The sequence below is a fragment of the Barbus barbus genome (assembly GCF_936440315.1).
Source record: "Barbus barbus genome assembly, chromosome: 39".
In the NCBI taxonomy this organism is placed as follows: Eukaryota; Metazoa; Chordata; class Actinopteri; order Cypriniformes; family Cyprinidae; genus Barbus; species Barbus barbus.
Window position 1 is genome coordinate 19,266,289 of NC_136717.1, and position 288,358 is coordinate 19,554,646.

Consider the following 288,358-nt stretch of genomic DNA (forward strand, 5'->3'; position numbering starts at 1 on the left):
TGATGTCATAATACGAATGCCAGTGTTTCCCTCTGGCCTGTGCAATAACACTTTGTGATCTCCTATAATGAATCTCTAATGAGAGCATCAGGATGTTAACATGCTCATTTCCAGCAATGCTGTGTGTTGTGCATAGTGTCTGTCGTCTGAGCGACTAATGTGCTGAAGTTTCCCTGGAATCATTTAGCGGTCAGAGGATTTCCTGAATGTAGACAGCTCCCAGATTAAGTGTTTCCTCTTTTTTTGTGTCCCTATCTCCTGCTCTTTCTTTGCGGCAATATTTAGTGTAAATATAATGGTTTCCAACAGTCCTAAATTCACCTCAGACACATTAAGACAACATATTTTACAGCAAAAGCCAGACTGTTCTGCTGAGAAGTGCTATTAAGAAGTGCTTCCTATTTATGTAATCCATTGTGCTTCTGTTACTTAAAAGAACAGTCTGCCCAAAACTGAAAATTCTGTCATTTACTCCCTATGAAGGTATTTTGAAAAATATCTCAGCGCTTTTTGTCCATACAGTGGGGATTGAAGGTTAATTTGGACCCCATCATAAAGTCATGAAACTCAATGAATAATGACAGAATTTTCATTTACAAGCAAACTTCTTTTAAAGGTGAAGTGCGTAACTTTTATGCCAATCACAGCACCATACTAAATTGCAAGAATAATAATTTGGATACATTTTTAACATTAAAAAAATTACATAGTTCACCTTTAATGCTCTAAAGTGCCAATATAACTAAGATTTATTTTTGGAGAGATTTCAGTGCTTCAAGTGTTTGTGCATCTGAGGTAAAAAAGTCTCTGTGGACTTCTAAAGAAAGAGTTCATTAACTGATAATATGGTTGGGAATATCTAATTTGGCCACCACATCCACAGCTCGGGTGCCCAACAGCGTCCTCAGGGCGATACGGCTCAGCTGCTGCAGAGAAAGAGGGTTACCTGCAAAAACACACAATATAATGCAGCATTAAACACTTCAATAACATTTCAATGCAACACTATTCATTTAGATTGCATTTAGCTACAGAAGAAGAAAGAACATGGCCACCCAACATTGATACATTTTGACTTTGCCTTCCATAGAAACCAAATAAAAACAAATACAAGTGAACATTCCAGGAGATAATACCTTCTCGCTTGATAAAATGTAAAATATGAGCGCTCAAGATCACGACCTCTTGTCATATCATTCAATACACAAAATCAAAATGTTTGCATTCTTGTATTATTATTTTTAGCCTCTAAATGTTATTATCAGGAAAACATTTATATGCTCCTAGGCCACGGATTCGCATGAATCTGGTTTACATTCTGAAGAGGGGCACTGCTGTGTTGTGTTTGGACTCGACTGGGTCGCGAATGTACCTTTGGAATGAGACTAATGATGGAATCCAGACCTACACCAGAATCTAACTTTTAATCTCATCATCATAAACTTCATGTAATTGTTTAGAACATCACATCCTGAGCAGCACCTAGGCAGCAGACCTGGCTGTGAATCACTCCTGCAGCCATTGTAAAATACAACCACAGCGGCAGCATATCACTACAACCAGAACACTTAACATTAACATGATCTGTCTTTCTTTCAGGACATTTAAATCTCAGAGAGAGCATGGAATACTAATACTAAACTTGTGAACTTTGAACTGATGCTTCCTCATTCAAAACAATATACCATATAAACAAAAGGTAGGCTTGCCACAACAGCTTTTACATTAAGCCATGAGCACCATCTGCTGGACACTTTCTATATTGTTTTCTTTTTTTATTACATAAAAAAATTCCATTCCATTTGCATTTCATTTAGCAGAAGCAACTTACATTAACTTTTCGTGATTAGTTTTTTTTTTTTTGATGCTTACTATTACTATTTTTTTTTTTAAATAAAAACAATGTTCTGTCTTTAAATTTAAATGTTTTTATCAGTTTTCAAAATAATGCAGAATATTAAACATTTATTTTTCACAATTTTAAAACTTTAATGACTGACTCTAATAATGATATTTTTTTTAATTAAAAATTATATTCACTTTATTTTTTTATTATTTGTTTATTTGACAAAAGACCAAAACAGTGCAGATTTCTACAATAAAACTGATATTTTTTAAATTGTAAAACTTTTTCAGATTTAAATTACATTTTTAAATTTTGAATCCTGTACATTCAGTCAGTCTATCCTATAAAGTAATGAATGTAAACAATATAAAATATAACGAATGTAAACCATTTCAAAGTACAAATTAAGTAGTATAATTTAATTTCCTTATAAGGCTGTTTTGTTTTGAACTCACTCTCATAAAGCTGAAGACAGTGCGCTGAGGGCGTATCTGGCCTTGTGTAGTTGACTGGCTTCCTGTCATATTTGTCTCGGGCGTAAATGTTGGCCCCGAACTCCACCAGCAGCTCAATCATATCCACATTGTTGGACTTGGCAGCATGATGTAAGGGTGTCTCATGTAGCCTAGTGGCATTTACTCGCACACAATGATTCATGATTAAAGCTTTACTTTGGTGATTTCAGATCTAAACTACCTTCTTTAGAGGCACATTCTTTAGCGTTTGCATGGCTACACTTTTGCATGGTTTGCACTTTACAATCTCATGGCTCATGGAATCGGGTTTTACCTGCATTCAGTAGCACTTTAACACACTCCAGGTGTCGGTTGGCACATGCCACATGTAGAGGAGTACCGTAGTACAGGTCATAGGCTTCCAGACTGGCTCCTTTAGCAATCACTAACCTCACACAATCTGCATTACCTGCATAACAGAATATTCTCATATTATATGATGGACAGACAAGTATTTCACTCAAAAAGTTCAGTTTATCAAAATAATTCTTACGCTATAAATTTATAAAATTCATACAGATTCTGTAATACTACAGAAATTATAAATGGTCAATAAAACACAATTTACTTTTTTTTTGATCATTGTATTTTAAAACAATAAAATAAAGTATTTACCAAAAGAATGCATACTCTAAGCATTTATAAAAATTACCTTACAAACTCTGTAATACTATATAAACAAAAGACAACAAAACGCTCTCGGTTACTCACGTAACCTCGGTTCTCCGAAATGAGGGAACGAGACATTGCTTTGGGAAATACATTTTCCTCGAATATTACTGAAGCCTTATTGAATCACGCCAGTGAAACTGGCCAATGGCGTTCAAGCGCGCGAAATATGAGGGGGCTCGTCACTATATAAAGCAGCGCTTGTACGTCATCCATTCAGAATCTTTGACTGAAGCAACTAGGCATTGTAAGATCCTGAGCTCGGTGACACGGCAATAAGAGCAATGTCTCGTTCCCTCATTTCGGGGAACCGAGGTTACGTGAGTAACCGAGAGCGTTCCCCTTCAATTCGGTCACTCAACATTGCTTTGGGAACGTATAAAATCCCGCCGTGTCACAGCGATGGAGCCAAGCTCGACTAAGTATGTCAAGTTTCACATTTGGAGCCGTAATGAGAACGGCAATGATATTGGCGCTCTTAGTAAACACAGCTCAGGTCTACAGGACCTAGTCGAAACCATGTAAAGTTAGGGGCGCGGCAGCTAGACGATGCCGCGTCACATCAGGGGCGGAGTTAACTCCGGTGAAACAAAGAATGTGAAATGGCGGCGGCTTCGGCGCTTTCACAAATAGATTAGTTGAAATTGTTTAATTTCAATGAAATCATGTTATAATGCACAGCCGTACCGGTATGATGGTGACCAAGTCCTAGAAGACGTGGTGAACTATATCATAATACTGTGATAAACTCATAGGGACAGCATTGAATTGGTGGTGCGTCTATACAGGGTGTATACGACCTAGTCGAATATGGGGGGTGCTATGAGGGGCGTTCCGTGCCATGGATTACCAACCAAAGTCGGCAGTCGTGTAGTTTTTACGTGTGAGAAGGAGTACGTCGCAACACAGACGCGTGACACCAACGCCGGAGAAGGAGTACGTCGCAACACAGACGCGTGACACCAACGCCGGAGAAGGAGTGCGTCGCAACACAGACGCGTGACACCAACGCCGGAGAAGGAGTACGTCGCAACACAGACGCGTGACACCAACGCCGGAGAAGGAGTACTTTGCCACCACAATAAATTAGTAACTTACCCTCATGTGTTTTTTCCCCCAAGTTTTCTTACTTTCTTTATCAATCATTAACTTTTTTATTTTACTTTCCTGTGTTCTGATGACATTGACTATATCCTTGATACTAATTGTGTATTGCATACAAACTTGTATGTCATTGATGTCATCTCTGTACTTTTTACAAACATAATAATTAAAAAAAGACTTCATTTGCATTCTCTTGGAGATTAATGACAAATTATACACCATCAAAGTCGCAATTTTATGTTATGTTCACAGCTATTTACAACAGCTTCAAATATAAACACAATTAATAATTATAATCTATACACAAAATATTCTGGGATATGTCATTCTGAGTTTTTACTTTTGATGGTGGTAAGAATTTTAATTAACACAACTGACTATACAATGTGTGAATAGCCTACATTAGCTCACGACTATATGCAATATTCTTTTCAGGAGATTAAGTCATTTTAATAGCCTATTATTTTCAAGAAATCAACAATGGCAAAATATATGACAAAAATACTATTCTAATCACAAATTTCAAAACAATGCAGATTCATTTTCAATAGTTTTTTTCAGTAATGGTTATTTTGTTAATCATCTGCTGAAGATTTTATTTATATATTTTTGGTAATTAAGATAAGTGAACAATATCTTTTAGTACCAATTAAATATATGTAATAAAGTGGCAATAATAATTGGTTGAAATAAAGTATCAAAATGTATAAACAATAAACTTACGTATTTTATGTATGATAAGAAATGCCAGCAGACGGCCTGACGATTGTTGTTAAACTTTACATCACGAGCAAACCATTGTTTATCTAATGATTAATTGCATTTACTCTGTAATGTTTGGCCACATATTTATGATAGAAATACTACAGCCAACAGTTTAAAGTTTTATTTTGAAACCTTAACCATTTATTTATAAATATATTGATGCATTCTCATGTGTTGCTGGCTATGTTTTTAAGTTGCTACAAATAATTTCAACAGCACAAGTTTTGTCCGCATTCCCAAAAGCAAGTTATTGTAGAAAAAAAGTACCAAGCATAGAATAAAATAATACAAGGACCGTAAATGGTTTTGCCTCAAACTCAACTCTGTTGAACAGAACAGTACCAGAGGGTTAAAGGGATAGGATTGTTAATATTGTCCCAAACAAGTATTTATTTTTCTTGCTTCTTTGGAAAATAAAAATTAAAAGGAGACTTATGGAAGACTTTTCCATGTCCCTCAAAAATATGATTATTGAGATTTCTTAAAATAAACAATGGTTCATTGCAGAGAAATTGTGAAAACTCTTGAAACCATTAATATTTACTGTACAGCTCAGCTGTACATATTTATGGTTTCTTGTGTTTTTCCAATGTTTTTTTTTTAAATTGTAAATTGATATTCTCCTTTTGATATTGATATTGATATTCAATGTAGGCTATTAGCCTATGGAAGTTTCATCATAACCTGCAGTTTTTTCTTGAACACAGTGTACCCATTTTCCTGTCTCATGTTTTCTCATTTTTCCAAAGGTACTAAATGTATAATCAAATCTAAGTAAATAATTGAATGTTCCTTTCTATTTCTGCTTGTTACTCTATTTACCAGCATTTCTTTGGATGTTATAAAACCATTTTTTCTTTCTGCCATCTACTTTTCACATTGTTTTATTAACTTAATCTCAGTCTTACCAATTTACTTTCATGCCTATATATATAAAACTTTCCTTTGGCTACCTTTTCACATTTACCTGCCAATGAATATATCCTTACTAACTCAAGAGATTGCATTACAGTAAAACAAAACGATTTGCTTTTAATAAAACAGTCATTAATACAATTTCTAGACAATTCTGAGCCAAACAGAACATGAAATAGATAATGAACTATTAATACTTGCATTAGGTGTTGAGGCAGTTATCAAGGTGTTCAGGGTTGCATGATAATTACAGACAGGTGTGTTGGAGCAGTGTTGGAGCTGAAGTCTGTAGTAGCTCTCCAGGAGCAGGGCCGGAGACCCCTTGTCTATACAAATTATGATCTTTTTGGTTATTTCTTTCACCCACTGTTGTAGTGCAGGAGGGGTTCCATTTCATGTTTTGGAGTCTGCACATTTTGTATCTCTCCCTTATCTGACATACACCTTTCAGCACTCTCTATTTTTCCACCATCAAATATTAGTGATTCACATTTCACAAACTTACATGTAAATGGACTATATAAAACTACACTGTCAATACACAAGTTACATAAATCAATGCATTTATTTCCATTCAAAGTTAATACAAATTAATAATATTAGACTAAAACGATTCCTTATATTATAGCTCCATCTAGTGGACAAGGTTAATATCCAAGCCTTCAGGTTGCTGTTGAAATTGCTGATGATTTAGAGCAGTGGCTTTTAATCCTGGAAATAAGGGAGACTTGCAAAATGTGCAGAGCGATGGGTCCCCAGGACCAGGATTGAAAACCACTGATTTAGAGCAGTGGTTATAATGCCAAAAATACAATTATAATAGTTCAGGAGGAGAACAGTAAATTCTAAACCAGGAGTTCTCAACTGATTAGGGTTGGAGCTAAACTCTGCAGGAAAGTGGACCTTGAAGACCATAGCTGACAACCCCTGGTTCAGAATTTGCTCTTCTCCTCCTGAGCATCAGAAATTCATACATCTATTATAACTGCTCCTCTTTTTGGTCAGAAGTTACCATGTTAGTATTCATTTGTTGTAACAAATTTAATAATAATAATAATAATCATAAAAATCCTTTCTACCATCAACTTTTTACTGTTTCACTTTTTGTAAACTCTTATTTTCCAAAATAGATAAGCTATATACATGAAAGCAAGAATGTTTTCCCAGAATAACTTGTTCTGCACTACATTTAATGTTGAAGATAATGTTAAAAGACTTAAAGAAAATTCAGGCAAGATCTCGAAGGAACAAAAAAGAAAGAAAAATTGAGCATAGGCTCTTAGGGCCATAGCATCCAACTTAAAATAATGCCTTTAATGTTCAAAACATGTTTAATTTATTCACTTCAACACTAACATAACAGCCAATACACACACACACACATACATAATACATGAAATAAATGTAGAATTCTTATGGATTATTGCCACTTGTTAGTTAACTAATTACTGTAAAATCTGTATGTATCAGGCGTCATGGAATGCGACGTACATAGAGACGACGTATGTATCAAGCGTCATGGAATGCGACGTACATAGTTCAGACGTACCAATCACACGTCATTTTTTATGTAAATTTCTCACATACGCCGCCGTCACGTCGCCGCCTAAGATTGGTTCTACAGTGACGTCGCCGTGACGTCGCCGCGGGACTATCGTCTGCCCTCCCTATCAATCCCATTCAAAATTTGACACGGTCTGACGGCGACGGAAGGGTAGACTGCTCCTTCTCCTTCTCCTGCTGAGCCTTAGAACGGCACGGCCTATGGCAAGCCGTTTTAGCATTAAATACTCTTTGCCATACTAGTCATAATTCAGTTTTGATTAGTCATAATTCCAATTCCAGATATCTATTCTGCAATTTTGACTCGTCGTAATTGCAATCAAGATATCTACAATGTGATTGTGACTAGTCATAATATGCATTGAAGATATCTACAATGTTAATTTGACTAGTCGTAATATACATTAGAGATATCTATATTGCTTTTATGACTAGTCATATTCTTCCATTAACTTCTATTGGAAAATATTTTCAGATATCTACAAATGAGTTTTGACTAGTAGAAATTGTAATTAAAGATATCTATAAATGAATTTTCACTAGGCAGAATTGTAATTAGAGATATCTCTAATTACAATTTTACTAGTGACAATTAAATTAGAGATATCTCTAACTGAGTTGCCACTAGTGCAAATTATAATTCAAGATATCTCTAACTGGGTTTTTACTAGTCATAATCCAATTGGAGATATCTTTCATTCGTCATTTTTAAAGATATCCACAAATACATTTGTAGATATCTGTAACTAATTTACTACTAGTCGAATTACAGTTGTAGATATCTTGAATTGGATTTTTGACTAGGCAAAACTTGATTAGAGATATCTTGAATTGGAATTCTTCCTAGTCAAAACTTATTTAAAGATATCTGCAATTTAATTATGGATATCTCAATCAGATTTTCGACTAGGAGGATCTTTCTTTGGAGATATCCACATTCAGCTTTGTGACTAGGAAGAATCTGAATGTAGATATCTAGAATTAACATTCTGACTAGTCATAATTATTTAATAGATATCTTAATTGTGTACACAAACCACCCCTTTGCTAAGCCCCGCCTTAACCATGGTCTTCGACGAGCGCGCCAAAATCTCAGAACGGCCTGACCTGGTTTTCAGGTAATTAAATAATTCCTGTAGGTTAACACTGTAATTGTAACTGCATTATTTGCAAATCATTTACAACAATGCGTTCATTGCGTTGTAAATGAACAGCTTGTAAGGTAATATATATTATTACTATATAGTTGTCAGAGATAGCGCCGGAATTTATATTATATTTAGCCCCCTAATAATTTACGTTTATGTTTTTCATTTTGTCGTAATGTTGATTTAATTCATAAATTGCAATGTCAAGTAAGGGATAATGTACAGGCAGCCGGTAGTTATCGCGAAATAAGCCCCGTCAGTGTGATCAGGACCCGACGAAATATCTTCAAATATAATTGCAACTAGTCGAAACGGAATTAGAGATATCTCTAATTACATTTGCGGATATATGACGCGTCTTTTAAAGATATCTATAACATCATTACAGATATCTTAAATTGAGTTTTGACTAGTCAAAATATGTTTACAGATATCTCAAATCCGATTTCTTACTAGTGCAATTATATTTGCAGATATCTCTAATTGTCATTCTGACTAGTCAAATTATAATTATCACTCGTCAAAATACAATTTTTCCTATCTGTAAATATATTTATGGATAGTCTGAACGAAGGTTTAAATGCTAAAACGGCTTGCCATAGGCCGTGCCGTTCTAAGGCTCAGCAGGAGAAGGAGAAGGAGCAGTCTACCCTTCCGTCGCCGTCAGACCGTGTCAAATTTTGAATGGGATTGATAGGGAGGGCAGACATAGTCCCGCGGCGACGTCACTGTAGAACCAATCTTAGGCGGCGACGTGACGGCGGCGTACGTGAGAAATTTACATAAAAAATTACGTGTGATTGGTACGTCTGAACTATGTACGTCGCATTCCATGACGCTTGATACATACGTCGTCTCTATGTACGTCGCATTCCATGACGCCTGATACATACAGATTTTACAGTAATTAGTTAACTAACAAGTGACAATAATCCATAAGAATTCTACATTTATTTCATGTATTATGTATGTGTGTGTGTGTGTATTGGCTGTTATGTTAGTGTTGAAGTGAATAAATTAAACATGTTTTGAACATTAAAGGCATTATTTTAAGTTGGATGCTATGGCCCTAAGAGCCTATGCTCAATTTTTCTTTCTTTTTTGTTGCTTCGTGATCTTGCCTGAATTTTCTTTAAGTCTTTTAACATTTTCTTCAACATTAAATGTAGTGCAGAACAAGTTATTCTGGGAAAACATTCTTGGTTTCATGTATATAGCTTATCTATTTTGGAAAATAAGAGTTTACAAAAAGTGAAACAGTAAAAAGTTGATGGTAGAAAGGATTTTTATGATTTTATTATTATTATTATTATTATTATTTTAGGATTTTATTATTATTAAATTTGTTACAACAAATGAATACTAACATGGTAACTTCTGACCAAAAGGAGTAGCAGTTATAATAGATGTATGAATTTCTGATGCTCAGGAGGAGAAGAGCAAATTCTGAACCAGGGGTTGTCAGCTATGGTCTTCAAGGTCCACTTTCCAGCAGAGTTTAGCTCCAACCCTAATCAGTTGAGAACTCCTGGTTTAGAATTTGCTGTTCTCCTCCTGAACTATTATAATTGTATTTTTGGCATTATAACCACTGCTCTAAATCAGTGGTTTTCAATCCTGGTCCTGGGGACCCACCGCTCTGCACATTTTGCAAGTCTCCCTTATTTCCAGGATTGAAAGCCACTGCTCTAAATCATCAGCAATTTCAACAGCAACCTGAAGGCTTGGATATTAACCTTGTCCACTAGATGGAGCTATAATATAAGGAATCGTTTTAGTCTAATATTATTAATTTGTATTAACTTTGAATGGAAATAAATGCATTGATTTATGTAACTTGTGTATTGACAGTGTAGTTTTATATAGTCCATTTACATGCAAGTTTGTGAAATGTGAATCACTAATATTTGATGGTGGAAAAATAGAGAGTGCTGAAAGGTGTATATCAGATAAGGGAGAGATACAAAATGTGCAGACTCCAAAACATGAAATGGAACCCCTCCTGCACTACAACAGTGGGTGAAAGAAATAACCAAAAATATCATAATTTGTATAGACAAGGGGTCTCCAGCCCTGCTCCTGGAGAGCTACTACAGACTTCAGCTCCAACACTGCTCCAACACACCTGTCTGTAATTATCATGCAACCCTGAACACCTTGATAACTGCCTCAACACCTAATGCAAGTATTAATAGTTAATTATCTATTTCATGTTCTGTTTGGCTCAGAATTGTCTAGAAATTGTATTAATGACTGTTTTATTAAAAGCAAATCGTTTTGTTTTACTGTAATGCAATCTCTTGAGTTAGTAAGGATATATTCATTGGCAGGTAAATGTGAAAAGGTAGCCAAAGGAAAGTTTTATATATATAGGCATGAAAGTAAATTGGTAAGACTGAGATGAAGTTAATAAAACAATGTGAAAAGTAGATGGCAGAAAGAAAAAATGGTTTTATAACATCCAAAGAAATGCTGGTAAATAGAGTAACAAGCAGAAATAGAAAGGAAGATTCAAATATTTACTTAGATTTGATTATACATTTAGTACCTTTGGAAAAATGAGAAAACATGAGACAGGAAAATGGGTACACTGTGTTCAAGAAAAAACTGCAGGTTATGATGAAACTTCCATAGGCTAATAGCCTACATTGAATATCAATATCAAAAGGAGAATATCAATTTACAATTTAAAAAAAAAACATTGGAAAAACACAAGAAAACATAAATATGTACAGCTGAGCTGTACAGTAAATATTAATGGTTTCAAGAGTTTTCACAATTTCTCTGCAATGAACCATTGTTTATTTTAAGAAATCTCAATAATCATATTTTTGAGGGACATGGAAAAGTCTTCCATAAGTCTCCTTTTAATTTTTATTTTCCAAAGAAGCAAGAAAAAGAAATACTTGTTTGGGACAATATTAACAATCCTATCCCTTTAACCCTCTGGTACTGTTCTGTTCAACAGAGTTGAGTTTGAGGCAAAACCATTTACGGTCCTTGTATTATTTTATTCTATGCTTGATACTTTTTTTCTACAATAACTTGCTTTTGGGAATGCGGACAAAACTTGTGCTGTTGAAATTATTTGTAGCAACTTAAAAACATAGCCAGCAACACATGAGAATGCATCAATATATTTATAAATAAATGTTTAAGGTTTCAAAATAAAACTTTAAACTGTTGGCTGTAGTATTTCTATCATAAATATGTGGCCAAACATTACAGAGTAAATGCAATTAATCATTAGATAAACAATGGTTTGCTCGTGATGTAAAGTTTAACAACAATCGTCAGGCCGTCTGCTGGCATTTCTTATCATACATAAAATACGTAAGTTTATTGTTTATACATTTTGATACTTTATTTCAACCAATTATTATTGCCACTTTATTACATATATTTAATTGGTACTAAAAGATATTGTTCACTTATCTTAATTACCAAAAATATATAAATAAAATCTTCAGCAGATGCACAAAATAATCATTACTGATAGCCCTAGTTAAAACAATTGAAAATGAACCTGCATTGTTTTGAAATTTGTGATTAGAATAGTATTTTTGTCATATATTTTGCCATTGTTGATTTCTTGAAAATAATAGGCTATTAAAATGACTTAATCTCCTGAAAAGAATATTGCATATAGTCGTGAGCTAATGTAGGCTATTCACACATTGTATAGTCAGTTGTGTTAATTAAAATTCTTACCACCATCAAAAGTAAAAACTCAGAATGACATATCCCAGAATATTTTGTGTATAGATTATAATTATTAATTGTGTTTATATTTGAAGTTGTTGTAAATAGCTGTGAACATAACATAAAATTGCGACTTTGATGGTGTATAATTTGTCATTAATCTCCAAGAGAATGCAAATGAAGTATTTTTTTAATTATTATGTTTGTAAAAAGTACAGAGATGACATCAATGACATACAAGTTTGTATGCAATACACAATTAGTATCAAGGATATAGTCAATGTCATCAGAACACAGGAAAGTAAAATAAAAAAGTTAATGATTGATAAAGAAAGTAAGAAAACTTGGGGAAAAAAACACATGAGGGTAAGATACTAATTTATTGTGGTGGCAAAGTACTCCTTCTCCGGCGTTGGTGTCACGCGTCTGTGTTGCGACGTACTCCTTCTCCGGCGTTGGTGTCACGCGTCTGTGTTGCGACGTACTCCTTCTCCGGCGTTGGTGTCACGCGTCTGTGTTGCGACGTACTCCTTCTCACACGTAAAAACTACACGACTGCCGACTTTGGTTGGTAATCCATGGCACGGTGCACCCCCCATAATCCATGGCACGGAACGCCCCTCATATGCACTCGTCTCAATGAACGTGACGTCTGCGTCTGCCGAACGTCTCGTCTGCGTCTGCCGAACGTCTCGTCTGCGTCTGCCACATCACTCGTTCGTGTGCCGAACGTGACGTCTGCGTCTGCCATAGTCTGCTGCAAGGGCGGTTTCCAGCACATTCCACTCACTCATTCTTTATTATTTTTTCCCACTGATCTTCAGTTGTATTTAATTAAGTGATTTTACCTGTATAGCTTTTATTCCAAATAGTAAGGAATTTACACAAATGTTCATGTTAAAATATTTGTTTGCCATTGTTTCTTGTCAACATATGCACAGATAGCCTACTTATCAAGAAATCATGTAGCCTAGGCTACTATTCACCACTAGGAGTCTCTTGACCAACACAAAAGAGTAGTTGTAAACATTTGGGCTGATTTAACTAACATAAATAATATTTGTAATAGCCTATGTAATGTTTAATTTTAGAGTTTAGAAATATTTCGTTTTCGAGTTTCGCCGAAGTTTGATTGACAGGCAATCTGACAGTTAACAGAATTACACTTAAAAACAGTTAGGCCTACACCTCAAAAGAGAAAGGTGAGCACAGTTTATTAGTATTAAGCTATTATTATTATTTAGCCTAAATGTCTTTGCTTGTGCATAAAAACATTTAGATTTGTATCAGGTACAGAAATATTTTGGCATAATAGTCATAAAAGCCGGAAGAGAATTAACATAGACCCAGAGTTTCTCTTTCAAGTCTCCCATGGTTTTTAACATCACACTTAAACAACATATCCTGATTTTATTTACATATCCACATTTATTATCATTAGCCTATAAACCACCTATAAATCAGCTCTCTGTATGGTTCCAGAGATGGCTCTTCTCATTCAGCACTGCGGGAAAATAATTTGGCCTTAGAAATCCAGTAAAATCAAAAAAAAAAAAATCCATATTAATTTGTGAATATTTTAAATGTTTAATAAAGGAGCAGAACGTCATAAACAAAAGTCAAATAATAGTTTACAAACTATTTAAAAAAAAGTTTACAGTCGTTTTTTTTTTCACCACAGGTGACTTATATATAAAAAAAATAGTAGCCTATTTTTCAATTCTATTCTTCTATTTAAAGGATCTACAGAAAACGCGATCGAGTTGTCTGTTTTCTAGTCTACCAAAGTCCTGTAGCCTAGGCCTTTTAAAACTATATAAAAAAACACAATAACAACCCCAACAATAAGCTATAAAAATGCAATAGCCTATATCAAGTTTGTTTCTTCATATTTCTATCTTTGTGGGGGCATTTGGCCCTCAAAATGTGGGTTAAACAACACACACACAATATCCTATATATAAATCACAGACGCAGACATCACGTTATAAGACAGACGCAAGTGTCACGTTCATTGAGACGAGTGCATGTTGCAAAGTCATATTAAAGAACCGATCGCAACCGCTGGCACACTGCACTGAGCCATGTTGAGTAGAGTGTTAAATACGTGTTAGAGAAAAAAATAATTAATAACTTCACTGCCACACGTGAATGACGCGTGACGTCTGACTCGACACTTCACTGCCACGCGTGATTTACGTGACGTCTGCGTGACGTCTGCGTCACGTCTGCGTCTTAAAATGAATGGAATAAATAGCAGAAAGAAAAAAAAAATAAGACGTTGAGTGAGACGTTCATTGAGACGAGTGCATGTAGCAAAGTCATATTCGATCGGCTCTACGACGCCATAGATCGCAACCGCTGGCACACTGCACTGAGCCATGTTGAGTAGAGTGTTAAATACGTGTTAGAGAAAAAAATAATTAATAACTTCACTGCCACACGTGAATGACACGTGACGTCTGACTCGACACTTCACTGCCACGCGTGATTTGCTTTGGCTTACAGCTCTAAAGGTGTGGAATATATGGAACGCCGAATGGGTCATAATTCGCCATTAACCAGGCGCCTGGTTTTCAGAAAACGCCTGTTTTTACGGCGTTCTAGTCGAAAAACCGCCGTACATTACGGCGTTTTGTAGTACATACGCCATAAATTACGGCGTTTTCACGGCAGAACCGCCGTCAATATCGGCGTTTATTGATGCAATCCAAAACGCCGTTAATTTCGCCGTTTGGCCATCCATAATGCGCCGTAGTTTACGGCGCTCCGTCTGACAAAGACGGCGTTAAAAACGGCGTTTTCTCTAATATTAAAATCAGCTCCTCCTTTTCTACACAGTCCAGCCCCTTTAAGGAAGTAGGCAGTCATGACTAGTAGAATGTGGAACTGAATGGCGATCTGCTTCATCCTGTTCAGTAATGTTAGTGTGACCAACATTTGGACTTTCATCATGTGATATTTTTACTTTTTCATTGGGTACATGTGTATCTCTGTCTTCTTTATCATATGTACATAAATTGTACAATTGTATTATCCTTTGTGTATGTTGATGTTTGTCAAATACAGTGAGCATACGCTTGCAAGTACTGTTAGCTGAAGAGCAGTGGTCTGGTTCATTGTAACCTATGTTGCTTTAGTGAAGGGAGTTCAAGTCTGAGCTCCGATGCTCGTTTTTTCACCTTTTCGTTTGTTGTGTATTACAATGGCTTTTCAATTTTGGAGAAATTACCCTTTCTGCAAATAACAGGAATAAAGGGAAAAGTTATTATTAAACAGCTTATGAATCAGTTGAAGCAGTAGCATGGGTTTTTATTGTTGATTAAATTTGATTTGCCATATGAAGGCGCTTGTTTTGCTCCTTTAGCTATAGACTTGCTTGCAGTATGCCTACAATATAAGTACATTTCTGTTGAATAAAAATTCTGGCCTTTTTTCTACGGTGACGCACTGCTGCAATATTATTATTTCCACTCAATGAATAATGCTGTCATTAAAACGACATCATTTTCTCGTTAAAACGACATCTGTTCTCGTTAAAACGATATATTTCCTCGTAATAACAATATATATTATGTCATAAAATCGATTACTTTTTCCCGTTATAGAGATTACATGTGAGCCAGCTAAGGATTGTCGATGCTGTCCGCACAGGATCTGACTTGCTGAAGATGATCAGATTAAAACAGTTATTTTGAATAACCGACTCGGGCTTGGGATATGTCGAATGACTCAAGTTTGATTTAACACCAAATCGAAATGAGAACAAACAAACCAAATAAAGATAACTGACAATGATAATTGATAAATGACAGTGGAGCGCAGCATTCCTACAGTATAAAGCATGGAAGTAAGCCTACAAAATAGCATTTAACACAGAATCAATCAGATCTGCTGAACAACAAGTTACAAAATGAAATGGCAGTGTTGGAACTATACCGTGGACTTTGGGGGAGCCCACCTTTTTTTCTTTTCTTTTACGGGGGTCTATATGGGATCGTGCGCAATAGACCTAGCCCGGCCCACGTCCGACAGCTCATCAGAATTACCGGCCGAGTCCATCTTTTTTTCCCTCTTCTCCTAAAACAGTTTATACTACTGTTTCGGCTATTAAAATAGTTCATTATTATATTTTGTTTCGTTTTTTTATTAAGTTAATTTAGAAAAACGTTTGGAGCATTTTTGTTCTTTAAATAGCCTATAAGTTTTTGTTTTTTAAAGTAACGACCAAGCGGCCAGCGGCATGAGCTGATCATAGCCTATGTTTGATCAATTTAGCCTTCTCATATCATCACCACTTGCCTAAAATAAAATCTATAGATATACTAAAACAGTTCAAGCATATAACAATGTTTAAACGTTAAACCTGCGCTATAATAATAATGTGCTGCTAGCCTATATCTGAGTTTGTGCGGAGAGTGGACGCTAAAGCGCGCTCTGCAGGACATGGAGGCACCAGCGCAAACACTTTCAGTGGAAACAAATTAAAATAGCCTACTGTCATTTTTTTTTTTTTTTTTTGATAAAGGCAAGAGTAATACATCATTCGGAACTGTAAAGGGTCTACTTGTATTTGTGTGCACTCACAATACCAACAAAAGGTAGTTATTTTATAAAACAAATAAAACAAGCATGATGCGCTTTCTGCGTCTTGAACAGGTGCGCTTCACAAAAATGAACCGAAGCTGAGCGAAAACATGCCTCACAGACATGATAAATATATCTATAGAAAGCTTTAAATTATCACTTAACGAAATAAAAAGAATGAAAACAAAAACTCTTTTATTATAATTTTAATCATAATCAATAATGATGCATTTCTCTCTAAAGGCGCGTCTAATGAGGAGACGGCGAGTCAGGATCAGCAACTTCATCCTTGCGACACAGACTCAGAAAACATTAGTTTATTAGTAAATAATTCAAATCTCTCCTTACTATTTCCTGCAGACACATTCATGGTTATGTTTGCTGGGGTTTTGCAGCAAGCTTTAGCCTATTGTATGCATTTGAACGCAGAACTATTCAGCTGCGCTGAAGTCGTAGTTCGCACCCTGTGAAATGGAATATGCAAACCATGAAAATGTCTATGCTATTTCATTCAGTACAGCCTAATAGATAGATTTTAACAAAATCATGCTAAAGACATACATAAGAGCACCATAGGAATGGTTCATGAAAACTAGCAAAATATGGCTGCATGAATAATAAATAACTGATAAATGTATCCACCCCTATAACCTAAAATATTAAAAACTTTTGAGGCAATAAATATTGTATAAATTTAACAATGTTCTAAAACAGAAAAAAAAAAAACATCTTTCACAAAAGTCTATCTCTTTGAAAGTGTTTACAATATATTTGTAAGGTTATTAGTACAATTTCTCCACCAAGATCTCATAATTTTTTAAAGCCTGGTTATTTAAAAAAAAAAAAGGCTACAATCTGTACTATAGGCTAACCAAAGGCCTATATCTTTAAACTGCTGGCCACTTTATCACCAACCCTGCGGCGCTCTTTGCCGCTTTAAACGCCGTTTATTGCGGCGCTCTTTGCCACTTTAAACGCCGTTTATTGCGGCGCTCTTTGCCACTTTAAACGCCGTTTATTGCGGCGCTCTTTGCCACTTTAAACGCCGTTTATTGCGGCGCTCTTTGCCACTTTAAACGCTGTCCATTGCGGCGTTTTAAACGTCCATTGCGCCGCTCTTCAGCACCCAAAACACCGTCAGCTCCGAGTTAGTTAGGCCTACTTATTAAACTTATTAAACACACTGTTCCCTTTGCTTTGATAAGAGGTAGGGCTAAACTACTCAACTGATTGTTTACTAAAGTTAAATGTAATTTAGATATGAAGATAGTGTGGTTAACTGTCAAAAGCTTTTTTTCAGATCAATAAATACAGCACCCATTACATGCCCCTGATCCAAAGAAGATCGAGCCGTTTCTAAAAAATAACAAATAGCCATTTCTGTAGAATGATGTGGTCTAAAACCAAATTGATGCTGATAAAAGAGATTATTCATTTCTAAATGTATATTAATTGTTCGGTCACAACTTTCTCTAAAAACTTAGACATAACTGGTAAAATTGATATTGGACGATAATTTGAAATCATATTAGAATCTCCTAATTTGTAAATTGGTGTGACAACAGCCTTTTTCTAATTTTTTTTTTTTTTTTTTGGAATCAACATTCTCTGATTGATAAATTTACCAAATACTGAATAGGCTGCGCTGCGCATGCGTGAGAACTATCAGCCCGATCTCACAGTAATTCTTACCATATGGAGCTCTGCAAGGTTATTATAGTTTTGAATTTTTTAATTTGTTTTATTTTAATATCGTTTTCAAATTTGCTATGAAATTCAGTTTAATTTTATTAGTTTAATTAATATTTTTGTTAGTTTTAGTTTAGTTTTTATCACATTTTTATTTAGTTTTTATATAGTTTGGTTTCAGTTTTAATTAAAGTTTAGCAGAATCAACAGATCACCTCCAGAGCAAAGGCCAAAGAAAGACTTAATTTAACCTTAGTGAGGCAAAGGTTTAGCGACTAAATGAACCCATGCTGAGATTGATAGATAAAAGTATAGAAATATACACCAAAGGAAGCAAGTCTTTTTACTAAATAAATCTTCACAAGTTGCGCTTAATGTCATATCTGGTGTGTTGAGATGTTTAATATGAAAATAAACAGAGTAATTTAGTTATGTCTTTTTTCTTATTTAACCATAATCATGATGATATTGAAACTCCCGTGTCTTTCGCACCGGCGCATAAATCATAACTGGGACGAATGAAATTCAATAATAACGGCAATCGTATTTAAAAGCTCACATTTGAATATGATATTTTCTTTATTCATGAAGAATTATAAGCGTGTATGATGTGATTTAGCCTATGCATATTTATTTGTTTGAAAGTTTGGCAGTGATCACAAGATGCTAGGGCAACTTTTGTATTTTTAACAGAAAGGTGCTTTCTCCTCTTTTTTTCTGTTAATTATGCTGCCTGTCTGTTTTTCTTCAAAGCACCAACTTGCCAAATGTTGGTTTGATTGCTTGTGTTACGTGAGAAAATTAATAAGTTTGCCTTCCTGCCCAGACAGCAGCATAGTGTTGGCCCAGATCCGGCCCACAAACGGCGTTTAAAGTGGCAAAGAGCGCCGCAATAAACGGCGTTTAAAGTGGCAAAGAGCGCCGCAATAAACGGCGTTTAAAGTGGCAAAGAGCGCCGCAATAAACGGCGTTTAAAGTGGCAAAGAGCGCCGCAATAAACGGCGTTTAAAGTGGCAAAGAGCGCCGCAATAAACGGCGTTTAAAGTGGCAAAGAGCGCCGCAATAAACGGCGTTTAAAGCGGCAAAGAGCGCCGCAGGGTTGGTGATAAAGTGGCCAGTTTAAAGATATAGGCCTTTGGTTAGCCTATAGTACAGTTTGTAGCCTTTTTTTTTTTTTAAATAACCAGGCTTTAAAAAATTATGAGATCTTGGTGGAGAAATTGTACTAATAACCTTACAAATATATTGTAAACACTTTCAAAGAGATAGACTTTTGTGAAAGATGTTTTTTTTTTTCTGTTTTAGAACATTGTTAAATTTATACAATATTTATTGCCTCAAAAGTTTTTAATATTTTAGGTTATAGGGGTGGATACATTTATCAGTTATTTATTATTCATGCAGCCATATTTTGCTAGTTTTCATGAACCATTCCTATGGTGCTCTTATGTATGTCTTTAGCATGATTTTGTTAAAATCTATCTATTAGGCTGTACTGAATGAAATAGCATAGACATTTTCATGGTTTGCATATTCCATTTCACAGGGTGCGAACTACGACTTCAGCGCAGCTGAATAGTTCTGCGTTCAAATGCATACAATAGGCTAAAGCTTGCTGCAAAACCCCAGCAAACATAACCATGAATGTGTCTGCAGGAAATAGTAAGGAGAGATTTGAATTATTTACTAATAAACTAATGTTTTCTGAGTCTGTGTCGCAAGGATGAAGTTGCTGATCCTGACTCGCCGTCTCCTCATTAGACGCGCCTTTAGAGAGAAATGCATCTTTATTGATTATGATTAAAATTATAATAAAAGAGTTTTTGTTTTCAGTTTTTTTAATTTCGTTAAGTGATAATTTAAAGCTTTCTATAGATATATTTATCATGTCTGTGAGGCATGTTTTCGCTCAGCTTCGGTTCATTTTTGTGAAGCGCACCTGTTCAAGAAGCAGAAAGCGCATCATGCTTGTTTTATTTGTTTTATAAAATAACTACCTTTTGTTGGTATTGTGAGTGCACACAAATACAAGTAGACCCTTTACAGTTCCGAATGATGTGTTACTCTTGCCTTTATCAAAAAAAAAAAAAAAAGAAAAATGACAGTAGGCTATTTTAATTTGTTTCCACTGAAAGTGTTTGCGCTGGTGCCTCCATGTCCTGCAGAGCGCGCTTTAGCGTCCACTCTCCGCACAAACTCAGATATAGGCTAGCAGCACATTATTATTATAGCGCAGGTTTAACGTTTAAACATTGTTATTTTAGTATATCTATAGATTTTATTTTAGGCAAGTGGTGATGATATGAGAAGGCTAAATTGATCAAACATAGGCTATGATCAGCTCATGCCGCTGGCCGCTTGGTCGTTACTTTAAAAAACAAAAACTTATAGGCTATTTAAAGAACAAAAATGCTCCAAACGTTTTTCTAAATTAACTTAATAAAAAAACGAAACAAAATATAATAATGAACTATTTTAATAGCCGAAACAGTAGTATAAACTGTTTTAGGAGAAGAGGGAAAAAAAGATGGACTCGGCCGGTAATTCTGATGAGCTGTCGGACGTGGGCCGGGCTAGGTCTATTGCGCACGATCCCATATAGACCCCCGTAAAAGAAAATAAAAAAAGGTGGGCTCCCCCAAAGTCCACGGTATAGTTCCAACACTGCCATTTCATTTTGTAACTTGTTGTTCAGCAGATGATTGATTCTGTGTTAAATGCTATTTTGTAGGCTTACTTCCATGCTTTATACTGTAGGAATGCTGCGCTCCACTGTCATTTATCAATTATCATTGTCAGTTATCTTTATTTGGTTTGTTTGTTCTCATTTCGATTTGGTGTTAAATCAAACTTGAGTCATTCGACATATCCCAAGCCCGAGTCGGTTATTCAAAATAACTGTTTTAATCTGATCATCTTCAGCAAGTCAGATCCTGTGCGGACAGCATCGACAATCCTTAGCTGGCTCACATGTAATCTCTATAACGGGAAAAAGTAATCGATTTTATGACATAATATATATTGTTATTACGAGGAAATATATCGTTTTAACGAGAACAGATGTCGTTTTAACGAGAAAATGATGTCGTTTTAATGACAGCATTATTCATTGAGTGGAAATAATAATATTGCAGCAGTGCGTCACCGTAGAAAAAAGGCCAGAATTTTTATTCAACAGAAATGTACTTATATTGTAGGCATACTGCAAGCAAGTCTATAGCTAAAGGAGCAAAACAAGCGCCTTCATATGGCAAATCAAATTTAATCAACAATAAAAACCCATGCTACTGCTTCAACTGATTCATAAGCTGTTTAATAATAACTTTTCCCTTTATTCCTGTTATTTGCAGAAAGGGTAATTTCTCCAAAATTGAAAAGCCATTGTAATACACAACAAACGAAAAGGTGAAAAAACGAGCATCGGAGCTCAGACTTGAACTCCCTTCACTAAAGCAACATAGGTTACAATGAACCAGACCACTGCTCTTCAGCTAACAGTACTTGCAAGCGTATGCTCACCGTATTTGACAAACATCAACATACACAAAGGATAATACAATTGTACAATTTATGTACATATGATAAAGAAGACAGAGATACACATGTACCCAATGAAAAAGTAAAAATATCACATGATGAAAGTCCAAATGTTGGTCACACTAACATTACTGAACAGGATGAAGCAGATCGCCATTCAGTTCCACATTCTACTAGTCATGACTGCCTACTTCCTTAAAGGGGCTGGACTGTGTAGAAAAGGAGGAGCTGATTTTAATATTAGAGAAAACGCCGTTTTTTACGCCGTCTTTGTCAGACGGAGCGCCGTAAACTACGGCGCATTATGGATGGCCAAACGGCGAAATTAACGGCATTTTGGATTGCATCAATAAACGCCGATATTGACGGCGGTTCTGCCGTGAAAACGCCGTAATTTACGGCGTCTGTACTACAAAACGCCGTAATGTACGGCGGTTTTTCGACTAGAACGCCGTAAAAACAGGCGTTTTCTGGAAACCAGGCGCCTGGTTAATGGCGAATTATGACCCATTCGGCGTTCCATAGGAATATGGCGTTCCGATCGGCTCTTTAATATGACTTTGCTACATGCACTCGTCTCAATGAACGTCTCACTCAACGTCTTATTTTTTTTTTCTTTCTGCTATTTATTCCATTCATTTTAAGACGCAGACGTGATGCAGACGTCACGCAGACGTCACGTAAATCACGCGTGGCAGTGAAGTGTCGAGTCAGACGTCAAGCTTCATTCACGTGTGGCAGTGAAGTTATTAATAATTTTTTATCTGTTAACATGGGCGCCGAAAAAAATACGCGCTGCTTACGCCCTGCTTACGCTTGCAGTGTGAAACCGGCGTAACACGTATTTAACACTCTACGTTAATAAACGGCGTTTAAAGTGGCAAAGAGCTCCGCAATGGACGGCGTTTAAAGTGGCAAAGAGCGCCGCAATAAACGGCGTTTAAAGCGGCAAAGAGCGCCGCAATAAACGGCGTTTAAAGCGGCAAAGAGCGCCGCAATAAACGGCGTTTAAAGCGGCAAAGAGCGCCGCAATAAACGGCGTTTAAAGCGGCAAAGAGCGCCGCAATAAACGGCGTTTAAAGCGGCAAAGAGCGCCGCAATAAACGGCGTTTAAAGCGGCAAAGAGCGCCGCAATAAACGGCGTTTAAAGCGGCAAAGAGCGTTTAAAGCGGCAAAGAGAGCCGCAATAAACGGCGTTTAAATTGGCAAAGAGCGCCGTAATAAACGGCCTTTAAATTGGCAAAGAGCGCCGCAATAAACGGTGTTTAAAGCGGCAAAGAGCGCTGCAGGGTTGGTGATAAAGTGGCCAGCAGTTTAAAGATATAGTACAGATTGTAGCCTTTTTTTTTTTTTTTTTTAAATAACCAGGCTTTAAAAAATTATGAGATCTTGGTGGAGAAATTGTACTAATAACCTTACAAATATATTGTAAACACTTTCAAAGAGATAGACTTTTGTGAAAGATGTTTTTTTTTCTGTTTTAGAACATTGTTAAATTCATACAATATTTATTGCCTCAAAAGTTTTTAATATTTTAGGTTATAGGGGTGGATACATTTATCAGTTATTTATTATTCATGCAGCCATATTTTGCTAGTTTTCATGAACCATTCCTATGGTGCTCTTATGTATGTCTTTAGCATGATTTTGTTAAAATCTATCTATTAGGCTGTACTGAATGAAATAGCATAGACATTTTCATGGTTTGCATATTCCATTTCACAGGGTGCGAACTACGACTTCAGCGCAGCTGAATAGTTCTGCGTTCAAATGCATACAATAGGCTAAAGCTTGCTGCAAAACCCCAGCAAACATAACCATGAATGTGTCTGCAGGAAATAGTAAGGAGAGATTTGAATTATTTACTAATAAACTAATGTTTTCTGAGTCTGTGTCGCAAGGATGAAGTTGCTGATCCTGACTCGCCGTCTCCTCATTAGACGCGCCTTTAGAGAGAAATGCATCTTTATTGATTATGATTAAAATTATAATAAAAGAGTTTTTGTTTTCATTTTTTTTAATTTCGTTAAGTGATAATTTAAAGCTTTCTATAGATATATTTATCATGTCTGTGAGGCATGTTTTCGCTCAGCTTCGGTTCATTTTTGTGAAGCGCACCTGTTCAAGAAGCAGAAAGCGCATCATGCTTGTTTTATTTGTTTTATAAAATAACTACCTTTTGTTGGTATTGTGAGTGCACACAAATACAAGTAGACCCTTTACAGTTCCGAATGATGTGTTACTCTTGCCTTTATCAAAAAAAAAAAGAAAAAGAAAAATGACAGTAGGCTATTTTAATTTGTTTCCACTGAAAGTGTTTGCGCTGGTGCCTCCATGTCCTGCAGAGCGCGCTTTAGCGTCCACTCTCCGCACAAACTCAGATATAGGCTAGCAGCACATTATTATTATAGCGCAGGTTTAACGTTTAAACATTGTTATTTTAGTATATCTATAGATTTTATTTTAGGCAAGTGGTGATGATATGAGAAGGCTAAATTGATCAAACATAGGCTATGATCAGCTCATGCCGCTGGCCGCTTGGTCGTTACTTTAAAAAACAAAAACTTATAGGCTATTTAAAGAACAAAAATGCTCCAAACGTTTTTCTAAATTAACTTAATAAAAAAACGAAACAAAATATAATAATGAACTATTTTAATAGCCGAAACAGTAGTATAAACTGTTTTAGGAGAAGAGGGAAAAAAAGATGGACTCGGCCGGTAATTCTGATGAGCTGTCGGACGTGGGCCGGGCTAGGTCTATTGCGCACGATCCCATATAGACCCCCGTAAAAGAAAATAAAAAAAGGTGGGCTCCCCCAAAGTCCACGGTATAGTTCCAACACTGCCATTTCATTTTGTAACTTGTTGTTCAGCAGATGATTGATTCTGTGTTAAATGCTATTTTGTAGGCTTACTTCCATGCTTTATACTGTAGGAATGCTGCGCTCCACTGTCATTTATCAATTATCATTGTCAGTTATCTTTATTTGGTTTGTTTGTTCTCATTTCGATTTGGTGTTAAATCAAACTTGAGTCATTCGACATATCCCAAGCCCGAGTCGGTTATTCAAAATAACTGTTTTAATCTGATCATCTTCAGCAAGTCAGATCCTGTGCGGACAGCATCGACAATCCTTAGCTGGCTCACATGTAATCTCTATAACGGGAAAAAGTAATCGATTTTATGACATAATATATATTGTTATTACGAGGAAATATATCGTTTTAACGAGAACAGATGTCGTTTTAACGAGAAAATGATGTCATTTTAATGACAGCATTATTCATTGAGTGGAAATAATAATATTGCAGCAGTGCGTCACCGTAGAAAAAAGGCCAGAATTTTTATTCAACAGAAATGTACTTATATTGTAGGCATACTGCAAGCAAGTCTATAGCTAAAGGAGCAAAACAAGCGCCTTCATATGGCAAATCAAATTTAATCAACAATAAAAACCCATGCTACTGCTTCAACTGATTCATAAGCTGTTTAATAATAACTTTTCCCTTTATTCCTGTTATTTGCAGAAAGGGTAATTTCTCCAAAATTGAAAAGCCATTGTAATACACAACAAACGAAAAGGTGAAAAAACGAGCATCGGAGCTCAGACTTGAACTCCCTTCACTAAAGCAACATAGGTTACAATGAACCAGACCACTGCTCTTCAGCTAACAGTACTTGCAAGCGTATGCTCACCGTATTTGACAAACATCAACATACACAAAGGATAATACAATTGTACAATTTATGTACATATGATAAAGAAGACAGAGATACACATGTACCCAATGAAAAAGTAAAAATATCACATGATGAAAGTCCAAATGTTGGTCACACTAACATTACTGAACAGGATGAAGCAGATCGCCATTCAGTTCCACATTCTACTAGTCATGACTGCCTACTTCCTTAAAGGGGCTGGACTGTGTAGAAAAGGAGGAGCTGATTTTAATATTAGAGAAAACGCCGTTTTTTACGCCGTCTTTGTCAGACGGAGCGCCGTAAACTACGGCGCATTATGGATGGCCAAACGGCGAAATTAACGGCGTTTTGGATTGCATCAATAAACGCCGATATTGACGGCGGTTCTGCCGTGAAAACGCCGTAATTTACGGCGTCTGTACTACAAAACGCCGTAATGTACGGCGGTTTTTCGACTAGAACGCCGTAAAAACAGGCGTTTTCTGGAAACCAGGCGCCTGGTTAATGGCGAATTATGACCCATTCGGCGTTCCATAGGAATATGGCGTTCCGATCGGCTCTTTAATATGACTTTGCTACATGCACTCGTCTCAATGAACGTCTCACTCAACGTCTTATTTTTTTTTTCTTTCTGCTATTTATTCCATTCATTTTAAGACGCAGACGTGACGCAGAGGTCACGCAGACGTCACGTAAATCACGCGTGGCAGTGAAGTGTCGAGTCAGACGTCACGCGTCATTCACATGTGGCAGTGAAGTTATTAATAATTTTTTATCCGTTAACATGGGCGCCGAAAAAAATACGCGCTGCTTACGCCCTGCTTACGCTTGCAGTGTGAAACCGGCGTAACACGTATTTAACACTCTACGTTAATAAACGGCGTTTAAAGTGGCAAAGAGCTCCGCAATGGAAGGCGTTTAAAGTGGCAAAGAGCGCCACAATAAACGGCGTTTAAAGCGGCAAAGAGCGCCGCAATAAACGGCGTTTAAAGCGGCAAAGAGCGCCGCAATAAACGGCGTTTAAAGCGGCAAAGAGCGCCGCAATAAACGGCGTTTAAAGCGGCAAAGAGCGCCGCAATAAACGGCGTTTAAAGCGGCAAAGAGCGTTTAAAGCGGCAATAAACGGCGTTTAAATTGGCAAAGAGCGCCGCAATAAACGGCTTAAAGCGGCAAAGAGCGCCGTAATAAACGGCCTTTAAATTGGCAAAGAGCGCCGCAATAAACGGTGTTTAAAGTGGCAAAGAGCGCCGCAGGGTTGGTGATAAAGTGGCCAGCAGTTTAAAGATATAGTACAGATTGTAGCCTTTTTTTTTTTTTTTTAAATAACCAGGCTTTAAAAAATTATGAGATCTTGGTGGAGAAATTGTACTAATAACCTTACAAATATATTGTAAACACTTTCAAAGAGATAGACTTTTGTGAAAGATGTTTTTTTTTTTCTGTTTTAGAACATTGTTAAATTCATACAATATTTATTGCCTCAAAAGTTTTTAATATTTTAGGTTATAGGGGTGGATACATTTATCAGTTATTTATTATTCATGCAGCCATATTTTGCTAGTTTTCATGAACCATTCCTATGGTGCTCTTATGTATGTCTTTAGCATGATTTTGTTAAAATCTATCTATTAGGCTGTACTGAATGAAATAGCATAGACATTTTCATGGTTTGCATATTCCATTTCACAGGGTGCGAACTACGACTTCAGCGCAGCTGAATAGTTCTGCGTTCAAATGCATACAATAGGCTAAAGCTTGCTGCAAAACCCCAGCAAACATAACCATGAATGTGTCTGCAGGAAATAGTAAGGAGAGATTTGAATTATTTACTAATAAACTAATGTTTTCTGAGTCTGTGTTGCAAGGATGAAGTTGCTGATCCTGACTCGCCGTCTCCTCATTAGACGCGCCTTTAGAGAGAAATGCATCTTTATTGATTATGATTAAAATTATAATAAAAGAGTTTTTGTTTTCATTTTTTTTAATTTCGTTAAGTGATAATTTAAAGCTTTCTATAGATATATTTATCATGTCTGTGAGGCATGTTTTCGCTCAGCTTCGGTTCATTTTTGTGAAGCGCACCTGTTCAAGAAGCAGAAAGCGCATCATGCTTGTTTTATTTGTTTTATAAAATAACTACCTTTTGTTGGTATTGTGAGTGCACACAAATACAAGTAGACCCTTTACAGTTCCGAATGATGTGTTACTCTTGCCTTTATCAAAAAAAGAAAAAAAAGAAAAATGACAGTAGGCTATTTTAATTTGTTTCCACTGAAAGTGTTTGCGCTGGTGCCTCCATGTCCTGCAGAGCGCGCTTTAGCGTCCACTCTCCGCACAAACTCAGATATAGGCTAGCAGCACATTATTATTATAGCGCAGGTTTAACGTTTAAACATTGTTATTTTAGTATATCTATAGATTTTATTTTAGGCAAGTGGTGATGATATGAGAAGGCTAAATTGATCAAACATAGGCTATGATCAGCTCATGCCGCTGGCCGCTTGGTCGTTACTTTAAAAAACAAAAACTTATAGGCTATTTAAAGAACAAAAATGCTCCAAACGTTTTTCTAAATTAACTTAATAAAAAAACGAAACAAAATATAATAATGAACTATTTTAATAGCCGAAACAGTAGTATAAACTGTTTTAGGAGAAGAGGGAAAAAAAGATGGACTCGGCCGGTAATTCTGATGAGCTGTCGGACGTGGGCCGGGCTAGGTCTATTGCGCACGATCCCATATAGACCCCCGTAAAAGAAAAGAAAAAAAGGTGGGCTCCCCCAAAGTCCACGGTATAGTTCCAACACTGCCATTTCATTTTGTAACTTGTTGTTCAGCAGATGATTGATTCTGTGTTAAATGCTATTTTGTAGGCTTACTTCCATGCTTTATACTGTAGGAATGCTGCGCTCCACTGTCATTAGGGGCCAAGCCCGAAGGGCTATAGCCCCTATTGTATCTGTATGTTTTATTATTATTATTATTTTTGGCCCATGGGGCTCTATGGCAGCCCTATGAAGGGAACATAGGAAAATGATGAAATTTGGCACAATTGTAGAGATGGACATGAATAGTGATCTGACCAACTATGGGGTCTCTAGAACCAACTCTATAGCGCCACCACCAGTTCAAAAATGCAACATTGAAATGGTAATAACTCTTGAACCCCTTGTTCTAGAAAAATAAAACTTAGTACACCTGATTACACTCTTCATGCTGATCCCATTCAATAGCTTACAGTAAGACTCCACCCATTACAGTAGCGGCCATTTTGAAAAGTACAGTATTCTGTCTGTTCGCTACTACTCCTTGAAAATTGATTCAATTCTTCCCAAAATTGACTCAGATGATCTTTGGACTGAGCCGCACAGAAATGACTGAACAGATTTTTTTTATCCATCTTTGTTCAAAAATTATGATTTTGTGAACTTAACGAAGTCGACCCAAAATTGGTTCAGAGCCTGTATCTCGGCCAAACTTGGATCAATCGAAACGAAACTTGGTACGCTTCATCAACACCATGATCTGAGGGGCCACGCCAAAGTTGGGAACAGCGCCACCTATGGGTCGTGAGATACCAGAAATTCACATTTTTGCGTATAACTTTTGAACAGTAATTCAGAAAATTATAATCTTTGTGTCTATGGATTCCTTGGGTCATGACGAAACAGAAGATGTCAATTTTGCCAGGATTGGCTGAACCACGTGTCCGCCATTTTGAAATTTGTTATAAATTGCAATATTTTTTGAACCATTTAACATATCGGCACAAATATCGGTAGGGATCATCAACACCATGTCGGAGGGACCACAGAAGTCTGAAGACAGCGCCACCTAGTGCTCCAGAGATATAACTATTCTAACAAAAACACTTATAACTTTTGCAAATGTTGTCCAAAATGTGTCATTTTTATGTCGTTTCGTTCCCTGAGTTATGCCGATTCTGACAATATCTCATTTGTCATTTTCCAACATGGTGTCTGTCCGCCATTTTGAAGAAAATGAAAACCAGTGTTTTTGCTACTCCTCCTTCAAAATCTGTCCAATTGTTCCCAAAATTGACTCGGATGATCTTTGGACCGAGCCGCACAGAAATGACTGAACATAATTTTTTGAGTACTAGTGAAAAAAAAAGTTATGATATTGCGAACTTCACGAGGTCGACCAAAATTGGTTCAGAGGCTGTATCTCAGCCAAGCTTTGATCAATCAAAACAAAACTTGGTACACTTCTTCAACTCCATGTTCTGAGGGGCCATGCCAAATTTGGGAACAGCGCCACCTATGGGTCGTGAGATACCAAAATATTCACATTTTCGCTTATAACTTTTGAACAGTCAGTCAGAAAATTATAAGGATGTCAATTTTGCCAGGATTGGCTGAACCACGTCTCCACCACTGAAATTTGTTGGCTTATACTAGTGATCTTAGCATTCTTCTAAGTTACAGGCTAAACAATTACCATTCTGTTTAATGTGACTCTTCAGCTATCGAATTAACCATAAGCTGCGTTACAATTAACTTTACTTTGTGTTAAGCTGCTTAAAATGCTAAATAATGTTTCTGTCAGCTCATTCTCACACCTAATCCTCTCCTCAGCAGCCTGTCATATGTGTAACAACCGAGTGGCTCACTCTGCTAAGACACTTCCTTTGAAGGTCAGGGATTTCTTTGATTTGGGTTCGAATCCCACATAGAGCAGCTTTATAAAATCGTGTGTAATGTTGTGCTGTTTTGATTAGTTTCTTATCCAGACTAGCATGGTACAAATATGTATTGCTCCTGGATTAGAAATGCATGTTTTTATCCATGCTGTGATCATTTTTATTTAAACTCCTGTTTGTTGTAAGTTCATTCTCACCAATAATTACAAAGTGGCAATTTTTCACATTCGTTCAGTTTGTTCCATCTTTTTATTAGTATATTGCTGCTCTTCCCGTTCTGCACCGCTCTACGGGCCATTCGCAGGCTTGGCCCCGGAATCGCTGCTTGTAGCTATTTTATCAATTATCATTGTCAGTTATCTTTATTTGGTTTGTTTGTTCTCATTTCGATTTGGTGTTAAATCAAACTTGAGTCATTCGACATATCCCAAGCCCGAGTCGGTTATTCAAAATAACTGTTTTAATCTGATCATCTTCAGCAAGTCAGATCCTGTGCGGACAGCATCGACAATCCTTAGCTGGCTCACATGTAATCTCTATAACGGGAAAAAGTAATCGATTTTATGACATAATATATATTGTTATTACGAGGAAATATATCGTTTTAACGAGAACAGATGTCGTTTTAACGAGAAAATGATGTCGTTTTAATGACAGCATTATTCATTGAGTGGAAATAATAATATTGCAGCAGTGCGTCACCGTAGAAAAAAGGCCAGAATTTTTATTCAACAGAAATGTACTTATATTGTAGGCATACTGCAAGCAAGTCTATAGCTAAAGGAGCAAAACAAGCGCCTTCATATGGCAAATCAAATTTAATCAACAATAAAAACCCATGCTACTGCTTCAACTGATTCATAAGCTGTTTAATAATAACTTTTCCCTTTATTCCTGTTATTTGCAGAAAGGGTAATTTCTCCAAAATTGAAAAGCCATTGTAATACACAACAAACGAAAAGGTGAAAAAACGAGCATCGGAGCTCAGACTTGAACTCCCTTCACTAAAGCAACATAGGTTACAATGAACCAGACCACTGCTCTTCAGCTAACAGTACTTGCAAGCGTATGCTCACCGTATTTGACAAACATCAACATACACAAAGGATAATACAATTGTACAATTTATGTACATATGATAAAGAAGACAGAGATACACATGTACCCAATGAAAAAGTAAAAATATCACATGATGAAAGTCCAAATGTTGGTCACACTAACATTACTGAACAGGATGAAGCAGATCGCCATTCAGTTCCACATTCTACTAGTCATGACTGCCTACTTCCTTAAAGGGGCTGGACTGTGTAGAAAAGGAGGAGCTGATTTTAATATTAGAGAAAACGCCGTTTTTTACGCCTTCTTTGTCAGACGGAGCGCCGTAAACTACGGCGCATTATGGATGGCCAAACGGCGAAATTAACGGCGTTTTGGATTGCATCAATAAACGCCGATATTGACGGCGGTTCTGCCGTGAAAACGCCGTAATTTACGGCGTCTGTACTACAAAACGCCGTAATGTACGGCGGTTTTTTCGACTAGAACGCCGTAAAAACAGGCGTTTTCTGGAAACCAGGCGCCTGGTTAATGGCGAATTATGACCCATTCGGCGTTCCATAGGAATATGGCGTTCCAATCGGCTCTTTAATATGACTTTGCTACATGCACTCGTCTCAATGAAGGTCTCACTCAACGTCTTATTTTTTTTTTCTTTCTGCTATTTATTCCATTCATTTTAAGACGCAGACGTGACGCAGACGTCACGCAGACGTCACGTAAATCACGCGTGGCAGTGAAGTGTCGAGTCAGACGTCACGCGTCATTCACGTGTGGCAGTGAAGTTATTAATAATTTTTTATCCGTTAACATGGGCTCCGAAAAAAATACGCGCTGCTTACGCCCTGCTTACGCTTGCAGTGTGAAACCGGCGTAACACGTATTTAACACTCTACGTTAATAAACGGCGTTTAAAGTGGCAAAGAGCTCCGCAATGGACGACGTTTAAAGTGGCAAAGAGCGCCGCAATAAACGGCGTTTAAAGCGGCAAAGAGCGCCGCAATAAACGGCGTTTAAAGCGGCAAAGAGCGCCGCAATAAACGGCGTTTAAAGCGGCAAAGAGCGTTTAAAGCGGCAAAGAGAGCCGCAATAAACGGCGTTTAAAGCGGCAAAGAGCGCCGTAATAAACGGCCTTTAAATTGGCAAAGAGCGCCGCAATAAACGGTGTTTAAAGTGGCAAAGAGCGCCGCAGGGTTGGTGATAAAGTGGCCAGCAGTTTAAAGATATAGTACAGATTGTAGCCTTTTTTTTTTTTTTTTAAATAACCAGGCTTTAAAAAATTATGAGATCTTGGTGGAGAAATTGTACTAATAACCTTACAAATATATTGTAAACACTTTCAAAGAGATAGACTTTTGTGAAAGATGTTTTTTTTTTCTGTTTTAGAACATTGTTAAATTCATACAATATTTATTGCCTCAAAAGTTTTTAATATTTTAGGTTATAGGGGTGGATACATTTATCAGTTATTTATTATTCATGCAGCCATATTTTGCTAGTTTTCATGAACCATTCCTATGGTGCTCTTATGTATGTCTTTAGCATGATTTTGTTAAAATCTATCTATTAGGCTGTACTGAATGAAATAGCATAGACATTTTCATGGTTTGCATATTCCATTTCACAGGGTGCGAACTACGACTTCAGCGCAGCTGAATAGTTCTGCGTTCAAATGCATACAATAGGCTAAAGCTTGCTGCAAAACCCCAGCAAACATAACCATGAATGTGTCTGCAGGAAATAGTAAGGAGAGATTTGAATTATTTACTAATAAACTAATGTTTTCTGAGTCTGTGTCGCAAGGATGAAGTTGCTGATCCTGACTCGCCGTCTCCTCATTAGACGCGCCTTTAGAGAGAAATGCATCTTTATTGATTATGATTAAAATTATAATAAAAGAGTTTTTGTTTTCATTTTTTTTAATTTCGTTAAGTGATAATTTAAAGCTTTCTATAGATATATTTATCATGTCTGTGAGGCATGTTTTCGCTCAGCTTCGGTTCATTTTTGTGAAGCGCACCTGTTCAAGAAGCAGAAAGCGCATCATGCTTGTTTTATTTGTTTTATAAAATAACTACCTTTTGTTGGTATTGTGAGTGCACACAAATACAAGTAGACCCTTTACAGTTCCGAATGATGTGTTACTCTTGCCTTTATCAAAAAAAAAAAGAAAAAGAAAAATGACAGTAGGCTATTTTAATTTGTTTCCACTGAAAGTGTTTGCGCTGGTGCCTCCATGTCCTGCAGAGCGCGCTTTAGCGTCCACTCTCCGCACAAACTCAGATATAGGCTAGCAGCACATTATTATTATAGCGCAGGTTTAACGTTTAAACATTGTTATTTTAGTATATCTATAGATTTTATTTTAGGCAAGTGGTGATGATATGAGAAGGCTAAATTGATCAAACATAGGCTATGATCAGCTCATGCCGCTGGCCGCTTGGTCGTTACTTTAAAAAACAAAAACTTATAGGCTATTTAAAGAACAAAAATGCTCCAAACGTTTTTCTAAATTAACTTAATAAAAAAACGAAACAAAATATAATAATGAACTATTTTAATAGCCGAAACAGTAGTATAAACTGTTTTAGGAGAAGAGGGAAAAAAAGATGGACTCGGCCGGTAATTCTGATGAGCTGTCGGACGTGGGCCGGGCTAGGTCTATTGCGCACGATCCCATATAGACCCCCGTAAAAGAAAAGAAAAAAAGGTGGGCTCCCCCAAAGTCCACGGTATAGTTCCAACACTGCCATTTCATTTTGTAACTTGTTGTTCAGCAGATGATTGATTCTGTGTTAAATGCTATTTTGTAGGCTTACTTCCATGCTTTATACTGTAGGAATGCTGCGCTCCACTGTCATTTATCAATTATCATTGTCAGTTATCTTTATTTGGTTTGTTTGTTCTCATTTCGATTTGGTGTTAAATCAAACTTGAGTCATTCGACATATCCCAAGCCCGAGTCGGTTATTCAAAATAACTGTTTTAATCTGATCATCTTCAGCAAGTCAGATCCTGTGCGGACAGCATCGACAATCCTTAGCTGGCTCACATGTAATCTCTATAACGGGAAAAAGTAATCGATTTTATGACATAATATATATTGTTATTACGAGGAAATATATCGTTTTAACGAGAACAGATGTCGTTTTAACGAGAAAATGATGTCGTTTTAATGACAGCATTATTCATTGAGTGGAAATAATAATATTGCAGCAGTGCGTCAATTTTTATTCAACAGAAATGTACTTACTGTAGGCATACTGCAAGCAAGTCTATAGCTAAAGGAGCAAAACAAGCGCCTTCATATGGCAAATCAAATTTAATCAACAATAAAAACCTATGCTACTGCTTCAACTGATTCATAAGCTGTTTAATAATAACTTTTCCCTTTATTCCTGTTATTTGCAGAAAGGGTAATTTCTCCAAAATTGAAAAGCCATTGTAATACACAACAAACGAAAAGGTGAAAAAACGAGCATCGGAGCTCAGACTTGAACTCCCTTCACTAAAGCAACAATGAACCAGACCACTGCTCTTCAGCTAACAGTACTTGCAAGCGTATGCTCGCCGTATTTGACAAACATCAACATACACAAAGGATAATACAATTGTACAATTTATGTACATATGATAAAGAAGACAGAGATACACATGTACCCAATGAAAAAGTAAAAATATCACATGATGAAAGTCCAAATGTTGGTCACACTAACATTACTGAACAGGATGAAGCAGATCGCCATTCAGTTCCACATTCTACTAGTCATGACTGCCTACTTCCTTAAAGGGGCTGGACTGTGTAGAAAAGGAGGAGCTGATTTTAATATTAGAGAAAACGCCGTTTCAGTCTTTGTCAGAAGCATTATGGATGGCCAAACGGCGAAATTAACGGCGTTTTGGATTGCATCAATAAACGCCGTCAATTCTGCCGTGAAAACGCCGTAATTTAAGGCGTCTGTACTACAAAACGCCGTAATGTACGGCGGTTTTTTCGACTAGAACGCCGTAAAAACAGGCGTTTTCTGGAAACCAGGCACCTGGTTAATGGCGAATTATGACCCATTCGGCGTTCCATACAGGTCCCCTTCCAGTGCGCTTCATGGCCGCTGATCTCCGCCCCTCCCCCAGCGCGCAAGATGTGGTGTCTTTCGGAGCCATGGAGGAGGATGAGAATGATGCCATCTCGGTGGCAGCATCTTATGGGATTAATATCCTGCCATGATTCAAAACTGAAAATAAAGTTCTGAAAGGTTGAAACTAAGTGTTCGAACACTCAAAATCTTACAAAAAAAAGTTTTGCAAGATCGAAAAATAAGTTTTGCAAGCTTGCAAAATGTAAAAAAAAATTAAAATATCTCTGCAAACATTGTTGTTTTTGAGATTTCCTTCTTCAGAACTGCAAAAAAAAAAATGTATTATGTTGCGCAAACAATTTTTCAGAGTTTCAAATTTGTCAGTGTTCTCCCACTGTATTAGTTTGTTTTCCAGGTTTGAAATCTTGTAAATGGTGATCTGAAAACTGGTGTGCGAATGTGTGAAAAAAAGTTGTGAAACTCTGAAAACAGAGGTTTGCAGGATTGCAAAGAGATAAATAAAATAAAATCTCTGCAAACATAATTTTGTTTTTGAGTTTTCCTTCTTCAGAAGTACAACACTCTTTTTTACGGTGTTGTGCAATATTTTTTTCAGAGTTTCGAATTTGTCAGTGTTCTCCCAGTGAATAGTTTGTTTTCCAGATTTGAAACCTTATAAATGGTGATCTGAAAACTGGTGTGCGAATAGGTGAAAAAAAGTTTTGAAACTCTGAAAACTGAGGTTCGAAAGGGCGAAACTTATTACATTACATTACATTTGCACTCCTATTGCAGACTATTTTTTCAGAGCTGAGTTTACAACACCCACTTTGCGGAGATACGCCCACACAGTTGCGAGCTTGCGACTCAAGTGATTTGTGGCAGCGTTGTCACGCAGCTCTGCTCTGAAACTCTGAAACTCAGACTGAGCGAAAATGAAGCTTCGCAACCTTGCAACTTAAACAAAAAAAGCCTGGAGGGAGGGCCTTCTGCTCTTGGCCAATGCTTTGCTGTCTGCTGACGTACAGTCCAATCACAAGTCATATTTACTGGAAAGGTGGGATTGACCGACTGCTCCGCCAATGACGAAAGCGCAGAGGATACGCAAACAGGATGCACGGCTGTCTGGCCACATGGCGGTCCCGTCTAGAGCTGCAAGAATCGCGTCCATGGCTGGGAGTGGGACTGGGAGAGAGGTGAAAAACTTTGTTAACGGTCCGTGTACGTTTTGATAGTTTGTTTTCCAATTTGAAACGAAATAAGCAGAAACGAGAAAACGGCACCTTTATTCGTTTTTAAAAAAAAAACGAAAAAATGAGATTTCGGCTTGATTTTTCGTTTTTTAGTTCAGAGGCATAAAACGAATAAATGACTTCCAAATTCGTTTCCACATGTGGGCGGTCCTTAGACGCCCCCTTCCGCCGATTGGTCAAGCAAATCTGAGCATGTGACGTCATCAGTAGTCGCTCAGGTCTGTTCAACAAAATAATAGTCCTCTAACGTTACATGGCTACCGATTCTTAAACTGTACAGGGCAGGTCCTGTTGGGCTTTCCTCTGTGCAACTTTACGCGTTTCACAGAAATCTTTACATCAGAAATATTAAATATTAGTCTGCCACCAGCCCGTTTTATTTAGCTGTGCAGAGTTAAATCTGTGTGGTTAAGCTGCGCTAGACAGCGCCGAGCGAGAGAGGATCACTGACCAGTGTTCAGTCAGCAGTCAGAACTTGGGTATACATTTTTACTGAAAATGACCCGCGAGTATGATTGACAGGACGATAGCGGAGGCAATTAAAAGAGCAATATAACTTCTGTTAACAAAAACATAATTTTTATTTTTTTTAATATAAGTGGCTTTGTCTTTGTTTTAATCAAATAATTGTGAACCACAAACCGAGCCTTCGTTTTAAAGGGCAATTTCCAAATATATTTTATTTATTTGTTATAATATGGGTATTTTATGTCACCCGTCTTATTAGTTTGATTATAGTAGGCTATACGCGAGTTTTTTTATTGTACTATTTTACTGTTGTTTTTTAATTAACAATATATCATAACTTATAAAGATCAAAATCTACAGAAGAGATTAACAAATAACATTGGTGTTGTCATAAGTTAACTAATCAATGGGAAAATGTCCTCACCGGCACAACCCTATTCTTAATGTTGGCTACATGTTACAGATTTAATGTTGAGCACATAATGTTAAAGGCTTCTTAAATACCATTACACTCGGTTGAAGAGTCAAGAAGGATGTGTTAATTTACTGTAGATTTCAATCTATGTATGCCAATAGGCAAAACACATCTGCTTTCCCTCTAGATCACTTTACTATGGAAGCCCGTTTCCGCCCATGAATAAAAAATAAAACAAGGTAATTGCGACTTTTTATCTCACAATTCGGACTTTTTTTCTCGCAATTCTGACTTTATAACTCGCAATTCTGAGATATAAACTCGCAATTCTGAGATATAAACTCGCAATTCTGACTTTATAACCAGAGCTCCATCAGGGGGGCATTTGAATTTCCAGGGGGGGCACAAATCACGTGTGTGTGTGTGTTGGGGTTGGGGTTGGGGGGGGGGGGGGGGGGTGGAGTCGCTGACGCTCGCTAAAGCATGCAATCGCTTTCTTATGTGCGCTGTTTTATTGGTTTCACTTTCGCTTTTGAAATCGATCACTTTCAGCAAGGAGATTAAAAAGAGCTTGTCAGTAAAACTTTGTAACGCCATTGGATCCTCAAGATCTCAGCGAAAGCTCGTAACTACAGCCCTGCACTGGCCTCAAATTTAGGCCCTAGCCCGGCCCACGTCCGACAGTTTATCAGAATTACCAGCCCGATCTTTAGCCACCTCGTAAAATACGTACGAATTGCCGTGAGATAGCGTTGGAATTACTGGCCCGAGTCCGCCCCCCCCCCCCCCCCCCCCCCCTTCTCCTGAAACAGTTTATACTACTGTTTCGGCAATTAAAATTGTTCAGTTTTGTGTGTAATGGCAAATTATCATATTTCGTTTTGTTTTTTTATTAAGTTAATTTAGAAAAACGTTTGGAGCATTTTTGTTCGTTAAATAGCCTAGAAGTTTTTGTTTTTAAAAGTAACGACCAAGCGGCCAGCGGCATGAGATGATCATAGCCTATGTTTGATCAATTTAGCCTTCTCATATCATCACGAGGTGCCTAAAATAAAATCTATAGATATACTAAAACAGTTCAAGTATATAACAATGTTTAAACATTAAACCTGCGCTATAATAATAATGTGCGCTAGCCTATATCTGAGTTTGTGCGGAGAGTGGACGCTAAAGCGCGCTCTGCAGGACATGGAGGCACCAGCAAACACATGGATTTATTTCAGTGGAAACAAATTAAAATAGCCTACGCTGTCATTTATTTATTTAGTTTTTGATAAAGGTAAGAGTAATACATCATTCGGACCTGTAAAGGGTCTACTTGTATTTGTGTGCACTCACAATACCAACAAAAGGTAGTTCTTTTATAAAACAAAGAAAACAAGCATGATGCGCTTTCTGCGTCTTGAACAGGAGCGCTTCATAAAAATGAACCGAAGCTGAGCGAATACATGCCTCACAGACATGATACATATATCTATAGAAAGCTTTAAATGATCACTTAACGAAATAAAAAAATGAAAACAAAAACTCGTTTATTATAATTTTAATCATAATCAATAAAGATGCATTTCTCTCTAAATGCGCATGTAATGAGGAGACGCGAGTCAGGATCAGCAACTTCATCCTTGCGACACTGACTCAGAAAACATTAGTTTGGTAAATATCTCCTTACTATTTCCCGCAGACACATTCATGGTTATGTTTGCTGGGGTTTTGCAGCAAGCTTTAGCCCATTGTGTGCATTTGAAGCAGAACTACTCAGCTGTGCTGAAGTCACTTGCGCACCTGCTGCTGCTGCAGGACACTAAACACCATCGAGCTGCTCTCAGTCGCGGCACGGTCTCCTGTTGTTTCCACCAGCGCGGCAATTTTTTCATCGCCAATGGATAGATGTCTACAATATAAAATAAGGAGAAACCCAAAACAGGCCCGATGCCCGGCCCGGCCCGCGTCTGAACTATGATGTGGAAATTGGCCCAAAGCCCGGCTCTAGAGGCGTAAAAAAGTCGGGGCCCGTCGGGCCAGGGCCGAAATGCAGGACTCTACTCATAACTCCACCCCGCCTCCTTTCAGATTGAGCGCCGCGCACAGCCTGGAGGAAACAGATATCCGCTTTTTCTCAATGCAAGGGTAAATAAATAATAACTGATGTTTGAATAGTGCAACGTTTTCTTTACTCAGCAGGCTCGTCCAGGGGGGGGCACTAGTGACTCACAGGGCGGGCCAGGCCCCCCATTGCCCGCCCATGGCGCCGGGACTGTTTATAACTCGCAATTCTGAGATATAAACTCGCAATTCTGACTTTATAACTCGCAATTCTGAGATATAAACTCGCAATTCTGAGATATAAACTCGCAATTCTGACTTTATAACTCGCAATTCTGAGATATAAACTCGCAATTCTGACTTTATAACTCGCAATTCTGACTTTATAACTCGCAATTCTGAGATATAAACTCACAATTCTGACTTTATAACTCGCAATTCTGAGATATAAACTCGCAATTCTGACTTTATAACTCGCAATTCTGAGATATAAACTCGCAATTCTGACTTTATAACTCGCAATTCTGACTTTATAACTCGCAATTCTGAGATATAAACTCGCAATTCTGACTTTATTACTCGCAATTCTGACTTTATAACTCGCAATTCTGAGATATAAACTCGCAATTCTGACTTTATAACTCGCAATTCTGACTTTATAACTCGCAATTCTGACTTTATAACTCGCAATTCTGACTTTATAACTCGCAATTCTGACTTTATAACTCGCAATTCTGACTTTATAACTCGCAATTCTGAGATATAAACTCGCAATTCTGAGATATAAACTCGCAATTCTGACTTTATAACTCGCAATTCTGACTTTATAACTCGCAATTCTGAGATATAAACTCGCAATTCTGACTTTATAACTCGCAATTCTGACTTTATAACTCGCAATTCTGAGATATAAACTCGCAATTCTGACTTTTTTTCAGAATTCTGATTTTTTTTCTCACAATTGCGAGTTTATATCTCACAACTCTGACTTTCTCGCACCATAGCAAACCACTCTCCGTGTAAGGCTTTGCAGTACTTTGTTCAATTAGCTGAACTATATATTGAACTAGATGAATGTTGCGTCCGAATATGATTTTTGAACAAACATAAAAATGACTCATTATTCTTTATTTATATGTTTTGCGCTCGCGGTTGGACACCGCCGGGCTTTCAGACACAACATTCTTAATTTCTTTATAGTTCTGAGTTTGCGAGAAAAAAAGTCCGAATTGTGAGATAAAAAGTCGCAATTACCTTGTTTTATTTTTTATTCATGGGCGGAAACGGGCTTCCATAGTAAAGTGATCTAGAGCAAAAGCAGATGTGTTTTGCCTATTGGCATACATAGATTGAAATCTACAGTAAATTAACACATCCTTCTTGACTCTTCAACCGAGTGTAATGGTATTTAAGAAGCCTTTAACATTATGTGCTCAACATTAAATCTGTAACATGTAGCCAACATTAAGAATAGGGTTGTGCCGGTGAGGACATTTTCCCATTGATTAGTTAACTTATGACAACACCAATGTTATTTGTTAATCTCTTCTGTAGATTTTGATCTTTATAAGTTGTTATGATATATTGTTAATTAAAAAACAACAGTAAAATAGTACAATAAAAAAACTCGCGTATAGCCTACTATAATCAAACTAATAAGACGGGTGACATAAAATACCCATATTATAACAAATAAATAAAATATATTTGGAAATCGCCCTTTAAAACGAAGGCTCGGTTTGTGGTTCACAATTATTTGATTAAAACAAAGACAAAGCCACTTATATTAAAAAAAAAATAATAATTATGTTTTTGTTAACAGAAGTTATATTGCTCTTTTAATTGCCTCCGCTATCGTCCTGTCAATCATACTCGCGGGTCATTTTCAGTAAAAATGTATACCCAAGTTCTGACTGCTGACTGAACACTGGTCAGTGATCCTCTCTCGCTCGGCGCTGTCTAGCGCAGCTTAACCACACAGATTTAACTCTGCACAGCTAAATAAAACGGGCTGGTGGCAGACTAATATTTAATATTTCTGATGTAAAGATTTCTGTGAAACGCGTAAAGTTGCACAGAGGAAAGCCCAACAGGACCTGCCCTGTACAGTTTAAGAATCGGTAGCCATGTAACGTTAGAGGACTATTATTTTGTTGAACAGACCTGAGCGACTACTGATGACGTCACATGCTCAGATTTGCTTGACCAATCGGCGGAAGGGGGCGTCTAAGGACCGCCCACATGTGGAAACGAATTTGGAAGTCATTTATTCGTTTTATGCCTCTGAACTAAAAAACGAAAAATCAAGCCGAAATCTCATTTTTTCGTTTTTAAAAAAAAAAACGAATAAAGGTGCAGTTTTCTCGTTTCTGCTTATTTCGTTTCAAATTGGAAAACAAACTATCAAAACGTACACGGACCGTTAACAAAGTTTTTCACCTCTCTCCCAGTCCCACTCCCAGCCATGGACGCGATTCTTGCAGCTCTAGACGGGACCGCCATGTGGCCAGACAGCCGTGCATCCTGTTTGCGTATCCTCTGCGCTTTCGTCATTGGCGGAGCAGTCGGTCAATCCCACCTTTCCAGTAAATATGACTTGTGATTGGACTGTACGTCAGCAGACAGCAAAGCATTGGCCAAGAGCAGAAGGCCCTCCCTCCAGGCTTTTTTTGTTTAAGTTGCAAGGTTGCGAAGCTTCATTTTCGCTCAGTCTGAGTTTCAGAGTTTCAGAGCAGAGCTGCGTGACAACGCTGCCACAAATCACGTGAGTCGCAAGCTCGCAACTGTGTGGGCGTATCTCCGCAAAGTGGGTGTTGTAAACTCAGCTCTGAAAAAATAGTCTGCAATAGGAGTGCTAATGTAATGTAATAAGTTTCGCCCTTTCGAACCTCAGTTTTCAGAGTTTCAAAACTTTTTTTCACCTATTCGCACACCAGTTTTCAGATCACCATTTATAAGGTTTCAAATCTGGAAAACAAACTATTCACTGGGAGAACACTGACAAATTCGAAACTCTGAAAAAAATATTGCACAACACCGTAAAAAAAGAGTGTTGTACTTCTGAAGAAGGAAAACTCAAAAACAAAATTATGTTTGCAGAGATTTTATTTTATTTATCTCTTTGCAATCCTGCAAACCTCTGTTTTCAGAGTTTCACAACTTTTTTTCACACATTCGCACACCAGTTTTCAGATCACCATTTACAAGATTTCAAACCTGGAAAACAAACTAATACAGTGGGAGAACACTGACAAATTTGAAACTCTGAAAAATTGTTTGCGCAACATCATACATTTTTTTTTTTGCAGTTCTGAAGAAGGAAATCTCAAAAACAACAATGTTTGCAGAGATATTTTAATTTTTTTTTACATTTTGCAAGCTTGCAAAACTTATTTTTCGATCTTGCAAAACTTTTTTTTGTAAGATTTTGAGTGTTCGAACACTTAGTTTCAACCTTTCAGAACTTTATTTTCAGTTTTGAATCATGGCAGGATATTAATCCCATAGGATGAGAATGATGCCATCTCGGTGGCAGCGTCTGCGAGAGAGGAGTGGTCCAACAGCCCACTGGATTACACTGCGCCCAGCAGTGACGCTGGGGACCTCCATCACAGTGATGTTGAGCTCCTACGCGTCCTGACCAAGGCGGTTGATGAGCTCGGTCTGGAGTGGGCGCCTCCTACCGAGCCGGCCAGAAGCCGTCTGGACGAGTGGTTCCTCCAGTCGGACCGCGGCCGAAAGGACACCCCGCGGAGACCCGGCCCCTTTTTCCCGGAGGTGCACGACGAGATAGCGAAGTTGTGGAACGCACCGCTCACCAGTCGTGTGCACAATCCGGGATCCTCCCTTCTGTCATCAGTGGACGGCGCTGACCGAGCGGGGTATGTTAAACTTCCCCCCGTGGAGGAAGCCGTCGCTGCCCACCTCTGTCCGGCAGCCGCGGCAAACTGGAGGGTGAGAAACAACGCGTCTCTCCCCTCTAAACCTTGCCGCGCCACCGCAAACTTCGCTGGCAAGGCTTTCTCGGCGGCGGGCCAGGCAGCTTCAACACTGCATGTGATGGCAATACTTCAGGTGTATCAGGCCAAGCTTCTTCAGTCCCTGGATGAAGGTGGCCCGGACCCTGAAGTCTTCAAAGAGCTCCGACGCGCCACAGATCTGGCCCTCAGAGCGACGAAGGTGACAGCTCGAGCGATCGGCCGCAATATGGGGAATCTTGTGGTGCTGGATCGTCACCTGTGGCTGACTTTGACCGAGTTGAAAGAGTCAGAGAAGACGGCTCTTCTGGACGCTCCCGTGAATCCCTCAGGTCTCTTTGGAGCGGCGGTAGAGACGTTCACGGAGCGCTTCGTTGAAGCGCAGAAGCAATCGAAGGCCATTAGCCACTTCTTACCAAAGCGCGCTGGCGCGATCCCTCCTGCGCGTTCCCGCTCATCCTCGGCGCTATGGCGTTCCGATCGGCTCTTTAATATGACTTTGCTACATGCACTCGTCTCAATGAACGTGACGTCTGCGTCTGCCGAACGTCTCGTCTGCGTCTGCCGAACGTCTCGTCTGCGTCTGCCACATCACTCGTTCGTGTGCCGAACGTGACGTCTGCCATAGTCTGCTGCAAGGGCGGTTTCCAGCACATTCCACTCACTCATTCTTTATTATTTTTTCCCACTGATCTTCAGTTGTATTTAATTAAGTGATTTTACCTGTATAGCTTTTATTCCAAATAGTAAGGAATTTACACAAATGTTCATGTTAAAATATTTGTTTGCCATTGTTTCTTGTCAACATATGCACAGATAGCCTACTTATCAAGAAATCATGTAGCCTAGGCTACTATTCACCACTAGGAGTCTTCTCATTCAGCACTGCGGGAAAATAATTTGGCGTTAGAAATCCAGTAAAATCAAAAAAAAAAAAAAATCCATATTAATTTGTGAATATTTTAAATGTTTAATAAAGGGGCAAAACGTCATAAACAAAAGTCAAATAATAGTTTACAAACTATTTAAAAAAAAGTTTACAGTCGGTTTTTTTTCACCACAGGTGACTTATATATAAAAAATAGTAGCCTATTTTTCAATTCTATTCTTCTATTTAAAGGATCTACAGAAAACGCGATCGAGTTGTCTGTTTTCTAGTCTACCAAAGTGCTGTAGCCTAGGCCTTTTAAAACTATATAAAAAAAACACAATAACAACCCCAACAATAAGCTATAAAAATGCAATAGCCTATATCAAGTTTGTTTCTTCATATTTCTATCTTTGTGGGGGCATTTGGCCCTCAAAATGTGGGTTAAACAACACACACAATATCCTATATATAAATCACAGACGCAGACATCACGTTATAAGACAGACGCAAGTGTCACGTTCATTGAGACGAGTGCATGTTGCAAAGTCATATTAAAGAACCGATCGTATGGCGTTCCGATCGGCTCTTTAATATGACTTTGCTACATGCACTCGTCTCAATGAACGTCTCACTCAACGTCTTATTTTTTTTTCTTTCTGCTATTTATTCATTTTAAGACGCAGACGTGACGCAGACGTCACGTAAATCACGCGTGGCAGTGAAGTGTCGAGTCAGACGTCACGCGTCATTCACGTGTGGCAGTGAAGTTATTAATTATTTTTCTCTAACACGTATTTAACACTCTACTCAACATGGCTCAGTGCAGTGTGCCAGCGGTTGCGATCGGTTCTTTAATATGACTTTGCAACATGCACTCGTCTCAATGAACGTGACACTTGCGTCTGTCTTATAACGTGATGTCTGCGTCTGTGATTTATATATAGGATATTGTGTGTGTGTTGTTTAACCCACATTTTGAGGGCCAAATGCCCCCACAAAGATAGAAATATGAAGAAACAAACTTGATATAGGCTATTGCATTTTTATAGCTTATTGTTGGGGTTGTTATTGTGTTTTTTTATATAGTTTTAAAAGGCCTAGGCTACAGCACTTTGGTAGACTAGAAAACAGACAACTCGATCGCGTTTTCTGTAGATCCTAGAAGAATAGAATTGAAAAATAGGCTACTATTTTTTATATATAAGTCACCTGTGGTGAAAAAAAAAACGACTGTAAACTTTTTTTAAAATAGTTTGTAAACTATTATTTGACTTTTGTTTATGACGTTTTGCCCCTTTATTAAACATTTAGTTAAATGTTAGTTAAATCAGCCCAAATGTTTACAACTACTCTTTTGTGTTGGTCAAGAGACTCCTAGTGGTGAATAGTAGCCTAGGCTACATGATTTCTTGATAAGTAGGCTATCTGTGCATATGTTGACAAGAAATAATGGCAAACAAATATTTTAACATGAACATTTGTGTAAATTCATTACTATTTGGAATAAAAGCTATACAGGTAAAATCACTTAATTAAATACAACTGAAGATCAGTGGGAAAAAATAATAAAGAACGAGTGAGTGGAATGTGCTGGAAACCGCCCTTGCAGCAGACTATGGCAGACGCAGACGTCACGTTCGGCACACGAACGAGTGATGTGGCAGACGCAGACGAGACGTTCGGCAGACGCAGACGTCACGTTCATTGAGACGAGTGCATGTAGCAAAGTCATATTAAAGAGCCGATCGGAACGCCATAACTTACCGGAACACAGCAGGGGAAGAAGGCGTGTCCGCTGCAGCGTGTAGATCACGGTGAGTGGTAGATTCTTTGATAGGCTTCTTGCTGAAGGAAAAAATTCTGAATGGATGACGTACAAGCGCTGCTTTATATAGTGACGAGCCCCCTCATATTTCGCGCGCTTGAACGCCATTGGCCAGTTTCACTGGCGTGATTCAATAAGGCTTCAGTAATATTCGAGGAAAATGTATTTCCCAAAGCAATGTTGAGTGACCGAATTGAAGGGGAACCAAGTATAATTTTCATAATACAGAAAATAATTATCATTCTTAAAATAAAAACAATAAAATTAAATGTGAAAATAAAATAATCATAAAAAACAATTGGTAACACTTTATTTAAGGTGTCCTTGTTGCACATTACATATACTCACTATTATAATAACAATAAATTATGCATAATTACATGCAAGTAACCCTAAACCAAACCCTAATCCTAACCATATAGTAAGTGCATGTAACAAGGACACCTTAAAATAAAGGTGAATAATTTGATGAAATAATCATGAAAATAATTCATACTCTATGAATTAATAAAATTACCTTACATATTGTGTAATACTACAGAAAAAACAACAACAACAACAAAATCTAATATAAAATATTTTTTGTTAATACTACTACTGATTATATTTTTAAATAAAATTGTAAATAAAATTTAAAAATAAAGAAATCATTCAAAACATTCTTACTCTTAAATTCCTCCTCTAAATATTTTTTTAACATTGTACATTAATATATTTTTTAATAAAGTGATTTAAATAAATAAAATAAAAACAACCATCAACTCATCATCAAAATAATTAATACTCTATAAATTAAGGTAATTAAAAAAAGACCTTACAGATTCTTTAATACTAAAGAAAAACAAAAAGTCAACAAATTCTATTCTAAAATGTTTCTAATAATTAGATAACTACACATTTTAAATCAATAAATACAACTGAAATAAAATAAAAGAAAATACATTTCTAAAGTGTACACCAAACCAGGACACCTCATGTAGAGGGGAGGTGGTAGGAGAGGTAAGCATGGGGTTGACTTTTGCTTCATACTAGCCCAAAAGAAGCCTCACACACTCAAAGTTCCCGATAGAGCACTCTTCGCATCTATCTGCAACACAAAAACCCATTTCAAATCCGAAGTCAGTACTCAGTACACTTGTGTTGTCTGGGACCTTTTTAAGAGCAGTATGTGTGTGACTGGCACCTGAGCTCCTGCGTCCAGCAGCGGTCTCACACACTGCGTCTGTCCGCGCGCAGCTGCCTCATGGAGGGGAGTGATGGAGTCCACAGCCACAATATTCACTGAAGCTCCACTCTGGATCAAACTCTGCAGCTCTGACACCTGACCCTGATACGCAGCCTTATAAACCTCTGTCCTCTCTGCCCAGAAACCTAATACACACTAAAACCATAACCACAACAGCCACGTCACAACAGATCATAATGGATGTGCTATGGTTTTGCTAAAAATTTTAGCATATGCGAGAAAAATTAATTATTAAGCATAATATTTTGGTCATACAAGCATTAGTTAAAAAAAAGACCGATAAAGTTGTCATGCCTCATAAACCATGTAATAGAATCAAATAATGTACATGAGCTATTTATTATTTGCATAGTCATGGTTGGCTATATGACATATTTATGTTCACTGGTTATTGACTACAGTTGCATGCCATTAAGAGCACTATGGTGTGAAATATGATAATCAAAATATGACAGCACGCCGCCGCAATACGGACATAGCGGCAAATACGCGTGGACTTACCGATGTCACCGAAAAAATAAGGTCGTGGCGTTTCCACTTCCATCTCTGCTTTAGGAAAATGGTAGAGAAATTTAAACCAAAAACTGTCGCTAACTAACTAAAGCAGACATTCTGCTGTGTTTAGAAACGCGGTGAATGCATCACGTGGTCTATTCTGTTTAGGTTCTAGTTATGACGCGTTTCCGTGAATGCTGGGAGTTGTAGTTTTCTGCGAATGTAAAGGGGTCATTAAAATAAAAGTATATATATATATATATATATATATAAGGATTGGATACATTTGGACACAAATGTAGGAATGTGAGTGCATTAAATCAAAATCTTTTAACCTTTACAGACCCAGGGGACATGCCATACCAGATAACACATTACAGTAACTTTTAATTAAGAACATTAACAATACATAACGCTTAATAGACAGACATTTTTATGAGTTAAATTGTTAAACATGTCATGAAAAGTTAAGTGCTATATGTTTTGTATATCTTCTCAACAGACCCCCTAATGTGCTTTCAGGACCTCCTGATTGAAAACCAATGGCATTTATTTTAATAAAGTATATCACAAACTATTTTCAAGCAAGAAAAGTTTGGTAAGTTTAAATTATAAAACAATACATTTAAGGCAAAAGTTATTTGGACACTTTTTGGTTGTCAAACAATAACATGTTCAAAAAAGAAAAAAAAGGCTGATTTAAAAGTGAAATTGATTTTGAGTTGTACAGGGGCAACAGTAATATGAATGGTTCCATTATTTGTACATTTACATTGCAAAACAATTCAAGGCAATGTAGCACATTCACTGAAACCAAGTCAACACAAGGGTTATAAACGTATATAGGGTTATTATAATTAAATTAATTGACTCACAAACTTAAGACTTTACAAATGCAGTCCATTAAAGGTTTTTAAACAAAATAAGACTCTAGAGAACTTATTTATAAATTTATGCTTTATAAATGAGGTAATCAATGATGCGCTGTGAAATGTCCAGTTTAGGGATCAGCTCCAGAGCTCTGGTGCCCAACACAGTCCTCGGGACGATACGGCACAGCTGCTGCAGAGACAGAGGGTTACCTGCAGAAAAACAGAACAGCAGATGAAATCATTCTGAGACGTCTCGTAATATACTGTATAGCACCTATGCAGACTGTAACATACTCTCATAGTGCAGCAGACAGAGATTGGCAGGAGATTCAGGTTTTGTATAGTCTCTAAGTGTGACCCAAGTTATCACTTATGTTGACATTTCCACCAAACTCCACCAGGTCCACTCTCTCGGCCCTCGCCGCATGATGCAGTGCCGTCTCATGGAACTTGGTGGCATTCACCTTTGCACCTTTGAAAATAACAATGCAGAATAATACAGTGCAAAATAAAATATATAAACTACACCAATATAAAAGTACCTCACCTGCATTAAGCAGCAGCAGGGCAGTCTAAGTGAGCTTTAGCATAAGCAGCATGTAATGGCGTCCTAAAGTAAATGTCAAAGGCCTCCAGCAGCGCTCCCTTGTCTATCATAAGCTTCACACAATCTGGGATACCTGCACAGAGATCATGAGAAAACACAAACAATCTAAACACATAGGATTCCCTCTCCTGGCTATCTCACCTCGTATGCAAGCCTCATGGAGGGGTGAAGCCGTGAGGGCGGTCAGTGAAGGGTTGACTGACGCTCCATGATCCACCAGCAGCTTGACACTTTCCATGCTGCCAGCAGCACAGGTGTGACAGAGAGGAGTACTGCCATGGATGGTGCGCACATCCACCTGCACGCACAGTTTTCAATGGCGAATAGAGTTTATACCTTAGACTTATAGTCATGAATGAGTTTTTGCAGGGTGAGATGTCTGTTATTTATTAATTTCATTTTTCAGTGCCTTGTTATTCCTCCCATCTTTTCTAATATTGTTGGCTCTATGATGATTTGCTTATGCTCCTTTATTGTAAGTCACCATTGTTGGGAAGGTTACTTTGGGAATGTAATTACAGATTACAAGTTATCTTATTTAAAATGTAAGTAGTGTAACTATTTCAATTACTTTATTAATGTAACTGATTACATTTGATTACTCTTCTAAATTTACATTTACATATAGATGCTTTTATCCAAAGCGACTTACAAATAAGGACAACAAGCAATCAAACTAACTTTCGAAAATCCTTCATTTCTTGAATTAAGACTATAATCATTTAATTTATAGCGCATCCACCTCCAGAGTTTAGCACCTCTCTTTTACAGATTACATTTATTTTGTAATTATGTAACGCCGTTACATGTAACTAGTTACTCGCCAACACTGCAAGTCACTATGGATAAAAGCGTCAGCTAAATGCATACATGTATATGCAAATAAGCAAATAAGAACATCACTGTAAATAAAACAGAGGCCCCCCTTTTAAATATACCTGGTGCCGTAACCCACCTGAGCTCCGGCCTCCAGCAGTATTTGACCACACTTTGGATGGGCTTGGATGCAGGCATCATGCAGAGGGGTGAAGTTATCCACAGACACGATATTAACTGATGCTCCTGCTTCTATCAGCTGTTTTAACTGCAGAGCTCGACCTAGAGATGCAGCCTCATGTACCGGCGTGTGGTCAGCCCAGTGACCTACAAATGCAGTCATTTATTTCCTTTTTAAGTGGGAATAGATCTAATGGGAAATATACTGCCACCGTTTATTACACAGCAATGTTAGGCAATTGCAAAGACAGGAGTCTGTTTAACATAAAATGCATTGAAATAATCACCGATGTCACCACAAAACGTTGATCTGGCAGCGGTGAGTTCCATAATTTATTAAATCTACTTGACATTTAACAAATATTACTCATATAGCATGCGAACAGCTTGCTGATAATGTAAACTCGCTCTAGAATTAGAGAAGCCGTCTGTGTGGTTTATGATTTTGCGACACTACAAATTGAATACAGCAAACGATTCTGGGAGATGTAGCTCCTCCACAGCGCTCACTACCATAAAATGGCATTGATGGTTTATTAATAAACTTTTTGAATGTGAAAACATAACTTTTATATTTACGGACATTTGTGATGCATATTTAATACCACTTTACAAAATTACATTAAACCGCTTTGTTTTTGTGCTGTAAACATGCAGGCCACACAATAAAAAGAATAATAATAAAAGATAAATATTCTTGTTTCTAAAATATAGATTATCATTAATGTTAATTAATAATTGGTAGTGATACTAGGTCTTTTGTACTTAATAAATAAAATAAATAAAAACACAGTCAGTTTTCCACAAGTTGACATTTTTACTTCGCAGTACAGAAATCATTTGAGCCCCATTCGTTCAGCATTTGTTTTTGTTTTCTTTTTTAAAACATCGGTGGAAGTTTGCACAGGGCCCCGGTCATGTCAATACTGCCATAGACATTTTGGTCCTTGCCACACATCAGAGCCATTGAGGAGACACTGCCTGCTCCTCTCTCTGCTCTGAGGTGAGGGAGAAGGAGAGCTCCCTAAAACACACTAGACCAGCAGATTCCAGACTTACAGTTAAGCAGCTTTTCCCATTGACATGTGATAACCTCCATGTAGTAGCCTTAGAATCACACATAACCCATCAGAAAAGAGATGCAAGGCAAAGCTGAAAGAAACCCCGGCCCTTCCGACAAGTAGCACAATTTACAGCTAATAGGGGGTCAGTTATGTCAAATCACATGAGCATATTGCAAAACGAATACTGTGTGGTTGGACACGGATTACATAAAAGATTATCTACACTGTGTGTGCTTGATACCCTTCGATCTGTAAACGCAAGGAAACTGGAGAAATATTGCAAACTAAATTTTCAGGATACTAGTTTAAGCACCAGTTGTAACTTGTAGGAAAATAGAATAATGAATAATCCCTGGAAGTTATCTTAGAAGTAGATAGTTTCTTTTAAAAATAAAAGCGTGTGCTGTTAAACCTGGCCAAACTCAAAACAGATCATTTCGCAATTTTGCAAAGCCTGATCTCCTCCCCTTGACAGCCAACACCAGTACATTTAAAAAATATGCATTTCTTCATCACTTGAATACATGTTATTTGGCATCTTTGGACTTTTCACATCCCATGTCTAAACAGGTTGAGATAAAGATCACATGATGGAAACCGGTTACAGGGCGTTAATAAACAATCAGTGCACAATGGATCTCGTTTCCTGATTATAAAAAGCAGACTGGCAGAACCTTCTCCCCTTCTCCCCCCCAAAAAATGCTAAATTTGTATAACGGTTTACATGAAATTCCATTAAGGGCAAAACATACGCTTGGATAGCCAGCTCGCCCAGTTTGGTTGCCTTTTTTTTCCTTTTTCTTTTTTTAAATGTTAAGATTATGATCGTCTGAATAGCTGATATTCAAGAGCAGCTGGAGCTAGTTTACTGGTCAGCACCGTCTCCGAAGATGTCGTTCTTCTTGCGTTCCATTTCAGCAAAGTCAAACTCTGTGCCCGTCATTCGCTTGTAGATGTCTTTGATATCGTCGCAGGTCGTCTCGAAGTGGGTCGTGGCATCATAGGAGCGAGAGACAAAGATCTGGGTGCAGGTAAAAACAAACTTAGTACTGTAGTCTAGTGTTGTCACGATACTGGAATTTCTAACTTCGATACGATACCTTGAAAAATATCGATATTCGATACCATTTTCGATACCACGGAGAAAAAAACTGCCACAATATTAAGGGGGTAATTTTTTTAATTTAAAGATAAATGTAACAAGTCGAGAACATGCGGTATATTTTACATGAACAAAAAAATGACCCAATGACCAGGTACTGCATTTGTTGATTTATTTATTAATCTTTTATTAATCTTAGTTAAATGTTAATTGAAACTAACGTTTACTAATACATGTACTAATTAAAATCCAAAGTTCTATTTGTTGATATTCTCATTTGCTTCATAACCAAAATATTTCCAGATATAGGGCCCTATGAAATCCGTTTTATTTTTCCCCAAATTCCATTTTATTTTTTTCTACATTCAATTTTTTTCCATTTAAATTTTTCTGGATTCCGATTTTTTCCGTTTTAATTTTTCTGGACTCTTTTTTTTTTAATAGTCAAATTAAATGCTATTAAACTAAAAGCATGTCTAATTCATTAAAATCATGAAAATTATACAATTTAACATTTAATTTATTAAAAGTGTAACAATAATGACACGTTTAGGGCCGTATGAAATGTTTTATTTTTTTCTCACCTTATGTTTTATTGTTACCAAATTCTGTGTTTTAAAGTGAAAAAGTGAAAGTGAAGTGAAAAGCATGTCTATTTTAGCATGTCTATTATTTGAATGCATACAAACAATTTTTATTTATTCTTACAGTAGCCTTATGAAATGTGTTTTCCCCCTCAGAAATTCTGTGTTGTGTATTTAAATTTTACTGGATATCAGATGAAGACATAAAACAATTTTAATTAATTTATATTTGAATTAATGAAAATTAAACATTTACATTTTTGGCAAATGAAGGGGATTTACTATTAAAATTAAAATATTTTGTGATTATTTATTTTTAAAAAACTAACAGTAGTAGTATTATGTACATTCTACTAATAATAGTAATATAGCCTATTTCTGGCACACGGTCTTTAATAGGATAAGTTAAACCGAACCTTTATTTTGACGGGTTGTCGTGAATATCTTTAAAGTTCTGTGTGTGTATGATATGACGCTAGTTTTACTCAAATTAAATGGTAAAATGCTGGTAAAGTGCCTTTCAGATCAGTTCTGGAGATATTGTTGATGTATTTATGTCCTCATTGAGACGGCAGACGCTGAAATCACCGCGAGCGCCGCATTAGTAAACAAAACCGCACGTGCAGCACATTCACACAGAGACGCGCAGAACATGCAGGATTCATATTTACATGGACTTTTGCAGCTTAATATTTACAGATACTAGTCCATATCGCGATTTGATTTAAGTGTAATGACCTACTTTTGATTAATTCATCCAAACTTTGACAAATTCCGTGACATTCCGCGTTAAACTGTCAATTCCGTTTTTATGACTGGATTCCGTGCGCGTTCTCTGCATCGCGGAGATCATAGATCCCTACAGATAGCGCTCCTGCTGTGTTCTTTAACAACCAGAGCAGTCATCTTTCTATTCACTTCACTTTTCACTATTTGCTAACCAGAGCGAAGGAGACGAGTGCGGCACGCGCCTTTGGAGAGAAGTGAAAGTGACAGCTCGGCTAGTATCGGTGTATCGATACTTCGGGAAATTAATATTGGTACTGTTCAGATATTTCAGTATCGATATTTATCGAAATATCGATATTTTTGACAACACTACTGTAGTCACTCATTGTATATTAGGTGAGCACAATGTAAACACTTACCTGGCTGTCAGATCCCACATCGGTTGGCGCATACTGATCACTGATGCTCACAAATCTGCAGAAAGGTCACACATAGCAAAATTATTTGATTTATCCGATTACATGCATGTCAAAGTAAGTTGTAGATATCAGTACACACAAACGTACTTCTGCTCAACCGGTTCCAAAAGGTCCAAGGCTGGTTTGATCTCTTTCTCAGGGTCGCTGGTCTCCACAGTGGTGCTGACAATGGCTATGTATTTACCCTGGGCTGCCACATTGTGTGCGTAAGAGATCATGCACACATAGATATCTAAAAGGAAGAGATGATTTCAATGTACAATAACGTACCTTTTAAAAGTTCAGGGTTGGTAATATTTTTAATGCTTTTGAAAAAGTCAATGTTCTTTTAATCAAAACTACAGTAAAAAACAGGAATATTGTGAAATATTATTACCATTTAAAATAGCATTTCTATTTGAATTAGTGCTGTTAATCACGATTAATAAAATGTTTGTTTACATAATGTGTATACTGTGTATATTTATTCTGTATATATAAATACAGACACATACAGTATATATTTTGAAAATATTTCCATGTATATATTTATGCATGCATGTGTATTTATATATACATAAATATACTGTACACACATTATGTAAGCAAAAACTTATTTTGGATGCGATTAATCGCTTGACAGCACTAATCTTAATGTATTTTAAAATGTAATTTATTTCTGTGATGGCAAAACTGAATTTTTCCATTACTCCAGTGTCACATGATTCTTCAAAAATCATTATAAAATGTACATTTGGTGATCAAGAAACATTGCTTATTTTCAGTGATGAAATATTAATATTTTTGTGGAAATTTGAATTTTTTATAGGATTCTTTTCTTAAAAAGAACATAACGGAAATCATTTGTAACATCTTTCGTAAATGTCTTTACTGTTACTTTTAAACCATTTTAATGTGTCCCTGATAATTAAACGTATTAGTTTCCTAAAGTCTAAATGACCTCAAACTTCTGAACAGCAGCGTATATAATATTATAATAATTATATATGTATTTGTCAATTATATAAAATGTAAACAGGTGGCAAAAAACTGATACATGACAATATCTCAGATAAGTGTATTAGGCTTTTTATGAATGTAAAAACTGAATTACTTGGACAAATTTGATTTTTTAATTAATATTGGAAAGCTACATGCCATTACTTTCTATTCATATTTAAATTATTTATAAATTTAACTTCTAAAAAACTGTTCAAGAGCATTTATTATGGAAATACATTTGGTATCAAATCCTGTAATTTTTACTTACCGTCAACCTTAAAATACACCAAATATAAAATGTGAATGTTAAAATATGAGATTAAAATAAGGTAAGAGCCCATTGAACATGCAACCACTGTGGCTTCCTGTCAAACTAACCATGCTTCCTGTTGACCTGGTTCTGAGGGATGATGATCTGGCAGGAGTTGGCATCGCTGGTGTTCTTGATGGGGTGGCTCATGATGCAGATGACCCGGATCACCTGACCCACCTTGTTGACTCGGCCCATGACATAGCTGGGGTCGCAAATCAGCTGCTTACAGCGAGCGATCTGACCGTGAATAATAAACAACATTAAAGTCACAGCACATTTTAAGGATAAATCAGATTTTACACAGCTTGCAACAGAAACTCACCTCTCCCTCAGATTTGACGCCCACCACTTTGCCGTCCTCTACAATAATCTCCTCAATGGGCTTGTTCAGCATGTAGGTTCCTCCATAAATGGCACTTAATCTGTGAGTGACAAAAATAAACTGCTAGTGAATTTACAGAGTACTGCAATCTAAGACAGGTTTAAAAAAGATGTGAATGTTAGTAGCAGAGGAAGTAGCTGGGGAAACTCACCTGGCGAAGCCTTGGGGCAGCTCTCCTAGGCCATAGAGAGGGTACAGATATGGACTCTTTCCATACCTCGCCAAAGACTCACTGTACAACTTAATCCTGTTTATCGTCTCCATGCAGGGTTGATCCAGGTAGCTGGACGGATAGACAACAGAAACAGGTTTAACTTCATGGAGCAAACAAGCCTGCGACGTTGTCAGTGTTTTAGGCGAGCTTTCTCCAAAAAGTAGACTAGGTTTTGACTCACTCATCTGTGCGGTAGAGTGCGAGAGCGTGGCCGGTGAAGTCGACAACATCCTGCCCGAGGTCGAACTTTTTGTACACATCTCGCATGGTGGTCTTTTTAGGGTCCACTCCCTCCAAGGTCTTTGGGTCATTTTCATCAAAGCTGGCAACAAACACGAGGAACTTCCTGAATCGTCTTTTCTCAAAAAGTCCCATGAGGCCTAAAAGACAATTGTTACATGTTAAAAGATTATATTTTTTCCCCATCAGCTATGACAGCATGCACTTTGTTTGGTGGGATGTATTTCAGGGTTAAAGCATGTTAGCATCTCTTACTTAGTTGGCAAAAAAAGAGAAACTACTGAACTGTTTTTCACACAATTATTTCATTATGTTGCAAAATTAATTAAATGGGAAGTAGGGCGAGACGTCCATAATCATCACTTCACTGTAATTCCTCTTCTACTCGTAACAGACCCACTCTTCCGTTCAGACCAGGGAGATTTTATTGATAAATCATTGTAGTTTTTTTATTACTAATTTAAATGGTCTTTTATATTTTTTACATTTTTTATTTAACTTTAATTTATTTGAAAAAACAATTTCCAGGTCTTAATAGTGCTGCAACTTATACATTTTTAATCTAATATTTATATTTAATTTAATATCAGCTTCATTTCAATTAACAAAATTTATTCAATAGTTTGTTATCGATAACCCTGGTTCAGACAATAAAACACTCCAGCCTACTTGGCTATAGACTCTGCCTCAGACAGCAAGACCATGGGCCGCCCACAGCCTGTTCAATGACTATCTGATGAACAAGGCGTACAAAAATGGCAAAAGCTATCTTGAAAACTCCAGGTACAATCTGATCCTTTTGCCAGGGCAATGGGAAAAAAGAAACCCCAGAAGAAAAATCTCTGCTGCATTTGTAAGACCTTGTGTTTGTTCCTATCTTTAGATTAGCCAAATTGTAAAAATGTCACTTACTGGATGCCAGAGCTTCAGTCTCAGTGGAGGGCACTTTGTAGATGCTGCCCTTTTTGTAGACGAAGCTGCCCTCAACCACTTTGAAGTCCAGGTAACGCGTCACCTGCGTGATCAGCAGCATACGGACTAACTGACCTATGAATGCGAAAAGGACACAATCATCATCCATTGTATTCTTGAGGCATGACAGAAAATTGCTAAGCAACAGGATAAGTGTGACTGAGGGATCCAGCAGCGCCTGGCGCAGAGCGATCCAGAACGTGCTGTGTATTTGGCCGAGATTACAGATTCCAAGAAGTGACGACTGAAACGTAAATATAAAGTTTAATGTTATTGCTTCCTACCGTTGGCCATTAGAAACTTGGGAATGAGGTCAACGTTCCAGTCGCGGCCCTTTCCCATGGACTCAGGAGGGCTGCCAGGAAGGCTGAAACGCTTGTACAACTGTGAGCAAACCAAGAGACAATATTAGTGTCTATGGAGATTTAGAGAATATCTGTGGTGTCAAACGGTAACTTACATCCTCCAGAGGGGTGATGGAGGCACTCTCCCCTCCATAGTACGAGTTCCTGTCCATGTGCAGAACCTTCTTCCCCTTCACGGACATGATCCCAGACAGGATGCATTCCTAAAGGAAACACATGAATGCATATTCAGTACAACAGACATGTGACCACGATGACCCTAGGCCATTCAAAATGCAATCGTGCTTTGTATAATATAATGAATGCCAATTATTTAGTGCTTTTGAAGCAGGTTGCATCTCTGTAGTAAATAAAATTATACATTGCTGTCCTCGACTTTAAAAAAGTATGCATTATTTGTTTTAAAGAACCATCCAAGCATATTGACATCCTGTAGACATGCCTTTAAAATAAGCCCTAACACATTTTTGACTTCTTTTCAATGGCAGTGTGGAGTAGGTCAAAGGGTTCAGCAGAGGAACATCCTGTATGCTTTACAAGAATGCCACAACAGCTTTACTCATCATAAACTGGCTATAATTGTAGCAAAAACAACTTAACCTAGTTACACCTGTATGAACTATACAGAAGTACAGACATGAACTGAACATTCAACCCATTTAAGAGCCATGACTAGTATTATTTTATTGCATTAAATTTATAGTATTAGCATTTATTTTTATATTTTCAGTTCATTTCATTTTGTTGGTTTAAGGTTTAGTAATTTTGTTATGCTTTTGTAATGTATTATATTTAACTTCTTTATTTTTTATTTCTTTATTTTTATATTTTATTTATTTCGGTTTTAGGATTTTTTAGCACTTATTGTGATATTTATCATTTATTTTAATTAACAAAAAATGTTTTATTGTTTTTGTTAACAACGCTATAACATTTTACAATGCTCAAGACAGAGCTTTGAAAAAATGCAATAAAAATGACAAGCATGGATGTTTAAAGAAATGCTGAAACACTGTCCTCTCAGAGGCCATAATAAATGATTAGAAACCGCAAACCTACAGATCATGTGATGGAGTGGACTTTACACGCAATAGACTCCATCGAATGACATGTACTCTCAACAGTAACTCATTTTCTGGCAAGTAACGACTTTGTTTTTTTTTTATTACGGGCCCACAAACCTTTTCACTGCAAATATTAAGATGAGGTACGAGAGTAACAAAATCCATGCGAGTGGAGATGAGCCAAGTCCTTAGCATTACAAATATGTAAGAAAATATCTAGAGACAACGCCTGCTTTGCATCACACTTGCTAAGCTAGAACAGCTCAGGGTGGGATACCAACATAAGACCGACTTCTCAGCTTATCAAAGCTGCTGAATATGTGGCACTGTATTACTACAAGCAGAAAACGTCTGCGTAATTATTCTTTTTTTTTTTAGTTTTGTGGAAAAAGTACACCGAACAAACCCCTCATGAGTCATGAATATAGAAACAACTTAATTCAGATGTCACCAGATCTGCTCACGCCAAGGAGGTGGTTACCAAAATTGTTGGCCTTGGAGGAGAACAAAAATGCTGTTTTTCACATCAAAAGCCAATTTGCCATGCCCACATAATCAATATCCTCACCTCAAATGTCCATGACTCAACTGCTCTCAGCTAAAAGGATGAGTTCATTTATAACTCAAGGAAAAATCTAGAAACAAAATGACTGCACACTAAATCCAAAGAGCTTTTTCAGCAGCAATAAGGGTTAAACGTTAACATTTGCTGTAAAGTGTAGAGCAGATCCACACGGCTGAACACCACCTGCTTCTCCTTACAAAAGAATCAGGCTGCAGTCACATGAAAGGCCCTAAGAAATGCTCCTGACATTTGTCTCCCTCTTTCATGGCGTTAAACACCTGCTGGGATCCAGCGTTCTGGCTTCAGATGACTCCATCAGCGACAGAAATCATCACGCTCCAGTAAAACACTTCTCCCTCTCTTCTGCAAGCAAAGCTCAATCATCCACTATTTGATGTTTCTTTTGTTTGTCGACTATTTGCATCAATCCACTGTAGATGATTCATCACATTATGTGGAGACAGAGGCGTCAACACAATACGAGATGGAGTAGCTGCCAATAAAAAGAGAAAATACAAAGACAGTGACAAAGTGTTTTACTATAAAAGAATAACAAGCCAGCGTAAGAATTCCCATCACTGCACATTTTAAAATGGGCAAGACCCTCGTGACATTTGTTCTATTAAAACTTAGAGCAGTTTAAGCATCACCGCTCCTAATGTCCAGTCACTACACTGTCCCGCTCAGGCTAAAGGGATTATGCAATAAGCCATGTAATACCAGAGCCTCACTACACTCAGGGAGACCGTGGCCTCAGAAACTGGGAGGAATTCCTCATAAAACAGCCGAGACAGGAAGACTGCTGCTCATTTTTCACTTGCATGCCACCCTCAGCTTGCCATTCTTGTCTGATTTGCAGAACTAAACAGAAGACATCAGTCTCGGTTCCTCTACAAAGCAGACCAACGCCTTTCTGGTTCTCTACTGATAGCTTAACTCACCTCTGCACAAAAACGTTCTCTGTTTGCGTCCCATACTTCCTGTTTTAGAGGAACCACTTTATATAGGTTTCTTTAACACTTTTACACTAACCCAAGGCTTTAGTAAAAGCAACGAAATGTGAATAATTGATATCCACCATTAATAAAATGCAACATTGATTTTAATGCACATTTGAGTCTGGCAGAGTGAGCATGCATCACTGTTTAAAACTTTATGAGACTACTAATGCAGGTTTATGAAGACGTGGGTGCATGTTTTATTATTTTAAAATGACAAAATAAACAAAAATTGTGTACTTGATCCTGTTTAGACAGCAAGGAAGCAAAGTTTTCAGGGACTGTCCCACTAAACAAATTACCTTGACTAAAACGCAATGTACAGTAGCAGTCAGGAATAACTTATCATGGGGTTTTCCCGATGCATAATATAAAGGTCAATATTTACAATAATGCATACTATAAATTTTGCAGGTAAAAGCCTGGAGGATGTGGATTATGATATTTTATCTGCATTATAAGCATAAAACAACTTCCTGACTGAATGAACAGGCATATAAAGCATTGCAATGGAAAATGTAATGAAGGTTTTCTGTTTCACTTGAGGGTGTGGTTGTTTACTGACCTATGTTGACGCAATAAAAAATCTCATTGTGTCATTTAATTTTAAATTAAAATATAAGAAGCGATCGTCCACCCTTAATGTAACTATGAAGTCACGCTCTTGAGAAAAAAAAAACACCTCTACATTGAGGAAGCCACTGGAAACATTATAGGCTACGTTTTAAAAATCAGATAAAAATATGCATGCTAACAATTTTATGATTTTTAATAAAACTTAAAAACAGTTTTCATTAATAATTAGAGAACATTTATTACCTAGACACAGAACGCAAGCTGTGTAACGTTAGTTGGCACTGTCAAAATATGAAAGCCTAATTACAAGCCAGCTATCAAAAATATCACGCTAACGTAATAAAATACAAAAAGATGCTTGGTGCGTTAACAACCTGATATTAAACAACATGAAAATGCAATACGAAATAGTTTTATGTAATCACAAAACATCGTCAAATTTGTAACCGAGGCCTGTGAAGCTGCGTTAGCCGCGGCTCTGAGCGCCAATGGCTAACAATAACACATGCTAAAGTTAGCATAGAGACAGATTAGCACCACCTTTACCGTATGAATGCAGATTAGCCTGAGGCTAACGCTAGCACTGTTGCTAATTAGCATATCTGATAGAGTTCGACTGGCTGCTGATTAGCATGTTAGTAATTAGCCTCCAAAAGTGAGCGGTACAGTAACAGCACCGCCTAAGCTAGATCGAAACAGCCTCTGACTGTGGTTTTTCTTAAGATTTTTACAGCATGTACGCGACCGTATTTGGATTAAATAATATTCTGATACCGTCAGCCCGGTTCCCAACACGATAACGTCGTATTCTTCATTCATTTTTCCTCGTCTTTAATCCCCTTTTCCAACGCGTCGGCCCGAAGAAAATGGAGATCTTGCAGAGCTGGAAATGAAAGAAGTGCGCTGTCACGTCACCCCCCAGTGGGTGTGGCCGAGGTGGGCAGGGCGTGCGAGTTTGCGCGTTCTCAGCTGCGATTGGAGGACTGGGTTGTCAATCACAATGAGCGAATACTCCAAGTACTCCGCCCCTGATCACCAAACAGAACAGAACCGCTCACCTGAATGGTGACTCGAATCTTTAAATACGTCCACGGAAATATCACATACCACATATATAAAGTATAATATCAGTTGCACTAAGTATTAGACTGTTAGCTACTGATTTTTGTGTTGTTTCTTTAATTCCTATAGCTAAAGAATACGATTAAAGCTAACAAGATAATACATAGGCCTATATAACTTAATTTTGATATTAGATTTAAGACGTTCATTTTAGATTATGTGTTTATGGATGTCATGTTCTGTAACTGTTTAAAAGACTAAAGCGACTCTTTCTATAAGTTACATTGTTACGCCAGTAGGTGGCGACAAGTTAGCATCTTTGCGTTATAATTCATTCACCCAAACGATTAATTAAAAAGATAGTTTCGTTCCAACAAACAAACAAACAAACAAACAAACAATCAACTAAGTCTTTCATCAAAACTACATGTGAAAATATTATTCAAAATCATTCAGACTCGTTTAATAAAGGGGACTTAAATGAAAATGATTCACTTAAAAGAGTCAAAAACACCAATTTGTTCACGAGTTACCACAATGCAAACAATTACCAAAACAGCTGCAAAGCCAAGTTCATGTTCAGTGTTTCGTGTCGTCCTCTTCATATGAAAAGACACAAATTCATAGTTATAACACATGACTTTCATAAAAAGCATTTATTTTGCAACTTTGTGTCTCCACTTTTGCTTAATATTCATTCAAAGCATTTTTTTATTCATTTGACACAGTTATTGCATTTCAAGACTTTCAAACACTTCTTTAATGTGAGGTTTTTTGGCATACTGTCTTGCTGTATTGCCTGTATTGTCTTCAGTATCTTTGAGTCCCAGTTGTAGTAGGATCCTGACGGCGTCCACATGCTGCCCAATGGATGCCATATGTAGAGCTGCAAACCATAAAATATTTTCACACTGTTTTCTAATACAAAAGGTGGCATGCAGTGAAATACACTGTAAAGTGTAATCCTACCTGATCTTCCTTTTGTGTCTCTTGCATGTAGATCAGTGCCCAGGGCGAGCAGTGTTTTTATTGTGCTTGTGTGACCTTCCTGAAAAATGAGCATTGAGATCAAAGCCATTAGAAGAGGAAGCATGTTTATCTTAACTGTGCTTCATGTTTAATGCAATAGATACAACCTTAGCAGCGTAGTGTAATGCAGTCAGCTCCAGTTTTGTGGCTCTTGAGTTTATATCGATACCAAGATTATGCACGAGGAAAGAAAGTGCTTCTTCCTGAGCAGTTACAGAGGCCTGGTGTAGGGGCTGTGCACCGAGAACATCTACAGCTGAGGGAGATGCCTAAACCAGATAAACATGGACATGCTCATATCTAGTATCAGAAAAACATTGAAAGTGAATTATAATGCAAATATGAGCTTACCTGGTGATTCTCAAGAAGCAGTTTAGCAATAGCTGTGTGTCCATTCCTTATGGCATCCATAAATGGTGTGACTCCACAACTGTCCTTCCCATCATGCTCATAGCTACAACTGAATTAACATGGAAACCGTGTGAGCAAAATAAGAAGGTATTGTGTTATACATGTATACTTAAAATATGTTACCTTTGAAGCAGAATCTTCACAGCATCCTCACATCTGTGCATAGCTTGGGTGAGAAAAGGGCAGATACATTAATGCAAATCTGTGAAATTTGTGGGGTGGGGGGTCATTTAAAAAAATCATGTGCTTCTATACCAGCCGTGTGGAGGGGTTGTTCTGCCAGTCTTGCTCTTTGTCTTCCAGACCTCGGGTTTGGCCAGCAGGAGGTGGTGTATGATGGCTGGATCTCCTTCTCTGCATGCAATGTGAAATGAGTTCCATCCATCCTTGTTCTGCAGCATTGGGTCAGCACCGTGATTCAGCAGCTCCAAAATGACCTCGAGGTTTCGACGGGTACAGGCCATCATAAGAGGGGTCCTAGAGAGGATAGAAGTCATTTTTGTGAAAATGTAGCAAAGCTGCTCGAGAACAAATGGCAGTGTTGGTATTATTAACTAAAAATAAAACAATTAAAAATCATTTACGTTAACTGAAGTAAGGCTGAAATAAAATAAAATATAACAATTAAATGAAAAACTTAAACTTAAAAAATCTGAATGACAATCAGAAATGCTGGCTTGGCAACTAAATGAAATAAGTTTGAAGTTGAAGAAATAAAAAAACAAAACAGAAATAAAAATAAATTAAAAGCTAAATAGAAATATATATAAAAAACTAATTAAAATCACAAAAGCACAACAAAATTACTAAAATGAAAAGTTAAAATATACATTTAAAATCTAATTCAAAATATTAATAAATATTAGAACAATATATGTAGCTCTCATTGTATATATATATATATATATATAACAATGAGAGCTACATGAAAATGATCACTCAAAAATATAATTAACAGCCCAAGCATGTTCTGTGTGGATTTATGTGCACACATTTTAATTTTGCAATTTATACTTTTTACAAATTTTTTACTTGTTTAATTTGTTCCAATTAAAAAATGTATTTTTATATTTATAGTTATTTATTTATATTTATTTTTGAATATTTTTCAAAGTTAAAAATGGGATATTCCTTATGCATCTTTCATTGTATCTTTCGATTATATTTAATCCTTTTAAAATAATCTATTCACATCCATCATGAAATACTGAATATTTAAAAAAATAAATGTGTTAATAAATATGTATTAAAAAGTGTTAGTGTTATTTATACTATTATTTGTATGTATTAATATTTTGAATTAGATTTAATTGTAATATTTTGAGCTTTAATAATTTTGTCATTTTTATTTTCTATCTAGGTTTCATTTATTTTTATTCCAGTTTTAGTTTTAGTAATGCTATTACTGAAACATATTTCAGAATTCATTTAATATTTATTTCAAATAACGGCATTTTTTAATATTTAATAATAATAACAACGCTGGTATTAAATGACGTATATACAAACAACGACAGACAAACGGTATTTTGCACTCAAAAAAAAATAATTTCCTTCGAGCCGGATTCGAACCAGCGACCTAAGGATGTCAGTGTTAAGCCGCTACAGTCCTCCGCTCTACCAACTGAGCTATCGAAGGTATTGAGATCCAATGTGCTCGCAGATACTATTAATTACATGTAATTGTTTAAATCAATTTAGTGATTATGACATACCAGTCTGCTTTCTTTAAACTGTCTATTTTCGCTCCCCTGGCAATGAGGTACCGCACACACTCATAATGACTCATGGAAGAAGCCTCATGCAGAGCTCTCTTGTAGTCGTTGTTATACACCTCAATGTCCATTTTGAGCTCCTCTACTAAATAACGCAAAATATCCATGTGTCCATGTCTGGCAGCATAGTGCAGTAAAGTATCTCCAGATTTCCCAAAATGAGTATAGATGACAGCCTGCTTGTTGACCTGCTCATTGAGTTGCTGTCTGACAGTGCACAGCTCTCCATGTTGAACTGCTTTGATTAAGTGCTTTAATGTGCTTTCTTCCTCCATTTAGCTCAATTAAATCCTTCTAAGTAGACTGCTTAAAGGAAAAGAAATACACACAACAGCGATGTGACATTACTAGCGAAATATCAACAGAAACCTCCAATGTTTTTACTGCATGGTCGGATATATGTCGACGACACCAGTTTACTTCAAAATAAAAGTCCACCTTTTTAAAATCTTTGCAAAATATAATATTCCTCATGAAAGCTATAAAACAAGAAAAATGAAGTACAATGACAAAGCAGTATGACATTACCTGTTCTTTTGTTTCTTACTACCCACAGACAGACAGACAAACAGACATATCGATTCAGTAGACAGACAGACAGATAGTGTGGCGGGAGGAGCCAACGACAGACACAGTGGGCGTGGCGTCAAGCCTCGGAGAGGTTTTTATTAAACAATATATCAAAATAAAGTGTCCAAAGGGGGAAAAGTGTCCAAAATAAACGGGGATCTGGTGTCCTCGTCGTGCTGCGGGGCTGTGCAGGAGGGCAGTGTTCAGGAGGGAAGGGTCCAGGTAAGGGGCGGAGTCCGGCGGCCGCACGCGCTCCCGTCTGGAGGTCCCGGGGCGCGGGTGACGGCGGCTTCGTCCAACTCCTTCATCCCCGGGTGCTCGACGGGATTCCACGGCCCGGCGTCCTTGCCCGACGGCCGTATCGCGGGTGCAGTGTCGGCCGGACTGCGGGTCCGGCCGCTCGCGTCTCTGACGGCGGCAGGTAGTTCCCTCTACGCTCCCTTTCCTGGACCCACGAGGACACCAGCGTGCATGCACGGGGAAGAGACCGGTCTCTCGAGGAGAGGCGCGCTCGGCGTTTAAACGGCGGCGGTGATGAGGCTCCATTCACGTCAGGTGCGCCTCATCACACGCCGCCAGCCCTGCGTGTTCAGCGCCCCTCCTCTCTCACACACCCACTCCCGTCGGGCGCCTGGTGAAGGGCGGCGAATACGGGACGGGGTGGTGATGATGGACAGGGGGGAGGCAGCCGACTCGTCACATTCCCCCCCCCCCCAAGCGACATCCCCGTCCGAGGGTCGCCGCCCACGCGGGAGTGCTACCTTCCTCAACCAGGCTCCAGCGGTCGGAGTGGGCGGGGCAGGGATTCCTCTCCGGGCAACTCTCCCTCTCGCACCGCGCCGGAACCGGGACAGAGAAACCGGGTATTAGTTGTCAGCCTCAACCAGCCACAGGGTAAATGACCAATAGAAAGAACGTCACTTACCCCTTCGGTGGCTGGGAGGCTGTCCCCGTCGTTCCTCTGTCCCCGTGCGGGTTCCACGGCTTTTTGCGAGCGAGAGGGGATGACGTCATCAGATGTTGCCCAACTGCGCTGTCTAGGCTCCGCCTGCCCGCATTCTCCACCACTGTGGCGGGAGGAGCCAACGACAGACACAGTGGGCGTGGCGTCAAGCCTCGGAGAGGTTTTTATTAAACAATATATCAAAATAAAGTGTCCAAAGGGGGAAAAGTGTCCAAAATAAACGGGGATCTGGTGTCCTCGTCGTGCTGCGGGGCTGTGCAGGAGGGCAGTGTTCAGGAGGGAAGGGTCCAGGTAAGGGGCGGAGTCCGGCGGCCGCACGCGCTCCCGTCTGGAGGTCCCGGGGCGCGGGTGACGGCGGCTTCTGTGGCGGCTTCGTCCAACTCCTTCATCCCCGGGTGCTCGACGGGATTTCACGGCCCGGCGTCCTTGCCCGACGGCCGTATCGCGGGTGCAGTGTCGGCCGGACTGCGGGTCCGGCCGCGCAGTCCGGCCGCTCGCGTCTCTGACGGCGGCAGGTAGTTCCCTCTACGCTCCCTTTCCTGGACCCACGAGGACACCAGCGTGCATGCACGGGGAAGAGACCGGTCTCTCGAGGAGAGGCGCGCTCGGCGTTTAAACGGCGGCGGTGATGAGGCTCCATTCACGTCAGGTGCGCCTCATCACACGCCGCCAGCCCTGCGTGTTCAGCGCCCCTCCTCTCTCACACACCCACTCCCGTCGGGAGCCTGGTGAAGGGCGGCGAATACGGGACGGGGTGGTGATGATGGACAGGGGGGAGGCAGCCGACTCGTCACAATAGATAGATAGATAGATAGATAGATAGATAGATAGATAGATAGATAGATAGATAGATAGATAGATAGATAGATAGATAGATAGATAGATAGATAGATAGATAGATAGATAGGTGTAAAAGTGGCTAACAAATAAATTCACTTCAGGGAGAATTTTACATATATCATTTAATATTTAGACTTGGGGCATTAGCCTTTTATTACAGCACAATTTTGCATAATTTATCAATACCGTTTGTGTACAACCACAAAAACCATGACAGCTGGATTATTTTTTCATCAGTTTACATTAAGTGGAAAACCAGACGGATTATACAAGCATATCTTTGTACAGTCAGCATACATATTTAGATCTGATTAATTTTTCATAATCTTTTTCTCTTTTTTTAAATAGAATCTGGACACAAAAATAGTATGAACAAACCACCAACAAAACATGCAACATCCAAAGTGAAAACACCATACGTTTCCTGATTCTACTTGGAGTCAGTAAGGTCAGCATCTGCTCTTTATTATACAGGGTTAAATCGGTGTCTGTTGTGCAGGTCAAGTCCAGTCCATCAGAGGCAAGCATGGGGAAAGCTTTTACCCTAGTGCATGTACAACATGTAACACAGATCAAAAAACAATCGCTCTGCTCCTTTCCCTCACACATGCTCTTCGCTGAACCAGAAAACTAATACAAGATCCTATTTGTACAAAAAGAAAATTATTATTTTTATTTACACGGCTTGTCTTTATTTTATTTTTATTTTTGCAGAGGTGAAAGAGTGAAAGTGGAGCATGCGCACATTATTCAAATGAGCCTGCTTTGGTTACAATGAATTCATGTGACAAATTGTTATGTGATGCTTTTTTTCCCTAATCTAATTTGTAAACATAAAAAATGATAACACATTCTGGGAGATCAGAATATATAGTGAAAGCTAAGCATTGTATAATGCTTAGCTGAGTGCAGTGAGATGCTTCCAGACACTGTGAATGATGAACATAAGATGACCAGTCTGCTATGATCCTGTAAACACATTTTCTTATGTACATTTGAATTCTCAAAACTAGCAGTTAAATAGCTGAGTAGGTTAATCAACCCTACGTTTTTGCAAACTCATTGTTACAGGACCTCCATAGCAATATAAAATTAATTAAACAAGCATCAAGCAAAAAACACAACCAAATATATATATATATAAAAGCAAACATATATACCATGTGGAAAAAAACATACAAAAATAAAAAAAGTCCTCATTCGTAATGCTTTATCTGTCCTCCAACCACTGAACAATAAGTACATCAGATGTATTTTCAGTTGCATAGAATAACATACACAGAACCTGCGGATTTTGGTAGTTTGGCACAGGTCAAAGGTTGCCTTAACCCTTAACGCTGGATGTTTGAGTGAATATCAGTAAGTGCTTGAGCTGTAAAATGGCTGGGTTATGTGCTGTTAAGTTTGAATCCACACATCCCAAGTTTAAAGGCATAAAACTAACCTAAGAAACAACATATACATAACACTAATGGCATTTGATTTAAGTGTCGGCATTGCAAAGTGACCACACTTTTCTGAAAGAATGAGATGGTGCACTCAGCATCTAAATGTGTCCTTTTAGACATGTAAACTGAAAATACAAGTTAACCAAATAAAATAAAAAATGAACACATTTTGATGTCATCACCCTGATCCTCATCGTTATCGCCTTTAAGCTGAACCTGCTTAGATCAAAGATCAGCCAATAACTTTTAAGCAAGGCTTTTTCATCGAAACCTGAGTGTTTAGGAGTTTGTTTTTTAATAAAACATAATATCAACATTGTATCAGCAATATGATGCAGACAGACACTACACTGACCCATTCAAACCCTAATCCTTGAGTATTTAAGAGAGACAGATGCGTATGAGTTTGTGTGGGGGATTGACAGTGTTAGACTTTTTTTTTAAATGGCAAGATGTTTTTTTTTTGCCGAAAACTCAGAAAAAGCTACCAAACTACATTCGTAAAATGCTAGACAAAGTGCAAATCATATAACAGTGCTGGATTTGACATTTTCAACTGATGCTGCTGCTGCATATCGGAGATATTTCATCTGTCACATTCATCAAATGAGATAGCAAATCATAACAATCAGGGAACACTTTCTATTCAATTTCCCATTAATTTCTGTGTGAGTCATATTAGACTGGCAGTTTTCTTAAACTTTTAAATTCTTTGTAATTACCTGCTTCTCGATTCCTAGAGCTCTGAAACTATATCTGTGACTTTGATGAATTGAGTATCACACAGCGAATTATGAAAGTGTTACTTCTGTGAGAGGAAATAACCATACTGACACAACAAGTCATCACAACACCTAATAAATCATATTTCATTCATTTAAATCTGTCCATAATATACCATAAAATACTCTTCTAATCCACTGATAATATGCTTTAAATATCAGCTCTTTCAACACATAATAACATCTGAGAGGGAATGTAAAATAACGATAAATATCTAAAACTGAATTTGTCTCTATCATACAAAAATAATGTATATGATATCCGTCTCTGTCTGTAAATAATCAGAATGTTCTCATATGAATAATGCACAAACGGGATAAATAAACTTTCTCTCTATCATCTAACTGTCTGTTGTGGCCCAATGTACACATATTATTATACATACATCGGTATAAACGTGTGTCGATAAGTGTGAGTGATTGTGAAAGTGCATGTACACATATACGTATGAACATTGTGTGAATCTCCAGCTCAGTTTTTTGAGCTTTACCTAACGTAAAGATCTGCATCTTGTCAATAAGAGTCAGATCCTTTCTGTAAACACCATTATACACCTGTTTCTCCATGGCTTGGGTTAACACAATCACACGTGCCAGTGCAATCGGGAAGCTCCCTGTGTCGGCCTTCCAAATTCAGCTCAGTTTAGTCCCAAAGAGTGCGGCAGAGATGTGCGACTCCGCTGCCTGGTCTGTCCTCGCACCTCATCCGACCGCTGTCTTTAGGAGTGGATCTGAGCTGTGCTGGCCAGCAGCTTGTGCCAGCTCACCACCCGTTTCCGCAGGTCTACCTTATCCAGCCACACGTAGGCTTCGCCAATTAGGGTCTTCTTTACGAACTTGCCTCCGTTTGAAACAAGAAAGAGCTGCAAGGGTTGGAATAAATATGAATCACATGACTTCAAGTCAGGTCACATTTTAGCACCCTAGTGTGTCGATTTCTGCCGTACCTGAATGGAATGACCAGTGGGATTCATGCAGAAGCGGAAAGTTTCATTGAAAGACGGTTCACGATCATGACGACACACTCTGGTTTTCTTCTTGATGATTCTTTTCTGAGTGGCCACATTCACCACATAGAGCTTCACATACAGGTCTGAAAAACAACACCAAAAACAAGAAAACATTTATGTTTACATCAATAAGACAATGTGCATCTCAACCATATATGTGACCCTGGACCACAAAAAGTCACACGTGTGTGTGTATTTGTAGCAAAAGCCAACAATACATTGTATGGGTCAAAATGATAGATTTTTCTTTTATGCCAAAAATCATTAAGATATTAAGTAAAGATCATGTTCCATGAAGAGATTTAGTAAATTTCCTACCATTAATATATCAAAACTTAATTTTTGATTAGTAAAATGCAATGCTAAGGAATTCATTTGGACAACTTTAAAGGATATTTTCTCGGTATTTAGATTTTTTTGCACCCTCAGATTCCAGATTTAATAGTTGTATCTCGGCCAAATATTGCAGTAGCCCCTCACAGCAGAACAAAGATCCAGGGGGCGGGGTTGGATCCACATCTAGGAGGTGGAAATGGTAGGTTTAGGGCTGGAGATGGGTAGGTTTAGGGGTGGGGATGGGTGGGTTTAGGGATCAGGGGGTGGAGACGGGTAGGTTTAGGTATATGTAAGGTGGGAGGAATTGGATCTAGATCCAACCACGCCCCCTGGACCTTGTGTTCTGCAGTGAGGACCATCTCAAATGTTGTCCTATCCTAACAAACCATATATCAATGGAAAAGAAATCGGAAATTAGAAATTGACCCTTATGACTGGTTTTGTGGTCCAGGGTCACATATTAAATAGACGCATATTATAATTAGCATGAGTGAACATGTTTGCAGTCGTGTCTTGTTACCCGGGAGGTGGTCTGGAGACTTGAATTTGTAGGTTATGTTTCTGCACTGTAGGATCTCGATCACCAGATGTTCTCCCTCTGTCTTCATCTCCTTCTTCAGCGCGATCTTTATCTCCCCCATCACCTGAGTCTTACCTAAACGGGCACACACAGACACAGACACGTCAATATCGCAATTCTTCTTCCTATCTGTTATCTCTGTATCTCTTCCTCCCACATTATCTCTGTATCTCTTCCTCCCACATTCTGTGAATCTTTGAGCACGAGGAGCATACAGACAGTCATAAATAGCACAGCACAGGAAATAGATGAATCCAGGAGGATCTATTCCACTCTTATTTAAGTCATAGATAAAAGTGTGATAATGTATTCTAATATTGTTCAAACGTTTGTAACATTTTGTTTTTAGAAGCACTTGGGAGTTTTATTCAGCAAGGATGCATTAAATGAATGAATACTGATTTCTAGTCATCAAATAATTTTGAAAAACATCACGGTTTTTGACACAAATATTAAGCAGCACAACTGTTTTAAACTTGAGCACCAAATCAGCACATTAGAATGATTTCTGAAGGATTATGTGACACTTAAGATTGGAGTAATGATGCTTAAAATTCAGATTTGCCATCACAGCAATAAATTACATTTTAAAGTATATAAAATAGAAACCAGTGTTTTTATTGTGTTTTTGATCAAATAAATGCCGCATGGGAGAGCATAAGAGGCTTCTTTGAAAAATATTGAGAAATCTTTACCAACCACAAACGTTTGAACTTTACTGTAGATAAAAGTATAATCTAATAAAATTATACAAATTATACAAAATCATAATATATATAAAATATTGTATATTAAAATCAACTTCTTTGGTGCCACATTGTACTCCCAAATACCCTGCTATTGACACAAATATGAACAAATAATCACAAAACCACACAACATCCCATGCAAACATTACCCTCTGTATCTCCATGAGCGGATTTCACAGCTTCTGTGCCGTTTGGAATCTTTCCACTGAATAATAAACAACATCAGGTCAGAGAACGCGTAGAGTGCCAAGAAAATGGATGGATTTGAATAAATAATAAACAAAAAAGCAGTCTAGATGCTACTAAATAAAACCATGAAATTGTAAATTATTTCAAACAAAATATGACTGATTAGCAACTTTCATAGGAGTCATATGGAAAGCACTCACAATCTGGGAACCTGGAAGATAGCACTATCCACCGCATTGGTCCCACCCTCTTCATCCAATAGGCTAAAGGCACTGCCACTCAGACCGCTGTCCAATGAGGCTGCAGTAACAGGAGCATCACCAGATCTATGGCTGCCGGACGCTGTTTTTGAAGTGGACTATGTGAGTTGCATGAGTTACATAAACTACTACTAGTTTGCAACTGGTAACTATTAAATTTAGGGGTAGATGTCCACATGTCCACTCCCAACACACACGCACACACATACACACAAATAGATACTGCTGGCAACATTTAAAGAAAGTATGACAGCACTCCATAAATGAAAGGAAATATCACAGACATAGATATGCTAAGCAGACATCAGACGACAGAAGCAAAAGCACAGACACAACAAATTAAACTGTTCATTAGTAAACTGTGTGTTTGAGTATTATACATTAAGTTATTCCATTATGCTAATTATGTTAGCATTACGCTAAGTTTATTTTAATTGTGGTTACTAATGATTAATAATATTTTAATATATTTTTTTTCAATGTTGATGCAGTGTTTGACTGAGAGTGATGTGATGGTGTGACGTGGGATGCATGATTTTGGCACATAATTCATGCACACAGTCTTTTCCAAACAGATTCAGCAACGGTAACGCTAACACCAGTCGTCTAATGACTCTCTCAGGATGGTCAGGGGGTCGGTGCTCCCTCCTAGAGTTTGTTGCTGTTGAGCGCTACTGTTTTGTCCCCTGGTTTTAGGGAACCACAATGCTGGACTGTTGAACCAGACTGAGACTCGCTGCATGAATTTCCTGTGAAGTGGCAGAGGGCGGATTCCAGTCGAAAGTGAGCATCACTAGGTCCTAATCACTCTAAAAACTGAGGACTTTGATGGTTGCGAGGAACATATTTGCGTGACAAGCATCACTGCTACTCTACTGTGAATCAGCTAAATTAAGGCCCAACACAAATGTTTGACAGGAAAAAAATAAAAATAAAATCACCCTAAATGCGATTTGTATGTTCAGACCAATATGAAAATGCAGTTTCACTCTTTCTCAGTAGGTGGCGCTTACAGAAAAGCTTGTATATTGAAGAGATAGTTTACCCAAAAATGAAAATTCTGTCCTAATTACCCTCATCTTGTTTCAAACTGTTCATCTTCGAAACACAAATTAAGATATTTTTGATGAAATCCGAAAGTTTTCTGACCCTGCATAGACAGCAAAGCAACTGACACATTCAAGGCTTAGAAAGGTAGTAAGGACATTGTAAATAGTCCATGTGACATCAATGATTCAACCTTAATTTTATGAAGCTACGAAAATACTTTGCGTGATACTTATCGCAACAGTACCACGATGCATATGTGTGATGCTGCAGGCGCAGGAGCCAGCGTTCTGATGTAGAACCCAGATGCGCTGCATCTTATTTAATTTTTGGGAGAACCATCCCTTTAATTTCTTATGTTTGTTGCAATATTTGATTAGAATGACTGATTTTAATTGCCTATATGTTTATTGTTCAAAATGATTCAATAAAAACACACAAAGGCAGTGCTGCATAATTTTACATTTTTGACACTTGCTGGTTATGAACAAGACATTCCATTTTTTTTTTTTTGGAATGATGTTCATCAAACAACAGCAAATACAATAGTAGATTGAAAGATTCTTCTGTCACTCAACAAAATAGTCATTTCGTGAGCACCACAAAGTTGTTGTTATCTAACAGGAAAAGTGTGTCTCCAGAGTCCAGACACATGACCAAAAGCACAATTCTTATTGGTTAGCCAGTTTTCTTCGCACTGTAAGGGAAAAGAGATTAGAACACTTCTCCATTTAACAAACATTCAGTCAAATTGGCGGCATACAAATATTTGTGTTGGTCTGAACAAACGTTATGCCGTTCTTTCAAATTAAATTAAATTATTATTTTTGCACCAAACATTCTTTTGGTGTGAACATGCCTTTTACATGATAACAAAAATCCTGCTAATGAAAAATTTTGTTTCTTTGTGTCTTTCATTCAAACATATTTTGACTTGTGTGCTGTTAAACTTCTACTTATGTAAATATGTAAAAGAATATTTAGTCCCGGGAGGAACAAATCACTTCAGGTGGTACAAACTGAAGATTCGGCAGCCAGGATCAAGTGATCATAACTGTCTTCTGTAACGGTTTTGTGTAAAGGAATCCAGTTGCTCACTTTCATTTGGAAAGACCCTTCAGATAGCATCCCCTTCCCACAGTGCCCTTCATGGGCACAAAACACCCTTTGATAAACAGCTAGTCCTCAGCTAGTTACGCTAGCTAGATGTGCGTTAGTAACTCAACATCCTCTCGCTCTCTCTCTCTCTTGCTGTCATCGGCAATCATACGTCTCGTTCAACTCTCACCTCCTTCCGGCTGTGGCCTCTCTTCAGACATGGCTTTCCTGAGGGTCAGGTGACGGCCATCAGGGATCTCATTGGCCGGCGACTCAGACGGGGCTCTCTGAATGGTGAGCACACCAACTACGCTGTGCCTGTGGTGCCTCGGGTCGAGGCGGACATTTTGGGCTGGGGCCATATATCAGCCATGGGTTGGGAGGCGAGAAGGAGGGGAGGTTTGGAGAGGGGAAAAGGGAGGCGAGATGGAGACTCAGAGTATGAACTCGTCACAACATGGACACCACCAGCTTTTACTGTAGGTCATAGTCACATGCAGCCACAGTACGCTTACAGCGTCAACTGAGGTGCAGTGTAGGCCAGCGAGAGCCGCAGAGAGACTGGAGGCAGGGTGGGATGGTGCTTTAAGGAGCGGGCGGCCACATGCACGGCCCTCTTGGTGGAGTGGGGAAGCTGCTAAAAAGCCGGCCGTCTGGGACAGAAAACAACTCAATGGGACAAATAAAAGAAAAGTTCAAAGAAAGGTTGTCAGGCCTGTTGTGAAGGGCTCAAGAGGGCAAAATGTGGCGCTGTGAGTTGTGTGCTGATCAGGGATGGTCGTTTGCTCTCTAACTGTAATAAAATGGTAACCTGAGCAGGTTTTACCTAAAATAACCTCAGTGACAAGGTTTCAACATGTCCCTGTGGGGTAAAAGGACACGTCTGCTGACTAGGTGCCTGACATGTGCAGTCAAATCTCCTCACAGTGATTGACAGGTCTTAGTAATCTTAGTTAGCATCCTGTGGAAGGCAGCAAAGTGCCTGACTAGGTTGGAAATTGTATTCATTTTTGAAGATTTTTTAGGCTGGACTCTGCTTATTGTGCGGTCCCTGGGAATCAAACCCATGACCTTGGCTAATGCCATGCTAGCTGCGCTACAGGAACAGGAAGTTTAAAGTATAATTTCATCTCATATAATTACCAATAGATCAATTCAAAGTTTAGCCCTATTACTTCAAAATATGATATACTTATATACTTTTTAAAATAAATAATGTATTGGCCAGTTTAGCTTAATTGTGTTTTCCGAGTTCTTAAATTGTTATAATTATTAAAAGTGTTAAAAATGTTGGGGAAAAAAAAATAGTTCTTGTGTTTGCAAACGTGACGTGTTCCCAACACACTGGTGAGAACACACAGGCGAATTGGAAGTGAAGTGACAGAATGTGACCACAGGGGGACCAGGGGAAGTAAAACGGGAGAAACCAGAAAACAACAACAGGGAAGGGAAAAAAAACAACAAAAGAGGGCAGTGAAAAAGAACAGGAGGAGGAACAGATGAGTGCGAAGGCAGCCATGCTGTGGAGGTTTTATTTGCGTCGTTTACTTGGTTGGAGACGGGGCTGCCGGCCGGCAGCTTCGGCCGGTGCCGCAGCATCGTCAAGGTGTGCCCGGGCCGTGCCACTTTTGCCATGAGCACGGGGGCCTCCGTGGGGGCGAGCTTGGCCCTCGGAGAGGGACGGCTTCGATGTGCCGGGGCTACTGTGAGATTTCTCAATAGTAGGGACCTGCATGTCTAAAACAACCAGAACCAAATTACCACAAGGGCGTTTCATTCCCTACTTTTGCCTATTTATTCATTTTAATTCTTCAAAAAGTCATTCTTATTTATGTTCTACAATTATTACGTTGTTAAATTATTTGAAATTATCGAGTCTCCATCTGACACAACTGATGTGATACTTAAGGTATTGTGCCCTAGTTAGCATCTAAGCAGGCTGCTTCCTGTCAGCGTGGCCCTGTCACACCCTGTGTGAGGTGGCTGGAGTGAAGCGCTGGTGAGCTCAGCGCCGTTGTGAACTGAACACACATATATGGAGAGCGAGAAGCCAAAGCTAGGAAGCTCGAGAAATACAGGATGGAGAGATCCAGTGAAAGCAAGAACAATACAGAGAGAGGAAGAGAAGACAGAATGCATAGAAATGACAGCAATAGAAGGGTGGAAAAGAAGAAGATATCACAACTGGAGATGTGAAAGACGAAGTGCCATGCAACTTGCTGTCCTACCCTTGGCAGGGTCAGGGAAGATTCCATGACTACGGCTCTTGATGACCGAGGATTTGGGTGAGTCCTCCTTGCCATGACTGGAGGTCTTTGGGGAATGCTGGCTCCCGTGTCCTCCATGGGGTTTGGGCGAGTGCTGGCGGCCCTGTCCCGAGTGAGAACGGCGGTGATGCTCGCCCTCGCTCTGCTCCTTCAGCGGCAGCCAGCGTGGGACGTTGTCCAGTTGAGCCGTGTTGGACAGGTCGATTAGCACCTATAAAGCCCCATACATGGACAATTTCATTATAATGCAGTGATAGTACTGTAGGTGTGTTTATATATACACACACACACACATACACACACTTGTGTATTGTTTAGCACACATTGGACTTGGTGTTTAATCTTTTAAAGTGTGTTTACAGCTTGTAGCTTCTCACCTCTCCCAAGAAGTCATTGGCAGAGCTCTTGTCGTAGTCCCACACGCTGACCTCCAGTGTCTTCTTTCTTAGCTAAACACACACACCACACAAACACAGAGTATTCAATGCCAAGATGATTTACTTTGTGACTATTAACATACATTATTTTAATGTTGTCATTCTAAGTAACTTCAACTGAACTATTCCATGGTTAATCTCTAAATGAGGGGTAAGAAACATCTTATAAACAGAACAAAATTGTATTCCTCTGTACTTTTCTTGTTTTCCAGTAAAACATCTTTAAATATCATTAAACAAGATACATTTACATGAGTAGGATAAATTAATATGTTTAATCAAAAGTGACAGTATAGACATTTATAATGTTGCACAACATTCTATTTCAGAAACATGCTGTACTTTTTATCAAAGCAGTAATTTATCATGATTTCCAAAAAAGTATTAAGCAGCACAATTATTTTCAACCTTTATAATAAGAAATGCTTCCTTAGTTCGAAATCAGCATTTTAGAATGATTTCTGAGGGATCATGTCACATTGAAGACTGGAGTCATGTCTGTTGAAAATTCAGCTTTGCCATCACAGGAATAAATTACATTTTAAAATATATGAATATAGAAAACTGTTATTTGAAATTGTAATAATATTTCACATAATTATTGTTTCAACTGTATTTTTGGTCAGCCTTTGTGAGCAAAGAGACTTTCTGAGACATTCTGAACCTTTTCTGAAGTAAATTTATTTTGTTTTTAGATACTTTTACTGGAAAGCAATTAATTTTTTTTTTTTTACAAAAATATCTCTTTTCTGTTAATCCAGCAGACATCTCCAACACGATATGCAGCACTGGAGCACTAAATCCAGATGGTTTTCAATACAAGCCTCACCTACCTGCATTCTGTTTTTCTCTCTCAATTAAGAGCCGTTCGCCTCGCTTCAATAGTCCAGTAAAATATATCAATCACATCTGTCAGCGGCAGCCTCAGAGAGCTCAACAGACTTAGGAAACTCTTTGGTCTTAATTAGAATAAAGCACTTCTGGGAGACAACAGACTTTTCCCTGTTTGCAGCAAAAGCCTGAGATTCTCTCTGAAGAGCTTTCAGATAATTGAAATCTCAAAACTGACATGTTCAAACTAAAAAAAGCATATTCCATCAAAGTGAAATCAGATTTTTCTTTTGGTTTTCTAGACACCTAGACATGTGCAAATGATTGCAAGCTTGTAGTTCACCTGTTCCAGATGGATATTTTTGTAGATGACAGTCTGGTTCCACTCTGGGTTCAGGCTCTTCTGAACATGTTTGGACCTTCTTTTGTTTTCAGCACTGCAATTAGATAACATACCACAAGAGGTCACCTTGAGTTGCAGGTGTAAAATGAGTTTGGCACAAACTTAACCAAGAAACACCCCACACTGGTGGCAAATGGTTTGCACAATGGAGGACGTCTAGTATAGGCCCACTTGTGACCATATACTACACTGAGAAATGATCAAATGAGAAACAATGATATAAAGAGCAAAACACTACATCATTAAGCCATTCATGTCCAAGCATGGCCAAGTCTTGTGTAATGTGCTGGTACTGTAGGAAAGAATCACATACCTGGCATTCTGCACAACCATGACCTGACTGTGAAGATCCAGCATGCAGCAAAAACAGACAACAATCAGTGATGAGTGGGAAACTGCAAAGGGAGGGCTGTGTGAATGTGTGTGTGTGTGTGTGTTTGCAGTAGCCCATGCATTCTTGCCCATATGGAGCAGAGAAATGGAGAGCTCCTGTTTCTGTAGGTTCAATCTAAGTACTGCATGATCAGATGAGAGCAAGAAATGATCCAACACACATACATAAACATACACACCAACCTACAAACATCAATCAGCGCTATCATTTTACACACAAACTGAACTAGCATTGATTTTTTCTCTTTTGCTGACTCACTTACTGCACATATAAATGCATGAACACACACACACACACACAAAATCATATACAGCTAAAAACTAGGTCTTACACAATATGCATAATCCTCTCCAGGTCTTTCCCACAGACCTGGTGCTAATTACAGCTGGATAAGTGATTTTCTGTTTCGTTAACTCATGGGCAGTAGCAGCTAGGATTGAATAAAAGCTCTGGGAGTCTTAATTTCCAGTGCCAAGGGTAAAACAGGTGGATTTATCTTTTTTAAGTCAAGAAACCAGATATTAAATTATACTAACATCTTTTTTAACACTCTCTGGGCAGCTTAAAAAGGAAGAGGCTGGACATGTAAAATGACCAACCACAGTTGGTTGTTCACACTAAGGCTCAAACTTTGAGGCACAATTTAGTTCCAGTCAGTTGACTTTTACTCAAGATACTTACCCTCTGCCCGGCAGCAAGTAAACTTTAACAAACGGATCCGAGTAGCCGTTATTGTCCCGGGGTGCCAGATTTCGTGCTTGAAGAACATGGACAATGAGATTTCCCAGCTGTTTGTCGTAATTTATTTGAAGCTGCAAAATTGAAAAAAGAAAGAAATGTTTTTTCTACTCTTTACTACTAAAAAGATGAATGAATATGGCATAAACACATTCTGTTGATTAATAAGCAGGGTTCTGACCAATGAGTTCACTTTACACGATTCAGATTGCACTCATAGTGAGTGATTTCTAGGTGAAGAAATATTTTAGAGTTGAGCATAACTAGAAGTGCCTGAATAAGCTATGCTTATAGCTGCATTAATGAGAGCCGAAATCTACCTGGATCTCTCCTGACACTGGATGGGACTGAGTTTTTGCAGCCTCAGAGGTCTAAGAAACAACATCAGCAGTAAGAAAAGACATAGTTATGCATTTGAATCTCTACACACAAAAAGGCATCAAATAATTGCATGTGCATGGTATATGCGTACCTTGCTGTGACGCTTCTTGCTGACAGAGGGTGAACCAGGCTGGCCAGGGCTGGGAACTGCACTGGAGCCAGTGGACGCTGAGGCTTTATCCAGTGCTGATGCAGAGGAGGACGGCACCTGCTGCTGGGACACTTTCTGCAGCTCGGCAGCCAGCTGCTTAGGGTCCACACCTGGTGACCGCGGAGGTCTGTCTCCTGTATAATTATAAATGCAAGTCAGAAGTTAGTGGTAAAGTGCCATTGAGGTTAATTAGGACATTATCATTCGACTGTCTTCTCCACTGACTGGAGGTTCTCACCTTTGGTCTGGTCTTGAAGGTCAAGGTGGGAGCTTTCAGAATCAGACAGCATATTTATGTCACTGGAGATAAATGATGGTCAAGAGACAAAAAGTTCATTTAAGACAACATGAAATCAAAATGGACCCTATTTACTCTCGTTAATGTTCCTGGTTTAAATGTACTTTGGCTCTCAAATGACTTATTTTTGGTTGAAGTCACAAATCCTTTTTACTTTTTTAGCCCCTTTCCCTCTAACCCCTTTTTACATAAAAAATATGTAATGTCAATTTTTCATGATTTATTGCCCTACATTTCTTCTTATTAAATATTATGTTTCATTAAGAAATACATCAAAATATGGAATAGGAATGGGTTAGGAACTGTGTTTCATTTTAACTTGACATTTAAATATGCACAAATTTTTCCAAACAAGTACTAATAATTTCTTTAGTTGTACAACTTTTATAGAAGACAGATAGAAGGTAAAAGTAAAAATAACCTAAAGCACATTTAAATAATAAGTAGGTATACTAATCTGGCACTCACAGTCTGACACATATCTCCGCCTCTCCGACCTGGTGACCAACCAGTCCCTGCACCTCCTCGTATGTCTTACCAGTCAAAGAAATGCTGTTCCATTCCAGAACTTGCATTCCTATGCAAACACACACACATATAAAATCAGCCATTAGATACATTTTAGTCTTCACTATCTAAAAGATCAACACGCTGTGAAAAGCACTGCAACACCACACGTGATGTCTTTCAATTAAACGAACCGTTCTGTAGAAACCCTGTGAGAAAGCAGAGGGAAAAACATGCAGCAGAGTTCACCCCAAGTCACAGCAAACTGAAACCACTCTGTTGATGCACTTACACAGATGAAAACGTGTCTTCAGGTAGGCCAGGTAGGCCCGCTTTGGACGTTTCGAAAATCCCATGTTACGGTGGATGCTTGGGGTCCCTGGAGGTGAATGTGTACTTATGTCATGTACTGTATATGTACACACTCACATAATTTATAGTTTAATGTGAGAGACTGAACAGCCGGCTCACATTACTCCACTGCTTAACACCAGCTTGATAATATATGAGTCACATGGCTATTGTAACCATGCCGACTGCATGCATAATCACACTTAAAGCAAGTAGAAACATTTGACTTTTACCCTTAAGAAGCTTCAACTGCTGGGACATTATGTGGGAGAGAGACAATCCGATATGAGAAGAGACGAGACAGGAAGAGGATACTAGAAGAGACTGAATAAGATGAGATGAGAAAAGAGTAGATATGAGAGAGAAGAGAAGGGCCAAGATGAGAAAAAGTGAAATGGGATGAGACGAGGCAAAGTGAAATGAGAGAGTATATACATAAAGAAACAAGAGTAAAGACAAGAAAAGGTAAGAGATGTTGATACTAGAAGAGACTAAGCAAGATGAGATGAGACAAAAGTAGATATGAGAAGAGAAAAGAAAAGATCAAAAGAGAAGAGAAGGAACAAGATGAGATGAGAAAAGGTGAGACAAGACAAGATAAGGGTAAAGAAGAGACCAGATAAGATTCAATGAAACAAGATCACAAGAGAAGAGTCGAGACAAGTTGAGAAGGGATGGGACAAGATGAGAAAAGACAGGAAAATGAGAAATAAACTGAAAAGATCTTGTACATGAGAACAAGATGAGAGGAGTTGAGAGAAGAGACGTAAAGATTAGACAAAAGATGGCGTGAAAAGAAAAGATGAGATTATATGAGATGAATTGAGACAAGATGAAAATAGAACAGACAGTAAGTGATAAGATGAGGCGAGACAAAAAATGAGACAAGAATAAAGAAGAGAAGATATGAGGAGAGAAGAGACAAGATAATACTAGAAGAGACGAGACACAAGAGTATACATGAGAACAGAAAAGAACAGAACACAACAGAAAATGAGGAGCAGAGAAGAGGACACAGCTAACGAATCAGATGTCTAAATACAAAGTGATATTTGATAGAGAGTGTGAGAAGAGGAGGAGGAAGACAGATGTGAAGTGTCAGTCCCAGTCAAAGCTCAGAATGTTCTCTCACAAAGCCCAGCTGTTGTATATAGCCTCATAAATAAGCCTGCACACAGACAGATCCACTCCCTCCGGCTTCACTTTCCCCCTCGCCACCTATCCCGGCCCCTCGTAAATTATGCCCGGGAGAAAGCAGCACAAAAGCCGGAGCCCAAGCAGACATAATTTACAACACTCCATGCTCAACCTCACCCCTGGAGAAAGAGAGAGCATTAACATCTCCGTCACAACTGAGATCAATAGAGCTTGTAAAATTCAGCTCCATCAAAATAGCTGAAATAGTCCATCAAGACAGTCCAAAGCAGTCATGAAAACCAAATTTCACTCTGGGTTTTATTCCAAAAGTCTGTTATGATTCTTCCAAGTCAACGAGAAACTCGTCAGCCATCACTGGGCGAATCTGTCACAATGAGGTCAATCCTACATTTTGTAAAGTGCACATTTACATAACGGCATTGTAAAAAACACTGTGTCAAAGCAGTAAAACCTCAAACTCTTTTCAGCTGAACTCTCCAGAGACATTTCAGTCAAAGTTTTGATATTAATTTAACACTCAACTCTCATTTGATCCGCGCAACACCTACGCCGCCAATGTACACTGCAGAGGAAACACAGTCCTGAAACTTCAACTTCATTTTCTGCTGCTCTATCTTTATCTCTCACATCAAGGGTGAGTCACTCCTGGAGCCTGGAGGTGAAGAATCACGTGGATTAGCATAATTTGTTTTTCCTGTCTCCTACTCTGAAATATCACATCACGTTGTGGCCCTTAATGTCAACAGATGCGCTTCTCTCCTTGCTTAGTGAACATCGATACAAACCAAAACAGTGAACTCACACAGTGACTGGCTTAAAAGAGTAACCACCCTTCACTGAGGTGCCTACCTTCCACAATCTTCCCCGTCTGTTCCGCAGCTCCTCCAGGTAATACTTTGGCAACATACGCACCAATGTCCCCATTGCTGCCCGGGACCTCTTTTCCTCCAACCACACGGATGCCCAGTCCGTTTCCTGTGAGAAAATAGTATTGTATACATATAAAGGTGGTCCAAAACCTGCACCAGATGGTAACAAGCCTAGAAGACTCTTTTTGATATATTTTTTTTGGAACAGTGAATTTTCATTTGTTACTAAGAAGGTTTTGAGTCAAAAGTCCAATTATTCAAACTAGAAGTGGTTTTGCATATTGTTTTCCGTATTTGAAAACCATTTTGTATTACACTTTACAAAAATAAAGGTTTAAAAGTGTGTTTTCTCAGTGATGTCACAAAAGAACCATTGTGGGATCCCCAAAAAGAACCGTTAAGTGAACAGTTTTTCTTAGTTTGAAGAACATTTTTGTGCAATGGAAAGGTTCCATGGATGTTAAATGATCTTCATGAAACCATTAATGGCAATACCGAACCTTGTAAACCCAATTAAACTAAAGAGTCTAAAAAATAAAAAAATAAAACCACAATTTAGACAACACCGATACATTCAGACAAGAAGATAGATTTTAAGAAAAAGGTTGAATTGTGCTGCCAGACCTAAGGTATATTTCTAATGTCAGGAATGTCAGGAAGCAAGTTGACAAATCTATAATAGGCTTTTTAGTGCGGCATAAGTGTGTTCAATAAACTGTATAGTATCCTTAGGCAATAACGAGGAAATACTCAAGCTTTTTTGTAGTCAAGATGTTTAGGTGTTTATACAGACATCCTGTCATTCAGAATCATCGTGCACAGATCCTTCCATTACATTAATTACAGTGCAACAAATCCACCAGTCACAGCACAGGACATTCACTATAGCCTTATTCATTGTCTTTTTTAAGGCACTTGTTTGTTCATCAGTTTCTAATTATCAAGATAATCCAATTTGTGCATTACACGCCATTTTGAGCTTTGATGACAGATGAAATTGGAGGGATGCCAATCTGCCACATTGCTGCATAATGTCTGCCCTGTTCTAATGCTTAAAGGACCACTGACACAGAAGATCAAGAGGAATCAACCACACCTAGTATGTAACATACCAAAGCATGAGGAGGGGATAGACCGCTGATGTGCTTTTGCTCAGAGGTTTCGTGTCTGTTTACATTTGGTGTGCAAATTAAAGGGAAATTGGAGAAGAGCTAATGTGTTGTTTAGTAGTAGGCATACAATAAAACTGTGCCAATTCAATCTCAGCATGGTGAAACTAATGTTTGGATAGACATAAGCCTCGGGCATCTCTCCATGATGGCCTGGTAAGCAAACAGATCCTCTTTTATCAGGGGCAGCTGTCCTAAACGTCTGTCTACATTGTTGGAGCATGTCAGGAAGCCAAGCAGCACAGCATTGAGTATTTGAGAGGTTGCACTTACCTGATACACTACGATCTTTGGGATCCCTCTGTAGTTTTATTCTGGCATAAGGAAACGGGTAGTTTGCTGACTTTCCCTAAAGAGACATCAAATAAGCGGAATTAGACACTGTAATATACAATAATATGTTTTGTCTAATGACCAGGTCTCTATAAATGTCTGTTTTTTAGGTTTCTTGCAATGTATATTCACTGGGCTGAAATGGTAATGCAAAAACCATATGTATCACCTGTCTTCTATCCCCTTGTCCGTTCTCTGTACGCCCATCTCGTGGTTTATCAAACCAGTCAGTTTCCTCCCGTCGCAGGTGGTACGCTTCAAAAAAACAGATGGAAATTAAAATGTTAAAGTCTTGCTTGCAGCTCTGTTAAAACAAACCCCTAAAGGCTCTCTGGTAACATCGGGTACTAGAGACAGCTAATGTACATATGCAGTCTCAAATTCAAACAATATAGAGCCATCTGGGACAGAAAAGGAAATGGTTATATAAAGTAGAGCAGTTATTTTTGCATGCAAACCTAAAACTAAAACAAACCCTGAGGATACAAGTCTTCAGATTGTATTTTTTTTCTTCTATATTTAATTCTCCATTGGAATTCTTTAGAAGAAGATTCAGAGCAGGTCTGTTTACTACTGTACCTTCCCCTAAAACCTTAAGTTTTCATAAATAAGACAGGGATTAATGACAGAGGTAGGATATATTTTGGCATACTATCTTGTAATAGTGTTGGCATGGGTTATTCAGCTACAATGTGGAAGGGGGAGGGGAGGGGGGGGGTTATAGGGTTTTACATTGAAAGACAATTTTAGATGTCAATATTTTGTCATGGACATGTGAATAACTGACCTAAGGTCATCAACATTTAACAGAAGACAATTTTAGTATTTACAGACCTGACATTTCGATGTAAAATGATATGACAGATGTAGATCCCATTACATGGTGAAACACTCACTCACGCTTTATAAATGTGACTAATTTGATAAGGAAGTCATTACTTTCAATAGATTTGATATGAAAAGTTATTACTAGTATTATATGAATGATTTTGTTTGTAAACCAAATTTGTGAAATTGCAGCAGCTTAAACTGAGAAAATTAGCGTTATTTTTAGAGAGAAAGGTGTGAAATTCCAATTTAATGCAAAAGCTGCATTCACTAACACAGCATTTCATTAGTGTGCAAATTCGTCATACTTCCTGCAACATGTTGTTATGGAGATGAATTTGCGGTCGATTTAGTTGCCTAACAGCTCATGGGTGATTGGCAGGTGGGTGGTCATGGTAGCAGGGGTGTGGGGGAGACGGGAGACGTGCAGGAGTCTAAGGTGGTTATACTCTACCGTTTGTGACATTCTCATGTGAGTTTCCTGGATCGTCTCTGTTCAAACCCACCAGGGATTCACTTAGTGCTGCAACCAAGGCAAATGCATTTACTTCCAGATGACACATATGATGAACAACACATCATATGCTGTTAAATGTATGGGGTCAATTACTTTACAGATAAATGAAAAAAAAGAATGTTAAAATCGTTGAGTATTTTGGGTTTGAGCTTCACGTTCTGCGGTTGTGATTCTTTAACTCTATATTGTGTAACAATTACAATATTCACGTCTTTTTTATATTGTTCAGTGACGTTAATGTAATTTCATGCATTTCACAGGTCATGAGGGGAAGAGACATGCAATCCAATGCAATTACCGTTTCATCAATAAAAATATACTTTAAATGGTTTCATAAATCAAAAGACAAACATAATACACAGCTAAGAAAAAGCATAGCCCTTTCTATTTGAAGGCATTATTAGTTCCCAAGTAAAAAACAAAGCAGATGAACATGCAAGAAAGTGAAAGAGTTTATTCAAAACCAGACAGGAAGAGACACACACATCACTTGTCCTATTTATTAAAGGAACATCAAACATGCAAACACAAAACTGGCATGGTATTATTTACTCTGGTACATGCTAGCAACATGCATGAAGAGTATAATTTATCACTGAGAGAGAGAAGTTTGTATGAACGATGACATTTTGTATATACTGTATCCTATAACATTTTCTGAAAGGAAACTGAAACTTCTTTCAATAAATTTAAAAACAAATGTCTTTTATACAGAAATTTTTTTTCTCATTAATACAGTTTGTTGTAGCTGAGGTTTTACATATAATTCAATATATCTATAAAGCATTATAAAATAACTAACATGAAGAGATAATCTTTGTTGTTATACTGACTTTTTTTGCTATAAGGCACTTAGATAATAGATAACTACACAATTAAAATATAACTAAACAGACAATTAATCAAAAACATGAGCAGCTATTCTATATAAAGCTATTCTTATGCTAATGAAAATAGAGATTTATAATATGTCTTGTCAGTGTAAGTGTAACTTTTTCTCATTTATCAGAGCACATATCCACATTAAATAAAAATACAAAGACTGAAAGCATGCACTATAAGAGTTCACACAGAAACAAAATGTCAGTCTATGAAGAAATCACATGCAAAAATGTTTAACTCCAACTGTAACTATGCCACAGAAATGTTAATATAGAAAGACAACTTGGACAGTTTGATTCTTTCATTTTTTAAGCATAGGACAAGAAAGCTCAAACAAGACAGAAAAGCAGTTATCAGCAGAGAACTGATGCCTTCATATAGCCAGGAATGAGCACTTACAAGATGAGACATAGATAAATAAAAATCTGGTACTGTGTATGAAGAGTCACGCCAAGAGGACAGTCCGTGGACAAACAAATTACCTTCACTATCAGACATGGTGCCCTGCAGATCATCAATTAGCACATAGCCACGCCCTCTTGAAGGATCTTCTCTGAGATGTTGCTGTTGAGGGTCTTGGAGGGACAAACATGACCCAAACTGATCACGGGAGTCGGCAGATATGGGTGGGAGCGGACCCGCTGATGCCCGTGCCATACCCATTGGCTGACCCACTGGACTCAGTGGGCTCTCTTCCTCTGAGTTCTGTGCCACAATAGGAATACGTCCACGCCCACCTTGTACAATGGGCAGGCTTGTAGGTTTTGACCTGCCTGATGGAGCCTGGAAAGCTGAGGTGTCTGAGGAGGGGTCACCTTCTGCTTTGAGCCTCAGAGATGAACTTGAGGTATCCCTTTTAAGGGACAGGTCAAGGCCATACACAGAGGAGGGTCTAGAGGAAGGCCGTGACCTACTTCCACTAGGGTAAGCAGAGTCTTCTCCCACAGAGGACCTCATGCCTGGGCTAAGATTTAGGCTTTGGCCCAGATTGAGTGAACCTGCCAAATTGGCCCCAAGAGTGGAGCCCAGGTATTTCTGCTGTTCAGCAATGTTCTTGCGTAGCCCAAAGGTGATTTCATCCTGCAGAAGTCTGCTTGATCTGGGAGAAGCACTACTGGACCCTAAGTAGCTACTATAGTCTGTTTCTAGAGACCTGCTATCCTGGATGGAGGAATACTTGCCTATGTTGCTGGTGTTTTTGTGTTTCTGGTAGAGCATAGATGTAGGAAGTTGCTTGGCAGCCTGTTTCTCTAAGGTAAGTCTACTGATGCTGTACTTTTCAATTTTGGGGAATGCCCTGTAGCCTCCACTAGACACTCCAGTGTTGGAGGTATAGTGATGTGAGAGTCCAGCAAGCTGCTCTAAACTTTCAGTGCCCCCTGTGCTTCTCCGGAACTCCTGTTTCAGTTGTTGTTTTAAGAGCTTTAGTTCAAATGGCTCTTCCATTGGGTCCTCTTCATCTTGAGCCTTATCATAAGAGTGAAGTCTGGAGGAGCTGCCCAGGTAGTCTGTGCCAACATCTGCAGCAGTGCGTCTCAGAAGGCGCTCTGCTTTGGCTAGATCCCTCTCAGCAATGCCATAGCTGGCAGATGAAATGCTACCAGTGCTTTTTGCAAGTTCTGCTGCATCTTCTAAAAGCATATAGCTCCTTGGTGTTTGATGCTGCTCTAAATCTGCATAGAAGGAGTCAGCAGATACATTTGACATAGGACTGACTGCCAAGCTGCCAGAACGCTCTTCTAGGCTGTGCAAGTCAAGGTGGTTACCATATTTTCCTCCCAAGTAAGATGACGTGTCATAGCTGGTGGAAATTTTGGTAGAATCTAATTCAGAGAGGAGAGCAGCTTGTTGTCTGGCTTTCTGCTGGAGCAAGAGCATTTGGTGGTAGCTCTGTTGTTGTGATGCAGTCAGAGAAGGAACAGAAGAGTACATGGACTGGGATTGGTATGATGACTGAGGCTGGTATAGGGACTGCTGATACTGTTGGTACTGGTAGTGGGAATATTTTCCATACTGGTCATGCTTCGTCTGCGGAGGAACAAATTCATCAAGTTCTGACTGTGGTGCAGTACGTGGTCTCTCAAGCCCATGTCCACTGACCTCCTCTCCAACTCTTGTTTCACGAATGTTACTCACCTCACTGTCAGACATGTAGTCACGGTCCTCTGCAACACTCTGCAGATAGGCCCTTTCCCTCTTCTCCCTTTCTTTAAGCAATGCCTCCTTTCTTCGGTTAATGCCCATCTCCAGGTATCGCAGCTTGGCATCAATCTCCTTTTCTTCCTCATCCAGTTCAGCTTGCTTTTTACGCAGTTTGGAGGACTCTCTCTCAACCAGGTCTAGCTCACGGTCAATGTCCTGCAGGATTTTTGCTCGTGCCATGTTAGTGCTCCGGCAGAGACGGCGACGAGCTGAGCCAGTGCTGTAGGCTGTTTGACCAGCATTAACAGCTTCTTCCTCTGAAGGTGGGTTAGGAAGGGTCCTCTTAACCTTCTTTTGGGTGCCGGATGGAGTTCCACTTGGAGATCCCTTTCCCTTTGGATGACAAATATAAAGAGAATTATCAGTTAAATGACAAAGTTTTTGTTTAAGTAAAAATTTATTTTCAAGCTTAATCATAGTTCATATGAATGACCATGGTATATTTAAGGCTTTAAAGTTGGTTCATTAAAAAAAAAAAAAAAAAAAAAACTTTAAAAACAAGTAACCACCACCTATGTTTTCAAGATTGAAAATGAAGTATAATGGTAAAAAGAAAAAAGTCTCTAGAGGATTTTGTTTGCTCATGTCAGACATGCCTTGAGGATGGGTAAACAAACACATACTCTATATCTGCTGTTCTGCTGCATTACTTTAAAGGCGCAAGCACTGAAAATATTAAAAAGGACATCTAACATGTCAATGGCTACCAGGCCTGGGGCAACATTTGAAAAACAAGAGAGAGAAAGTCAATGTAAGCTGAACAATAGCATGAAGCTATTACACAAAAACAATCTGATAAGTCTGCCTCAAGGCATTATAAATTTTAAATCATATATTATCAAATAATTATGTAAAAAGCAAGCAAATAAGAAATAAGTTTCAGAATATTTTCCAAGCCGAGTCTTCTCACAAAACTTAAAACACTTGTAAAAAAATACTGTATACTCACAGAGTAACCCTCAGAATACTGGAAATTTGCTGCTGCCCTTTCTTCAGCAGTTGGGCTCATGGGTTTGGGGTCAGACATTGACCTTTGTATGACCTTGGGAGCCCTAGGACTTGTTGGTGGACCTTTGGATAGATCTGTGGCAGAGCGTATTCTCTGTGGGCTTGTGTCTCCAAGGGATTTCTCATAGGACAAATACTCAAGGGATTTGCTAGGGGATACACAAGGGGAAATTGGGGAGTACAGTACTTTTGGGGATTTGGGAGGACCTGGGACAACCTGAAGAGTAGAGGCATCTGCTTTGAGGTGAGGAGACTGACCTATATCAAGTGGAGTGGGACGCCTCTTTGGAGAGGAAGTTCTATCAGAGTCAGGATAATCTAATCTAGTATCTACCTGCACAGAGTGCCCCCTAAGTGTTCCTGATGAGTCTGTTTGTACAGAGATTTCAGTAAGGGCCTGAACTGACACAGGTCCTCTTTCACCCATGCCATTTTTACCACCACGTGGTCTACTGCGCCTGCCTCGAGCAGGAACTTCCCATTCATCTTGGTCTTCATCATCTGTCTGTACACAGCTATCAACACTTTTTTTTGTACTTTTCTTTTTCCTTCCTGCAGTGTAGGCCTTTTCAGTATTATCCTCCTCATCAGTCTGGCAGCCACTGTCCATTTTTCTTTCTCCTGCCACAACAAGAGCCTCTGTCAGGACTTCACCTGGATACATCTGCCTGAACTTCTGTTCTTCCAACTGCTGTCTGAGCTGCTCTTGGAGTCTCTGGATCTGCTCTAACTGCTCCTGTTGCTGAGCATAAGTTTCCTTTTGCATCAAAAGGTGGGTCTGTCTCTCCTCTTCCTGCTGACATAGTATTTGCTGTTTCATGGCCTGGAGTTCTTCCAGCTCCTTCTGCAAAAGAAGCTGTTCTTGCTCACGGAACCGCTGTATCTCCTGTCTCTCCCACTCAAGTTCTTCAGCCAAGCGTTGCTGCTTCATCTTCTCCAGCTCAAGAAACTCACGCTCCATTTGGTACTGTCCATCTCCTGGAACCAAGGGTGAAGACAGAGCTTCTAAAGAGGCTGCAATTGCCTCCAGTGAAGCATTTGTGTAGGTGTCGAGTGCTGCCACTGTGGTGACTGTTGAAACTACATCTGACAGAGTTGTCGAAAGGCCAGCCTTTGAAACAACAGTCTCCAGATTTAATGGTAAGTCACTTTGTTCTTCTGCTGTGGTTACAGCAATTGTTGAAAGAAAACTGTGTGACCTAGTGAGAGGCTGATTCTGTAGAGTTGACAGTGATGGCATAGTATCACTTGTGTGCATGCCTGATAGAGTATTGTAGGATGTGCTGAAGATAGATCCAGGCTGGGTGGTTATGGCATATGTAGAAGGAACTGGTGCTGCTACAGAAGAATAAACAATACCATTGGAAGATCTTAGGACACTAGAAACACCATAGTGGGTTCCAACTGCTGAAGTAATCCTGGCTTGTGTGTACTGTGGAACTGTCATTCCAGTGCACACTCCTGTAGACTTGTTCGAATAGTCTACAGCTTCACCTGTTAAAAGTTCATTTTGTTAGATTAGAGTTCGGCACATATAAAGAGTGCAATGGTAACAGCATTGATATAACCATGCACCATCCAAAGGATGAACAATTAAAACACCAAAAAGTACACTGAATAGCATGCAGCGACATGCAAAAAAATAAAATAAATAATAATAAAAAAATGTTTTAAATATAATATATTGAGAGCATGCAAAATGACTTCCCAAAAAAGGAATACAGGCAGGCATACAAAAAAATCAGCTGGGAATAAGTAGAGGTAACTCAAAATGATATCGAGAAGAAAGATCTTCAATGTCATACTGACCTGCCACTGACATTTTTCCAGATGTCAGGTCTACAGCGCCTTCAGTGGCTTCCTTGTAATCATAGCTATGCTTACTTTTATATAAGAAGAGACCAGCCTCTGCCAAGTTTGTGTCCGACATTGAGGGTTTAATGCCACCCAGACCTCTCATACCATAAGGAGTACGATCGTATTGATAATGGTCATCTCTGTAGCCAAAGCGATCCTCTGGTAATGGAGCTGAGGGCTGCTGAGTTGTACAGCTGCTTGCAAAAGGAAGCTTGTAGACTACATCACAGCAGACTGCTCTTCTTCCAGCAGTAAGATCTACTGGTTTTCCATCATCCTCTGTAATTACAGCAGTAATCACCTCTGGAGTGGACCCATTCATTGCAACCACAGTTTGTGCAGGTTTTACTGTGGTGAGATCAACTGCACCGGATAAACCGGTTTCTAGACAAGGGGGTATAGCTGCACCAATGCCATTGCTTGCAATTGTAGGAGCCATTGTTACAGGAACAGTTTTACCCATTGTTGTAGAGAGATTTATAGGTTTCTCTGGTTGAGAATCCACAGGTCTGTAAATAATTTGAGACACGGGCTCAAAGGATTTAGCTGTTGTAAGTTGGAGAGGCATTGATGTAGACAGAGATGCATCACTACCATAAGCTATAGTGGCTGTGCACGTGAGGATGGTGATGTTGTCAGTAACCACAGAGACTGTGGAAGTATCAGTGCTTAGGTTTACTACAGATGACTGCACAGCACTTTGATGACGTCCACCACTATCAATAGCAAGGGACTGTCGTCTTGACTCAGAGGAAGACAGATCCACACCTTTCATGAATGTCTCTGCATCTATCTTTGGGGTACGGAGATCCACCACCTCACCAGGATGGTAGGCATGACCATTCTGCACTTGAGCTGGTTCAGGATTTATGTTTTCTTGAACAACAGAGATGCCAGTGGCTCTTGGAATGGGATGTGGAGGTGGTGTTCTTTCATGCACAACAGACACTGTGGTTCTTTGGACTTCAGTGGTAACTACCTGAACGCCACGATTTGGAATAATTGACTGAGACTGCGTTGAAGCTGAAATAGCCTCGTAGACATGACTCATGCTTGAAACTACCTTCTCTGGACCACATATTTCTTGACTTTCAATAGATTCAGTAATTCGTGTGAATGCCAATGGTACTCTAGTTGTTTGTGACTGTGGAGGTGGTTGAGGTGGTGAAGGAGGTGGTTTCTGAGGTGATTCTTGGCTAGGAGTTATTGAGGCTTGGGTTGTGATACCTTCTGTAGGTGAACCTGGCTGAGATGGCAAAGTAATAACAACATATGTGTCACGTAAAACCTTTCCAAACCTGGGTGATTTAGGGGACTTGAGAGGAGATGTGGTCTTACTTTCAGCAGAAGGACTCAGATTAAGGACACTATCTGCACTGCTTGTACTCAGTATGGTAGGTCTTGAAGGTGTGTGGGCTGTAAAGGGTGGCTGAGCACCAGCCATGGGTTTGGGAGCTATGGGAGGTTTAGCAGTCTCCCCAGGTTTGTGACTGAAGGTTAGGCCTGCAGGGATAGAGGATGGCTTAGGTGGTACAGGTGGAGGAACATGGGGCTTATAGCCTGAAGTGAGAGGCTGTCTTACTGGTACACTGTCCCCTGTGGTTGGCATGCCAACTGGAGTAGTTCTTGGGGGGACCTGTGGTGGAGTCTTTTTGGGATACACAGAGGGTTTGGGTAGTGTTGGAGGGGGTAAGGGCGGAGGAACTGGAATGTCTGCTTTTTCCAGAGATGCAGCTCTGCGTAATACTACTGGTTTGGGAGGAACTGGTGGAGCAGTTGATACAACACTAGGTACAGTGGGTACTATATATTGCGGTACTGTGGGCAAAGGTGATACACTTACAACTACTGGGGCTGACGGTCTTGAAATTACACTAGGAACTGGTGCTGTAAAAGAGTCAATTTGACTTGGGGCTGATGACTTGGACAAGTCAACAACACCTGTCTGCTCAATTCCTACATCTGTCGCTGTGGCATCCTTTGAATCACTTGATATTGCAGGCAATGTTACTCCTCTTTGTAGTGACAAATCATCTGCAACTGGCTCTGAGGCTGATGTTTTCTGGAAAGCCTCATCCACAAGTGGTTCTGGTTCAGTCTTTGTAACTGAAACTGTAGCTTTCTCAGAGTCCTGTGTTTGATCAGCAATGCTCTCTTCACCAGATTCCTCTTCGCCTGATGAGCACTGTGTCACTCTTAGATCAGGAATAGGCAATATTCTTCGTAGGGGTGCTGGCTCGGTTTTTTCAACTTGGGCTATTGTACCTTGTGCCATGCCACTTAGATCAGGGCCTGCTTGAGTTGGACTGGTGCCTGGAGTTAGCACTGCTCTTTGCTTCTTCATAAGTTCCTCATAGGCTGCTTCTGCATCTAATAATGGTCTTCCATCCTTTCCAGACTGACCTGTGGTGCTTGATGACATAGTGCTTTGCTCTTTGCTTGAGTCAGTTTCGGGCAACACACTTTCTGTTTTATGTACATTTTCTACTGGCTTACTGTGTGTTATCTCCTGGTCCTTAAGCATAATCTCTTTCTTTTTTTGCATCATGTCCTCATAAACCTCATCAGGTGATCTCAGTGTTTTTTTGGGTTTCTCTGATACAAAAAGTTTACCTGGTTCCTGCTCATGGGATGCATCATCAACAAGAGACTCATATGCATAATCGTCTATCAACATGCCCCCATAAAGAGATACTTTACCAGGTGGATGTTCCTTTCCATCATTAGTTGGAGATTTGACCTTGAGCATAATCTCTTCGTATGCCTCATCCGCACTTTTTAATGCGTATTTTCTCTTTTCTTTGGACTGACTATCAGCGTGTTGTTCATCTGTCGGAGAGTACAGTGAGACTGATGTTGGTAACTGATACACTTTTTGGACAGCAACAATCTTCTCTGGAAGAATCTCAAAGCTCTCTGGTTCTGACTCCATGCTTGGGGAAAGGTCTGAGCAGGAAGACCTGCGGAATTCCTCCATCTCTGCTTCTTGTCGTAGCTCTTCTGTGGGAGATGCATCCTCAATTGGTGAGAGGTTGCTTGGCGGAGTTTTGGGCCTTTCTCTCCTTCTCTGTGCCCGTATCTCTTCTTTGTCTTTCTTTGACTTTTTTCCTGTGCCCTTCTGCTTCTCCTGTTCTCTCAGAAGCTCCTCTTCTTCTCGCAGCTCCTCTTCCTCTGATGAATCCTCAATGGTAGGAAGCATCTGACCTGGCTGCCGGTGCTTCGCTTTCCTCTGCTGCTTGCCCTCACCACTAGATCGAACATGACCTGGGCTGCTGCTGTCACTGTCTTCATCAAGAGAAGACAAAGATGTTGGAGATGTTCCTGGGGTAAAACTAGATGCATGTAAACTGGAAGAGCCTTCACCTCTTGACCTGTCATCAGGAGAGTCTGTAAGGCTCTCTAGCTCACCATCATCTGATGTCTGACGTACAGTCGCTGTACTGTTAAGTTCAATTGTTTTAAAATGTCGTATACCAGCTCCACTGTCTACTGAAGGTTGTTCTCCTTTAGCTAGTTCTTCAATTTTAGTTACAGAGATAATACTCTTCCGTTCAGGCTCATCTTCTGGACTGATACTGCTCTTTTTGAGAAGGCGTCTCCCTTTGCACAATTCACTTTTGTCCTTTTCATCTTTCTTTGCATTTTGTTCCATTTGTGTCTTCTCTTTATCTTTAATTTTCCGTCTGGCAATGTTTTCTTCATCAGATGGTGATGCATCCTCATCTGCACTCATCTCTATGATCTGCTTCCGGATAAAATCCTCCTCATCCATAGGACTCTCCATTTCTACTTCCTTACCACCAACAGTCTTTTTCCTTTGTTGTTTAGGTGAAGGCTCACCCTCACTACTGTCCTCAAAAGATTCTCCATGTATATCAGTTGGAACCATAAGTTTTTTCCGCTCTTTTTTTGGTACATCAATTTTTTGCTCTTGAGATTCTACATGTTGGTCATCCTCTGAGCTGGGTTCTGGAGACATTGGCAACACCTCCAGTCGACGCTTGACCTTTGGAGTTTCAGTTTGTGATTCCTCTTTAGATGTTGTCTGAGCCTCCAGTATTGGAAGGACGGTGCTTTCCAACTTGGCCAAGTCTGAAGGACTCGTAGGGCTGCTTTCTTTATCTTTCTTACAAGGCTTCCTCAGTAGCTCACTCTCTTTCACTGGGACAGGAGCCTCTTCTTTATTCTACAAAACAGAAAAAAAGTATTAGAATTTAACAAGCTATGATTTCAACCATAATAAAACATTTATTACATTTATAAGAGAAATAAGAAACATTGGGTTTCTGTAGGTGTCTAGACAATAAACTTAGATTTTCTACAATTTATCTATTCCTCTACCTGAGATCAACTGTGGGATATTGTAGGTGTCTACACAATGAACCTAGTTTATCTACAAGATATCTATACCTCTACAGCTACATGTACAGTTACCTCTCCAGATTCATCAATTTCATTAGACTTTATCAATGGCTGTAGCACATCCCATTTTTCTTGTGGTTCAGAGGGCAACTTCCCCTCCTCTGATTTGTTTCTTTCCTGTTGGCTAAATGTATATGGTGGGGAGACTACTTCTATAACATGGTCTAGGCTATGGGGCACATAATTAGCTGTAGATTCAAGTTTAGTTTTTTTGGTGACTTCCAGGTCAGTTACAACCAGTGCTTTTTCCATCAGCTCCTCACTGGCTAATTTATCTTTCACACTAGATGTAGTAGATGTTACAGCAGGGGTTTGAACTTGTTGTGTAGACTGCAACTCTTCAGGTTTAATCTCAATTACTGCTTTTTCATCTTCATGTTTACTAACCACCGGGGATGAGGGGACTTGTATTTCCTGGTCAGTAAGACCCTTTGGTATGGCAGATTGTTCTAGATCTTTTTCTGTCACAGAGTCTGGAATCTGCCTAATATCCTTCTGTTCTGGCAATATTTTTTCTACCATCTCATTCACAGCAGGAGTCTGGGCTTGTTGTGTAGACTGCATCTCTTCAGGCTTAATCTCAATTATTGCTTTTATGTCTTCATTCTGACCAACCACAGGGGATGAGGGGACTCCTATTTTCTGGTCAGTAAAACCACTTGGCAAGACAGACTGTTCTAGAGCTTCTTCTGTCACAGTGTCTGGAATTTGCCTAATTTCCTCTTCTTCTGGAAATAATTTTTCTACCATCTCTGAAGCATTATGATTATTAACAGATGATAGTCCATCTTTAATGATTTTACCTTCATTCTCATTCACTGTAATAACAGCATCTGACTCAGTGTTTTGCTCACATACTTTCTCTGTTTCTGACATTTTTTTCTCTGGTTTGGGAGGAGCTTCGTGAAGGGCTGGAAGGTATGTATCCCCCATCTTTTTCTCCTCTATGTTTTTATCTGGACTAATCTCTTGTTCAGAGAAAGTGCTTTCAGAACTAAATTCAAATTTTATGTTGTCAGGCATAGTCTTGAGAGTGACTTTCTGCTCTGTGTTCTCGAGGATCTCTAAATCTCCACCTGCTTGATTTGGCATACATTTTTCCAGCTCTATTTTATCTGTGCTCAACTGTTCCTTTTCCAGTGGCTTATCCTCTTTTTCTACACACAGCTCTTTAGTGCAGTGATCCTTTGGGTTATATTTACTGACATTTTCATCTCCACTTGCCAATACTTCTTCTGTGAAGATGAGTTCAGTAACTGGAGATGGTGAGAGCTCATCTAATTGTGTCTGTGATGTGTCCTCTACCTCCATCTTATCTTCTGTTAGACTTTTTTCAGAATTCTCATCGTTATTATCTACAGAAATATTATTTGGCATAAGACTAGAATCTTTGCTAGTGACTTCTGACTTTTCAAATGGATCTTTCATCTCTGGCATTTGTACTATAAGCTCTTCTTTGTCACATACATTTACATTATTTTGGGGGGTTAACTGTGTTGTTTCTGTAACCTGCTCTTCTGTTAATTCATTATCTAAAATGGCCTCCGCTATGACCCCATTTTCAAGTTGATCTGCTTTATTTTCTGGCTCTGTAGATTCTTCCTGATAGGCAATATCATAGGATGGCTGATCATCACGGGGCTCACTGGACTCAATCACTGGTGCTTCAATTTGCACAGAGGCCTCAAGTTTCCTCTCTGGCACATCCCCTATGCTACTTTGATCAGGATCAGTAGTTGCTGTCTCGATAGAGCTTTCCTTTACAGGCATGTTATCTACCATATCTACATTTGAGGGTAGTGTGAGCTCTTCAGATTGTTTCTTTGTAGTCTGAATATGTGGTTCCTTGCTTATAGGAGAGCTTGCATTGGACTCTGTCATTTTGATCTCTGTGGCTGGGTCTGCTGTCTCAGTGGATTGTGGCTCTATTTCTTTTTCTGAAATGGCTTCCATGTCACTAACTAGAAGGGTCTGAATAACATTATCAATTATAGGTGCTTCCTGGCTGCTTTCAGGCTCCGTTTCAAATTTATTAGCATATTCTGGCTTTTGGACCTGGCACTGTTCTGGCTCACTTTTCTCTGTATTCTGTACCTCTGCTTGGTCCTCAGTTTGTTCTACAGTTTCAGCCTGTTCTACATCTGCCCCTTTAACATCTGCTGTCTCTTTTAAAACATGAGGTGAATGAGGGGCATCTTCCTTAACTATTTGCTCAGTTATAGTTGCTACGCCTTCTGTGTTCTCATTCAGGGTGCCAGGTGCTTGTTTTTTGCTCTCTTCTGGTACTACCTGTGTACTCTTCGGTACTGGCTCTGATGTAACCCCTTGTTCTGCATCTGTATTTTTGACATCTTTAGCATCAACTTTGGCTGAGACTGGCTCAGACTTGTCAGCTGGGGCCTGAGTTATGCTGGGCATCTGTTTTAGCCCTTTGGCAGGGGTGGCAGTGGCAGTAGGTGCAGGAGAGGAAGGGGTGGAGGATGCAGCACGGGCTGGGGAGGAGGAAGGTATGGGTTCATGTTTGGCTGGTAGCTTGGATGGAGAAGGTGGAGGTGGCATATCCCCAAGTTGCCCACATAAAGCTCTTTGGGTCTGGCAGTTTAGACAGAGCCATTCTTTCTGTAAAAAAAAGGAATATAGCAGATTTGAGATGACGTATTGAAAATTAAGGTGCTACAATACATTTCCTGCCTCTGATTCAGAGATATTTCCATGTTACACAACACATTTAGCTAATAAACCTCTAATACTTCAGCAGAGGATAACTCACTCTATTTCTGGAGTGCTTTTTAAATGTATGTAGCTTAAGAGATTGTTCATTTATTATTACTAGTAATGGGATGAACCTTTATCAGCTCTGTCAGAAAATCCTGTTCAGCAAAAACTGCACCTCAACAGTTAACAAATGCTAGTGAATATATGGAGTGAATGCATATACATTTGTATGTGTGGAGGTGGGTGTATTGGTCTTTATTCTTAGACTAACAGTGAAGTAAAACAAGCTAAAAATTAAGCAGCTTTAAGCAGTGCGGTGTGGATATACTGTATGGTATTCCTCCAACTCACAAAAGTTATACACAAAATTATCTATTTACAGACAATTAAATCTGCTAGCAAACGCATTGGAAAATGCAATAAAGGAAATGTGGTCTATAGTGGTTCACGGAAACTAGTATCCTTTCAGCATAATTTACTTCAGAGACCACATGGGGAAAAAATTCCATCCCCTACTTAAGCTTTGATTTAGATTTGAACACAGCTCAATTAAAACTAACAACTGTTTATAGTGGCTGTTTTCCCGATATTCCAGCCCACAGGAATTTATTTAGACAGATTCAGACATGTATTTTCCAAAGAAAAACACTGGAGCTGCTGAAAGCTACAAAAAGAACAAAAAATGTACTGAACCTTGTGACGTCAAGCAGAGTACTCCATGACACTGGATGGACCACAAATAGTAACGTCAGAGATGAATATTACATGTTCGTGGGGGATGCAGATGCCACATGCAGGCAGTCCTCTCATGAGGAATCATGCCCCACTGGCTGACGTAAATTCAGAGCGATCTATGTTAGGCTTCAATGCTGAGGCATGCTTAGCTACCTTTTGGTTCTCCAATGGCTTTGCTGCAGGGTTTAGTCTAAATCTAGAGGATGTCTGGGATCCCTGTGCCATGTGAGGGCAGAGACACTCTGAGATATGGATACTTCATACCACACATGAGTTGTATGGCAAGACCCATTACTGTATTTGGTGTGCAAGGACAGAGTTCAAGGACAAAGACACACAATCCTAATGAAACCCTATAAGATGTAAGAGTGATGTGCTTGTAACCTTATGAAAGGTACTTGTATTTCAACATTATGCAGAAAGGTACATCAGAAGAGAAGGAAATATCCTTCCTTTATAAGGAAAAAATTACCAAAATCTACAAATCAAGGAAATTAGGAAAACAAAAATGTAAAGATTTTCAAACAGTCAGGTCCAACACTGCAGTAAAGTTCCCTGAATCGCATTACTGCCAATTTTTATAATGATGAGCAAAAACAGATGTCTGCTCTCACTTCTAATGCAGCTTGAAACTGAAACTTGGACTTGAAAATGAAAGTTGCGCTCAACTCCTTTTTATGTAGTTCATCAGCAACAAAGCTATCTGCCCATGTGCCATTTAACAAATGACAAGATCAGATAGAGGCAATGTAGACTTGGAACTGAATAAAAAAAAAAATCTATTTGACTCATAGCTATTGACTTCAATTATAGTATGAAACATCAATTTTTAGTAATTTTATTCAATCTCTGGCCACTAACAGCTAACCACCTCTGCATGATGGCAAGCATACTCATGTATTTCAAAAAGCACTAAGATTTACTAGCCTCACAAACAGAGGCATTAAATCCAGCAGCCTCAGAGGTGAAGAGACTGAAACTGATGCGAAATAATGAGAGTTCAGTCAGTCACATGATTTGTGGCTTGGGCTGAAAACACCGCTTGTCTTCTCACCACTCATTCTTTCATACTTGCTGAGTTTGCAGACAGGAATATCAGACAGAAAGTTTTTTTTATGAGGGTCTACATAATCTATGCCAGAATTCTTTAGAGCATCTCAGGCTGCTGATAAGGGATTGTATCTAAAATATATTACAGCTTATTTGAAAGGGAAATTTTCCACAAAGGATGTAATTTTCCACAAAGTTAATGGAACAGTGCATTTTAATTTCATAACTTTTTGTGGAAGTATATCCCATGAATTTTGAATTTAAAACAAGCACAGTAAATTCCAAAAAGCACAGTAGAGGAAAAAAAAGAAACATCCCATCCTTCCTTCCTAAGAAAACCATCTCTTATTTTTATTGTGATACCATTTCAAGAGCGATTTTAGCTTCTTAGTCCCAAAAGGTGTAACAAAAAGGTTTTCTTCCTTCAATGGGAGGCGCCCCTGATCCGAATTTAAGTGTCAATTTCTGTCAAACAGGAAACTGTGCTTTATAATCCCTATCCAATGAGCACAGATGGGTGTGCTTACTCTCAAAGCCAGAATGTGTGTATGTGAAATCTGTAAATAAAGGTGTGAAACCGAGCTAAATTTACTAAAAGCCCAAAGACTACCACAGACTTATTTCGCTAATGCAATACACTCACTTACAAACCTATGTGAATCGAAGTTTCCATCAAAATTGGTTCTTTACAGTTATTTTTTTACAAATGTAAAATAAATAAAAACATTACTATGGCAATACCTTCAACCAGATGCTTTCCAAAGTTTTGTCATTTTAATTTTTGATGCCAAATTTACCACAGTTTTACTGAAGTGACACAATAACTGCATTTTGGTAGAATCACTGGTTACCAAGGTAAATGCTTAAAGGGCTAGTAATGTAGGATTATCACAACTATAATAGTAACTGTAAGTATACTAAGTTTATCTAGGTTTAGATAAACAGAATAAGCCTTTTTATTTAATTTATAAATTCAAATGTGACCAAATTAACTATTCAAGTCAAACTGTTTCCTACTTCTGTCATAAATGCACAATAAGCAAACAAATAGGAAGTCACATTTTCTCAATAACCTTTCCACACACTTCCTCCTCCAAATTCTAATATCATTCACCGCCTCCTCTCTCACTCTCAATGCTCTTTCTTTCTCTCCTCCTCTCACATCCGCCACCCCTCTTCCTCTCCTTGTTAGCTAGCTACAGTAGGTCTGTGTGAGGTTCAAACTTCCTGTAAGACTCAGTGCTGGCACCATACTGATTTCCTGATGCCGCCTGCATGGTTAAAATGTGCCAGTTTTCATTATACTAAGTGTCTAACAACACATTAAGAGATACACACATTAAAATTTGAGTCAGCATAACACAACACATGTATTTCTCAATGGTGAGATTGCTGTCTTTGTACACTTGGTTTGGAGCTTGGTTCAATGGAAAGGATGCCTGGCTGTCTCTCCGCCATACACACACAAAACACCTTCACATCTAAAAATACAACTGCTTTCAAAACACCAGGGACAGGATGGCACGTGGTGGACACTGCAGGAATGCGTCTGGCCTAAAAGAGAGCCTTTTGAGCTCAAAGAAAAAAAAAAAACACAGTCACATACACGGCAATAAAAGCTTGCTGCCACAAAGAGGAACATCTCCCATGATGTCCTGCAGTCATTCTTGGCTCTGCCTTTACCACGCTGGCTATTTTTGCCTCAATGTACAAGAGAAAACGGAGGCACAGCTTTGACTGTGAGCCAGACAGACAGGTAGAATAAACTACAGATAGACAGGACAATTTAAGTCACACTCTATGATTAAGCCAAGAATAAATAATGAATATTTAAGACTCCAGATAAAACAAAAATTTGGTGCCTCAGCGTGACAGGACATTCACATGGACACATCGTCCTGTTGATTAAGAGACTCAGAGGTGTTATTCAGAAATGCAGGCTAGAAATCAGAAGATTGCTAAAGATAAACAAAGCAAACATCATAATCAAACAGACAGGCGGACAGATCTCCATGGCAATGGAAGGCACACAGACACACACGTCTGTACACATTATATAATGTGATCAAATAGACAGATTGGGAGACGGCACTGTAGCTATGGGAACAGAACAAGCAGACAGAGGAAGGTTGAGTATGAATTGTTCGGGCTGAAGTATTAGGAAGAATTAAGGAGTTTAACTTCTCATTTCTATGCAAAAATGTAAACAGACATGTAAAATTTGGGAGGAACTTGTTTATCCAGCTGATCCTGTCAATACATGTAACATATATATATTTTTTACTTTTCAGTTGTGTGTGTATATATATATATATATATATGATTACATTTTAAAAATCTATCATAATATAATCAGAGTCAAACAATCAATTTTGGTGACATGTTTTTGTACACACATTGACTGTTCCTCAGTTGCGGTGTGTTTTTCAGCACAACCAACAATTATGTAAATAATATTTTGTGAAAATACAGCAAAATACTGTATTTATATAACAATGCTGCTTTATAACTAAGACAGAGGAGTCTGTTATTTTATTTAAAATGTGTTAATGTAATTTACGCCACAGAATGCTATTTAACACAATAATTACGTATAATATGAATAAAATAAAAACATTTTGAAATTACATCAATTTGAAATGCAGTCAAAATGACAGAGTGGTGGAATTTTTTTAGTTTTTTATTTTAAAAACATGAAATATATTTTAGAGGCAGAGAAAGCTATCACATTTTGATGAACGAAAGACACTTTACTTAAAGCCTATATATAATACATTATAAAAGTAGTTTTTTATGCACCTTATAATGTATTGTGTAATCTCATGTATAATTGTAACCACAGTTAAGACATTATAACACTTATCAATTTATTGATACACTATGCATTTTAAATTTGTTTATAATTATTTACAGCAAGATATAATGTATTACAAAGCACATTATGAATAATTATAATGCAATATATCCTTTAATAACCCTTTATAGTGCTTTAGACATACCACATTGTTTTCTTTGGAATAATTTTCAATAATGAATCATGCACGCTGAGACTAGGAACACGTATTTAGAAAGTAAATTATGATTTCATGTTGACTTGTATGAATATGTAAACTGGTGAAATGCATATTGACAATATTATTCTCTGTTGAAATGCGTACTTTTTCAAGGGTGAATCAAATCAGGTCAAAGACAGAATGTGATCACGCCTGATCTGCAGCTATAGAGAGACAGCACAATAGCATGAAGCAGTTCTGGCTGCTGGACGCTCAGATTTAGGGAGGTGGTTGATTATGTAAAACTGTGGAGTTCTGCTCTGAGGGAGGCCACGCAGTGCTGTATCTGACCCCGGGCTGGAAAGGGGAGTCAGCTAAATCTATTACACTGGTGGAGTGGGAGGTGGATGGGTCACAGTGAGCGTGAGCGTGAGGGCAAAACCTTGGAGAATAGAGGCATGGCAAAAGACAAACAACATGCAATTGATTTCATGTTACACTGGGCTGTCTGTGACTGTATGCATGGAATGAATGGGTCATCTTTGAGGTGGAGGTGCACTGTGGGGAGGGATGACACATCAGGTGGCTGGCAAGTGACTCAAAGCCTAAGGCAGATGGCCAACCAAAAAAATAAAATAAAAAAAATACAGAGAGTGTGAAATCTAATCCCTGTTCCAGTTCTCTGTGGGACTGTTGTGAAACTGTCAACACTGTGCCACACAGAAAAAGCGTCACACCTGATTTGTCCAACAATGCCTACCTCATTAGCGATAAAAGAATGATCTTGAATTGCTTATCGGCTAAAATGACATGTGCAACTAAGCGCAGTCCTGCCAATTACGAATCTGGACTAGGGCTGGTCAAAAAATCGATTTAATCGATTTATCGATTTTGTAGTTTGAAACGATTTTTATTTTGCAAACTCGAGTTTTTTGCCACAATAGTTTTTTCGGACTTTTCCGCGTTTCGTCCTTGTGGGTTACCGTAGCGCGATATGAGCCAGCCCCCGCCCCGCGGCCCTTTCACACAGGACGCGGCATGCGCTGCGCTGCGCTATGAAACCCATTCATTTCAATGGCTTGCGCTGCGCGAGGGCGGTTAGTTGCTGCGCCGACCAAAGCGCACGCGCAGCGGAGCGCACCAGCGGCGAGCTTGCGCGCGCGCCGCGGTCAAAGTTCAAAATAGTTCAACTTTTGCCGCTGCGCTCTGTGACGTTTCCCCGCGCGGCCAATAGAAACGGGGCATCCAAACAAGCGCCGAACTCAAAATGGATGAACAGCTGATTCTCTGTGTGTCTGAATTTCCAGACAAGTTTGCGGTCGTACAGGGACCTCAGGGTTTCATGCACCCACAGCCTCTTCTTTCTTGCTGCTCTCTTTCTTCTTATTACTAGCAGGGCTACTGCTATCGCTCGCTTCTTACGCCGGTTTCACACTGCAAGCGTAAGCAGGGCGTAAGCAGCGCGTATTTTTTTCGGCGCCCATGTTAACGGATGAGAGCGTTCACACAGCACGCAGGAGCGGCGCGGCAGCGCGTAGCAGGAGCAGAGCAGGAGCGGCAGTGCCGCGATCGTTTCGGCGCCGAGTCTATTTTTGCTGCGCTGCTTACGCTCAATTAAAGTGACAAAGCATTGATTATGGACAAAATACACACGAAAAAGTGAAATTGTTCCCCAGAATGTAAATTAATGACATCTACTATGTTGTAAATAGAGTATAAACTTCAGCAAAACAAATAATAATAATACTATAGGCCTATATTACAAAAAACTAAATAAAATAAAGTTTTTGCTCTAATCACTAAAATTAGTTTAAATAATTTATACTGTTATTTCAGCTTAAGTCACTGGTTAATTGTATTAATTATGTTAGCCTATATGTGTTATAACTATATAGTAAGTTGCCGTGAGAACAGGTGTCATGCTGACATCATGATGACAGTAGGCTACTAGTGCTAATGCAAAGAAGACAATCATGGACGACACTCGTCTAATCGTGGAGGTTGAGAAGCATACAGTTATTTATGATCCTCATAATTTACTATATAAAGACTTGCAGGCGAAGGAAAAAGCATGGGAGGAAGTTGCATCAGCACTCGGTGCAGAAAGTAATAACCTTTCTTACTTTTTTGTTTTCAATTTTTAGCATGCCCACGTACGAACAAATTAATAGCTAATTAACTAAATACAATAGACAGAATAAGGTTACACATGCTACATACATCTACGCTGTAGACTACTGTATGTCTATTTCAGACTTAATCCTCGATAAATTGATCATTAAAAAACGTGTCTATTAAGAAGTTTAAGGTTACTTATTACAGACATTGTTTGGATTTTCTATGTTTTTGATGGGTAATGTATGTAAATTTTCTGTTTATAAGATAGATAAAAACTACAAATGATTTTCTTAGTAATTTTTTTTTGTAATGAAATCGGTAATTTATACCATAATTCATATATCAAAATATTAACATTTAAATTATTCTACACATATATAAAATATGTAAAAGCAATTACTGTGCAAGGTTAATGACAACCTCAAAAGCACTGTCAATACTACAATGTAATGTTCAGGATAAAGCATTGTGTTGGCCTCAGCCATGCAAATCCAATCAGTACAGTTTCTGAAGTATTACAATCAGTAAAGAAACAACACTGATGAAATAAAAACATTTATTTAAAAATGGATACTTTTCACATAATAATCACACATATGTAAGAAATATGAATCAAATCAAATCAAATCCCTTTTATTGTCACATCACCACAGCACGTGTGCCTTCGTGAGTGAAATTCTTGAGAGCGTGCTCCAGACACTGCAGAAACAATTTACATATAGACAATTTACATATAAACAATTTACATATAGACATTACCATACATACGTACAGACTTATACAGATGACAATGTGTAATATACACATACATATACTCAGTACACATAGTGTACTATTAGACAGACATACAGTTACCGATACACATTATACACAGTATGTAGTACACATTCTACGTTATATACACACAGTAATATGCGAAGATGCAGCAGATTATATATAAACCGGGTGTGCAAATGTCATGGATGTGCATTGGATGGTATCCAGTGCTGGCAAAAAGATTGTTGTATTAGTGCAGTAGTGTACTGGTAGTCCAGTTTGAACTGTATTGGAATTAAAGTGCAGTGCGTGGTATATTGTAAAGTGGGAGTGTGCTGTAGGGTGTATTAGTTTTTACTGTTCATTAGCCTGATAGCCTGAGGAAAAAAGCTATCCCTCAGTCGGCTAGTGCGGGATCGGATGCTGCGGAGACGTCTTCCTGAGGGCAGCAGAGAGAGCAGTCTGTGGGACGGGTGGCTGGAGTCATTGATGATCCTCCGGGCTTTCTTTATACACCGCCTGGTGTAGATGTCCTGGAGGGAGGGAAGCTCACCTCCAACAATGTGACGGGCAGTTCGCACGACCCTTTGCAGAGCTTTGCGGTTGCCAGCAGTGCTGTTTCCAAACCAGGCGGTGATGCAGCCTGTCAGGATGCTCTCCACAGTGCAGGTGTAGAATGATCTGAGGATGCTGGGGCTCATTCCAAACTTCCTCAGCCGTCTCAGGAAGAAGAGGCGTTGGTGTGTCTTCTTCAGCACTGCATCTGTATGAGCGGACCATGTGAGATCCTCAGTGATGTGAACACCGAGGAATTTGAAGCTATTTACTCGCTCCACAGGTGTCATGTCGATGGTGATGGGTGTGTGTTCTCTGCTCTGTCTCCTGAAATCCACCACCAGCTCCTTGGTCTTGTCGATGTTGAGTGAGAGGTGGTTCTCTTGACACCATTTAGTCAGGGTTCTCACCTCCTCTCTGTAGGCCGTCTCATCGTTGTCAGTGATCAGGCCTATCACCGTTGTGTCGTCAGCAAATTTGACGATGACGTTGGAGCTGTGTGTTGCACTGAAACCGGCGTTAGCACGGGACAGATACATGTTTCGCTGCTGACCGAAAGGTGGAACAACAATCCAATGACTAGACGTATAGTACTCCCCCTAAAAATTTTGAAAACTCCGCCTACTTCGCTCTGGCGAGCATAGCGAAGGGCTGCGCTGAACCCAGCGGCAGGCGCAGCGCATGCCGCGTCCTGTGTGAAAGGGCCATAATGATAAGAACGGAGCGCGATGGAAAGCGATTACAGAGGCGATCACGTGTTATATTGCCACAAACATGCTGCCAATTTATCTGTCGAAAAGCGAGGCTTTAATCACATGCTGAAAGTATTAGATGCGAGGTACGTTGTCCCCAGTTGCAAGTATTTCGCCGATGTAGCGCTGCCTCACCTGTATAATACAACTCGGGAAAAGATCCGCAGTGAGCTGGAGGAGATGCAGTTTTACTCAGCCACAACGGACGATGCAGCCATATCTGAGTCTGACGGTTCACTAGTTGGACTCTGCGCAGCATCTTTCAGAGATCTAACAAGCACGTGTTTTGTTGTTATAGATAAAAGTTTACATTTGTTCACTCTTTGAGCAGGCTATATGTCTGCCACAGGCATATTTCATTTTTTATATTCACACTACTATACTGAGAAGAGTTTATTTTTTTTAATTGTAATGTTATATGTTACAAAATTTGTAATTATCTGATTTCTTGAACAGAAAATTTAAGCTACTGTGAAGTTGTTGCACTTTTGCGTAAACCTGGGTTAAAGCTTGAAATTGTTGAATGACAGCCTCATTTACTTTTTGTTTTGGGATTCTATGCATTTTAACTCTTGAGGACAATCATAGCAATAAAGTTGCACTTTTGACACTATATCTGATGCCTGCAGTAATTTTTTAAGTGCATTGGAAAAAAAAAAATCGAAAATCGAATCGAAACTCGAATTTTTCTTTAAAAATCGAAGATTTTTTTTTAAGGCAAAATCGCCCAGCCCTAATCTGGACCACTAAAAATATTGATATCTGAATATAGTCTGTGGATTCACTTTAATTAAATGTCCTGGGTTTAATATTGTCAAGTTAAAGTAATATTTCATGTTCAGAACAAGTTAGGTTTAATCAACAGCCTTGGTAGCATGATGTTTATTTCCACAAAAAAATCATTTTGAGATGTCCATTTTAGTTAAAAAAGGACAAGGTTATGTTGAGGAACTTAGTAAAAAGTATATTTAAGAAATAAAAAAAAAGTAATTTTTTTACTTGTTAAATATTTTTTTAATGTAAAATTTCGTATTACTTGAGTGGCAAATTATACTTGTTTAAAGTTTAGGCTTTAAAACATTAGTAAAGCTTAGTAAGTGATTTTTTATCACTAACATTTTACTAAAAATTATGCATGCATTTTGATTATATCTTGTGGTTATAATATTGCAATAGTCAGTATTTTATTGTGAATGGCTTAACCTTATTCACTTCTGTTATGCCTCACTGTAACCCAGATACTTGATATTTTGCATAGGACAGACATCGAAAATGAAGCTGAAATTACATTAGAGGTCATCAACATTATGACACAAGTGCTGTTGGTTGAGCCCAACTTACATTGAACCTGAAATGTTCCTGCAGGGCTTGAGAAAAATGTTCAATAAATAAATAGAGCATGTTGGATTGGGGAAGATTCTTAAGTGCTTTGTGTTTTATATTATACACAGACTGTGATGGTCTAGGGAGCATTTCCAGCCTTCTTCAAAACAACCAGCGATAAATGTCAAGAATTAAGATGAAGAAAGAATAGACACAGAATGGGAGTTATAGGAGATTCTAATTCAAGTCATATAAATCCATGGAGGAGGATGGAATGAATGAAAAAGTCACATGAATAAGTGAAAAATCTGATGGAGAAGGTGTGTTGCCACTGGAGAGACATGTAAGAGAAACAACGAAGAGAAATGGAGATGATCTTTGAAAGCTAAAGCGTGTCATATTAAACCCTTGTACATATTGAGAGATTTTAAAATATGGCCCTTAAGTGGCCTTTAGTAAAACTCAACTGTTGCCCTTTAAATCCCGTTAGCTCAAACATATTACTACACAAACTCTCACATGCACACGTGCCCCACATTGTCACAGTAGCACAAGCAGTGTTGAAATCTCAAAGGAAGAGAGAGAGAGACAGACAGAGAGTGAGACTAAATCTAATCTCAAGTGAGGATGTTCTTCAAATGGAAGCACTTCAGCACTGATCCTGATAACGCAATTTTGTACAGCCTTGAGCCTTTTTGATCAGGACGATCTGACGAATAAACAACACACTGCAAAGGCATGTAGTCTCATGCATTAACGTCTACTATAATAAGGCCTGTCTACAGTTAAAAATGACAGGGCTGTCTCTGCTTTCAGTTCTGGTCTAAGATAAATGGGATCAGTGTTGTCAGCCATCTTGGTAGGGTACTCTTGACAGTATAATAAGTGAAGTCATTGGCTGCACCATGTGAGGTGAAACCAGACGCACATGCTCAGGCTAATCTGCTTGGAAAACCTGAAATAGACTCACGGGATTACAGAGAGAATGAGCAACCTGGTGTACAAACCAACGATCAAACACAGGGGGTGTTAAACACATGAAAGCCATCAAAGACCGTGTATCGGAGGTCAAAGCATGTCTGCTTAGAATAACCTGTTCATACGGTTGGAAGAACATGTGAAGTTCCCTTGAGGAATGTTATAATTTGTTTACAGACGTGCTTGGAATAACAATTCTTGTTGCAAAAAACTATACAAAATTAACTATTTACCACAGTAATCGGAACATTTTTTTCACAGAAAATAAATAATAATAACAATAATATTAATAACCACCACCACAAAATGCACCAGAATATAACTGATTAGACTTATTCCGCAGCAACTGATTTGGTTACCGGTTTAATTTAGTGGCTTCTTCCCATATGAAAAACACTGCAAGTTTGTATATCGGAGGACAAAACTTCAAATGAATACATTTAAATTATCATAGTCATAGTGAAATACACTTGCACAAACACACACACACACACACACACACTCACACACACACAGTACCGCCACTCCCTGTTCGCAGACTACGCAGTTTGCGTAGGGCACCAACTCCCAGGGGGCCACCATACCCAGTTGCTCAAAAAAAACAAACAAAAAAACACTTTCGTTCTGTAGGCTATTAGTTTCATATATCTGAGTTTATGTCGTATATCTTTGTTTTGGTTTCTCCTTTTGAATGACGAATATATACTATTGATAGCCGCTGATATTAACAGTTAATTCCTCTCACACATGCGCAAAACACACGTGTTAGTTTGCCGTCGGCTGAAGTCTGAGCGGTGTGTTCGAGCGCAGCAATACCGTCGGCTTTCGTCGCTGCTAGTTCTTTGAAGTCGGCTTGGTGTGTCCCGGCCTTTACAAAAACTAGGCAATAATGATTGGTTAATAATTATACAGTTTAATTTCCTAGTTTCATTGAAAAACACTGTTAAAATACATTGCAACATATACATTGCAACGATCAAGTGCTTTAATATTGACCAAACCTAGGTTAATTCAAATATCCACTTAATCTTTTATTTTTTGGCCACCTTTTTGCGATAGAAGTGTTCCAGCATTTACCTTCAAAACATGTGGACATCACAACTCTTACAAAAAATAAACCACGGTTTTATCGTGTGATTTCTGAATGCTTGAGATTATAAAATCAGCAAGACAACTGTATTAATAAAATAGCCATAGGTAACTGTCTAGAGCTAAAATTGTAATTTGTAAATACAAATTAATTACAATTTATTTAATTTTATATTTTATTAAAGTTCTGTTTTGACCCCTATAGTGGGTGTTTTTTTTTACATAAATAATATTTGGGGGAGGGGGCACAACACACACCTGCACACACACACACACACACACACACACACACACACACACACACACACACACACACACACACACACACACACACACAGTAAGATTTGATACAGCTCCAGGAAGATTACTTTGTGTCCCATAGGAGACAATTATTAGCTCTGAGTCACACAGGCAGTTACCCTCACCGGACAGACTGATGTTGACACACCAGTCTGCATACAAGTGTTGCTCTACACAGTCAAATCACAAAGAGCAAGAGCAAGAGCAAAAGCAAAAACAAAAGGGGGGGTTGGGAGAGAAAAAAAAAATCTTAAATGTTTTTTTTAAAACTTGATATTTCCAGGCATTCCAAGACTGTGGGAACCCTGTAATTAGCTACTGTAATTAACTACTATATATTATAAGTTAGTAGGTAATTATAGAATATATAGTAACTAATTATAAAACCTATTAATCAACAAAAATCCTCGAGGTCTAGATCCTTCATCTAGGCAACTCATGGTAATATGAATCATAATATGACAGCTAATCTTATGCATAATAAACACATTAAAGTTATCCTATTATAGATATAGTTCACCTAAAAATTTTTATTCATTCTTCATGAGGGACAGTAAATGACAGAATCGTCATTTTTAGATGAACAATCCTCTCAAATATATTCCTTTGCTCATTTTTAAAACACATTAAAACATACCTCAGTACCTTCTGAGTTCACTAAAAAGCAAAGGCTAATTTCCAACAGGAAGTGAGTTGTTGAGTCATCTGAGATGGGATCAGACTATGAGTGCAGACGAAGAGGTTCAGAATGCATTGAATTACACAGTGAAGTGTCAAGCTTTTTAAGTAAACAGGGACAGGAATGATGAGACTTATGTATAATGCAACAGAACAATCAAAACTTCAAAGAGCAATAGCAAAAGGCCATTCTCCAGAGAAATGCTTGAACCACAGTTCATCCAAAACCCATTGTAAATCACACCTTTGATCACCATAAAAAAAGAGCAAATACAGTAAGCACACCTTGAAAATTGACCAAAAACCCCCTGATGACTCATCTTGTTCACAGGCACATATACAAATTCTTGTCCAATAAAATGCCCTCTAGAATAAGCATGTCCCATCCTCCTAAATTATAAATGCCACCTGCCTACGAGAAGCAAATGTAAGTAGCATAAATAGTATTTTAGTGTTGCTGGCCGTGATGAAAAACTAAAACCTACAGGCAGCTAAAAACAGAACAAGCTCTTTGAGTTTTTCTAGCCCAACTTCCTGTTTTAATAGGAAATACACCAATAAACTAAGGAAAATAATAACTCAAAAACACTTGAACAAAGAGTTGCAGCAGAACTCTTACCTCTGAGAGATGTGGAGTGGGGTTGAATCCACACAGGTTGCACACAGTCTTCTGGCACTCTGTACAGGTGCTATAGTTGGGTGACTCTCCTGATCCCACGTTCAGCTTCACTTTACAAAGTGGACAGCAGGACTGGGCCTCAGAGCCAAAAACTGGAGTTGGAGGTTCCTCTACTTCCGTCGATTTTGGAAGGGGCATATCTGCTGACATTTTTCCCTCAGCAGCTGTGGGTTTTGGAGATGCTGTGTCTTTGGAATAAGCAGGTGGTGTGTCAGGAGGTGACTCTGAGCCTGAGTCAGGGAGGGATCCAGGAGGAGAGTCTGCTTCAGACCCAACGGGGGAATCAGGGGGCGATCCTGGTGGAGATACTGGGGGAGACTTTGATTCCTCCCCAGAAATGAGATTGGTGGCAGAGCTCAGAATGGAAGAGCCAAAACCAAACATCTTTCCAGACACGCTCTCGGCAGACTGAGAACTTGCTGGCGTAGGTTTAGCTGACTCGGTGAGACCACTGAACCCACTGAAGAGTTTTCCAGTTACCGACTCACTGGTCTGAGCAGCAGAGCTGGCCTGAGGTTTGGACGACCCACCAAAACCACCAAAGAGTTTCCCTGTGACTGACTCGGTAGCCTGGGCACCTGCAGAGGGTTTTGTTACCTCTGTCAATCCTCCCAGACCAAATCCTCCAAAAAAGCCCCCTCCATCTTGTTTCGGAGTAGTTTTTGCAGGAGAAGGCTGAGGACTACCTTTTGGGCTTTGTGAAGGTTTTTGAAGAGGTGGAGGCTGTCCACGCTTGGCCCCTAGTTGTCCAGGTTGAGGTCCCTGCTGTGGTCCAGATTTTGGTGTAGTTGGAGGTGTACTTCCTTTCCCCGTATCAGCAATACTCTGTTGTTTGGTCAGCATTGGGGGCTTCTTCCCTGGCTCACCCTTAGAGGGAGACCCAGACAGTGGCTCTTTTCTTTGTGGGGAGGGAGGTGCAGAACCCTGGTTGGGGGGTTGTTTCATTATTGGAGGTCCAGGAGGCTCCATGCCCCCCACTGCCCGCTGCATCTGACAGTTCAGACACAACCATTCCTTACCCTGTGGAAACATACAGAGAAAGTCAAGGCACATGAACATAGATGCAGCAAATACCATTTCTGTGAGAATATTGATTAGCATTTCCATTACCTCAAGCTCATTAGAAAATAGCAATCAAAATAGTTTCATTTATATAGCCAGCCACTCAACAGAAACACCCAGTATGCAACATATTAATTTGTGGAGAACTTGCTGTTATCATTTATTCTATGTAATCCTTTATTCTTATTGGATTGATTAGTAAGCTCTGAAAGTCATGCATTTCTGATTTAATTATATGACTAACATTTAATTTACTTTTATTGTTGATTTGGCCGAGTCATTTATTGTAATGCACACTTAAAAATCTTTTAAAAACAAGACTAACACTGTACATTCATCACCGTGTGAGTAATAGTGTTATCCTCTCTAACATGGACCAGGAATAATGCCAAACTTCTGTATAATCACTGCTTTTATAACTAATGAACGTAGTTTCTAAACACATTAAACAACTTCCTCCACTTCCTGTCTGGGTGATGTAAGTGACCTTGATAATCTTCCACCTTCTGTGCCAATATTTTCCTCCCAAACTCATGGATGAGAGGAATTAGTGCAAGCAGCATTTTAGGCAGAACCAAAGAAGGGTTATTAAAACAGAGCCCTGCAGCTTCAATTAACAAATATGAACTGATTCTGCTAATGTCTTCAAAGAAAGACTAGAATAATAGAGCCTTATACACAGTATGAAAATCTGACAATATATGCCACTCCTTTTGATATCTGGGTAAAAAGTGAGACCAATGTGAGATCTATGTGAATGATGTAGTGAAGGCAGCAGATATGTCTCTTACCGCTGAGTCTGGTGGACTGAAGCCGCACAGGCTGCACACCTGCTGTTTGCACTGAGTGCAGGTGTTGTAGTTGGGTGGCTGGTCTTTAGCCTGTAGATTCAGCTCTGTAGAATTACAAAGAGGACACATTGCTTTCCCTTGAGCCCTCGGGCCAGGTTTACCCTGCTGTTGAGGTCCACTGGGTTTTGCTGCAACCCCTGGACCAGGTTTCCCAGGCCCTTGTTGCTGGGGGCCTGGTCCTCCAGGTTTGGGTCCTTGCTGTTGAGGTCCTGGTCCACCAGGTTTAGGTCCCTGCTGTTGGGCTCCTGGTCCCCCAGGTTTGGGTCCCTGTTGAGGTCCTTGTCCACCAGGTTTAGGTCCCTGCTGTTGGGGTCCTGGTCCAGCAGATTTGGGTCCCTGTTGGGGTCCTGGTCCACCAGGTTTAGGTCCCTGCTGTTGGGGTCCTGGTCCAGCAGATTTGGGTCCCTGTTGGGGTCCTGGTCCACCAGGTTTAGGTCCCTGCTGTTGGGGTCCTGGTCCCCCAGGTTTGGGTCCTTGTTGAGGTCTTGGTCCACCAGGTTTGGGTCCTTGTTGTTGGGGACCAGGACCTCCAGGCCCCTGTCCTTTAGGTGGACCTTGCTGAGGTGGCTTACCCCCTTGCTGCTGAGGACCCTTCCCTGCTCCACTCTGTGGGCCAGGAGGCTTTCCTTCCTGCTTTGCAGGCGCCTCTTCTTCATCATCACCAAACAAACTAAACTTTGGGATGCTGGCAGAGGAGACAGCAGAAGAGACCGCACTCAGGGGGTTGGCCCCACTCAAGAAGCCAGACGAAAACATGCCAGTTCGTGGTTGTTCTGGGTCTTTGGGCTCCTGCCGGAAACGTGACTCAAGGAGACTGAGGGAGGAGGGGCTCCGTCCAGGCTTTGGCTTGGGAGGCGCCCCCTCTCCAAATGCATCTACAGTCCGACTTTTACTGAGACCTGCTGGGACTCTGGTGCCACCAGCTTTAGTCTCTGGTGGCCTGTAGAGTGAACAGACATAAGGTCAACTTCACATTCATTAGCTTCAAGTCAACATAGATTATGAAAAATCTGTGATTAACTGATATGTACTTTATTTACTTAATAGCTATTCTGGATAAATTCCAAAAATAAATTTCAAAGCCCACTGCAAATTCAATCAAATCAAATCAATCAATAGCAAAATTAAAGCAGCAGAAAAATGTGAATCTAAAATGGGCTCCATGGTCACAACGTGAGATAAACAAGATTGAGACATACCCACAATACACATGCAGTTTATTACTGTTTTCAGTCAATATTAAAGAAAAAAGAAAAAAAGTTAATTTTCAGTGTTTTTATCATAATTTAATGTGACAGAAAATAAATACAAAAGGCTAACTAAGTATGCGCTAGAATTTAAAGCCACAAAAAAGGGCAAAAGCTCAAATTATTGTCCAATGGTTACCTATAACCTTCATATTGTGGTCAAAATTTTAACAAATGTATGAGTTTCCCAGTTAGGATATTAATGTTCCCATGCCAGAAGACTGCTCTCTTGGTTATTAGTGCTTTAATAAATAGGGTTTTGCTGCATTTGGGCTGTGTGGCTGTTTAGTGCATCCCAATAAAGAGAGAAACCGCCTCTCATGTAAGAAGACAGAGACTGTCACAAGGCAACCTGCCACCTTTCTTTTAGTGCATTTGTTCATTGTTCTCTATTTCAAACAATGTACAGATCTAGTTACAAAAGCCTGATGTCAGTTTTTACATCTTTAAAGTTTCTATAGCCTTTGTTATTCTAGTAATGCCAATTGAAGAAAAAAGAAGTGTAATTACTTATCAAAATATGATCATTTTAATATAATTTATTTATTAAAAATAAAGGCTAATTTAAAATAACATTTCTTAGTTTTTGGCCCATTGTCACCATAATTTAATTTCAGTGCATCACCATTGTTAGCTCAATGGCTGTTCAACACAGCATCTTAAACTGTTAGTGGTTCTCATGGGCGTTATTTTACATATATTTGAGCGTTCTGTCATTCAGTCACCCATAAAAGATCATCACGCCACGTCCAATACTTGTATTGCTTCTGATGGAGAGGCGCTCTTCACTTCAAGCGTTTCAGCACCACGGACAGCGAACAATATATAATATATGTAGCCTAACTGTAACACGGTCCTTGTTTTCAGGTGTAATATTACACGCACACTCCCCAAAAATAAGCAAAAGCGATCAATGAGGATGATGGCATTTGTGCTTGCGGTGCTATATTTAGTCATATTAATATTTATACCCCCTCCCCCCATTTGCGCTTGGGTAAAAATAACACATTTACGCCTAAGCAACTTTAAAGACACAATTCAATTAGCTTAAGAATGAGATAATGTCAAAGGGAATGTCGATCGCGTGCTTTCAAGTGATCGAATTTTCATAGACTTGTGTTATTCTCAGGCAGTGTTTTCCAAAGCTGCTCATGACATCACCTACACAGCCCATAGGAGGAAGATGGAGTGTGCATGGTGAACGCAACGAATATCTGGATACACAGAGGACGGATATTTGTCAGTATGGATTCATATTTTTCAAGGAAATGCTTATTTTTAATTCAATCTATAATATGGTGTCCAGCATGAACTGAATAAGGCGGTTTAAAGAAAACTACATTCATTAAAATACTATGCACATCCACTGTGCACATACAGTGACCCACCATATTAACGATGATGATACTAATTACAAAAAATGCGTTCCGTTCAAATCAGCGATGGTTCTATCCATATGTATAGCTATAAAACAGAAGTGCACTAAGGAGGTACTGAATTGCAATCATATGCATGACTGAAAATTGGGCTGGATTAAATATCTCGCTATAAAACGGCCTTAAACATGCAGCAAGAGCGTGAATGGGTGTGATCATGTTTTGCATCGGTGCTGCTGTCGTGATGTGCCAACCTGCAGTGCCCTGATCAAAACACAAGCACATCATAACGCGTTCAACACAAGCGCTCGGGCACTGGAGGGACGGACATCATCATCATGATTACGGCATACATTTATAGACACTTCAACTTGCCTGGACTGCGCTTTGGCCATAGCGGCCACAAGCTGCTTTCTTTCCTCCTCAGACAGATTACTGAGGTCTACCTCCACCCCAGCGGGCATCTGGATGAAGCCACCCTTCCCATCAGGCGCAAGTCCCGCTGGTAATCCAGCGAGCGCCCCTTCGCCGCCTTCTAGGCTCGCTTCGTTCCCCATGATCGACCCCTTTCCCTTTTAATCCACCTCCCTCCAGTTAATTACGCGGCTTAATATCCGGAATAAGGCGACGGCGTCGGTATCCGCGGTTGTTTCGGATGCATGGCGTTTTATTTTTCCATTTCAGTCGAGGGTCTCTGTGGCGATAACGCGCATCCCGAGAGCAGAGCCTCTCCTTACGGGTGTAGGTCTAGAGTTGTGCGCCTCCCTCCTCCATCCATCCAACGCGCATGTCCCGCCCCTCACAGGTGATCATAAGACGTCGCCGTTGAAAGAAAAAAAAAACGGAATTAAAGGGACGCGCGCCTTAGAATTAACAAATCTTCTCATAATTACCCTGTTTATTTTTCTTTCAAGCCGAGCCAATAATTCCCTAATTAGCGAACCGATTTGGTGGAGAGCAGCTGGTTTTGTAGTAACAAGACCTGGAACACTTTGCATTACAGAAAGCATGTTACATAGGCCTGCAAATATATTTAATTAGGTAGTTGACAGATTACATATCCATTGACTTTTTTTTTTATAATTATCAAGATTTATTGTTAATTTATAGACAGAAAAAACATAGACTAGTTGATAAAGATCTCATTACCTTTTAATGAATAGTTCACAAAATAATTTAAAACTTTAAATTTACTCACCCCCAGGCTATCCAAGATGTAGATTAGTTTGTTTCTTCATCAAACAGATTTGGAGAAATTTTGCATTGTATTTCTTGCGTTTACTTTGCATTATGGATTATGGACTATTTTGGCCACAAGTAATGGTTAAAAGTTAAAACGATGTACATGGATTTGTTTCTTACAAAAACCCCCACAGCTAATCACCTCACAAGACATTGACTGATGGACTGGAGTTGTGTGGATTATTGTGATGTTTTTATCAACTGTTTGGATTCTGACGGCACCCATCTTTCCTAATGAAGACACAAACTCATCTACATCTTGGATAGGGTGAGTAAATTTTCAGCAAATTTAAATTTTTAGAAAAACTATTCATTAAAGTTTTGAGTAAAAAGTCCAAAAATGTTTTCTTTTACAGTGGCTACAAATTAAATATGTATAAGCAGTTTCATGAGTTGTTTTGAAGGGACAAAAATCTACAAGAAATTAAAACTACAGCCTTTGCAGCTGAACACATTGTAACCAATCAGATCAGAACACCATGGGGTAACATTTTATGGTCTAAAAATGATTAGTACTTACTTTAGGCTACTCTCACTTCCACATTTTCAGCACTGTATTTGATATTGTAGCATTATTATAAGTGTTCCTTCGGCTCTTAGTACTTGAATTTTTTCTTAGCTCCCTGCTCTGTTACTTTTCTGATATTTGCACCCTTTTTAAGCTGCTTTAAAGAGGAATATAATGGTTGATGCGGTAAAACAAAACAGTACTGTACCTTTCACTAGTTGTCTGCTTTGGTGCATAAGAGTGAATTACTTGCTGTAAGGTTTAGTCATCCAACCACTGCATAGATCACACATTCACAAACACATCCATTCACAGACTCAGTCATCCTGCTCAAAGATATCCTGCGGAATAGGAATCATGAGTCACTGCATCAATATATCCATAAGTCATCAATATGTCCTTGGCTCATAGCTATGCCAAAGGCCTGGAGACAGAAGGAGACACTGAAGCAGTTAATCACCAATGACTTCTACAGAGTCAGAGGGAGAATTTGCAGGGACACATTACCCACTTTACAGGGCTGTATGTCCTGAGTGACATTTGTCCTCAAAATCAAATGTTAGAGGACACAAAACCTGTTGGTTTCACAGAGAAACAACATTGCAGATGGTAGGTCTGAAGGCTGATTTTCAGTGTGCTCCAACAATAGCATGTTCTATGAATTGAAACCCAGAAAGCCCCAGACATGCAACTTAATATAACTATGTCTGAGCAGCCTTGAGGAGTGACGGAAGAAAATCCTGTCTCCATTAGCAACCTTTATTGATTCCCACTTTTGTGCAGAGATGAAGCTGACTGCAGGATCACTCTCACCAGATCAACACATCTCTGAGCCAGTTCAGAACAAAACATATGGGATACAATTTGTTATCCAGGGCTGAATACATTTCCTAAAGTTCTTAAACAGTTGCCAAATTAAATGCAAAAACACTTTTGGTGAGTCATTCTGAACTTAGAACCCTGTGAATAGACCAAACAGATCCAGTTTTACAGGAAGTGTCCATTTTCATTGCATAATCTGATATGGAGATGTGATAATGCTAGAATCACTTCTGAAACTAAAACCAGAGGTGCTTTATCTAAAAAAAATACATAAATAAATAAAAAGTCTGAACCATAGCCTAGCTGTTAGCATACATGCAGCTGATATTTTGAGCAGTGGTGATTTCCTGATCCTGTTGCCCCCTCTTCTCTCAATCATTTTAAGTGCTTTCTGTAGCGTTTCATCAATAAAAATGTCAAAAAATCCTGAACCAGCTAATTAAAGTCTTCCGGATCGCTTGAAAATTACAGACAGGTGTGTAACAGCAGGGTTGGAACCAAACAGGGCAGGAAGGAAGATCTCCAGGAGCATGACTGAGCATCCGCTTTATCTTCAGCTATGGTTTTAACAATGCAACAGCTCCATACCAGAAACCAATTAGGCAAACAAAAGAAATTCTTACTGTAAAAATCTGATCCATAAGTTGTCCATTTACAGGGTTACACCAACCAACACGCTTAATCATTGAATGTATGTGTTATTTTAGTATTTATTTAGATACTATTATATGTAAATGTATTCACATTTTGAATTAGCCTTTATTTTTATATTTTCAGGTTTTATATAAATTTAAGTCAACACATTTTGATGTGCTTTTGTATTTTTTTTTCATATTTCTATTTAGCATTAATTTTATTTCAGTTTTAGTAATTTTAGTACTTCAACTTATTTTTTTTCCATTTGTTGCCAAAAATGACCCCCCCCCCCCAAAACAAAAAAACAAAAAACAAAATCAACACTGGTATCACTCTTTCATGTCCACTGCACACACTTCTGCAAGATCTGACCTTTTCATTCAAGGCTCAGACACCACTACTATGCATTTAATACCTATAAGGATCTCAGATTCATCTAATGCTGTTTCCGGCTTCCTTTTAACTATTACATGTTATCCTCTCCACCCTGTTTAACATTAGAGTGACGGCTGTGTGATGTGACAGTGGAGGCTTATTCAGCCCAGTCCACAGCTCCAGGGGGAATTCGTCCTTGCGTGACCAGCTGTTGTCCCTGGTCTATAGAGGAGATGGACTCTTATCAAGATCCACAGATGCTAACGATCTCCACACATCAATTACCCAGATCAAACGGCATTAGCAGTAAGTTAAGCTCTCTATCATGACTATCTGCTGTTGGCACCACAATCAGGATAAATACAATGACTGGAGAGTCAAAGATTACTATTGTTGTTGTTAGGGGGTTGTCCTGCCCTTATTCCCTCTTTTCCTCTCCCTCTCGTCTACAGTGATGAACGGCGGCCCAGAACAGATAGCCTTCCCCACACAGGGCTGACTGCTGGAGCGAACACTAATGACCTTAACGCTCTGAAGCGGAAGTACACACACATATACAATGTCACACACACACACCACTGTAAATATAGCTATGAAACCTGGTCAAACTGTTTTTACAGTGCCATTCAAAAGTTTGGGGCCAAGTTTTGTGTTTTTTTTAAAAGATGTCTCTTATGCTCACCAGGGCTGCATTTATTTGACCAAAAAAACAGTAATATTGTGAAATATTTTTACAATTTAAAATAACTGTTTTCTATTTTAATATATTTAAAAATGTAATTTATTCCTGTAATGGCAAAGCTGAATTTTCAGCAGTAATTATTCCAGTCTTCAGTGTCACATAATCCTTCAGAAATTATTCTAATATGCTTATTTGGTGCTCAAGAAACATTTCTAATCATTATCAATGTTGAAAACAGTTTTGCTGGCTTAAGTGGAAACTGTGACATTTTTTCCAGGATTTTTTGATGAATAGAAAGTTCAAAAGAAAAGCATTTATTTGTAATAGAATGTTTTGTAACATTATAAATGTTTTACTGTCACTTTTTATCAACGTAATGCTTCCTTGCTGAATAAAAGTATTAATTTCCTTAAAAAAATGTAATCAAACTTTTGAGCGGTACTGTATATTCTATACCCACAAATGCTCACCTGACTTCCTGTAACAGCATGTCTCTCTAATGAATACACATACACACTCATATACACACATTGTAGGCATTAATAATGCTTTACAATGTGCCAGTGAGTGTGTGTGTGTGTGTGTGTGTGTTGCTGTGCGACATGTATGTATGCCGGTGTGTATGGGTGACTTACAGCGCACGGAGAAGCAGAGAAGCGTAACTGAAGCCTGAAACCTAATCTCACACACAGTGCGTTGCTCATTAAAGTTGAATATGGCCTTCAATACAGAAAATATGGCTGGCATGACCCTTCAGATGAATGTAAGGGAGAGAAAACATTGTTAATAAAAGTTACACACAAGCTGTGAGCTTTATATGAATCATGACTAGTCTTCAAAACAGGGCAGTGTGTAGTTTTGATAGAGACTATTTCTACCTGTAAACATAATACAATTTCTGTCCAGAAGATGAGGATGCAGAAGTGACTGTGCTAGTGTATATAGTCACAAACACATATAAAAATAACTATCACACATGTGGCAAGAGTTAAAAATGCTTTGCAAGAGGAAGTGTGAAAGAACTGACAAAGAGATTTAAAATTGGATGCAGAAGAGAGCAGAGGGTCACATACCTGCACTACAAGCTGACCGTCTGTTGTTGGCTGTAGTCAAAGGGAAAGGACAGCTCCTTGTGCTCTTCGTTCCCTAGGGACGACGTTTCATTTGTGGTATATTAGTCGTCCTGATCTCCACATCTTTCTTAGACAGTCTGCATGTGCTTAATTCCTCCCTTAACACCCGGTTTTCCCTCCCAATGAGCACTAATAACTGACAGGCTAAAAATACACTCTTAAAGGGAAGGTGTCTCTCACCTCTCTGGCTGCGCCCTGCATCTTCTTCACAGAAAGCACACCCCCTTTAATTCACACACACACACACACACACACACACACACACACACACACACACACACACACACACACACACACACACACCTCTAATCAGCTTTCTTACAAGCCACCGGCCAATCACGGGTCTGGGATAAGACATACTCACAGAATAAGACACGGGAACAGGCACTTACAAGCACATGTGCAAGTACTAAGGTCAAGGCCACACTGAAAATCTGGGGATCTAAATATAATTTGAAGATGGAAATAAAAGTTTATTAGAGTGAAGAAACATTATAGTAAAATGAATAAAGAAAAATATAATACTGCTATATATCGTTATGCTGATCATATAATTGGTAATTCCTTTAAAATTATAGTAAAATATATGAAAAAATGTTTTCACTGGTGGTCTCAGACTTACTTACAGACTTAAAAAAAATGTATGTATAAAAATGTAAAAAATATATATGAATAAATAAACAAAAGGAAGAAACAGTTCATTAAATTTTGCATTAAAATTACATGCATTGCAGAACCATTAAAATTGTGCCATATCTTTCATTAACATTTTGCCTCAATTTATGCAGATTGTTTTTTTTTTTTAAGTATTACTGTACTGTAAATCAAATAGGAATTACTAACAAACTCATTTTTGTCCCCTGGGTAACTGTGACTGAATGATGTACTTCACCCTATTACTTCAAGTTACTTTTTGTTTTTTTAATGGTGAATATAGCTATAAAAGGCTTACCTTGCAACAACGACACAGGCAAGAGCTGCTGTTGTTTTGCTATTAAAAAACATCTGAACATCTGTAAATGCAATATTGCCATGTTATTAAACATTTGTCTGCTAGAATTGTCACCTGTTGTATTTATTTATCCGCAACTTAATATTCAACTGACAATACATTATCAATGAGAGTTTAGGCTTAAGGTTAAGTTTAACAACACAACTTTGCCAAAGCGTTACATAATAAGGCTCAGAGTATCTCTTGCTCCTTGTGTGTGAGCGGGGAGGGACAGTGGCTGGGTGGGCGTTTCGTTCGGTCCAGAGTCAGATTATGGTTAAGGTCAATAGTTTGGGAAACACCGTCGCTTTCTCTTTTAATGGGATCTTCAGGTTGTTACTGAGAAGCTGATGCTCATGTCTGCTAGTGCTATTCTGCTCACTTCCTTTAGAAGTTTTCACTTGTTTCAAAGAAGATTTACTCACCCTCATGTCATTCCAAACCTGTATGACTTTTTCTTTCTTCTGTGGAACACAAAAGGAGACGTTCTGAAGAATATTCCAAAGCAGTTTTGAATATAAATGTGCATCATTGAGATTTTTAGTGAACAATGATTAATTTTGATCTGTTTTGATGCATGTTGGAATATAGATCACAAGTCATAAAGGCTACTTTTCAGGTACAGTTTGCTCAATTTGCAGTTTGACAGTCCCTGGTTATTATATACTTTCACTGTATGGAAAAGAGCAGCATTAATATTCCTTAAAATGTCTATTTTTTTAATAACAGAGAATAAAGAAAGACATACAGGATCTCAAACATGAGTAAATTAAGCTTAATTTTCTTGGATTACTAGAAAACGCAAACCCAACTGCGACCAAAGGACTGTAACAAATGGGATTAAGACAATTATGAAATGGAAATTATTCAAGCTGTTTGGAAAATGTAGAAAAGCATCATATTCTAATAAATGCAATTTGTAGGTGAGATTGCCTCTATCATGCTTCAAGGGTTATGCCTCGAAACTCTAAATGAGAGCGATAGAGAAGGATATACGGAGGAAGGAAGGGACGGAAAGAGCGAGTGAAGGAAGGAAGGAAGGACGGGGAGGGAGGAAGGGAATGGGGGAAATTCATTAGGTGTGGTGAAGTGTACCATTCTCATCAAGTGCAGAGCTCATTTTAACTCCATAATGAGCCTGAGATTAGGGGCTAAGGGGGGTTGTGCTGGGTGACTGACTGCTGACTTCATCACTTGTGCTGTGATCCTAAATATAAACGTACTGTTTTCAACCAAGGCAGTTGGGAGTCTCTTCTATTATGTAGCAAAAATAAAGATATACCATCTTTTCAGAAACACTTCACGGCTGCCGTTCTGACTATTGCCAATTATCGGGCCACTAGAGTATGTTGTTTCATTAGTTACTTTTCATTCCTGTCCACCCGAGGGATAGTAATTAAGGCACTACTTGTTATTTTAGTATTAGTATTTATATGCTATTACAGAATTTATTTATTTTTTTATAAATAATTTATTTTTATATTAAGTTTAATTTTGTTATGTGCTTTTGATAATTTATTAGATTTAGTTTAATTTATTTAATTTAACAAACTAAAACTATTCCTATTGTTTTGGTAAATAAAATATAAATATCAGTTTTAAATTAAAAAGGCTAATTAAATTATACATTTTGCCTTGGAAACTAACTGAAATAAGCATGTTGAGACATTAAAATTGCTAAAACTAAAAAAGGAAAATGGTAACACTTTACTTGAAATGTGTTTACTTAATGTGTAATGCATTATATAAGTATTCACAATAATATATTTTCATGAATACAAAAAGTTAAAATGCATTTGAATATTTGCAGATTCTTTGTTACATCTGAAATGATCTGTTTGTTGTGTTTTAATGGATTATGCTTTGTAAGAGTCTAACAATGAGTTGTTAAGTACTATAACTGATTACATTTATTCATATCACACTATGCATTATAAGGTTAATTACAAGGCATTGTTAATGCATTAAAATATTTTTTATAATAATTATACATAAAGACTTTCTCATTTTTGTTTCAGTTTTAGTACAAACTTATTTCAGTTAGTTTCAAAGGCAACAATTCTAATTTTTAATTAAGTTTCTTTTTTTAAATCTACTATTTTGAACAATTTCAGTTTACAATAACACTGATTCAGACAACTGCATGTGTGTACAAATAATTCATCAGAAAAAAAATATTTTACAGCACTAAATCCATCACAAACTGTACAATAGTAATTCAATTTACAGAGAGCAAGAGAGATTTTTTATGCCTTGGCTCTGACCTGAATCTCCTTTCTACCCAGAATCCTTAGGGCCATGGTGTATGTGTGTGTGAGTCAGTCAATGTGAAGAGACCTCTGATTCATGAGTAGGCAAACACTTACGCACACATGCCTTGTGCTCTCATAAGTGTACTTATGACACACACACACACACACCCAGATCTCCAGGATACAGAATGGCACACTTGTTTTCTGAGGACACTTTTGATGTGGGGGAGATGATGGATGTGTCGAAGGCAGCTTCATTTCTGTTGCTCTCCTGTGAGTCACTAACACTTGCATGCACACACTCATTTCAGGTCAAACCCTGGGCACAGAATAAATGAACATTGCTTAATGTTTTGATTGAGTTTGGAGCATTAAAGAAATTCTCCTCTCGTCATCAGAGAGATTTTGAAGTACATAGTAAAGATAATATATAGCTTTTTGTTGTACACAGCATCTTACAGCACACATTGACAATGGAAAAGATTGCACGCCATCTAGTGGTAATAATAATAATAGATCCTTACAAATTTCTCGAGCTTGTGTGTATTATAGACGCAAAAAAATATCTTATGAGTCCACATTGACTCCATATTTAGATGTTGGCTGATTGTGTTATTTGTGTTTTGCAAGCCAAATTAACAAAACAAAAATTAAGTTTGTATTAATGTACTGTATTTTTGTTATTTCACAATAAACCGCCACAATTTCCAACACACAATGGGCAAAAGATAAATATTAACGAAAAAATTAAACTAAACATACAAGAACAACATTTAAGAACTGGGTAAAAGTGAAATTTCTGTTATGGTCACCCACCCTCATGTTGCTCTAAAGGCTGCTTTTTCTTGTAACTGCGGCTGTCAAGCTCCACATTTAACGTCTTGTAAAGTCGAGCTTTATGTCAGCATTTTTTTTAGAACAGGCCGAAATATAAGCCTTTATTCCCAGAAAATATCAGCTTCATTCGTTCAGCTTCCGTATATTTAAAACTAGCGCGTCAGGAGCTGCTCCAGTTTCTTCTGCTCCGCCTACTTCTCCTAATATGGCATGGAAAGGACCAAGCTTCCGGCTGTATGCAAATAAATAAATAAAAAATACGCCTTCACACTAGAAAATGGCATCTGATATCATTTAGCATATTATATATGGGTTAGGCCGTTTTGGTCGCAAAAAGTTTGATTTGGATGATAGAAATGAAGCTTTCTGAATCTTTGAATCAATTTCTTCATAAAATGGTTCATTAAACAGACTCGAAACCCATGCAGTTCTACAATAGGACAATATTTTAGGAAAATATGGAAATATTGGCAAAAAATCCACAATTTTTTTTAAAGATTATATATTTATATATTAGTATGTGCCAAAAGAACCTTCAGTAAATGCTAGTTCAAGACACACGCACACATTTCTGTGAATTGTGGGGACTTTCCATCGACTTCTATTACTTTTATACTGACCGAACAATATTTTTCATCCCCTATCCTGACCCTAACACTAAACCTACCCCTTACAGAAAACCTGTTTGCGTTGTTACACTTTAAGGTAAACATCATTTACTATTTTTACTTTTTTTTTTTTCCCTTGTGGGGACCGCAGACCAGTCCCCACAATGTCAAAAATGTCAGGTTTTACTATATCCTTGTAGCCAATGTAGCATAAACAAGTACACACACACACAACAGCTAGATCTTTCTCGGAGTGCTAATATAATGAGATATTAGTTAGTCTTGTTGGGATATCTGAGACACTCTGCAAAGGCCAAGTCCAGCTTGGATTAATCGAGCTTCCATCAAGGCAACAGGTATTTTAGGAAAATATCTGACTAAATAACTAACAAATGTGTAGCTGAAATTAAAAGCACCTGGAATTTGCTGCAGCAATATCAGATTTGTATCACAATACACACCAATTCACTCGTGTTGCATGCCTCCAAGCTCAGGTACATTTTGAAAACTTGCCAGTGCCCCAAAATTGGCTAGTTGACTAATTATTGTGACTATTTAAAAAATGAGACCGTAAACTACATGATGTGATAACTTCACCTCTCACCGAACACAATATGGGAGTCAACAACATTCACAGATAGACTACATGTGTCCTCTAAATGCTGCCAAAAACACAAAGAAATATACAAATAATCCACCCACGACCACCCTGAAATTATAGAGGAAATATTTATTTAGACAACCAAATGCATGCCAGAAACACCAATTTTACATAACTGACAGCTCCCTTCTCCTCCCTCGTTGCACCAGCCAGCTCCAAATCAACCCCATCTGGGTCAAGGAGTGGACGGGAGCGCCATCTGGTGGATATACCTCTGTATTGCATTGACATGACAATTTTGCCGAACAGTGGGGGGAAACCTGTATGAGTGAAAAGACTATAGACCTATAATACATAAAAAGGGACAGGGTATGTCTAGATGCAAATGGCAAAAATATTCACATCTCGTACATCTTGCATGGCACAGAAATGACCTCTCGCACGACACACTGACAATAAAAAATAAAGATGCACAAAGGCAGAATTCACATGCAGTGTGTTCTCCACGGCATCTAATCTGTCCTAACCCACACATTTTTTTCACAGCTAATCATTGGAGATGATTTAATATTTCTCGTTAGTTTTGCATGATGAAGTTAAAACAAGACTTAAAGATAAGCTTAAGACACAGAAAAAAGAAAGAACGACTGAAATTAAAAATGAAAACAATACAGATCTGCAAACACTCAACAAGAATCTGAGCCTAAAAACAAATAATTGGTCCGCCTATGTGAATCATGGCCCATCAGCCACTTTTAAAACTGAATAGAAAAAATAATATCAAAAATAAATGCAACCCTTTGAACAATAAACAATAACCAGCAATAAATAATCAAGTGGTGTTCTGCTGTATATATATGTACATATACTAGGGTCACTCAGCATTCAGCCTAACATAGACTGATTTAGCAAATCAATGATGCGAACGTATGAAATATGAGTAATAATAATTTAGAAATACACTACAGACATTATGGAAATATCTAAAAACATCTTTCAAAAGACGTTCTTTCATTTTTACGCAACCAACATTTAAAACAATCATCTAGACGGCTGTAATCCGCAGATAGTTCGACTATGCAACTGGCTTGGAAGAGCTTATTCATTCAACTCATGCACGTTGTATTTGAAACCTAAATTTTGGCAGAAATGTTCACCACAGTTATTGACTGTTTTTACTCAGTCAGGCCCACTTGATTATCTGAAACATAATTAACACGAACATCAAAACGCTTCTGAGGATCAGAGGTTAGACAAGCTGTTACTAAGGCATGCCTTAATTTCACCTTTGACCAGTTGTGTCCATAATTACTTAGTGTTGTTCTATGTACAGTACAATGCTTGCTTATATATTACAGTCTTTACAAATCTAAGCAACTGGCTTCCAGTTTTCCAGGTGCCCAATTCACTCTACCATGTCTTTTTTTCGTATTTTGTCATTTCGACCAAATAGTTCTTCTTCTTTTTCCATTGGCACTATCCCATTATATCGCAAAGGATTTCTGGCAAACGACCGTCGCAAATCCTTTGATGAAAACATCACGTGTATGACGTCGGATCTGTAACACTAAGAGTGTAAAAGGTCTTTGCTGTCACATCACAACAACAAAGTCAATGTGCTTTCTCTGGTGAATGAGTGACATGAGCAGGATTCACCGTTTTTGAGTTTTGTGCTATCGATTATGCACGCTTGTCTGTTGTATGAGTGACTGATGCAGATGTTTACAAGTGTCTGTTGAGTGTGCGTGAGTGTATCTCACACGCTGCGCGGTGGTCTCTGCTGTTCGTGGGTCCTGCGGTTGCGCCCCCTCTTGTTCTCCTGAAGCTGTTTCCACTTGGCTGTGTTAGGAGGTCCTCTTTGTTGGGTCTGGGTACCTCTTTTTCCCTGGCTGGGTTGTGCTCTTTGGCTCTCGGGAGCACTTTGGACCTTCTGCGTGGTTTGAGTGTCCGGTTTGATGCTTTGGCTCTCCGTGCTCACTGTACTTCCCGGGATTTGACTTTGCAAACCTGTAGACTTCGGGAGAATCTGAGCAGTTGGGTTGTTCAGCACTTTTGGTGTGTTTTGCACCCTCTGCGTTGGGTTCTGCAAACTCTGAGCTGTCCTTTGAGGGGTCTTATCTGTTTTTGTCCCGACGCCAGCTACGGGGTTGACTTTGGGGGTTTTCTTTCCCTTTGGCTTCTTCTCTCGCTTCCAAACGCGCTCGCAGAACTCATCCACGCTGTTGAGGTCTGGGTGCTCCAGTAGGCTCATAAAATCCCGGTACCAGAGTTTGTGTTTGGGGGAGGGATCCTTATCATTGGCGCCCGCTCGGAGCAGCAGCTCGCCCACGCGCTGGGATGGGATGACCTGGAGATTAATACGCCGCAGGGGCTGGATGAAGCCGTGCTCGACGGCATGGCAGTGGTACACTCCTGAATCGGCCTGGGTTAGACTTCGGATCAGCAAACCCTGGCCTGTAAGACTCAGCCTTTCATCAATCACAATCTGACATGGAAAAAAAAAACAGATTGAGTTTATTAACACTTTTTCATAGATTTTGACCTGGTCCCAGACCAAAACTTAACTGCTGAGGTTACATCTGGGGTGCAAGGAAAACTACAGCACAGTTGGGGGATTCTCTTACACAGCAGGAAGGCTGAAATATGACCATTATTACATTAACATAATGACCGTCTGGGGTGAGGTGTTACTTTAGCACTATTTTTTGCCTGATCATATCTGAAAGAAAAACACAGCTGGTGTATGTGATGGTGGGTGGTAAGGGGGTCATTATGTCATATACTGTTCAATAAAATACCTGAATTTATTAGTGATAACATTCTCCTTTTTTGTAAAACAGCAACATTTTACTTCAGCAACATTTTTTATTTCTTTCTGCATTCATAAAAAATGACTGCACTTTGGACAGATTTAGACAGAATAGCAGTAACCTTTAAGTTAACTCAACACAGTATTAGACTGTTAAAACAGTTAAGATTGCCAACTGATCTAATGTGTGAAGAATCTGGAAACTGACCACGGCAAGAGAACTGAGAAAAACGGTTCTAATATATTTAGTCGTTTATATTCTTTGTAGTCCTGCATGGATTTTGATCACAATGACAGGGTGTCATTTAAGTGCATGCTTTGCTGACCTATGTTATTTATAAGTTGTGTGTGTGTGTGTACCTCATGTTTACGCTCATCATTGGGTCTCTGTAGCTGCCAGTAGATTAGAGCTCTCTGAGACTTCGGGCTGCATTCCAGAAACATGCTGCTGTTCTCTACGCCATACACACTTCTCTCCTCCACACTGCTGTATCCTTCCATATCATCTAACACACACACAAACACACACAAGGAGGTAATGTTCAGTACTGACATAGAACGGTGTATCAGTGGCGCCTACACAACTGAAAGATTATAATGCATCAATCCTTCTCAAATGTTCAGACATGCTGATTTAATTCTAATGTGTTATTGATTGTCTGTATTAGCATTTAGTTACAGGATGTTGCTTTTGAGGTGCAATTTTAGTAGATCACAGTTGCACAATATTCAAAACATTATATTACAGAAGAGATGTAATGAATGGTCCTTGCTGTATTATAGAAAATCTTTTTTCATGCATTTCTTTTTTTTTCTTGAAATGAGGTGACTTGCAACAACTGTGCGTGTCCTCATGTTGGTTTAGGGAACTAATTAATTATGTCTGATCAGAAATAAATTAATATCTTTACCATTGTGGTGTAGATCAGAGCACTGGGAAAGAGGATCCCCATTTCTGATGTCCTGACGCCTCGTTCTCCTGTTGAATAAAAAAAGATTGAATTAGACATATGTAATATAGATCTTTGCATCTTCTAAAACACTACTTCTCTCAGGCCACTAGAGGGCACTGTTGTTTAAATCAAACAATTACATTGTACCATATTGTCATAGAGACTTAAGGATGATGTGAGATTTATATGGTAAAATACTTTAGCTTTATACAACAATAATTAAACCATTTGTGTAAACAATGTGTCACACTTTTAGGTGTAGGCAGGAAAGAATGTGCTTAATGTGTTGGTGCCCTAGTTTTAATTCAGAAACATGATTCATGGAGAGATCTTTCATGATGTTCATTATTGAATTCCAAACCTCACAACCTTCAAATATCTTGTAATAATAGCTCTGCACGTCATTCTCAGCTAAAAGGGCCTTTCAGTCTCCATCAGAAGAGTTTTGTTCCACTTTAAGAGAGCAGCTTCACCTCTTAAATGCTAATATTGGCCAGGGACTTTGCCAAGGCCGGCACTCTTATCCATTCACAACTGCACTGAAAGACAGAAGATTTCCTGTGCCTAACTGAAAACATTCAGGATCTGTGGTGTGAAGAATGAAGTTGAGCTGCAGTAGATCTTTGGGAACGATAAGTGAAACATGAAAACTTGCTGAGATTCTCATGTTTGAAACAGCCTCTTTGTCATTTTTCATGATCTGTCATTTTCTTTTCCTGTTCTGTTCTTGTATTTCAGTGCATAGCTCTCTGTGTCTTCTCATTTCTGTAAAATGTTTTGCTAAAGCGTGCACACACACACAAACACACACATTCCTCGACTCTGGCTGTCTCGGCACGTGCGGGAGGTGCGGTAAGGATGTCTGTTTTGCATTTTAGGCACACTGAAAATATTTGGAGTGGTGTGGACCATCCTAGTGTGTGGACCATAAGGGTGTGTCGAGACCAAAGCCACGGCCCTCTTCTTTCTCTGTGAAGGTGAATCTGGCAAAGCATGCACAGTGTGTGTGTGTGCGTGTGTTAACAGTGGGTACGTGGCGTATTGAGGGCATGTGTTTATAGCGTGTTTAAAAGCAGCCTGAAATACTTGGATCCAGGTGTTTGTGCCTGTCGACGCATATGTGTTGAGATGCAGAATTTGTAGTGCACTAAACACCTGAACAGTGAATATGGTGCCATAATATGTGTTAATATGTCACTGACTTAAAGGGATAATTCACCCAAAATAGAAAAAAAAAAATCCCAAAATGTTTTTTTTGTCCAAGCAATGAAAGTCAATGGGATACAAAATAACTCCAATGGACAAAAAAAAAATCTAATATTTACTTTTATGTTTCACAGAGGAAAGAAAGCCATACAGGTTTGGAATAGCATGAGGGTGAGTAAATAATGCCAAGACTTTTATTTTTGGGTGAACTGTCCCTTTAAGAATATGTAATTTGATCCATATTCCAAAATAAAGCTACCAAAATGTTAGAGAATAAAATAATCCTCATCAATTATGTACTTACCTCTTAGCAGTTGGAAAATATCGAGAGCACTCTGTCCCGTCCCAGGCACAATACGGATCTCTTGCCAGGCAGCACTCGGCACAGGCCTTCCCGTAGACTTCACAGCGGTGCAGGGGCATCTGGGAAATCCCTAAATCTGACCCGAGGTACAGCTGTTGCTGTTGACAGATGAACATATAAGTCTATTAGGACACGGTTTGCTCTCTGCTAACGGCTGGTGAAGAGTAATATCAAGCAGACGTACTTGTTTAGTGGAGAGCTCCATGGCAGTAATAGGTGTTGGCTCCTAGAAGGGAAAACAGAACAAGGTTAATCTCATTTTAAAATCCGAGGATATTTTTTTGATGACATGCTGTGGCTGTGCAGACAGATTTATGGGGGAGCAATTAAATGTACTAAGGTGAAAATTATAGTTGGAGGATTTCGATTCCAATAGCAAGCAGAAACGCACAGCTCTCTGGGTAATGAACAGTTGGCGCTCATACCCTGAACACCGTCATCTCTTCCAGCACCACTTCCTCCAGATCATGCCAGCTTTCCCTGGGAATGGTCACCACCTTCAGCACAGTTCCTAAATCTGATTTAGGATTAGAATTTTTTAATATTCATTATTTGTACAATATTTCTTAGTGATTGTAACAGTATTTTTTTTCTCATGAGCCAATAAAATAAATTTGTAAATAATATGAGTTGAAATGACATGAAGGTAGATTAAAAAATGAGTGTTTATTTTTTGTGTGAAACTCTTCTAAAAAAATGTTTGAACCATTTTTAGTTTCCAAAGAATCTTTCTGTAAACAGTTCTTTTTTTCTTTGTGTGAAGGACAACTACACATTTTTTTTTTCATTGATGAACCAGAATTCCCACAGAAAACCTGGATATATGTGAACATTTTTAGACTGTGATTTCTAGAACTAGAAAACTTGAGTAAAAAATCCATATCCTGTAAATCACAAGCAACTGGAAAAGTCATAGAGCCTTTGAATACTGTTGTAAAGAATAAGTCAAAAAGATTGTGAACCGTTGCCTTGAGAAGTGATTTCTTGGCTTAAGACTTGGTTTTGTTTATACAGCAGTTATATTTCTGTATTGACGTGCCGGTTGGTTTTACTAACCTGTGCCGATGAACATGACATCGTACTGTCCGTCCTCAGCTTCCACACGATCCACCACCAGCTGAGTGAACTGGTACTCTACGTTCGTGCGCACCATGATGGGCTTCCCCCCCATGGGTTGCACGGGGTTATACATGGCTGGGTGCAGGCGTGCAAATGTGATTACATCATCAGGAAGGTCTTTGGTGGAGTCGAAGCCTCCGAACGTTTTGCTGGGACACTATGGTGGGTAAAGGAGGGGAGATTAAGGATGAAAAAAAAGATCATTGATGCACAGGTTCAAGATTCAATGTTGCACTCTGAATAATGTAGTGTGGTTTTAGTTATTTTAGTATGCATTCAAAGTAATACAGCAATGCATTTTTGCAAGGATGATTTTTAGACAAATTTAGTTTTAAATGTGCAAGGAAACAATTAGGGCAATAAAGAAGAGTATATTACCCGTTGGAAAAATAATGCAACACAGTATTTTAACAAAAGTGCACATATATGAAGCTGTAGTTTGTCAGTTTTGTGATAATGCCAGATATATTGGCCAGTACTCACTGTGCCAGGACGGGGGTATGGCACTCTGCCCTGGAAGGGAACCCACTGGTAGTTTGGCCCGTCCCTGTGGGCATATGGACCTAGAAATACCCTTCGGATGTCTGCCATACTATACATGCATATAGCTGATCCACGGAAGATATTACTGTGGAAAGAAGAGGGGAGAACGGAGGCTAAATCATTGATACAACACAAAATATTTGGACATGTTTTGTACATTTTTCCAGAAGTGTATATATCAAAAGTAAATGATCCATTTCAATCCATTTAAATTATTTTAATTTAACAAGAAAAAATTGGCCAGGTCAAATTTTTTTGGATCAGGATTTGACAATCTTTATGAAAATAAATGAAAAATAAGAGGGCTTGGCAACGTTATCTGAGTTTTTGCATTTTGATAAAAGATCATGAAGACAAATTTAAAATATGCACAAATGTATCACACACAATAAGAGCAGAAATGTGTGTTAAGAAAGTTAATAGGGTTGATTTTGATTTCATGTGATGTATAAAATTAGCTTTTGTATTGCAGTGTATATGTGTGTATCCAAGCACTTATTCCCCGTAAACAGCCATGAGAACAAACACACTGTGGTGATCAGCCCCATAGCATTTGTAAAATGTTAATTAGCGAGAAAATCAATTAACCACAGGGTACATGAATAAACTAATTCCCCATCACTCAGTCAGGGTCCCAGACATAAAAATGCACACACACATACATGTGCTTACACACTCTAACACATATACCCAGATAAAGCGAGACATAAGATACTGATCCATCACCCCAGTGTTCAGGCCTCATTAAGTGCCAATATTAAAAGCAAGTCTCTAGAATGCACTTCTATTCATCTCAGAAACGGGGCACTTAGAAAACCAATTAAAGCAGTCTAATTCTTTAAAGCCCGTAATTGAATTTTCGAGTGTTGTGTTCCCTGCATACATTAGGAAATCAGTGAGGTGGGAACACATGAACAGCATGTGCAGGTTTGGACAATCGCTGCTTTCGCCTCGCTCACTTTTTGACAGTGATTAATCGTGATATGTTTGTCCTCTTCCTCATCTTGTGTTTACATGCACGCACACCTCCATACACACACAGTGTGCTCATCCATCATCTTAAAAGTCTTTTCTTCTTTTGAACATCGTTTATCTGCTTTTGTTACTGCCTTCACCCCTCCCCAACCTTCTGCTCCTCACCAGCAGGCCCAGAGAAGAGGGTGTCTGGCTGGGGAGTGAGATTCAGGTTACCACCTTAATCATATTTCCTCTGAGCTGTGTTGAGCCGAAGCTGAATGGAGAAACAGGTAAGAGAGGGCAGAGACCAGGATAAGGAGGAAATTCCCATCCAGAGTGCAGCGATGTGAAGCGCCTGTCTGAGTCTAACCAGATTACTGCACTGCAAAGCTTCTAAAGAGCCAAACATATCACACATCACAAAATCACTGCCATCTCATAAAAGAGAAGAACAAGAAGGAAGAAAGGATTGGAAAAAGGAAGAAAAGAAGGAAAAAAGGAAAAAAGAACAAAGGGATAAAAAGGAAAGGTAAGGAAAAGAATATAGAAATTAAGGAAGGAAGGAAAAAGGCAGAAAAGGAAGGAAAAAAGAATATGGGAAAGGAAAGGAAAGGAAAGGAAAGGAAAGGAAAGGAAAAGAAAGGAAAGGAAAGGAAAGGAAAGGAAAGGAAAGGAAAGGAAAGGAAAGGAAAGGAAAGGAAAGGAAAGGAAAGGAAAGGTATAGTATGGAAAAACAAAAAAAATAAGGAAGGACACAAAGAAAGGAAAGGAAAGGAAAGGAAAGGAAAGGAAAGGAAAGGAAAGGAAAGGAAAGGAAAGGAAAGGAAAGGAAAAGAAAAGAAAGGAAAGGAAAGGAGGTAGGAATAGTATGGAAAACAAAAAATAGGGAAGGACAAAGGAAGAAAAGAAAGAAGAACAGTAAAAAAAAAGAAAGGAGAGGAAAGGAAAGGAAAGGAAAGGAAAGGAAAGGAAAGGAAAGGAAAGGAAAGTTCTCTGCAACTTCTTTTAAAATGTTTAATATGCTTAACTGCATGTATTTTAAGTATGTGTGTATTACCTGGATGTAGTAAACACAGCGTAGATCACTGGGTTCTTTGGGTCTTTAGCACTCATCAGAAACACATCCTCTGGAAGTGAAATAAAGAAACATTTGGAGTTATTAAAAGTGGATAAACACACCTTAAACTCTATTGACAGCATCTGGAATGTTGCAATGGAAGTTTATGGGCCAACTGTTGCAAGTTTGCCCCATAAACCTCCATGTTTTTTACAGCTTGAGGGATGAGTAGAAATTGTTTCCCGTGGTGACAACATACCATGGATGCTGTCAACTGAACTATTTCATGCATTTCCCACAATATTCCTTTAAATATGCTTTTCTGACTTTATATTAAAAACAATTGTGTTCATATAATTATGTTAAGGCTAAAGGTTCATAGACATTTCTTACGCAGTTCATCAAAATATGTGTCTATTCCATTGAGGCCGGGAACTGAGCAAGTCAGCTTTGCTTTCAAGAAGGTTGTCCATTTGTTCACAAGACTCCTATGTCCACCCATGTCATTCTGGCGAAAATGCAAGCAGTCAAATGTTCTTTAAAAACCACATAAAGCTTTGAATACTGACATTATTACATGTTAATACTGTGTGTCCAAATGCACTGGAAAATGTGCATGATTTATGTTTCTGTATGTGATGATACCTTACACAGTTGTCCTATCCTGGAGATAGTAGCTTTGCCTGTATGTTCACCATCCATGGCGTTCTCTTTGAAGAACAGGAAGATCTTGTCATCTTCAGGATTATCGCTCTCCGGGATCAGGTGTATTCCTAGAAACCTGGGGTCTGGAATACACACAATGAATCAGAACTTCAATTTCCACAAGACTGAAAGAAGATACAGAATAAATTGAGTTGTTTAAAATCAGCATTTTGGGAAGTTCAAGCCCACAGAAATGATTGAACACTTCATTGAATCCCTTTTAGCTGTTCCAAAATGAGCCGAGACCTCAGTATCGCCAGTTACAGGGGGATCACTCTTACCCAGCCGTGACTGCTCTCTCTTGCAGAAACGAAATGTAACACGTCCCCCACCCACATGGGCGGCACACGCTTAAAGCAACATGCAGTGCTGCATTACGGCCCAACAGACCCAACAGGATGTGAAGCTTAAAGAGCGGAACGAACATTTACCAAAGAGTGACTCCGTTCATGCACTGAGAGTGTGTATGTGTCCGTAGAGACGCAAATGAAACAGTGCCGCCCATGTCATTCAATACACCGACTGTTTCCCAAAGACATTAAACTTGCTCCAGCCAAACTTTCGAATGTTTGCTCTGTAAAGGCTGATCCTCTGTGAAGTGCGGGAAGAATAACCATCAACAGCCATCAGCTGCATTGTCTGAAGATAGCGAGAGGCCCGTGTTTCTATTGATAAGGCTCGATAGAATATCCATGTGACTAATCCTCCAAACGACACTGGCTCTTTTGTGCGAGAGAGACAGCTTTCAGAGCGGGCGAAATAGAACTAACGTCCGATGTATCCGTGGTAACAGACAGCGAGGATTAAGGTGAGATGAGCATTTTCAAAAGCACCTTTCCTCGCGAATATAGCAGGGTATTGATAGCATGGACGCTGACCCTGTGTGAGGACTGAAACGAGAGCCACTCGCAGGAACAGCTGAGACAGGATTAACTTCATGGGAAAACACTGACCGACTCTCCTATCTTGATATTGACCTTTTGTGTTCCATAAGTCTGCAAAAATGCAGGCAGGATGTTAGAGGAAACACTCAACACCCTGGCAGAGCTAATCTCTCCTGCAGACATTCACAAAGAGGCTCTTTCTTTCTCTCACACAGATATGGGCACACGTGTAGGGACATAAACTTGTGCACACAAAAGAAAACCCATAAATTTATATTTATTTCACACATTTGCTCTTGGCAGACACATCCTCAGCAAAGTACCATATACTGTGTGATGATTTCACCAGGCAGCTAAGGACAGAAATTGAGTGTTAGGATGAAAATCATAAAGGGTCTATAAAAACACATGGACAGACACATACGCAAGCATATATATACATAGGGTCTTTCTAAACCGCTTAAAAATATAGACAGACAATATTTCAACTAGGAGTGGGCAGCATGATTAATATCTCATCTCACAGTATGAGGCAGAAGCAGAATTAACTGTTGTGCCTCTCCAAACAACACACATTAATGAATAGATCAGCGGTTTTGAACAAATAAGTTAAATAAATTAATCTGTGACTCACTCATAGACAGTCACTTGATTCGTTCCTGAACAAATCAGTTTTTATGAACAAATTGGTTGAATAAATGACTCAGTGACTCACTTATAAAGACAAATACTTAATTTGTTCTTGAATGAATCAGCATTTTTAACAAATTTATTGAATGATTAAGTGACCCCCACATAAAGAGTCACTTGATTAATTCCTGAACTGATCCAAATTTTTGAACAGATCCATTTGACTGAATGATTTAATCACCTGCTCACAAAGACAGTCACTTGATTGATTCCTAAATAAATCAGAATTGTTTAAAAAAAGAGTTAAATGAATGATTCATTTACTCACTCATAAAGACTCACTCACTGAACAATTGTGTTGAATGAAAAATGCAGTGACTTACTCAGAGAGTCACTTGATTCATATCATGGTGTGCATTTCTATCTAAATGTAAATCAACAAATGGTTGATATATTCAATAACCAGCCCTAAGTTATTCAGAATACAGCATCTTTACCATTCAGCCATCTAGAATCATGCTGCTCAGTTCTGATTGGATGATGTGACCCAAGTGTTCGGAAAATGGCAAAGTCTCGTCCCATGAAGTCTGCTGATGTTCCAGAATACAGTTCTCCATCTGATAAATAAATAAGAGAATGAAATCTCCAATCAGTTAACACTGATGCAAAATCTTTAAAACCAAAACAACACCATCTCTGACTAATTCACCAATCAGGAGGGATGAGGACTGCATCTTTGGATCATAGGGACTTTTCCCACGTCCGTTCTCAAAGTAGTTGGCATCCAGTCTGAAGATGTTGTCCTGAGGAAAGGGATAATAAATTAACCAACCACAGCAAGGCATGAATAGTAAATGGATGAGGCAATGGAGAGGTGAATTTAAAAAAGTCCCATTAGGAACTTGTTCAAGAGTCTCTCAATATTCAAAAAGTAGTCAAAAAGATGCTGTTTTTGAAGAAAAACATTTATAAAAACCTATTTTAGAACTGGATCTCTAAACTCTAGCAAAAAAAACCAGCACTCAAGTTATCTTCTATTAAGTTGAGTGTGCTCAGGCCATGATTAATTTGCGTGGATCAAATCTTGAAATTCACTGACATTTTTCCACCATGTAAAGGCCATCTCATTTCCCACAGTTGAGGCACTTCTAAATAACACACTCACTGCTTTGTGAAGCTCTCATTTTCTACTTCACTGGGCCGAAATTGTTAACAGGGTAGACGTTAGCAGCAGATAGCCACCATTAATTTCCTTTTCATTCCTTTAAACATTTTGGTGAATGTGCCTTGGAGATGTTGTATGTATGCGCATGAGTGCGTGAGTATGTTTAGTGCCATTGCTTTCCTGAGATTGAACTGGACAAAGAGAATTAATTTGATCAATTATTAATAGAGTGTGTTGTGTACCTCTGCTCGCTTGCCTATCTCCAGGTAAGAACAGATAGGATGGAAAGCTCCGGTGCCACATATGTATATATGTGTCTGGTTATACGGCTGCAGCACACGCACAAAGTTTGAGCATTCTTTCTGAAAAAGACAACATAAAAAATATCTGTTAACCAAGGTAATATAAAACATGCCTATTAAAAAGATACTCTATAATATACAACATTAGATGGAAATCAGACAAAAATACAATTGTATTATTTATTATATATTTAATAATAAAATTAATTATTAAATTGCTAATTTAATAATAATAATAATATAAAAAAACACATATTTAGTGACCACAACTTGGATATGGAACATTAAGCAACCACCCAAAACATCAACCTACTTTTGCCTAAGTGAGAACCACACATATTTTCTTCTAAAAATGTGAAAATAGTTTGTAAATATTATAATTTCTCACTTTCAGACTCTCTGGTTCTGTCTAACTCCTCTAATGCAGTTATGTTACATTTATAATTCAAGATGAGATACTGCAACATCTAAATTGAGAACATCTAAATCGACACGAGATCTGTAATAAATAGGTAAATGAGACATTTAAAATCTATGTAAGCCTAATATTTAAGCTTTTAGTGTCATTAAAATGCCTTTGAGTTCCTGCCGGTTGAGTGATGACGATCCCACCTGTTTTATCCATCTCAATATCCTGTCAGCCAACTCTCATTAGCGCTGAAAGTGTGTATGTGTGTGTGTGATGAAAGGTTAACATATAGCACATGTCTTAAGGCCATCTGAATGAGTTGGCGAGAGCCGATGAGTGAATTGTTTCATGTGAATGAATGCTCTTTAACTCTCTTTCATTTGCAAGATATGCGAGGACCAGGTTCAACAATAATAAACCGACACATTATAAACACACTGCATGAACAAACAGACACCTATGCGCACACACACACCTTTCCACAGCTATTGAGAAAATAAAGCAGGTCCATCTGTGTAAACACTGATGGTCTCTGCCCGATGTGTGCCGTCTGAATGAGAGTTGTCATTTAAGAGCACAGGAAAGGGTGTTGCCATCTCTGTGTGTGTTTTCACCACAAAAAGACACATACACACTCTTATTCAGCACACACATGTGTGTGTGTGAAGAAAGCCAAACAGAAGAATAGATAAATGCAGGCCTGTTTCCCTTGATTATATCCAGTTCAGTTTGAACAAGCTATTCAAAGCAAATAATAAATGCTTGTATAAGGCTCAGATTTTCTGGCAACATGTTCAGTTTTCTTACAAATCCAGTGACCTCAATCACCTGCAAAGGCCATACGGCAGCCAATCAGATCGCTGCTTCACACATATGTGTGACCCATCTTGGTCAACCCACACAAAGCCACTGGGTGTCAATGTAATGGCTTTTCCAAGCTAAAGGAAATGTGTGTATTCCTAATATTATCATTCCACGTGCGCTTTAAAATTAATCCCTTACTGCACCAGGCGGAATATTTTAAGTATCCCATGGCCGGTATTGTTTTTAAGGCCCTCGCCTGCTCCAGTAGAGCCAAGTGTGGCGTTCACGTGAGAGAGAGGTGGCTGAACTGGCACTCTTCAGAGTTTACTATGTATACGAACCTCAAGTTGTAATAACTGGGTGGTGTACTGTAATTACAGTGTAACTACTGTGTAATTAGACACATATAAGCCTGCTGTTTTATCTTCAAGGTCCATAAAAAAGCGGCCAAAGCTGCGAAGCAGAAAAGTGAGTGTATCTTCATAAGAGTGAGAGATATATGATACCCTTTCAGATAAGATAAGCAAAGAGTGTTGGGGATTACGATTTAGACACATCTGTAATTACGTACAATACTAACAGCACAGTAGTGACTAATTTCATTCACACATGAGTGAAGTCATGAAAAGATAATAACAGTATAGGACTTGTCAATGTCAAAACTAATGCACAGTTTTTAAAAAGTGCAGCTCCTGTAGATTAGTTTGCATCAATCTGGCAAATTTAAAATATATTACCAGAGTTTTACATGATTAGATTAACAGATTAACAGAAATTAAAATATTCAGAACTTCACTGTAACATCAATGCAAGCTATTTTAATTTCTTGATAACAGGATAGATTATGTTAAAATAGTAATGCTGTACTGTGTCATTAGATGATGAAAATGGCTTCATTATAGTTATGTGTCTTCGCTTTGGCTGAGACCTGACAACCAGTGTCATGGGTTGAACTGTTACTTGAAAAAATATGATAACTTCAGTGACTTACTTTAATTTGAATAAGAATACTTGACATTGCTGGCAAATCGATTAATTGCGATTAATCACATCCAAAATAAAACCTTGTATATACATGTATTTTTATACAGTGTTTCACTATCATAAGTATTTACAAAGTGAAGTGAATCTCACTAATTCTTTGTAAATGATGTATTTATTGTAAATATATATATATAGTGCTGAGACTTGAATGAACAGTTATGAAGAGTGCTGCTGAGATATTTAACTCTCATATCACATGAATCACCCAGAGTTTCGACCGAGCAGCGAGGCAGTTGTACCAGCTGTCGTTCTGGGCTTGTTTTTGCCTCGGCTGGCCAAGCCAAATGTGAGAATGAAGCGATTTATGGTTGCGGAGAGGGAAATGCCCTGGTAATACCCTAATCAAGCATTCACGCCCGCTCGCTAGCAGCTTTCAACAACTCTGTCTCCAGAACAAACATTTTCACAGCACGCAAACGCCATTATTCTGAGCTGGTGAATTTGTGTGTATGTAATGCCAGATAAACCCTTCACAGCCAGTGCCAAAAGCTATGGTTCTTTCAGGATGCATGTGGTAAACATGTGATTCATGCACCTCGTTGCAATATCAGGTGACTTTATTTAAGGGTGTACGTCTCAGATGTAGGTCTGGTGAGTTATCTGTAATAATCCTGCTCCCCTTCTGCCCCCCATCTCAGCGGGAACCCAGCCGTGAAATTACCATCAGATACAACACACACACGTACAGAGCGAGCGAGAGCCGGGTTGATAAATAAACCATTTCTGTTTTACAGAAGGGCCAAGGGTTGCTGGATCCAAACACAGAATATAAACTCTCGAGAGGAACAGCAGAGTGTGTGCACCAGCAAAACTCTTTCACTAAAGGCAACCGTGATCAATCAAGCCAAAGTGCACACGCAACACCCGGCCTGAGTAATGCAGGTCACACATACACATATAGTAAAGGTTCTTTAATGAACGCTTTTCTTATCATGAATCATTTTTCATGTCCATGGTGCTTTAGAAAAAGTTAATGGTGCTTTAGAGATTCAGATCAGTATATTGGTTATAGCTACTCAAAAGAAATGAGTAGAAACAATTTTCACTTTGAAATCTATGAAAGCCCGTTTCCACCACTTAATAAAAAATAAAAAAGGAGATTTCATCTCACAATTCTGACTTTTTCTCTTGTAATTGCGAGTTTACGTCACACAATTCTGACTTTTCTTCTCAAAATTGCGTGATATAAACTCACAATTCCAAGTTTTAAAGTCAGAATAGCGGAATATAAATGCACTATTGCGTTATAAAAAAGTCACAAATGCGAGATATAAACTCGCAATTGCGAGAAAAAAGTTAGAATTGTGAGATAAGTCGCAAATGATATTTTTTTTTTTTTTTATTCAGTGGTGGAAACGGGCTTCCATATAAATTGCTAGTAAATTTGACAAACAATGACATAGAAATGGCAAGAAACTCATAGAATTAAACATACAATTTTGAAGTAGGAAAAATACAATTTTTTGTAGAAATAAAAATAGTTTTTGTAAAACATTCCTCAAAAATCTCTGAAAAAAATCATTTTTTAAAGTGGACCGACTTTTTCAACCATTTCGTCTGCTGATTTTGGTAAATTAATATTTTTTCCATTACATATTTATTGTGGTCAGTTGAAAAAAGTCTCTAACCAAGGCTAAATTTAATTCAATAAAAACACAGTAAAACCAGTAATATTATAAAATAATATCACAATTTAATAGATCTCTATTTTAATATATTTTAAAATGTAATTTATTTCTGTCATGGCAAAGCTAAATTTTGGGGAAGTCGTGGCCTAATGGTTAGAGAGTCGGACTTGTAATCCAAAGGTTGCGGGTTCGAGTCTCGAGCCAGCAGGGATTGTAGGTGGGGGGAGTGAATGTCCAGCGCTCTCTCCACCCTCAATACCACGACTGAGGTGCCCTTGAGCAAGGCACCGAACCCCCAACTGCTCCCCGGGCGCTGCAGCATAAAATGGCTGCCCACTGCTCCGGGTGTGTGTTCACGGTGTGTGTGTGTGTTCACTGCTGTGTGTGTGCACGTTGGATGGGTTAAATGCAGAGCACGAATTCCGAGTATGGGTCACCATACTTGGCTGAATGTCACTTCACTTCATTTTCAGCAGTCATTACTTCAGTCTTCGGGGTTATATCATTCTGGTTGATGATTTGGTGCTCAAGAAGCATTTATAATACTATCAATGTTAAAAACAGTTGCTTAATATTTGTGTGAAAACCATAATACATTTTTTGCATCATTTAACAGCATTTACTTGAAACAGAAAAATTGTCACTTCTGATCAATTGCTGAATAAAATAATTTCTTTCAAAAAACTTTTGAATGATAGTGTAAAATTTAACATTTCTGAAGTGAGTCACATACCTTATAAATATACCCAAAAGATCAAAGTAGTTTGATGTAGTTCTGATTTCAAATGAAGTTTGCTGGTCACCCCACACTTACCCCAAGGTCTTTTCCAGCCCACTTGCATTCATCGCGTTTGGAAGGTGTGGCGGGCCAGGCGATCTATAAAACAAGGAAAGAGAGAAGGTGTGAGAATGTGTGCGGAATGAACACAATGAACTGCAAATGACTGACTAAGGCGCTCGGCATGAAACCTGGCTGTAAAATAATCAACGACTGCTGCCTGCCGTCCTTCTGCCACCTCCATCTGTGACGACGATGAAGACAGAGGATAAAAACTACCATTCCTCTTATCCAGGGAGCACGAGATACACACACACACACATAGGCCTACAAAGCATTTTTTATTCTCTGTTATCATCCTCTAAGATCTGCTAAGGTATTCTGACTGCGAAAGTAATTTGGTTAATTGCGATAATTTGCCAAGTTCTTATCTTTAAACGATGGCATTGCTGAAGTATGCATGTTTTCTGTGTGTGTTCAATAAAAGCCAGCTTTAACCCTTACAAGGATCGAATATAAAGCAAATGGTCTGCAGCCTCCAGGACAAAGAAAGAATAAAAGCACGATAAAGAAAGAGGAAATCAAAGTAATGGAATCCAGAGAGAGAAAGAAAGAAAGAGCGATTGATAGAGCTAGAAAGAGAAGCATTACGCTGCAGATATGATCAGGGAATGAAAAACAGAGGGAGGCAGGCTGAGATCAAATGGGCAGATGGAAAGAAGGAGAAAGTGATTGCAGATCTGGGTTGTACAGCTAATAAGAGCGAGATGGACATCTCTGATGACCCTGGGTTTCTCTGACACACTCCATAAAATCCCTCACCAATCATTCTTGCTAAATGCAGACAGAGGGAAACAGCATGAATTACCATTCACAACATGTTTTACTGCTAAAATGTGACATCTGTCCAAGTTAAGCAGGATATTCAGCTTGAAAAATGGTGGGACGCTGTTTGATTCGATCATGAAAAATGAAGTTTCCATATAAAGCTGAATGTAAGTTTATGCTTAAAAAAAATCTTAATTTAGCTCATGATTAACACTCTGTGCGGCCTAAGTGACGTGGTGTTCAAGGAAGATTTTGAGTAATTAATTGGAATATGAAGACTCTTCAAAGAATATGAAGACTCTAGCATGCAACATGAATCGCTCACAATAAGACCAGGAACACATTCATCTATGCTGGTGTTAAAGGGATAGTTCACCCAAAAATTAAAATTCCGTCATCATTTACTCACGCTCAACTAGTTCCAAACCTGTATGAATGTCTTTGTTCTGCTGAACACAAAGGAAGATATTCTGAAGAATGGGGGAAACAGAGCAGTTCTGGGGCACCACTGACTTCCATAGTATTTTTTTTCCTACTATGGAAGTCAATGGTGCCCCAAAACAGCCTGGTAACAAAATTTCTTCAAAATATCTTCCTTTGTGTTCGGCAGAACAAAGAAATTCATACAGGTTTGGAACTAGTTGAGGGTGAGTAAAGGATGACGGAATTTTCATTTTTGGGTGAACTATCCCTTTAAGGCAAGCTAGTGTGGTGTGTCACCTGTTTGATGTCTCTGTTGATGTTGACCAGGTCAAAAGAGAAGACGTGATCCTCCGCTCCAACAAGTAATCTTCCTCTCTCCTCATCCATCAGGAACGTGTCGTAACCTGAACTGTTTGCCAACCCAGTGAAAGTCACTAGATTACTGGATTCCAGCATTTCTGAAGGACAGAACAAAAAAAGAAAGCATAAATAACTTAGAACTCATTTGCTTTATAAAACAGTAAACAGAAAGAAGTTTGTGTCAGGTTAGAAGAAAGTCCATCAAGTAGGCCCCACAATGCACATAATTGTTATACATACATATACTGTAGGTAGGTACCAAAATGTATTGCTGATTATTTATTTATTTATTTATAATTATAAATTTAAATATGCACCCATTTATTTAAATTATAATTTTTTGTGTGTGTCAGGTTAGCAGAAAACTTAAGTGTGTCCCATAATTTATTGCTGATGACGCCATACTGTATACTTTCATCTAATATTCATTCATTCATTCATTCATGTTTAAAATCATTTTAAATAATACATTGCTGATATTGTTACATATTTTATATATTATTTATTTAAATGTTACATTTTTAAATAAACAAATATTTTAAATAATACATTTTTAAATAACACATTTTGAAATATAAAGTTAATATAAATACTTATTTGTTTTATATATAAATTACAATAAATATGACAATTTTTACAAAATATTTTATTTATTTAAATGTTTTCAGACACCTATTTCGAAAGTTATTTGCTGCACTTTCTGCATCTTTGAAAAACAACACTAATCATGTGTTTAGTTACAATTTCTTTAAAACCACCTTGGTGGTTAGTGGACCACAACTGTATCTTTTCAACCACAGCATGAAAATAGCTGAGAAAAACAATGTATGATCAAATCACAAGGACCAAATCAAGTGTATCACCAGCTGACCCACGTAATCATTCATATGAGATTAACACATGGCTGAATAACCAATATTGTGCGTGCATGTGTGTGTGCTGGGTTTGAGGTACCAGAACAGGTCTTAAACATGTTGGTATATACAGCTTATTTAATAGTTCTTCTTGCACTTTGGCACTTACATCTACATTGCATAGTCTATATGAAGCCAGAGGACCTGATTTAGGATTTGTGGGTATAAAAACAGTGCAACATCAATAATACAAGAATCTGATCTACTAATGTAGTTCGCCGAGTACATCTTTCAACACCAGCACTAAAAGCCTCCTTTAAATTTGGGTGTGTCAAACTTATTTGCACAATCATTCTGAGTAAATCACTTGCAATACACCCGCAAAGCGACCACACGCAGTTACATTGCACAAGACAAAATTAGTACCGCTTTATTTGGAATCCTAGTATAACTCGGGTCAAAGGAACAGCTAATCAAGCAAAAACTGCTGTTGTTATGGCAGATACAGCCAAAGAAACTATCTGTTCAACCAGACACTGTGAAAATATAATGACCTGAGGCACGAAATCTGCCAAATTTGTCACTCTGCCAGTGAGCAAGGAAACAAGGTCGGATAAAAGTAAGAGAAGGCTGAAGGGAAAGAAAAGTGAAGAGGAGATGAAGTGAGAATGACAAGGAAGAGGTGAAAGAGAGAAATGGCTTTGGAATAGAGCTTGCAGGAGCCACCGGCCAGAACATCTGCGCATGGGAGAGGGTGAGGTCAACATCTCTGCAACGTTTCTGCAACACGCACACGAATCATAATCAGCAGTGACACGCAGAGACTGCAGCTCGTCTCCAGAGCCCAGATCAATCCGCTCCTATAGTAGTCATCTGCGTTTCTCGCCGCTAAGATTCTGGACATCTGTGGGATAGTGGGAGAGCGGGGGAAAGCGGTAAGGAGAAACAGACCATCCTTCTTTTGCATGTGTCAATAACGCTGCATATCAAATGTAGAACAGCGTTCCCGCAGGACCGAATGCAGAATAGGCACGGTTCAGTCTGTCCGTTCCTGCTCAATTCGTTCTCTGCTTCTAACACGAGAGTTTCATTAAGCTATCGCAAGCAATATCCAGAAATCGGATGCCAGGCCTGTCTGACAGACTCCGGCTGAGTCAGAATATTGAGCAAGTTCTCTTTTATGTAAGAAGAAATGTACAGGGGTCTTGAATGGGTTTATTTAAACAATATCACATGGGAAAAAGATCTGTATCAGCACTTCTATATAGACAAATTTTATTGGTTAACTTGCACTACTGTTTAAAAGGGGTTGTTTTTTGAAAGAAAAGAAATATGTACAAGAAATCCTTCAAGTGATCAAAAATAACAGTATGAGTCTATTTAAAATAAATTATCTTTGTTTGAACTTTCTATTCTTCAAAGAAACCTGAAAAATTTTATAATACGAAATATTTCCACAACAAATTAGCATGTTAAAATGATTTCTGAAGGATCATGTGACACTGAAAACTGGAGTAATGATGCTGAAAATTCAGCTTTTCCATCACAAGCAATAAATTAAATGTTAAAATATATTAAAATAGAAAACAGCTATTTTAAATTGTAATAATATTTCACAACATTACTGTTTTTACAGTTTTTAATCAAATAAATGCAGGCTTGTAGAGCAAAAGAGACTTCTATCGAAAACATGAAATAACTTATGAAAGGTTGCCAAACAAATGACTAAACAGAGATGAAAACAGAGGTTGCGGAGTGACACAAATCGATTCTCTGGGTCAAAAATGTATAATAAAGTTTGCTAAACCAATATTTGACAGCAGAATGTCATAATTGACAAATCAGAATAAAGCATCCCAGATAACTGTTTAAATTAATGACAAGCAAACTTCGGTAAGATTCAAAGCAATGCCTATTCAGAAATCTATCTATATACTGGTGCTTTAAAGAACCCAGAACCCATTCAGCTGATTCGAAGAACACGAAGAACCATATAATCCAATATACAGTAAATCAAGGTTCTTGAGTAGAAGAGAATCTAAAGGAATTTCTGCCCGGTGCTGCTACTAACACATTTAATAAGAAATATTATTTGTAAAAAGTAGATTGTATTCAGGAAATAAAAGAAAGCCACACTGATTCCATCTTGCCAGACTTCAGGGGAGGCCTGAGAGAACATAAGAGCACATCCTGGAAAGAGATTTCATCTCATCTTTCTTTTCTTTTTTCACTCCCCTGACTCTATTATTCTCACTCATCTAGTCTTTGCATCGCTCCATGTGCCAAATATTCTTATTCTTAGCCTCTTTTTTTTCAGCCAGTGTCTGTATTACTGCCATTAGGTGAACTTCTCCAAAGCCTCACTCTCCTGCCATTCTGGCTCAAGATCTGACGGCTGCGTCTGGCAGTTTCACTATTCCCCAGCTCAAAGTGAGTGACTGGTGCTTGAACTATGAAACCAGTTTTTTTTTTTTTTTTCTTAAAATACTGCCTTGGCAAGACCATCACAAAAGGTAGCCGTCATATGGTCCGTGATCACACAAACACACACACTTTATCCGGAGATACATCAACCTGGATAGGAGCTTAGAGTAAATGGAGTGTGAGATTTAAGAAAGGAAGCTTAACAAATGTCTCTCGCTCTTTCTCAGTCTCTCTCTGTCCTGCAGACTGAGAACTGTGCGGTCAACTCTTCATATATCAAAGAAAAGTCTCTCATATACTTGATTTATACACTGCCACATTTTCATTCACACACTTCTGTTTCCAATAGTTGGTACATGAAAACTAAAAACCAATACTAAACTAAAAATGCAAAATTGAAAGTTCTAAACTTAGAACGGAAAATTAAACACTTGTTGAAAACATGCTGAGCTCAATTAACTTAATAAAACAAAGTTGCAAAACTGCACATTTTAAAAACTTTGGTAACAGTTCAGATCAGAACACTATACACTATTAACTAGTTGCTTATTGCATGCATATTACTAGCATTATTGGCTGTTTATTACTACTTATAAAGTGTTTTAATTCCTTAAATGCAAAAACAACAACAACAAGGGCTTGGTTAAAATGAGTTTAAAATAAAGGGGAAAAAGGAAAATATATAGATAGAGATTTCATTTGCAAAACAGATTTTTAACAATTTTCAAAAATCATGTTTTTCATTTGCATCCATTTAATCTCAATCAAACTGCAGTTAGGTTATTTTGATTAGGTAAAAAATAACAAAAAAATACAGTTAACACAAAACAAAATAAAAACATGATAACATAATAAAAAACATTTTGCTTTTTTTTTAAATAAAATAAAAAACAGTTATCTGTTTTTGCAAATAAACACTTCATATATATATATATATATATATATATATATATATATATATATAAATAATGTATAAAACAAAAATCTACTCTAAAAATTTAATGTAAAAACTTACAACTCTGGAAATATATGTAGAAAAATTTAAATATAAATTAGAAAAATATACACATATAAAACAGTCGACCTCACTAATCAATTAGTTGACCAATTAAGTGACACATGCCTAAAATAAGAGTTGATTACAGGACAAAAATGTAAAAGCAGTATGTCCAACACAACCCACGTGACTTAAGAGTGAACAGACCAGTGTTTAGGATGTGAAAATGAGTGCAAAACTAATAATACGCACAGTCTAAAGGACAAAAAGTAGTTTTGGGTTTTGGTGAGGGTATACAGTTATGTATCTCTGCATCTGTGTGTGTTTGAGAGATGGGAAAATGTGTGTGCATGCTGCTGCCACTGTGCTTTAGCTCTGCCTCGGGCTACTAGCCACCCCAGGAGAGCGAAGGGAAGTGAGGAAAGAAGGAATAAATAGTCAAAGAGTGCTGCAGATGGTTTTGGGCGCTACCTGTTTGTTTAAGCCAGAACAATGGTGTGCTTCAAAACACACGTCTTCGATCGTGACACAGTTTTGGCAAAAGTTCTCCTTCTCTCTGTCCTCTCAATGGGCTAAGTGTGTGGTTCGGTCATGTCGGTTTTGTGCTTGAGAGAACTTAGATTTTAGAAACAGAGATTTGCTTAACACGCTGTTTCGCATATTGCTTCAAGCTCTGGGATATGAATAAGCCTGAAGTTTCGCTTCATTTTAACTTGCTCTCGCATGCAGCCGGCCGCAGGTTTTGGTAAGTTTCCCCAGTAACCGTGCTGGAGCTCGGTCTTTTGGATTGACAGCTGAGTACAGGATGACATCTAATTCTACTGACACCAACAGGAAACTTAATCACTGTGTCAAATTTCTTTATGCATGTTAGTTTTAATAAAAGACACCTCTGTATGAACTGATTTATGTCACGGCCAACTGGCTCAAGTTTCCTTTCACAAAGCCAAACGGTAAGGAAAAGACAGATGTCTGCTTTTTTGCAAGACGCATGTGGCAGTTTAGCTTAAAGGAATAATTTAACCAAAAATGAACATTGTGTCATTATTTACTCAACCTCATGTACTGTATGAATTTTTTAAGAATTTCCTGGCAACTCTTTTCCATGTAAATGAGGACTGGGAAAGTCAATCTCGACAATGACAAAAAAGCACCATAAAAATATCTTAAATGTACACAAAAAAGTACTTCTACCCAAAATTCTGAAGGTTAATGAAGACACGCAATCGTTTGTATAAGTCTTTATTCACAAATAAACATTGGCATGTTAATGAAAGTTCATGAGAAAGTAGCAATATCTAATCTAAATATTGAGAAAATTGCCTTTAAAGTTGTCCAAATCAAGTTCTTAGCAATGCATATTACCAACCAAAAATTAAGTTTTGATATATTTACAAAATATCTTCATGGAACATGATCTTTACTTAATATTCTAATGATTTTTGGCACATAATTTTGACCCATACAATGTATTTTTGGCTAATGCTACAAAAATACCCCAACGACTTAAGACTTTTTGGTTTTGTGGTCCAGGGTCACACTTTTCTGATACAGTCTGAATGATTCATTCATTCACTGACTCAATGATCCAGTAACAGTATTTAACAGCCCACTGGAGGAGAAGATTATCAGTGAATAATAAATTACATCTTGGTTTGTTTATCACACAAAGTATTTTTTATGACTTCATATAGTACAGTACATATAGACTTGGAATATGGATAACTTTATAACACTTTTATGGTGAATTTTTGCTATTTGTGAATCCTGAATGATTTAATTGATCAATTTTAATTGCATTGCAAGCTACTCAAAATATCTGCTTTTATCTTTCACAAAAGAAAAACAAAATCATACAGTACTGGAGCAATATAAACTAAGAAAATAATCACAAGAATTCAGCATTTTCTTTGAACTATCCTTTTAAAATGATCGCTTTGCAGTTTCTTTTAAATAAAATATAGCGGTTTTAATTTATAAAAATAAACTCTTTCAAAATACAAGAGGCCTAATTAAACTGAAAGATTTGTGAGCTTAAAACATAAGCATCTGTGCCAAAAATGTAAATGTCATGTTGTCAGCGGTTGCATTTATGCACTTTCTTCTGTTGCACTCTAAGCCTGAAAGTCTGTCTGTGCATGCCACTAAAAACCAGCGCTCTCGCTGATGTCCTTTGTTGCAGAATGCAACACAACATTTGTGCGTGCCCGCTTGAGATTCCCGTGTTGCCCTGATCCACAGAGAGAGGGGAGAGTATGTGGAACCGTTTAATTACCCCTGAATCTGCTCGTGACATGACGGGTGAACCGCAGAGTCTGTTTAAAACTGGCCCTCGGCCACAGACCGTGCAGAGAAAGCACAATCCGCTCTCCACAGCTCCAGATGACACACAAAACACAGCGCATGTACAGAGAACGAGAGTGACAGCCAGAGATAATGTGACATTAAAACAAATAGCCAAGAGAGGAGGTTTACAAGAGTGAAAGCAAGAGACAAAGTGCTGAAAGAGAGCTTTATACATTAGTACGGATCTTTTATTCACTTCTAGCCGTCTTATAAGTAATGTTTTTTTAATGATAAAAAACATACTCCTTTTTTAGGTTCTTTCTGATGACTGAGTCGACTATATTGACTAGAACTGACAGAAATATGGCCTTCATAAGCAGGGTTCCAGACTCATTTAAAAAAAAAAAAAGCTTCAAACTTTCTCATATGTTCAGAGACATTACTGAGTTCATACCGAGTCCCTCACTTAACTGCAAATCATTTTTTGGTAATTGTTTTTGGTACGATTCGCAAGGGACCAGAAACCATTTCTGTGGTACAGTCTACTAAACATTAGGACTGTTTAGTATATATATCTGCCAATATTTTTACATGACAACAAGTAAAAATGTGTAACAAATAAATATGACAGCATCAAGCTGGTACAAATTCATATTGTATTCAACTAGTAAAAGCACATGGTTAAATAAATATTAAATATAAAATATTATTTTCCCCCTTTTTTTGTCTAGAGCCCTGACAAGCAAACAAGCACACACATGCAAACTAATACACAAAGCTACTTAAGAACGTACGAAATCTGACTCGTCTGGGAACGCTTGTCTAAGGACACCATTGAAATTCATTAACAGGTGCACCACTTCCCAACACACTGCACTCAGTATCTAGTCAGTAACCTAATACACAACATATGACACACAGGTGTAAACACACACACTGCATCTGAATAATAAAACACTCTGCTTATTAATAACTATGTGTTATGAAGAGGAAGCTAAATGTGCAAATCCCTGAGCCAAGTGCTTTCTGAGGGTCATTAAAGGAGTCTAACGTCTAATAGGGCCAACAGAAGACTCAACACAACAGGATGTGATACGTAAAAAGGTCAATAAGGACGAAGCCCTTCCAAAGCCAAAGAGTAAATAATTCATGCAACACAAAGACTTCAGATGACCTTCAAGTTCCTTACAGCACTCCAGAAAGAAGAAGAGAGCAAAATAGAGTGAGAGAGTGAATGAGAGGAAGGACATGAAATATACAATTAATACACATAGAATCATATATAGAGACAGAAGCTTTACCAGTAACAAGATAATTTTCCAGGAAGCAGTGAACAACAAGAATCCAGATATTTTTAGTGAATCAGTTCATTCAGATGTTTCATTAAATAAATAAATAATTCACAAAAGAGTATTCTATCTGTCATTTAAAGTACAGATAGGTGCTTAAAAAAGTTAAAAAACAAAAGTTAAATTCAGTTGTTGATTATGGAGCCCCATCCATGACATGCAGAAGAAAAAAATAGATATTGTGGCCACAAATTAAGAAATAATTCCCACAATTTATTAATTTGTGGCCACATTTTATTAATTTCTGCCCTCATTTTAGTTAACATTTACATAAACTTGGGTCACATGACTACTAATAAATTCCCTTGTTTTAATATAATTATACTATTTACTTGGTGACAATTTAACTACATAAAAAAAAGTGTCCAAAATTTAACTAAAATGTGGGAAAATAAAAACATATATTACACTATTACATTATATTATATATTATTTGAAAAAGATTTTAAATGTATAATTTAAAAATGGAATAATAATAATAATAGTTTAACTGTAACAACTATCTGAAGTAGCTTGTAGCTTGACAAACTATATTTTAAAAGTAGCTTCATTATGTGAAAATTAGACAGACAGAGAAAAAGACAGATACAGAGAGCGAGACAGAAAAAGAGAGAGATCTACTTCTGGTGAAGAGGGTGAAAACAGACAGGCAAGAGACGGATGCAGATGAGGCCGTGAGAGAAAGAGAAACCAGCATCATTCCCAGCCTCTCCATATAATCATTCCCATCCACCCCAAATCCTGGCCCGAAGCCAGTTTGCACTTCACCCGGCAGCTAGCGAACAGCCCGCTATTATAGGATGCCTCCAGTCTGCGTCCAGTGCGGTCAGGCGCGGAGTGTCTATTTCGGAAGATTTAGGCTGAATTCCGACGACTCGCAGTCTCTCGTCGTCCCAGTGTCGCCCATCCCAATCAGTCCCAGGAGGCCATGGGGCAGGGTAATGAAATGGGAAGCCTGGTAATTACACTGTAGTGAGTAATTATCAGGTTGTTTCACAAGCACTTTAAAGTCCCCGATGCACCATTTTACCAGCGTGTGACGGCGGAATGCCTTTTTTCACAAAGGGACCCCCTTATCAGAGGTGTGTGTCCGTATTTTGCCACCTGCAGGGGGCAGTGTCTTCATATGCACTGACCACCTCCACCCTAATCTGGCATCTCAGATGGTATTTATGTGGGGTTTTGGGCACACATGGACCCTGTAACCCGCTGCTAATCCTACAGTGTGAATTCACAACCTCGTAACCACAAGTTTGAGATCCGAAAGGCAATCTGACAAGCATGTGAAGGCCTATCCCACAACGTACTGACAGATGAACAGGCCGCTGATAGCTCTGACAAGAGCAATTTTCACAGACTGTAGTTTAAAGCATACGAGGGGAGTAAAGAGAAGACATAGCGCTGGTATAATTACAGGGAGGGGAAACGAAGAGGAAAATCTATCACTCGGCCATCGTTTAACAATTAAGATGGCTCTCTTCGTCTGTGATCCTCCGACTGGCCTCCCCGGAGGCGGCACGACTGAATTGCAAACTCTGTGTGCAACTCATGATAAATCTGTGTGTGTGTGAGAAAGAGATAGCTGTCCCCCTTCTCGGCGCTCGTTGGAGTGTGCGTCTCTGGAGAGCATGTCTGCGCGTTTATTTGGCTTAATTACTATGCTGCATTCACAGGGGGAGTGAGAATGAATGACACTTCACTTAACGACTATCCTCTCCTGGCCAACTACTGTCTGCCCACCGCCTTCATTAAAACAGCCAATAATTTCCCCTCCCGCTCCCTCTTTGCCACTCTTCCTCCATCCTTTCCTCTCTTCCTCTCTCTCGTTTTAACACTCAGACACTGTGTGGGTGTGAACAGCGATCTGTCATACTGCAGAGCATCAAAAGGGCCATCAAGCACCGGTGGACTATGCCTCTCCATTACACACACAAACACACACACACACACATATACACACACACACACACAGCTCTATCACCATGGCCAGGTGTCTAATTATCTAAGCCTGCCTCCATTCTCACACATCTTGCTGGCCAATAACACATCAGACACATTTTCTGTCTCACACACACATATAATGTCTCACTCACAATTATCCAATAGGAAAATAAGTTATTGTACAGTAAAAGCTACTGTATATGGGGCCTGATACTGATCTTTATACTTAAAAAATAAATTCTATCTATCTATCTATCTATCTATCTATCTATCTATCTATCTATCTATCTATCTATCTATCTATCTATCTATCTATCTATCTATCTATCTATCTATCTATCTATCTATCTATCTGTAATATATATACATAAACATATATAAATGTTTTAATATTATATACACACACACAGACACACAAATGCGATTAATAATTTCTGTATCAAAAACAATTCTTTCTAGTAATATTTGCTCAAAATTCACTTTTCATTTACAAGGCTGTCAGTAGATTTTGGAGGAAGAATGCTGACTTCTGAACAATATGCTATAACCCTGTTGAAAAAAAAACAGCATATGCTGGTTAGCATGGCAGCTGGTTTGAGCTGGTTTAAGCTGGTCCTGAGCTGGTTATAAGCTGGTTTTGAGCTGGTTTAAACTGGTCATGTGCTGGTCCTGAACAACTAGCTCCAGCTCAGGACCAGCTCATAACCAGCTTATAACCAGCTAAGGACCAGCTTAAACCAGCTCATGCCCAACTAAGGACCAGCTTAAACCAGCTCATGCCCAACTAAGGACCAGCTTAAACCAGCTCATGCCCAACTAAGGACCAGCTTAAACCAGCTCATGCCCAACTAAGGACCAGCTTAAACCAGCTCAAACCAGCTGCCATGCTTCAAAACATACCTAACCATGCTGTTTTTTTCAACAGGGAAGTCTTATATTTATGTGTGCTTTTTGCTCTATTTATGCAGTATCCGGTGATAAAATTTATCTTAATATATACAATACAATAGACTGTTTTCTAACCTGGCATAAAGCGATAAAGTAACAAGCGATTAAATCTTTTTGTTCATATTTAACAACAAGTGACAGGACATTTGACATTTTATCAAATGATTAGTTATGTATTTCTGTGGCATTGCACTGGAAAGCTGCCCTGCTCTAGAGTTCCCATTTGTCCAAAATCCTATTCCACACAAGTGTTACACAAACACCAATTATCATTTGATTGGCAGTGGTTGTGTTACGTCACACAGCATTTTCGCAATCGTTGGAAACGTCTGGTTTGATCTCAGTTGAAGAGGACTCAGAATTCAGTAAAAAAAAAAGTTCTTATCCAATGCGAAAACAGAATGTGAACCATTTTGACATCCCAAACAGATTTTTTGCATAGCAGAACAGTTTGTGTGTGTTTTTATCTGAGTACGTCTGTCAATAAACTAAATCCAAATCCATTATGCCATACAAAAAAAATACTTATCCATAAATTGCACAGGTGGCATAAGTTTGGAAAGCATTTTGATGACGCAATGTGAGAGAGAATGCTTTGGGCCATCCAAGCACAACAGCATTAACTCAGAGAAGCATGTGATTGATCACAGGTGGACCTGCATCTTTTATATATTAAAGTCTCCAGCTTTTCCTCTTAAAGTTAAACAGCAGATGCTGATGCTCGGAGCAACAATTGGTTTCTTAAATCCTCTCCGTTCTCTGGCTCTCTATTTCCTAACAACACATTCTCAGACAAAAATAAATTGTCTTTTTCACTCCTCCTTCATTCTCTGTCTCTATAAAAAAAATGAGAGGGCGTTAAACGGACCCTGGTGGGGTAAACCCATGCCACACACAGACCTTACAATCAACACACCAGAAGCACAGATTCACTGACAGAACAGAAGGCTATATTTACCAAATGAGGGAGAGAGAGAGATCACCGCCACACATATATGTGTATACTGTTGGTCATGTTCCTGAACAAAGAACCACAGCAATCCCGCTCATCTTATATTAAAAAGGAAAACGGCCCAAAAAGGCTGCCGCTTATTTCTGAGAGATGAAAGCTCTGGGTTACAATGAGGCTGCTATAGTCTGGATCTCTCCGCTGTCTCCTTTAAAATAGCACAGCCCGGAGAATAACATGTTTGCTGTTACCACTATTCACGCATAGCAGCCAGCATCGCCAATGCCTTCGGATGCAACGTGTGGAGTACAGTTTGAGAGAATAATGCTTTAAAATACACAATGTGTGCAAGTAGAAGTATGCATACTTGCTAGAATGTGTTCACATGCCAATTTATTGTGACAAAGCTAGTAAACTCAAAGGTATTTCGGCTTCAGTACAAGTCAAATTGACAGCAGTTTTTTAGCACTAAAATTGTCCTACTTATCCCTCCCTTTCATCTAAAAGGGCAAAATTCTGGGTTAAATGAGGCACTTACAATGGAAGTAAAAGGGAAACATCGGTAAATGTTAAAACATTCACTGTTTCAAGAGTATAGCCACAAAACATAAACCAAATACATAAATTGACATGATTTCAGTGTGGAAAAAACACTTTCTAAGCTTTTCCGTGTAGTTACACCCAATTTCGACAACTTTGTTGCCATGACAATAGAACACTATAAACCCTAAAATTACTGTAAAAATAGCTTTACAGCACACATTTTAACATGAGAATCAATGTTAGTGCTCTTATCGAATTAGATGCTTCACGTTTCACTTAAAAAAAAATAACTTTAAAAATGTGCCCCATTCACTTTGTTAGTGCTTATTGTTGGTGTAACAAATCTTATATCTTTTTTTTTTTTTTAAAGAAAATGATCAATGAGTCAAAATTATATATGTGCTAATCAACATGCTGTCAATTGAGCTTAACATGCATTGAACCAGGATTATTCCCTTAAAGGATTGCTGTAAAATCAATTTGGAGGCATGAGAAATTAGACTTCTGGCTGCAAATGCAGAGTCATCACCCCCGATACCTCATTCAGAGTTCACAAGCCGTATGGCAGGGTATCAGTTTAGAGTTTAGAGTGACAGGACAGTGCAACTGGAAAAATTATATAGAAGAGCCAATACATGCACTTTGAACACATGGAAACAATCTGTCAGGGCAAAACGAGACTAAATCACATGCAAGAGAGTGAGAGAGACTGTCAAAATGAAACAGCAGAGTGACAGTGAAGGAATCCAAATATATATAATGGCAAAAAAGTCAAATCTGAGAATGTAAATAGGTGTAAGACAGGTAATGAGAATTTAAAAAGGTAAAAAGGCTTGTATGCATTGGTGATGGGACTGGTTGCAAAACTTACCCTTGTAGGAGAGCTTGAGTCTGGGCACGCTCTCTTTGGTGTGCTGGGGTGCAACTCTTCCAGGTAACACAACCCCACACAACAGCAGAAAAATCCCAACTAGATAATCCATGGTGCTGGAGCGCTGGCCTCCAGCCCAGGGGGGCTTGCTGCCCACAGTGCCCAGAGCAAAGTGCTTCCCTCTGGGATAGCCGAGATCTTCAGAGACCCTCCTTACTTCAAAAGATCCAGTGCCTGGAGCTTCTCCCCAAGGAGGCAATCCGAAATCAGATCCCAAGTGAAGCAGGAGACGGGGGTTCACATGGCTCCATGTGGGGGGCGTTTCCCCGGTCGTGGGGGTAAAGGTGTACTCCTCAGGGATGCGTTCTCGGACCCTGGTTGGGAGAACCGGTGAGTGGGATTGTGTGTTTGTGGGAGAGGTAGAGTTTCAGTAAGGGATCCGGCAGATCCTTTCTCTCCGCTCCTGCTTCGCGCACACACGCTCTCACACACACTCTCACAGACTGCTGCTGGTTGTGTCCACGGCTCAGCCTGAATGAGAGGGAGGGAGAGAGAGCAGTACACCATCCACCGGAGCGCAGGAGGGGAGGGGAGGAGAGCGAGGGTGAGGAGCTGAAGGGGGAGGACGAGGGAGCTGAGCTGAGCTGAAAGGAGAGGTATGCGAAAGACTCTTCTGCAAAGGTTTGGCTGCTCTGTGTCCTTCTTTTCGGCATTACTTATATGCTGCTCCTACAGTGCATTGTCTTCCCACCTGCTCTCTCCTTTTTGGCTTTCTGGCAGACCATCATATTTCATCACATTCTGAGCCTCTAGAATATTTCTGTCTGTGCACTAGGATTTAAGTGTTTGAGTAATAATAAAATAGTGATAATGAAAATTGTATGAAAGGGTTGATTAATATAGCATACTTACATACTAAATACATAACATTATATTAAAACAAAAAATATAATATTAAAAAACGTTTTTTAATTTTTAATTTTATTTTAATAATATAAAAAATAAAAATACAATAAATTCTATCTATCTATCTATCTATCTATCTATCTATCTATCTATCTATCTATCTATCTATCTATCTATCTATCTATCTATCTATCTATCTATCTATCTATCTATCTATCTATCATTTATGTATAAATATGCAGCAAGCAAATGAGATTTACTAGTAATACTTAAAACATAAATTAAAAAGTAACACATCGAGCTAAACTATCCTGTCTTCTTACCCCTCATGCTCTGCTTGTTGTAACAAAGCCTCTGATAGACAGAGGTGTTAATGTGTGATTTTTCACCCCTGAGTGCTAAAGACAAAAGCGCCTCACAAACACCAGCTGAGTGTGTGAAGGTATTTCACAACCTCGCAAATGCGCAAAAAAAAAAAAAAAAAAAAAAATTGACAGATCTCTCAGTGCCTTTGGCATGTCTGTATAGAAGAGTTTCCTGTTTTCTTGAGAGGGTTTGTGCCAGTGTCTCATCACCTTTACAACCAAACATGCTCTTTAGGTGTTTACACCACATAGACCTGCAGAGATGATGGACGGATACTACACCTCCTCCTCCTTGACATCAGGAGGCTAAATCATCCACCTGCAGCCTGGTCTCCATCCACTCACAGCAGATCCGCTGGCATGCCGAGGTTTTCCTCTGGTCGTCGCTCTTCTGTACCGCAACTATGTGGAGGGGATTTGTCAGGGCGCTTTGACTAATGATGTCTTAATGAATTGCGACTCGCCGTGCACTAAAACGAGATAGCTCATTGACAACTAGTTTCCAGAAGCCTGTCAGTAGCAAAGTGGTAAATATAGCCTCTGAAACATGAGATCCACATAGAAGCGGCCTCCTTGAAACACAGCGAATGGATCCTGTCAGTCAGAGAGGCTTTGATAAATACGGCATTTGTGTTGAGGATGTAGGCTTGCTAAGTGTTTGTGTGATCTTTAGTGCAAATGCAATGGGTCTTTGACACCTACTGGTGTGGAATGATTTGTGCAATCTACTGTACAAATAACAAATGTAAATAATTACGACTAGGCCTATAGGCAAATTCTCACATTGCTGACATGTATATACCTGCAGAAGTACACATGTGCAAGTACAAATCAATGACACTCTTTGTATTCACTCTTTGTTCCAAGTAATGACTGAAGGTGATATAAGCGACGGTTGGTGACGCAAAAATGTCAAACTATTCAGTAAACATATCTAAAAATCCTTAAAACAAGGATAACTTTACTTGAGAAATACAAACGGGATCAACTAGTATCCTCAAAATATCACAAATGTTTTAATGTAATTATCAATATATATATATATATATTAGGACTGTCAGTTTAAGACATTAACTTGATTAATTAGTTATGGAAAAATAACGCGATTAAAATATTTTAACGCAGTTAATACACTGGCCCCGCCCCCAGACCTGTACATCATCTTACATTTCATACAGTTGACTGTTGACAAATATTATGCAAGGCAACAACTACATAAATGCAGTTATGCCCTAAAATTCAAGATATTGGGGCAAAACATGCCCCTGTATGTCTCATATCTCTCATATCCTTTTGTCTCATATTTATACCATATCAGCGATACCACACGAGCAGCAAGAGCAATATCACATGAGTGGCGCTTTCGTCCTGATTTGCACGAGTGCAAATGTGATTTTATACAACAGTTCAGTAAATAAGAAGTTGATATTGTGTTATATCTTAAACAGGATATTATGTGCTTTTGCTCAGTTTTGCAGAGAACATAACTACCTTTAAAGCCATAGCAGAACTGTTATGCATCTCCGAGCAACACAGCGGTGGAGGAGTGTCTTGCTGCAGCCCACAAGATCCTGGGGGCGTGGTTGGATCCAGATACAATTCCTCCCACCTTACATATACCTAAACCTACCCATTTCCACCCCCTAGATGTGGATCCAACCACGCCCTAATGTCTACTTGATACTTTCTAATTTAACACAAAAATAGCTGTTTAAATAATCTTTTGTGGGTATTTTCACTGTCAAATTTATTTTGTGATTAATTAGATTAATTAATCGAATCATCATGTAATTAATTAGATTAAAAATTGTAATCGACTGACAGCCCTTATATATATATATATATATATATATATACATACATACACACCTAAAATAAAAACAAATCACACAAAAAAAATTATAAAACCTTTAAAAAAAAAGTTTTTGTTTTAATTAGGTGAACACCACTTTACGTGAATTACTCCGTCACTCTCTCTGAAACTAGTCTTTCCCTTCCTGTACTGTGTTCTTTAGAGGTCATTATCATGAGTATTATGATAACTCACAGCCACGTTCAAGGTTCCACTCCACCAGAAGAAACTTCCTGTTAGAGAGGTCACACTTCCTGCCTGAGTAACACACAGCAGTGACGTCTCTCCGAATTATGTACAGTAAGTCAGCAGATATCAGTAAAGCACATGCACTTCCCCTGTGACTCCTGAAAGAGTTTTGGTTTAGGTGAGAAGGGAATGATGGGAGTATAGGAGAGGAAGGATAGATGGAAAAAGAGAGAGGGGAGAGGTGTAATGTTTGTGTGGCATAAGAAGTCAGTCTCCACTCTACCCACATCCTCCACTCGCCCTGATGACAGCTCAGACACCTTGGTCTGCTCAATCAACACATGGCCCAGTGAAAGAGAGAAAGAGAGAGAGAGAGAGAGCAGTAAAAAACACAAATCACATCTGCTCATGAACAACAAGCCTGAAGATTGATAGACTGGAATTCTGTGTATCAAACATCACTAGTAATGCTGTTTTAGTGCTCTTATATAGAATAGAATAGAATAGAATAGAATAGAATAGAATAGAATAGATAAAACGGACCTGAAATGAAAGAAATGACTAGACTCAGAAATTGAGGTAAAATAAAATAAATATAATATAATAATAAAATAATAAATAAAATAAAACAAAATAAGCACATACTAATCTATTTGTATCTCTAAGATCACATAACAGTGTTAACAATTCAAAAAATCATTACAGACATGAAATGAAATAATATAAGAAATTATAATAAAATAAAATGAACTTAGATTTTAATTGTGTGTATCTAACAGTGAAACATTTTAGTGCTGTTATAAAGAAAGACAGACTAGATAGATAGATTGGAGTAATAACACAATATTCATAGAATAAAATAATTCGGTCACACTTTATTTTAGTAAATTATTGGTATTAACAAACCATTAACTATGACTTTTGCCTCAATAAACTCCTAATTTGCTTCTTATTAATAGTTAGTAGTTGTCAAGTATTGGGTAGGATGGGATGTAGAATATGGTCATGCAGAATATGTGCTTTATAAGTAATAATAAACAGCCAATATGTTATTAATAATAGGCATGCTAATAAGCAACTATTAATAGTGAGAATTGGTCCCTATTACCAATAATTCTAAATTATATAAAATAAAATAAACTGTACATCCCACTCATTTATTTTTTTCTCTATAAAACCGCAAAGCAAAATATAAAAATAAATATTACAGCAAAAAACAACTTCTTGGATCACTCAGCATTTCACAGGATGACACAGAATTTGCATGGTAATGACAGCTATAAAGTGGAAATACCACAGCAGACAACACCAAAAACAAGCGCCTCTCTCTCAAGAGAGAATGCAAGTAACCAAAGGGCTTCATCACACTTCAGAAAGAGAGACAGAGCTAAGAGCATAATCACTTTACCAGAGATTCCTGCTGGAACAGCAAAGCCCCTTGAAACACGTCCTCCATTACTTGATGTAATAGAGAGGTGTTGCACCAGCAGAGGAGAAGGAGGTGATGAGAGAGAGTGAACGCTGATGATGGGCCAAGATAAAGATACCTTGCAGTGCTTAAATGGTATGCTTCAGAATTCAATGCTTGCAAAAATGCAAAGGATTTTTATATACTTGTAAGACATTCAAAAATGTTTCTGTTGGATTCATTCCATCATTGTGAACTTCACACAGAAGCTGCACTGAATTGTCCATTTTCCTCAGAACTTGAGGGTGTGTTTGGCTCATTTAGTACCTCCTGTCCACTTCCATTTCGGAAAAGGGGTGTTTCCTCTTTCATCGGAGGTGCAGAGGTCAGAGGTCAGCCTTCATTTCACAAAAAGGGTCACAGTCCCTGCCAAGAGGGCAACGGAAGTTTCATAATGCATCGTCCCACCCTCCATTTGCCCCCACCTTGACACCCACCCCCTCATAAAACCTTTTAATATTAAATCTTTTTGACAAATTTGTAAACACAATGTAAACAAGCAGTAATGTACCATGATGTATGGGTAAAATGGCACCCTCATAAAAACATCAACGAAAGAGCGTCAGGGTTGAGAAACTGGGCCGCATATTTTTTATCAGTAATTTCTTCCCGTCTATCACCGTGGAGGAAGCATCCCGCAGTGTCTTTGCCACAGATGCATCCGTTTCAGTGGTGCATCAGCGGGGTCTTCGGATTTCAACAGTGATTTACACAGCAGAACAGAGGAAGAAAGAGAAGAAGAAGAAAAAAACTTTCATCTGATTCATAAAGTCTGACAGTGCCTGGACTTGTCTTACAGGTGATGTAATGTGAGTGGCAAGCAGCATGATGAGGTTGAGATATATCGCCGTGTAGTTTGGCGTGGGAGAATCTCAAGTTGAAATAAATGCAATTGGAAAGGCTCTGCGCACCTGGATCTCATTCACTGTGGATTTGTGGGGTTGTCAGTTAACCAAGTAAAATACTAATGCTAAAAAGGAGAAAATAATATGTTAAATCCCCAAAAAAAGTACCTTAAAGTGCCATAAAGTAGTGTGGTCGTACCATGACAGAGTGATGGTATCAGTTGGTAATACCATGGTACTTTGGTATAAACAGCATAATACTAAATGCTTTTGATCTATACCACTGCTAATTAATATTTAGTTTTATTAGTGAATGAACAAGATACAGTGCAACCAGTGTAGTCTAATTCTCCAACAAATGACTCTTATCAACCATTTTCAGTAAATCAAAACCTTACAGTGCAACCAGTGTATTCAGATTCCCAAACAAGTTACTCCAGTTCTTTTTAGTGAATCAAAAACACACCACACAGCCAGTGTACTCTGATTCTAGAACAAATTACTCTTAGTGAATCAAAACCAGTCCAAAAGTGTCCAAAAAGTGTAGTCCAATTTTGGTACATTTTTGTTGGAGAAAAGATTAATTACAGCCTGATTACTTGCTTTAATAGATTTCTGTTGCTAAAAAGCAGCAACATTGAACTGTTGCTGAAGTATTCAGGTCAGAACAAACGACACTAGTTTCCGGATAGATACTGAATCGGTTTTGAATGGATGTGCAGGTCTCCGCTCCGGATCACAGGAGTTCATTGTCCGATGGAGTGCTCCTAAAAAGCGCTAGTGATGTGGAAAGGCCTAGTCGAGTTTGTGAGGAAGCTGAACTAATCCAGGAGGCAAAAGGTCTTTTTAAATCTCATGTATATGTAAATGTTGTGTGGCGTCAGTGAATGGCCCGGTCTGCAGAGCTTATCTCCAGATCGGCTGAGACAACAGAAAAGCGCTCATTATTCCATCTGTGTAACCCAATCAGAAGGCTTAAGCTGGCAGAAAATCCCCCCTGAAGCCCCCAGTCAAGGTGAATTGGGGTTAAGAAGGACAGAGAAAGAGCATTAGCTTCTTTGCATGGCTGCTGAAATTAAAATGTAACCAAATCAAATGGAGAGTTTCAGCTACAGGGGTCAATTACTGTATTGGGACTAATACACAAGGCTTGTTTGGAAATGTTAAGTAGGCTTCACTAAGTCTACCATTAAGCAAAAATTAACAGTTCTTCAAAGAAAAGTAGGTGACAGAAGTTCGCCATACACTATTGTTGATATTACTGATATATACAAAGGCTGTCCATAACCAAAACAAAAGTTTAAAAATCAACCAAAGACATACAAATTACTGCAGTTTAGAAAGGTAGGTATGAACATCTTTGGCCAATATGTTGCATCTCAATACTATGTTCAGTGCCTTCCACCGTGAACATACTGTAGCATTTTTAGGCTGCTGTATCAAGTTTAAAAAGTCCTGAAACATTTACAGTCCACTCAATCCTGCAGCATTTTGTTCCAATCAACTGTAAACTGTAAAAAGTATCCATGTACATTTAATTGTTATTATTATTATTTTTTTTGGTACAGCAGGTTTTAGATAAATTTAAAAATTAATTTATGTATACTACTCACCAATTTTCAAATAAGATAATTTTAAATAATTTTTAAATTAGTATATACTAAATCACAATATCACTACAAAAAAAAAAACTAATTAAAATTGTATAATTTAGTTTGAGCATACAAATAACAAAATTTTAAATAAAATAACATAGGCAGCGGCTATTTGCACTAAGTCAAGCGCTTTATCATCTACACCACTGAAGCCGTCGATTGACAGCCGTCTTTTGTAATGTTTCCAACCCAACCACACGTTGGTGGGCGGCGTTAGTGCAAATAGGTGTAGGGCTATTTGCATTTAGTGTGTATGAGTGTGTATACTAAACCATAAAATTTTACTATAAATAAAATAAAAAAAATATTGAAAATACATATAAAATAAAATAATATAAAATATAAGATATAAAATACAAATAAATCACCTTTGATTAGGCTACTGATATGACTGAAGTGTTCCTTTCATGTAAATAAATGTCATTTCAAATATTTTTTTAAAGTCCCATTAAAATTCCCATTCATTTCGTAAGAGATGCAACTTTTTTAATAAGGAAAAAAAATGACTTAGTGCACCTTTCTTCTGGACAGACACCAAATTGTTAAATCAAGCCTTCAAGCCTCATCTCAAAAATATTGCTGATGTTGCCAGACACTGTTGCTCATTATCCAACTTAGTTTGTGCCAAAGGTAAATCACATTGTGGAATTCAGACCCAGCTCTATAAATCAAAATTTTTAAAAAACAAATTGCACTGCAGGCTTATATAAATCTGACCAGTGCGTCATGTATCTCTGCTCTTGTTGTCAGGCACAGAACTCTTCAGCTTGGGAAAACTGTCATAGTGACATTGCAGTCCAGCCTGCATCTCTATTAAACATTTACATGCTTGTGAAACGAATAAAAACTAACCACCGGCACTCACATTACAGCCAAGCTGAGGAGTCATATTTAATACGGAGCTGAAGTGCTGCCAAAAAATATCAGGGTAAAAGAGGGAGAGAGAAAGAAGAGCAACTGTAATCCTCTTTCGAATGAAACCTGACGATCTGTGGTTAAATCCATTTATCTGGGGTGTTTTCTTGTAACGCTTAATTCGATTTGCTTTATTATGCACCGTTTTGGTGTTTAAGCAAAAATATAATGAGTCAGTCTGTGCCTCGGTAACCTTGTGTGACTGTCTATGAACTTGAAACGCTTACATCACACATTAACACGACAGTGCCACCGGGAAAAACAGGCCTTTGTGACAGAAGCATGCGGGAGGATGATTGCACAAATAACCGGATGCTCTTCTCTTGGACACTGAATGTTTCCTGTGAAAGCGGCGTTAATGCAATGTGCCGTTTTGATGAGTAACTGGGTGTTTGCCGCTAGTGACAAGACCCAGCTGTGGGCACGAGCGGCTGCATTCATAAAGCGAGAAACAAGTTTTTTCAAGACAATGATGCACAACATGACTTCAGGGACAGTTTCAGATGTTAACAGCCTCCCTTGTGTCTCACCTGATGTTAGTTTTTAAGTGTCCATATAATTAAAGGCAATGGAGGGTGTTTTGGACCCCACTGACTTTCATTGTATGTACAAAAAGAGTTTAAACATCCCTCAAAATATCTCCTTTTGTGTTCCACAGAATACATGAAGTAGGGCTGGGCTGACAACACTGATTTCTCGCTTTAGAACTGATAATGATTCTTCTATTGATTTTTATTGATTCATCTCATGTCTGAATAAAACTTTATTAACAAAACATTATTTATAGCGCACCTCCCATCCAATAAATCTCAATATTAAATTGCTTTGTGTTTTCTAAATTTTGATATGAAACGAAGACTCAGCTTTCAAATTATGCCAATTCTATTAGGAAATTCAAACAATAAATACATTTTTGATGCACTTTAATGTGGCATGACATTGCTGTATCAATCTCAGGGCCCTATCATCCACCCGGTGCAATGTGATGCCAGGTGCGACGCAAGTGTTTTTTTGCTAGTTTCAGCCAGATGAAGTTATAATTTTCTCGTACAGTGCTACGTTGTTTAAATAGCAAATGCACTTGTGCCCATCAGTTCGCCCATGGGTGTGCTGGTCTGAAAACGAGTGTTCAGGCGCATTGTTGGCGCATTGCTATAGTTTGAAGCAACTGAAAATGATTGCACCATTGACCAACTAAAACCTGGTCTAAAATCAATGGAGCAGTATTGTTTTTTTATTTAAATTGAAAGGATTACAATGTAAATGTAGGGGGCTTTGTTGAAATCTGGCTTGTCCCATAGACAAGATGGCTTGTGCGTTTTAACCTCGCGCATGAGCTGATCCGTTTCCTCTCTGGAGAAGTGTTTAGTCTTTGCTCTGAACTTTTAAAGTTTGGCTTTAAGGGAAATGAGACTCTGATTGGTTTATTACACGCTATGCCCAAAACGCACCCATGACTCATTAAGAGAATAGGTACAACCCTTTTGGCCCATGCGCCTGACTGTACTACTAGTTATAGCACAAAATAAACATGAATTAAGGTTAGAAAATGTTAAAAGATACAGTATAACTTATATAAATTAAATATATCACATCTCAAGTAATTGCTCAATCAGTGTTGCAACTGCAAAAAAAGCTTGATAGTTAGCATTTTGATAAATATATGCACTATATTAAATATTCATTACATTTTTACTTAACCTGTTCTTCAATATTTAATGTATTTTTTTAATTTTTTTAATGACAGCCACCATTTAAATGTTTACATTTCAAAAAAATAATTGAAGTAGAAACATTATTATATCCTTAAAATGCTATTATTAAAAAGTTATTATAAAAAAATCCTTTAAAAAATCATTGAAGGTTAATTTGAACCTTTAATGTTACAGTAACATACAGCACCAACTGACAGGGTTCCTTGTATAGTTTTCAGCATTAGTTGAGAGATTTTTGTTCCACAAGAAAAAAAGGCATGTACTGTAACTTATATATTCAAATACATATATATCAAACCAAATCAATTTGAGAAATTTGAAGTCATACAGGTTTGGAATGACATGAGGGTGAGTAAATCATAACAGAATTTTTGTGTGAGGCACCATTTCAAAATGTTCTTCAAGAATTGACAGTCCGTGAAAGTTTTCACCTGTGTTGGAACAGACTAATGGACACATTTCCATTACCCAGAGGGAATCTTCATATATAATGCAGGACACGCTTTTGGAGAGCACACATGCTTTTGTTAAATGCTGCCTGCAATTGGGTTACGTACACATTACTGAATAAGGCAAGTCAAGAGCTATTCAGGAAATAATGGAGGGCAAGACAAATTGCTCGGTTGCCATTTAGGATAATGAAGGGATGTTTCTGCATGCAAATGAAACGCTGGCACACGCTCGTCCACACCGCCACTGTCCTGCTCTCATTCATCAACCCCCTACGGCGACAACTATCAAGCTTTCAAAAAAACAAGCTTCACTTATGGGGTCATTCAACCTCATCGTACATCGAACACAACTGACAGGCACACGAGATACAATGCAGATCTCCTCAATAATAAAAAAACTTTCATTTAATTCTGTGTGGCCAATTACTTCCAAAAACAGGCTCTTTTTATGGGACAGCCAGAGATAGAAAATTTATTCCAACAGCATATCTGATTTCAAACAACTTCATCTTTCAGAAAAATAAATAGTGCTTGTCCACCTAGTAAATCTGTAACTTGCAAGATTTGATTTTAAATGAAGTAGAAACAGAATTGGGAGCGTGTGGAAAACACACTTGAGTGCGTTTATATCAGGGTCAGGCAAAAGTGAATTAAAGAAGAGTGAATTTGAACTAGACTGGTTCCAAATGATTTTGAATTGGAATCTGAATTGGAATGAAAGGAAGTGGAATGTACTGAATTCGAAGAAATTCAAAGCAGCTAAAGCATTCTGGGAAATGACATGTTCTTCTACCCGCATCCACAAAAGCTATTGTAAATAAATATAATTATCTAATAACTAATCCATTCATCTGCCTATGTATCCATCCATCCATTTAAAATTAATTTAAACTGCACTTACATTCAAAATCGAAATGCAATTTAGCAGCCTATGTGCTACTTCAATTCAAATTCCATTATTATATTGGAATTCAAAAGGCATTTTCAATTCCGTTGTAATGCTTCAAAACTCTAATTCACACAAGAAAACCATCCATGCAACAGAAAAAAAAAAATAATCCATGTTGTTAAACTGATGTTTTTTTTCTGTGTAATATGACAAACATTCATATAGCACTTTGATAAAATTATATGATCTGCTCTCTAACCAACATTTTATATTGTAATTTATCACCACAATTGAAACACTCCATTATCTTTTATTGTCAAATAATAAGCATGTTTAGGGCATTTCCCCACAGAAGAAGGGGTCAAGTGATTAGAATGAAGACAGCAGTGATTTACTCAGTGGGAATTCTTCAGTTAACCGAGATTTGTAATTGAAATGAGATGTTTTCTATCCTTGGAATGCATTTTACTGGGTCTGCAGGCTTTGTACATAAATAAGCCTTCTTTCAGTCCTCATTCCATTATGACATGCCATCCATCAGAGACGTCTAGTGTGCATTCTGTGGTTGCTTTAGGGAAACGCTAATGGCTATTCAACTGTTGGCATTGGCGCTCATGACAATAACTTTTGGCTCATGAAATGAAGACTTGGCTGGGAACAAGCCAAGGCATCTCATTGAGATATTAATGTACATGCTGTTATGACAAGTACACTACTGTCATGATAGACAGTTAATAAAATACACAAATATAATGATCATAATCATAGTATCATGACCAAAAACTGCCTTAATCTCATAAACGCTTCTGTATTGAAGATGGTTTGCATTATTATCAGGTATGCACTGTTTATCGGAACAGTTATGGGCTGGCCAAGGCTCTTCTGGATGTATCCGGAGCAGAAATTCCCTGGCAGAAGATCAGTCTCATTCATTCCTTTCCAGACAATATCATCCTCTCGCTCCCATCAGCGAGACACTTTCAGAGAACTGACGTGCTCCACTTTGAAAACAACCCCTTGTCCTGCTGGTGGGAACAGAGCTAAAGGATCAGCTAATGACCGTGAATTATACCTCATCAGATCCACACACACACACATGCACACTGCCTATGCTCTCATATTCATGCGGTCACTGATAACAGCTGTGTGTGAACATTGCATCTATTAGGGCTGGGTGATATGTTGAACAAAAACTAAATTTTTTTTACAATACAATACTACAATAACAATATAAAACTACACAGAGCTGGGAAATTTTACTCAATTCTGTTACTCAAAGGGACAAACTATCCATTTAAATGAATCAGTTTAAAATTCAGAAATTTCCAATATATTTGGATCTTTTAAAAAAACAAATGTAGGTATCTCTACCATATCTTGGTACATTGGTGCATCTTAGGGAATTAATATCATTAAATATTATTCCATGTGCTCATTTAGAGAAAAGAGTTTGGAAAGCATTTAACTAGAATTGAACTTTATTGCATGAAACATTTTAAACAAGATAGGTTGTTAATTAACATGTATTAATATGCATAATAAATAAACATTTATTAATAAGTTGAATAAATAATAAATAAACATTTTTAAATTGCTTATTAATAAAGGATCTTTTGATTATTGCTGATGCCTCTAGTAATTATGTGTCTGATTTCTAATTTACAACCTATTTTGGGCTCATTTTAAGCAAGAAATATAATAATTTTTAAACAATAGTTGAGTATATACTGTCACAATTATATACAGTATATAGTATAGTATTATTAGTCTTATATATTAAAGTATTATACTGTATTATGTATTAAAATTAAACAAAATGTTATCTTATTTCGATGAAGCTTTTTTATTTAAAGTAGTGAAAATGTTTTTAATGGTTTTAGATTTAGTTAATAATAATCCTGGCCTTTAGCTACCATAACAAAAGATGATACTGCTGGATAAAATGTGGCTTCTAGCAAGAAGCTTCACTTTGATGTGACTCCTGTGCTGACTGTAAAGTTAGACATGGGGGCTGATGGTGGAAAAGCCACATCAATAACCTGTGCGGTTAGAACCATGACTCGCAACCTTCACCGTACCAGGAGGAATGCATATCTCAAGTCTCCTGTCCACTTAGTCAAAATATCCCACCACCCTCTTTCAAAGAGCGCACTGCATTCATCAAGTCATCTCAGTCACTAACAATGCCTCATCCGGGCCAGCTTTTCATCCATTACCTGTCATTGTACTCAACAAAGTTCACAAAGTGCCATAAAACACACCTTTCCTCTCAACAGAATGAGCAGAGATTGAGCAGCACCCTTGGGCAATGAAACCAAACAAGCATCTGGAGCGACATCTGTCAATATAAAAGCTCTGTATGTGTCTTTATGAGTTTGCTCTCATAATGCTCTGTCTCTGATGTTTTTATGTGGTTATCTGTTGGCACAGTGGTGTTTTTGGCGAGATTCACCCATGACTCACTGCTGTTTCGGTAGCTTTTGAAAGAGCCCGGTTCCTCTGTCATACCCAGATCAGAGAATCCCTGTTAGCATTGTTAGTTTTGGCCGAGGAGACACTTTAGAGTTATGGGAACCTAGCATTTGGAGCCTGTCATTTGATTCCCAGCTATTGTGAATACATCATCTAGAGCTTACATTTAATGTAAAATTTTATGTAAACCCTTTATAATGATATTAAATCACATGTATGAAGCCTCAGGGTACAAGACAGCATTTTAAGAGTATACTTTAACAAATAAATGTAAGTGCATGACGCAACATTTTCCCCTCATACTTAAAAAGCCTGATGTGTTTCTCAAGTTACAACTTGAATAGTCAGATTTGGAAAAACGCAGACAGACCTTTGCGTTTGTTGGCTTGCTAATGTAATCCCTTAAATAGGGTTTAGCCGCCCAAAGAAAACGTTTTTGTAAACGTTGCATGTGCTGAAGACAGGTTTTACCTTTTCGGGTAATTCCTTTATGATTATCGCAGCTTTGCAACATACATGGGAGATTTACTCTAAAACAACGTGTCAGGGAAATATGTTGTCCAGACAATAGTGCAACGAGCAGACTTGCCCTCCATCTATACATTTCTGTCAGCGTGCGATCACAAATAAAGCTAATCGAGTCAAAAAATACATTTATAGCTAATGCGATGCTCTTCCAGAAAACGCATGCACACCTGTCTGTCTAATTCAGTGTTTAGGGAGACCACCCTAAGTCAATATCTCTTCCTGACAACCTGACATACATGAGATTATGGGATATGACTCATTTGAAGGAGAATATGTACCGTATCAACAAACTTGTGGTTAAAGAGATTGAGTTGATGCATGTAGCAACACATTGCATTAATAACAATCAGTTTTTTGCATGCTTGATGAGTCACAGAAGCAAATAAACTTACACACGCAGTAATCCGCGATATTCAGGCTTTGGCCACATGTTGGGGTGAGTCAGGGGGGGTCTTGTTGGGAGGTTGCTCAGAGGATGGGAGATTAACTCAAGCTGTGCAGGCAAAACACTCCAGGGCCCTCCAGAAAAGACTAGCTCCAGGCCCCCGACCCGTCGGCTAATCCATTCCCAGCTGGACCCAATCCGTCTGGGTTTGTGGCGCTGCAGCGCTGCAGTCCTGCGGCACTTAGCCCGCAATAAGAGGCTTGGACGAGTCTGACAACCTGTCAAGCTGAGGACTTAATTAACCATCTAAAGTCAACCTGACTAATAGGCAAGAAAAGATCCACTCAAGTGGTGCCACAAAAGAAGAGGGGGTCAATTCCTACTCTTCTTGCTTTTATTATGAATGGCGGGCACTCTGCTAAACCTTCTTGGATGTTTTTTGCATGCCTTGGGATTTTTCCTGTTACGGGACAACATATGAAATTGTAACTAAAAAGTGAATCGATTTATCTAGTAATTTAGTCATTTAAGCATTTCTACAGAGGAACTTTCAGAACTGTACTGTGGCAAAGGTCAGTTTTATTAATTATAATTAAAGTAATTCTAACTACAAATTACACAATGAAAAGAAACAGGATTAACAGGATGCCTAAAAGTAAAAAAAGCCTCCCAAAAAGAAAATAAATAAATAAATAAATAATGTGAAATAATAATAATAATTTAAAAAATCGTATAAAATATGGAATATATTAAATAATAATAATAAAATTTTTGTTGTTGTTGTTGTTGTTGTTTTGAAAATAGCTTTATTAAAAAAAAACTAACAGAATGACAAAATGACATTGAGGACATTTTAAAAAGCTATACATTTACAAACAATATTCCTAATGTAAAACCTGCTGTTTGAAGCATTTTTCATTCTTTGTTTAAAGTGGAGAATGTAAAAAAAAAGAAGAACCACCAGAAATATTTCTTAATTTAAACTCTTAATTAAATTTTCTTAGAATTTCTTAAAATAATTTTGATTTTAAAGTTTGATTTTAAATTTTCATTTAAATATTTTTCATTTGAAATGCCTGAAACATGGCAACATCTGTTTAAACCAATATAAAAACATAAAAAGTAGATTTTAAATATGCAGTATTTAAACATGAACCGCATGTTCATTTAATTGTGATATTGTGATGAAAGAAAAGTATTATTTCCAGCCATAAAATGTGTAGTATTTTAACTAACATAATATTTTATCCAAGATATTAGGAAATTATGGTGAAGTACTGCATAGCAGGAATGACCCAGCTGCATTTTCTTTACCAGTATACCTGCAAAAAGTGTAAATACCAGTCAAAACTAGCAAGCGTTTCCAAATTCGTACAAAGAGTTTGGCACTATCACACATCCCCCAACAGGAAGAACAAGAGACACTTCAGAGTTAAAGGAGATGGTGATCAACTACGCATAACTTGTTTGTTTGCACAAGGTGAGGCTATGTCAAAACTCAGTCAGCGCTGAAGAGTCGCTATAGGCAGGGCGCTAGCTCGCTAACTTGTCTGAGTTAAAACAGAGGCTCACTTGACCTTCCTCTCTCCCTCCTCTCCATCACCGTTGAGTGTTTAAGCACACCATCTCCTTTCCGCCATAATGTGTTTAGAAATGTCACTCGCACCCCCTCCCTTTCCATCACTGTAATGTGTTTGACTGCGCTAACCCTCTTCCCTCCGGCCATAATGTGTGTAAAACTGTCATACACTCAAGCAACACTCTATCAAGGTAATGTGTTTGATTATTCCAGTCCCGGCCTACTTTGCAAAATGTTCCTGACCGTGTTTTCTTGACCGTGTCAGTGCGATAAACAGGGACGGACCGGCCATACACAGCACCAGGACCTGTTCGTGTCCAAAAGAAACCTAAACCGCACTGGATTGAGCATTTGAAATCAGTGTACTATGTAATCTGAGTCAGTGTAATGTGTAATCCGTCTCTGTGACCTCCAGCTGAATGACTGTCTGAGAGCTTCCAGGTGTATCATCAGATTTTCCACTTCTCTGCTCCCTTAAATCTCATTCTTTCTTTCCTGGCACCTTCCGCTTTTTCAGGCTAAGCCACTTGATGCTTTTTCCCCCCGTCAACTCTCACTTTTTTGCCTCGCTCAACCCACTTGAGTCCTTTTTCTTCGTCTACAATACACATTGCATTGCCTCTTGAACTTTTTGTTATTCTGTCCTTTTTGCCCACATTCTTCCCCCCTAAATCTTCAAATTTTCCGTCAACAAACTGTCTCTTTCCTGCTGACTCTCTCTCTGTGCGCTACTGTTCTGAAAGCCAGAGGTTGCCGAAGAAAAGCAGACTGCGCCGCGGCAGTAATAGCAGTGTTCCAGTGCGGTACAGCTAATGATGTGTAGCTGTTAACCTCCGAGGTGCGGACCCTGCTGTGGAGAGATCACCCACGGAGAGGTAGCCCCAACTCTACAAACGCCCCACATCTTAAAGCCTTTTTGTGGTCTTTACACTGTATCCAACTTGTTAACATGCTTATTTGAATCTCAAAAATGTTATCCGAGAAATTACACACTTAGTGGCAATTGTTTTTTTCCCAAATGATTTTTGCACAGCAGACTAAACAAAGTTTTCCAGAGATTCTAATGTTATCTCAGCTGAGACTTTATGAACATAAAAGATGGTTTTAAAGGCATAATTCTGACAAAATGAAATTTCTGTCATCACTAACAAAGCCTGATTTCTTAGCAAACCTATATGACTGCTGTGGAACAAAAAAAGTTATATTTAAAGAATTTCCATGCTGCTCTTTCCCATACAATGAAAGTGAATGGTGACCAAAGCTGTCGAGCTTGATTTTCAGGGCAATATTTTAAAATTTCAGTCTGTTCCTCACACAATTCCATTTTATGGTTTCAGATTATTTTGTTATTTTTTATGCTTTTATGTTTTTTTCCCCTATCCACTTTCACTGCATGAAAAAAGAGCAGCATGAACATACTTTTAAACATCTTTTTTTATGTCCCAAGGAAGAAAGAGTCAAATGGGTTCAGGATCACCGAAATGTGTTATTTCTATACTATTAATTCTGCACTATTAGTATTTAACATTTTTAATTAGCTTTTTATTTTTTTATTTATACATTATACATTAATTAGCTTTTTATTTATTTTTATTTACTCTTATATTTTCAGTATCTTTTTCAGTAGGTTTAGTATTTTTGATATGTGCTCGTATGTGTATATTTATCCATTTTTATTTCTATTTTATTTATTTTAGTTTTAGTTTTACTAATACTACAACTTGCGCTTATTTTATTTCAGTTAACTTTTCTAATTTCATTTATAATTTTCATTAAGTATTTATATTTTATTTTATTTCGTAAAAGTGTTTTTAATCGTTCTGGTTTTATTTAACAATAACAACACTGGGGATCACATGAGGCAGAGTAAATGATAATGGATTTTTTATTTTTGGATGAACTAATCCTTTAAGTTCACAGTAATTCCGAGCAGCACGTCTAAATCCCTTGGCACCTATTTCCTTATTAACCAATAATGCTGCTCTGTTTAGTGTCAAATTAAATTCTCAAGGAGTCAGTAGGGAGTAATTTAATCAATTAACCTTCTTCCATTGGAAATGACTTTAGGAATGTGGTCTGGCCTGACGTCCAGTGCAACCCACCTTGGTAACAAACCAAAGGCTCTGAGTGCTGCACACATGAAACATGCAAGTGTGTTCTTGAGTGTGTGAGTGGATGAAACCCGTGTGGTGGAGTAAAACATTGAGAGCCTGACTTTAATAAATCTCAAATCAGGCTGCGCTCACATAAACACTCTATTGTTCTTTGAAGTTTCTCTGTAGCCTTGCAGACGGCGAGTCATACATCATGCTCAAACATACAGAGGGGTCCTGGGGGCCACGGCTCCAGCTTGTCCCTACACCCTCAACAACTCACCAACCGTTCAGCCTAATACAGCCTGTGTGTCCCCCAAAAATCATCTTTCCCAAGAGCTCAAGCCCAAGGTTAACAATGGCTGGCTGTATGAATGGAGACTACTGGATGATCAATTGACCTTCCCATATATCATACAGTGGATAAAGCTGATGCCAAGCCACCAAAGAAAAATGGACACCATTTGTACAGTCATGGACTAGCTGACCCATATAGGTGATATTCCATACTGACACATGCCAAGACATACAGTAGCATCCAAGGCCACAACGAAAAAGTTTTGGGTCAGAGATAAGATGCTCGTTTTTATGTCCCATAAATTTATTCTAAAATGCATAAAAATGCAATTAATGCATACAAAAAATGTAATAAATCTCTTCCATGATAAAAACATTTTTAAAAATTTCTGAATCCTTTTTTTTTTTTTTTTTTTGACTGGACTGGTTTGGACTGGACTTTGATTGGATTTTTTTATTTTTCGTTTTTATTTTTATTTTTATGTCAAGCTGATACAAATGTCCTTATACTGTACAGGAACTAAAAATCCTGAAATGTTTTATTACCGTTTTTATATAAAAATATACATTTTAATATTGCTAATATAAAACACTGTTCACTGCTTATTAATGTTTGAATTTTTTTTATTTATGTTGTGCAAAAAACATGCAGAAGCAGATAATATCTTAAAACCTAGCCTATATTTATAATCACAGAGAGAATGCTTACAGACCCTTGTGACAAAGTCACTAAATCTCCTAAAATATCAGTTAATTTGAGTATTATTTTTATTCTTCTTTCTTTTTACAAAGCAAGATTAATTCAGGTTGTAAAATATCATGCACAGATACTCAAAACACATTATGTAACTGTTTAGTAATTAGAGACAGTATATACTTTAAAATATAAAAATATACTTAAATTATGCTTAAAATATAAAATACCCCATGTCATGTTACCCCATGATATTTTAAAGTTATTAAATTGAAACCTTTCTTGAAAATGCTAAAAAAGTATTTCAAGTACACCAACCCATGTCTAAGTGGTCAAGGTGTGTGTGCTCCCACCAGCCAATCACTCCACATTTTAGCCAAAAAAAGAGCAGCCATATTGAAAGTACATTTTCCCTCAAGCCCTTCAGCAGTGTTTGAACAGGGGTCACCAGTTTAACACAAAGTCCCTTAATGGACGCAGGCAAGAGAGCGAGGGTCAAAGTGTCATGTTTGCTGTGCCTGGGGCATATCACAACACACAGGGCCAATGGCAACCCAAGACAGATTTGAAAGAGCCAACATTTGGACAAGCCAAAGCTTATCTACATATAAGAGGGACAGATTGTGATGGAGGAAGGGGGAGAAGAAACAAAGGTACATTTCAGGTACATTTCTGAAACCGAGCCAGGAAGAGAGGGGAGGATGAAGACAAGCAAGAGCTTCATGCGGACAGGTTGCTGCTTATCAGGGCGTGTGATGGAGAAGATAATAGAGCGATGACAGTCGTGACTGGTATCCAGTTCAATCAATCACAGCACGCTGTCAGTCACAACACTGATGCTTTATTGACCGAGTCAGGCTGTCCGATAACATTAACCCCCCATTCACATGCCAAACTAACCTACAACACAAACTAATGTGTGCTGTTGACAACAGATGCCTTTGAAATGGATCAATAATGGCACGGGTTTGCTGAGAACGTTCAGGGTCAGAGCTTAAATTCAAGGGCCTGATGAGTAAAAAAAGATCTGAGTGGCTTTCTTGTAGCTTTGATTAAAATAATATGAAGTATTTTAGCATTTTACATGCCATTATAACAACTTTGTTTTAGTGCTGACTGTGAAGAAAATTGTCCGTTTAATCGCAGTCCCTCGTTGCATTCGATCTTTGCATGACTGAACTTTAATGCTTCACAGGTTCCATTAAAACCCAGGATCACGTGTCGATAAGAACCAGCCCGACATTGACCTAAACCCTGAAGCCTGAATTAGCCGGCATGTCAATGTCATTGATGAGCCATTCGTTCCGGTTCGAATTGATACGGGACAAAACTGCATGTGCAGCTCATTACCCATAATGCTGCAGTGGCCAGCACTACAGCTATCCAATTTTCTCAATAGCTTTTTTTTCCTCCATCATTCTCTTGGCATTTATTTAGTCTTTTCTCAATGTCTGCAATTCTGACTGAACCATGCACTGATAAAAAAGCTAATAAAAAAGTGCTGAAGCAAATGCTACAGAGAAACACATGCAATTTCTACATGAAAATGTTAGTTCAGGCTATAATAATAATAATAATAAAAAAACTAAGTTCTATACTATTACTCAATTCAAGCTTGTAGAAATTAAAGCATAAATATCAACATTATACAAGCAAGTAAAACCTACTCAACTTTTCTGATACTGGTGCTCCCATCATGCATTGGGGCATGAATAATTAATATGTTTTTTTTGTTTTTTTGCTGTTTTCCAGATGTAATTTACACTGTTTTATCATTGCTTTTGTTGTTAGGTTTAGTAACTTGCGATTTTGTCACATCTGGTGTTCGTTTTCTACGCAAAATGACAGTGTATTGTGTGTCAAGTATTGAAGTCTCTGTGCTATATTGAGTAAAATCAAAGTATTGCCAAGCTTTGACTAGGTAAAAATTACTCAAACCTTTACTGGTCAAGCTAAAGTTACTTATTTTCTTTGATAAATTTACTTAACTTAGGTAAGATTTTACTCGACAATATGTATATTGTTCAGAGCAGTAGTATTACATTTTTTTTCTTTGCAAGTACAAATATATATTGTACTGTATTACACACAAAGACATACTATACATATTATATACATTAAATTATATATATATAAATATATATTTAATATAAATATAATAAATGTAATACTAATATTTATTTAATATATAAATATGTATTAATAAATTCAATATATCTATACATATATATGTATCAAAATTGAATACTATATTAACTATAAATGTTATTTTAGTACATTAAAATAGCACATTAAATATTGCAATTCTAAAATTTTATTAATATTTTAATAAGCACTAATTTATAAATAATTACTAATTTACATCTTTGTAAATATATACACAAATATATACACACTACAACTGCACATTATTAAATATTATTTTAGGATACTAAAAACAGTAAATTAATTAAATATTACAATTACATACAGACTGAACGAGATGTATATATATAAATATAATAACAATAATAATAATTTTACAATATCATTTGCTAATGAATTGTTCTTGCTCATACTGTGCCATATCCAGATACAAAAAGCAATACAAGAGGACTGTTCCATGAAAATCAGCGGTTTTGTTCCATCCAGCCACAGCTGCGATAATCGTTGAGTGACAGGATGAGTGCCTGTCTTTTTTTTCGACATAATTAAGTTTTATTCTTAAGTTTTATTTTTATTTCTTTGCAGCATTGAGATGGTTAGTCCACATCTCTTTCATTTCAGTGCAGCATCACTGTTTCTGCTATCTATTTTGGCCACAATTTCCCCGCTGTTTTTGCTTCTCTCTCTCTCCCAATGTCTTCACACTCCTCTGGCACAGTTACACACACACCGTTCCCTGGACCGGGCTCGCGGGAGAAGCTGAAAACAGACAGGACCAATTTTCTGCTAATTGGAGCTCAGGAAATTGCTCCTCATTTTAATTTACTGCCACACAGCCAGATAGACATGTGATCCGCTGCCGTCCTCCGCTGGTTCTCACCGCAGGTGTGTTTGTGTGAGAGAGAGAACCAGACGGAGATGGAAAGAGACACTATCCATCCACCCTACTCTTACAGTCCACAGGTGCAGAGGTCACACCTCTGGACATTAATTTGACTTAAATACAACATGAACTCTCTCAGAGGTCAGATGCATCGGGAGAAACACACAAGCCCTTTGACTTCCACAGCGGTCTGACTTTAAAGCTGCCACGGTAATTCAATTGATTTCATATTGTTTTTGAAAGCCCACGAGGGATGCGGTCAGTTGATTTATGATGACTGTCATAATATTTCTATAGCCGCAAGACATTTTTTGAGCCTGAAAACAGACGTGTGGTATATTCAGATCTGCATTATTAAAGTGTAGTTTAAATATTATTATAGTATTTAGTAATATTTTAAATAAGCTTTTAGTTTTATATTTAGTTTTCATTTTAATTTTAGTTTTTATTTTATGTTTGGTATATTTTTTTTATGAAAAGCAATGAAATAAAGTTAAGATGAAGTGCTAAAATGAACAAAACTAAAAATGAAAAAATAAACATGTAGAAATGTTCAAAATAATAAACAATAACAAATAAAATGTGCTATTTTAATTACTTATAAATAGCTTTATTTTAATTTCCGTTTAAATTTTTATAATTTTATTTTTTGTACAAAAATATTTTTTTGCCGTTTTTTTTGTCATCTGATGTAGATATTTTGTTTAATTTTAGCTTTACTTCAATTATCGAAAATTATTTTTAATAGTTTTAGTTAACAATAACAACACTGATTCAGATGAGATCTATGAAGACAAACCCCATCATAATTCATAACAGGTCAGATAACTTGTAATCAAGGCCGTAACCAGGGTTTGAAAATTAGTGAGGTCCGAAGTAAGGTGTTAAGAATTGTGCTATAATAACACCCACAAATGTACTACATATAGCCTAAACTTCAAAATAGACAGACATGTAGATGATTGTGAAATATTTTTTATTCAATATAATGTTTTACATGTTACAAACTATTTACAGGCTATTTGCTATAGTGTTTCTCTCTGTGTGTGTGTGTGTGTGCACGTGTTTGTGTGTGTGTGTGTCTTTCAATTTAGGCTTTTTTTTAAGAAATACATCTAATGTATTTTGCCGGAACCTTTTTGCCATTCTACACTCTCTGTTCTGTCTGTTTTGGAGGATAAATATTGTTAAATTAGACCTTCTTTATTGCATCACAATGGGCTAACGTTATGTAACAATACTGATTACTGTAATAGATTTCCATAATAAACATTGCTATATGGATAAGTAATAATAACTTTGGCTGTGCTCTAATGCAGTGGTTGTCAACTGGTTAGGCCATTGAACCCACATTTTACCATGGACATTAAGCTGCGACCCTTTTTTTTTTGGAAATTGACATACATATATATATATATATATATATATATATATATATGCCGTCTGAAAATTTCTTCTAGAATGATAATTTTTATCAAGCTCGTATATTTAAGTTCAGTAATTTCACTTAAATGACAATTAAAATGACCTATTAATTGTCATTTAAGTGAAATTACTGAACTTAAATATACGAGCTTGATAAAAATGACCATTCTAGAAGAAATTTTCAGATGGCACTTAGAGGCTTTTGCATATATATATATATATATATATATATATATATATATATATATATATATATATATACACACACACACATACACACTGTATATAAGAAAATGCACATACTGATGAGAATGAGGTATAAGGTAACAGGTAAAGGTAAGGTAGCAATTCCAAAACAGTTTTTGTTAATAAGTTGGTATGTGATGAGACCACAGTCATTTAGAAATACATTACAAAAAAACACAGTGAAAATAAAGTGGCATTTTGAGGGTTAAGGTCTGTTACCATGGTAAATTTGCAGTGTAATTGAAGAGTGCGCGCAACCAGCACAGTATGACTGACAGGACTGGAAAGTTTTTTTTTTTTAGGTGAGGGAATTTTTATTTTATAACAAGTTATAAAAATAACGGTAGAATAATGACACCGACATAAAACTTGACAACATCTCATTTGACCGTAGATACTGAATGAGGAAAAAGCGTTTTTCTCAGGTAGGCCTACTGATAGAAGAGTCAACCGCTTTCACGCACGTCTTTCAAAATAATAGTCTAGCGTCAGAAAAAACAGAATTACGTTTGTTGTTTCTTTGACTGCACACTCCGCGACCCACTCAAAACGTTTTTGCGACCCACCAGTTGAGAAACACTGCTTTAATTAATGTTTTTTGATGACTTAAGGTTAACTAAAGAGCATGAGACGTCTGCTGGCCAGTAACGTTAACGTTATTTGGCATAGTAAGTTAGCCTATTTCATTCTGTAACAAACAGATTTGTATTATGCTATTGTTTTTGATAGTGTTATACATTTCTTTTAGATATTAACGATGATCACTGCGTTTGTCTTACCGATTGTGGTATCTTCCTGTCAGCAATTAAGTTACAGATTGTCTATAAGCTTTTTTTATGAATGTACAATGTTGCCAGATATTGCTACGAAAAACAAGCAATTACAAAAAGAAAGAAAAAGATATCCGAAATAAGTTCAAAGCTTGTGTTTTGTAAATAAGAATATATCACTAACACTAACGTTGAACTTTCCACTTTATAAACGTCCCAAAGTGTCACAATAAATTGGAAAAACGAGTCAAAAACACGTATAATAGGTGGATCTGGCAACAAACGGAGACTGCACCCGCGCTCTCACTCAACGCGCTCTCAAGCGCCGTTCACTGCGCTAGCTTCTCGCAGCAACATGAATTGCAAACACTCATGTGATATGAGGTGGTTTAAACGGCTAAATAATCATTCAGAGAGCTTGAGATTTTATTTTTGAATATAAAAAAATGACCGAGGTCCGGACCTCGGTGACCTCATAGCTGGCTACGGCCGTGCTTGTAATATCATTACAGTATTTAGTAACATTTTAAATGAGCTTTTATTTTCATATTTACTGTTTTTATTTTAATTTTAGTTTTTATTTTATGTTTAGTATTTAAATTAATACTCATTAGTATGAAGAGTTAAAATTATATAATAATTATATCATAATAATAATTGATATAATAAATACTTCAAATTATTTAAATGTTTCGAGTTTTTTTTTTTATTTAAGTTTTTCATCTAATATTCATATTTTATGACAAGTGACATACATACTGCCAAGTATGGTGACCCATACTCGGAATTCGTGCTCTGCATTTAACCCATCCAACGTGCACACACACAGCAGTGAACACACACACACCATGAACACACACCCGGAGCAGTGGGCAGCCATTTATGCTGCGGCGCCCGGGGAGCAGTTGGGGGTTCGGTGCCTTGCTCAGGGGCACCTCAGTCGTGGTATTGAGGGTGGAGAGAGCGCTGGACATTCACTCCCCCCACCTACAATTCCTGCCGGCCGGAGACTCGAACCCGCAACCTTTGGATTACGAGTCCGACTCTCTAACCATTAGGCCACGACTTCCCCTTTATTGCAATTTAGCCTCATTTCAATTATCAAAAATTATTATTAATAGTTGTAGTTTTAGTTAACAATAAAAAGACTGATTCAGATGAGATCTATGAAGACAAACCTCATCATAATTCATAACAGGAGATCGTCAGATAACCTGTGTCAAAGGGCATAAAGCGCTGACCTAAGCAAATATGATAAAATCTGTATAAACAATGAAACAATAACATTTATAAGGAGATTACATTATTACTCATGACCCAGACCCTCTTTAGGGAAATGTACCACTTCCTGATTGTATCTCCCACATAATAGATAGGAAATGAATGACTTTAGAACTATATCGCTTTAAAATATCGCTATTGCCTCTTGTTTCTGCTTTGTCTACCTCCTTTCCACCCCACCAGCCCCCCGTAAAGCTATTTCCTGTAACATTCTCCCGTCTGTGTTCGCTCTGCGTGTCTGGATCGCTCTCCCTAAATTCATTCTCTCTCTGGTTGTTTTTCCGTTGGCTCTTATTTGTTGTTTCAGAGCAGCAGGGTGAGATCCCGCTGCAGAGACGTCAAGAATGTTTATTTGGGATATGCGAGGCTCACCACATCTTTGACAGTTTATGTGCTTATGGAGACAATAACATGGCTTTTTGATGGATTCAGCGGTTCGGTACAGTTCCATTTTAATGGCGGTGAATGGAACTTTTGAATGAGCACGAGCGCTTGGACCGAATCCAAGCCTTGGATGACAAGAATCCAGCATATTGAGTTTATTTACTGTGGGACTGGAGTAAAAACAAGACCACGACTTCTAATGAGAGGGAAATAACTGAGACTGCAGATTTTGGCGTCAAAAAGTGCCTCGCAAACATGCTTTTGGCGAGTATATCTGACCTTGCCTGACATTTACCGTTGGTCATTCGTATCCGAGGCTTGTGTTGACCCCGATCGATACAGAGATACATGTTTTAACACAGAACCGCTTACTAATCAATAGCGCGACATTGCCAAACAGAGACGTCTATCAGTTGTGTATCACTCAATGAGACAGGAGCACAATCGATGGATGCGTTGCGAAAAGCTCATCCATCCCATGCTGACATGTTTTCCAACATCTGACACTGTCATTTATCTGTGTGTGAAAGCACGGGTGGGATTGGACATCGTGTTGCACATACAGGCCTTTTTAATGAGACTGTGACCTTTTCTTCAATGCGGGCCCGTGTTCTCTGAACTTGAATAAATCCTCTCTTCCTGTCAAATCAGCCGGCCGTGCTAATGCCATTTCAATCCATCGATCTCTGCCGTATACACACGCACAAACACGCTTCAAGAGCACATTTATACACTAATATTAATATTGAATATTTATACACCAATGGCATTTTAAAACTGTTGATCATATTCATATTCAACATTACTATTGCTCATACAGTAGCGTGGGTTATTAGACTTAGTGTGCATCGTTTGTGCTACAAACAATTGTTGTTTTCAGATTGCTTTTGTAATTTACATTTACATTTATGCATTTAGCAGACGCTTTTATCCAAAGCGACTTACACTGCATTCAAGTTACAGTTTTACATTTTATCAGCTCTTGCTTTCCCTGGGAATCGAACCCATGATCTTGGCGTTGCTAGCACCATGCTCTACCATTTGAGCTATAGGAAAGCCCTATAGAAATTATATCTGTACTGACAAATGCCAACTAAATTTGCAGTTGGCTTTTTAAAAGAAATGAATACTTTCATTCAGCCAGGATGCATTAAATTGAGCAAATGTTACAAAAGATTTCTATTTCAAATAAATGCTGTTTTTTTAACTTTCTACTCAAAGAATCTTTAAAAAAAAGATGAGTGAGTGACGTGATAAGTGCAAAATTTAACATGGCTTCCACAAAAGTAAACAGCACAACTGTTTTCAACATTGATAATAATAAGAAATGTTTCTTCAGAAGCAAATGAGCATATCAGAATGATTTCTGAAGGTTAATATGACACTAAAGACTGGAGTAATGATGCTAAAAATTAAGCTTTTCATCACAAGAATTAATTCCATTTTAAAATGTATTCAATTAGAAAACAGTTTTATTCTATTGCAATAATATTTCACATTATTAGTGTTTTTACTGATAACTTGATCAAATAAATGCAGCCTTGGTGAGCAGAAGAGACTTCTTTCAAAAACATTTAAAAAATCTTACAGACCTCAAGGTTTTTGAGCAATCGTGAAATATTGAACATATTATTTAATAACACAAAGAAAGATGTAATCTCAAAAATTAGTAGAAAAGTGATCAAATGATTAATTGCGATTAATATCATCCAAAACATTATTTTTGTTTACATATGTGTGTGTGTACGGTGTATATTTATTATGTGTACATAAATACACACACATGCATGTATATGTTTAAGAAACATATGTTACATTTATATATCTTAATTTATATATATTAATGGGCTAAATATATTTATATATGATATAAATTACATGAATAACTTACATTTTTATTTTAAATATATACATGTAAATACATGCAAATATTTTCAAAATATATGCTGTATGTGTGTGTATTTATATATAGCCATAATAAATATGCACAATACACACATATATTATGTAAACAAAACCGTTTATTTTGGATGCAATTATTCGCGATGAATCGTTTGACAGCACTAATTGTTTTGTTACAAAATTAGTAAATTCTTCAAAGTTTGCATTAAATTAAAGATCTAATAAAAAATGTACTTAGCAAACACCCTAGCAGCGTGGCACTGGCAAACACAGCTCACACTATTTTCTGAAAAAAAATAAATAAATCTAGTTTCCTTTATCAGCACCATCTAAGCATCTCCCCTCATGGCATCTCTTCTCTCTTTTTCTTCAGTGCAACACTCATTTGTGCTGCTCCACTGACTTTTCAAGGGTCTGTTAGGGACGAAATGTCACTATATGCAAACTCGGTGTGTGTACAAGAGGCAGTGATTTTAGCACTCCAAGCACCTCTAGAGCCAGTCCCACCAGTTCATTAAGAAATGTCATCTTGTGTCGACAACAATGCTTGACTGGCTCTCAACTCTTATGTGGCCTTTGCTAACCCTTGTCTCTCTTCTTCTTCATTCGTCTCGATCCTCTCTCCACCTTTTATGAGTCATTATGAACGGTTCAGACTTTTGAACACCTCTACAAGGTTTGGGGGGCGTTCGGTTTGAGAGGCTTTCTCTATGAATAATTCGCCCTACACCCTTTTGCCTTTCTGTCTCCCTATCATATGCTGCAGTGGGTCTATTAAAACAGGAGCCTCTGACAGTAAAAGTGAGTGGTCCGTTGTGACTGATACAACCATCCATCATAACATTCGGTATGTGTCTCCTGAGGGTCTTTCTCCATTTCTGGCCGTCCTCTTAATGAACTGCTGCCATCACTCACTCACACACCTGCAGTCAGGCCAGCATGTGGGCTTAGACTCAAAATTGTATTATGTCCTGGCTGTGGTTTCCAAATAATTACAGAGCAAGGGGAAGCAATGGGAAAAACAACAAATGCTTAACTGTATTTCACATGCACTTTACTGTAGGCAACGTCCATGTGCAGTATGCTGTCATACCGAGTGGGCAGTGTGTCCAAAATTTCAAACGGAATGAGTAATTTATAGTATAATTCGAAATTAACCAAATGTTTTAGAATTATTTATTTTTTATCATTAATTATTTAACTAATAAATTAAATATTTTTAATTTCTGCATATTTTACAAGAATTTATAAAATTTACTCCTTTCACTTTATCATTTTTATTTTATTTTTTAATCACAATTTATTATAGTTACTTTGAATTCAACCCCCAGTTTTTTATAAATATTTATTTTTAAAATCCTTTCACTTAAAATTTTATTTAATTTATTTCTATTTTTATCACAACTTAATATTGTTTCAACCACCAATTTTTATATAAATATTTATTTTATAATTATTTATAACTAATAAATTAATTATTTTTAATAATTATAACTTACTATTTTTTTTTTATTTAATTTAATTTTATTTTATGAATTTAACAGACATGAACCAAAATATTTTTAATAATAAGCACATAAGAATTTTAGCATCAATACAAAACCAGCGTTTTATTAGCAAAACAATAAAGTATAAGTTACAATAAAATAATTAACATTAGCTAATGGCTTAGAAATCAATCTAACTGTGAACAATATTTTTTTAATAAGTTTTTACAACATTAATCAAAGTTATTTTTAGTCTGTTTTTTTTTTTTAGATATACAGCTGTTCATTGTTATTTCAAGCGTGCCCATAGTATATTAACATTAATTTATTACTTGAAAAGTATATATCTAACCCTAACCTATAAATGTATGCTTAATTAATGCTTTTTATTTTATTCAAATATAACTGTTCATTGCTAGTTCATGATATGTAATGTATTGAAAAATATTAGTGCACCTTATTTTAAAGTGTTACCAAAGTGGAAAAACCCCTCAAAGCAGTAATAAGTAAAAAAAAAAAAAAAAAAATCACTGCATTTGCAAACTATTGCAAAATAGCCAATATATACAGAATTGCACATCTTTGCAACACTTCTCCGACAGCCTACAGTTACACTATCCTTACATCACACACGTGCGGCATAGTGTGAAGCATTAAAACTAAATCAACAAAGCTGTCTACAAAGAAACAAAGTTGCATTTCACCATTAAATCTATCCAGGGCTGAATACATCTACAGTATGTAATCAGATTCTGCAGCTCAGAATGCACAAATAAATGTGGTGCACGATATGAGGCAGAGGAAACCGCACACACAAACATACAGAGACGCTGCTAATGCAGCAAACAGGCTGATGCAGCAATGCAGTGGTTGATTATAGAACGCTGCAGCAAAACAGAGAAACACACAACAAAGCAGCGTTGCAGCAGCAGCAATGCAGCCAGAACAAATAAAGCCAGAGCTGCAGAAAAGACCAGAGAGGCAGCTGATAGCTCTGTTATTAGGGTCAGAGAGTTCATCGCTGACAGATCCACTTCCCCTTTGCTTTTAAAACAAGGAATGTATATGACACCTACAGACGCTACATGGGTGGTGGCGGTAAAAATGGGGTGCTACAGGAAATTTTAACAATCAAATATCATTTTAAATGACTGTGGTAAATATGGAGACGGTGCAGTGGGGGGTGATCAGTGTGGCTTTGTGGGTTTGGCTTTGTGAAAGTTATGTATGTGCTTTACTTAAATAAACCACTGGTCCTCTCCTTGAAAGTTTACTCCATTAGAAGGGTGAAAGACAGAGCGCAGAGGCACATAGGAATATACAGAGACATATGCTTACAAACACAGATTTTCCACAAAAACCATGTTTAAACTCTAGGCCCTCATTTCAATCTTTATTCTTCATTGCAGATAAAAAGCACACAAAAATAATGCAAACTTTGTATATTTAAGTCGCTCCAGTTTTGTTCTAGCGTATATGGATTTTTGAATGAATCATGCCAAAAGTATCATCCATCACTTTTTTGCTAGTAATGCAACTTCAAAAAGTAATTTACTAACTGAATTTAAATTATCAGCTGAAAATCTTGAAATCTGTGTTAGTTTCATGTTTATGAGAGTTCATGAGAGAAGTACAGTAACAATGTACAGTATGATTCATTAACAAATCATTGTTTTGGGTCAGATCTTTTCAATGAATCAGTTGATCCGGTTCACAAAAATGGTAAATGATTCATTCATGACTCATTTGGTTCCTGAGTCCAACATACTGACTCAATGACCCAGTCACATTGGTTAACAACTCTCAGGTTAACAGTAAAAAATGACTTTAATATGTCTGTTTTTCAGCCAAATTTATCTTATGACTTGTACGGGCTGCTGTTATGAATGTTTTACATCTTTTTTAAAGTTTTCATGTCTCTCCAAAATTGTATGACTTTCTCCATGATGTCTACATACGTATTTTTTCTATACAATGAAACTCAAAGGGAATATTGTTTGATTCCCAACTTTTGATCCCTTCAAGTTCCCCATTCATTGTCATTGCATGACAAGTACAATTATTAAAAAATTCTCCTTTTGTCTTCCATCGAAGAAAGTCATAGAAGCTTGGAATGACATGAAGGTGATTAAATAATGTCAGAAGTTTCATTTTGTGAACTAATCATTCAACCCTTCAAGTTCCTTCACATCTTACAGGTGACATTTACAGGTGACCCTTTAAACGTGCAAAGCCATCACCCCTTAAATAGCCCTGGGGATCCTCGTGGTTTGGCGACCTCTGACCCCTGACCTCAGAAGCTGCTGACTTATTACTCAATGCCTCGTGCAATTCTGGAATGTTCCAAGCCAATGGCAGGAAAGCTGGCGGGTGTGCAACCACCTCGATTCACTAATTGATCTCTGAGCGCGAGAGTGCTAAAATGAGTATGTGATCAGGAACGAGCGGGCTTGACAAGAGGAAAAACAGAAAGAAATAATATCTTTCCATACCTTAGAGATATTTAGAAATGGGGTCAGAGCCCTTTAGCCCCTATGGGTTGAAATAGCACCCGGAGCTTATTGACTGTAAACACAGAGAAATGAGTGAGCTACTTGTGGAAAGCACTTCCAACTTCATGCAGAATCCAGCAGTTCTTTTTTTTTTACACTCAATGCATGTCTGAACCATTGAAAAACACTTGAACACACTTACTTTTAGAATTAAACTTAATATAGTGTGTGCTGTCAGGCATTTATTGGCTTTTAAAGGATAAAATGTCGGATCCAATAGGGTGCTCTGATGCATATGGTTTGCGAAAAGAAAACATCTATCACTTCTCTTGCTACCAATGCAACTTTAAGACAATAAAATTCAATATGATTGATGATCACGGACAACAAGCTTGCGAATTTTAAAAGCATATTAACTTGGCGTTCCTCAACTCTGTCACACAGAGGCCCGGAGAGGACGTATCGCTCATAAACACCAATCAAACAATGTCAAACACAATTTGAGTTATTGTTCGGCCAGATGAGTGGATATCTCTGGAAGCACATTATGTTAAAGCAAACATTTAATCAATGGTAGTACAGTAGGAAGGGTTGACGTTTTTATAAAAGGCCATTGTGAGCTGCTGAGGAGGTAGAACATAATAGAAGGTTTAGAAATTTGAACCAGATGTGTGTGTGGAGAGAGAAAGAGCGTTAAATTGGCTGGACAGAGACTGGATGGTGATTTTTAAGGAGAGTGTGGTTTTTGAAAACAAGTTTGGCCGGTGCAATTAAGAAATGAATAAAGAGAGGGTAACACGGGATGCATAAACATGTTTTGAGGAGTTGCTGGCCATTTTGTGTCCTTTTATGAGATGAAAGAGAGAAAGGAAGGGAGAAAGAACAGTGGGTAAAGGTGAGAACGAAAAAGAAAGAGACTTTAGACGTGAAAGCTAGAAGTTAGAAGATTAGAAGTGCATCAGAAAGACGTAAGATCTCTTTAATATATCAAATTGTTGATAGTAGACAGCAATGAGATCCATTGAATAACAAGAGGAGGAGTCTGCAGAAGTCTTCTGCTTCTCGGATTTCTCCTGTTCTTCTTCTGAAAATACCCTCAAAGTCTCACATGTTTCTCCTTAGGAGTTCAAAAAAATACAGAATAAAATTAAAGTAGATAGTTTGGCTCTGATGCTTCAGTCTTGTAAGAATTTTATTTTTGGACATTTCTTTTCAGACCTTTCAGTTAATTATTCAGCATCCTATTATTATACGTTTTTCCAAGACTGAAATATTTAAGCTAATATATTTTCACTTTATAGCCCTATAAGTTTTATTTCTCTTAAGGAGAAACTTTAGGAGAAACATACATTATCAGACTCAGTTGACACTCAACTAAAATACAAAGAACTCTATTCTCTTGAGATATGAAAGAGCAACCACTGAGCAATAAAAAAGCGGAGAGAGAAAGCAATAAAGAGAAAGACTGAAGTTGGGTGATGGAAACACGGGTATTTATAACCAAGAGGCCGTGACACAGCAGAATGCAGGGCCATGTTTGGTGTGGCCTGTCACATCGTGACATCCCGACTTCACATCACACTAACGAGGTAAGGTCTCGACTTCAGCTCTTATAACTCATCCAGAACGCTGACCTTATAACCCAGACGCTTCGCCACATACTCTCAGCTTCAAAACTTCCACTCGACACACTCCGGCTCAGAGATGTATGCAGTAGGCGCAACACATTAGAGCTGACGAAACCATTTCCACTTCACTAGGACAATAATCAGACGAGTTCTGACAGACGTCTCCAGCAAAAAATAACAGCTTCGAATAGCCTCCCACAGGACGCCAAACCACCTTTACATGCTGATACGTCTCGAATTTTGAATTTTTTCATTTACAAACCTTAAAAAGAAAAGAAACCCATTCCTACGGATTTGCGAACCAAACATATTCCAGGTATGTGTGTGTGTGTGTGCATGTGTGTGAATACAAGCAGTGGCAGCGTGAAAACTCAAACTCAAAGCAAAGCTCTGAGCTGTAAACAGGAGGTGCGAATTCATGTAGGGTTTATAACACCTGCAAATGCCCCCTATAAAGAACATATGTCACCCCCTCTCCGCCTATCAGTTTTTATTGACAGCCATCAGTTGTACTGATTGTTCTGACATATGTTTCATTAACCCAGAGAGATTGTAAATCAATGGACGACCGTTATATGAACAAGGACAAAAGACCAACAGCTTTCAACTATGGCTCAGGATCTCCAGTGAAACACTGTCTACCGAAATATTCAATACTGCACCGAAAAGTCAGATATGTGAATGCACAGAGAGACAATAATAAACTCAACGACACCAAACACAAAGACACACAAGCACAACATTGACTGTAATGAAATATGGGCCAGTTTAAATTAATGGCCAACCCGCTAGATTGGCTGCTGTAATTTATTGTCAGCTGTTAGGTGATTGTGGCCCACCAGAGTGTAGAACGGCGAGTATAGTCTGGGAAATGGACTGCCATTAAAACTGTTCAGATCAGGCCATTCAGCGTGAGATTGCTTTGTGACATATTACCTCTCGCCGATACTTCACACAAGAGTCCAGGAAGCTGAGCACACAGTATGCAGCTGAGTATTCATCTCCTTGCATCATTTACAGTGACAAGCCCTTCCCAGATTTGAGATTTATTAGTCATGTTTGATCAAGATGTTGATTTTGATTAAAGTCGTTAAAGTGATGTCTTTTTCAAAGTATGAAATCAGTTATGGCTCGATAAGCTGCCAAACCGAAGTAAAACAAAATAAAAATAAAAAATGAAAATTTACACTTGAGTGACTGCTTTATTACTGTACCTATGTAATGAAACAATTTCAATAAATCGCGATTTTAATTTCCTCTCAGCGGGAAGCAGCGTCGATGGCTGATGCCAGGGAGAGGGCGAGAGGAAATGAAATGCCCTTCACTAGCGAAGTTAACATGTCTGTGACTACAGGAGCTGGCAGAGACTCCTTCTAGTGCTTAATGTGTTCCCTGGAATGGAACAACAGAACGGTCTGGATGACCTTCAGTACAAGCACACACCCAGTGAGACGCGCAAGATCTGGGACTACTGTGGACAGCAGCCAGGAACTCCCTAAAAATGCGAGAAAAAACAGGCAGATTCTGCTAATATACAAGTAATATAGAGCTCTAAATTTATCATTAATTATCATTCATTTATCATTCATCTATCCATTTATGTATCTATCATCTATCCATTATCTATATATCCAAGTTCATAAAAAATTATAAAAAATAAGCACTGACATTAGTGAATTGGTCCTCTCTCTGTCCATTCAATCTTCCATCCATCCATCCATCCATCCATCCATGTATCTCTATCCATCTGTATCCAATCTATCAATCCACTTATCAGTATCTATTATCTATCTACTGTTTGTTTCCATCCATCTTTCCATCTATCCATCCATCCATCTATTATCTATCTATCCATCCATGTACCTGTATCTGTGTATCTATCCGTCTATCTACTGTATGTATCCATGCATCCATCCATTAAACTATTGATCCATCCATCGATCTATCTATCTATCTATCTATCTATCTATCTATCTATCTATCTATCTATCTATCTATCTATCTATCTATCTATCTATCTATCTATCTATCTATCTATCTATCTATCTATCTATCTATCTATCTATCTATCTATCTATCTATCTATCTATCTATCTATCTATCTATCTATCCATCCATTTATGCATCCATCAATCAATCCATCTATGTATATATCCATTCATCTATCCTTCTGTCCATTTATGTACAGTATCTATAATCTATCCATTGTGTTAATTCCAAGTCTTTACATTCAATTCCGCACCCTGTTTCCTTCATCAATTCAAACTGAAAAACTGAACTGGAGTCTAAATGGCACTCTCACTTTAATTGTGAATGGCTCACACAACCCTGTTATTCACTACAACAGCTCCCACTCTTCACCAGATGTTACAACATGGCTGTGGGGATTTGCTTTCATTCAAACACAAGCATCAGTGAGGTCAGGCCCTGATGTTGGATGATGGGGTCCAACTCGCAATCTGCATTCAAATTTATCCCAAAGGTGTTCAGGTCTGGGCTTTGTGTAGGCCAGTCAAATTCTTTCCCACCAGGCTCTGTAAATTATTTCTTTATCTGCATTGCTTTGTGCACAGGGCCATTGTGATTCTGGGCCCCATTCTTCTAAAAATGTTTGTCTAAGGAGATTACATGGCTGTATGGTTGATTTTATGCACCTGCCAGTGATGTAGCTGAAATAGTTTAAACCCAATAATTATAAGGTCACATACCATTGATTATATAATTTATAACTCATTTATTTATTTTCAAATAAATAAATCAAATACAAAAAAGAGTTACCAATTTCCTCAAATTAAAAATTCTCATAGAATAGTCATAAGCTATCAACAACATAACTTCAAAATACCTGTTTTACATTAACTGTTTCAGCAGAGATGTCTGTAACGAATGAAATATTGTATTGCTATTTATCAAACGCAGACACAGAAAAAGCCAACATTTCAGCACAAGGTTTCCAAAAACCTTTGACCTAGAGAACTTCCAAGATGTTTGGTAGAGCTATTTCTGGATGGGTTTCTTTGCTCTTTAAAACTGAATAAGAGTAATTGCAGCCAACAATGGACACTTTCCTGCCATAGTTCACTGAAGCTTTACATCCTCTGACCACGAAGTTATGTGTTAAGTTGAGAAAAATGTTACTAAGAATGTTTCTGGAAACAAACCAATCCCCAGAATAATTGTAGCTTTTTGAATAAACACAACAAACAGTGCCTTAAACAGGAAAAAATATTTATAAAAATTTATTTTTATTTTTATTAATCTGTAGATATTATAAAATGCATAATAGCTTCTCCTCTTCTCGCTGTCTTATCTAAAAGTTCCTGCATCGACAATCTTCCAGTAAATTTTCTTTGCGAATGAGCATAGTAATCAAAACTGGACAAAACCATCATTGTCTCCTGATACCACAAGGATACAATCTGTGCGTGGTAAAGGATTGTGGGTGATTGTGTTAGTAGCTCGGGCGACTAGTGGTCCAAATGAAGGCAGCAGTCTTTTACGCTGGCTCAGCAGAGAGGGCTGAGTCTCATTCACCACTCTGATTACCTTACATCAGCCACCTGTCTTCAGTTGGATTGATCTCACGACCCAGCCATGCATTTTTAAAAATCTAGTTCGTTCTCTGCTCACTAGTTTTCAGTTCTTGCAACCCACACAGATTTTTCATTTTCTCCACCCTTCAAACTAATTTATTAGCCACTCTCATTTTTTATAAACGGCCCCTCTAGAGGTCAAAGTACTCGAACCTTCAGCTTGATATCTAAGATAGCACTGAGTTTCCCCCCTCCTTTCTTCATCTAACTACCGTTTTCCTGGTTGCCAGCACCTTGGCATAATCTTCTGTGACAGATCTGGCCCTCCTCTGGAATTCCCGTCTCCATGGAGAGAACCAAACACAGGGGCGTTTTTATTCAGCTCGAAAGAAAAGCTCCTGACATGATAAATACAGCTCTGTCATGTCTCTCGAACTCATCTGCACACATTTAAAAGCATGACATGAGACACCCGACTCTAAAGGTGGGAATCCTGCTCACCTGATGCATCCACACAACACAAAGGCAAACCTTTGGCCCACCTCTAAAGATACAGAACATTTGGAGGGATTGTCTCGAAGATCTTCCGTGATGATTGCACAAGTAGAGGTGTGTTGGTTTGTCTTTAATCAAAAACCGGTTTCTTAGTTACCTAGATCCTAGTCTCAGCCTCAGACGGCGCACCCACGTACCGCCCACAGCCCGCTTACTGACCGATGATGCATACTGTACACAAAAATGACAAGCACAGGCTGCAATGACCAGTTTCAATCTGACTGCCGAATTTACGCAACTCTCCAAAATATTATTTAGGATTAAATAGTCACTGGATTTTCCAGGTTAGCGCAATTAAATCTGAAAATTAGGCCACTGACCTGTAAGTAAGAAGGTTAGTAGGTAAAATAAGTAAATACTGTAAATAATATTCGGATCTGATTCTTATAATTCTTAGCATATGCACATTTGTTTTCACTTTTTTAAATGTACAATTGCTTGTGATAACTGTCACACTATTATTATTTTATTAATAATTTATTCTTGTTTATAATTTTTTTTAATGTGAATACAATGTATTAGTAAGAATTATTTTTTAATATTTCACTCATTTTTATTAATTATATATTTCATTATAGACTTATTAAATGTAAGCTGTATTAATTTTATATACATTTTATATTTTTAATTCATATTATACATTTTATTCATTTTTTAAAATTAGTTTTCACATTTTATTATAGCTTTAATGAATTTGAATGAATTTATACATATTTATTCATTCCATTACAAATGCATAACAATTTATTTGATTGAATTTTATACATTTATAAATGTAATTCATTTTTTCCCCCACATCACTGTGATATAATCTCAAATAAAGCAGCACATAAAAACAAAATAGATTTTGGTTGGTCCCATTTTTGTTTGGTCTTTTCCTTCTGTCTAAGTGGCTGGTTCTTTGCCAAAATAAGAGCATATAGTCAAAAGTTTTCATACATGAGACTACCGTGATCCAAACATGTGAAAAAAGCAAGCGATAAATAATTCATCCTCAAGAGAAATGGAGAATGCATCTAAAACTAATTCACTCCCACAATCTATGCAACGCCTTAACAAAAATCAATACAGTAATTTTCTACTTAGATAACCCAATTCCTCAAGAGTGATTTTTTAATTTCCTCCAAGAACATCTTCGATTATTCAATTAGGGAGTCCATTGAAGGGCCGGACTAGCAATGAGGTGACCGTTTTCAAATCGGTTTCTCTTGTTCTTGGCCGACACCGATCTGTCAGCAGCTCATGCATGCCGCATACAGGTTTTATTAGATATCGGCTCAAGCTTTGCCAAATGTGAGGCAGAAACGATTATGCACAGCAGCGGCCACAACAGAAAAGACAAGTGCAGAGGCACACTACAATTTATATGCCTGAACCTGGGGATTTGAGGTTGGATTGTAACCACACTGTAAATGTATATCCTACATGTATGTGGTCAGAAGCCTGGGTGGTGCGTTTTGGGTAAGTTTGTGGTTTATTAAACTATGAAATAGGAAAAGGAGATGAGGAAACAGCCGGCGGGCGATTTTGAGGCAATGGTGTGGTAAACGAGTGGGCAGTAGGGCGAAAAACAGCAGACGTGTCGTTTTATCTGAGGGGTTCAGACTATAGAGTAATCTTGGTGGCACAGGAGATTGGTCTGAATGTGAACAATTAAGACGATGAGACAAAATAATTTATCAAGCTTCCTACAACCCCCCTACTTGTTCCAAAAGGAAAAGACAGAATGAATTAATTTCCTTTATCTCCTCAAGTCGTTAGTTCCAGCACTCATTGTGGATCACAATGGAAGCCACACAGACTGGCCGCAAATGAGTATTCATTAGGACGTACAGATGGACGGGAACAAACATTCATTCACACACAAACAGACAGACAGTCTGCACACACACACACAGGGAACGGTCTGCGTGCTCGAGCCTGGGATATTGTGGCTTTTACTCTCGCTGTATGAGGTAAGTGTGAAGTGATGTTGTCCAACAGCTGGACGGTACTTCTCTCCCTTGGAGTCTGGATCATCTTTCTATTCCCGCTCCACAACAATCTCCTTCTTTTTTTGGGCCGTGAGCAAGCGGCCCTCGCTAACCATTACCAGGCCCATTGAGAGATCAAACGGACTCTCGCAGCACATCTGGATCAGATAAGAGATTTATTGAGCCAGTGTCTAGGTACCAGTCTCCCATGACTGACCCTTACCAGACAGTGATGAGGACTGGCCTGATTTGGCAAGATTAGGTTACGGTAAACACAGGTATATAATGGAACATGGGCTCATGAAAGGAAAATAAATCATACTACACATACAGTAATTTGATCATAAGTGACAGAATTACAAAAGATTACAAACGATTTTTATTTCAAGTAAATGCTGCAATTTATTTCAAATAAACTTCACATAAATTCTATTGAAGAAAGAATGCATCACGGTTTCCACCAAAATACTGACGGCACAACTGTTTTCAACATTTGTAATAAGAATAATAATAATACATTTTTCTTGAGAATGATTTCTGAAGGATCATGTGAAACTGAAGGCTTAAGTAATACTGAAATACTTAAGTAGTACTACTGAAAATTTAGCTGTCATCACAGTAATAGTTTATATTTTAAAACATATTAATATAGAACACATGCAGTTTTCAATTGCAATAATATTTCACTATATATATATATATATATATATATATATATATATATATATGTTTTTTTCTCCTCTCTGTAATTTGTATGAAACTCTCATGCAGCATGCCATCCTAATTGTTGAGCTCTGACCGGATCAGTCCCACCAACTGCTAGTCTAGCTGATCAACAGTCCAGACCAATTTGGACCAGCAAAAGACTATTAGGTTCCACATTAGCTGCATTTTCCAACAGGGTGGGATCCCCGATTTCCATCCTCACAGCTGCCTTGACTGGACTAATCTCTGGCACGACACACAAGCATACTCAGAACAAGGGCACAAACATAAGCGTGCCTGCAAAGTCACGGAAATTACCGAGGCATCTTGGGAGTCGACGGAAACACCTTCCCCATGTGTGGTGTACGAGTGGTTAACAGTATGTTCAGGGCATTATTCCCAGCCAGTGGAAACACTCAGGCTGATATTACATCCCTGCTGTAATAATAAACCTGTTTCATCTAGGGCGAGATGGATCGAGAGTTCCAAATGCACAGAGTCCTGAAATTACATCCTTGATGCTGAGGGCATCTCTCCAAAAATGAAATGAAATCCTATAGCTGAAGCCAGGGCAGCACGGGGATCTAGATTAAACATATGCTAGTATTAAAGTCAGCTTTAAATAAAGAATTCACACATGGTCACAGACTCTCTCCCTGACCTCCCATAGATCACTCCGAGAGCAACAGACGCTCTCGTGTAACTCCCATCTTGAAGTAATGAAAAAATGAAAATGTTGTGACAGTAAAAATGGAGACTGGAGTAGAACAATAGCCCCCTTTGTGCCACGGGAAATAAATGCTTTTAATGACTTATTAGGAAACTCCAAGGAATCTGCCTGGATGTGTTTTTGCACAAGAGGAATTCGCTAAATCACAGTAACTCCGTGTTGCATAAAACACTGCCGAACAGCTGTAGACAAACTGAAATGACTACAGGATGAAGCAATGCAGCATCCGAGTCACTGCCAGTGTTTTCATCTGTTTCTCGTAATTCCTAATTAATGTATTCCCAGAGGAACCGTGCGGTCTGAACCCCCATGTGCCATTAAACCTGACATACCTGATAACACTGAGAGCTGATCAGAACAGCGCCAGCGTGACCTTTCACCTTTGAGAGAGGGACGAGAATGACAGAAAAACCACACGAAACTCAATTGTTTGTAAGCAGAATCTGACAAGCAATTCCAAGAGTTATAAACTCTCTGCTAAAGAAAACATCTGCTGCGATTCTTCTAATGGCTTTTATATTAGTGGAAAATTTGCCATCATTCGTTTATCTAGAAAACACAAATTGTTACTTGTTTTTAGCATAAATCCAACTAAATTTAGGAAGGTTTGTGCTTAAAACATGAAAAATTATTCACCAGAGGGGTAAGAAAAATAAACAGGATTCTAGATAAAACAATTCTAGTTATCCAACACAACTTTGGTTATCAAGTAAACTTTTATTGCTTTATGGATGTTTAGATATATTTACTGTAAAACAAGATAAAAATACTGATTAATAATTATTTTTGCAGTGTTCCAAAACTATGTGATGACACAATCGCGAATTAAACAACCAAAGCAAAATATATGAGGAAGAAAATGATCATCTTCCTGCACTGTTTGTGACAAACACAGAAAATAATAATAATACAATTTATGTTGTTGTTATTATTTTTTAATTGTCATAGTAAATAGTAAAATTGTAACAAATCTGGAAAATCTCATTGTCAAAGTGACAGAATATTTGAATAAAATAAGTATTAAAAATATTATTCAATAAAAATCGTTTTTTTTTTTTTTTTTGATTGACAGATATATTTACGGCAAGTGCCAGTTGACATATTTAATTAAAATATTTAAAAATATTTAATTAAAATATTTAATTAAATAAAAATTTGACATATTTAATGAAATTTAATTAATTCAACCCCAAAAGAATAGTTATTTGTTTAGAAACAGTACAATTTTAATTAAAAATTGCTATCTCATTGCCAATGTGACAGAATATTTGTAATAAAATATAATATTTTTTCAATTAAAATACCATTTTCTGGCTGGTAAGAAATATTTATGGTCAGTGATAATGAGTTTTTTTTTTTTTTTAACAAAACTAAAGTAATTAAATATATTTTAAAATAAATATATGGCGAGTAACTGGTTACTAAAAAGGTCAACAACCTCGAAAAAGAGCAGACATTTACTTTACTTGAACACGTTAACATGTATTTTAACAGATGTCGGCACTTAACATTATTGAGACACATTTTAAGATTAGACAGACAGATTATGTTGTTATCAGTGTGGGTGAACAAAATACAAAGCGCTATTCCTCTTGCGGGGAGTTTATTGGGGTTTCCTCTCTTGCTCTTTCTGCCTTTTCTCAGTCAACAAAGAAAATCAGTTCATAAAGTAACCGCTATCTCCCAGCACCATCTGTCATCTGAATATTCTTCACCTTTTCCTGTCCTCCCCATGCTCATTTCTTTCTCCCGCACTCAGACAGCACACGCCAACATCGGCACAGAGAGATGCAGGCGCTCCTCAGCTGGTTTTCATTTCTCTACAGCCAGGTCAGGGTTTAACAGTCTCACAGTCTATCACACACACATCAGAGCCTGATACCTGAGCGCTGTCCCCCTGGAGCTTCACCATACAGCCCTCAGCATGCTCAAATACCCTCACATGTCAACAGCACCTTGAGAGAAGAAGTGTGAGGATCATGAACCAAACACCTTGTGCTCCAGAAGCTCCTCTTGAGGCAACAGGAGACGGATATGAATGCATTCCTGTCTGAATTAACTGGTTTTCACTTTAAGTCAATCACAGCTTCCTTTAAGGGCCTTCTGTGCTTCTGAAAGGGTCATGCGGGGGCCATATTGAGGGTGTAGAATTGCCTGTAGAATCCTAAATTAGGATTTGGTGCAGAAATGGATCTAATCCCAGGTAAATCTTTTGTCTTCTGAGGACAGGGTGAAAAGATTAACCTGAATCGCTCAAGTCAGACTAATACCGGCCCAGCACGCTAAAGCGCCATAAACAAACCCTTCAGACTGCAGACCTTCTCTGTACGGCTGCACATTCCTACATTACTGGTACAAGCCATCCTGACCTTTAAAACTATTGTGGATCATAGACACGTGAACTGGTCTTATTTTCTAGAGTTTGACCTGTGTGTAAGACTAGGAGAAGATTAGCCATGATGTATCCATATGATATGCATATAGTAAATGCATATGCAAATCAACAAAAGATAGCGATATGGTGGAATTACTGTTTCTTTTACCCAAATTCAAACCCTACCTAATGAAAATTATTTTTTTAAATATATATATATATATATATATATATATATATATATAGAATTAAAGTTATAAAAATGAACATAAATACATATGAAATGTATTTAAAATAATTTTTTATAAATATTAATACATGCAATTTATTGGGAAAAAAACAGTTGCAGCATTAAAAATTAAAGTTCTTAAAAAATAATAATAAATAAAATAAATAAATACATTTTGGACTTTAGTTTAGATCATGTTGACTTCCCATGTTGATGGCCAAACCAAATCTAATATCATATGCTTAAATAATGTGTTTTTATACCAAAATTCAAACCTTAACTAATAAAAGAATAAATAAAATATTATATAAATATTTGATATAATATTTAATTTATTATTTTTATATTATATAAAAAATTATGTTATACTATATATATATATATATATATATATATATATATATATATATATATATATATATATATATATATATATAATTATTATTATTATTTTAAGTATGAAAAAATGATTGTTTTTAAAACAAAAATAAATTAATGAACTGTACTTTATTTGCTTTGACAGCCATGCTAATAGACAAACAAAATCACACATTATATGCTCTCAAATCACAAAATAATTATCAGTATGCAGTGAAAAGGTATACCACTAGTATAAACTATTAATCATTGCATTCTTATACACCTCAATGAAGTTCTGTAAGTTTCTGAAAAATGTTGCTGTAAATTTAGACCAGAATACCATAAGTCCACCCACTAGAGACTGAAGAACTATAACCTCCGACTACACATATAACCGTCCACTCACTCCCACAGAGGCTGATTTGTGCCTGTATTGAATTCTATACAGGTATTTAAAATGATTAAACACCCAAAAAAGAATGTTTACGTTTGTAGCGATACACATTCCTTTACCGCTTATTCCCAGAGGTCTGCCATCCAGGTTTATGTATGTTAGAAAATTTTTAAAACACCACCATAAACTACACATTTTTTACACTCTCTGGGACTTTCAGTGAATGGCGCTGTTCATATTTTTATGATCTACACAAGTTTCACTTCCAACAATTGATTATGCCTGCACAGTCACAGTCCGGTGGTTTTGGGCTCACTTTTACCCATTAATGATGCCAAAAGCTCCACCGCCAAGCGGCGCCCGGTTTGGTGCATGCCAAGCTTCTCACCTTCCTCTCATTCCTCGCCACACATTCGGTCCCTTTCTCCTCACCTCACCATTCTAGTCGCTCTGGCTCGCTTTACTACTCTTGTTAACTGCTGGAGCGCATTCAGAAAGCTGCCGCAAACTTAATGAGATGTGACTAGCTATACGGCGTGGCTTGAAAATTAAACGTGGTGCTGCCGGCCTAAGCAATCTCAAACCAGAGCATGAATCGCTATAAATATGTCACTTTCGAGAGCGCTGGAGAAATCTGAAGGTAAGCAGCTCAGAGGGTCGTTCGAACCAAAAACCCTACTGGGTATTGAAATAAGCAAACTTTCCCCTTTTGAAAATGTAGAGCTTTCCTGGCAGGATTTTTAAGTCCCCCCCTAGTGATAGAGCCCAATGGCATCCATATGTGGTGCTGCACTTGCTCAGGATGGAGGGAAAATGGATTGGCATGCGGCACGCTCTGGAAGGCTCTGAGTAAACATGACCCCATGGTGACCCCCACTGCTCATAGCCCCTGCAGGTCTCGAACAGGTCCATTAAGCCTGTTCAGATACCCTGGGGCTGACCTGTTCCATTTCAAACTCAATCACCAACAGCCCAATCACGCAACATCAGCTCACACTGCATTCAGGGAACTGCAAAACACCAAAAAGCCTTCACAATCGGATCATAACGAGACAGAAAAAGAGGTCTAGAAGGGTTCCCTGAACTGAAATGGAGAAAAAATTACATTTTCCTTTAGAAGCATCCACAAAAACAGTTTGTTTAGCTACCTCATACATATTGCTGACAATCACCATTTGTTTTCCTTTAACGCAGTTCCTTCACACTCTGCTTAAGGATCCTGGCAGTCACACTCAGTTAGCAAAAACACACAGCCTTGGGAAAATATTCAGTTTCTTGTATGCTTGTGGTTTGCACTGGCATTTACAAAGAAAACTGATATACGCACATTTATAAACATACTGAGCAGCTCGCCTCGTACCAAGAAACAGTGTCATTGCCCCCAAAGAAATAGTGTTAAGTACAGCTTGAATGACAAATGATTAATTAGAAGTGTGTTGGCCAAAAGAAAAGACTCATTTGTTATCCATTGACAGGTCAATGATCCGAATCCACTGTAAGCCTTTGATTCTAGATTCAAAGGAAAACAAGACAAATGCATAAATCAACACTGTCGTCAAAGCCAAAAGCTTAAGAACGTGTGAATATAAGCTGATTTTATCAGCCTTCTTTCCTACATTTACAACTTCAGCTCGTAATCATATAACTTTAAACATCGTCCAGTAAAACTGGCACCAAGCTACTTTCTTTTTTAGCGCCAGCTCTGTATGCAACATTGGGGTTATTCGTTTCTAAACAGCATTAGGGATTCAATGCCAGCCGCTGAAGTGTAATTACCTGACGCAGCAATTATCTATTCAAACCTCGGATTCTTCTCAAGCACATATTCATTCCAGCTGTGTAAGAGCTCTTAGCTTATTCACTTACCTAGGTGAATTACTTGTCTCGGTTCAATCACATTCGCTGGGTGGCCAACAGCAGCTCTTTTGCATCACGCCAAATTTTGTGATATCTCTGTTGTCAAAGAAAACAGGAAAAGTGATGTTAGCCCATATTGAAAAAATGACAAGTTACATAAGACTCATAATAAACATCTTAAGCTAAATTAAACCGTGATTTGCAAACATGTTCCTGTTTTTCAAGGCACACCATTACTGCAAGCATAATTACTACCATAAAACTGATGTCTTTTAGTTTTCCTATACTTGCGCATTCAATTACATTGTAGCAATTAGCTGTGATTACCTGAGAGAGCTTTTTAATTAACACGCGATAGCATGCCAAGCTAAAAATGACAAATTGAGCGAACCACTCTGAATTACTTTCCATTGTGTAAGTTTATTTATATATTTTAGACCACATAATGCTGACTAGCCTCTTAGCCCAGCATTTAGTAATGCAAACAATAGCTAATGAACCAAGAAAGCTTTTATCTCATTCAACTTAACTGACTTAGCATAAATGAATGAGTGACTCTGAATGGCTTTCCATGTTTATGTACATATTTTATACCACAGAATGTTGACTACACTTGTGAGAAAGTGTGCTTAATTGTGTTGAATGTGCACTTGTAGTGTACTTCTAATCTTAAAATCTTACATTTTTTAAAACTGTACTTGCAGATATAACATTAATGAAATAAAAGGCAACTTTGATGATCATTTTTCTTAAGTAAATAAAAAAAAAACTTCAGAACAAAAAAAAAACTTTTTTTAAATGCCAAATTAAAAGTTTTACTTTAAAGTGCGTGTTTTTTGTGCTCAACTGTGTTGAATGTGTAGTTGTAGTGTACTTCAAATCTTAAAAGCACATTTTTAAACCTTTTTACATACACATTTTTAAGTACTTGCAGATATAACATTAATGAAAAAAAGTACACTTAAAAACATTAAGTTAAACAGTGCACTTTTTAATGCCAAATCAAAATGTACATTTTAAATCTTTGTTTTTAACGTCTTGTCATGCTTTAAAGAAGTGCACTTATTTTGATGACTTCCAATTGCATTAAAATATATTTTAGTTTACCATAAATGCTTGTCAGTATATTTGGCAGTACACTTTTTTTAACGTGAAATTGCATATAAAGATGTCCTACTAAAGTGGGTGAAAAAAGCACTCTTAAATTTAACTAACTGCTTTAAATATATTTTCATTTAATTGTAAAATAACATTCACAATACTTTTCATGCTTAAAGCATACTTCTTTTTTTCACAAGGGTACAATCTTTTAGCCTAGTATTTAGCAAAGCAAACAATGGCTAATGAACCAAGAAATCTTTTGTCTCATCTCATTCAACCCATTCTGACTTAGCAGAAGCCACAATCTCATAATGGGAACTTCAGTTGAAGTGTTTATCTTTCCCATGGTTCAACACTAGCCGCGATTGCTCAACCATGTGGCGGGGAAATCAACGGAGGGACATCTTCTCTCCCTACATACCAGGTTTCACTAGTGTGGAAGTTATTCTGAGGCTGCCGCAAGATTGTTTGGATGCTCGTCAAGAACTCCAAATTAAAAACCACAAACATTTCGGAGCAATTAACCCAAAAACATTCTCCTCAATCAAGCTGAAGACTTGAGGGAATGGATATGTCGTTCTCACAGGTACTGAAAGAGCCCAAGGGACCACCAAGGGGCCCCAATCTTCAAAACATTGTGGGGTTCGATGATGTATTGTTTGGAGCACCTCCCAAAAGGCATTTCACTCACCGTAAACAGCCTCTTAAAAGAGAGCCGCTGTACCACGGGTCTCCAAAAGTCCTGTCCGAGACTTGCTGCTGTAACTACATGACTGCATAATTACGCTAGCGTGTGATATAAAGAAAATGGCCCTATTTTAAGATCCATCTCGTTCAGGCAAGCCACCAGCAGCTACCCTTAAATAGTTCAATAATATCTGTGAAACCATAAATAGATCATGTCGGCTCTCATAAACATGCAAAAGAGTTCATTTAAATCACCACACCAGGCTTTAATATGAGTTTTGATGGTTTTTGGTAGAGACTAGGAGTCATGGAACAAACAGTGTTGGAGCATCAGACACAACCCAAGCCAAGGGATAATTTCTTAGAGGCTTTAATCATCTGGCTCCTGCTTTGTACTGGGGGGCCGACAATTAAAAGTTTAGCGGGATAATATAAATATGTGTTGCTCTCAGCCTTGTTTACTTCCCTTTTTGCACCAAATGAATGGCTTTATATTGGCATTATAAATTATGCAAGCTTTAGCTTCATAATAGGTAATCCTATATGAATTTCTGTGATAGGCTTGGACACATAATGACAGGATAAACAAATGTAGTCCAGATGGGAGATCTAATTCTGTTCATCCCTATTGTGTCACAGCTATTCAGTAAAAAGCTTGATCAACCAAACATTATTTACTGCATTGTTTCGCCAACACTTCAAGCTCAACTGTGACAGGCCTTAGATCTTGCATATTGTGTGTTATTTATGGTTGTCTCACACATAAAAATATGTAGCTTTAAATTACGATCACAGCCACAAGAGGCCAGCTCTAAAACCCGCAGGAGTTGCTCTTACATAACTAGACAAAGTGCAACCAGGTACAATGCCTTATTTGAATGCATATCGAGGGGCCCATCGGACTGGGGAATGCTTCCCCGTCTTAAAGAAATATTCTGGGTTCAGTACAAATAAACCTCAATCGACAGTCTTTGTGGCATAATATTTATTACCACAGAAAAAAATGCTTGTCTCTCATTTTCTTCAGAACAAGGTTATGGTGAGGAATTTACAAAGAAAGCAACACTGTAAAAAATGATCGTGATTTTAACGGTAAAAACCTGTTACATGGTTAACGGAAAGTTCCTGTAAAATTTACAGGGAAAAACTGTAAACTGACGTTCCCAGAATTCCCTGCGTTCCATTTCAAATTCTGTTTGAATTTGACGTTTTGTCTTTGAAATAACTATGTTTCTTCTTAGTTCTTTCTTATCAGTTATGTTTATTAGGGTAGTATGTTACATCTAATGTTGTTAAATTAATGTTTATAGCATATTTCAGTTTAATGAGTCTCACCATGATGGTGTTTAGTGCTTGTGTGAATCACACTGTGCACCTTCCTTATATGCTATTGTTTAAAAGTTGCTTGTGATGGGCTTTGGCTCATCATGTGACTTTCTCATCATCACCTGCATTTGGTGGTTATCAGTGTATTTCAAAGGAACAAAACAGATTTCAGTACTTTAATAGGTTGGTGTATTAAGATTATATCAGTTAAAGAAATTACGGTATTTAACTGTAAATTTAAGTTAAAACCTAAAACGTTGCTACCGTATTTTTTACGGTAGAATTCTGGCAACCACAGCTGCCAGTTTTTTACCGTAAATTTTCCGGAATTTTTTTTACAGTGAATATTTTGAGAATTGTTGAAATGTTTTTTTACCTGATTTGATGTTCCTGGTCAAAAATAACCAGACTTTTAAACAGATTCTAAGTGGAAAAAAAGCATTATTTGTGGGTAGTTTTGACAATGTTCACTCAAAAACTAAAGAGGCCTGTGACTGCTCAATAATAATTGAAAGAAGTTGATAAAAAAGGCTGAATCCAATTTGGTAATAATAGAGCATATTTTTGACCAGGAACACAACAAGTGTAACAAGTGGGACAAATCCACCCTCCACCCAAAAAAAAAAAAAAAAAAAAGTTGGGGGAAGTTGAGCATATATAGCCAGTAAGTTTTAGTGCAATGCGATAACATTAACTAGCATTTTTTGGGAAAAAGAAAATCCTCTCTGGGGCAAAATGGCTGGAAAATGAGGGTTAAAGCAGAAATGTGAAGCTTATAATTTCATAAAATCACATGAATTAATTATCCTGTTGAAAATTCAAATTCCAAACTCAGCTCATAACTCAAAACTCTTACCTCAAAACACAACATGTTAGTAAGTGAATTTTGTCACACTAAAATCGATTTAACACATACATTGTTTAGGTTTTATCATGTTTTATCATGGCTGTACAGTACTATTCAATTTCATTGTAAGAGACTTGTTGTATTTCTTAAACATCAATTTACAAAACTTATAAATTGTGTTTATTTTTGAAACATACAGTTTTGTGTTACAAAACTGTATGTTTCAAATATTTATGTCTAAACATCACTAATTGATTTCTTTAGGACTGCAGGACTCCTGGAATGAGAGTTCGCATATGAGAGCTATTACCCAGCATGCTTTGCTATCTCCCCCATATGGAAGAAACACTAACACAACTCCGCTGAAGCCCAGCTGACTGTTTATTGTTACAGGCTTAGGCCTAATCAATGTTTTAGAAACTGGACCCAGGTTAAGCTCTGATGGACGGACAATGACAACCACCTGAAAGCTGAGAGAGCGAAGGGAAGGAGAGACAGCAAATCAGACCGCTGTGTTTTGAGGGGGAAGGATCCCTGTTATGGCATCCCACGGAGTACAAAGGCATTTTAAAGAGGGAGTTCTTTGACTGTGTGGCCTTTTATTCAACCTACAAGTCTGATGTTAGTTTAGGGACATTGATTTAGTCTGCCTCCATTCTATAGTTCTGTTTCTCCATAATGGCCAAAGAATGACTCTGATGTGTTGGCTGACTATTCTCAGACTCACATGAATGGATCAGATTTAAAGATCTGGCAGATGTTCTGACTAAGTTCTTGTCGTCATTCTCGGCTCGACCCACTCAAATTGTTTTCTGTGGCCCGTGCATGAAACAACCAATAAAATACACAGCAGACGGATGGTAGTCAAGGAAAACGCTTACACCATTAAACTGACTGGCAATCTGAGATGCCATGCTGACATGTGGGGAATAGCGTTGTCATGGAAAATACTTTCGTCATGATGACAGATTTGAAATTGGGTTTTCTAGCTCCTGTATGTCTGTTAACAGCATTATGGCTGTGAACGCTTACAATTTCCCATCATAAAATGGAAAGTATCCATTAGTACAGTTCTGTACTATGCAATCACAAGATATCAAGTCATCATGACATGTTACAAGAGTAATGTACGTATGATTACGAAGTACTAGAAAACCATTACAGCCGCCTTAAAAGCCATGCCTGGAAACTCATGTCAGATTGAGGAAAACATCTTCCAAATTCAAGATTCAAAGTACATTTGGGATGGTGCCGCCATATTGATTGACAGTGGTATGCCCACCTGTTTGAGAAGACTCAGCAGGTGTTCAAATCTCCATGACAACCGTACCATCAATTTCCTTTTACTGTCAGTCTTCCACAAAAATACAGAACCAGTGAATTCCTGGTCCGGTGGACTCACAAACAAACACAACTTGGAAAATTAAGTGGCAAAAGAATTAGTTATCCATTAACTAAAATAAATAAGTAAATAAATAAGTAAAAAAAATTGAATAAAATATATAGGAAATGTATTAATGTATTATAAATACACACACACACACACACACACACACACACACACATATATACAGGTCCTTCTCAAAAAATTAGCATATTGTGATAAAGTTCATTATTTTCTGTAATGTACTGATAAACATTAGACTTTCATATATTTTAGATTCATTACAACACAACTGAAGTAGTTCAAGCCTTTTATTGTTTTAATATTGATGGTTTTGGCATACAGCTCATGAAAACCCAAAATTCCTATCTCAAAAAATTAGCATATTTCATCCAACCAATAAAAGAAAAGTGTTTTTAATACAAAAAAAGGTCAACCTTCAAATAATTATGTTCAGTTATGCACTCAATACTTGGTCGGGAATCCTTTTGCAGAAATGACTGCTTCAATGCGGCGTGGCATGGAGGCAATCAGCCTGTGGCACTGCTGAGGTGTTATGGAGGCCCAGGATGCTTCGATAGCGGCCTTAAGCTCATCCAGAGTGTTGGGTCTTGCGTCTCTCAACTTTCTCTTCACAATATCCCACAGATTCTCTATGGGGTTCAGGTCAGGAGAGTTGGCAGGCCAATTGAGCACAGTAATACCATGGTCAGTAAACCATTTACCAGTGGTTTTGGCACTGTGAGCAGGTGCCAGGTCGTGCTGAAAAATTAAATCTTCATCTCCATAAAGCTTTTCAGCAGATGGAAGCATGAAGTGCTCCAAAATCTCCTGATAGCTAGCTGCATTGACCCTGCCCTTGATAAAACACAGTGGACCAACACCAGCAGCTGACATGGCACCCCAGACCATCACTGACTGTGGGTACTTGACACTGGACTTCAGGCATTTTGGCATTTCCCTCTCCCCAGTCTTCCTCCAGACTCTGGCACCTTGATTTCCGAATGACATGCAAAATTTGCTTTCATCCGAAAAAAGTACTTTGGACCACTGAGCAACAGTCCAGTGCTGCTTCTCTGTAACCCAGGTCAGGCGCTTCTGCCGCTGTTTCTGGTTCAAAAGTGGCTTGACCTGGGGAATGCGGCACCTGTAGCCCATTTCCTGCACATGCCTGTACACGGTGGCTCTGGATGTTTCTACTCCAGACTCAGTCCACTGCTTCCGCAGGTCCCCCAAGGTCTGGAATCGGTCCTTCTCCACAATCTTCCTCAGGGTCCGGTCACCTCTTCTCGTTGTGCTGCGTTTTCTGCCACACTTTTTCCTTCCCACAGACTTCCCACTGAGGTGCCTTGATACAGCACTCTGGGAACAGCCTATTCGTTCAGAAATTTCTTTCTGTGTCTTACCCTCTTGCTTGAGGGTGTCAATGATGGCCTTCTGGACAGCAGTCAGGTCGGCAGTCTTACCCATGATTGCGGTTTTGAGTAATGAACCAGGCTGGGAGTTTTTAAAAGCCTCAGGAATCTTTTGCAGGTGTTTAGAGTTAATTAGTTGATTCAGATGATTAGGTTAATAGCTCGTTTAGAGAACCTTTTCATGATATGCTAATTTTTTGAGAATTTTGGGTTTTCATGAGCTGTATGCCAAAATCATCAATATTAAAACAATAAAAGGCTTGAACTACTTCAGTTGTGTTGTAATGAATCTAAAATATATGAAAGTCTAATGTTTATCAGTACATTACAGAAAATAATGAACTTTATCACAATATGCAAATTTTTTGAGAAGGACCTGTATATATATATATATATATATATATATATATATATATACAGTATTAGTGCAATCAAACGATTCAAAATACGTTCAAAATAAGTTTTTGTTTAAATAATATGTGTGTTGTGTATATTTATTATGTATATATAAATACATAAACATACAGTATACAGTTTGAGAATATTTACATGTAGCCTATATATTTATATTAATATAATTTATATTATATATATATATACAGTATATATATATATATATATATATATATATATATATATATATATATATATATATATATATATATATATATATATATATATATATATATTATAAACATAGCATATTTCTCTTAAATACATACATACGTGTGTGTGTGTGTGTGTGTATATATATAAATAAATAAATATATATATATATATATATATGAAGAGTTCAGATGCAAAAGCCTCTAAGTGCCATCTGACATTTTCTTCTAAAATGAGCGTTTTTATCAAGGTCTTATATTTCTGTTGTTATTTCACTTTAATTGCATAGAAAAGGACCTATACATTGCCATTAGAGTTCAATTACTGAACCTAAGCATGCCTGATAAAAATGCTCATTTCTGATGAAAATTTCAGATGGCACTTAGAGGCTTTATATATTGCATTCCATATTTATATATTTATTTATATATTATTATTAGACGCTAATACATTTTAATGATTTTACTTTTACTTTTTTACAATCAAAAGAATATATAATTAAAAGTTCACTATATTATATGTAAAACAGAGGCTGATGATCTTGTTGGTACTTTGCTACTTTCCTCCTTTCCTGAAATCTTCATAACACAATTTATGCATTTATATTTTTGTAAATAACCTTGGTGAGAAAGTAACTTAATATTTCGCTTTGCAGGTGGTAAAGTTGAGTAGATCTGGACTGGTAAAAGTCCAGAAAGCCCACAAGAGGTGAACCGTGAACAAAACATCATGTGCCTTTGAGCAAAACACTTAACCTTAGGTTGTTCCAGAGGGACTGTCCCTGTAATAAGTGTATTTCAAGTTGCTTTGGATACAAGGGTCGGCTAATTAGTACTTTGATGACTTACAAAACACTAGTATGCCAAGAAAATGAAATATAGTGTGCACTAGTATATCAAAAAATTTAATGAAATAAAAGTAGAGTCATTAGAATGCCTGGAAACAAAGGGGACACACCACTGAACAGTCACAAATGGTTGAGCGATCACAGACCAGGTCATCAAATGGTCTTTCCAGCAGCACTTTTATGTGGGTCATCCGTCTAACTAATCCCAGCCACATCAACGCAGGAATTAAAATAACCAAGATCCATTCGATACACACACGCAAGCAGAAAGTAGTAGCCCCCTCTGGAAAGCAAGACCTGGACGGTCCTAATTTGTCATCTGGTCAATGCGTTAGGACTTTCCTCCACCAAATCCGGCCATTACTCCTTTAATAGCAGCAGAGAACGCAGAGGTAAGCTTGAGCAATCTGTCTTGAGTTTGACACTCACTTTCAAACTTCACACTTTTAACAGGGGCAACTCAACACCTTTCAGCTCAATGAGCTGCACAAAGGAGCCAATTAGATCCTGGGCTTCAGTGACCAGGGATCCCGCGCTCAACTCTATTACGCTGACTGCTCAACTGAGGGGATAAAGCTCTTTTTTTAACTCAAGCAGTTGGCAAGCTTTTTTCACATACACGTTGCTTTTTCAAAAAACAACAACAATGACATAATCTAATTAAAGCAAGTTCAAATGTGAGGACTGTGGCCTCAGCCCCACTTTGCATGGTAGCGTATATCGTCTGATGAAGCATTTTTTATAAAGTTGTTTATAGTATGTTGGCTCTAATTGGACAGGGTGATGAGATATATTGGCCTCATTCGTCTCTGAGATGCATCCTTGGGATGGATTCCAGAGAGCAAAATCCACCCTGCTCTGTCAGCCAGGAGATCACGGGGTTGTAGCAGTGGATCCAAGGCAACCAAACAACTCTTATATTATTGACCCGACTGATGTAAGTTACACACAGAGAGGAATATCAAGTGGAGTTTCTATATTTAGTATATTAGTTGTCGGTTTGCAATTAGCAGTATGGGTTGGGAATGAAAAATTGGTTCTTATTAGCAAGAGCTAGTTCTGTAAGTGCTAAATGCTACTAAATATTTCTCATAAAAAATGAGAAATTACTCTAATTCTTTTCAAGTGAATCAAACACATAGAGCACAAACAGTGTGGTCTGATACCAAAATGAGAGATTCTAATGAGTTGGTCCTTTTTAGTGATTCAAAAACATACAACACAATCACCGTTGCCCAATTCTGGATCAAAAGAATCTGCTGAGCTGGTTATTTTTAGTAACTAAAAGCATACAATTGATTATTTTAAGTGAATCAAACACATAGCACCAGAGTAGTCTGATTCTCAAACAAATTCTAATCATTTTTTTTCAGTGAAATTAAACACATATATCGTTACCGTTAGTGTTTACACTAGTGCGTTTTCGTTTTAAAACGATCCTCCTCTACACTGCGTTTTCACTGCATTTCAGAAACGATCTCCGTCACACTACACAACCGAAAACGCATGTCACATGACCATTCATGCAGGTAGAACCATAGATATGTATAGCTAGATTCCCTAATATTCCCTACTACATGCTTGGTGCGGTCGAATGGGGAATCTACCTTTACATATCTATGGGTACAACAATGAGCATGATGTTATTGTTTATAGGGTCGTCAAGAATACACAGAGAGAATGTGGGCAGTTACACCATCGTTTTCATCGTCTCGTTTAAGTCTCCGCTTTGCTCCATTTAAAACAAATCGCAGCCCCAGAGTTTTCAAACTAAAACGAGGTCTGCAGCATTTTCAAAAGTCTCAGTTTTCGAGTAGTGTAAAAGACTTATGATAGTTATGCGTTTTAAAACGAAACTCCACTAGTGTAAATGTAGCCTGAATCTGGATTAAATCTACTGAGGTGGTTCTTTTTACTGATTAAATATACAAAAATATACAACATACAAGTTGATTCTTTTTAAGCCACTTAAAAACTTTTCAACATAGATTCAAAAACATACAACATAAGTTAATTTTTTTAAGTGAATCACACATATAGCACAATCAGTTTAGTCCATTTTCCAAATGAATGACTGCTAGTCGATTCTTTTTGAATGAATCTAAAACACTGTAGACTGATTCTCATTCAAATGACTACTTGAGACAACTGAATCTCTCTTTTAACAAGCTACAATGTAAGACTATGTGCTGAAAACAGAGATCTGTCCTTAGCTTGTCCTTAACTCATATGACCGTCATTTGTCGCCTGCCATTCTAACACAATAAAAGTTAAATGAGGCCGTTGGGGCAGGAGTCAAGTCTTTGGCATTGCATTCGCAGCGTTGACTCTTGACTTTGAATAAAACTGAGCCCTGACATGACCGCAAGAGGGCACGGCGCTCAGGGTTTATCGTAACGACTCCATCCTCTGGCAAAATCAGGCATCACGTCACAAAGAATAACATCACTACATTAATAGCTCTCAAAATGACTGATCTCAATCTCAGTAAGTGTTTTATCAGCCCATCTCGATGAAAGCAGGTTTAAGAGAAGTGGAGACAGAGAGCATCTTGGGGGTGGGGTTGAATCCCGGTGCAGAACGACAGGCTGAATTACAGCCTGTCACAAGAAAAACACGGCTGTCTGAAATATGACAGGTATTAATGAATGCTAATGAAAGGGAGAGAGACAGAGATAAGACACAAGAAGAGTTAAAGAAGAGATGAGGCACAGGATGAAGCCATGTAAGCATTTCATGGTTTTTAAATGAGGGATTCGCATACCTCCAGACCAGGTTCCCCAGGGAATTACCAGAAAAGAGATCTAAATATGGAGCCCGGGTCAGAGTTCACAGGGTCAGAGGGGCTACTGTCTGTCCACATGCTGACCTCACTCTCTGCTAACGTCTTCATCAGATGTCCGGTTACATTAGACCTTTTACAAGAGCAGATAGCATAATACAAACACACATAATAACTGCACAAACAGAGCTTTATAAGAACACAGTCCATCCTGACAGATGGACAGGCATACAATTTTAGACACCATTTAGGATGATTTAGTACCCTTCTTTCATCTCAGCACTCTTAAAAATGAAAATGTTACTGGTGTCAATACATTTCTTGAAAAAATATTATAAAATAAATTAATTTATAAATTATTGAATCCTAAAAATCAATTCCAAAAACTCCAAAACGCTTCCAAACGGAAATAATATAATTATTTTAAAATATTCAAAAAGGTTTACTTTAAATAAAATTTTGACCCAGTCCCAATACTAAATTTTTTAGGACACAGTATACTAATTATTAAAATAATTTATTAATTTAAAATAAATAAATAGTTTAAATAGTATAAATGACTGCATCCTAGAATTTTAGACCCTATCCCAAAAACAAACATTTTTGGTAGAGTAAATAAATCACTAAATTTTATTTAACAGTTGTATTTATTGTAATTTAATTAAATGTAATTAATTTCAATTCAATTAAATTTTTTATAATAAAATATAAAATAAAATACATTTTTGTTTGTTTTTAATTATACACTTTTATAAAGCTTTATTTTATAAATATTTTTTTTTATTCATAAATGACAATCCTACAAATTTAGACCCAATTCCAAAAGCAAATATTTTTGATATTAAATTAAATTAAATTAAATTAAATTAAATTAAATTAAATTAAATTAAATTGTAAAACACAAATCTTATAATATTGTGGTGCCTAAATTCACTTGTATCATTTAAAATAACTGATTTTAGTTTTTATTGTTTTTTGCTTATTTGTTTTCATTTATTTAAAGTAACTTGTATTTAAAGAATAAATGGATTCTAATATCGGCATTTCTCAGTTATCAGCCATTACATGAAAACATATCAGTTTATCTGTATCAGCAGAGTTTTAATGATTGGTGCATTAATTATTTTAAAAAGTTGTCTGTAAAGCTAAATTCGAACTCATGACCTCTCACACTTAAGGCAAGAAATATTTTGTCAGAGCCACATCAACTCACGCTCAGGTTGAACTGAGACCCCTATGACTGAAATCATAGACCGTCCCCTGCTGAGGTGTCATACAGACACCCTATACAGTGTCGCAGCCCTAATGATTTTATATAGCCGGGTGCTGATGTGAGAGTAATGATTTATTAATAGAGTGGGATTTAAGAATAGCTGTCTGATTACTCTAGCAGAGCCTCACTTTATGTGTGCTGAGATTTTCTCAACTATTTCCGGATGACGCGTGGAGACGGGCCGTAAATGGGGGTCTCCTTTCAAGCTTGCTCGGATTCTTTCCCTGTTCGTGTGACTCGACCCTTGGCCTTTGTCTCGCTGATGCGCACATCACAGTACATCACCAAAGCGGCACTCGAGGTCACGACCCAGAGAGGAACACGGCGTGCAGAAGAGAATCAGCCTGAGCACTGACATATACACCTGTACAGAGAAGTTCATCTGTCTTTTTCACGCGCCCTTACTTTCTGCTTTTCCATTCACTTGAAAGAATTTCTATATTCAGAGAGGACCATTAGTGAAAGAAAATACTTCTATTTTTCTTTTTCTTATTTTTAATTTAATAAAAAATGAATTCTTAAAATTCCTTAAAAATACTTTAAAATAAAACAAAAACCATATATAATCCATTTTTAAAAATTATTTTATTATTTTTGTTATTGTTGTGATTTATGCTTTTATTTTCAAATGAATAAATCTGTCATTTCTTTTCTTTTATCCGAGTGTCAAATTAAAAGTATAAATTATTTATCCAACTAACATAGAAATATTATTTTTAAATATATATTTAAATATATTATTGAATTATTTACTTAATATTAACTATACTATAAAGCTTTTAGTTTTATTTTAATCGTAATTATTTATTTGCATACAAAATAAATTAAAATGAATTAAAATAAAAAATAAAACTAAATAAAATGTTTTATTTGAATGGAAATTAGTTATTTGCTTGAAATAAAATACATTTTTATTTTTATGAAAAAAAATAAAATAATAATGTCTGTGAACCTGTCTCATTTTCATTGGGGTACAACTTCACATATCTCCATGGGGCTTCACCTAGCAGGTGTGATTTCACTTTCTCTCTCTCTCTCTTTTCCCTCAGTACTGCCTCAAGCAAGATTCCTTTATTACAGGTATCAAGCGTTGCATTAGAGCAGTCTGTAATTAAACATGTCCAGTGGCGGTCATTACCAAATACCAGCTCTAATTGCCCCTTATCTGGGGTAATTACTGCCTAGTAGGAGAAAATTACTCCATATCGTGTGGAGAGAGGCTGATGTGGCACCGGTGTGTGTATCTGTGTGTGAAGAGGTGAGTAATTGTGTTGAATTTATGTTGAGATGGAACAAGAGCTGTAAGAGTCGGGGGAGGTGAGAACGGACTGTAATACAGAGGTGACGGCTTAGCAGGTGCATTAATGCTGAAAATACACACACTTACTGACATGCATGTTAAGGCTGGAATACACTAACGACTTTTGCCCCGATTTACATTCTGAACAAGCTGACGCTAGTTGCTGATTTCAGTTGAAAATCACAGTTAATGCTGATTACAGACTCAGATTGTTTAGCTTCAGACTTTGACTTCGTCCAAAGAATCGGAGAATATCACACATTTAATGTTTTGAGCCAATTTTCAACATTGTTTTCATTTGTCATTGTTCCTCCTAGCAAAGCATGTGTTTTTTGGCATGCGTGTTTGTTGTGATCGGAACGACCTGAAAGTCTGGCATAGTGTGTGATACTCATTTAATGTATGATGCCCAGTTTTTCCTCTGTAACTATTTACAAAGTTGTTAAGTGTGTGATGCCTAGTTGTTTGACATTTTTAAAGATTTTAAAAGTTGTGTAGTGTATTTCAGTCTTTACTTGAAAAGGGTGGATCAGTAAAGTTAATATGTGGATAACAGTGTAATATAAATGTATTCTTTGTATCATAAAATTTATTTTTTTAATTAATAAACTAATTAACAGACATTAATAATAATTATAAAATGTATTATAAATGATAAAAATGTATTTTTTTATATTTATTTATTAAAAGAATTGCCTTGCATATTATAATTGAATAATAATTATTATTTGATTGTCTTTTGCATTTTTTTTTACTAATAATGTGCAATAATTAAAATTATAATATATATTTAATAAACTATTACTAATAATGAGAATAACAAAATGCATGATGAATTCTAAAATGTATTTGTAATAATAATAATAATAATATTTTTGTTGATTTTATTCATTATAATAATACCAATAATGAAAATTATAACATTTATTTATTTATTTTTCCCATATATAGGACAGTCTAGACTCGACAAAGGAAGTGGGACAGAGAGAGTAATGGATCTGGGACATAACCTGTCCCAGGATGGACTCAAACCTGGGTCCCAGTGCTTAATTGATAGCAAGTGTTAGGTATTTTGCTCCACAAATTTTTACAGGAACTGAGAAAGAAAAACACAAATGAAATGTCTGTGAAGCACCATTTTACCTGACCTCCTCAGGGAAACCCAGTCCCATCCGGATTGGGCTTTATTGTCACTGTGGACTCTAACAGCACTGCAGGTTTTGTGAGGGGCGTTGGCAGACTGTTTCTGGTCTACTGAGACACTCTTCTCTCCCTGCAGCATGAAGCAATGTTTTATCCATACATGAGTGCACGCTCTCTCTGTCTCAGCGATTTCAAGTCCTCTGCAGCTCTCAGCACATACCCCCATCCTCTGAGGATGTGTGTGTGTACCAAGGATCAGGGGTGTCACTACTGGATTGATGCCTCACTATGTCTGACAAGACTGTGTCGATTCAGCACACTCTGAACAAAGACCAAACACACACACACACACACACACACACACACACAACTTAAAATTCTTCAAATCCATCACAAGGTCACTGCATTCAGTCAGGGTCCCGAGGGACATGTGTTGAGCGCACCGTCCTGCTCTAACAGCGCTGCCAATATCTCAAGATGAGCATTCAGGTTATTGTACAGGAGAGAGAAAAAATCCTAACATGTCAATGGTCTATACATTTCCAGTTTTCCTAATTTGCCACTTAAAAGTCAGAAATCAAATTGATTTCAGTTTGAAATGAGTTAAAAACTCATTTCAAATTGAAGAAGAATAAAAACATTAACAAGTCACTTTAAAAGCTAATAGAAATAAATGAAACTAAATGTAAAATATAGGTGTTTTGTCTAATTATAAATATTATATCATTAATACTTCTAAACAGATTTTTATAGTTAGAAAAGTTATTACATTATTAATATTAGTTTATTTAACATTATAGAATTAAATTGTTTAGCTTACTTCAAGTTTTAGAGTATATAGTTAAATATTCCACATGAATATTTTTATTTAAAAAAAAAAACCTTTGGCAGATGGATGAATACTTTTTTACTTAAAAGAAAATGTATTAACTTAAAAATAAAAAAAATATTTAAAAAATAAGAATTTAAAAAAATATAAAAAGATTTTTATATTATTAAATGTATAACTACAAATATTATCACAATTTATAATTAGACAAACATATTTAATGTTTATTATAGAACATTATTATAATTATAGAATTATTTATTTAGTCTACATCACGTTTTATAGTATATAGTTAAATATTCCAAGTAAATTAATCATTAAATTGAAATAAAAACATTTATCTTTGACAAACAGACAATGTTTGATTCAATTGTATTAAAATGTAAATGTATAAATGTTTATTTATTTGTCACAGCTCTTTATTTATTTTTAAGTTGCACTCTTAACTAATTGAAATAAGTGGCTCTTTTATCAGGATGCTTTCATTAGCTTACAGGTTTTTTTTTCTTTCTTATGGTTAGTAATTTGCTAAGAGTCTGCTAAAGGAACAAATGTAAAATTATTTGATAAGCCAAACAGGAATTATATTCAGAAAACAGCAACACTCAGACCACAGATCATATCTGTCATAAACAGCTTGGATAATGGATTTCCATTGCAGTAGAGTGATTAAATAACAGTCTATGCAGCACATATCGTGTCTATGCACTACTACGATTAAAAAAAGAGCAGCGTACGTGAGGTTCACGGATAGCGTATACAGTTGCATCTCTGAACGTGAGTGTGTGGGTGTGTTGATGATTAAACTGTGTTGGCTCTCTGTTCATCTCTGATTGATAACTGGTATCCCTGTTTCCCCACGGGCCCATTAAGAACCCTTTGTCTGTGTTCCTGTCACAGCTCGTGCTTCGAAAGAGCACATCACACTTCCTCCCCGGCAATGTCGGGATAGGATTAAACGATCGCCTGTCCCCGGTGAGCGCAAATGAAACCGGAGAGCTGATCCGCTCCGGTGTGGTAAAAATCGCTGCACCTCAGCAGAATACTTGGCATTTCTCAAATCAGTATCAGCTTTCAGTTTCAGCATCACTTTTGGCTTCCAGACATAATGTCAATCTGCGATCCATAAATCCTTTTCGCTGAAGGTTTTTCATAATATTTATGCTATGTAATTGGTGATATGCACCAAGAGAGGAAGCAGAGATGTTCCTCACACTCTTAAAAGATTTCAAGGTGTCTTACAGCTAATCGTTTGTCTTTCAAAAATCAAGGATTTATTAAATCCAAAAAGATCATGGGAAAAGGACACATGTCGGTGTGAAGAATTCATAAGTGTAATGGTTTCTAAATTCTACCACGGTAAAATTAATATGACTCTAAGGGTATTTTCACTCTAGTTCTTTTGGCGTCTGAGTTCAGTTCATTTGGTTGATGTGAAAACCAGAAAATAATGTTTGAAAGATGGCTCTACTAAACAAAATAACACATGAATTGTCCATTTGTGAGGAGTCTAGTGAATTGAAGCCCTTTGCTCATAAAAAATAGATCCACAAAAACTGCTGAGCCAGAACCAAATCTCATCTTTGAACCATTGAAAAAGATCTAACATTTAATACCATGGACGGCTGACAGAAGTTCAGTCTGCTATCTAAAATCCATCGAGTTTCTATGGAAAAAAGTCAGTCATAGTCTCTAATGAAATTATAGCATGTAAAAATGGATCTCTTGTTAGTGCCAATGACAAAAACCTCACTATAGTTACTACAAAACAGAAAAACATTTCACCCGATTATCATTGCACACGACCAACTGTACCTAAAAACAAAACAAAACAAAAGACTATAAATTAATTGTAAATTGATCGCCTTGGTATTGAAAACATTACTCTGTTTGTTTGAGCCTCCTGACCAGTGCAACATAGCAACACTGGCTCATCCAATGGCAGCACTATCGGTTTGGGAGAAGTTTTCAGGAAACCTGTTTGGATCAGTAACTGTTTTTGCTACAGTGCTGAAAAATTACATAAATGTTTTGGAACCAATAAAGCTAACACTAAAAGAAATAGTTTGGTAAAATTACACTGAGTGCGATAAAAGAGTACAACCGCAACTTGTTATTTCGACTGCATGTGTCTCCATTTAGACACGAACACGCGCTCGCATAAACAGCTGCATCAGTAATGACGATGAATAGCATCTCTCAGCGCTGTCTTAGGGCATTGATCATGGACATTAAACACGGAGGTCTGCGGTCTGGGAGAAAGCTATTCACATGCTTAAATCTGTGACTAATCCATTCTAATTGGGCTCTCTATGTCCTGATAAACTCCAATACAGGGCGCTTTGTAGAAACAAATCGCCGTTAACACTATACGCCAACATCTGTCTTCCAGAAAATGCATCTTATAATTCAACATCGTCTTTATTAAAGGGATAGTTCACCCAAAAATAAAAACGCTGTCATCGTTTACTCATTCTAATGAGTTCCAAACTTCTATGACTTTGTTACTTTCTGTGGCACAGAAATGAAGATATTTTAAGAAATTGCTCACTGTTTTTTTTTACTTTTTCAAGAAAAGTCAATGGGATCCAAAGCTGTTTAGACACCAATGTTCTTCAAAGCATCATCTTTTTTTGTTTCACAGAACTAGCAAATACATTCTAATTTGGTCCCTTCTCCTGATAACCTCCAATACTGGGTGCTTTGTGAAAACAAATGGCCTTTAAAGGGTGAACGAGCAGCAAAGACTGACATGGAAGAGAAGAAATTGTTGAATAAACTCATTATTTTAGTTTTCTTTGAACACAAAAAGTATTCTCGTAGCTTCATAAAATTATGGTTGAACCACTGATGTCACATGGACTATTTTAACAATGTCCTTACTGCCTTTCTGGGCCTTGAATGTAGTTGCGTTGCTGTCTGTGCAGTGTCAGAAAGCTCTTGTATTTCATCAAAAATATTTTATTTTGTGTTCCGAAGATGAACAAAGGTCTTACGGGTTTGAAATGACTTGAGGGTGTGTAATTAATGACATCATTTTCATTTTTGGGTGAACTAACCCTTTAACACTGTACGCTGACATCCATCTTCCAAAAATGCATCTTATAACTGAAGATCAATTTATTAAAAGTTTAGTTCACCCAAAATAAAAAACAAAAGAAAGTAAGTCATACAGGTTTGGAACATGTGCACATGAGAGTGAGTAAATGATGAATTTACATTTAGAATGAACTATCCCTTTAAGTGCAAAAGACAAAAACAATTGCTTCTTTCCAACAACACAAGAGATAGCGGTTAAATGTCTGGATTTGAAAGATAAATTACTCAATTAAGTTACGTTAACAGCTGGTTGGTCCTCAAGTTCCACATCAATGGTATCGATCGGAGCCAGTGGCAGAAAATAAAAGTGAAGTGAATTCCAATGCAACGTTGAGCGCTCTCATCTTCCTCATCAAATACGAATGGCCTGTGTTGTTTCTCATAAATGTCATCTCACCCATTCTAGCCATTAATCTCCATGAGGCCTCACTCAGTGACTTGATTTAGTGGGGTTTGCTGGCTTAGCCCCACTGGACCAGGGTTGGCAGGGTTTAAGGTAGTGTGTTTGCGCCCATTTTCATTTGACTGGACTACTCCATTAGCAGCAGGGGTACGAGTGGGAAAACAGGAAAGGGTTTTATGATCGGATCCATAGCTGCCACTGGAATCAAAGACACACAGACAGAGGAAACATGGGCACATGGACACAAAGAGCAGAAGCGCAATGCTAGCTGAGAAAGCCCAATCAAGCAAATCCAGTCTCAGAGAGAGCGCGTTCTCGCATGGTAGCACACCAGTGTGATATAAATGGCAACCTACTGGGCCATTTGTGCTCCTACATTTGATATCTAATAAACAAGAACAAATGAGACTGTCCTTCACACTCGAGGAACGAAATCTGACATCAGCGCACAAACAGCCCATTGACAACTGGGCTCGAATAGAGGAACGCTTGGAACTGTGTGAAAAGGTTGATCCGCAGCCGAGATGATATTGGTTACGTCCTAATGGGTTCTTGTTGTATTTTCCATATCTTGAAGTTGGCAAACTATGCAAGAATTACTATTGCATAGTTCATTCCTTGAGTTTGAGGTTTGAGTGACAAGGTTGACAACCAATGACGTTGCTTGTGTCACTGTGATTGGCTGAAAGCAGCAAAGGGATGAGTGTGACCCTTGGCCGAGAAACCATCAAATGCCAAAGTAATTTCCATTGCAGCTAAGTTTAAGTTTAACTGGTTTACAGGTCTTTATTTTGAGCTCACAGCTGAAGTAACAAAAGGAAACTGCGCTGGCCAGTGGGTCTGTGATTCCATGAAAAAGAAGCAGAAATTGTGCCAAGCCGAAAATGTATGCTTATACCCAGTAAAGCCCTAAAGAGGATTCTCTAAATATGACCCCCACCTTTGTATTCAAGTTATATGCACAGATCTATTCATAATGATCATTCAATTGACGGCAAGATGAATCTGCAGGTCTAGCACATCAATAAAGCTCTTAAAATCGCTTTTAAAGAAGGCAAATACAATGGGCAAATCATTCAGCAGCGCTGTGTCCATAGCAACAGCAGAACCATCTAGCCTTCTAAATGAAACATTGACCCCGTATTTTCATTTTCTGTCACCAGAGGCACTGAATGCTGGAAAATACAGTAAGAAGGCGAATCTCACAAAAACATGTCCGGGTCATATTTTAGCCCAAATGGAGGCGAAGAAAATTATTTTCAAGGCCATTAAGATTATTAAGGCATTCTTTTTATGACAATTAAGCACACCGATTTCTCAAAATAAATAAATAAAACACAAGTGTCAAAAGTCTAGGGTCAGTAAGATTTATAAATGCTTTTGAAAGTATAATGAAGAATTATGCTCACCAATGTTGCATTTATTTTGTTCTACTATTGTGAAACATTATTACAATCTAAAAAATAACTATTTAGTATTTTGGTATATCCTCCTGAGACCTCCCCAAAAAATGTTTTCTGAATTTAGTATTTTTCATGTCATTACATTGTTTAGACCATAAGAAAAAAATAGAAAAATAACATTTTTGAAAAATTTAATTTTATTCATATTTTTTTCTATGTCCTCTGTAGACGACACTAGGACTCAGTTTTTCTAAACATAAAATGGCATGAATAGACATCAAAGGCAAAAACAATGGGATTTTTTTTTTTAAATCACTAATCAATTTTTAGGTTTCAGGATTTTTTTATACTAAACTTTGTTTGAGGATGCTTCTCAACTATGTTATAAAATATATAACAAAATGATTTGATATACCATTTTGTTTTATGCTATATGTGTGTAAAAATTTCCATAAACTGGTTTTCCCATTAAACACAATGTATCTATACACTGTATCTAATTTGCATATTAATGTGTTGCTGTTGGGACAGCATGTTGAAAAAAGAATTGTCATAATGGGAGTAATAAATGGGAAGATTTTCATAATACTATCTAATATTTCAAAAGACAGATAAATAATTAATTTTCCTATTCAACTGTTATGTCTCCCAAAATGCATAATAAACATGCTTTTAGTACCGGTGTCCTCTACAGTGGACATGAATGAAATGATGTCGTTTCATAACAGGAAGTCATATTTGAATTTGAAAACCCATAACATTTTCCTGAGATGTTGCTTTATGACAAACAATTTGAAAATTATTCAGATTTAAATGACAATTACAAAATATAATCATATTTCCATAAGGATGTACAATGTTTCACTAAATTAAATTTAGCCATCTTTAAATACCTAGGAGAGGGAGTGGTCATGGTGAAACTTCCAATCATTTAGTATCTCTATAAAGCCCTGAATGTGCTCTGTACAGAGGCAAAAAACCCATAGTTGGGTCTCAGGAGGATATTTTAAAATGTCATTTATTTCTGTGATGCAAAGCTGAATTTTCAGCAGTCTTCAGCGTCATATGATGATCCTTCAGAAATGATTCTAACACGCTGATTTGCTGCTCAAGAAACATTTTATCCACATTGCAAACAGTGTTGTTTAATATTTTTGTGGAAAGTTCAAAAGAGCAGGAATGATTTGAAACACATTTGTTTGGTAACATTATAAAAGTGTCTTTACTGTCACTCACTTGTGATCAATTAAATGCATCTTAATTAATGCATTCATTTCTTTTAAAAACATTGCACTGACCCCAAACTTTGGAAAAGTAGTGTTTATAAATAAAATATATTGTATTATATAATTATATATTATAATTACATAAAACATTTACATTAATAATATATCTAAAAATATATGCAATTAATTTAAACATATATACAAATTTAAATGTAGTGTTTTCATTTATACTGACATCATATTTTTGTTCAGTTAATAAAAATCTAATAAGGATAATTTAAAGAACTGCCCAAAAGTCAAAGACTATGAACTATACAGATGTGGTGGCCTAATTTTTAAGAAGTTAATGAAAAAAATAAGCTTTAAACTCCTATGAAAAATGTAATTTCTCACTGTAATGTTGCACTGAAATGCAACCCGGACATGTTTTTGTGAGATTCACCCAGGGCCGCTGGCGAGATGTGGGTGGGAGGAGTGTGGGGTCTGAAACAAGAGAACAGAGAAGCTCAGTGCATGTTATCTCTGTGCTGACTTATCAGAAGCACATTTGCTGAAGTAAATCGGTAAGCACCTGCAATCGCATATATATGGGGCAACAGGCCAAAAAGCCCCTCTCAGCCTGTACGAAGCAAGCCTCTCCAGGTCCCTTCAACCTGGGACCCCCATCTCATTCTCATTCAATTTTTCTTCACCTGTCCTTCTCCCCATCTCTCTGTAGCCTCACAGAAAAATAATAAGGCTTCCTCCCGCATCCCTGAGGGCTACGCTTGCGAGAGGGGTCAAAGCGGACCCCGCTCGTGCAAAATCCAGCCTCTCTCTCCTTAGTGGGCTGTCAAGAATTTAAAAAATGGAGACAGGCTGAGAGAGGCTGAGGCAATTACTCATTTACAGTCTGTATAGACGTTACTGAAAGCTGCCTTCCCTCGGCTGCAAAGCAGCAAATGTGTTTCCAATTAAAACTCTTGTGTTTACATATTCCGCATTTTCTATTGTGTAATTGCAAGATTTATTGCAAGCCTGTTGTATTTCCTCTGGGGCGGAAAATATGGTTGTGAGGCGTGAATATGTCACATGATTGGTGCCAAGCACAGAACTCTCTTAAAATTCGATCAGCGAGGCCGCGGAAGCAGGACGGCGCGGTCCGAGTTCGGCCATATGGGATTACTAGTCATAAGATATAAATGAGCGGTTTTGGACTGTGCGAGAACAAGTGGGTTAATGCTGAACATGATCCAGTTATGGATGTCTGTTGAGGTCCACTGCACAAGCACCCCAACACGCTGTACATATGGCCATACGTAACTTACTGAACAACAACAAGCCACATGGAAGGCATGCGATCTGGCCTTTGAAACGAACACCAACTCTAAATCTATTTAATGACACAAGAGATATGAATAATTGCATTAATGTCCTGCGGTTTCCGTCCGCCTCCGTCCCCAGATCCCTCATGATACATGCTGTTGTCCAAAACGAAGGCACGCTCATGGCTTAGATGTTTCGGAGCGGAACTTGGCAAGCGCCGTTTGGATCCACGCACTTAAAGGCTTGTCGTCATGGTGATTTGTCTTAATGCCCATGCGACCCAGACCCCTGCATCTGTTTTCCTTTCTCTTGCCTCTCTCATAATCGGCTTAATTATTTACCGTTAATCATTCATCATTCAGAACTGGCTCACTGAAGCAACATATTTAGCAACCTGAAGAATTTAATGGGTCTTTAACCTCATATTTGTCCCTACAGAATCAGGGCCGTCTCACTTTACAAGCACTAAACAAACAGTACCAATCCATTTCTCCAAAAATGAACTTATTAAGATTTAATAAACATAAACAGATTCAATTTACATTGCCCTCGAAATAGAAAAAGAGGCAACTTGCAAAATAACAGCTCTTGAATGCACTTCCAACGATTTTGAAGTAACAATGCCCTCTTCTGGACATTAGGAGCATCATAATTGGACCACCACTCAAGATCAGCCATTTTGTAGTTTTAACATGTGGCCACAACCACTAAAACTCACAATGATGTTAAGCAGACTTTCCAAGAAGTGGATTATTCCGACCCCTGTACGACCACCACCGCCGTATCCCATACAGACACTCGCAGCGAACGGTGAAGACGCCAGTTGTAATGTGAGGCATGTGTGTGTGAGGCGGGTCTGAGGGTCTCGCAATGCTCAGCACGACTGCGGTGCAGTGGGAAAAGGATCTGTGTGTGTTACGGTATGCGGAGCTGCGAGTCAGCCAGAGTTCCACAGAGACACACACACACACACGTCTGCTGTTCCCCTGAGAGAAAGAGAAAAATATGCCAGCAAAACTCCACCACAGTCCTCAGTAAGAGGTGACGAATCAAGTATGAGGATATGAAGAGGTTCACCTCTGTCTGCATGCCTGTAGCAACTGCTCACACAACTGCTAGGAAAAGGCTGATTAATGGTGAAGTGTCTCATTTCTGAGCCACTAGCATCGCCATACAGAACCACACAAAAATTATGATGGCCACATTTATCAACTGTACCTACAGAACAGATTAGCTTAATGGAATAAAGTAATGAGGCCATTTGTTGGAGGACAATTTTAGAAGAAAAGGAGAAATGTGAAGCTTATTTTATAAAAGCACCTTCATCAATTCTTACGTTCAAATTTGATTCAAACTTCTGTAAATGTGTAATTGTCATGTTTATAGTTGTTTTATGATATTAAGGTTTACATTATCGTGGCAAAGTTGTCAAGTTTGATACAACTTTATACAGAAAACACATTTATAAAGACACATTTACTTACACTGTAAGTGACTCACTGTAAAGGTGTAAATCACTTTAGCGAAACTTCAGCAAATTGTGTGAACAAAAAAGTTCCATTGAAGGGTCTACAGAAGTCACTTTCAATCTAAGCAATTAAATGTTGGTCAACGTGGTGAATTTGCGTGAACAGCTAAATCTGCGTGGCGAAATCTTTTGCCTTCACATGAAATTCCTATTAAAATGACTCAATTCCGTCTGCCATTTCATTTCATTTTGTCAAACACCTTAAACAACATTTTTCCTTTTTTTTTTAAAGAAAAGGAGAACAAATCAAAATGAATTTTGGTAGGACTCAACATTATGCCTCAAATGCTGTTAATGAAGTTTAACTTGAATATTATTTTAACTCCACTCCACAACAATACTCAATATATATTTCATGCATAACAATAACAACATTTAACAACAAAGACAGAATGCTATAAAATCTCAAACATCAAACTTTAAATAATGAACTCGTTTCAACCTGAAAGGCCTATAACTGAGGAAATTCCCCCTAAACAGGCAGAGAATTGTTATGTAATGCTCTGTGGTGCTGTAAATAACATTTACTCTTTACAGATGCTTTCATCCGAACAAATACAAATAACATAGATATGATATGATGTCATATATCGTAAAGTGCATGGCATCCTGAACCCATTCCAAAATGTTAATATTAATAAATACAATAGTTGTTCCGGCACCAAAAGTGTTACTTTAACAAAAAGGCTCAAGTTTCCTTTGAACTGCGAACTGTTTAGCTCACACAAAATGTGTTCCAGGTGTTCATGTCAATATAGTTTTTCTGCAGTCTTGTTGTGCACTGTTTGATATGAGTGATCATACAGCTTTGAGATGTTTGAATCATCTCATTGAAATGTTAGATTTACCTCAAAGACCAGCTAAGCTGAATTTCGTCATGTGCTCTTTGACATTTTACCATTGTTTCTGTCCCGTTTCTTTGTTTGTAAGTCAAGTCAACCGAAAACTTGCATATCCACTGCATTTTAAATTCATTTTTCAGTCAGGACACAAACCAGGAGACAAACAACTGTCAAAATCGATCATACTGTGTATATTCCAATGGAAAAATGAAAGAAAAAAATGCTTTTACAGGTCAAGATCAAGGCTCTCTCGCTCTCTTTTTTAATAGACATGATATGAAGTGAATTTGTCGCATATGAGAACTGAAAGAGAGGGTTAGGAAGGGTTAATAAAAATGAATCAGCTTTTCAAGATAAAATGATTCATTTGGAACAATTGCTGCCTTGAATATTCAACAAGTCCTTGGCTTTGCTTTTATAAATCTGTCTTAGAGAGAAGTGCAATTTGTTTTGTTTTTTTCCACAACCCTAATTTGCAGAGTGTGCCAAGGACATAAACTGACTGAACCATAATACTCAAGCAGATGCAGAATATTACACAAATACTGACACAAAATGTCCTAGCAGATGTTAATATAAAGCACAAGCAGCAACACCCATCAGTTCAAAAGAAAAGCAGGGCCAACAAAGCAATTCATATACAAACAATACCAAAGCATTTAGTGCATTGCCAGTCTTTTGATTTCTCACATACATAATTCAACAGTTAGGGAACTCACCACATCAGATGAGATCTGCTTTTATCCAGACGAATAAGCTGAAACCTGAAACAATAAAAAACGACTAAATGTATCAGTGTATCATATCCCTGCACATCTGTAGCTTTTATACAGACGTGAATAGTATCTGAGGTGTTTTTAAACAGTTTAAATGGATTCTAGTTTCTTGGTTATCTAGTTAATTTCTCACACTGTTCATTATACTTTACCCTGGTTTAGTAATTAATCCTCCAGATTTCAGGATTTCATACTGTACGTTTGTAAACATTTGGCGTCGTTGTTCAATATTTTTAACATGTAAACAGCGCGAGAAAGTTCATCCCATTATACAACTAACATTAATATTTAATGAGGTCAGCTCTGAGGCTGTTTATGATTGGCTGTAAGTTGTTGATTGGTTTCCAGCTTTACATTTTTACGGGTTTTAAAACAAAGTTAAATATGTAAACCTGCTGCTAAAACCTTTTACTCTCTCCTCGTTTTGAGTTATATACAGTTATTGAACATTTTAAAATATTCAGTGAGCATTATGGTGTGTGTAATTGTGTTTTGTAAATAAGTTATATTATGTTTAGTTAGCTGTCTATAATATTTTGATTTTTCTGCATGCTTGGATTTTGGTTGACTGTTTGTGAGGGTTTGTTCTGGAAGTACATAACAACAAGTTATGTAAATAATTGGAGAAGAGATTAATATATGATGGTAAGGCAGCAGCAACAAACTTAAGTGGCTTTCTCTCTCATTTCATTCCAATGCTGGAAGGCTAAATAAACAAAGCATTTGCTGATGGATCTGCGTAAATTTGCATCAAGAATATGTTTAGGTCTATGACACACAAAAATTGCATTATGAAAAGGCCAAAGGTTGCATTGTACAATGTATAAACAATCATTTTACAAGTACAACAATCTACTCAGTTACCTAAAGCAGCATTAATGGTAGTCAATCACAATGACAAACATAATTTCATTTAATTCATTTAGAACATTGAAGAACTGACAGATGTAAAACATTCATTCATCTGACTTAGGTTTGATTGAAAGCTCTTCTCCCTGGACGTCTGGAGGCCATCTTTCCAGGCTCTGATCCAAGAAGCAACATCTGGCACTATTCATCTCTTGCTGCGATTGCTTTGGTTCTGACACATGTCCACATGCCGACAGGAACACACTCTACAGTTTTAGTTTGTGTGACGGGCCTCTGGTCCTGGTCCCGCTGACACTCGCAGCTTTTGTTGTCTAAACGGATGTCTTACCCCAGCTTTGATCATGGCACTGAAACATTCCAGCATGTTTACTGCTGAGAACAATACAGTTTAAATATTCATGTCAGGTCAGTTTCACTTCCACTCGCAATTCTGTGAGATGGATGGATGAAAAGGTGGACAGACAGACAGATACAGACAGACAGATAGGTAGCTCACTGGTACAGTCAGCTGAAATGAAACAGATAGGTGTGGCATTACTCAGAGATTTGAGGGTGTGTGCGTGGAGCGTTATGTATCACCAGCTGTCTTTCATTCACTCTCACTTGTTGGTAATGTTAAACGGGTAGGGTAGGGTGTGGGGGGGTGTTGCGCTTGCTCATATGCTTTACTCAGTTATTCATTGTTTCCTGAGGAAATGACAGAATCGGAGGGGGGATTTCAGCCACAATAATCCACTTTATGGGTCTTGGACTGATCAGATAGATGCCCTGCAGTGTAACTGCATCTATGCATTGCAATTACATTGCTTAAAACACACTGAGAAGTGGTTTAAAACACATTGTGCATGTGAGTGAGCTTAAAACATCTGTTTCATAAGCCATCATTACTCAACCCTAATTGAATTTGTCAGGTGAATTTGTAACTTACTTATAATTGATGACAGAACTGTTAGAAATGCATGAGGCTGCAATGCCAGCTCAAGATTAAAACTCTTAAATATGCAGAAAAACAACGCCAATAACTCTTGTTCTTATGCACACAAATCCATATAACAATGACATTTTATGGCATCATCACAAAAAGGAACCAGGAAATTAGCTTCCTCAGATTTGTTTGCAACAAGGGAAAAAGCATTACAGATCAGATTTTTATCTGACAGAGACACAAAACAGACAAATTTATGTGGTCAAATGTAAAGAAAATCTGGATCTGGATCTTATCCGGATATGAAAGTTATTATCCGGATATTAGTGGCTGCATGTCAATGGGTCTTTTAGCAAAATAAAGCACATGAGAATCGTGTGGATTTTCAATTTAAAGTTGAAGATGAGTTCTTGTCCTTGAAGCAATTTATAAACTTATTTGTGTTTATCTCCATCTACTGGCTAAAGTACGTCAGTACAAGCAGTCAACAAGAATACATCAACAAAATAAGTTTATTTGTAATAGATTTTTTTAAAAACATACAGTAAACATACAGCTGTTTCAGATAAATCTCTACTTCCCACAAAAAATGCAACAGATTTAAGGCAAAGAATTTATGAAGTAAATTCTTTATGAAAATACATACACATTCCATCTACAAATACATAAGTTTTCAAATGAAATATTACATCTATTATATCAACTACTGGGATGATCAAATGCATATTTTAAATTACAATCTACAGACGTACATGCAGCTCATATGAGAGATTGTTATTTGCACAATGTTTTTACTGACAATGTTTTTAAAATATGCATAATCTGTCATAAGCATAAAGCAATAGGATTACAGACGGGACTCGGTACGAAAGAAAACAAGAATGTTACATTAAATCTTTTTCTAACCATTTTTTTCCCCAAATGACATTGGATTTCAATAAGGCTGATGTTGCTGTGGCAACTACATTAAGATTTTGCAGCTGTGACTTGTGTGTTGCAATGCAATGGAATGGTGCTCATTCTTTTCCTTCAATCAGCTGAACATTTCATGACATGGCCCTAAATGGGAGTGTATCAGTTCAATAAAATCTCTTATAAAATATGCATAATATTCTGTCAATCCATCTAAGGGAAAATCATTAAGGCTAAAAAAGCAGCTTTGTCTTTTTTGTGAATGATAGTATTTAACAGGAAGTGTGACAATTGGCAGAATTTAAAAGACACCGGTTTACTGCAATGCCAAAATAGTAATTACTACACTGTAATTTTTTTTGTGAATGACTTGCAATTTCTGAGTGAAAATTGTTTCTACACCAATTGTATATCATACAGTGGACATAATGGTATTTTCTTCCCAGAATAATAACACCTGAAACATGCCAAACAGTGATCTTTCCACAAGCTTCATACACGTTTTTATGAAAATATAATAATGAATGGTTTTGATATTGGTCCAGTGTATTTTGTGCCTATAATCAAGTGCCCACACCTGCTTGAGATCTACCAGCACATTACATACATTTAATATGAGCTATTTAAAGTGAATATGTGGTTAATAAAAAAATATTTTGATATAATTTACTCAAAGTAAAAAATAGTTTTTTTTTTTATTTATTTAAATGACTACAGGGCACATATTTCTAGACTATTAGGATCATAAGTAGGCAATAACACTAGCAACATTTGTCTAAAAATGTGGCAAATGAAAGATAATAAAGCCCTTATATTAATACAAATGAATTTGGTCATGCAGTTTAAAATGGACACAGTAGTAAGGCCATGTATGTGTGTTTTAGAGTGTAATAAAGGCATATAATGTTTCCAAGCGATCAGTACGGGTCCAGATTAATTCGCCTATGCAGGCAACAGGTGAACACCATTCCACAAATCTGAAAAACACACACAGAGATGACTTAAAATGTATCAAAGTAACATGAAAACGATAAAGATTGGTCTTTACATTGCATTTGACTGGACAAGGTGGCCATCAGCCATATTTTCATGTCTGTTGGACATCGGTCTAGCCAAATACCCATAATATCTTGCACTGAATAAAATACTGGCAGGCATCAGGCAGCAGAACATTCCATAAAAAGAGCCAACAATGTCAGTCTTGAGATTTAGCATTTATTTATTTTTTCAATTGGTTTAAGACTTCACAGGAATAGTTTATAAAAATTTGCTGAAGAATTACCCTCAGGCCATCCAAGATGTAGTTGAGTTTGTTTCTTCATCAAAACAGATTCGGAGAAATTTAGTGTTACATCACTTGTTCACCAATGGATCCTCTGCAGTGAATGGGTGCCGTCAGTATGAGAGTCCAAACAGCTGATAAAAACATCATAATAATCCTTAATATCACAATAATCCACAGGACTCCAGTCAATTAATACATTTTTGGAGTGTTTTTGCTTATAAGCGGTGCTTGAGCTGTACATATTTCTCTTCATTCATATTTTTTTTACCTTTTGTCCACTGAGAAGACAATATTATGGATAGAGGACACCAATTTTAGTTGGAAGCAACAGTTTGAATTTAAAAACAACTTAATGATTGATTTGTTTATGACAAACATGCAGCTTTTTACTTCAAAAAATGTTATCTGATGGACTGGAGTCATGTGGATCACTTGTGGATTTTATCAGCTGTTTGGACTCTCATTCTGACGGCACCCATTCACTGCAGAAGATCCATAGGTGAGCAAAATTTCTCTAAAACTGTTCTGATGAAGAAACAAACTACATTTTGGATGGCCTGAGGGTGTGCACATTTTCAGCAACTTTTGGGTGAGCTATTCCTTTAAAAACAGATATTTTAAAAGCCTTGTGGCAATTGTTGAAACTCTCTTCATAAAAGGCTCGCAGGAAGAGAGAAGCGGTGTACAGTTACTATGGAAACCGAGGTGTAAGTCAGCCGGTAGCAGTGTTGTTGTAATTGGGTCAATTAGCATGTGTGGGAGTGTGTGCATGTGCACGTGTTTATATGAAGGCTACAACATGTAGGCAGATTCAGACCAGTGGTAACTCTCATAATGAAGAGAGCATAAACATTCATTTACCCATTTTCATATTTCAAAACAGCACTTTTAAATGTTGCGATGATGGTAGAATAATTCATAGCCACACTCTTCAAAGGCAAGTTCTTGTGGTACATTTTTTTGTTGTAAAATTTGTGGCAGCATAAAAAAACACCCTGAGATATTCCTCTAGCTGTAATTGTGGGGAAAACAACTCAAAAATTGGTAGGAGATAAAAAATATAAGAATCTTACCAAACCTCTACAACTCAGTCTACAAATTACAAAACATAATCTAAAAATATAGTGTTTCAACATCTAGCCAGGATTTATTTTTCCTTTCTCTCTCCCTCTCTGAAAAAAAGCTGAAGACAAATCGGAAGCCAGGTCCTAGGAGGGCTCTTGGTGGGCGATCATTTCTACGGAGCCTCGTTCTACCCACAAACACAGAAATAAACCAGAGCTGGAAGCGCAGCTCAACTCAAGTATTCCCTTGCCTTAATAATGCTTTACTATTATGGGAAAAAACCATAAACTTTAAATTGGTTAATCTGTAGTTAGCTGTAGCTAATGAGCATTTATGGCACATGCCAGTAAGGAGCTCTGGTTTATGAGTGTTTTTAGAGGTTTCAAATGAACATCAGAATGGGATCTGTAATATTTATGTCACTATGTGGTGGTTTATGGACTAAAAATGGTGAACATTCATATGTTAGTTCATAAAACTTGCTTATGGTAAAGTGTAACGGAATGGCTTTATTTAACTTCAGAATGTGAACAAAACCATAATCTATACCAAAGTTAAGATTTAATAATATAGGTTTTTCACCTTTTCTAACTTATTTTTTAACCCATATGATATTCTTTCTTTTGAAGATATTTTACAGAATGTCAGAGCTGCTCTTTTCAATACAAAGAATATTAATATGAATATTTTATTTGCACTTGGGGTCATTAAATAAATAAATAAGTAAGGACATTTACAAGAACCAGTGATATCTGATGCAAATTGGGCCAAATGTGGTGCAAATATGTCTTGAAATGCCAATTTAGAGTGTTTAACAATACAAATATGCACAAGAGATTTAAAAATACACCAAAAAGTATCAATTTCAGCAAATAATTTGTATAGTTGAAAAGTTTGTGGTCGGTACATGAAAGAAGTCACTTATGCCCACTGCATTTATTATATCACAAATAGAGTAAAACATTCTGAAATATTATGCTATAAAATATTTATCTATTTTAATGTGTTTTAAAATGTAATGCTATTTGTTCCATAAAAAAAGATTGGGAAAAAAATCCTTACTGAGGAACTTTTGATAGTGTTAATTTGTCATACAAATTCTCTTTACACATACAGTAACTGTCATATGTCATTAGCAAATGTACAATATAATGCACCAAAAACTATTTTATATGCTTTATGTCTCTTTTATATTATTTTTGGAGCTTAAAAGCCCCCGTCCTCATTCATTTTCCTTGCATGCAAAAGAGTATCTTAGAAAATCTACAGAATACCTTCCCTTGTGTCCATTTTTCATTTTAAAAAGCTTGTTCTTTTCATGCAACTCTCCTCAATGTCATAAAGCACTGAGTGAGATGCAGTATTGCTGCTGTCTGCCAGCACTTCTAATGCTTCTCCAGGGGAAAATAAAGCCGGATGAAAGTGGGATTAACTGCATGGGAGAAAGGCTTGACAGACAACAAACCGAGAGATGGGACTTCAACACAATCAGCAGACCTACACAAAAAGCTAGGGACAAACAGTGTTTTTTTCTGAGCAGATATGTTGACACCTTTAAAAGTTCTCCTTTCCAGCAGTCTGGGTCCAGAGGGAGTGATGCAATAGACAGGAAGAGAGAAGCCTGAAATAGATCGGACACACTGGGAGTCCCACAGCAGGTTGCAGGTAAAAGGTTATATCAGGTAAATGGTCGACTCGGTCTACTTATTCTCAAAAATACTGATTTTTTTTACATGGCCATCTTCAGTTATTTGCCTTATGCTGTTGTGAAACAATTTTTGTCTCAAAACAAATATTTAATATAATAATATTTGGTGACGTTGGTTGCCATGCAGCATTCAGCATGTGTGATGTAAGAATGCCAGTTTCAAGCCAAACACATACACATAAGTCATACAGAAAGCATGATGTGGACATGAAGTAACAGGAACAAGGCACATGGACATGCATACACACACACACACACACATACACAAGCACAAACTCAAACTGCCGACCTTCTCATTGCATAGCGCCTCGGGAGTCAAACAATGGCACTAGCCAATCAAACGTCAGAATAGTCTTCTTCCTCTTCTTTATAAAGCAGATAAATAAAGCAGGCAGTCAGCACTGCTCCTACCAGCTACACCACACACACACACACACACACACACCAACAACAGATAAGAAAAATACCAACAAAAAAGACAGAGATAGAGAAAGACAAACAAAACCAAGACAAAACAGAGACACATGCTGTAATTTAAGACAAACATACAAATCCCTGAAATACATTGTTTTCTTCAGACAATCTGAGAAAAAGATGTTCAGGGAAAGATAAAGTGTTGATGTTATCACTTTTTTTATAGCAAGGAAACAGAAAATCAGTTCATTTGCACAGTTCATGTAAATAAACAATCCACTCATTAATTTTAATGAGTGTTCTTTTCTGAAGTGAAATATGTTAAATGCTGCTTTATTGCTATGTCTTTAGCTTTTTATTAGTTGCCATTTTTTGCCAATTAAACCTAATCACCATAATTAAGAAGTTTTTATAAGAAAAATGTTCTAATTGCAGTATTAATTTATACATTTATAGACACTGATTTATAATATCTGATATTAAGTTAAAGGGAGAACCAAACAGTTTCTGGTCCCCACTGACTTCCATAGTAATTTTTTTTTTTTTCATACTGTAGGACCAGCAGCTGTTTGGTTACCCACAATCTTCAAAACATCTTGTGTTCAGCAGAAGAAAGAAATTCATACAAGTTCGTAACAACTTGAGGGTGAGTAAATGATGAAAGAATTATATTCTGGGTTAACTATCCCTTTAAATGATGAGTGGCTTGTAGCTTGTCATGCTAGTTTTAAAGTAGTTTCCTCAGCGATAACCTGCTGCGATTACACAGAAAAGATAAAACCAAACAATTTGTTACAGTATGTTATGAATATGAACCGACGCTCTAGACCCCTGCAGAGCAGCCGTGTATTTACAGCCATAATGACGCTAATAATGAAAGATCACTGAAGAGGATCAATTTAATTAGCGCTCCCTCTAGAGAGCCGCTTCAAGCTACACTGTGGCTTTTTACAGTAAAATCATTACATTAAATTCAACACAGGATTTATTTTTAGTCACCTAATCACTCCAGAGCTTCACATTTCCTGGATGAAATAATCACATGACCAGCAGCTGAGACCTTGATGCTAGGAACGCTGCTTATCATAAAGTTCTGACATTCTTATGGTTACAGTTTTAGGCATCTACTTAAAACCTGAAAAAGGTTCAACTGACAGTTAATTCAATTGAGCTCAGGAAATTTATTAAACAATTTTGACCTACTAAGTAAGACTAACATCCAGTATACTACATAGTATCCGGTACAAAGTATAGATTACATCCTACATGCCATACACTACACTGTACATACTACATGCTGCAAATTAAAAAAAAAAACTTTAAAAATAAATAAATACATTTTAGAACGCAGTGTTCTAATAGGTTGTTAAAAGCTAAAGGTGTGACTTTAATCTCAAATTTCTGAGATTTGAGATAAGAAAATCCTTATTGCATGTTTATAATTTGCAGTTGTGAGATAGAAATGTGCAATTCTAATGGGGTGTTAAAAGCTACTGTGACTTTAAATCTCACAATTCTGACTTTTTTTCTAGCAATTCTGAGAAAAAAATCTGCATTGGTAGATATAAACTCTGAACAGTGTTTATATAATACAGTCTAAATTTTGAGAAAAAAAAAAAAAAAACATTGCAAGTAACCGCAAAATATAAATACACAATTCTGAGAACAAAAGTTTGAATTGTTAGATATAAACAAGCTTGTTTCTTCAATAAATAAATAGCCTAAATAAAAAAAGCTAATTGTGATTTTTTTATCTGGCTTTACTTCTCAGAATTGCAAGTTTATATCTCATAATTTCAAGGTATAAATTTGCAAAAAGGCCTTTTCTGAAACTTGTAAGAAATGGAAATAAGCTTCAATACCAAACAACATATAAAAACATTAAAACCACTACTACCCACTAAAAAGAGAAGGAGTGGGACAAACTTCTCAAAAGCATAATCTATGGTCATTACACATCCCTCTCAGCTCAGAGAATCAATATGAGGTCGGAGCTGGCGTCACATTACAGTGGTGTTTATATACAGAGTTTATTCAAAGGAAACAGATCAATGGCCCTCTGCACCCTTGCAGTGAATGTAGCACTCTGACTGTGAGATCTGCACTTAAAGCTAAGAGCTCTTTATCTCCCTTTCTTTCATTTTCTCAAACCTGCATGTGGTCTCCACCTATTTTTACCCAGCGGGCAGTGCTCTGTGTGACTACCGTGCACATTACCGGTCGAGGGCAAAAACAGAGTCCATTAAACGATTGCCCGCAGGTCATTACATCAGCTATTTTAGTGAAGGCTTTCATGTTATTGAACCACTTCAGAAGACCTCAATGATCCATTGTTCCTACTGTTTCTCAGAGATATGCTTCACAGTAATTGGACACAAACATAAACAATATATTATGCAGGTTATATACATGTTGAGGTGAGCACAAAGTAAAATTTTCATAAATATAAATAAATCAAATAAATAAATAATACTATATATATGTTAACGTGTCTTTAGAACAACATTGTGGTGAGTAAATAATTTGAGTGAACTTTCCCTTTAATTGCACAGCACACTTGAGGAGGGCGGGGCTTACCTGTAGACAGGCCACACCTATTCCCACAGCGCCAATAATGAGCAAGTGATCTGCCAGAAACTGCTCCAATTTAGAGATGCAGCCGCCCTGTGAGAGACCACAGCATTGTTAACTCCTTCAGTGTAATGTATCATGTTCTATTCAGTGTCAACGCGCATATGTGGATGTGTAAATTGATTTATTTTGCAGACTGATGAAGAGTTACTGATTTTTTTATTGTGTGATTTACTAGACCGTATCATGGATACTGCCACAACATATCACATATAGAGTAAAACTAATGGCCCACTAGAGGCCAGTAAAACCAGTGTTGTATTGTATTATGTATCACACCGGAGGTCAGTTCCCAAAGAATATATACAGAGAGCTTGGCAGCCATTAACTGTAGTGTTACCTCACACTCTACAAGCTCATATATGTTACCAGTCACACCTGCTTCGCTCACAGCTGTGCTTTCTTAGTCTAAATGACTCCCAAGGGGCATATCAAACACTTCATGATGATATGGTTCACAGTCAGATTGTAGTTCCCACAGACAATGTGGAAGCATCTAAGCATGTGTTTTGTAAAGCAAGTTAAGTACAGATGAATAAACAACGTTGTATGGGGGTTGATCTGAGGTTAACAGTGTCTGACCCACCTCCACCTTGTAGATATTCGAGGGGTGGTCTCTCTTTCCACACTGAGGGGTGATGGTCTTACAGCAGCTGTCAGGGACCAACCGCTTCTCTGCTTCCGGGGACATGATGTACACGCTGTGCGTCCAATCAAAGGAGTTGTTGCTCCCACAGCACTTGAACTAAAAGGTAAAAGCGAGGGAGTTATGGTTAGTTAGGATCAATTAGGATCAGCGTGCAAAGTGGTCTGGTATTTTAAAGGTATTGAGTACCTGTATTTCTGCACTTTATTCACAGCAAGGATATTACATGACGTTTAGAGGCAGTAGATTGTCGAGTGCATCTGGTTTAAATTAAATTAAAGTGCTGGTAGTCCGAAATAATAAAATAAAGTAAAAAAAACTAAACAAAAAAAATGTTTTACATAAAAAAACAAGCAAAATAAAATATAAATAAATTAAGATTAAATAAACATTGAATAATTAAAGACAAAATAAAAATATTATATATAAAAATAATGAAATAAAATTATAAAAAATAAAGCATGAAATAAAACAAAAGCAAAAAAGCAAAATAAAAATACTTTTTATTTTTTTTTAAATAATAAAAAACAAAACAAAATAAATAAAATAAAGCTCCTGAATTTCCCACTAGCAGTGTTTTGAATAATTTATGTTCCATTACCATCATAAAAAACTGTAATGTAATTTAAAAATAATTTGCCCTACCTACATACTCTTGTTTTTGTTTCTAATCTTATTATATACAATGTTCAATATACTCATTCTGAAATTTGTGTTCACAGCAAAAACGAGGAGGTGAAAAGGCCTAGAAACATGCTGGGATTTGGCGTTTCTCACATCCTGCTGTAGTCTGTCCACAGATTGAGTGATGCTTTCTTTTCCAGGTTGGGCATAGTTCTCCGTCATCGTCTTGTTCAAGTGCTGCTTCAGCTCTTCACTCAGCTGTGAGAGACCAAGAGAAGAGAAAGACAGAGAGAAATGAGCAAAAAGATAGAGAGTGAGCAGTGCGCAGTGTCATCTGTCTCATCTCACCAGTCGGGTATAGTTCTACAACTAGATCCATCATAAAAACAATTTGGAGGTTGGTTTTGAGCTTTGTTTTGAAGCAATATTGTCTAAAAGTGTGTCTAAGTTCACTCACCGCCTGGTAATAAACGTAGGCCAGAACACCAGCCACCAGCTCAATTAGGAAGATCAGAAGCAGACAGGAGAAGTACTGTGGGAAGACAGGAACCAATGAACAATACAAATAATGCACAAAAATTTCAATCTTCTCAGAAAACAGGAAATCCTGTCATTGCCACTCTAGACATGCTATACAAACTGTAAAATACGAATGGCATAATTATCCATGGGAAACACACATGAAATCAGAATTCCTATTTATTACAGAAAGTCATAAACGTCACAGGGATGTTCTATAAAACTAAACTGAATTAATGAAAGAAATATAAAAATGAACTGAATAAATAAATAAATGTAACTTAAGCTAAAATTTAATTTAACTTATTTAACCGGATTCATTAAACAAAACACTAAAATGTCACCTACAAACAATAAAATAGTACTATGGATCCTTTGTTCAGAAAATGTTCAATTATTTAGTTTCATTTGCCTTTGTCTTAATCAAGAACAATGTTAAATGGCTTCTCTCTAAAAGAAACAATATCTTTCAACAGGGTTGTTTATTCACACATCAACAATTAACATTCAAAATGCTTCAAAATGTAACCATATTTTCCCTGTCATGGGGATAAATTAAATAAAACTGGTTTCTAAGAAATGTCTTGCTTTGAGCTGGCAGAGGTGGAGATGCCTGACAGATGAAAATAAAAGAAACATTTTCCTCAGAGGAAAATAAAGCAATAAATGACTAAACTGAATAAGCTGTCAAAGTTTATTGTGGGGGGAGAGAGAGTGGGCGATAACAACCCCAAATGTGCCTTTGAAAACATTTTACAGGAAAATATTTCTTGTGGTATAATTGAAAAGAAATCAAGCAACAAACAGAAAATGTTTTCAATATTAACTCAAACTCACCATGTCTTTCTGTGAACACACTTATTTCTATTTTAATTGCAATGCGAGTACTAAAGTTGAACTGAAAGGTCATTTTCCATCACTAATCTATGGTGGCCCAGTAGTGCACAACACAACAAAGTTAGCACAACACAACGAAATTAGCACAACACAATAGAAACAAGTCACATGACAATGAAACAAGCTGCAACAAAATAAAATTACCCCGACAAAATGGAAACAAGCCACAACACAGCAAAATTAGCACAACACAACTAAATTAGTCCGATGCGTTGTGTTATGACAATTTCATTGTGTTGTACGGAATTTGTTGTGTTGTGCACTACTGGGCCATCACACTTATCAGCAGAATTAAATATAAGCAAAGAACAGAAATATGCATTTACGCACAGAGACTGTAGACCGAACAACAGACCCAAGAGATGCCACAAAACAGGAGACAAACTGTTTGTCAAAGTGGATGTGTATGAGAAAATAATAAATTAGGGCAAAAAAACACAAATACACTGTACATACATTCATATATTTGACAATTCTCATCTAGAGGTCAAAAGAAAGGACAGGAAGTCCAATGTAATTTATATAAACACCAACACAAACACTGAAGCAAATTAAATGAACAGATTCAAGGTTATTCAAACAAAACAGCGCACCAAGCAGCTGTTAACCTCACGGCAGCTGTTGCGTGTGGACGTTTATGCATTTATATGTTTTCCCATAATGCAATGCACTCAGATCAGACCAGCAAAGGCAGTATCCTCATTACTAATTCCTAGCGAGGTGGCGCTCCTCCGTAGATTCATACATCTGAGCGAGAGTGGGCTATAAATAGCACTGCTGCAGTGGCAGTCACAACCTTGCTTGTCTCGTTCTCTATTTCGAACAAACACAAAGTACTATCTTTTCAAAAAAATGGCGAGAAAGCAGATGCCTGTCAGCTCATTTGTCACGGCTGCCATGGAGCCGGTTCTGCTTTGTCTTGGACACTCAGTAACGCCCGCCTCGACTTACAGGCGACAATAACTGAGATGACCAAAACGAGCCCGGGATCTAGAGCAATTATATCTAATGAGTGGAGCACAATGGATAAATCGGCACAACATGATGTCTCTCATTCATCTCTATTCGCTCACCGTGGACAGACAGCTCCTCTGCTCACGTATGACGGCACAGCAGCCCAAGAACCCGGTGACCATCACCAGCCCTCCTGCCAGGATCAGGATGTAGGCAGACACGGCGAATGTACTGGAGGCCAGCAGGCTCAGGTACTCTCCTTTATCGACCAGCGTCCAGATCCCGACACCCATCACCACCCCGCCGCCCATCTGGAAGAGAAAAATACATCTCAAGATATCAGAACGCTTGCTCTAATACACATTACAAGTTTAAAGGGGTCAAATAAAATGAAATCAAACTCAAAATGTCCTTCTTAGCCACAAAAACGGCTTGTTCTGAACATCCAGACCTTTATGATGAATATGAATACACATGACAGCACACATTTTGTACCTTTCACAATTAAATGTTTGCTTATTGAAGAGTGGGGCAGCACACACACACACACACACACACACACACACACACACACACAAACACAAAATTGACTGTTTAATTCTAAGGGTCAGGAAGATAGTGGAAAAATTATTTTATGAAATGTAATTTTACATTTGAATTATAATTTATATACATTTGAATTCATTAACATTAATTTAAATGTTATTTAAAAATAAAAATAAATTATATATATATATATATATATATATATATTAAGTCCATAAGTATTGGAACAGTAAAGACAAAATTGCTCTGTTGGCTGTGGAGTCAAGGCATTTGCAAATTATTAAAAAGATTAAAAGATGAACATGAGACAAAACTACAGAATGTCACATTTTATTATTACCCGTTTCAACACATACATGTTTTACCAAATAAAAAGAACAGCACTTCTAGAGTTCATCCCACTAGCTATTATTTAGTTGCAGATCCCTTGCACACAATCACAGCAGTGAGTCTGTGACCCATAGACATCACCAGACTCTTGGTCTCATCCTTTGAAATACTTTTCCCAGCCTTTAATGCAGCCAATTCCAATTGTTGCTTGTTTTGGGGAGTTTCTGCCTTTACTCTCCTCTTCAGCTGGTGAAGTTCATGTTCAATCGGATTTAAATCTGGAGATTGATTTGGGTAATCTAAGATTTTCCTTTTCTTTGCCCTTATAAATTCCTTGACTGAACTGACAGGGTGTTTTGGGTAATCGTCCTGATGCAATATGAAGCACTTCCCAAAGAATCTGGTGGCATTTTCTTGAATATTGGTGGGCAAGATGGTTTTGTACCCTTCCAAATTCATTCTGCTACTGTCATCATACATTAAGTCTTCAGTAAAGTTGAGAGGGCCTGTTCCAGAGACAGCCATGCATGCCCATGCCATGACACCACCTCCACCATGCTTTACAGATGAGGCTGTATGCTTGGGATCATTGCAGTTCCCTTTTTTTCTCCACATTTTTGCTTTCCCATCACTTAGATAAAGGTTCATCTTTGTCTCATCGGTCCATAAACATAGTTTCAAAACACTTCTGGCTCAACTTTGTGCTTTTTTGCAAACTCTAATCTTGCCTTTCTATTTTTGGTGCTGGTCAGAGGTTTGCATCTTGCTGTGTAGCATCTGTAATTCTGTGTCAAAGTCTCCTGAGGACAGTAGATTGTCAGAGCATCACCCCAGCTTGTGAGGACCTGTGAGGCAACTGTTCCAATACTTATGCTCACATCAGATAGAGGGATGAAACTCTAAAAGTGCTGAACTTCTTAGCTGGTAAAACATCTATGTGTTGAATCACCCAATAATAAAATGTGACATTCTGTAGTTTTTGTCTCATATTCATCTTTTAATCATATTTGTAAATGTCTTGACTCCACAGCCAACAGAGCAATTTTGTCTTTACTGTTCCAATACTTTTGGAGGGCACTGTATGTATATATAAATATATATATATATATATATATATATATATAAATTAAATTTGGACTACATTTAAAAAATATATACCCATTTAAAAATGACTAGTTTTGATTTTTTTTTTAACAATGTGGGAAGTGGAAGTGGAAGTGAGGGAAAATGATGAAATCAAGTGTTTATTAAAAAATTAAAATTAGCCTGTTATTTACTCACTCTCAAGCCTAGGTGTATATGACTTTCTTCTTTTAGATGAATTCAGAAAGAAAAGTGTTTATTACGTTTGAAATATGGATATTTTTCTTACAAAAACGCATGGATTTGTTGCATGAGGCCTTTATTCACCCCCCGGAGTCGTGTGAGGCATGTTTTATTATGGATGCGTGCACTTTATTTAATGTGTTTTGGACTGTTCAACAGAAACACCCACCCACTGCAATGATAACGCTTGGAATAGCCAGGACAATTTTTAATATAACTCCTATTGGATTCGTCTGAAAGAAGAAAGTCATATACACCTAGGATGCCTCGAGGGTGAGTAAAACACAGGCTAATTTTCATTTTTGGGTGAACTAACTCTTTAAGAAATAACGATGACAAAAAAAGATCTTTAAAAATCTTCAAATGAAAAGACAAAAATAAAGACAAAAACTACAGTTTTGAATAGATGGTTAGGGACATACAATGATGAAAAGGTAGCTGGAGTAAAAAAACAAAAAAACAATGGCGTTAATTATACACATCAACTGAAACTCCTGTTTCAAATGATAAACAATTATTTCATCGTTTGACAGGCATGCCATTATTTAACCAACTCAAATAATCATTCATTTACCCTGGGATTTCAGCACAGGTTAATTATCCACCTGTGTGGTGCTGTGCAAAGTAAAGACTCCATTAATCTATATGCATACACACTCATTTATCTGTTTCTCAGATCTATCTAAGTTGGAAACTGAGGAAATTCCAAAAAGACTCCTCCCTTCAACACTTTCAGCTCTTTCCATGACACTCTCCTTCCAGTGCCAAACAACAACTATCCCTAAGTCCCATTGTCTCTTTAATACTCCCTGAGCTGCTTGCATACCACACACAGTGAGTTTGAGGAGGACATTTCTTTACAAAAAAATCTGCATTGACTGAATCACTAGAGTATATGCTTAATAAAATTCAGAGGTTAAGCTTTAAAGGAATCGTTCACCCAAAAATGAAAATTAGTCATTACTTACTCACCCATGACTCTTTTTTTCCATGCAACACAAAAGGTGAGTATAAAGATAGTGAATAAGAATTGTGAGTGAGATACAGATTGAAATACATATGGACCCCTTTTAAGGTGTTTTTGTGTCCTTTTTAAGCTTGGAAGCATAACTGCATTAAGAAACAACCAGTGCATTATTCAGAACTTCTCTGTTTGTGTTCCAAAAAAGTTTGGAATGACATGAGCGTGAGGAAATTAGGAAATAATTTTATTGTGGGTGGACTATCCCTTTAAATCAGTGGATATATGCACAGGGTTGTGCATTCTGGTTAAAGGTGTGGCTCTGAATCATTTCCTGGAGCTCTCTTTTTTGTCAAGGATTTATGGAATAAATCCATCTGTCTGAAACTGCAGTAGAGATGTAATTACAAAGATGAATTTAATTAAATAATACTTCATACTGAGAAATGCTTTTGCTCAGACAGGTTTGACTCAGGAACAAATTCAACTCTAGAGGGCACTGTACTTGTTGAGCCAATGCACAGGTTGGGGGGAAGAGGAAGTAAGAGGCGGAGGAGAACAAGAGCGAGAAGATGATGGGACAGATATAAGTTATTCTCTTTCATTCACATTTCACAAACACGCTTTTTCTTCCATCCCCTTGTCATTTGCCTCTCACTGCATCTGATATTTCATGAGAATGCTGCCTATAACAGAATATGGAAATAAAACATTGTTTTATGCATGACAAAGTGAAACAACAACCTAAAATCAACATTATAACTTTAAACCGTTGCTTCAAAATACAATCCATAATCCCCTGTTGTCCTCTCACATCCAAATCTAATGCAATATTCATTTAGAACTGTTTTGGACTGTTTCTGCTTCTAAACAGTGCTTAAACTATGCATATTTCTCTCTTGATTCAGACAAAACTATGTTTTTACTGGAGAAAGCAATATTATGGATAAGCAATATTAAGCAATATTATATTACTGTGTGTATTGTCGTTTGAAGTTAAAATACTTCAAAATGGATTTGTTTCTGACAAACACACAGCTTTTCACTTCACAAGATGTTAATTGATGGACTGGAGTAATGTGAATTACTTGTGGATTATTGCAATGTTTTAATCAGCTGTTTGAACTCTCATACTGACGGCACCCATTCACTGCAGAGGATTCATTGGTGAACAAGAGATACAATGCTAAATTTCTCCAAATCTGTTACAATGCAGAAACAAACTCATCTACATTATGGGTGGCTTGAGGGCGAGTACATTTTCAGTCATTTTTAATTTTGGGGAGTACTATTTCTTCAAGTAGCAAAGTTGATATCTAAGACTCACCCAAAACAGGAAGTTGAAAACAAAGAGGAGGTACTTGAGACACACCGTGATCCAGTCACCCTGCTCATCCTTATACAAGCTGCCCATTTCTCCTGTTGGTGAAAAGAGAGAAAAAAGAAGTGGAACAGAAAATAAGTTCTCATGGTCGCTCACTCTTTGTGAATTTACAAGGCAAGATGGGAAAAGGACAAAGAAGAGGGGGTGGGTAGGAGCGTAAACAGGCTTTTGGAAAGATGGCAGTCAAACACTGTTCTTTTCCTTGACATGTTAATTAACAGCTGTGGCCCATGGGTTTCTGCCACAGACAGACAACACGCTTACGTCTCAGGGCCTAGTGTGGAGGCGGTGCGTGTCAAAACAGCAGCCATGTATGGCCGATAAAATGAGGGTGTTTGGTTTGAAACGGTTGAAAACATAACAAAACTACACACAGTCCAACCAACACTGCTGGTTTAAAAAATCTTGAGGACACGGAATTCAGCACCAGGTTAGAAAGGTGACTGACACGTTCTGTTCCAAAACACAAAATTAGACTGCAGACTTTGGTTTATAAAAAATCCTAGCTATAAAGAATTTTATAATCTGGATTTTCACAGTAAGACCTATCGATTTCTTTCGGTTACTGAGGTTGTTCAGAATGACTGCAGGGTAATATTGATTTGCGGATCACATGTAGTAAATGTATGGAGAAAGGCCTCGCTGTGTGTCAGTGGTAATCACTTAGAGTGCTTTTTCTAAAGGGTTATCTACCTGTATTGAGCAGTAAATACAGATTATTTATGATGGTGATGGACTCCAAATGCAGAATTTAGAATTAAGATTTAGTACAAAATAATGTTTTATTCATTGCATTTGCATTTATTATTCACCTCACTGTGAAGGTCTGCCTGATAAAGACAAACTATCCTCTCGTCCACGCTGCTGACCGACCGGTGGCTTTGGCTGGGGTTTGGAACACATGCAGGCTTTGTGTCGTTATGGGTTACCACAAGTGTTCAAAGAAGTGTTTCAAGAATTTTAAGGAAGCCAGGTCTTCTTATTTACTCCATATACTGATTTACTTCAAAAATGCTGTAGCCTATTATTGAACCACATACTGATTTACTTCAAAAGACATGTTGCATTATTAAAACATTTCATAAAATATTGAGCTTTAAACCAAACCAACAGATTTTTTTCTTGAAAAAAGCAGCAAAATTAGATATAGTTTAAACATACCATAAAATATACTATTAACATAATAATATAAGTGCTATTAAAGGAAACTTTAATGCGGGGACTTTAACACCTTTTTGCTATTTTTTCAACAAACTGTAAGGGTTACACTTATATTTAACAACATAAACTACACACTGCTGAAGAAAAAAAACAAACTAATCTGGTTTGCTGGTCTCTGATGGTAAGAGGTTTCAACACAAGCCTACCAAAACATTTTTGGGGTGGTTTAGATGTGTTTTTTTGTTTGTTTGTTTTGTCCCAGCAGGGTACTGTCTTCTTGAATATAATATGGACTTTTGCTGTAAAGTTATGTGGTAATATTACGCTGTATTTCTAATAAAGTATTTAATTTGTAAGCGTAAAATTACATATAGGCTATTGTCCCATTAAACATCTTTTTTTCCTACTGTATAGGCTAAAGTAAAGTACCAGATTTTAATGTAGCAGATCTTTTTGGATAAAACTAGTAACATTTTTACTGATAGCATCATGTATTTTTAAGGTTAAATGAAGCTGAAAGGCGTTCTTTGGTCTATTTATACAGCCTTTCACTTTCGCTCTGTTAACTTAACGTTACCTCTCTGTGTGTTTAGAAGAGTTTGTTGTGGTTTCCTCGCCAACGAGTGACACTTTGACTCAAAAAACACATATTTTTTAAAGCCACGGATGCTTTTCATTTCTGGGCGATGTGATTAAACAGCATGAGAAACTACTCCTCTGTGCATTTCAATTATTTCAATTCACGTTATTATTCTCTTCCTTCCTTCAACACCACACATACAATGAACGCAATGGTGGTTGTCTCGAAAGAAAGAAAGAAAACGTGGTGATTCAACGCAGCCGATTGCCTTTCTTTCCTCCCCCGGACTTTGGCCTTGTAACGTTACTTTACCGAAAAACGCATCAGTGTTTCTCAGTTGCGTTGATCCTGCGACACTTTCCGCGCTCAAGAACGTCAATAAAATAAAACTGCGTGGTGTGAAGCACACTTTAGTATTTTTTTTTATAGAACCACCTGCTCTTATGCCGCATTTGGGACAAGCACCGATGTCCTTTTCCATCGCACAAAGAGAAAACAGCGTGTTTAAACTTACCTTAACAGTAGATAGAGGTCTTTTTCCCCAGGCAGCAAAGCTTGTTGCTCCGCAGGCGCGTGTCCAGTCGGCGGGGGTATCGGAGGGTCACCGCAGGATGTGAGGAGGAAATGCAACTACAGCCCGCCCCTTCATTTCATGAGATTAAATACAGCGAGCTGTTCATCTTCAAAGTCTGCTCGTGGATTGTTATTAGTGCTTTTAAGTAAGTTCCTTTGTCCCATAAAAACAATTGTTTTCTCTCATGAGGTTAAATTTGAACTGTAGCCTACTCACGTGATCTGCAAACGTAAAGTGCTGTTGAATAGGCTACTGTAAATAATTTCATTTGAATAGAATGTTAATCTTTAAACTGTGAAATATTTAGGCCTGAATTTAAAGGGATAGTTCATCTAAAAATGAAAACTCTCCTTCATGTTGTTCCAAACATTCCAAACACAAACACAAAATAAGATTTTTTTTTTAAGAATGTTGCTAACCAAGCAGTTGGTGGAAACCACTACATCTATATTATTATTCTTTCATACTATGGAAGTCAATGGCTACTGTTCTGTTTACTGTTTGATTCTTCAAAATATCTTCTTTTCTGCTCAACAGATTTTTTTTTTAATGGAATGATGTACGTGTGAACAAATTACAGATTTTTAATTTTTTTGGGTGAACTACCCCTTTAAGATTTATGCAATTTAATTGCATATAAAATTCCAATTATATTACACAGTTATAACAAACTTAATGTGATGCATATTTGTCAGTCATAAATGAAAACAGGTAAGAAACAGACCCAGATGTTATCTAAAATTGCATAGTTTATTATGAACTATTTGCATCTATTTGATTTCTTTTAAATAATTCCTAATTTTCAAAATGCATTTACTCAAACTGCTTAACATCGGCGTAAATATGTTCATTGTGAAAACAAATTTGAACATGGTATGAACATGTCTAAAATATTTCTAGCTGTATGTGAAACAAGCAACATAACTTATAGTATGAATTATTAGTAATTAATGAAAGTGTTACCTTATAACATGGAGAAAGTTTATATTATATTTTGTATATTTATTATTATATTTATTGTATTTTAATCATGTTATATTATATGAGTAACATGGAGAAAGTGTATATTATATTTTATATCTTATATTTATTATTATTATTCTTACATTAAAATGTATTATATTTTAAGCATGTTATTTGAGTCAAAATCATATTATAATTAATCTGGAAATGGGCATTCCCTACACAAACAATCATATTTGTTGCAAACATGTTTCTTATTTGTGTAATCATTTATCTCCAACTAGAGTTTTTTATGTTGCATTTGTATTTTTCATGTTTATAACATTATTTTAGAGTCATGTTAGCTTTGAGAAAGTATAGGTTTGCCATAAAGGTTCTTTTAATTATTTTAAGTACCTACATCTGTCAATGTTCCCCAGCTGTGATGAAAGCAAGGACAAGGCATGGACAAAGTAAATTATGCTTCCCAATGGACGTCAATAACATTTCACATTATGGAAATAATCCTGACAGTTTCTCAATGCACGCAGCTTGACTTTCTGTTGACTCTCCATGATCTCGAGCAGCAGTTGTACCCTCTGCCCTTTTGTGCACAGAAGTTCCTCTGCGGCCTTTCTCTTTCAAACCTCAATTCCAGTAACCTAATAAAGTCAAAACCCCATTAGGAGAACACACCGCCATAGGCAGCGGATATAAGCCGCAGTCACCTGTCTGTGGCACAGTTTTCCAGTTGAAACAGCATTAGAGAGGAAAATATTATCCATTACGTCTGAATTAATGGAAAGAGTCTACTGAGAGAGCGAAGAAACCACTTAAAGTGAGAAATGTCATCGCTAATCTGTATTCTGGCTCTGTTAGGGCTCCTGGAAATGAACACAAACTAAAGCGCATTGAATTTGAGATTAGAGTTCTGCATCTTCTATCTGTTTTTCCTGATAAAACGTCGGTTGATCGACAATAGACTGCAAAGTTTTCATTCTGGGAGTCAAATCAGATGGAAATCCAAGTACTAGCGGTGACACGAGGGACAACAAACATACAAACACCGAGAAGATGGCAAGAAAGGATGACATTAACAATGCAGCAGATGACAGAGAACTTTGAAAAGGAGCTCAGCCTATTGAACTGATGTTTATCCTTTTGAATTTGTCTCATTGTGATTCCCACCTGGTTCTGTCTGGTTTTGTCTGCTGCTCCTCTGTTATTTTATCGTTGTGTCCTCATGCCGTCCTCAGTTCTAAGCTATTAAATGGCACCTTCATGGCGGACGGCAGGAGTTTGTGTGTGTGTGAATGGACACATGAAAACGGCCCTCAGTATAGTGAAAAGGACAAAAGAAACCTACTGACTCACATATCAGAAATGTGCACGCACACACTTCCTCCATCAAGTCTCAGAAAAGGCTTTCATTTAGCAGACCGACAACAAGGCCAAGGACAATCCTGCTGTTTCAGAACCTTTTCAACACACAGATAAAGACATACAACCAAAAAACAAACTGTTTGGTCATTTTTTAAAGGAATAGTTCACCCAAAAATAAAAATTTGCTGAAAATGCACACACACACCGGCCATTCAAGATGTAGATGAGTTTGTTTCTTCATCAGAAGAGATTTGGAGAAATGTAGCATTACATCACTTGCTCAACAATGAATCCTCTGCAGTGAATGGGTGCCGTCAGAATGAGAGTCCAAACAGCTGTCACAATAATCCACAAGTGATCAACATTAGCAACAAGCTGCATGTTTGTAAGAAACAAATCCATCAAGGCATACCATCACTTCTGACCAAAATACAGTCAATAATCCATAATAATATTTCCACCAGTGAAAAAGTATATCCCCTGTTGTGCTCTCACATCAAAATCCACCAAAATATGTGTATATATATATATATATATATATATAGAGAGAGAGAGAGAGAGAGAGAGAGAGAGACATATATAGACTTGTTTTGGTTTGTAAATGGTGCTTGCTCTGTGCATATTTCTCTCCTGATTCAGAAGAGATTATTTTTTTCATGAGAGAAAGCAATATTATAGACAGATTTTAGTTGGAAGCAATGGTTTTAAGTTAAAAAACATCTTAATTATGGATTTGTTTAGTACAAACAATCAGTTCATGGTTAACTTCCATTATTTGTGGATTACTGAAATATTTTTATCAGCTGTTTGGACTCTCATTCTGACGGCACCCATTCACTGCAAAAGATCCATTGGTGAGCAAGTGATGTAATGTCAAAATTCTCCAAATCTGTTCAGATGAAGAAACAAACAGCCTGAGGGTACATTTTCAACAAATTTAAATTTTTGGGTGGATTATTCCTTTAAGAGCGAAATAACACAACTGAAAGAAAAAAATATGTGCGATTCAAGGGTATACTTACTTGACACAAACAGTCTCAATGCCAGAAAAAGAGCGACAGGCTTCTGGAAATTCAGAAAATAATTAGTGTTTTGCTGTTCGCTGCCCACATTTTCTCCTGAATATGTTTTAAGCGTGCATGAGTGAGTGCGTGTGTGTATGTATGTGTGTGTGTGTGTGTGTGTGTGTGATTGACAGTGTATGGTGTTGTGCTGCTGTGTGCGAGTGTGTGGTATTACTCAGCATGCGTGGGCATCCGTCCTTCAGTGTTATACATGAGCAGCCCATGTGTTGGAAGTCCTCTCAGCAGGATACAATAGAGCGTACCTTTATTTCAGTCTAGTAGATCACACCATGAGCTCCATTACCGGGAGTGCTCTGAAACCAGCACTGATTGAGTTTGTTTATTGTGTTGACATTTTCAGTACTAAGAAAATGTAATTTTCATTGCTAATTCCACGTTTTTGGATATTTGGAGAGGATATTGATCTTTAAACTCATTGATGTAAAATGTATGGTTGTGTGTGTGACAGAAAGAGAAAGAGTATATGTTCTGGCCAGGACTGCCTCCCACATTAGCTCCAGGAATTACACAAGCAGATGAGTGGGTGGCATGTAAAAACAACGAGGGGGCCACCGTTCGACTCCGAATCTAGAATCCCACACCTCTCTGTGTATACAGACACTTGTGAACTCGCTCCACTGTGAGCATAGATTGGCACAGACAACAGCTTCTGGTAAAATTTCTTCTGTGCTAACCATAAATAAATGCAAAGAATAAAGTTTTTGTGAAAATATATATATTTTTATGGGGGCGGCCTTGTGCTGCAGTCTAAAACTAATTAAATGCATTACCATAAATCAATGGATGTCTAATTATATATGCATAATGAGAATAATTTAAACAATAATCTCTATTTAACCTATCTGAAATGTGAAGCCAGCAAAAGCACAACGGTGAAAGATACAATAATAAAAATATAAGCATTTGCATTAAATTGCATTCAGTGTTATTTTAGCATCATTGAGATACTATTATAATTTAGAGAGAGAGAGAGAGAGAGAGAGAGTTTCAGTCAGTTTTAGTAATTTTTATGTAAATGTGTCATTTTTTATTAGGCCTACTGTTTTTTAAATGTCCATATAGATTTTATTAATTTTACTTCAGTTTTAGATATTTTAGCAACTACTGTAAATTAAATTCATTGAATTAAACCAAATGAAAATGAGAAATGTTGCTTTGACAAATATGTTTTTAAAAAGATTTTATTTTATTTCAGCTTATGTATACTTTAAGTAAAAAAAAAAAAGTCTATATAGTTTTTATTTAATTTTTAGTTATTTTAGTACATCAAGTTTAAGGAAAATAAAAATGTGGCTTTGACAACTAGCTGAAATAAAAATATATATATTTTATTTTGTTTTATGTTCATTTTGTTTCAGATAATGACATTTTCGTTTTGGTTAACTATAATAACCCTGGTTACACATATATGTATGTATGTTATATGGTATATAGGTATACTGTATATGGGGTCTCTGAGACCAAAAACATATGCAGTATTTTTCATGGAGCACATTCAAATAAGAATATTGAAAATAAAAATTTTAAAATTTTGTTCATCAGTTCCCAAGATTAGCATTCTAAAGTCTTAAAAGTTCATTGCATTTAGTTCTTTTTTTAAATATATTTTATATATATATATATATATATATGGGGTCGCTGGGATACCCAACATGAAATGCAATATACATTTTATGAACATTTTATTTATTATATTAAACTGAAATTTTGTTGAAAGGAAATTTAGGAAAGGAGATTCTCACAATCTGGAAATTATCAACCTGATATTTCACTACTGCTATAGTTTTTGAAAGATTTAAAGGTCCACAGAAGACCTGTATGACCTTAGAAATGCCAAGGTCATGAGTTTGAATCCCAGGGAATGAACTGATAAGATGTAGGCTGTACATTGAATGCAATGCAATTGCTTAGAATAAAAGCCTCTGTAAATAAAAAAGTACATGGTTCAGCCTTGAAATGGACTAAAATGTACTCGGTCTTGTGTCCTTTATTTTGAGAAAGTGAAGGTGCGATACTTGTGTGGGAGGCACTAATTCAGCTACTGATATCGCTCCAGTTCTGCACTGGCTGCGCTCGAGTTCAGTCAGCAGTCTTTCAACTCCAACTTTCAGCGCGATCCAGACGAACTTGACTGACCGCAACGCCACGAAGTGGGCAGCTAGGCTTCGATGACATGTTAAGAACTGAAAAATAATGGATCATCATGTTAAACCGAAATAAAAGATGCATTCTAGACTGTCAGACTCTGTGTAGCGCGGCGATGCGCAGCGGCAGGTGATGTGGATGCTGACGCGTCGGGGCTCAACTGGTCTCCAAGTGGCGCTTAGAACATGTGGAAGAACTTTTGCACGATTGGCTTTCAGTAGGAGTCGGAATCATGGAGTTGAGGGACTATCCAAGAAGTCTTTATGGCAATTTCAGTATTCGTTTCTATTTAGGCATTTATTGTTTATTAAACACAGCTGTGCGAATTAACAAATGGGTCGTTTTAAAGCGCTAATATAGTAGTGCTCATTGCAGTACATTTTAAAACTTTTCTAGGACATTTAGTGACAACACTTGTTCTTATCGTGTTAATCCGGATCCCGTAGGCTCGTATGGGACTGAGGCACTCATCGCGGTGCCTGCTCCTGCGGAGAAAGATGGCGGAGGCGGAGAGCTCGGAGGTAAGTCAAAGATTCCTTAAATCATCTATAATCCAGCAATGCTCGTCCAGACATTCATATATCTACTTCTAAATCGCGTGAGATTAATTCTAGTCGCTCCCTATGTGTTTAAGTGAACGATTGCGTAAAATGACGCGCTGGTTTGGAGGTCATACAAATCAGGGTCCGGTGATGTGTGAAGACTATGCAGGATAAAAACCCCAGTGAACCGAGCTGAGCAGAACTCGTCCGATTTCCCAGGACAACGTCCTGAAAGCGATCACACAGACCACACCGAACGCTAAATATTGAGGTTTATATGAATATTTATGTTGCGCGTATTGGTTGCGTAAAGATTAAGCAGGCGGACATCAGATGCAAGATGTTATCTGGAATCTCGACCGCAACAGATTAGTCTATAATTCGTACCTAAACGATACAGTTTAACGATAAAGTTGGTCGTGTGCTTGTTGAATTGAGCAGTCATTGCTCTTTTATGTAGTCTACTGGGTCATCGCGAGACGGCTGAGCGCTGTCCTTGGTGCTGCAGTATTTTGTCCCCTCCCCCTCCCCAGCTCATTAGCATATTCACCTTTGCATACCTGATTTTAATGTTGACGTTGTTAATAGGTCACTAAATAACACAAGCCCTGAATGGCAAGGTGAAGAAAAACCACAAGGTGAAAAAACATCAAGTGTTTCAGTGTCTTCCGTCCATCTGCTTTGTTAATTGTTTTTCAACACGTACTTCTACAACTGTTTTTTTTTCTCAGTTTTTATTTATCCTTTCTTTTTTTTCACTCACTCTATTTATTGCATGAAAAAAAAATCGAACTTTTTTTAATTATTTGCAGAAAAAGGTGCCTCAGTGCCTTTAATCCATTTGTTTCATTGATTGTTTTTCACACATGCATTTACAAAACTGTCTACTTTTTAATTGCTTTTTGGCATGTTTATCAATCACATGAAAAAAAAAAACCTTGCAAAAACCTTGAAAAAATCTTGCAGAAAATACAGCCTCAATGCTTTTTGTCCATGTTAATTGTTCTCCACATTATTTATTCATTCATACAAACTTCATTTTTTTAAATTTGTTTCTATCTATCTATCTATCTATCTATCTATCTATCTATCTATCTATCTATCTATCTATCTATCTATCTATCTATCTATCTATCTATCTATCTATCAATCACATGGAAAGACACATTGAAAAAAAATCTAACTTAAACATTTGCAGAAAAAATGCCACAGTGCCTTCTTTTTTCAATTGCTTTTTGACATTTTCTTAATTTATCACATCAAAATTTGCAGAAAATAAACTGACAAAAATGACTAAATAACTGTGCATCTAATGACATAAAACTAAATATCATAATGCGTCATAGCTCAAACAGTAGGTCATAGTGTTAACAACACCAAGGTCATGGCTTTAATTCCCAAGGTGTGCAAGAACTGATTGAAGTAGGAGTAAGAGTTGTTTTAGATAAAACTGTCTGCCAAATGCAAAAACATACTTATTAAACCAATAAGTGGTAATGTAGGACAGTGAGTCTATTGTTATACTATTGTCTTGACCAGCAGCGCCAGCAGCAGCAACAGCAACAGCAGCATCAGCAGCAGCGCATTTCCAATGCCCACTCATCCCAGTCCTTGCAACCATCTCCACTACCAAAGCCAGTGACATCCGTTCATCATGTTCCTCACCCCCCACACACACCACACGTCTCCTCGCTTTCTGCCTGTCCTGGCCGAGGCAAGATGGCCAAGCTACTCAACCCGGAGGAGATGACATCAAGAGACTACTACTTTGACTCTTATGCCCACTTTGGTATTCATGAGGTAACCAGAGTCCAATTTTACAATCAAGTATGATGAAGTATGCAAGTCTAAGATGAAACTGTGTTTTTACATTGTTCATCTCTATTGCTTTAAGGAAGGAAAAATATCAGGAAGTTGTTTCTGCTTTAGAACTTTTATCACAAGCAGCCAATCTTAAGAACTTAAATACGTCACTGAAACTATTTAATAACTGATAGAGCACACTTTTGATACCAGCGCAAGTAAAGCATAAGGGTCAAATTGGATCTGTCTGAAGATAAAAGAACATTTCTTGATATCAGAAAAAAGAAGGACGAGAGTAAGATAGCGAGATGGAGAAAGGGAGAAAGAAAAGGAGAGAGAATTAGAGCGGAGGGAGGGGGTGGTTGGAAAGATGTGTATCAGTTAATCCCAGCAGGCTAAATGGAGACCTGTCTCTATAAAAAGAATCCTGGAGATACTGTGCTTTGTGTCCTATATATTGTCCTCCATAGCCCAGTCCAAGAGAAAAGGTACGGAAACGAGGGATAAAAGTCATGGACTCAAATTCTCAAAACTGCACCAGTAAAATATGTACAGCTATACACTACCGATCACATATTTTGGGGCTGGTAAGGTAGTTGTAATGTACAAACATTAACGATAAGTTCAACAAAATCTAATTTAAAACTAAAGTTGTTTTTTTCTTCCTCTCAATAGGAAATGCTAAAGGATGAGGTGAGGACGCTGACCTATAGGAACTCCATGTACCACAATAAACACATTTTTAAAGATAAGATAGTTCTAGATGTGGGCAGCGGAACCGGAATCCTCTCCATGTTTGCTGCCAAGGCAGGAGCCAAGCATGTATATGGGGTGAGAACTCAAATTACTCATTACAAGTGTGTATGCTGTTCTGTAAAATAGCTTTGAGTTAGAGGGCAACGTGCAGGCATTTCTGCAGATCTTAGTCTTTTTTTTTATTTTTATACTCACAAACTTTATCTATGTATATTGGGAGAGACAGAGTGGGAGAGCATGCTGATAATATCAGTACCCTCACTGTGCTTCTGGTCTGTAGTTAGATAACACTCTACTGATCCACCCACTATGTCCAGTTTTAGTTGCGGTTTCATCTTTTCTATGCCACACTAAGCAAAAGAGGTCTCTGATTCTGTCCAGAACACAAATACATATAAGCAGAAAGGGTTAACAGGTTCATAGATGTTTAAAAGGTAAAAAAAAAAAAAAAAAATGCAGATAATGCATTTGGCAGATAATGATAACATTTATCCATTTTTGTTTTTTTCTGTTAATTTTCTGTTAAACACACTTAGGCTTAGGGTAAGCAAGAATGAGACTGTTCCAGCAGAAAATAATGGCTTGATTACACAACAAAGCAAATGCAAGAGAATGGGAATAATATGCATATGTAATATGCAGAATACAAGCAGCAAACTGGAGTAGATGGCTGTGCTGATATCCAGAACAACATCATTACTGTGGTTTAGACAAAATATCACCAGTTGCTTTGTCTATTTTTGCTCTGCCAACAAAAACAATTCCAAACAAACAAAAGAAGAGTCTGAAATTTAATCTCCCAGCAACACAAAAGTGATGTTCTTTTGAATATAACAGTGGTTTTGAACAAATCGGTTAAGTGAATGATTAAATGACTCATGCATAAAGAGAGTAGCCACTTGTTTCGTTCCTGAATGAATCAGTAGTTTTGAACAAATCGGTTGAGTGAAAGGTTCAATGACTCATGCATAAAGAGAGTAGCCATTTGTTTAATTCTAGAGTAAATCAGTGGTTTTGAATGAATTAGTTGAGTAAATGATTCAATGACTGATGCATAAAGACTGCAAAATGAATTGGTTGAATGAATGAATCGTTGACTGGCACATAAACACAGTCACTTGTCGCCACCTACTGGCAGAACAATGTAATTTGCAAAAAGAACCAATGAAACATCATTGCCACTAACACACAGATTGACAGTCAGTCTGGAGTGTTCAAAGACAAGCAGATCGATACAAATAGTATATTCCACAAAATATTTATAATAATTCATTTTTTTTTCTTTAAATATAAACCTGAATCCGATAAAATCTCAAGTTATACATGAAAAACTGGCTTGAGTCTGCTGGAATGAATATGGTTCATTTGCAGAAGTTACAACTACATTAAGAACAATGTAAATACATTGATAGTTATGCTAATATAATTAAGCTAATTATCTTTTTTTATAGATTGAATGTTCCAGTATATCAGAGTATTCTGAGAAAATCATCAAGTCAAATCACCTGGATAATGGTAAGATTTAGAATCCGCTGCTCGGACACAGCACAGTGTTTAGGTCTGATCTGCATTCATGTGTGGAATAGAGGAGTCATACTTTTTCTTGCTGGCAAGTGGAGTTCCATGACACAGGAAGCAGCATAGTCACTTCCTGTAGCTGACACTCTCCTGTTGTGCTGTGATGGCAGTTGTTGTTGTTTAGTTGTCCACAGCAGCTCTCATTAACACTGGAGAGCAGCAGGCGAGTGAGAAGCCTGAGTCAGCATTAGAGAGTCGCTGCTGCACACACACACACACACACACACACACACACACACACACGCATGCACATACAAACATGGTAGCTGGACATTGGCAGCTTGCCTTTTGCAAATTGGGAAAAATGGTGAGGATGGGAAAAAAGGCAGAGAGAGAGAAAGAGAGAAAACCATGAAAAACCCATCAATCAAACATAGCTTTTTATTCTCTTTATGGTTATTATTTTTTATGACTAAACACTGGGTTTGTAACCCATTTGATTTCAGTAATGTGACATTTATGAGTGAAGCAATAAATGTGGGGTAAGACTTATTTTGATCCATTAGGAAAAAAACTAAATTGTTATAAATAATGATTTCGAATACAATATAAATTGTATTTAATATGCAAATACACTCAATAATAATAGTATTTACTATATAAATATTTCAAATTTAATTGTAAATTAAACTGAAGTCAGCTCATCCGTTTAGATTATAAATATAGATTATCTAATTTAGATATCATATATTATATTATGTGTTGTATTATATATGTATTTATACTACCAATAATATTTAATGTAAAAACTATTTAAAAGACTTTACATAATAATTATAGATTATCTAGGTTCAATATTAATTATAATAATTATTAAATATTACATTATATTGACACATTTATGAGTAAAACAAGAAATGCGGGGCGAGACTTGATTTTATCCATTAGGAATGAATAAAGCAAAACTGGAAATTTTGTTGTACCTAAAATTATCACTTTGTTACAAATATATTTTAAAATAAAATATATTTAATTGTACATTAAATAGAACAAATAAGCTCATCCAATTACATTCTTGCATTTTTACATTCTTTCATTTTGCAGTTATCACCATCATTAAAGGGAAGGTGGAGGAGACGGAGCTGCCGGTGGATCAGGTGGACATCATTATTTCAGAGTGGATGGGCTACTGTCTTTTCTACGAGTCTATGCTCAATACGGTCATCTACGCCAGGGATAAATGGCTGGTCAGTGTCTGTGTGTGTGTTGGCCGTCTCAAGGCCAAGGTTATGTGACTAATTAGAATGTGAAGCATGTGTCCATGCTGAAAATGATCATTTATAATGGGAATGAGTGGCTAGTCATTGGGCTGCTGATGAATGTCTGTCACTGAATGACAATATGGTCCAGAGGACAAGTGGCTTGTTAGACATTTTTATGGAACCATTGTGTTAGTGCCAGGGCATTGTTTCACCCTAGGGTTATTTTTATGGTGCATTGAACAGGAAGGAAAAGACAGAAGGATGTGAAGTCACTGGAATAATAGGAATATAATCACACATATGCCAAGAACGCGTTTTTGCAGATTAAAATGTTTAATGAGGTTGTTTCAGCAGTGTCCTGTAGTGTGACAAGATATAATCTAAAACCATTTAAAATATTAGATATTAATAATAAACTTCCATGTAATTTAGATAATTATTATATTATATTGCTTTATGACCTCATTATTTATAATGATAATATATTAAACATTTTAATAACTTTAAAGATTTTAGATAATAATTATAGATTATTTCATTTAGATAGTATAATAGATATAATATTACATTGAATTACTATTTAAAAGATTTTAAAATAATATTTTTTATAATTACTACAATATTATTATATTATTTTACATTATTTTGTTTTATACTATAGTGTTTTGACCTTATGACCTATTATTTATACTACTAATATTTAACCTTTTAAAAATTCTAATTTAAAAAATATCATATTACATTTATTGATTTTAGAGAATTTTAATAATTAAAGTGGATTCCATATTGTATTATATAATCCATATTATATTATATTGTGTTTTGTGTCCTTTTATTTATGACCTATCATTTTATGACTTATCAAATTCTAATTTAAAAATACAAAAATAAATTGGGCATACTTCAAATACCCATTCATCTTTTTCAGATGTGATATCTGTAGATTTTCTTTCCTGTCATTTTTCAGAAACCTGGTGGTTTCATGTTTCCAGACAGAGCGACATTGTACGTGGTTGCCATTGAGGATCGGCAATACAAAGACTTCAAAATCCATTGTGAGTACTCTCTCTCACACACACACACACACACACACACACACACACACACACTGCCAAGAGTCAACAGGTACTGTATCAAATGATCATTTAATACTGTATCATATCTCTTTCTCGTTCTGCAATGTGGCTTGATCAGTGTCTCATTTTGTATCCCTCACTTTTATTTAGCTTAAAAAAAAAAGAAAAAAAAGAAAAACACTAGGAAAAATTCCTGTTGGGTTCCATTACTCCCCCGCAGCAAGAGGTTTGCTTTTTCTCCCTCCTTCTTGTTTTGGATGGAAGTGTGAGATTGGCCTCAGCCTAACGCTCATGTGAGGGGATAGAATCAAATGCTGCCAGAGACAGAGGAGGCAGGAGTCTATTTTAGGGACGACCAGACACAGCCAGACAGATATTCTACTTTTCAGAGTTTTAAAAAAAGTCTTAAAAATATATTTTCTCTATGCATGCAGGGTGGGAAAACGTCTATGGTTTTGACATGACATGCATTCGGAACGTCGCTATGATGGAGCCCCTGGTGGACATAGTAGATCCTAAACAAGTCGTGACCAACTCCTGCCTAATTAAGGTACCAGTATGTGTGTATACATGAGCAAGATCTGAACTGAATCATAGTACTGGGCAATAGGCTACTTTGGAACACATGTAGTGTGGGTGTTACATAACAGAATAATTCACAGTAAAGAGCGCCTGATGACAGCGTGGTAACGGGCTCATCTCAACACATGCACAAACACCAATCATTCATTTAAATTAGCCAACAGAATCATTAGCCAACAGAGTCCTCATGGGATATAATGCTAATAACCTCAGGTAGGTAATTTGAAGGCATGTATTTTGTTGTAATAAAGCGTCTCATGCTATACAGTATGAAGGGAAAAAAAACAAAACAAATCACAAATGAGATTTCTTTAGTATCTCAATTATTTCTACTACATGAGAATAAACTTATAATGTATTATAATATAATAGTCATGATCTGCTACTGCATTGCAGCAAAGGAGCAAGGAACGCGGAGACACAGGAGAATTCTCACAATCAACAGTCTTTAATAAACAAACCAAGGGTAACACAGGGCTGGCTGGAGACACACGTAGCACAACTTGACATTCAAGACCCGACAAGGAAACGTGGGGCAGACACCACTTTAAATACATGACTAAACAAGGGAAACTGATGAGACACACCTAGAATCAATGAACACATTAGGAGCAGGAACAGGAAGAAAACCAAATATGGGCACGTCACACACAAGGGAAAATGTCTCAGGTTACATATGTAACCATGGTTCCCTGAAGGGAACGAGACGCTGCGTCGAAAACGCATATGGGAACGCCTTCAGCGTGACCAGGCTCTGAATATGATGTGTAATCAGTCAAACAAGGGCGAGGCGTCACGGGCGGGGTGACGTCACGACCAGGAAGCATATAAGCACGTGCGGCGGAGCCGGCTTCAGCTTCAAGTCATGAAGCAAGCGCTGGCAGGGATGCCGGAAGTGTGGCAACGCGACGCAGCGTCTCGTTCCCTTCAGGGAACCATGGTTACATACGTAACCTGAGACGTTCCCTTCCAGGAACTTCGAGCTGCGTCGAAAACGCATATGGGAACGAGATACCAATGCCGCCAGACTGACAAGTCCCTGCCTGGTGTCAGGACGAAAGGACAGAGGAGCCGGGAGTGGCTCGGATGTCGAGGTCATAGAACCTAACGAAAGTCAGGGGCGTGGACCACCCAGCTGCGTTGCAGATGTCCTGCATGGAACACCTGCCCAGAAGGCCTTGGAGGCCGCCACACCTCGGGTTGAGTGCGCTCTGACTCCCACCGGCGGGGGGAGCTCAGAGGCCTCGTATGCCAAAGCCATGGCACCCACAATCCACCTACTAAGAGGAGGGCTTCGTAGCAGGAAGACCCCTCTTAGGCGGACCATAGCACACGGGCAGCTGGTCCGCTTTCTCCACAGGGAGGACCTGTGGATGTATGCGTCTAGTGCTCGCACTAGACGCATACATCCACGTGTTTAGAGGACAACGAACAAACATGTCGACTGCTGTGCCATTCATCGTTAGCTTTGGATTTAAGGATAGATTATACAGTTGGTACATTAGTAAAACCATTACGCCTATGGAGAGTCACGTAAACCACATATCCAAGTGAGTGTGTGTGTGTGTGTGTGTGTGTGTGTATACAGTACAGTGTGTACTGTATAATCTATCCTTAAATCCAAAGCTAACGATGAATGGCACAGCAGTCGACATGTTTGTTCGTTGTCCTCTAATGTATGGTGGCCGCGCCTAAAATAAAAAAAATAAAAAAAGTGTGGCCGCACCGCGCGCAGCAGATACGTAGTACGTCACGTGTTACATGGGCAGGTTATAGGTAACGGAGGGAGGGGAATAACAGCGAGCTCATCATCAGTTGTTTCCTAAAAATAAACATTGTTCACGAGCACAGGTTGACTGGGTCGAGCTGGCGGTCCCCGCACCAAGAAGTGAAGAGCCTCCACTTCAAGGCGTACAGTTTCCTCGTAGAGGGAGCTCTGGATTGGAGGATGGTCTCGACAACCTCGGTTGACAGACCGGAAGCTATGAGCTGTGCCCCCTCAGGGGTCACACCAACAGCTTCCATCACTCCGGGCGAGGGTGCACCTCGGTGCCCCCGGCCTGTGAGAGGAGGTCCCTCCTGACGGGCACTTCCCACGGAGTGCCGTCGAGGAGAGATATCAGGTCCGAGAACCATACAGGAAGGAGGCACGTGGCCTGGCTGCTGGGGCGAGTTTCTCGGCTCCGCGCTGCCGGGCGGACAAACCTGAGAAATATACTCGCTGGGACCGGCTGTGCCCTGGAACAGCGGCAGGGTCAGCAGACAAGTCCCTGGAGGGCACCGAGGGGAGACGGTCACCGTGTGCCCCGGTGCAAGACGCTCCACCCCAGTAGGGGTCGTCCTCCGTAGTCCTGGGGCTCACGCGTCAGGACCTCTGAACGAACCAGACCCTGCAAGGCAGGACCCAAAGAGACACATTCGGCAGCTCGCTGCCCAATGATCTTCTAAGGGAATCAGTCTCTCGAGACTGACCTCTGGGTTCAGAGAAGCGGCCAGACCGCTGTCTCGATGCGGCGCACCGGAATGAGACGCGTAATCTGGCGGCTGAGGCGAGTTTCTCGGCTCCGCGCTGCCGGGCGGACAAACCTGAGAAATATGCTCGCTGGGACCGGCTGTGCCCTGGAACAGCGGCAGGGTCAGCAGACAAGTCCCTGGAGGGCACCGAGGTGAAGTGGTCACCGAGTGCCGCGGTGCAAGCCACTCCACCCCAGTAGGGGTCGCCCTCCGCGGTCCTGGGGCTCGCCCGTCAGGACCTTTTGCGCAAGGAGCTGGTATGCAGAGGAGGCTGCGCCCGCCCGCCCGCCCAGCAGCCACCTGAGTTTAGAGAGCGCGCATACCCTCTGCCCACCAAAGATGTTGTAAGCAGAGCAGGAGCCTTCAAAGGCGATGCTGTAGAGGGAGACAGATAGCTCGCAAGCGTCTGTTCAACCCGCGGCATCGCCGCACACCCGCGCTCTTTCAGTTCCCGCGGGAACGAATGGCCGGGACGAAAAGATTTCACCCGCGATCTCGACACCTCGGTGAGGAGATCGGGGAAAACGGAAGGCTCCTGTGTAGAAGTAGCTCTCTGGGGCGAGAGAGGCGGCGAAACCTCGTCAACGCTCGTCACATCAACCTCCTCGGAGGACGCAGCGTCAAGCCCTCGTCTCGGGGGAAGAGACCGCTTCCGAACCGAGAGACGGGGCGCCAGATCAGGCGCGGGAGGAGATAGGGACATGCCCGTCTGACTCTCGCCAGCCAGATCAGCCTTTTTCTCTTTTTTTTTCTCTGCAAGCCCCGCGAGCGTAGCCGCCGCTCTGCCTTTTTTTTCTCTCTGATTTAAAGGCAGAAGCGGGACCGGCTTTATTCATTTTATGCTTGTGCAAACACTGCAGCTTACAAAGCTCATAGTTATATCATATTGGGGTGACAGAGGCGGCGAAACCTCGTGAACGCTCGTCACATATGTTTATGTATGCATATCAACCTCCTCAGAGGAAGAGAGACGAAGCATTGAGCCCTCGTCTCGGGGGAAGAGACAGCTTCCACACCGAGAGACGGGGCGCCAGATCTGGCGGATACGGGAGGAGATAAGGACATGCCTGTCTCACACTCGCCAGCCAGATCAGCCTGCGAGCCCCACGAGTGCAGCCGCCGCTCTGCCTCGGCAGCAGCGGGACCGGCACCGCGTGGGGAGCTCGCGAAGGCTCCCTTCTCGAAGAGAGCCCTCCGGGTGCGGAGACCGATTTTTCGTGCTCCGCACCCAGGCAGACCACGCAAAAATCGCGTGTGTCCTCGCTCGTGATATAGCGAGGGCAAGGATGCACACACGACTCAAAACGTGGTCTGAAAGCTTCACCCCTGAGCTTGCCCTTGGCTTTGGCATGATACTGAATGCTTTCCACTTAAAACTAGGACAAACAACAGTAAATAAGACTGACACACACAGAGCGCGTCGCTGAATGACAAAAAGCTGAAGCCGGCTCCGCCGCACGTGCTTATATGCTTCCTGGTCGTGACGTCACCCCGCCCGTGACGCCTCGCCCTTGTTTGACTGATTACACATCATATTCAGAGCCTGGTCACGCTGAAGGCGTTCCCATATGCGTTTTCGACGCAGCTCGAAGTTCCTGGAAGGGAACTAGGTCAATGGGAGCAAAACACACAGACAGTCCATATTCCTGACAATATCAATTATTTCTCCTAAACAGGAATGAGATTAAATTCATAATATAATAATTTAAATGACAATCTAAAGGTTTTCTAATTTATACTTTTTTAGGTCTAGAAATCACACCTTTAAATTAAAAGTATTAAAATATTTTAGAACCTAACATAATTGGAAAAAGTTATATTATATATTAATTTTATTAGTTTTTCAGGAATAGAAATCACACTTTGAAATTTTCTCATAAAGTATATTAAAATAAGAAATACATCTTCATTTAGCTATTACAGCATAGTTTTGCCTCATTTAAACAAATAAAGACAGTTTGCAAATAGCGGTTTCTCCTAGATACTAGATAAAATATTTTATAATGGCATAACTAGAATTAATGTATGTTTATTCAAAATTTTTCTATGAACTTTCAAGATGATAAATTTACAAAAAATATAATCTAATTTTAAATAATTTTTATAAAAAAATTTAAGTTTAAAATGGGTTTAGTTTTACATTATTTCAACAATTGTCTCATTTTGTTTCAGACAAACATCTGGAATAAATGTAATATTTAAGTTTGTCTCATTTAAGAATGCTGCATGAGCTCTAAAAGATCAAACTATGAGCAATAAAAACCTTATTTTGCACGAGCAAGTTTGTGGTCTGTTTGACAGTAAAGACCGTAAAAGAAAGAGAGACAATGTAGGGTACAGAGAGAAAGCTGGATAGCCGGCAGCAAATGAAAAGCAAAAGAACGAACGAAAGAGAAAGAAAGAGAAGGCCATGCTTTCAGCGCGTCTCTGAATCACCTGAGGGATCACGCTCTTTGAAGAGGAGAATGATTTGGGCTTCTTTGTGAGGTGTACTAAATGAAAAGGTTGAATTGAATGAATGAAAGGGTCAATGCTGCTACTGATCTGTTGTTAACACAAAGAGCAATAGGATCTTTGTTCGCCAAGGCCGATGCTTGTGCCAACTCCTCTACTTATACAGGCAGCAATATGGCTACATCCAAACAATAAAGTCTTTGAAACTGGATCTGTTGAGATGTGTGGGTTAAGGCTATATGACATAAACGGCATTACACTTCAAGCTTACTGTAGATCACAGCTGAAGTATCATCAAAGGACTGTTAGTTCTAGTATGTGGGAGAATCATAATCTCTACATAACAGAATCTGTACGCCAAAAAGTGAGACGTGACATGTCGCTTTCAGGAGGTGGATATCTATACGGTGAAGCCGGAGGATCTGACGTTCACCTCGGCCTTCTGCCTGCAGATTCAGAGGAATGACTATGTTCATGCTCTCGTCACATACTTCAACATTGAGTTCACCAAGTGTCACAAGAAGACAGGATTCTCTACAGGTTCAACCGTCACTTATTCTGTACCTTATTATCTCTTGCAAATAAATTTGGTACTAACTGAGTCTAACATTCCCTTCAAGCCCCCGACGCTCCCAGCACTCACTGGAAGCAGACGGTGTTTTATCTGGAGGATTACTTGACGGTGAGGAGAGGAGAGGAAATCCTGGGCAGCATCACCGTGAAGCCCAACGAGAATAACGAGGTGAGGCTGTAAATGGAGGTGGTGAGAAATCCAACGTTTAAAACGGTGGTTCTCAACCTATTTGACATTTGATCCAAGGCTGCCCATTGTCAAATACAATATCTGAAGGTCCCTCGAGATATTTCTGGTACTTTTGCTGTGATTAAAGCAGATTCAACTTTTATTAATTTACAGAAACTTGACAATATATTAAAATAATTAAATTAAATAATTATTAATGATTAATTTAAATTCCAGAATTTTCCGAACTGAATGTTATTCAGGGTTTATACTGTTAATAAGATTTTTCTAGTTGTTTGTGATTACAGGATTTAAAATTATATTTTATTCACACATACCAATTTCTACTTAGAACTTATAATATCTAGAAAATATATATATTTAATACTATTTTTTCAAAGACTTTTTTAGATTTTACTAATTGACTAATAATTTGATTAATAACGTTTTCAGGTCTAGAATTTACACTTTTTACATTTCCTCATATAAGGAATTAATATAAGAAATACACATAAGAAATATGTATTTATTTCAAATTTTCCATAGATTTTTTTTTGTTTTTTTTTGCTTGTTTTAGGTTTTATTAAATGCCATGAATTTAGGTCTAGAAATCACACTTTTAGATTTTCTCATACAAAATAATGTATTATACTAAATAAAAATAGCTGTAAATCTAGCTTGTTTTGTCTCATTTTAAATCATTTTAAGCCATCTTGAAAATAGCAATTTCTACTCAAAATAATTTAGACTTGGACATAACTGGAGCAATATATATATTTTTTACGAATTTCTGTCTTTTTTTGGGGGGGGGGGTTCTTAATTCCCATGATTTGTTTTAGGTCTAGATATTACACTTTTAGATTTTCTCAGAGTATAACGGATTAAAAGCGTATAACGGATTAACGGATTTTTTATTTTTTTTTAATAGCTTTGGCATTAAATTTAGCTGGCCTTGTATTGTCTTATTTTTGCCCGTTTTAAATCATAAAGCCAGCAAATAGCAACTCCTAGATTAAATATTTGAATAATTTGACATGATTAGAAAAATTTATATTTATTCTGATTCCAATCAAGAGTTTATACATTTCCAAGAAATACATCTTCATTTTAGCCGTTTTAGCTTTTTAAGCTAACTTGTGCCCCCCTTGGAAGTGTGCTGATGCCCCCTAGTGGGTCCCGGGCCTCTGATTGAAAACCACTGGTTTAGAAAAAAAGAAACATGATTAAAAAAAAAAAAAAAGTACTGAAGCAGCCAATTTTGATTTCTTTCAGCGTGACTTGGACTTCACCTTTGAGCTGGATTTCAAAGGACAGCTCTGCGATGCAGCCATCTCCCATGACTACAAGATGCGGTAAAATGCGAGCGGGCCACCGTTTCCCAGGGAGATTCGGCGGAGAGACGGATTGTGCCTCTCCTCTGCCTCTGTCTGGATCAGAGAGGCTGCAGGACCCGTCGGTGATGTCATCAGTGCCAGTCCAGCACTAACAGCAATAGTGTCATCACGCATCACGTTCTTAAATGCGCATAGACTGTGAAAACATCACTCTGAATGTAACTGTTAATGAGTCTGAGAATGTCAAAGCTCGTGTTTATTTAACCTTATAAGATAGGAAAGTGTTACCGAACAACATATGCCAATGTGAAATCGTACAATAGTGCCTCATCGAACGAAGGCTTCAGTTTGGGTGCATACATGAAAAGAGCATGAATGGCATTTTTTCACTTCATATTTGATGTTTTGCTTATATTCAAGTGCTTTTATTGTGTTATATTTATTGGGTTAGTGTGGAGTTGTTTAATATAGTGACCACTGGCATGGTTTCTGCCTTTGCTTTATTTGAATTCATTCAGGTTTCACTAAGATTTTTCTAAAGGATCTTTAAGAGCAGCTAAACTATTTTAAATCATTCTTATGAAAAGCAGGACCTACACGATTTGTTATTTTAGTGTAACATAATGTGATAGTTTTAACAAAAATATTTTTGGTTTTGTGTTCTTGGTCAGTTGTCAGGTCATTGTTACATACCGTAGAACTTGTGTAAAACGATCCCAGAGCAGTTCAGATGAAGACAGTGAATGAGGCACTATATGTTTGACACTGAATCCAGCCAATGTTCTTCATTCAATAATATATTTGAAGATTTTAGTGCTTCATGTTGTGGTCATCAACTGAACAGTCTCTGCGAATGTTAACTGAAACACTTCTTGTTCAAGCGATGAGGTTTTTCTGGCCAGTTTGAAATTCGGGTTTCATGCTGCTAGCAAGACTTCAGGTGGGTTGAATGAGGCTATTGCAAAGCTAAATAAATGGGAAGTAACAAACAAGCACATTTTCTCCTGAATTACTTTACTCTCAATCGGTTTTATGGGAGAAGTCGGTAGAACTGCATTTGTCACATGCAGCTTGACTGAACACATTTTCTCAATAAATGTATTCTGATTGACAATTGGTATCATTAACAAATAGAATATGTAAAAAGATAATTTAATTGAGGTTATAAATTGTCCTAAGACTCTATAATATACTTTATCTACAGTTGGACACAAATCAGATATACAATGCTCTTCGACAAATAGACATGAAAAACCTTAAGCTATTCATTTTTGATACAAATATAAGTGAATTTGTCCTCTTTCAGCCTGCATTAAATTATTTACATCGAGTATAATGGGGTTTGAGGATGATACGTGAAGCTTAAAGTGATTTCACCTGTGTGTGTGTGTGTGTGGGGTCACTTGCAGCAGGCTTTCTTCTTTAATGGTGGATCCACTAGTCTGACCGTGTTTACCCATACTCTGTCTTCCTGTTCCCTCAGGACCCTTAAAGCATTAATTAAAAAATACTTATAAAAATAAAACAATAATAGTATAAAAACAACAAACAAGTTATATTTACAAATTAGTGTTCATTAAACTACTTAATAAAAATAACAAATCTATTCGCACATGTTTCACTCCCATATGTAATTTATTCAGCAGCTGAAAGTGTCTGATTATAGTGGAGTTACTGAGAGAAACTTGGTAGCACTGGACTGGTCATGTGATCTCAACATGGCTGCCACCTGGCATATTTAGTGGGACTTTTAAATTAGGTAAACTACATAAGGTTCACACAATCTGCAAAGTTGCATTCTTGATCACACCTTGAAGATCAAAAAGAAAACCGCAAGCTTTCTGGTTGGCATCTGATAATATCGGTTAGCTGTCTAACAGTTTTATAACTGTCTCTTTTTTGTGGGTTGCAGCTCTGACTGAGGTGTTACAAACATCACAGCTAAACTAAATATGGCAATGTTTGAGAACATGCTGCATTCCGTGTGTTTTTTGAGTTCTTACCTGGCCAGATGAATCATGGCCTTCAGCACATTAGCTCCAGTATAAGCACTGCATTCGTAGAACATCAGGTTTGCTTCCTATCAAATAGAGCAAACTACTATTAATCTCTGCTTACTGTGTTGAATAAGGTGATGTAAAAACAAAGCATATTAGGTAATATTAATATTTTAAAAGACTGTACTGTGTGTTTGGGAGCACAAAGAGACGTCCACACCTCTGCTAGCATATTGGCCTCTTTTGTCTGCACTTCTCTCTCGTTCTCCTTGTCCGATTTGTTGCCAAGGAGCATGACGGGTATAGGGTCACCTACGGCCTCCAGTATGCTGGCCAGCCAGGGGCGGACTGAACTGAAACTGTCCTCCATTGTGATGTCATAGATGACCACCACGCCATCTGCCTTACGGAAAAACTGCTTGGTAATACTGCGATACCTGCAGGGCACAGCGACATTGCTTTTTTTAATGCTGGATGTTTATCATCAGTGACAAGCGAGATTATGTTTTGGTTATGCAATATATTAGACAAAAAGGCTTTTAGAGCTGTTTAAAAGGATAATAACAGTACAGACTGAGGAACAAAAATAAAGAACATAACCTGAAGCTGACTGTAAATGTCCTAAACAAGACAAGAATGATTATATAAATGCAAAACTCAATTCTGTTTGTACTATGTAGGTATGAGGGCCTCACCTTTCTTGACCTGCAGTGTCCCATAACTGAAGAGCCACATGACTGTCCCCCAAATTCAGCGTCCGCACACTGTAGTCAATGCCTGCATAGCACAACTGAAATTGATTTTTTTTTTCTTGGTTGGTTTTATGTAATCAAAACCATACTTTTGTATATATGCACAAAAAATAAAGGCATAAAAATACTGTTAATAACGTTTCTTTATGAAATCAAAACTGCAGTACGATATAATAGCCACTAGGAGGTACTGTTGTGTCATTTTTCTGTGTGGAACATACAAGTGTAAAACTTTGCAGAAAGTGAATTTATGTTTGACATAATCCGTTGTGCAATGTGTGCCAGGGTTTAAATGCAGGGTGTGACTTCTCAAGCCCTTTCATGTGATGCTGGCTGCTTTAAAAAAATCCATCTGATATAGCACATACATTTAAATGCAATGCACCGAAAAGCACAAAAATTATGCACAGACTTGGGTTGTCAAAGGTTGCAAACTTTGTTAAATCAGTTCCAAGGGCCATATTAACCACAACAATTAGCACAAGAGAGAGGGGTAATCTATTTTTTCTAATCAAACAAGGCAAACTCCAGTAAAAGGACAACCAATATGCAGGACCTAATTTCTTGAAAATCCCTCATTGCAAAACGTCATGTTAAATTGTAATACCGGTAAGTTATATTGTAAATTGCACATGGAGTGAGAGAGCAACTTACCCACAGTAGCTGCGGTGGAAGAATGAAATTGTCCATCACAGAAGCGTCGCAGCAGTGCAGTTTTGCCAACGCTGGAATTTCCCACCAGAATGACCTTAAAGAGGCGCTGAGGGGATGCAGTGGATCTTTCTGCAGGACCCTGCAGCCAAAAATACCCAGAGTGATCTCTATACAGTTAAAGGCTAGTTTTGTTGAAAAGTGCACACAGGGATATAGTCTAGACCAGTGGTGTCCAAACCGGTTTCCTTGAGGCCCACTGTCCTGCAGAGTTTAGCTTCAACCCCATTTAAACACATCAGAACCAGCTAATCAAGTCTTCAGACTCACTAGAAACTTCTAGGCAAGTATGTTGAAGCTAAACTCTGCAGGGCATTGGCCCTTCAGGAACATGTTTGGGCATCCCTGGTCTAGACAACTGGGCATCCCTGGTCAGTATTAATGGTCTCTTGTGCTAAAACTATCAATTTTAAACCTTCTCTTGAATTAAATATTTTTTTTGTTACTGTATAAGGTTTCTATATGTTAATCATTTCTGTTATGATAATCAACATCTTTTGAGGCTTCACTTACCTGCTGGAGGGTCTCCTTTCCGACTGGCTGACCCCGTGCAGATGAGGGCATGTTTCCTCTGATCCATTTCTTCTTAGATGACTTCTTCACTCTTACTGGTGGTGGAGAGTCAGCAGAGGCCAGGGATGCATTGGGCAGGTACAGGGAGCTTGTTTGTTGATTGGCCTGACCTTCTTCTTTGCCCCGCTCTTCTTCACTTTGCTGATGGAGGAGAAGATGAGAGTCTCCTTGCAGCAGGTGTGGGAGGTGGTCCTCCTCGATGGATATGACTCTGCGTAGAGGCCATCCATCCGGTGGTGAATCCTCCACATCCACTCCATCATTTACACCTCCTGAGTCCCCAGCTACTTTTTCAGATCGCCCATCCACCTCCGGCTTCCCATCATCCCCTGTGGTGAAGGGTGAAAAGAGACCGTTTGCTAAAGAGGAGGTCTTCCTGTTAGAATGCGGAGTCACTTCCTCTTTAACTTCTCTGAAATGACACAGAGAGAGAGAAAGGTGAGAGAATGAATGTTTCCATGTCAATAAATCATATACAGTATGTAGGTATTCTAAGAAAATAGGTGAGGATTTCTCACTTTCTGACAGATGGGTTTTTCTCAGTGTATTTCATTGAGGATGTGCTCAGTCTTTGCTTGCGTGAGGATTTTTTCATTGAATTACTACGTTTCTGTTGTGAAATACAAGGAGAAATGTTGTTTTTATTGCTCTTATTAGATATACAGGTATAAACTGAATGTCAAAAATTTGAACACTCCAACTCCTTTTCCATTATTAATATTTTCAACATTTTAGAATAACAGTACAGTCATCAAAATGATGAAAACGCACAACTGGAAATATGGGAAACATTTTATGCACAAAAATGTCTTATACTTAAGCATCTTCAAACTAAACTAAAATGAACCATATATACCCATAATGTTAATGTTAACTAAAATACAATTAAATAAAAATTTTTTCAGATTTCCTAATTTCTAATGTACTTTAAGTTAAAGTACTAAAATTACTAAAACTAAAATAAAAACTGAATGGACATAAACAAAAAGTTAAAATAAAAAAAATTCAATAAAATATTTTATATACATTTTTTGTAATTGTTGTAATTTTGCTGTGTTTTGTCATTTATATTTTCACGTCATTTTAGAAATGGAAAATATAAACATAAAAATAATTAAAAAGTGGTAAACTTACCAGAAAGTTAATGTCTTGCTCATCACGTAGATGTTTATTCATTTCTCTGAAAAACAACATTTGATTTAAGATTTTTGTCGTTTGTCTTTATCGGCAGAGCATACTAAGCTCACCCACCTGAGTAGATCCAACTGTTTCATCAAGCTCTGTTTTTCTCTCTGCAAGCCTTCTGTGATTCTGTACATCTCCCTGTGAGGGGAAAGAGTATTTGTGTTTATGAGAAACTGTAGACACTGATGGGATCTGTGTGTGTACCTAATAAAAGCACAGACTGACATCTCTCTTTCCTGCTGTAGTCGAGAGGCCTGCTCCTGCAGAATGCCCAGCTGCTCCTGAGCCAACACTAGCTCCTGGCAGGTGTGCTCAAGTTCACGAGACAGCTCCTCATTGGTCATTTTGAGCTTAACATTCTCCAGTCGACTCACCTTGTGTTCGCTATGAAGGTCACGACATTGTCGCTCCAACTGAAAAAATAAAGAGAGTGACTTGAAAGGTGTGAGTGAGAAGAATGTGAGTTGCACAAAACTCTAAGATTTTGTAAGATTATGGCTGTTTAATCATGGCACTAACCCTCCTCTGTTTTTGGAAAAGCTGCTCCAATTCCTGTTCTTTACAGCGGAGCCGCTGCTGGAGGTCTTGACTGCGTGACTGGAGATTTTTAGAGTCCTGGAAGAAAGAATTAACATACTAGTTAATTTCAGTTTAGACAGCCTTAATCTTAACAATGCACCATTATCTCCAAGCCAAGAACAAGTTATAACAAATGCACAAACTGAAATAGAAAACGGTTTGAAACTAAGTGGACTACGCAATATTAAGTGCATAAATTGAATATATTCACTATTGTTAAAAAGTGTTGGAGTTAGATTTTTTAATCATTTCTAAAGTCGTCTCTTATGCTCACCAAGGCTGCATTTATTTGGTAAAAACAAAATACAGTAAAATTGTAATATTGTGAAATATTTTTACCAGTTTAAATAATCATTTGCTAAATTTTTTCACAATTATTTGATTAACAGAAAGTTCAAAAGAACGGCATTTATCTAAAAAATATTTTTGTAACATTATATATATGTATTTTGATCAATTTAAGTTGTCCTTGCTCAAAAAAAGAATTAATTTTTTTTTAAAAAAATAATAAATCTTACTGGCCCTTAACTTCTGAACAATAGCGTTAAGGCACAGGCAACAGTTTAAAAGAACGTCTTTTACCTTCAGAATTGCTCTGTCTTTTTCATTTATGATCTGTTGCTCCATTTCCGCATATAATCTGCAAATTTCTGTGTCATGTGTGGCTGCTTTCCTGTGCAATGAGACAACGGCATATAATGTTAACACATGCATTAAGCAGACTTGATCCTGGAGGGCGGGTGTCCTGCAGAGTTTAGCTCGCCCCCCAATTAAACGCACCTGAGGCAGCTAATCAAGGTCTTGCTAGGCATACTAGAAACTTCCAGGCAGGTGTGTTGAGGCAAGTTGGAAGTAAACTCTGCAGGACTCTGGCCCTCCAGGACCGAGTCTGGAGACCCCTGGCCGAATGCATTCAATAGGCAAAGATATGACACAAACAACCCTTTCACATAATATTGCATCCCGAATTCAGACTTAGACATTCACATCCAGTTAGGTAATAATTAAAGGATCATAGATTTCACAACTACACAATGGAGCCCCGTATTGTAATGACACATAAGACTTGAACACAAATTGGAGATTCTGTGCATGTCTTTAACCAATACAAATCACATAATTCTGCCCAAGATTTGATCAAAATATGCTTTATTCCCCCAAAAAGTTTGTAAAATCCTGTTAGCTCTTAAACTTATGGTCACTGGATATGGATAAAGCAGCATTCTATGGAGAATTACTTTAAGCCTCTAAGCAGAGATTAGTCACAAATAACATTGTGGAAATTAAGAATACAAAGCAGATTTTTGATTCTTAAACATGGGTGACTTTAGATGGTACTGCTCTTAATTCATTCTCATTTTATGCTGCATAACGTCACCTCCTGAGGGCGCTTTCCATCTCCTTCCTCTCTTGTCGTGCCTCTTTGATTTGATATGAGACACGGGCCAGGAACTCTTCAAAGTTGGATAAGAGGTGAGGCTCATCTTTCCTGAGTCGAGCCCACAGACTGCGAACCTCACTCGGGCTGAAATGAAGAGCAAACTGTTAGTACTTGCAGCAATGTAAAGCATAAATATAAAGCATTTTGTGCAATGCAATGTGCAGAGCAAACTGTAAAACACCAGTACTGACTCTTCAAACACGTTGCTAGCACCCAAGCTCTCCATCAACATGCTGAAATGTTTCTCTTCCTCATCCTCATTCTCTGACAGCTGTTCATCCCCTGAACTCTGATCAAGAGCTTCTGGAACTTTTTTAGAGGGTGTACTCATTAGTTCCTCCGTCATAGAGACTCTCCGTCCATGAAGAAAGTTACCTGGGGAACCATTAAAGAAATACTTTGGAAAAGTTTAATTTGCTGTGCTATAAATATTGCACCAAATAACAAATCCTTTTTTGAAGAGCTTCTTTTGTCTGGAAGGGGATGATAAACTTACTAAATCCAGAGGAAAACTCTCCTAGCGTCAGGTATCCATTTTTGTCAAGATCTAGTGAGTCAAAGACGTTCTCAAGTTCCTCAGCAGTGAGTGGCAATTCTTTGTGTAGCTTCTAAAATACAGAAGAAATAGATGGAAAAATGACATCAACAATTTTCTATCATAAACACTGTAAATAAAAAATAATAACTTTTAAATAGGGGTAAAAAAAAAGCAACATATGCACCCTGAATATTTTAGAACCAAAAAAAAAGAAAGAAAAAAGAGCTGTATAGTTACCAATGCCATGGCAGATGTAAATAAAATAAAGTAAAATAAAATAAAATTGATCATAAATGTATATATTATAAAATAAAAATATCAAGTGTTGATATTAACAGTATAACAGTATAAAATAAAATAACAGTAAACTTTAAGGACCCCTACTTTACCCTCATATCCGTACGTGTGATGAAGCCCTTTCCCTCGCTGTCACAGATCCGGAAAAAGTCCTCTATTTTGTCCAACATACCAATGTGTCCCCATTCTGCATCCTTATTCAAACTATTCCTTGACTTTTCCTGCTTATTCTGGCCTGAGACACTGCTTGTAACCCGTGTGGATCTAACTTGTCCAGTTTCTGACATGATTCCAGTATAGCTTGCCTTGACTGTCTTTTACAGGTCAGGATGTAATGCAGGGGAGAGACGTAACGGCACAAACGCGCTGGACATCAAAGCTAGGTCCAGGATGAGGAATTCTCCTGATTATTTGAGGAGATGTAATGCATTGTTGTCTTGTACTGAATCTCTGCAGTGGGTCCCAGCTGGAAGTGCAAGAAAAAGCACAACACATCCACAGTTCTTTAGGAATGTTAAGACTTTGAGAAGTGAAATGCAGATTACTGGTGTATGTGTGTGTTTGTGTGCATGCAGCAGAACAGATTTACAAGCCTTGAGCTTAAACTTCAGGCTCACTTCAGCTTTGAGTGAGAACTGTAAAAACTAAACATTTAATGTTTAATTGAACACTTGAATATTTTAACTATATGCAATAAAAGTTTCTACATATAAAATTATGTATGGGAATATAAGGAAGATTTAATGATAAGAAAACTCTGTAATTTTGACATATAACATTATATTTAGTTAAATTCTGTCAAGTTTATTTAGATCATGAGAAGTGATTCAGTTCTGATTCATCATGAGCAATTTTGTCAGTGCAAATCTACAAAGCTACTGCTGATGATGTCATCGGTGTGCAGACCTGTCACTTTTTTTGCTCTGATGTCCCTCCACCACAATGTCAAGGGGAAAGGAAGAGGTTTCTGTGGTGAAATTTCCTGTTTGAACAGAAGATGAACTATCAAGGAGCTATCAAGTATTAATATTTATATTTAAGCATAAGCCGATTAAAATGATTCTGCTGAACTTGGTTGACAGACAGATAAGGTTTACACACATCTTGCTCCTCAATGTTTAGTAATAAAAGTTGAATGCCAGTGTTCAGCTAATTTGTGAATTTAAACGAAATACATAATGAAATACTGAATTCACGAAGCCTCAAACTAAAATTACATGCAAACGAAGTTCTTATAGAGAGAAATTCTTATAGGCCTAATGAAAAGACAAAATTACAGTTCTTACCTGAACAATAAAACAAGTATTTTACTCTTCCAGATCTATGCCGACAATTGTGTTAGTATAAAATTGTTTAGCCTAATTCAATCCAGAAAATGAGTGAAATTTGTAGAGAGAGGCCATTATTCGATCACTGCGCGCACGAAGGGAGGAGGAGGAAGAACTTCAGCTCTCGGTCAGCTTAGGACGTTTCTATAGCCGAATAATTAAGCATTTTAATTCTATCAGCATATTTCAAAAATAGTATTTCTGTTCTCTGCTTAAAATTTTGTATAGCTACTGAAAATGTATTTTATGTATTTACAATTACATACATTAGGCTACAATACATATTACCGAATAGAAAATAGCAGGTGGTGTTGATCCTCAAATAGTGACATTTAGTAAATTAATATTTAATAGTTACCATAGTGACGTTTGTTTGTTTGTGATGTAATGCTGAATGTTTCAGTTTTTCTTCTAATAGGATATAGCAGCATATATGCTAAACATAAAAAGGCCAAATATTCGAGATTGCAGATGCCAAATATAAAACTTAGTCATTGAAACACCCATATTAAAATCACTCTTGCTAAGAGTGTAACGTAATTAGATTGTATTATATATTACAGTGCAGTATATATTACAAAAGCAAATAAAGAGTACAATTAAAAATAAGAGAGGGAAACGTTGAACGCTGAGAAACTCCATCATGCGGTGAGATAAGGACAAGACCCTTGTCTGTTCGTTTTTGCATTAAGAAGTGTTTTCTGACAAATACAGAATTGCAGCATATGTTTATTGCTCTTTTTTTATTAGTCAGTCTCCATACCAGCTGAATGTAATAATATATTTTAACATTTAAATATATGTCATTTATGTAGGCTAATTAAAAATTAATCATAATTGCTAACAATATAATTTATACTTTGGTGTAATCATATTTTAATGTTACCTGGGTTAGAAAAAAAAACAAAAACGAGCGTAACAATAAGTTACTGTACAGTACAGTATTATGCATAATTTATCCAGAACCAATAAAATGTGTTCAGTGTTAACTGTTCAGACTTACAAAGGTCATTCATCAGAGCTTGTATCTGCTTGTATCTCAATTTTATCAAATAAAATATGTACTAAATTAAAGACAAAATAAATAAAATAAACATGTTTTCCAGTATTAATGTAATAAATGTTAGTGCAATACTGTCCTAAAACACTAGAGAATGCGTTGAACAGCTTAATCATCTGCAATGGAACACAATACTGCATCTTCAGCACGAAACACTTTGTGTGACCAATGTAGTCTGATTCCTGAATAAACTACTCTACTGTTTTTTTTCTGAATCTAAAACATAAAGCTTACAACTATCTTTGAGACCTAATTTAATTTTACTATCTGGATGTTCATAACACAAAGTGTGGATAAAGATATTATGCATTTGGTTAGCATTATTTAATACATATTAATGAATGAATTGTTTTTGTTTTTCATTTTATTTATTTATTTATTTATTCATTCATTCATTCATTCATTTATTGGCTTTATATATAGTTTAGGTCAATTATTGAATTGCATTTATGTGTTTTAGATTGCATGAAGTGTTTTTGTTCCATTTTAAATGCATTAATTACTGTATTAATTGAAAATTAGAATAAAAAGTATTTTTAATAATTATTTTACATTTTATATAGAAATAAATAATCCATTATTTAAGTGTGAATATTGTTTAGTAATCTGAAATACCATATATTAAGAAAAACATTATTGAAATGAAATAGCAAATGAAAAAACAAATGAAATAGCAAATTAAATATCACTTTTTTTTTTTTTTTTTTAAATGAGTTCTTAGCCATTTTCAAGAATCGGCTAAAATCACATCTCTACCATCTATATTTGACCCTATAACTCTAGCACTATCTATTGTAAATCTATCCTTAAAAAACAAACAAACAAAAAAACTCTAGCTTTTCTAATGTTTTTTTTTTTTATTCTATCTATTTGTTGTCTTTTTATTTATCATACAATTAACAAAAGCAAAAAAAAAAGGCCTCTAACACTAGCTTTTCTTTTTATTTATTATATAATTTAAAAAACAAACAAACCTTTCTATGTGTACTGCATTAAGCTAACTGAGACTTGTTATAGCATTTGCATATCATTGCTTTCTTGTTTATTTTGATTGCTTCCATTGTCCTCATTTGTAAGTCGCTTTGGATAAAAGCGTGTGCTAAATGACTAAATGTAAATGTAAAGGTAAATATAATATGCTTAATAAAAATAAAATAACTATACAATTATATAATCTGGTCTGTTTTGATTGTGAACTTTTTTTTAAAGAATTTATTACTGAAATGATCTCACCACGTGCCAGTGAAACAGCATTTTTTTTTTTTTAATATTCAAAATATTGCCAATAAAAAAATTGGTAAATGTTTGAATCTCATCCCTTTCTCTCTAGAGTTTAAAGAGATCAGGTTAACTGAGGGCTGTGAAGGGAATGTGGAGGTTTTCTACAATGGATCCTGGGGAAATTTATGTTACAACCAGATGGATAGAGACACAGCGAGTCTGATCTGTCAAGAGCTGAACTGTGGAAGATCTGGCAGTGAACCTCATAATTCTCATAATTGGCTTGATTTTTTAAAATGCCGACAACATGACTCTACTATATATGGCAGTGTCCATCTTCACCCTGGGGACAGAATGACTGTGATAATGAAGTCGCCAAAATCACCTGCTCAGGTAGGATGATGTTTAGCTGATTTAGCATGGTCTGAAGTAGTCATATTTGTTTAAATTTTACTTACTTAACTAAATTTTACTAATGATGTCTAATGTTCTGTTCAGTGAAGTTTTTACATTTCAACATGTTTTAATCTCAGAGAAGGAGATTCATGAGTATCCTCGGAGTCATCTAACATGTTCTACCTCATCATCTCCTCACCAGAGACATTGTTCAGGTAAGTTTTTTTATGGGTTGTTTATTATTATTATCACAACATTAAACTTTGTTGTGAATGATGTGCTGAAACTGTTATGAGCAAAATATGAGCAAAATTACTCTCTCTGCTATAGTGTACATTATTCTGTCACTCTGAGTGTTAGAATATATTATAGCAGCAGACAAAAAGTAAAATGAATGTGATGTGAAATGAGCTCTACATGAAATAAATGAGATTTGTAGCTGAAATGTAGTCCAGAAAAAAATTGAGAAGCTCCCTCATGTGGTGACACAAGGACAAGACTCTTGTCTGCTCTTCTTTACAACAAGAAAAGCTGCCATCTGCTGGATGAATTATACATTACAGTGTTAAACACACTTTACATATACAAATGTTTTTAATAATTAATTGAATATCTTTAGAACAGAAAACAATGTTTATTTACAAATTTTGTCTGAATAGCCCAAACAGTCCAGTTCATTTGATAATTTATTAGCATACTGTCTATTATGCTCTACGTTAGAACATCAAAACGTTGAAGTGAAATCCACCTAATTTATTGAACATTTGTTTAAAAAAAAAACTTCATTACAATTTATAAATTTATAGCAAAAATCAACTATTTTAGAATAAAGTTTTGGTAAGCGAGCAGTCAGTGATCAGAGCTTGTATCTGCTGTGTTCAGGTTCAGGTTTGATGCTGAATATAAGCTGCAGTGTTTCTGTATCAATCTGCTTTAAGTTTAGTGTGACTTTATCTCCACACTGACTTCTGACTGACACGAGTCTGTCCTCAGTGAAGTGTCTCTTCACGCTGGAGGAGGAGTCCCGCTCATCAGCGCTGACACTTTATTGATATATATGGAGAAAATCAAAATGCTGCTTTCTGATTTGTCACTGATTGTGTTTGATGATTTCCTCTGTTGTGTCTAATAAGGTAACAGTGAGTGTCATTGGCAGCTGTGAGTCTCTCTCTCTCTTTAGGGGGCTGACAGGAGCCTGTTTCTTCAGTGTGTTTGAGGAGCAGACGAGAAACTTGTTCTGACAGAGTCAAAGAGACGGCGTGACGAGCAGAAGAAGATGGAGGGATGTCTGACATTCATTTTACTCTCCTCTATAATCCCTATAACCACATCTGGTAAGAACAAAATAGACAGTAAAGAGTTTAATTTAAATGTGTGTTTAAATGAGCAGCTTATCTTTGATGGCCTCATACCAATAGAAAGTGAATAGAGACCTGTGAAATATCTAGAGAATAAGATCTTGTATCACTAAGTATTATTATTAATTGTTAATTAAGAATTTAATTTTATGAATTATTTGTGCTTTTACATGCAACCAATTTAATGATGACAAGATGATTATTTTTTGTATGTTATATTTTCTATCTTAT

At 37.6% G+C, this 288,358-nt stretch overlaps 6 protein-coding genes and 3 pseudogenes across 11 annotated transcripts; 1 reads left to right on the forward strand and 8 right to left on the reverse strand.

The window, feature by feature from the left end:
- Window positions 1-833: 833 nt before the first annotated feature.
- On the reverse strand, window positions 834-48,186 carry LOC306858379 (ankyrin repeat and SOCS box protein 13-like; annotated as a pseudogene). The gene is made up of 6 exons: window positions 48,144-48,186; window positions 47,530-47,767; window positions 47,355-47,479; window positions 2,636-2,770; window positions 2,302-2,511; window positions 834-946 (listed from the first exon to the last, which is right to left on the reverse strand). The product of its transcript is annotated as an ankyrin repeat and SOCS box protein 13-like (transcript).
- A 902-nt stretch (window positions 48,187-49,088) lies between these two features.
- Window positions 49,089-50,942, reverse strand: LOC306859017 (ankyrin repeat and SOCS box protein 13-like; annotated as a pseudogene). Its single transcript has 6 exons — window positions 50,900-50,942; window positions 50,572-50,759; window positions 49,758-49,914; window positions 49,557-49,689; window positions 49,304-49,481; window positions 49,089-49,219 (listed from the first exon to the last, which is right to left on the reverse strand). The product of its transcript is annotated as an ankyrin repeat and SOCS box protein 13-like (transcript).
- A 1,236-nt stretch (window positions 50,943-52,178) lies between these two features.
- On the reverse strand, window positions 52,179-62,304 carry LOC306858381 (rab GDP dissociation inhibitor beta-like). Its single transcript, XM_079398894.1, has 11 exons — window positions 62,015-62,304; window positions 58,133-58,240; window positions 57,957-58,056; window positions 57,613-57,747; window positions 56,642-56,840; window positions 56,398-56,529; window positions 56,187-56,286; window positions 55,930-56,101; window positions 54,658-54,802; window positions 54,511-54,565; window positions 52,179-52,697 (listed from the first exon to the last, which is right to left on the reverse strand). Exons 1-11 carry the CDS (start codon window positions 62,057-62,059, stop codon window positions 52,542-52,544), a joined length of 1,347 nt encoding a protein of 448 aa, XP_079255020.1. The 5' UTR covers window positions 62,060-62,304; the 3' UTR covers window positions 52,179-52,541.
- A 642-nt stretch (window positions 62,305-62,946) lies between these two features.
- Window positions 62,947-65,792, reverse strand: LOC306858238 (ankyrin repeat domain-containing protein 16-like; annotated as a pseudogene). The gene is made up of 7 exons: window positions 65,458-65,792; window positions 63,998-64,219; window positions 63,866-63,908; window positions 63,683-63,791; window positions 63,439-63,600; window positions 63,272-63,350; window positions 62,947-63,188 (listed from the first exon to the last, which is right to left on the reverse strand). The product of its transcript is annotated as an ankyrin repeat domain-containing protein 16-like (transcript).
- A 4,390-nt stretch (window positions 65,793-70,182) lies between these two features.
- On the reverse strand, window positions 70,183-119,207 carry LOC306858308 (protein piccolo-like; the record flags this gene model as incomplete). Its single annotated transcript, XM_079398763.1, has 26 exons — window positions 70,183-70,984; window positions 71,069-71,214; window positions 71,988-72,122; window positions 72,946-73,001; window positions 73,186-73,327; window positions 75,581-75,742; window positions 76,939-77,127; window positions 77,619-77,868; window positions 78,035-78,106; window positions 79,269-79,362; window positions 79,642-79,668; window positions 80,404-80,534; window positions 80,781-80,831; window positions 80,933-81,126; window positions 81,231-81,292; window positions 81,759-81,867; window positions 84,156-84,281; window positions 85,618-85,693; window positions 85,847-85,932; window positions 88,387-90,439; window positions 91,056-92,608; window positions 92,924-97,157; window positions 97,406-100,012; window positions 114,055-115,134; window positions 115,968-116,957; window positions 119,016-119,207. 26 exons carry the CDS (start codon window positions 119,205-119,207, stop codon window positions 70,841-70,843), a joined length of 14,961 nt encoding a protein of 4,986 aa, XP_079254889.1. The 3' UTR covers window positions 70,183-70,840.
- Window positions 119,208-129,447: 10,240 nt separating this feature from the next.
- LOC306858301 (semaphorin-3aa) lies at window positions 129,448-162,004 on the reverse strand. The gene is made up of 17 exons (XM_079398754.1): window positions 161,468-162,004; window positions 148,243-148,403; window positions 146,731-146,793; window positions 141,972-142,091; window positions 141,274-141,367; window positions 141,062-141,181; window positions 138,991-139,133; window positions 138,739-138,853; window positions 138,346-138,415; window positions 136,272-136,416; window positions 135,726-135,945; window positions 135,095-135,186; window positions 134,854-134,895; window positions 134,610-134,767; window positions 133,058-133,125; window positions 132,507-132,652; window positions 129,448-131,822 (listed from the first exon to the last, which is right to left on the reverse strand). Exons 1-17 carry the CDS (start codon window positions 161,577-161,579, stop codon window positions 131,094-131,096), a joined length of 2,598 nt encoding a protein of 865 aa, XP_079254880.1. The 5' UTR covers window positions 161,580-162,004; the 3' UTR covers window positions 129,448-131,093.
- A 74,525-nt stretch (window positions 162,005-236,529) lies between these two features.
- Window positions 236,530-254,758, reverse strand: LOC306858527 (tetraspanin-11-like). 3 transcript variants are annotated; one of them, XM_079399092.1, is made up of 9 exons: window positions 254,494-254,605; window positions 252,182-252,273; window positions 247,811-248,002; window positions 245,779-245,853; window positions 245,475-245,579; window positions 244,638-244,796; window positions 243,998-244,084; window positions 241,296-241,371; window positions 236,532-237,925 (listed from the first exon to the last, which is right to left on the reverse strand). In XM_079399092.1, exons 2-8 carry the CDS (start codon window positions 252,266-252,268, stop codon window positions 241,300-241,302), a joined length of 777 nt encoding a protein of 258 aa, XP_079255218.1. In that variant the 5' UTR covers window positions 252,269-252,273; window positions 254,494-254,605; the 3' UTR covers window positions 236,532-237,925; window positions 241,296-241,299. The 3 variants fall into 3 exon arrangements, with proteins under 3 accessions (XP_079255219.1, XP_079255218.1, XP_079255217.1); XM_079399091.1 differs by having other exon boundaries at window positions 241,296-241,420; XM_079399093.1 differs by lacking the exon at window positions 241,296-241,371 and having other exon boundaries at window positions 236,530-237,925; window positions 254,494-254,758.
- A 5,802-nt stretch (window positions 254,759-260,560) lies between these two features.
- LOC306858530 (protein arginine N-methyltransferase 8-B) lies at window positions 260,561-275,803 on the forward strand (the record flags this gene model as incomplete). The annotated part of the gene is made up of 10 exons (XM_079399098.1): window positions 260,561-260,629; window positions 262,193-262,450; window positions 263,129-263,284; window positions 264,661-264,724; window positions 265,832-265,974; window positions 266,957-267,044; window positions 267,500-267,615; window positions 273,005-273,155; window positions 273,236-273,357; window positions 274,630-275,803. 10 exons carry the CDS (start codon window positions 260,561-260,563, stop codon window positions 274,711-274,713), a joined length of 1,251 nt encoding a protein of 416 aa, XP_079255224.1. The 3' UTR covers window positions 274,714-275,803.
- Window positions 275,804-276,090: 287 nt separating this feature from the next.
- LOC306859018 (EF-hand calcium-binding domain-containing protein 4B-like) lies at window positions 276,091-283,051 on the reverse strand (the record flags this gene model as incomplete). Its single annotated transcript, XM_079399829.1, has 16 exons — window positions 276,091-276,178; window positions 276,695-276,771; window positions 276,909-277,125; window positions 277,384-277,465; window positions 278,095-278,233; window positions 278,665-279,136; window positions 279,243-279,334; window positions 279,859-279,904; window positions 279,976-280,047; window positions 280,135-280,322; window positions 280,429-280,524; window positions 281,071-281,161; window positions 281,867-282,013; window positions 282,121-282,304; window positions 282,426-282,537; window positions 282,857-283,051. The coding sequence occupies 16 exons, from the start codon at window positions 283,049-283,051 to the stop codon at window positions 276,091-276,093; spliced, it is 2,298 nt and encodes a 765-aa protein (XP_079255955.1).
- Window positions 283,052-288,358: the final 5,307 nt, after the last annotated feature.

Bases quoted from the DNA above. Each gene is read 5' to 3' on its own strand.
- LOC306858381 (XM_079398894.1), bottom strand. From the start codon at position 62,059: ATGAATGAAGAATACGACGTTATCGTGTTGGGAACCGGGCTGACG. The intron at 57,748-57,956 runs GTAGGAAGCAAT...TCGCATTCATAG, and splicing joins CAAGTTTCTAATGGCCAACG to GTCAGTTAGTCCGTATGCTG. The intron at 56,530-56,641 runs GTGAGTCAAAAC...CTATCCGTCCAG, and splicing joins GCACTCTACCGCACAGATGA to CTACCTGGATCAACCCTGCA.
- LOC306858301 (XM_079398754.1), bottom strand. From the start codon at position 161,579: ATGGATTATCTAGTTGGGATTTTTCTGCTGTTGTGTGGGGTTGTGTTA. The intron at 135,187-135,725 runs GTTAGTAAAACC...ATCCTAAATCAG, and splicing joins TGTCATGTTCATCGGCACAG to ATTTAGGAACTGTGCTGAAG. The intron at 132,653-133,057 runs GTAAAGATATTA...TGTGTGTGTTAG, and splicing joins CTCTGATCTACACCACAATG to ATGATATGGAAGGATACAGC.
- LOC306858527 (XM_079399091.1), bottom strand. From the start codon at position 252,268: ATGGGCAGCTTGTATAAGGATGAGCAGGGTGACTGGATCACGGTGTGT. The intron at 245,854-247,810 runs GTGAGCGAATAG...GTCTTCCCACAG, and splicing joins AGAGGAGCTGTCTGTCCACG to TACTTCTCCTGTCTGCTTCT. The intron at 244,797-245,474 runs GTGAGAAACGCC...TTTACCTTTTAG, and splicing joins TGGACAGACTACAGCAGGAT to TTCAAGTGCTGTGGGAGCAA.